Here is a 285046-nt window from a genome sequence, read left to right as displayed (position 1 = left end):
GGTAATATTATCCAAAGCAATCTGCAGATTCAATGCAATCCCTATCAAAACCTCAATGACTTTTTTTGCAGAAACAGAAAAACCCATTCTAAAATTCATATGGTATCTCACAAACCCCAGATAGCCAAAACAATCTTGAAATGGAGAACAAAGTTGAAAGACACATTGTCTAATCCTGAGGATGGCACAGCACAGAGCAGTGAAATAGAGGTCCTGGGTATACCCACTGTACCTGACCTCAGGACTCCTGAGGAACAGCCACCCACCAGTCTCCTTTATCCTCAGAGCCACTTGACATCAGTGTTCTGTTCCTTACCACAGAGCATCTTCTGATTTATAGGCATTCATTTGACTTCCCCTTTTGGAGTCTGTGTATGACCCTCCTGGTCCCCCCATCCACATCCAGGCCCAGTCTGGGGACAAAGCCTTCTGCTCCTACCCCAGGGAGGTCATCAAAGATACATGATGGAGATACCTCTCACGGAGGTTCTTCTGAAATTTTAAATTCTCATTTTTTTTTTCTGGATTACTTTTTTTTTTTTTTAATTTTTTATTTTAATAAACATATAATGTATTTTTATCCCCAGGGGTACAGGTCTGTGAATCATCTGGTTTACACATTTCACAGCACTCATCATAGCCCATACCCTCCCCAATGTCCATTTCCCCACCACCCTTAAATTCTCATTTTTATGAGGGGGCGTAGGAAAGTAAGGGGAGGAAGACAGAGCAGGGGAAGGAGGAAACTAGAAGGGAAAAGTAGGGAAGCAAGGGGAGAGGAGGGAAGTTAAGAGGGAAAGGAAGGAGGTGAGGAGAGCATAGGGAGGCAAGGAGAAGGGACGTGGAGGGAGGGAGGGAAAGAAAGGAAGAAACCGAGTTATATAAAGGTAGGAAGATACTAAATGCATCATTTTTCAGAAGACAGAATTGCCTTCTAAAACAAATCCAACTGAGCCAACTGAAAAATTAGTAAAACTATAAGAAAATAGACTAAGAGCTTGGGGAAAAGATCGATACATAAAATCAATAACTTTCTATCATGCAGCAATAACAGATTAGAAATTATCACAGAAAACAAGATATTCCATGAATGATAGCGACACACATTTTTTAAAATACCTAGGAATCGGTATTTCACCATTGGCCCAGGCTCCTCTGACCCTTTCTTATCCCTTTTCTCCTCACTAGTGGGGCTCCAACCACACTGGCCTCCTTGATGTGCCTCGCTGGCTGCTCCTTCTGCCCCCCGGACATCCAGACGGTTCATTTCCTCCCCTCCTGGGTCTATACCAGAGTTGGCAACCTTTTTCCATGAAGGACCAGATACTCAGTATCTTAGGCATTGTGGGCCAAGAGACAAAATCAAGAATATTATACACATAGTTACATAGAAATGGAAAAAACCAGCTTCCAGAATACTGACAGATGAAATTCAAAATATAATAACAACCGAGGATTGTTTTTTGTTTTTATTTTTTGGTAGCATGGGTTTATGAAGGAGAAGAATGGAATTGTTTCAGGGGGATACCATCAAAGCTCAGCGTTTCCGATCATGGAACTAATCGCAAATGCTCTTCTGTAAGAACCATTCTCAGCTAAGGGGTGTTGGGCCAGATTTGGTCCGTACTCAAATGTCACCTCCTGGGTGAGGCTCTCCCAGGACCCCCTCTCAGAAGTTGCACCCCCCTCCCAGTCTTCCCTCTTGGTCTCTGATCTTCTCCACCGCACTATATATTTTACTCTCCTAGACAGTTACTGTCCTCCCCTTCCATATGTAAACTTTATGTAGGCAGAGTCTGTCTTACCACGGCTGTATTCTCTCTCTCTCTCTCTCTCTCTCTCTCTCTCTTTAAGATTTATTTATTTGACAGAGAGAGAGATCACAAGTAGGCAGGGGGGTGGGGGGGAACAGATTCCCCTGCCCAGCACGGACACCCCCCACCTCCTGTGTACCTGCCCACTGACTCTCCTCTCTCTGTGTCCCTGCTCCCTCGGTGGCTCCTGGTCTCTGTCCCTCCGCTGGACTGTGGGTCCCCCTCTGGCTCTTAGTCTTTGTCCCTCATTTATAGATGAGACTTCAAGAGCAGCTCCCCGGACTCCTCCCCTGCACAGGGTCTCGTGCAGACCAGGCACTCACCACGAGATGCCTTAGTTTCACTCTCCTCCATTCTGTCCCACACCCAAACCCACACACCTCAGGGCCTAAAGATGCTGCCCCCGCCCCCATGCCTCTACCTGAGTAAATGCACCTCTGTTCAGGTGCCTCTCCTCTGGAAAGGCTTCCTTGACACCCTCCCCAGGCCCTTATGCTAATCCTTCAATGAGCGCTGTCATTCTGCGGAGACACCTGGGTCATCCCTATATACCCAGGGGCTGACAAACCCCCAGGACCTACCCCTGTCTCCCCACCCTGCTCCAGGAAACTCAGGCCTGATCTCTGAGCCTCCAGCTCCCCCCGCCCGCCCCCCGCCCGCCAGAGCCACCTCCTCCTGCCCTCTGAAATTACTTGTTGCTGGGGTCCACGGCTCTCCGTCGCTGGTCCCCTCTCTAATCCCACAACAGCCCCATCCGACACTGGAGGAAATGCCTCGTGAGGGGCTGTGCCCTTCGCCAGGTCACACAAGAAGGCAGGGGGACAGCGGGCCCCTGAGCAGGGGTTTTGGCAGTACTGGCCCAGGGTACGCGACAGCAGACAGAAAGATGGACAGAGTTTTGGTTGAGCCGCAGCTGAGCTGGGACTCGAGACTGCTCTGAGGCCCTCCTTCTCCGCCCGACTTCCCCGCAAGACCAGGCGTCGGGGGCTCACCCAGGAGCCGGCTCCCGCCCCCTGGCCCGGCGCCAGCCGTCATCCCCGTGAGGTCAGCCACCGGCCCGCGATTTCGGGGAAATACCAGCTCCTTATTAAAACCAGGCGGTGGTCAGGCCCCTGCTGCTTTCCCAGTAGAAACGAGGGTGTTTGTTCCGAGAGGAACAGGAGTCCGCAGGGCTGGCCAGGGCCGCGGCCGGGAGGCTGGAACCGCAGCGCCTACCTGGCCGAGGGTCGGGGCGCCCTGGGGAACCCGGGAGGGTGGGGGGAGCAGCCCGAGGTTTGGGCAAGGGCAGCCGGCAGGGGGGAGTGGGGCGGGGGGAGGCACACGGCACAGGACAGCGGGGCCGACCAGGGAGGAGGGGGCGTGGGCCGGTGACCCGGAAAGCACGCAGGAGCTAGCGGGACAGCCCCCACCCCCAGGCCGCCCCCACCGGCTCGGAACGCGGGCGGCGGACCGGGCTGCGGGGAGCGCGGGCGGGGGGCCTGAGGCCCTCCCCTTCCGGGCGGGCGGCGCGCCCCCGGCCTCCCCCAACCCAGCCCCCAGCCGCCTGCCGCCTCCTGCAGGGGGCGCCCGAGGGCCGCGCCGCCGGCCGGGCCGCCGGCATCTGGAGCGAGTTAGGCTGGGAGGCCGGCGGGCGGCGGCGTGAGCTCATCCCGACCCGCCCGCTGCGGTCCCGGCGCTGGAAGGGAACAGAACAGAAGCGCCGCGGGCCCGCTCGGGGCAGCGCGGCGGGAGCGTGACTCCTCCCGGAATGTGGGTGTGAGCGCAGAGGCGGCGGTGTGTGTGTCGCTGGCGCGTCGCCGAGGGAGGGCCGAGCCCCGGGAGCCGGCCGCCAGCGTGTGTCGCTGTGGGTCGCCGTGTGCCCTGGCTGGGAGGCTGTGTGTCGGGCGGGGGGGCGGGTAAGAACACTGCATGTGACAAGTTACACACATCCCAGCACATACTCGTTCCACCAAGGGCACAGGAGGGAGAGGGCTGGCTCCGTGGCACGAAGCTGGGACTCCTGGCTCCTCGCCCCTGAGCCTTGTGTGTCCCTGTGTGTGTGTGTGTGTGTGTGTGTGCAGAAGCTCCGAGCCCAGTCACCGTGTCCCAGAGTGCCCTGTCAGGGCCGGGGCCCACCTCCCCTCTGCCCATTCTCAAACAGACTCTTCCTGGTCATTGCCCCAGGCACTCTCCTCCTTCAGGGCGGAAGGAGATTCCTCTTCACTCCAGGGTCACTGCTAACAGTGACTCACAGAGACCACGTGGGGAGACACACACCCAACATTCATGTAAGAAACACCTTCCTATTCGTAGGCATCCCGGCTGGGAGAACCAACAGAAAAGTTGCAAGTTGGTGACAGGGCTTGGAGAGGCCACTTGGGGAGATAGGCCCATCCCTGCCTGGGGTGGGAGCAGGAAGGGCTGGAGGTCGCTGAATGACACCCCCTCCCATGTCTTAGGTGCTCCAGCCCCCTGCCATGGGCCCTGAGGTTATTGCACAAGGTATGAAGGGCCTCAGAGGCCCCCAGACACCCAGGGCCAGGAGCCAGGGTGGGGACATGGCACTGTGGCCATCACCAGACATGGAGTGGGGAGCTGAGGCTAGAGGAGGTGACCCGGGGCATCCAAGGTGCCCCTGACCCATCAGGCTGGTCCTTGCCTTGGGCCATCACCTAAGGGATCAACTGTCCCAGCTTTGGGGAACTGTAGTCCCGGCTGTGCTAGAGACCTCAGGGAGGTGGCCCGGGCCAGCCAGCACCCGCTGACCCTCCTGGCTGGGCTTGCGGCCCTGTCATGCCCCCCCTCCCTTCACACCTCCCCCCAAGCTGGGCAGTGGCTCTGAGACAAGGACCCTGCTTGCAGGACGGGGCACATGAACCATTCACGCTTCCTCACCAGCTACTGCTCCTGGGGCCCACAGCACACGTTTGCAGAGGGCTGGCCAGAGCTCTCGGCCTCTGAGTTGCCTCCACACCCCCACCAGTGAGACAGAAAGGACACCCTGTCCTGAGTAGGCCTGCCCAGGCGACAGCTCTGCCTCTAAACGGACACACATCTACGGCACCCGTAGGTGTCCTCGGCTCCCGAGACACTGGGACAAGCTGGGTGAGGGACTTTTTTATACTGGAATGACTCTGGTTCGTATAACCAGAGCTTCCAAATTACTTAGCAAAACATGTTTGCTTTTTAATTAACATGTGCTTGCAAAACAATGGTTTTAATTAAAGTGGGTGGGGGAGAGAAGGGACGAGAGAGAGAATATTTCAAGGAGCTCCAAGTCCCAGGCCAGACTTCTTAAAAATAAAGTGGGAGTTTTGCCCCAAGCCAGCAGAAGCTGGGAGGTGGGGCAGGCTCCTTGGGGAGCCCCAGGAACAAGCCTACCTGCTTCCACGGCTCTCCAGCTCTCTTGCTGAGAATTCACCCTTTTGCTGATGGTCTCATTACTCACTTACCCTACCGTTCCCTGAGCCCCCTGGGAGGGGGTGGTCTTTTAGAAAGCTGTTTTGCAAGTAGATGAACTGGGACCCACCAGATAAGAGACAGGGAACAGCACGAGTGAAGATGTGTGTGGGCCTTGTTGGGGGAACATGAAGTTCACTGGGGAAGGAGAGAGCCGAGGTGGGAGAAGGGGAACCATGAAAAAGCCAGATGTCCCCCCCCCCACAAGACTGGTGGACTGAAGGGTAGAGCTGGACCGGGAGATGCTGATGTCCCAGCCCCAAGGAGATAACGGGAGCTGAGCTGGGGCCAGAGATATAGGGCAGGAAGGGAAGGTAGGGCTACGTTGGGAGGAGGGATTGGCAGAGGAATGGGAGGGACTAGAAGCAGGAGGTGGCCTGGACTGGGGACCTGGGGCTTCTGGTCAGAGGCTTCTGGGCCCCGCTGCAGGTTTGGTCAGTCCAGCAGGGGGCAGCCTTGGCCCCATCATCCTGGACTCAGGATGCACCCACCCAGCCGCAGTCAGGAAAAATTTCCGGAGGAGTGAGAATGAGATGATCCCTCCAGGTCAGCCGCGCTTTCTCCCATTTCTGATTTTAGAGCCAACACTGGAGCGCAGCCCAGGGTCAGAGGTCAGCACCTAGATGGGGCAGTGCCCCTCCCCTCCCGGACACACACACAGACGAAGACAAAGGGGGATTGATAGGAAGCTTTGGGGGAGTGAGGACACCCCCAGGGTTCAGGTCAGATGGCCCTGAACCCCCAGATCCCGGTGGCCCCACCCAGGACCCTGTTTCTCATTAGGGGCCTTCTAGCCTCCCCGCCAGCCCGCGCCCCCACATGAAACGTGCCTCCCTGTACTTAATTCATTACGCCAGGCAGGGTGGGAGGCCCAGCGGGGCGGGGGTTATTTTTTCCCCTGAGCTCAGACATTCCTCGCTTTATTATTCTCCACATTTCAAAGCAGCTGTCGCCTCCCCCTACTGCCCCCAACCCGAAGCTCAGAGTCCAGAAGGAGCCTCTCCAGAGCTCAGAACACCAGAGGCTTCCACACCTCCAGTCCAACACAGGAGAGAAACTGAGGCTCAGATCTAGAGCCCCAGGGCGACCTGCAGGGACCTCCGCCAACAGTCTGCACCTGAACTTACCTACCCCTAAGCCTGGATCCTCCTACGTGTCCCCCACCGCCCTGTCACCCTCTGTAACACTGTGTTCCCTGACTCCATTCACAGGCCCTGGGCTACCCTTCCACACAGGTGGCCTCAGAGGCCCCCTTGACACTACAGAGCCAGCCCTGGTGTTGCCTGCCTGCAGCAGGTGCTAGGACAGTTCTCAAGGTCCCTGCCCTTCTCAGGACCTTAACAAACTGAGCTGTGGCGGGGCCAGCCGCCTGACAGAGGAGGGCAAGGCCCATCCTAGATCAAGGAATCAACCCAGAGGATGGCAGGGCTGGGGTCAGCTTAGAGTCACCTAGAAGCTAGGCCAGGGAGCAGAAGTTCTGTGGACCCAGTTTTGGGGAGCTGGGAGGCCCCTGGATGAATTTTTGCCCCACATCAGGGAGCTGCCTCAGTAGGAGATGAACTCCCTGTTGCTGGGGGTATTCAAGCAAACAGCAGCTCATCAGACTTGCCCTGGAAAAGAGGTTGGCCCAGGTGTCTGAGGCCCCTTCCCATTCAACTCTGAGGTCACAATCTGGGGCTCGTAGGGAAAGTAGCCACTCCAGATTAACGGAATTAAGGGTCTCTCCCGGCTCACTCGGGGATGGCAAGGCGGGTCTGGAAGCACAGGCCAAAGCACAAGGACAGGAGACCTGGGAGCTGGACCAAAGCCAGAGCGGGACCTGGCAGGGACATTTTCTTTGTGGGCTCACTGCACTCTCCCGGCACCTGGGGAAGAACTAGGAGCTCAGCAGACACCCCATCATCATGCACTAATGGGTTAAATGGGGTCTGACCCAGGCCCTACTCCCAGAGCCTGCAGGGGTCAGGGCCTCCACCTGGGGGACAGACTCTGCCCACAGAGGAAGCTGAGACAGGAGCCCAGGTGGGGCAGGCAACCTGGGGGCGCTGAGGACTGAATTTGGAGGCCACCCTTGATGGCATTTTGGCCCTGCTGACCCTATAGCCAGGCAGTCCACCCTGTGTGGGGGGTGCGAGGGCTGGATCCTCAGGAGCCCAAGAGGGTGGGAGTCACCCCTGATGTGGCCCCGGAGGGTTCTCGCTGTCCACACAATCCTGGGGGCCCAGGGTCTGCCCACGGCTCCAGCTCTACTCTTCAGACCTACCCCAGGGACCCCCTTACTACAAGGAAGGCACCATGTGGGGGATGGACTGCGCAGAGCCCAAGCTCCGGAGAGAGGGAGAAGCTTCCAGTTGGTCCAGAACTGTTGGATGTGGGTAGGTCTCCCTCTTGGGGGCTCCCAGCCCTGCGCCCCTTCACTCAGACCAGACCATACAGAGGGGTGTGCCAGGCTTTCCCCCTTTATCCGTCCCTCAGCCCTGAGCACTGTTTCTCTTCCCGGGGCTAGAAACCACTGGGTATTTGTGCCTTCGTGCTGTGGCTAGACACAGGCCGGGACTGCCCCCCACTTCCGGCTGCAGGTACCGACAGGCTCCCAGAGTTTCGGGGACTCTCAGAATCGCAGGATCCCAGATACTGCCATGAAGGGAGCGGAGACATCATCCCATCCTCATGCTGCCCTCCACCCCCGGGCCCGACCTCACCAGCGCCTGCCTGTCTCAGGGGCTCACATGAGTGGGCCCCGCTGAGTCTCCACTCCCCGCTCCGTCTCACCTGGCGGGGCCAGGCCTGTGAGTCAGCTCGAGCATCTGATAATTACACTATGCATGAATGAAAGAACAAATGAATGAGTGAGTTCAGCCCAATGAGCCTCGGGCCTGGAAAGCCTGGGCCCCATTCAAGGGTCTCTATCCAGGGCTTTAGGATAGATGTCGATTGCAACAAACTGAGATTTTCTCAAAACTTAAAAATCGACTTGTAAGGTCTGATTTTGCCAACTAAAGACATGAAAACAACAGCCAGCCACCAGCTACCATCACTATTGTTTTGTAAACAAAAGGATATTCTCCAGACCAAAAAAAAAAAAAAAAAAAAAGAGTAGGCCGCATGGGATCTTGGAAGAAAGACAGGCCTTAAAGATACATAAATTGAGCTTCATGGCAAGGCCATGGGCCACCGACATGGGCCTTCCTGTTCTCTCTTGAAAACTTTCTTGGACATTATCACAAGCTAGGCCCTGGGGCTTGGGGACACCCATATGCTTCCAACCTCTACCAGCATCAGAACCCCTTTTGCAGGCTTCATGACTAGAATTGGTTTCCTTCTGCTTGCACACCCCTTAGGACAAGGTGCTCACTGCCTCTCCCAGTTAGCTCCAGAGCTGGGGGTGTCATTCCGGAGCACCTTTAAGTGGCTTCCAAGCCTACTATGGGAGGAAGGGATGGGACCACATGGCAAGTGAAATGGAAGAAGTGCTGGTGGGAGGGAAGACAGAGGCCTCCAGACCCAGGGCATGGGAATGGTAAGGGGAAAGGGCAGCTCATATTCAGCAAGACCAAAGTATAAAGAATGAGAAAGTTGGTCGAGACCTGAGACTTCCCAAGGAGTGTTATCTCCCCATCTGTGGAGTTCCAGAGTCTTCTACCTGCCTCACCCCGCGCCCCCACCCTCCAGAAAGGCTCTGGCGTCCTGATTCTCACTGAGACCTCACTAGACAGGTGAGGTACCCAGACCCACAGGCCAGAGAAGGGGACAGAGGTTGGAAGAAAATGGTGACTTCAGGAGTCCACAGCGAGGCAGGGAGGAGGGGGGAGGAAGGGCCCCCTTCTGCCCTGACGACCTAGGCCTTCCCCTGTCCAAGGGGCCCTGCGCCCCGGCTGCTGAGACCGGAGGGGGCCTGTTTCGCGGCCAGCCCCGGGGAGCCCCATGTATACACACACTCACACACACTCCGCATTCCAGCCGTGCTCTGTCAGCGTTTGGGCAAACCAGGATTGTGTGGCTTTGGGAAAGCGGGAACAAATAACCCCCAAACTTGGGTGAGGGCGGGCCTGGGGCTAGGTGGAAGGGACCCGGGAGAACCCCCAGGGAGCCACTGCGGCGCAAGGTCACCGGGTTCAAGGTCTGGGGTTTTCCTGGGTTCTCCAAGGCCACCAGGTCAGCAGGCCCAGGGGTGAGGCAGGCCCTGCACCCAGGCAGGCTCATCCCGGCCCCCTCCCCTCAACACTCCCCACCACCCAGAGCCTTAGGACCCACAGCACAGTGCTCAGGCTTGGTGCCCCCCAAGCACCCACTTCCACATTGTGAGGGCTGCTGCTCACACCAGCCGCAATCCAATTTCTTTTGCCTCTCCCCACACTTCCTCTGCACCCCAGCCCACCCTGCTTCTGACTTCATGCAATCCCTGCCTGGCTTGGACCCTTTTTACTCCACCCCCAATCTCTCTTAAGGGGGTCTTCGGCTTTCTGTCGGCTCTAGCGCCCAGTTTCTCACACCTGCCGTCTGATTTCTTTTCTTCTCATGGCCTAGGAAGACCTTCCTCTAATACCTGATGTGTTCAAGACCCGGGCTGACTTCATTCTACCTCGGCCTGAGTGTCTGGCCCTCTGAGCCCCGCAGTTAGCACCATCTGCTCCATGTCCCAGATGGTGACCCCTTGAACCCTGAGGATGGGGTCTGGGGAGAGGCTGCAGGGTACAGCAGGCCACCAAGAGCCAGAAGCAGCCAAGCAGGGACATCGGAGCAAAGGAGGTACCGTTCGTTCCGGGGTCCTGAGGTTGACCTCCACCCCTTGCCCCCAGTGTCCCCGGGCTGCCCCGCTGACCCTCTAGACCTGAACCAGGACTAAAACCGGAGGTGAATATTCCTGCCGCCTTAGAAAGACCCCAAAGATCGGGCCTCAGACCGGATGGGGAAAGGGAGGCATAGGGAGACCCCCGGTTAGACCCCACCTTACAGAGCACGGGTCCTGGCCCTAGAGGCGTGGAGGGGACCAGACTAAAAGGGGGGCCAACCCTCTGCCCCCTCTGATCCTTCCCCCCGGCCACAGGGCCACAGGCTGGACCACCCTGCTTGAGGGGGGAGCTGGGACAGTGTTTATGCAACTGTGGGGAGGCCGCGGCCCGGCTGGCAGCGCTGCCCGCCCAGCACCCGCACTGACTCAGCAGAGCCCCCCAGCACGTACACGCTCAGACATGCATGCTGACACACACAGATATGCACGGGAACAGAGGTGCACACATGTGTGCGAATGCACCGAATGGCAGCACACGCACGCCCGGGTATGCACGTGGGCAACTCACGCCCCACAGATACACTCACAGGCACGGATCCTCGGTCCCGTTTGTGGGCACACAGAAATATGCATGCCACCCGGCCTGGGTCGTGGAGGAGGGATGCAGAGTGAGGAAAATGCTCAGCCCTGCAGCGGAGTGGCACCCTCGATGTCCCTCCCCCCATCCGCTCTGACACCCGGACCTACAGCCAGTAACCTGAGCCCACCTGGGATCAGCACAGCCATATAAAATAGGCACAAGGCCCCAGGGGGGCCCCATGACGATGGCTGGGCCAGAGACAAATTCCAAGTGGAGGAGAGCCCCAACAAATGGGGCCAAGCTGCCCTAGCCCAAGCTTATGAGACCCAACAGCCTCCACTGTATCCCCACCAGCACCTCCAGCCTGTCCCCCCTTCCCCCCGGGTCCACACAGGACAACCAGTGGGTCTGGGCTGCAGAGCATCTTGGGGGAATATGTGGGCTGCTCTCTTCTGCTGGCAAGCTGAGCTGAGGAGGGCGGTAGCTCCCAGGAACGAGGGAGCCTGAGAGTGGTACAGGACCGTCCCGAAAACCAGGGCAGGGACAGGCCTCCTTGAGAGAGCACATATCCCCCGGGGTCCAGGACATACGCGAACCTGCAGGCAGGGTCCCTTCTTGCTGGAGATGACAGAACAGGTGTACCCCCCGGCCCACAGCCCTCCAGCCCAAGGTGGGCATCCCCAGAGAGAGAAGGCTGGGGCCTCCCAGTCCCATGTGGACACTGGAGACTTTTTAAAAGGGAACTCAGAGTCCCAGGAAGGAAGCGGCGGGGACAGGCAGGAACAAGGGTCTCCCAGAAGCCTGTCACGAGGCTCCCCACCCTGACTGGGACCAAAGGGAGGCCCTGCTTTCCTGGAGGGGGTCTCCAGCCCCCAGCTGTCCAGGGAGGCTTGCCAGAGTCCAGCCAGTACCTCGAGGAGGTACTGTGGAAACAAGGAAAGGAGCCAGAAGACCTCGAAAGCCTCAACATCGGCCCAAGATGTTGCTGAGACTGATCTCAAAGTGACTTGCTGTGTGACCGCTTCTCATCTCCCCTGGGCTGAGCGTGCGTCTGCCTCTCCCTCCCACACCCTCCCTCCTCGTCACCCTGCTTCTGCTCGGGGACCCCAGTCTACTCTCCACCTGGCAGCCAGAGTGATGCTGGGACAGTCTCCCTGGAGCACACGCCAAAGCCCTTCCCATGGCCACAGGCCCTCCGTCTCCTCTCTGACTCAGGCCCCACCACCTCCCCATGGCGCCGTCTGCGCCCATCTCAGGGCCTCTGTGCATGTCTCCCCTCTGTGCCCACGCAGCTGCCTGGAGGACTCGCTGAAGACAGGCGTGGCTGCAGAGCCTGGTTTCCTCATCCCCTTAGTCTCCTGGAGGCCCCCAGTGAGGCCGAGCCCCAACTGTCCACAGGGCTCTCTGCTCCCGGGCACCCCGCAGAGACCTCCTTCCCTTCCAGCTGCTCTCCCATGCTCCTTGGGGTCACCTCCCGGGGAGACGACTTGCATTCACGGCTTGGTCTCAGCTCTGCTTCTGGGGAAGCGCAGCTAAGACACTCTCCTCTCCTGCTTATTTCTCCGCTTTGACAACTTCCCCACTCTCCCCTTCCCCCCAGCCCCCTACCACCGCCATTCTACTTTCTGCCTCTATGAATTCGATGACGCAAGGTACCTCCTTTAAGTGGAATCACATGATATTGTCTGGGTCTGGCCTGTTTCACTTAGCCTAATATCCTCAAAGTCCATCCATGTTGTAGCAAGGGCGGGAAGGTCCTTCCTTCTTCAGGGCTGAGTGATGGGCCACTGTGTAGCTAGGACACACTTGTTAGCCCCTGTTTCTTGAATGAGAGCCCTCCTAATTGGGTGTGAAGTGAGAGCTCCTGGCGGTTTGGATTTGCATTCCCCTAATTAGTGACATCAAACTTCAACTCACATGCTAATTGGCCATTTGTAGATCTGCTTTGGAGCATTGCCTGTTCATGTCTTCTGCCCCTTTCTGAGTTGGGTTGTCTATTATCTTACCATAGACCCACAGGAGTCCTTTATATATTCTGGGTATTAGCTCCTCTTTTTTTAAGTCTTTGTCCCACTATTGCCATCTCCAATCATCACTGGCCTCATGATTTAACACGTCCCTCCCAGCTCTTAGGCGCACAAGCACGCGCACGCGTGTGCACGCAAGCACGACCTCCCCTCTGCTTTGGGACCCTCTTTAGCTGTGATCGCTTGCTGACACACTTTGTGGGTGATGATTCATCAGGTCTCTGGGAGCTCTGGGAGGGCAGAGGTTTTGACTGCTTTCTGCACTACAGGGTTCGCAGGGCCCAGCACAGAGCCCGGCACACAGCCGGTGCTCCATAGAGTCTGAGAGAATGAAAGAAAGATGAGGCGGACTCCCGCAGACACTCACACCCCTCACATGACGGGCTCACAAACGCTGCTGGCACACGCCCCCCACACGCTCTCACACTCATGATCCCAACACACTCACAGGCAGGTTCCCACACCACACCCATGCCCACAGGCAGCCAGATCTGTGCTCGTCCTGAAACCCATCCACATAGGCTCCCCTCCCATGCAGATGTGCTCACCTGCACCCTGACTGGAGCTGCCCTGACTTCCTGGGTCCTCCTGGCCCCCCCGGAAGGCCTCTTCCCCCTGGCCTACAGCCACACCATAGGCAGAGTGCCTCGGTTTCCCCATCCGAGTCATTCAGGAGTCTAGGGCCCCTTCAGTTCTGACAGCCTGGGGACAAAGTTAGCTCCCACCCTGTCATTCATTCCCAGGGTGACTCAGTAAGGCCATTCTCTGCTCTGGGCCTCAGTCTCCCCACCTGTGACATGGGCAGCCCCAGGCCAATGCCCCATGGATCCCTGATTGCTGGTGGTCCCACCTCCTGGAGGGAGAATGGGAGGACAAGAGCAAGGGAGGGGCACCCAGGCCTCTTTCAGCTCAGCCCTGCACCTACCTCAGTGTCCTGGCAGGCAGGCTGAGAGGGTTTGGGATAGTTTTGAGGGGGAGCAAGGAGGCAGAATTTCAGCATGACTCCCCCTCATTTTGTCCAGGGCTCACCATGTAGGGCTCATGGATTTTACAGAAGTCAACCAAAGGGCCACAGAGGGAAAGGGGGGAAGGAAGGAAGGAGGGAGGTTGGGAAGGAAGGGAGGGGGGGAGGGAAGGAAGGAGGGAGGGAAGGAAAAAGGGAAGGAAGGAAGGAAGAAAGGAAGGAAGGAAGGAAGGAAGGAAGGAAGGAAGGAAGGAAAGATGCCATTTATTCAGGCCCATGCGGAGAGGACAGAGATGCACAGCCGGTAGGGAGAGATGACAGGCACCCAGAGGTCTGCAGGGCCGGTGGAGAGGGCTGCTGTAGGTGTCTTAAGGTACTCCCCTCCTCCCTGCAACTCCAGGCGGCTGACGTCAGCACCATGAGTGGGAGATGAGCTGTCCCCAGCATGGGCTCCTGGCTCCCTGAGAGTAAAGATGGTCACAGGTTACAGGGGAGGGGGTGCAGTGAGACAGTGGGATGTCAGCTGAGAGCAGGAGTTGGTGAAGATGGGGAGGTGGCAACAGGGGATCTGGAAGCGGAGGCGTGAGGGGACAGCAGCGCTGAGATCCGAGGAGGCGGCAGAGGGGACAGCAGGCTTGGAAAGGAGTGGAGGTCTCACCTGGGATGAGAGGTTCAGCTGGACATGATGTGCTTCACAAACGCTGCAAAGAAGGGCAGAGCGAGTGGCAGGGGTTGAGCACTGCGTGGCCACGGTGGGGGCCTAGGGTCCCAGCACCCCCGCCCCCGCCCCACACCCCAGCCTGCCGAGCCCACCTTCATAATTGATGCAGCCATTGGAGTCTTCCTGCCCCGCCATCAGTTTCTCCACCTCGTCTTCAGTCAGCCTCTCTCCTGGCCGGGGGTGGCGGGAGGCTGAGTCAGCACCGCGGGACGGGTGCAAAGTGGGGGGACCCACAGAGTCCAGCTGGGTGGTGGGTCTGCCTCCCTAGCACTCCCATACCTCACCTTGGCCCAGCCATCCCGGCTCACAAGACCTTGGCCACCACCCGCATTTCTGAGACCAGGAGAATCAGTGATAAGTCAAAGGGCGGGACTTGGGGTGCAGGCTTGGTGCACCCTCTGAGCCTGGGCTCTGTCCACAACAGTGCCAGCTTGGTGTTCAAGTCCCCAGCACACACTGTCCCTTTTCCTACAGGGGACCCCTGGGGAGTCCCTTCCATCAAGGGGAGGCGAGGCCCCCCATGTCACTGGAAGGAGTCCCTCAGGGCAGCCTTTTGAGGCCAGAGGAAGGGCTCATGGGAAGGAGCTGAGGGCCTTGGGGGATGATGGTGGAGGAGACAAGGAGACAGCTTCTCTGTTCTCCAGACAAGTCTGCCACTTTACTGCCTCTGAGCACTGTGTACTGCCCTGGTCCCCCCATAGGAATGGGGGGTAATCTCCTACCCCCAGTCACACACAAAAAACCCAGACACCAGCCTAGGGCCAAACACACAGTAGGAGTTCAGTTCACCTCTGCTGTAAGGAAAAGTTGTCTTGAGCAGATGTAGTAGGTGCTCAATAAACATTTGCTGCATGAAAGCTCCTTTGAGAAGGGGGTGCCCCTGCCAGCCAGATAGTGGGCATCAGGATGCCCAAGGGGCAGGCCTCTTACCTACTGGGCCTCTTCTTTGCTGTGTCCCTGGAACCCGACCTTGAGACCATGAACACCAGGACTGAACCGGTCCTGTTGGATGCGCCACACTGTCCCCCCACAGAGCTCCCCTCCCCGCCTTCAGTTCCGTGAACTGCACCAGCACACTTCCTTTGTTGTTACCTGGCCTTCTAAACTCCCCACATCTGTCACCTGCCATGAAGGCCCCTTGACCGTGTCCCTCTGTCCATTTCACAGATCAGACACGGGCTCAGCAGGTGACAGAAGGGTCTTCCCCAGGATGCCCCCACCACCACGAAGGAGGAGTGGGGAGGAGGAGGAGGTGGTCCTCACCTAGTGTGGCCAGCACGTGGCGGAGCTCAGCGCCCATGACCGTGCCATTGCCCTCCTTGTCGAAGACCCGCAGCCCCTCCACAAAGTCCTCGTAGGTGCCCGTGTCCTTGTTCTTGGCAATGTGCTGGAGCATGGGCAGGAAGGTGTCGAAGTCCATCATCTTGCTGTTGAGCTCTGGCCGGAGGGGTTGGGGGCGGGGGGAGTACGGTCACTCTGAGGAGCAGGACAGGCACATCCTTCCCCCCGCCACCCAGGCTGCAGGGTACAGACCTACTGCCCACACGCAGTCCCAGAACACCCTACACCAGCTGACCATTTACAAACCACGCTCCCATCACGGGGAGTCAACCGAGACGTGCATCCTTTACACAATCCGTTAATGTTCACAGGGACAGTTTGTTGCGGCGGCACCCCCGGGGGCTCTGCCTAGCGCCTCTGCTCTGCTTTCGTGGAAACCATTCTGGATCCTGTGGTTTTTCTTATAGACCCCACCCTTCCCACCACTGGGATTGCTCGGGAGCGGTGGAGCCAATCAGAGACCTTCCCTGCGACTTTGGAAGCATGGGGGGCCTGGGTCTCATGTCTCCGTGGGGCAAAGCAGGCAGCCCTCTCTGGCAGAAGCGGTGAGGGAAGCCAGCCCCGAGCGCCAGAGAGACGCTGTGGAGACCGGGAGGGGCCAATGAGGTTGGAGGTCCCCTGGCCACCCTCACCGGCTGTGACGCTACTTTGCACCATCAGCTTCCTGTGACCAGGAGACCTGGTCAATGGTGGGAAGGTCCTGCAGACTTGTTGCTTGTTACGTTGGCAGCATGGCTTGAGACCTGCCTCCATTCCTCATCCGGACACTGGGAAGATGTCAGGAGGGCACAGAGCGGGGCCGTACCTGTGCTGTGCCCCCGCAGATGTCAGCCCACCCCAGGCACATCCCCGGGGCCCAGCACGAATGCATACCCACCTTCCTGCTTCGGTTTCCCCAGGACACGGAGCACCTCAGCCTGGGTAGGGTTCTGGCCCAGCGCCCGCAGGACATCCCCACACTGCCCGTACGTGATCTTCATCTCACACTTGGGCGTGCGGTCGAACAGCATGAAGGCTTCCTTGAACTCTGCCAGGAGAGGATGTGAACTGTGGACACACCCAGAGTCAGCCCACCCCATTCACCCCGCCCTGGCCGGACTTCAGACTGGGGACCCCAGGTCCAACCCTGCAGCCCCAGGGCTCAAGACCCTCACTTACCTTCAATCTGCTCCGGTGTAAACTCGATCTGAAAGGAGACCCCAAAGATTCTGAGTGTCTGGCCCAGGGGGCGGGGCCAGATCTGCACCTGCATACTCCACGGCCACAGCCCAGGCCTCAACCTCTTGGCTGCACCAGACTGTCCCCCTGGCAGCATCCCAGCTTCTGCCCCCATGACCTCCTGCCATCTCCCTTGGCACCTTCCTGTCTCCTCATCCCTCCCAACCTGTGCGAACTGAGGGCCGTGGGTCTGCGTGTGCCCAGACCCTGAAGGCTGGTGGGCCACATCTGGGGAACGGTGAGAAGGCCGTCCCGGTGCCCTGAGTCCCCAGCCCAGGGTAGGCTTTACCTGATCCCCCTGGTCCGGGACAGATGTGTCTGAAGCCAGCAGATCTGACCAGGCTGGCTTTGCCACCCCCCAGCAGGCCTGGGGTTCAGTGGGCAAGGCTGTCCATGTGAGTGAGACAGGAAGCCCCATCTCGTTGTGGGGGGTGGGGTGGCAGGAGGAGCAAGGATGAGGGTACAGACCAGAGGGTTTCTGTCGGCATGAGAGCATATCCACAGGAGTGAGTGTGTGTGCACTCATGTGTGTATATGTGTGTGTGAGATGTATGTGTGTGCATTCACACTCGTGTGTGTCTGCAAGTGTTTACACTTGCCTGCCCCTCGCAGAGACCTTAAGGCTGGGCACTACCACTCACATGGTCTTACACACCAAAAAGCCCTGGGCAGCCCCCAGCCCAGCCCAGCCTGGGGACACAATGGTAGTGCTGACTAAGTATCTGCTAAGGCCACATCAGAGAGCCACCTGAGGTAAGGAGGCCTCCCGGGACCCAGTTTCCCCCTCCTCACCAGATACCAGGTCTATTTTTATCACAGCAGTCACTCACCCCAAGGTCAAGGTCACAGGAGGGAAAGGAGCTTGGGGGAGGAGGCATGCCTGGCGTGCCTCCCACCGCTGCTCCCTGGGAACCCCACCAACCCCCAGGGCACACCTCGGTGCAGAGGGATATTCTCCCCCACCCCCTTGTCATGCTTGTCCCTTCTGGACTCAACCCCATGTTGGGAAGAACAAGTTGCTGCTCCCGGTCCCTTGAGGGCTCTCTCACCGCCAGGAAGCCTGCTGAGATTACACTTCTGAGCCTCCTGGCAAAGCCTCCGGCCCTTCGCCAGCCAGCCCGACAGGGAGAGCCGGGGGTGGGGGGCACGAGGGGCTTCACTGCGCCCACCTCTCACAGGGAAGTCCGTGCCAGCCTCAGATCCGGTGAGACTGGACCAAGCCACCAGGGGCCTGGGGTAGCTGGCCCCCAGCAGGGAGCCTGTGGGACACAAGCTTAGACCCTGGGGGTGGTTAGGGCTCAGGGAGCCAACTCCAGAGAACACATTCCGTGAACAGCTCCCAATAGCCTGTGACAGGGCTTCTTGTCCCATGTCGCATCTGAGGAAGCCACGCCTCGGAGCAGGGAATAGGCAGGAGCAAAGCTGAGATTGGAACCCATGTCTTGAGGGACAAGTCTGGCCCCCTAGGAAGGGATCACAAACGGAAAATTGTTCTGCTGCAGCTCTGGCTGGACAGGCAGGAGCTGTGAGGAGCTGGGAGGGCTCCACAGGGCCCCTCAGCCAGCAGTCAGGACAGCAGTGACCGGTGGCCAGCCAAGAACAGGGAGCAGGCAGGACACACGGAGCGTGCCACTCTGCAAATGCCATCGGAGTCATGGCTCTTCCTCCAAGTTTAGACTCGGAGAAAGACTTCCTAACTGGGGAAGGGTTCTGTGCTCACTGGTCACAGCCCCAAGACCAATTTCCTGAGTGACCTACTCAGCCTGTGCCTCAATTTCCCCACCTAAAAGCTGAGGCCTGACACGCTGTGGGGCTCGGCCACCCTGGTAGGGGTAAGTGTGCCCCAGCCTGGGCAGGGGCCTCACATCCCCATGCTCCCCACCCCTGTCACCCAGAGGGGAACAAGGAAGATCCCCATCCGGCTGGAGGGGTTGGGGTCCGGGTGGCTCCAGGATTCCTCAAGGATATGAGGTCCCGAGAGAAGGGCAAGGGACAGTTTCCACAACCACCCAAAGACGTTCCCTTCAGTAGCCCTGGGGGAATCCTGCCTGCTGTGTGACCACCAGCTCTCCTCCGGCAGCGGCTCCTGACACCTGAAGCCCCGAAGTTTCCCACCTCAGCTCAGCGCTCACTTTCTGGAGTCTGACCTGCCACTGCGTAGGTCCACTCCGGGATCCACTTAGCTGCCCTCCCCTTTCTGCTCAAACCCAGCTCCCATACCCACCTTGATTTTGGACGCATCAAACTCAGCTTCCTTGGGGCGCTCGGGCTCCGGCGCAGGTGCAGGCGCCGGGGCGGGGGCTGCCTTGGGGGCTGCCTTGGCATCGTCTTTCTTGGGGTCTGGCTTTTTGGGGGCCATGGAAGCTGTCAGCACGGGGAGGGATGTAGAGAGAAGGAAGCAGAGAGCGGGGTAGGTGAGGCTGGGAGGGGACCTGGTCTTTATCCACTCTGGACAATTCCTGACCCCAGCCCCACCCCCCACCGTGCACAATAGGGACAGGGCCATAAAAGGACACAGGCTAAGCTCAGGGGCTATTTTGGGGCCTGGGAGGGCATTGTTCAGGCTCAGGAATGGGTAGGGGAGAGGGAGGGCTTTCATTCCTCCCAATCACCTGTTGGGCAGAGGGAGGGGGAGCGGAGGACAGAGGCAGCCCAGCCAGATGCACAGAAACCCTCCACAGGTGATGAATTGAGCAGGACCAGAAGGCTGGACCAAGCGTGTGCTGTGATGGGGGCAGAACCTAAGGGTACCTCCTGTGTCTAACTTTCCAGCTGTGTCTTGAATTCCCATGTGTCTGGGTCTGGGGGGAGGGGTGGTGCCCGGAGGGGGAGGGGGAGTCTGCCCATGTCTGTTGATCTCTGGCGGGAGCATCTGTGTGTACCCGTGTATTGTCTAGGTGTCTTTACGTTTGGTCGGGGGCGGTGTTTGGGTGCTGCATTTGTGTATCTGTGCGGACGGCCCATGCCCATCTGGGCGTCGGCTCGGCGGGTCTGCGTCTGGGTGTTTATATGGACGCACGTGTCTGTGTATTTCTGTGAGTGTGTCTGTGAGTGCTTCTTCCGTGGGTTTGTGTCGGGTGTTTATATGTATCTGTGTGTGTCTGGTCATGGCTCGCAGGCAGCTGCAGCCCCAGCCTGAGGGACCCCAGGAACACCGCGAGTGGCAATGGACTGGGTGCCAACCCCCGCCAGCCCAGGCTGCAGTCACCCAGCCCAGTCCAGCAGCGGAGCTGCCCCCACCGCCCCCTTCACCAGCACCCGGCTGGCCCTGTGGCTTGTTCCTCCTTTGCACCCCACCTCCCATCTCCTCTCTTCCCTGCACTGGCCTGGGGCCCACACAGCTTGGGGGGGCCCTCAACAGCCCCCCCGTACCCCTTGTCCCCTTTGCAGCGTGCCCTTGTCCTTCCTCTGAGTAGCACATTCCAGGCCCCCTGCCCCCCCCCAGGCTCCTTGTCTGTGTCCTACCGCCCCACGCTTCCCTCTGCTGGCCCTTTGGGGGACAGTGGGGACTGAGGGAGGGTCTGCCTCTCTGAGGGACCTCAGGGAGCTGAGCGAGGTTTGCCGCGGTGCCCACCCCAATACCCAGCCCTCAGCAGATGGCAGGGACAGAGGGCAGCCTGGCCAGGCACCGTTTGAGAAAGTGGGGGAGGTGGGAAGGCTGAGGTGGCATGAGGCCCCTCTGGGCACAGATTTCTGAGAGTAAGGACATCTTGCAAGCACATTGGGCTCCCTTCCTCTCCTGGGCGTCTGTGCCGGGGGTGGGAAGGAGGTGCTCCTTGTTATTTTTAAGTGCCTGGAGGCTTTGATAGAAACTTCAGAGGCAAAGCCCCCCCTCCCCAGGCCCCGGGGGGAATTTCTGGGTGTGGAGAGGAGCTGGGGCCAGCCTGAAGGCAGGGTTTATGGGGGAGGGGCGTTCTACCTGGAGGCCCCCCCCACCGTCTTCCAGCTGAGCCCAGGTCCCTCAGATCCTGTCACTCATCCTCATGGAGAGGGGGACAGCAGTGGAGGGATGGGATCTGGCCCCCTCCTAGCTGAAACACAGGACATTCCTCCCCTCATCTGGAGGGCAGAACACCCCACATCTGGAAATCTGACAACATCCGGTGCTGGGGGGTGGGGGAGGCAAGTTTTTCACTTTCCTTCCAGATGTTTGGCAAGAGTATTGAGAAAAAAAGGGCTGGGGGGAGGGTCCACAAAGACGAGCCAGAAATACCACAAGAGAACACAGCCAGAGGGGGACACACAGAGAGAGGCCTCTGGGCAGCCCTATTGCCCAGACCCGCTGGACCTCGACATAACTGACTCTGGATGTCCCATGGGGACTCCGGCCACCCACAGGCACAGCCAAGACATTACCCAACCCCCTTGCATTTGTCATGGGTGAAACCGAGACCCGAGGCAAAGGACACACTCAGGGTCCCCCAGATTTCCGATCTCATGTCTTTCCTCCATGCATAACTGCCACACTCCAGAAGCCACCCAGCACCAGCCTGAACTAGGGCAGGTGACTGGCGAGGGCCTCCGGAGCCCCAGGTGTCAGGTCTGTGCCACGGGGTGGGCGGGCCCACATGGCCAGTCAGAACCACACAGCGCCATCCCTTCTGCCTGGGGGAGTATGGGGAAGGGGTGCTTCTGGGTCCCCTTCCCTCATGCCCAGGGTAGATGTGGTCCTGCAGTGGGGACACGCCACACAGAGCCATCCTCTGCTCCCTCCCCAGGGCTCGGATGGAGAGGCTGAGCTCTGGCTCCGGGGAGGAGCAGGGCTCCAGAACTCGCCCTGCAGGACCACTCTCAACCTAGAACTAATGCCCAGCCCCCAGCAGGGGCTCTGCCGAAAAATCAGCCCCCTCTCCTGCCAGTTGAGGCCAGAAGCAAGGGGTGGGGGTGGGGTGCACAGGTGCGCAGGCAGGTGAGCAGGGGGCGGGGCATTGTGCGAGGGAGGGGCAGGCAGTGAGCAGTAAGGGCAGGCCACCCTAAGGCTCCGCTCTCTTCTCTCCCCCAAGTCCCAGGCTGAGCTCTGTGCCTCTCGGGAATGACAACCAGCAGGCAAGATCGAGGCAGGGCCTGAGGGGACCAGAGAGCCTGGGGGCAGCAGCAGGGGTCTGGGTGCTACTACCCCTTTTGTTCCTCTAGCTCCAGCATCTGAGTGGTGACCCAGTCTGATGCAGACTCACAAGTCCCACATTCCAGAGCCCCCTCTCTGCCCAGCCGAGGAGAACACTGGGGAAGATGTGGGTCCTGACTTCTGAGGGGCCAGGGATAGAGGCAGAAGACACTTGGCCACACTGGCCTCCTTCTAGGTTATTTCCAGCCCTGATACCTTTGCATAGGCGCTTTCCTCCCCGTCTTGCCTTGGGTTGGGACCCTGGCCATGGCTTGCTCCTGGGCACCCCCTGGTCTCAGTGATATGTCACCTCCTCTGAGAAGCCTCCTCAGACTACCCTGGCTCGCTCCCTCTGTCTTGTCTCCCACCCTGACTCCTCAGCCCTGTGCACCCTGAAACGAAATGTTTCTTATCTTGTTACTTAGGTGGCTGCCCTCCATCCCATGAGTGTCTGTTGGCCTGGAGGGATGGAGGAGTTTTTGTTGTCCCATAGCTACATATCCCCAGAGTCTCCAGCAGAGCCTGGTATGTAGTAGACGCTCAATAAATGCGGGATGAGCAAATGTCCCAAACACCTCAATGTACCCACTTCTTACAGGGGGAATGGGACCCATTGCCAAATTCTATCGATGGTGTGGGGTCAGGGGAGATGGGGTGGAGGGTTGCTGGCAGACCAGCTAGAGTCTGGGTCACTGCACGGGGCACTCCGGGAGGGCAGCACAGCCAGCAGCAGCTGCCACCTCAGCCCGGGCCTACCCTGCCTGCCACTCCCACCCCCTGGCTGAGGTTCTTCTCACTAGCCTGAAAAGGCCAGAGTGACCCCCCTGCGGTCTCAACAGCGACTTGACCGTGAAGACCAGCCAGCAGGGGGCGTAAAAGGGATAGAAACCAGGCTTTGGATCCAAACCCAAACCCCAGAACCCAGGATCCCAGCCCGGAACCCAGACTCCAGACCTGGAACCTGGAACTCCAAACCCAGACTCCAGACTCCGGTCTCAGGATCTGAACCCCCAACTTAAAGCCTGGAACCTGACCCCACTCCGGGGACCCGGACTTTAAAACCCAAGATGCCAAACCCAGACTCCAGACCCAAGACCCTAGGCCAAGGATCAGGATCCTAAACCCAGAATCCAGATCCAGGACCCAGGACAGGACTGCTGGCGTTCCAGACCAGCACTGTCTATGGCTCTGTGTAGACAAGGGCGGGGAAGGGGGGAGGGTAAACCCTTGGCAAACAGCGGGGGTGAGTGCTTGGCAAACCTTCCTGGTAGTGTTCCTCTGAGAGGCATGAGGAATGTCCCTCATCCCGTCAGAGCCAATTTGGGGAGCTCAGAATATGGTGGCCACGTGGAGGGGATGGTGGAGGACGAGGGGAGGGAGGAATGGTTAAGGCCTGGCCATCCTTTGGGCCCGGGAGCCAGAGGCAGGGAAGGAGGGTCGGGCTCTTGTCCCCCTGGCCGCAGGCTCCACAGGCTGCCCTGGCCCGCCCCAGACCGCCCCTCCTGGCCCGAGGCCTCGGGGCTGGGATGCAGGCCCACACTTCCCGGAGGAGTCGAGAACGCGGCCTGGGCCAGACCCAGAGCCTTAGAAGTAGGTCAAGTGTTGCTGTGCAGCAGGTCCTGGGGACCCCGTCCAGGCGCGGGCAGGCCCGTGGGCGGCAGCTCACCTACCAGGGCACGCGTGTGTACCCACACGGATGTGAACCCACCGCCATATGGTGGGGGCCCGCAAGCACGGACCCTAGGCACGGCCCTCAGCCCCCACCCAGCTGCACAGATGGGGGCACCGAGGCCCCAGGACGGGCAGGAGCTGCTCAGCCACTCTGGCCAGGGGTGGCATGAGGCAGCCACGAGGACCAGGAAGAGAGGAATTTCTGCACCATCCCACGGTCCTGGATCCTTGGACAAAAGTCTGACTCTAAGGAGGACTTCCCAGCAAGGCTGCTATGCCACCAACAGGATGTGGCCTGCTTCCCGGAGCACAGCTCCAGGCCTTGAAGGATGGGAAGGCGTGGCCAAGAGCACGGCTCTTGTGACCCAGGCTGGTCCTGGCTCCTCTGGGCCTCCGTTTCCCCATCTGTACAATGGCCACGGGTGCGGCCCAGTGACAGTCGCTGTCCCGTAGCCCCAGCCCGTCCTCACCACCCCCACACCACACACAGACAACTCTGTCCTCGGCAGGCCAAATACAACCCTCAGGCCCCTCCCTCTGCCCACTGTGCTGACGGGGACCAGATGCTCCAACCTTGTGGTTCTGGGGTGGGGGTGGCAGGACCCAGCGGGCTGGCAGGCAAGGCCTGGGTTTGGCCCAGGGACCTATAATCAGCTCCTGCCCCTCTGATCCCTGCCCAGGACTGACGCTTGGGGCTGTGGTGTCCTGGCCGGCTGTGGCCACGGTCGCTATATTTGGGAGCCCAACTGAGCATGAGGGAGGGCTGGGCAGGCAGAAGGCTCCAGGGACCAGTGCCTCATGGGAGGACAGAAGGGGGGACACTGTTAGCCAGGCTTGGTCCTCTACAGAAGGAGGGCGTAGCCCTGACTTCAGGGACCCCATCTAAGGGGTATGTTCTGTTCTGAGGGGCCTGGCCTGGGGGGCATTGGCCCTGTCCTCCACGTCAGGGTCTAAAGAGGGATTGGAAACATGTCCGGAAATACTGGACCCCTTATTTAGTCCAATGAGTCCGAATGTAAGTTGGGGGCAGGCATCCTGAGTGTGGGGCAAAGGGGTGGGGGCCAACGAGGGTGACGGGAGCCGAAAGGCTTTCAAGGGGTGAGTTTGGGCGTTGAGGGGTCTCAGTTGAGGGGACAGGAAGAGGGGTGCCAATGTGCTGAGCCAGAGAATGGAGAAAACAGGGCCCGAAGCAGGGGTCCGAGGGAACGGGCCAAGGTAACGGGCCGAGGTGCCGCTCAGCCCCTCCCCAGCGTGGCCTGCGGCCTCCCTGAACTACCTTGGACATTCCCACCACTGGGCCAAACCCTGTACACTCCCACCAGCCGTTTCCCAAAGAGCAAATATTTATTGTCCTTGGATGAAAAAAAAAGAGTCCCCTTTTAGGATCAGGGTCTGGGAGCTGCTTCTGAGGCTTGCAGGGGCTCAGCAGTGGCCCGAGGTGACCAGAAGCTCCACCAAGACTGGCCGAGGGTGGAGGAAGGAGGCTGGGACCGGAGCTGGCCTCGGAGGAGAGGGGTCGTGGCCGGCCCGGGCTGCGGGGCGGGGGGCTCTGGCCCCGGGCCCACTTCCCCGACGGTTCCCCAGAATAGGTCTGAGGGCGGATGGACCCTGTCACCGTGGCAGGAGGTGTGAATTTATGTGAAGACATGCGCCGTCCCATGTGCTCACGTGTGTCCCGCGAGGCTGTGAGCACATGCGTGTGTGTGAGCATGCGCGGGGGCTCCTGACTCTGGGTGCACGGCCATCTGGGAGAATGTTCATCTGTTGGCATGGGGCGGGGTAGGGGTATGTGGACACAACCTCTGTTGAATGGCCAATTCAGTCAAAAAGGAGAGTAAATTTAGCAGGGGAAAAAAAACCCCGTCAGTCAGACGAGGAGTCTGAATTGGGTGGTTGTTTGACTGGATGGACCAACTGTCTCAGGCAAACAGTCCCCGCTGGCTGGAGGAGGAACCGGCTCCCCTCTGCCACCCCCCAACACCCCCACCCCCCGGGCCCACATGGGAAACTGGAGACGGGGACCACGACCGACCAGAGATGAAACACAGAGACGGAGATGGGTACAGATTCAGAGACCAGGGAGGGAGGGTCGCGAGGCCAGCCAGAGACAAAGGGAGCCCCTGGACGCAGGCTCCTGGAGCCAAGACAAGGTGTGTGCACAACACAGCCCTCCTGCCCTGACCCTCAGCTCTGAGCCAAGGAGGAGGCAGATTTAGCCCTGCCCTCCCGCAGCCCAAAGTGCACAAGAAGGGGGCACCAGACCCGGAGGCAGGAAGAGAGGGTGGGCCTGGGCAGCCACAGGAGAGGGGGCAGCGGCTAGAATGCAGACAGGGCAGGGGACAGGGATGGCAGTGATGGAGGTGAGGGCAGGATGGTAACAAGGTGGTGATGGTGATGATGGCAGAAGAGGCCACGGTGCCCAGGAGGGCCTCCCTCCCCGTCCCCTTGCTGTGGTGGCCCCATGAGACCCGAGCTGTCCCCATGCCGCTCCACCCGGCACCAGCTGTGTCCTTGCCTCCAGTGGCCACACAAACACCCTCTGTGGTCCAGGGTGTGGAATGCATTAAAAATGGCCCAAGCCCCCAGCCAGGAATAGTTAGGGTCAATTCCACTACCTGCCTGTGTGGATATTTATATATCTACCCGCCTACCCCATCTAAAAGAGCATGCACGCACACACATGCGCACACACACACACACACACACACACGCTCAAAAATGCCGGAGTCAGGCTAACCTGCTCCTGCTATGTATCTGTGTCTGTCCAGAGATACGCACTGGGGCCTGGACACTCCCCTCACCACCTGGTCTCTTCTCACCAACTCTGGAGCCAACAGGAATCACGGTGATGTGTGTGTGCGCGTACACGCACACATGCCCGGCCCATGGGTGCTTGCACCAAGAGCAACCACAGGCCCATGCACACACCTTTAAACATAAATCCTCATGCAATATAGACGCCTTTGCACAAATGTTTATACACACGTATGCATGCCTGTGCACACACATCCACACACTTGCACACAGGTGCCCTTTGCACGCATATGTCCACACATTCACATGCCTTTGTGTACACACACACCTAGCACATCATAACTCCGAGGTCACTCGCTGGTACGGAAAGAGCCCGGGGTGGGAATTAGAAGCCGTGGGAGGGAGGAGAGACCAGAGAAATCAGGGAACCACAGCAGGCCCGCCAGGGGAGGTCCGGGAGGTTATGTGAGTACACGTGAGTGTGAGTGTGAATGTGTATGTCCAGGTGTTTGGGATCTTTTCCCTGCCTCTTCCCTGGCCCCCCGGAGGGCCATCCTCCGCCCTCCACCCTGTTCACAGAGGGAAAATAGAGGCCAGAGCACAGCAGCTGGGCCTGGGGAGGTCAGTGTCCCCAGGTTTGGGGCTCGCAAGCCTTAGCATCTGTGTTATTCTTGGCGCAGTCCAGCCAGATAAGCACGGGGGTCAGAGCTCGGCTCTCGTGGGAAAGGACTCTCTGGAAGTCTCCCGACCCATTCCTTTCCCAGATCCGGGACCCCAGAGCAGGCAGGGGTGGAGGCAAAGGGAAAGGGGGTGGTTGAGGGACAGGCAAGTCTTCATCGGGCCGGCCTCGAGGGCTGGGGGTGAGGGGGTGGAACACGGCAGAATGGGAGACTCACAGATGCCCCAAAATGCGGAGTGACCCCTCAAACCAGCCCGAAGATGCCCCAGCACAGGGCTGGAGCACGTGGAGAGGGGCAATGCCAGGCCCCCAGCTCTCTATAACAGCTGGACCGGAGCCCCTCGGCTGCAGGGAGCCGCCTGAGGTTTCCAAGCCAGCGCTAATGGGGAAGCCACTTTAGAGAGATGGTCGGAACGTTAGAGGACCTCAAAGCATCACCATCGGCAGCAGATCATGACGTGCTGGGCCTGGGGTTAGTTATCTGTCACCCCTCCCATCTCATCACTGACTCCTGGAGCCGCTTCCCCTCCAGAGATCTCGGGGCACCCACTTGCCCAATGGGGTGGGGTCTTGGGTCAGCTTGGAAGGCACTCAGTCCCCCCAGCGCAGTCAGAAGGAGGCAGGCTCCGGCCTGAGTCTCCTCCATCCCCCACTGGCACCAACCTTTGCCCCCAGCCCAGGCCTTCGGGCCTTGCGGAAGGCTGGGGTTTATCTGCTGGAGCTTGGAGCTGAGAGCCAGGTCAACAAGGGAAAAATCAGGGGAAATTCTGCGGGATACAGGGCTCATCCAAGGCTGCAGATAAGAAAGGAGGAGCTGGGGGCTTTCTTTAGCCCCAGAAGCCTGGCCTGACAGCAAGCCCCACCCCTGCCTTCGGGAGTTCTGGCCCCCTGGCTCAGGGGGGCGATAAGGTGGCCCCTCCTGCAGCCTGCCCCATCTGCACACTCCTGCCCCAGCCAAGTCCTCCGGGTCAGCGACCGCGAGGAGAGAAATCATTGATTGCGGCTGCCAAGAGCCCTGGCCACCTCCGGCCCCGAGTGCCTGACCTTGAGGTCCAGAGAAAGGATGTGCCATTCTCCCCACCCCCATCACCCCCAAGAGGACAGGAGCCACAGGGGCAGCGTGGTTGGCCTGCGCTGGAGGACTAGGGTGCACCTTCCCCACAGCAAACACCCCTCACCCGCCACCTCCCAGGCCTCAGTCCCCCCCTTGGAGATCTGGGCTCCAGTCACCTGCAGCTTGACTCTCGGGCTGGGGGTTGAGCTTTTCACGGACTCCTGAGGCTGCAGAGGAGCCCCAGACACGGAGCGGCGGCCCAAGCCAGTCAGGGGCTACATCTGTACTACGTGACTTTGGGCAGCCCTCCCTGGTCCCAACCAGCCGCCAGGGGCCCTCCAGCTCTGGGAAGGTCTCCGATTTATGCACAGCCACTCTCCTGTCATCTGGAACCTGCTCCAAGGTGGAGACCCACGGGTCCCCCGTCGGGGCCCTTCAGCCTCTTTCACGGCCAACCAGCCCCCGGGTGTTGGGGAAACCTGGGTACGTGGTCTGAATGAGCTCGGTGACCTCTGGCACACCATTGCCCCTCTCTGGACATCGCTCTCCCACACACAGTTTTATAAACTTCCCCAAGTGCTTCCCATTTCTGGCCAGTTCAGCCAACGTCCACGGCGCCTCTGGGCCAGGCTCTGTGCCGGGCGCTGGAGAGCTGGACAGACACAGTCCTGGTCCCAGCCTGAGATGTTCCCAGCGTCATTGCCAGCCCATTGCTTCACCGGGCTAGTGTCCTCTGAGGCATGGGAAGAAACTGAGGCCCAGAGAGATGGCCCAGCCGTCCTCAGATGGCCCAGCCTGACCAAGGACCACCCACATAGAGCATCCCTCTAATCCACGCAGGGCCCAGCATCACGACCTAGGGGTCCCCGGCCCTAGATCTCCCCACCACAGCCCCCAGCCAGGACCCAGTGTCTGAGCTGACCCCCTTCCCTCTGCTTCTTCCTTCCTGGCCCCCTGGCCCTTCAAACCGCAGGGCCCAGCCGGCCTCTGGAACGCGTGCCCAGGACCTCGGTGATATTTTGAGTTTAAGAAAACTTTGCAGTCGGCAGGAGCTCTTAAAAGTTATAAATAGCAGCAGCGGGAGCCCATGCTGGGAGAGGCGGAAACACGTGTCAAACACGCCTGGGAGGGGGTATTCCGAGGCACAGACACCCCCCCCCCCAGGGACCCACCAGGCTTCAGGGGATTTTACAACCACTAGAGCGGGAAGTCACACCCCACCCGGAAGGCGTCTGGGAAAGGAGACTCCATTCTCGCCCCCCCCACCACCAGGGTCCCGAGAGGTCGGTCAGGTTGCCCAGGCGAGCGGGGACGCTGTCGAGAGGCATCTGGGCTGGGAGGGCTTGCTCCTACCCGCCCCTCCCCACCACCAGCTCCCCACTCAGCTGCCCAGCATGGGAATTGTAGGGCTCAGGGGAGTTTGGGAGCATGTCTGCACCAACCCCAGCCAACATAGGTGGGATGGGGTGGGGTGGTGGGCTGGTAAGCCTAGAGTGAAGAAGGGACCATTCCAAGGTCAACAGGGAGCTGGGGAGCACTCAGACCCCCAAGCCATGGTTCGTCCCACTGAGCAAAAGCCACTGCTGCCTCCCTTCCAAATACCTGACACCCCTCTGGTTAAGCCGAGTGGGAAGCCTGAAGATGGCACATATGCTGGAGAGAACAAGGGACTCCATCCGCTGCAGCAAAATGCATATCCGCACTCACCCCGCGGCCAGGTGTGAGGTCTCAGGCTTACCTTGAAGGCCATGGGATTTGAGGACTTGCTCTCAGAAGCCTGGTGTGATGGGACACAGCCATGAAGCCCCCCTCGATTTTCTCAACCGCTCTGTCGTGTTCACGGGCCACAACCATGACTCCGACGATGGAGAGGTCAGGAAACTGAGGCACATCTGAGACCATCTCCACCTCACCCCCTCCCCAACAGGTCTGGGGGTAGCAGCCAGATCTGGCGTCCAGGCGCTCTGAACCTCAGGGAGCCCCGAAGGGTTTATGGGGCTCCCAATGAATGGGCCTGTTGAGCTCAGAGGGGGCCGGGCCCGAGTAAACATGACTGGGTCTGAGCTGCCATTCTCCCCCTGCCTCCTTCCCCAGGACCCAGGACCAAAATACAACTTCCTGTCCCTGGAGCTGAGGGCCAGACTCGCCCCTCGGAGCCCTGGGCTGGGGCTCACTGCAGGAACACAGCCTGGCCACCATCGGCAGCCCCCAGGGTGGAGGTCCAGAGAGGACTTCAGGTTTTCAGAGTCACATGTCTGCCTCCAAGCCCCAAGGACCTGGACCCTTGACGGAGCCCCTTCAAACCTTGAACTGCCCATCTGTTAATGGCAGATCAGGAAACCATGAGCAGGAAGGGGACCTCACAGGTCAGGGCAGAACAGCCCCCAGCCTCCCACTTCCCCCAGCCAGTGAGGGTAGGAACAGAGGAAAGAGTAAGGGAGCATGTGGGGGCTCAGAGGACGGAGAGGCTGCGAGAGTGGAGGGTCAGCAAGTAACAAGCTGGAGTAACAGCAAGTAACAGCAAGTAACAAGCTGGCAAAGGAGTCCCTTCCCCTTGGGCACTATTGCCCACTGACTTGTCAAGCTGAAATCTAGTCCCCCCACTGGCACTGGTCACAGAATGGCCTATCTTCCCAGGGCCCCCCACTTAGAGCTGCACACCTGGGAGCAGCCCAGCATGGGAGGGGGCAGGAACCCCGTAAATGCTTGTTTGTCATAACCTCACTCCAGGCCCCCACTCCCCTGCACCCCATCCCCCCAACCAGCCCAGTCTACTCCCTCAGCCTCATATCCCCCACCTGGAGGCCAGAGATGGACAGGATCTCTGCCTACCTCTCCAGCCTGGGAATGTACTAGAAAGTACTTTGGAAACTGTAAAGTATGTTGCCCTCCCCAGGAGCCTGGAAGACCTGGGGAAGGGTCGCCCCTGAGGGACGGGGGCCCTAGGAACGTGCCCCAGCTGCTGGGGGTTGGTTTGGGGCCCGCTGCCTCACGTGCCGGGCACTGGGGGCTCCGACTGGAATGTGCTGAGCGGCAGCTGCCACGTGAATCATTACACCTCGTCAGGCTGAGCCTGGGACTTCCAGACCCAAACCGGCTCCGGCTGGGCTCCGGCGGAAGGGCAGCCTCTAGCCAGGGTCTCCAGGTGCTGGGGTGAGGTGCCAGGGCCTCGCAGGGCCTCTTCCCTCTGTCTGCGTCCTCACTCTTGGTGTCTGGACCCAGCCCTGGTTCTGTTGCAACCTATTCCACAGAACCACAGAGGAAGGCAGGTCATCCTGGCCACAGCCCTCTGCCTCCGGCACCTGTAATTGCATATGCGGACCCTGAGCCCAGGTGTTACTGGCTGGCTTCACGCCAAGAGCCCACATTCCAGTGGGCAAGGAGTCAGATACAGAGTGGCTATGGGGCTGCAGGGTTAGGACAGGGTCAGGCTGGAATGAGTGTCCCCACATGTCCCCTGCCCTGGGAACGCTTAGTACCCAGGACTGAGAGGGGAGGCCTTCTCGGGTCTGTTTTTCCGCCTATGATCTGGGTATGAGCTAGCCTGAGCCTCCATCTGATTTCTTCAGGTGTCCCAAACGTGAATGAAGTCACTCACAGTAGCTGTGTCCATACTTCATGGGGCCTGAAATTTCTGAGATGTGGAAAATCCAGGAGGGGCAGACAGGGACACAGGAACAGATAGAAGGAGAGTTAGCTGGAGACAGGCTTGGTGAGGCCAGGAGAGGACCACTGAGGCACACTCCCACTGGAGGGGCCAAGCTGGCCTGGGCACCTGGCAAGCACACCCATGGAGGTGGGGGAGGGCCCAGCTCAGGGCACCAAACACTTGGACCTGCCTCTGCTCCCCCACTAGGGGTCTGGGACAAAGTCCTGGGCTGGTACAAGGCTTGGTAAAAAATAACTAATTATTCTTTTCAACCGAACGCTCTCACTCAAGCCTTTTCCTGTCCCTAGCAGCAACATCCTTGCTTAGGCCTGAGCCCCAGAAGCTGCTAGAACCATCCATGGCCTCTCCATGGCCAACCTGAGCCTGCTCTGAGTCTCCAGGCCCTGCTTGGAAGACCTTGTGGGCTCTAGGTGAGTGGGGTCCAAGGCAAGCCTGGGACATGAGTGCAGCCGGGAGGGGCAAGTCAAGGCCGTGGTACCCCATTGTGTGTGTGTGTGTGTGTACCTGTGTCACGCTGTGGGGCCCACAAGGCATGCCTGCATGGAGATGTCTATGGTTCTGGCGTTACTATAGGAGGGAGTCTGTGACAGGAAGCCCACACCTCCAGGTGCCCCCGGAGTGCTCCCTGCCTTGGACAGAGCCTCCCGGCCCCCTGTGCCCCCAGCTTCCCTTCCTTGGCCTTCCTGAGAGGTGAGAAAACCAGGCTTCCTGCTGCAAGGGGAGGGGGCTGCCCGACCAGCTGCTGTGGGAGCCTCCAGTGACTCATCCGGGTGGGGGGTGTTTATGAGCAGCCGAAATGGCTATAAAAGTGGCACCTCGGTTCACTGATGGCCTGGCCATCCCCTCCCCTACCAGCCCCTTGCCTTGAAAAGCTTCTAAAGGGGCCTGGAACCAGAGAGAGGTCTGGGATTAAGGCTTGGTGGAGGCTCAGCCTGGGGTCAAGGTTCAGCCAGGGATTAGAGGTCAGACTGGGATAAAGGCTCCGCATTGGTGGGGGGGAGCTCAGGCTGGGATTAGGATTGAGATGGGGATTCAAGCTGACTTTGGGGCTAAGGTTGGGAGATGAACTGTCGAGGGTTCACAGGCCAGTTTTTCCAGAGAGCCCTCAGAATGGGACAAGGGATTTTCTGAGGGTCTGAGGCCAGGCTGCAGGGCTGAGAGCTGAGCCTCTGTCTTTCCTTTTTGAGTCTGGGGCCCACCCTGGCTCTAGGGTCTGTATAGCTTGACCCCTACTCACAGCAGCAGAGTCCAGTTTAGGGCCACTGGGCCAGAGCCCAGATCCTGCTCCAGCTCTGAAGAATCCTGGCTCTTCCTCCTAGGTCCCCATTACAGATGGGTGTCCCCATAGGGGACTCCCTCCCCCCAATCAGGCCTTTTCAAATGTCCCTGAAACTAACCTGAAACTGACCAGAAACTGACCCTTGGGGCCCTGGGGCTTGCCTGACAAAAAGGGTTGGCTGGCTCTGCCAGGCACTGGGATGCTACCAGTTAATGTGTGACACCCAGTCTCCATGGTGGCACTTTAACCAGGGACCAGGAGGTGCCTTAGGGGATCCGCCTCAGCCAACAGTTCTGGAATATCCAGCAGGGACCTCTGGGGTGAGGCACATGCGTTACAGCTAGAAGAACACCCTTAAGGGCCCCACAGCCCACTGGACCCCTCTCTGCAGCCCTACCCACAACCCCCACCCCGCCCCAGTCCTCCCCACCACAAATACTGTTTGTTTCCCAATCTCAAGCTTTCTGGTATCAGATCTGAGGACTCCTTACATCAGTCCCCAGTTTTACCCCAGTTGCCCCAGTGCCTCCATGAAATGTTCTTTTCCTATCACCACAGGGCAGGGGTGATCAGTCATAAAACAGAGGAGAACAGCTTGGAAACAGAGACATAAAACAGAGACCATCAAAATGTAACACTGAAGAACCACAGATGTTCTCTGGGTACCTGATCCTCTGTCCCTGTTCCCAAGTAACCCACACACCACAGGGGGTAGCCTCCAAATCACAGCCCTCCCCCCAAGTAGTGGAAGAGATGGGGTCACACACAAAAAAAGAGGGAGGGATGTTCTTTACATCAGGCAGAGAACCATGATCCCAGCAGAGTAAACTCCAAAGGCAAGGGCAGGGGAGTGAACATGGGGAGCAGGCCGGGAGTCGAGAGCACAGTACCTGTTGGGGAGTGTCACCTCTGGAGGAAACTGCCTCCCACAGCATCGTCCTTAATCACCTGGGCAAGAAACTTGAAAGCAGTGGGGCACAGAGGAGGATGGGGCCACAGACTCATAGGGAAGCAGACAACTGTGTATGGGAGATGGGTGGGTTGGGACCTGGAGGAAGGTGGGCTGCCAGAGAAGCTGGCTAGAGCTGGATTCCAGTAGCCTTAGGCTTTAGGCTTGCAGATCCATTCACATGGAGGGTAGGGACCATCCCTGAGATGGGGTGGGGGCTGGTTTGGGGGCTGTGAGGAGCTCAATTTCCACAGGCTGAGTCTGGGCAGCCCACAGAGCCCATGGGTCTGGACACCCACGCTCCGCAGCACTAAAACAGTAAAGTTAAAAGCACCCTTTGAATCAGCTGGTCAAGTCCCCGATTTACAGATGAGGAAACTGAGGTCCAGACAGCAGGAAGTCGTCCTGCCCAGGATACACAACCGGTAAGTGGGTGAGCAGGGACCGCCACTTAGCCCAGATAATATCTCCAAGGGCCCCAACAGTCACATTAGCTTCCTCCTGACCATCCTTTAAAGCCCTCTGCTCCAGGCATCCCAGGCCTTCCCAGCATCTCAGCTTCTCTGCGTGATCCTGAAAGGTGGCAGGCTTGGGGTCTCAGACCCCTTCCTCTAAGCGCTACAGCGTCCCCTCCCGGGCCGGAGCACGTAACCCCGCCCCACCCCGCCCCTGCCCCCAAAGACTCCTCCCGCTCCTCCCCCAACTTGAGGGTCCCGGGTGGACTAGAGCCCGCCGGGAGTGTTTGGGGCTGTGAAGGGGTGGAGAAGGAGGCGGGCCTCGGGAGTGGGGGTCCCGGCTGAGCCCCGGGTCTGGCGACTTGGAGCGGCGGACTCCAGGGCGGAGCTGGGGAGGCCGGGCAGGCGTCTGGAAGGGTCGAAGACTCTGAGAGACCCCGACCCGGGGAGAGACTCGGGAGGGTGGGAGAGGGACGTGAGCCCTCGCGGGCAGGGGCGGGGGCCGGTCTAGAGCACTGCGGACCTACCCACTCGGGAGCTCCCGAGGCTGGGGGTCCAGGCGAGGGCGGGGCGGGGCAGGAGGGCGGTGGCGGCCGAGCCGGGCGCGGGGCTGGCGGCCCAGCAGCCTCCCCAGGGAACCCGGTCCAGCCCGAGCGGGAGTCGCGCGGGCGCACAGAAAGCGCCGCGGCCGGGGGCGCACGGGGTACCTCCTGTGAAGAGGTCCTGCTTCGCGGCTGAGGGCCCCTGTTCACCCGCCCCGGCAGGCCGATCAGAAAAAATAACGTCTGTGCTTCCCGGAGAAGAGAATGGAGCGGCGGCAGCGTCCCGGGCTCCGTTCCCGGGCCCCGATGTCAGAGCTCCCTTGGCCCCGTCCCCTCCACACTCACATCCCGCCGCTGGCGACCCGGGGCGCGGCCTCTAGAGAAACGTCCCGGGGCAGGGGCAGCGGGCTCCGCTCGGCGGCTCCGCACACCCGTGGCGGAGGCGGCGCGGGGCGGGGGGGGCGGGGGCGGGAGAGGCCCAGGGAGGGCGCGGGGGAGGGAAGAGGCGCCTGGCCGCGGGGGGAGGGGGAGCGGCAGACGCCGAGGCGAGGGACGCGCGCGGCGGGCGGCGGCTCCGAGCGGCGGCCGGGCGGGGGGCGCTGGAGGCCAGGCGGGCCAGAGGGGATCCCGAGAGCCCCATGAAGTGCCCCCGGGGCCGCGGACGGGGCGCTGTCCTGGGGAGGCTGTCGGGGGGTCCCCGACATCCATGGCTAAGCGGGGGCCGCGGCGGCGCGCTCGGAGTAAGTCGGGGTCGGGGGCCGGCGCCCTGGAGAGGGGGTGGCGGCGGCGTTGGGTAGGGGTGACTCCGGGCCTGGCCGGGGCGGGCGGGCTGGTCCGTCTCGGTGTCAGTCGGCGGCGCCTCCTCGGAGCCCCGTGGAGCCGCCAGCCCCGCGCCGCTCGGCTCCGTGGCTTTTTTGGAAACTTGCAAATGTTTTCGTAGAGAGAGAGAGAGAGAAGGGGGAGGGGAGGGAGGGAGCGAGGGAGTGACCGAAACGGAGCTCGGGGCTGCTGGAAGAACGGAGGCCAAGGCTGGGGGAGCTAGAGACGGACTGACAGACAGGCCGACAGGCAGAGCGTCCCGGCCGCAGGCGTGCTTCAGCAGCGCGGGCGCAGGCGGGGCTCCGGCCCAGGATGGGGAGAGGATTCGGGAAGCGGCCGCGGGCAGGATGGGGGTCCAAGGGGGCTGAGGGGCAGAGAGCTGGCGGCCCGAGCACCGAAGGGCTCAGTGTCGTTGCAAAGTTGGGATCGCGTCCCTAAGCTGCACGCCCCGAGCGGCTCAAAACGCGCCCCCCGCCCCGCCCCGCCCCCCCTCCCCTCCTTGAGCTAGCCGCGAAGCTAAAAATAACAGCCCGGTTCGCCCCCCGCAGACCGCGACCCCAACCCCTCCCCCGACCCCTCCCCCACTGGGCGTGGGGCGAAGCCACAGCTCCCAGTTCCCCAAAAGAAAAAAAGAAAAAAGACAGAAAAGGCGGCGCGGTGGGGGGGGGGGGGCGGGGGGCGGGCCGGGGGCGGGGGGCCCGGCCATATGGATGTGATTTCTCCGCTCCGAGGCAGACGGGCAGCTCCGCAGCGCTCGGCGCCCGCCCGCCGCCCGCCCGGCCCCCGGCTGCCTCCCTTCCTCCCTCCCTCTCTTTCTCCTTTGCGCTCCCTCGCTCGCTAGCCCTTGGCGCATGGGCCCCGCGCCGGGCCCCGGGGCCTCGGGCCGCCTGGCCTCCGGGGTCCCCTAGGCCCGGGCGTGGGCGGGGCAGCCCGGCCTGACGCAGCTCTGTACCCCACCACCACCACCACCAGGGCCGGCGGCGGCGGCTGCCCCGAGGGACGGGGCCCTAGGCTGTGGCGATGGGGGCCGTCCGGATCGCGCCCGGCCTGGCGCTCCTGCTCTGCTGCCCGGTGCTCAGCTCCGCATACGCGCTGGTAAGTCCCTCGCCCGCACTCCAGGACAGGCTGCGGGCTTGCTCTGTGGTCCCTGGGGTGGGTCCAGGGCACAGAGTCTTAGCTTCCCTGAGTAATCCGAACTTTGGATGAGCGTCGCCTCCGACCGGAGAGCTTGGGTGCCTGCTGTCTCTGGGGTGTCTGGACTCGGTTCCTGATGCCTATGGTCCTCTTATTTCTGAAGCCTGGTTTCGGGATCCCAGGTCTGGTTTCGGGATCTGTGGTTGGGGTTCCTCTATCTTCTGCTTGTGTGAGCACCGCTACTCTGGCTGTGTCCCCTTTAGGGATGACAGTGTGATCTAGCAGTAGCCTGGGCTTTGGCCCTGATGTAGGGTCCCACAGACTTTGTTCCCCGGCCTTTGACTTCTGCAAGTTTTGTTTGCCATCCAGGACACAGGGCTGTGGGTCTGAGCTCAGAATCACCCAGGCAGGGGATAGGATTTAGGGGTCCCCTCCAGCTCTCCCGATCACATGCGTGCAAACATGTGGACGCCCTTGCCCGGGGAGGCGGCTGTAGTGTGGCACGGAAGAAGGATGGAGGTCTCCTGAAGGGGACCGACCTCACAGAACACTCCTCCAGGAAAAACGTGCTGGAGGGGGACTCTGGTGAGTGAGGGACCCCCATGTATACCCTCCTGAGAGCAGAGCCACGAGGGAGACCAGAGGTAGAACAAGAGGCAGATTGGGAGATAAGGCAAGAGAGAGAAAAGAGACAAAGGGGGGTGGAGATGAGAGCTTCTCAGAGCAGGAGTAGACAGACCAAGAATAGCAGAGAAAAGTAGGGACTGTCAGAGGCCAAGAGCTGGAGGCACGGAGGACAGCATCCTTCTCCTCCTGGGCCAGAAACTGGGGGCCAGGACCTGGGGAGTCAATCAGACCGCACAGCAGCTCTGTCCCAGGGGACTAGCCCGTGGCTGAGGAGGCTGTCTGCCTGTGTGTCCGACCTCAAGGCCCCTGCTTCCTCCCCAGTAGCTCCCAGGTGGGGGCTTCTGCCTTCTAGAGAAACAAACAGGCAGCCAGGCAGCCCCCTTCTCCTGACCAGCTCCCTCCCGCTCCACCCCAGGCAGAACCTGAGGCGGGAAGGCAGGAGATCTGGGATTCCTCTAAGGCCCATAGGACCGGGGCTATCCTCCACACCTCGGTTTCCCTATCTGTAAAAAACAGCAAGAACTTTTGCCTAAGAATCCCCTGAGTGAGGCTCTCTTCTCCTCCAGGACCTCAGCATACCCCATTCCCTGGTGCCCGCCCTTGCGACCCTGGCTCCCTGAAGCCAGAGACCTCACCCCATACAAGGACTTGTAGATGGGGAAACTGAGGCTCAGAGACTCGTGCAAATGTACATGCAAGGACCTGGAACCATTTCCCCACACTTCCCTTGGGCCAGGCTGGGATAGACAGGACAATGGGCATGAGTGTGCTGAGAGCTGTCTGTGTGTCAGAGCAGGGCTCACTGGGACTCTGCATAGGCTGTTCTCTAGGTCCATGTGAGCGTGTGTCCCCTGTGGACACACGTGTCCGAAGCATTGGGTCTTCACGTGACTTGCAGGAGCATAGTTGTGCATACGTGTGTGTGTGTGCACGCGTGCATTTGTAAACACATGTGCCCCCAGGTCTATTGTTTATTTTTATTTAATAAATGCTTTTTTAGTGTTTTCTACTTGCCAGACACTGTCCCAAGCACTTTACAGTATTAGTTTCATCTTTCCCACAACCCTCTAAAAAAGGTTTTGCTACTGTTCCCATTTTTAAAGTAATCTGGAGCACACAATCCATATGATCATTTTGTACTTCATGCCGGTCTAGTGCTAAGCCCTGTGTCTCCATGGGGAGCGGGTCATGGGCCCCCCCAGGGCCCCACACTGACTTCTGGGGAAGCTGAGGCACGTGCGAAGAATTTGCCTCGCTTAGCCATGGTTCAGGTCTGAAAGCCGGGCTGGAGGAGGGCTACCATGGCTGGGTCTGCCCTGAGACCTTGTTAGGGTATCAGCGTCTAGACATTCAGGCCGTGTGTACACTGGACCTTCCCTGGGTTTAGAGCTAGAGGATGTGGCCTGAGGATCACCCCATACCCTGTGGGCTCCCTGGGCTCAAGTGGAACCAGCAGGAGACTGACAGCCTGCCAGTTTCCGCTTTTGAACCCAGGGGCTGCCGTTCGCACCCAGATCTGTGATGATGCCCACCGACCGCACCAAACTCAGCTGATAGCCCCTGTCACCAAACCTGTGTGCTGCCTGCCCAGCCAGCCCCAGGAGCAGGCTCACACCTCCAGGGACCTCAGGGTTTGGGACCAAAGAGCGTCCTGCTAGGACACCGGCTGTGGCCACACTCAGCTAGCCTTATAGGGAATAGTAGCTGTGAGCTGGGGGTCAGGAGTGAATTTTGAAGGAGCGGATGGACGCACAGATTGTGAGTAGGGGGCGAACGTGTGGTCTTGTCCTTGGGGGTGCCTCATCCTAAGGACGCCCCCAGCACACACACATGTAAAGGAGAAACTGCAGTGGGAGAGGAAGCAGGTCTGCATGGGGGGTGGGCCTGGAGCATAGAGATGTGACCTCAGGGTCCGACTCAGAAAGGACTGCGGTGGCTGAGAGTATAGGGGGCCCCTCCCCTGCTCCGGGGCCAGTGTGGCCACCGGCCCTCTTTTAAAGACCAGAAGGAACCACCCTGTATTGAACAATGACTGTCCTCCGATTCTGAGCTAGAAACCGTCATAAATGTTTTCTCAATGCGTCCTTTCACCCACCCGTTTTATGGGAAAAGGCCCTGAGGTTCCTGTGGCAGAGGTGGGACTTGAACCCGGGTCTTCTCACTCTCACACTGAGTTTCTTCCTCCGAAGCGAGGTGAGGAATTGTGCTGACAGGAGAGCTCCATGTCCCACTCTGGGGTTTTTAAAATTTTGCTTCCTTTTCTCTTTTTTCTTTCTTTCTTTGTTTCTTTGTTTCTTCCTTCCTTTGTTTCTTTGTTTCTTTCTTTCATAAAATCCTTCTGTTGTTTTACTTCTATTTTCTTGTGTTTAATTGAACTAATACTTGAATATGTTCTTTCTCATAAAAGAGTCATATAATACAGATTAAACAGAATTCATCCTTGATGACTCCCAAATCCCAGTGCTCCCCTAGAAAAAGCCACTTTTAACAGTCTGGGTGGGGATATCCTCCCAGACCTTTTTCTGTTTATTTCCAAAAGATACCAAATCGTCCCAAAGATTTTTGTGTCCATATGGAGCAGACAGTCTTTTCTGTTGTTTTCTGTGTGTTGTTAAATGAATGGTATCTGTCTGTAGGTAAGGCTCTGCCGTGTGCTTTTTCTTTTTAACTCAAAAGTATGTCCTGGAGATCTTCTTGTCAGTAAATATAGATCTGTTTTCTTTAATGGCGCATAGTATTCCAAAATCTAGAAAGGTACATTTAGATCTTTCCTGCATCCTTTTTTTGTGTGTGTGCGCGTGTGATTCCAGATGGTGGCAGGGAAGCTCCTGGAAATGCTGTCTTGTGCCCCTGTGTGACCGTTTCCCTGTAGGCTATTTCTAGATTCTGTCATTGCTGGGTCTGAAGCATATCACGTTTTTTATTTTACTGGACAAGGCCGCACTGCCCTCTAGAAAGCCTGTCTGTGCGGGTTGCTACTCACAATGCCAGCAGTGAGCAGGAGGGTCTCCCCCAAAACCCCTGTCTCATAGGGTAGTGCCACCTTTGCCATTCTGACAGGCAAAAAATGGTGACTTGCCAATTACCGGTGAGCTTTTGACTTTCCATTGGTCTATTGTCCCTCTTCTAAGAGCTTGTCCAGAGTCGTTACTCATCTTTCTATGGATTATTTGTCTTTTTTGTATTGATTTGTTGAAGCTTTTTCTATCACCTGCCCTTGAACACCCCCCACACACACCCCAGCTCTGGGAACGGCCTGTGGACAGAGCGGGAGGAGGGGGGCCGAGCCCTCCCGGGAACTTGGGTTTTCTTCGGAATGTTTTAATGAGGCGTCAAGCGGCCTCCCCCAGATTCCTGTTGTGGGCCTTCTGGGGACACTCCCTGGTCCAGCCACCACACCAGGAAGGCAGCTCTTTCAGGGAGAGAGTCCCTAGGATTAAGAAAGCCTGGCGGGTGGGGGGGGAAGGTCTGCAGACCCCCTGAAGTGGTTTGCAAAATGCAGTGTGACTGGGAAAGAGAGCAGGGTTTCGCTCAGATTCACAAAGACATTTGGAAACTTCCAAACCCTAAAGAACCCCAACTCCAGGGCTGGCCTCGTGCGACAGTGAGACCTGGCGGGATCTTATTCTGCTGACCAGACATACGGGTAGGTCAGGCCATCCTATCCTTGCGGGCCTTGGTCCCGCAAGCCAGGTAGAGGCGGCCTGTGAAGATCCAGTGGGTCCAGCAGCCAACTCCGCCATCCTAGGCTCCATCCCTGCCCTGAAGGCGTCCACGCTGGCCAGGATGAGAGGCGTCACTAGTGCCTCCCCCCCAGCCCCTCCCAGCCCTGAACACAGGCAGCCTGTTCAGGAAGGCCTGGAGAGGGGGAGGAAAAGTCAGCACTTGTCAGCGGTGGCGGGGCAGGAGTGTCCCCGGCAGGGAGCCCGTCCCAGCCTGCTCGGGCCAGCCGGACAGACAGAGGGCAGCAAGGGGCGGGGAGCAGTCCCTAGCCAGCTGGCACGGGAGACAACGAGGGGTGCCAGCCCAGGTCCCGGTAGTGGAACCTGGAGAAGAGGTGCCGGAAGGCCAGGAGGTCACGAGGGGGTCCCCTGCGAGCTGAGGTTTACTCCTTCTGCCTTTTCTGAAGACTCACCTCCCCTAGCTGCTAACCCCAGGGCACCACTGTCCCCTGTCCCTTTAGAGCTGAGCACCAGATGCCATCACCTCCAGCATCGCCATGCCATCCCCTCTCTGTCTGCCCCCACACCTGAATTCCCCCTGTGCAGCCTGCCTCCCAGGCTCTGCTGGGAGGCGACTGCCTGATGTCTCGGAAGATAGGGTTCAGGAGGACTCAGGAACACTGGGACTGAGACTGGCACCAGGGGGGTCCCTGGGGCTGTGTCCTTTCTCCTGGGCTGCTGCTTCTTTTTAACTGTGACTCTGAGCCTCAGTGTCCCCATTCGTAAGGTGGGGATGTGGTGGAAGTTCAAGGAGATGGGGATAAAGTGCCGGGGTCAGTGCCTGGCACCAACAGGCAGAAAGGCTGGCTGGATACCAGGCAGGTCCGCTTTCTCTGGAGGTGAGTGGGAAGCCCACAGCCGCCTTCCCCTAGGGGACCAGGAGGAACCCGGGAAGAGGGACGGATAAGATGACCCAAGAGGGCATCTCGAGGCAAATGGCATCTAGTGGAAGAAGCCCCTTTCCCAAAGGCAGAGGTGTCGGCCGCTGAAGAAGTAGCCCTTGTATTTCCTTCTGAGTTTTGCCCGGAGGAGAATGTAGGCATGTCTGGGATCACAGACAGCAAATGTGTGGAATTTGGCAGTTAGGAGAAAAACTGAGAGGAGTGGCCCTCCTTTGGTCAGTGGCGTGGAACTGGCTCTCTCCACCACCACTGTCCCCATCACACCTCCATCACCATCACCAGCCTTCATGCGGCCTCCCCCCGTCCCCACCCCCACTGCCAACACCGCTCCCACCCCCAACTCCGACACCGTCCTCCGTGGGGCTTCCCTGCGAGCCGAGGTCAAAAGAGCTACTTGCCCCCGCAGGGGAGGGGTAGTGAGCAGATGGCTTTTCTCTTTGTCTGATCTTCTGAACTCAAGAAATGAGAAACACATCCGGGCCTCTTGACCACACACTACTCTCTCCCTGGGACAGCAGCTTCTATGTTTGTAAATAACAGACTGGCTTCCAGCCTTCACCCGCACTCTGCCTGGAGCCCCCAGACACCGGCTCGTTGCTCCCAGGCTACTGCCTGTCCCTATCCTCCCCACTCGGGCCTGAGGTCAGGGCATCACCCCACCCCCTGCACGTTCACAAACAGCATACCATGCACGCATGTGCACACAGGGAGGCTCTGTGTTGGGGGGTTCAACACAGGGAGCGTGCTGCAGCGAGGAACACTGAAGCCGAGCCCTAACCCAAGACCACAGGAGGGATGTAGGGGGGATTCGGAACAGCTGGTGCCAGGGCTGGGTGGCCCCATGAGTGGTGGGTGACCCTGGGCCATGATCCCGCCCTGGGTCCCTCAGCCTTTGCCCCGGAAACCCAAGATCCGCAGGCTCTCTGGATGTACACTGATGCAAGCCTGAGTTCTTAGCACCAGGAGCTGGGCCAGAGAGACCTGGACTCTGCCAAGGAAGGGGAAGTGGGGCACGATGGGGAGAGGGAGCAGCAGACAGAGACACCAGGCCAGGAGGGGAATCAGCTGCCTGCACTTCCCCCCTTCAGCCCCAGGACACGGGGCCTCCCCAGTCAGGGCAGAGACAGATCAAGGTCTCTCTTGGCCCCCAAGCCCAGGGGGCCTGGCAGTGACCTGGACTCTTACTGGGAGTCTGGGTTGGATCTTCCCAAAAGCTCATCAGGCACACTTCACCCAGTAGGCCCTCCCGTACTCCCTGCTCCCCACCTTCCTGGAGTCCCACTTCCCTCCACCCTTCGCCATGGCCCGCTGGACTTGGTGATCTACCCACTCTCCCCCTGCCACTCTAGGTCCACGGCCTGGAGCCACCGTCAGTGCCCAGAAGGAGGGGTGCCCATAGCCAGAGCAGGAGAGCCATGATCTGATGCTGCCACGACCGCTAACAGGAACAGTTACAGCCACCAGCTCTGCGCCGCCCCACCCCTGCCCAGGCTCTCACTGAACCTCACCAACAGCCTTTGGATCATCCTGATCGCAAGGGTTAAGCAACTTTCCTAGACACAGAGCCAGTCAGTGGTGGCGATGGGCTTCAAGCTCCAGTGCCGGCTAGCGGAATCTGCTTGGGTGAGGACAGGGTACAGCTGGAGGGGGGTGGCGAAGGGGGACATTGCAGGCAGGGGAGCTGCCCTTCAAGGCAAGTGGGAATGAACTTGGTGCAGAACTGCCCTCCTTTCCTTGGGTAGGTGCTTAGATTCTGGGTAGCTGGCTTAGATTCCTCTTGCTGCAGCGTGCCATCACTGGGGGACAGAGAAGTGGGTCCTACAAGTCCAGGGAGGCCAGAGGTGGGGCCTCCGTCCCTTTGGAAGAATGGAGGAGTTTGGGGGCCATGGGGGTGCTGGAGGCACATCCCTTCCCTTCCCCTGGGCATTCCCAGCCCCACCATGGAAACCAGACTCCAGAGAACAGTGGGTACCTCCTCTTGGCCCCAGAGAGGGAAAAGCCAACAGCAGCAGGCGAAGGTTGAACAGATAGATGCCTGGGTCCTGTGAGAGTGTGTGTGTTAGTTCCTGGTCATCACTCAGATAGCACACCTGTCCCTCTGTCCATCTGTCAAATGGGCCATTTTCAACCCATGACTGCCTGCCTTCAGCCACATCGGTGGACCAGTCTGTCTACTGGGAGGGCTGGTGTGCCAGTCTTTGGAGACTGGTAGAAGCCTCAGTCACTCAAGAGCTTTCCATCAGCTGGAAAAAATACGGTGCAGTATCTGTTTGTCTTGAGAGAGACGGAGGTGGGCAGGAGAAGGGGTGGGGATGGGGCCGCGGTGAGGGAGTAAGGATCAGATGATGCCAGAGGCGGTACCGACGGTGGGTATGGGGCTGGCGGCAGTAATGGTGATGGCAGTGATGGTGTTAATGTTGCCTTGGATGGCGCTGGTGACAGTGGTGATGCAGGGGGTGGTGATACCCATGGTGGGGGTGTGGGTCACGGCAGGAACAGCACTGGTGATGGTGATGGTAATGATGTTCTACCAGTTGGGACGGTGGTGATGCTGGTTATAATGCTGGTAATGGTCGTTAATACTCATGGTGGGAATGGTGCTGGTGCAGGTGGTGGTGGTGATGGGGGATGGTGGTGGTTGTGTTTGGTGTGGTTGGTCAAGGTCATGACGGTGGTGGTGGTGATGGTGGGTGGTAGTTATTGATGGAGGTACTCGCTGTAATGGTGGAAATGGTAGTGATCCTGGGTCCAAGTGAGCAGGGCAGCTACACGGGGATCAGACTCCTCAGCAGCCTGGATCCTCAATGCCAGAGGCGCAAAGGGAACTCCAGGTTAATCTTGGAGCCCCTCCGATTAGGGCAGGTCCAGTTCTTCCCCAACGAGCCCCATCCGGTGAGGCTACTTCTGCCCCAATCTGCTATAGCTGGGGGAGAAGAGAACACATGGGAATCTGCTCCAGCCCTTCCTGGGGTGGGGTGAGGGTCCATAGCCACTGAGCGAGCCGAGATCTCCGGGTGCAACTCAGACTCGAGAGACACGCAGAGGCACGGACCCCGACAGACACGCCTGCTAGGGACAGCCGCAGGACACACTGGCAGACGCACACACACGTCGACCTTTGCCCAGAACACCACGTACACACGCGTGTTCCCAGACACTTGAGGCTCACGTCCCCCAAGTGCATGCTGGACAGTCCCCACGTGAGGACGCACGGAGACAGCGTCCCCGCTCGAGCGCGCACCCGCGGCCAGATGGTGAGCACGGGCCTCTGGACGGTGCGCACGCGCACAGACGCGCACGCGCCTCCGCTAAGTGAAACCAGCGGAACCCGAGCCCGGAGGAGCCAATTGGAGACTCCTTGGCCCTGGAAGCCCTCGCTGCTGCCACTGAGAGACGCGGTCAATTAACTTCACCCTGCAGCCAGGCTCCCTGACCCGCCCCGCCCGGCCAGCCCGCCCCTTCCCCAGCCTCCTTCCTCCCCTGCCTCCCCCTGGCTCTCCGCCCTGCAATGCCCCACTCAGACAGGGGACGGGTCCTGGGACGGCTGAGGGGCGGCAGCTCTGCCTGTTGAGGGTCTGAGGGGGCCAGGCTCTGCCGTGGGACTGAGGGGTGTAAGGGGACAGACATGTCCCAGCCCCGGGTGTCTGAGGGGACTCAGTCTCACTTCAGGGGGAGGGGGATGTGAGGGATGTAGTACTCTCTGTGGGTCCCACTCATGGAAGCGGCTAGGCTTGGTCACACCGAGCTGTCCCCAGGGCAGGATCCTGCCTTTACTCTGACCCACTTGGAACTCTAAGTCAGGGGAACACATGTTCAGGGTGAGACCCCCCCTCCCCCGACGCCCATGATGTTCTCTTCCTCAAAATGACGCCAGTGTATCCCAGTGAGTGTCAGGCAATGCGAGGGGTGTGCAGGTTGGAAGGAAGAGAAGGAAGGACATTCCAGAGGGAACAGCAGGAGTGAAGGCCTGTTGGCACCGCCAGAACGCAGGGTCGGCTTCAGGGAAAGGAGCTTCCAGATAAGCAGGGAGATGTGGCTGACTCCCACTCACAGCCGTCACAGGAGTGCCTGCCCAACCAGACCACTTGCCAGCAATTCCTCCGACCTCTAGCTCTTGGGACTGCAAGGGTGGGAGCAGCTGAGGCACTCACCATTCACTGGGGAAAGCAGTGACTGGGGAGAGGGCCAGGATGGAAATTGGTGACTTCCAAGGTCCCCCAGGGTACTAGGGCTTGAAAGAATCCAGGCCTGGTTTATTTCCCCGGAGTTCACCACTCTTTATCCACCCCCTCTCCCCACCAGGTCCCCAACAGACAGGATCCTGTGAAGATCCATCCTGGGACATTCCATCCCTTTCCCATGTACCCTTGGGGAACAGACTGGACAGAGAATAGTAGCCCACAGGGTTACTAGCGGGCATGCAGGGGACATCGCCCCTCCCTCTTTTATCCTCCTGGTGGGACATTCTCTACCCTTCAGAGCCGCAGCTTCTCATCTGTAAAATGGGAGCAACACAAGGCAGAGTTCCCAAATTCTAGACTCAGAGCCTTTGGAAAGGGGGGAATCCATCAGGGAGGTTGGGATGGTTGTGGGACCTGCCAGTGCTCTGGAAAGGCCTGCCTGCAGTCTGACGTTCAACTTGGTAGGTGGATGCAGATGACGTCATGACCAAAGAGGAGCAGATCTTCCTGCTGCACCGCGCCCAGGCCCAGTGCCAGAAGCGGCTCAAAGAAGTCCTGCAGAGGCCAGGTGGGGGCGGAGCCGGGTGGGGCGGGGCCAGAGGAGGAGGGTCTGGGGGCGAGGTCAAGAGAGGGAGGGAGGGGCCCAATGAGGGTGAGAGCCTAGGATGCAGAACCAACCGGCACCAGGAGAGGGGGCTTCCACTTAAAAGGGGGGTGACGTGTGATCAAAGTCAGCAGGCTGAAATGCAGAGCCTTCCCTCCCAGGGTGGGATCAGGGAGTAGGAAGGCAGCCACAGTCCGAATCAGTCCCAGAGGGCTTAGATCTGGCAAGACACAACAGAATCAGGAGCCCTGAGAGGGGTACACTGGGACAGCTTCCTGGAGGAGGAGGTATCCAAGGCAGGTCCAGAAGAATAAGTAGATCCTTGAAGAAGGCCACCTGGTCAGAGGACAAGGCTGAGGTGTCCAAGGTCGGAGGAATCAAGGGTCCATGGGACTGGACGGGGAGGAGGATAGAGGGGTAGGGATGGGTATCTATGACTCTGAGTCATGGTCACTGTCTGGGAGAGAGCATTTGACCTGGGGTCAGGTGGGCTTCTGCACACCAGTGCAGCATCTTCAGGGACCCCTGCCAAGGTCAAGGTGGGAGGGGCACCTGCCTTCCCAGCTCCTGCCCCATCTCCAGCTGGTCTCTTCCTTGAGTCCACTTCCTGGAAGCGGAGATGGGAGCTCATTAGCACTCATCCAGGCCTCTGCCGCCAGTCTGATTAGTCTCATCGACCTGGAAGAGGACCAGGCGCCGCCGACTGGCCGAGGAGAGCAGTTTCCTGTCTGGAGCTGGCCCCTAGAATGCTGGGGACCCAAGGGCACACAGTGACATACTCTGTAGCACACAGACTTTGCTCATAGTCACAGGCATTCACATGGTCTCTGCAGTCCCCGCCCTGTCCACACTGGCCTCACTGGTGGCTCTTTGATTCCCATCCCCAGTCACATCAGGGTCTGGGGGTCAGGTGGGCCCCTGAACTCTGGGTCTTGAACCCAGCGCTCTTCCTAGTTATGGAAGCACGGAGGCACCTCCATGCCCCATCCTCATAGAGCCCCTCTCTTCCTGCTCCACCCCGTCCTGCTGCCCCCCTCCCTACTAATGCCCCAGGATCAGGCAGGATAACGGGCACAGCCACTCTAGCCCAACTGAGGTATCTGCACTCAACTTTGCTTTGTTGCCGCAAACCCTGACCTGGGAGGGGCTGTCACTGAAGGGGCACAAGTCAGATAACGAGGAAGACTTTTCAGCGAGGTAGAGACCTCAAACAGCTCTCTAATGGAGAGAAACATGAGCCCAAATCAGACAGAGAGCCTCCAGGGTCCCTCTGTGGACTCTGGGAACTCCTAGGTCAAGTATCCGAGGGCAGGGAACAGGTAACAGGGAACAGGACTTGCCTGAACACCCTTGACACCTGCACACTCTTGCTCATGTCATCCACACCATCAGCTTCCTGAGCTGCACGGTGCCGGGGCCAGGCTTCATTTTCACTGTTGAACCTCTGCTAACATCACCCCTACTGTCCACTTCTGTCCTGCGCCCCCTGGCGGGGCCCTGGCCTCCTGCACAGGCTCTGGCTCTGATGCCTGGGTCGGAGCACATTGCCTCTGTCCATGTTTTGCCCACATTTACCGTTCAGCCCGCTTGCTGGTCCCACACCCGCACAGCGTTCGCTCCCAGTTGATCTCCTGTAGACAGTCTCCGTGCTCTCCGCCTACTTCTGCACCCAACAAGAGCTTTACGGTTTGTGAAGCACTTTCTCACCTGTTATCTCAGCTCTCCCAACAGCCTGGGCTGCAGGGATCAACCCCCACCATAGAAACAGGGTGCCTCGGAGGCGGGAGGGTACCCTGGGTCTCCTGCCACAGCACCGTTGACAGCCATGACTACCCTAATTTCCCCAGCTGACATAATGGAATCAGACAAAGGATGGGTACCTGCCTCCACGTCAGGGAAGCCTAAGAAGGAGAAGGCATCTGGGAAGCTCTACCCTGAGTCCGAGGAGGACAAGGAGGTGACCACTGGCAGCAGGCACCGAGGTATGTCTGTGCTTCCTCCCGGGCATCCATCCGAGACCGGCTGGGACCCACTCACCCCGCCGCTCTGGCCTCTGTGTGAGCTCATGCTCTTCAGCTCTTGTGGGAAGGAAGAGGTTGTTTCCCCCTCTCCAGGAAAGCAGGGGAGAGGCTGGGAGGACACAGAGCCCACACGGTATCACGAGCAGGGGGCTGGCAGCTGGACGGGGCCGGATCCCCAGGAGATTTGGACAGAGAACTGGTCCCGCGCTACCCCCATGGGCCCGCCCAGGGCTATGGCCCATCCCATGGAGAGAGATGACAGAGAACCTGCGAGACAGAGGGGCAGGGAGAGGTGCAAAGACACGGAGAGACAGAGAGGGGACCAGGAGGCAAAAACTGAGACCAGGACTTGGTGTGTCAGAGGAGGGTGCACCCAAACACATAGGGTAGTGGGCTGTAGGCACAGATCAGGGGAGGGGGGTGGCCACAGAGCGGCAGGGCTGAGACAGTGGGACAAGGAGGGGAGAAGAGAAGAGAGGGAGGGAGATGCAGGGCTGTGTTGTCCCTCAGGAAGGTAAGGAGAGACAAACGCAGAGCCCAGGCTGCAGCCACAGGGCCGGTTTGAACCGGCTGGGTGGGCAGCAGATTCCAGATGGGCCACATCTGGGAGGCTGTGGTCACCCTGTGGCTCCCCAGGGACCAGAGGGAATTGTGGGCCTAGCCAGGCGGGGCTGGGAATATGGTGCCCAGGACAGAGAGCCTTTCACCAAGCTGGGGTGGGTCCAGCCATCAAGGCAGCCTTCCAGGATGGCTGGAGAGTCCTGTGGTTGGAGCCCTGCAGAGAGAACGTAGGGAGCTGGGGGGCGGGGGAGTGGAAAGCAGAAGACTCAGAGTCTGGGGACCCTCCAAGGTCACTTAGTATCTCTGCTGTAAGGCTGGAGTCCCCAAGTAGGATATGTCACCCTGTCTTAAATCCCACAATTACCACTTCGATTTGGGGCATTATACCTCCCCGTACGAGTGATCACTGGAGTCTCATAGCAGGTGCTTAGGGGTGGTCTGGGATGGTGGTAGAAGCGCCTGGGGATCTAGTCAATCCCAGCTACCCAGTGAAGAAACTAGAAGTGAGGAGGGTAGACACCTGTATGAGGTCAGCAGCTCTTCAGGAGCCCAGCTGGGACTGGAAGCTGGATCTCCTGCCTCCCGCCCCGGATCCTGGGCGAGGGTCACATGGAGAGCATTCTCAGCTGAGGGAGTGAGTCTGGGCACTTGCTCTTCTCCAGGGACACCTGGAGGTGGGACCAAGAGCAGAGGAAAAAGAGAGAGGCCTGGTCAGGGACTGAGTACCTGAGGAGGGCAGGGCCCTGGGCTATATGACCCCAGCAAATCACATGCCTCTCTGGGCCTCTACCAGCCAATCTAGAAAATAGGGCCAGCGCCAGTACCCGCATACAGGGACTATGGGTGAATTCTGTGAGGCTAGGGATTCAGTTCTATGCAAGACACAGTAGGTAGTAAGGCTCAATACATTCTCTCCAGAACACTCCAGGCCTGAGTTCTCCAGTCCTGGGGTACACCTGTCCCTGAGGGAGCCAGCGACCACAGGTGTGTTCATTCTTCTGGGTCACTAACCATGGACTTGACTGGTGTCCCCCACCTTGTCTGTCTCTGTGGGCACAGGGCGCCCCTGCCTGCCCGAGTGGGACCACATCCTTTGCTGGCCGCTGGGGGCACCAGGTGAGGTGGTGGCCGTTCCCTGTCCCGACTACATTTATGACTTCAATCACAAAGGTAAGGCAGGCTGGAGTAGGGTGGGGACCACAGGGGTGCCAGGACTTGGAGCTCAGGGCTCCAGATCTCTCTGCCTGCCCTGACCCTCCCCGTGGGCCTGCAGGCCATGCCTACCGTCGCTGTGACCGCAACGGCAGCTGGGAACTGGTGCCTGGGCATAACCGGACATGGGCCAACTACAGCGAGTGTGTCAAGTTCCTGACCAATGAGACTCGTGAACGGGTGCGAGCTTTCCCCTTCCCCACCCTGATCTGGATAAGGTTACCCCACGCCACCCCACTGGTGGCCCCTGAGCTAGGCCTGACGCCTCCCGCCACCTCAACCTGGCCTCTAACCCTTAACCGGAGTCCCAGGGCTCTGATGGTGTGTCCCCACCGGCACAGGAGGTGTTTGACCGCCTGGGCATGATCTACACCGTGGGCTACTCGGTGTCGCTGGCCTCCCTCACCGTGGCGGTGCTCATCCTGGCCTACTTCAGGTGGGCAGGGCGAGGGGGCGGGGCCGGGGCGGGGGCGGGGCCGAGGCGGGGTGCCAGCCCTCCCCCCAGCGCACCCCACCGCGGGGCCGGGCGTCCCTACCTTCCCCGTCCCCACCCCCGCCCCGCGCACAGCCTGGCTTCCCGACCACCCCCCGCATGTCGCCGGACCCCCACCCACGGTGTTGTCGCGCGCCCCGCAGGCGGCTGCACTGCACGCGCAACTACATCCACATGCACCTATTCCTGTCCTTCATGCTTCGCGCCGTGAGCATCTTCGTCAAGGACGCGGTGCTCTACTCGGGTGCCACGCTCGATGAGGCCGAGCGCCTCACCGAGGAAGAGCTGCGCGCTATCGCCCAGGCGCCCCCGCCGCCCGTCGCAGCCGCCGCCGGCTACGTGAGTGCCCCCCTCCCGCGGCCGGCGTCCGACCCCGCCCCGCCCCGCCCCGCCCCCTCCAGCTCCGCCCCCTCTAGCTCCGCCCCCGCCCCCTGCCGGCCTCCTGCTATCACCGGCGTCCAGCCGTGCGCGGCCACCTCACCGGGTCTCTCCGGTCCCTCGCACCCCTCCTCCGCCCAGCTCCCCAGCCCTGCCGCCAAGGGCTTTGTGATTGCTGCCCTCCCGGCACTTGCATTAGCACTCCTGTCTCAGCCCAGGAGCCCCAACCGCTCCCCCCCAACCCAGTGCCTTCTTGCCCCTGGCAACATCCTCCCCCTGCCTCGGGCTCCTCGGCTCCGCTCTTGACCAGAGCCTGGCCCTGCCTCCCCGCTGGACCAGTGCGACGTGTCCTGTCTCATAGGCAGCCCCCAGCCGTCCCCCAGCCCATCGCCCCACTTCCCCAGATGCAGGCCGGCCTTCTGGCTGACACCAGCTGCTCTCCTAGGCGGGCTGCAGGGTAGCTGTGACCTTCTTCCTTTACTTCCTGGCCACCAACTACTACTGGATTCTTGTGGAGGGGCTGTACCTGCATAGCCTCATCTTCATGGCCTTCTTCTCAGAGAAGAAGTACTTGTGGGGCTTCACGGTCTTCGGCTGGGGTACGAGGGCGTGGCGGGCAGAGGCACAGGCAAGGGTGGGACCATGGGCAGCAGGGTCAAAGCGGCACTAAGGGTGGGGCACCCACACAGCCTCTCCCGACCTAGACATTGGGCAGCCAGTGGGTTGCCTGCCCACCTCCTTCTCTCAGTCTGACCCCGTCCCCGGCTCAGGTGACAGGGCTTGGCCGTGGTCAGCGTTCACCCCTGGGCTCAGCCTGGGGTTGGGGCTCACCTGGAGGCAGATTCACCTGGCGCTGGGGCTCAGCCAGGAGAGGTAGGGAGTGTTCTCAGGCCAGGATTCAGCTCAGGATCAGAGTTGGTGGTGGCTCAGGATCAGGATGGTGGGTCGGAGGTCACGCTAGGGCTGGAGTTGAGGTCTGGGATACTCCCTGCTCCGTGAGCCCCGTTTCCCTACCAGTCCCCTCACCGTGTGGAGCTGTCCACGCCACTGCCACCGGGCCTGCAGGAGCCATGACGCAGAGCCCCAGGCCAGACTCTCCGCCTTGTCAGGGCTTCAGCAGCCCCTCCGCAGAATGGGTTGCTGGGGCTCTGCACTCCTCCCCCACGGGCTCCAGGATTGAGTTACCGATAATTGTCCATTATTGTTGGCAGCTCCAGAGCTTGGCTGGGCTCCGGGGCAACTGGCCAGGCTGCAGAGGGGTAGGCCCAGCGGCTGAAGCCCTCCCTGCACTCAGCACCCAGAAGCTCTCGGGTCAACAGCCACAGCCCCTTGGCACACACTCTGACCTTGACCTCCCCCACGGCAAGCCCCGGGGTTGGGGGAGACCTGGGCCTGGTCCCAGGAACTGAGCTGGACTCTGGAGCTAGAGGGTGTCGGGGTGGGCAGGAAACACACAGATCTGGAGCAACAGAACTTGGTGACACAACAAGGTCACAGCTCTTTTTCCCACCATAAACACGGGTCGCACCCTGCCCCTCCCAATGGTGCACCCGACCCTGAACGAAGTGTGAGGGGGTGGAGGGTGGGAACCCGGGCTCCCTTCTAGAGGCAGAGCTCACTCAGAGGTACCATGTGTCATCTGAGCTGACTCGGGCCTGGGAACACCGAGGTTCCCCTGTGGCTTTCACTCAGACTGGAACGACAACTGTCATTCCACCCAGCCTCATCCATGGGGCTAGGACCTTTCAAATTGGTGTGTGTGTGTTGCTGGGGGGTGGGGGTTGCTGGGATAGAAAAATGCTGATACGAGGCCCCTTCCCCATAGGAACTCCCAGAGCAGAGCCTAAAGGGAAGGGAAGAGTGGACCGGGCATGGGGAAGTTAGTGAGGCCCTCCAACAGGTCTGCACGCGTGGGCAGGAGATGCCGAACCTAGATGAGGGCGGAGGACTGAACTGGGTCCTGAGTGTAGGAGCCCTAAGAGGAGGTTGTGGGAGGAGCAGAGCAGCTCACGCCAGCGTGTGGCTCTGTCACCAAGCAGCCCTTGAGCCCAGGGTGAAGGGGGTCAGGGACAGTGACAGGATCATCTGGGGGTCATTGAGGATGAGAGGAATGGGCCTGGCAGGGTGTGCTGAGGGGAGAGACACCGTGGGTGCTGCCTTCGGTCCCTCACACGCCACCTGCTCTGCGCCCACAGGTCTGCCTGCCATCTTCGTGGCTGTGTGGGTCAGCGTGAGAGCCACCCTGGCCAACACCGGGTAGGTCCAGGCGGAGAGGGGGGCCACGGGGTTCTGGTACAGGTCAGAAATACGCCTGGCACCCTCTTCCTCCATGAAGCATAGGAAGGGGCTTCCTGTACCCTGGGCCTGAATGGACCCAGCTTCGGTTTTCTGTCCAGCCTTCAGCCAGATGCCCTCTCAGGGTCACAGGAGGGTGCTTCAAAAGTAACGTTTTAGGGGGGCCCTTGGGCCTGGCCACACCCAACACCCCCCGTCCTTCATCCCCGCCAGCTGCTGTCAGAGCAGACCCGCTCTGGGGCCACTCTGTGGGCAGGCCCGGGGCGGGAACACAGGGGTGGGTGCTGATGCCTCGGCCTCCACCAGGTGCTGGGACTTGAGCTCCGGGAACAAGAAGTGGATCATCCAGGTGCCCATCCTGGCCTCCATTGTGGTGAGCAGGGGCGGCTGCAGGGCTGTGGGGGCAGCACCACAGGTGCCGGTGACCAGCCCTTGACAGGGACTACACAGGCTTCCCTGGACCCCAGAGTTGGAGCTCCACGGCCCTGTGTCACCCAGTCGGTGGGGGGAAGCCTGGGCGGGCCTTGGGTCCTTGGACCCTCGCCCCCCAACATGCTAGGGTGCACCTCGAGAGCAGCCCTCCCTCCCTCCCACAGCTCAACTTCATCCTCTTCATCAACATCGTCCGGGTGCTCGCCACCAAGCTGCGGGAGACCAATGCCGGCCGGTGTGACACGCGGCAGCAGTACCGGTGAGCTGCGCCCACCAGGCCCGAGGCTCCTCGGGACACCGGGGTCATCACACCCCAGCACTGTGCACTAAAACAAAGACAGAGGCCCCAAGAATGAGCCTGTGTCGAGGGAAGCACCTGGCTCCTGACTCCCTGGCTGGCCTCACCCAGCAGTCATGGGATCTGCCCCGGTCTCTGGGGCCACCCCAGAGCCAACCTGGGCCCTTCAGGGCTGGGGTCTATAGGGGATGTGGGGGGCAAACCGAGACCCCTCCTTGAAGAGCTGATTATAGAGAGTCCAGGGGACAGGTGGGCAGCGGGTGGCTTCGAGAGGACGGCGGCTCCGCTGAACTCCGAGGAAAGGGCTGTGGGGTGAAGAGGTAAGGCCGGGGGGGGAAGTGAGTGCCCCTAGAGGGACCAGCAGGTGCAGGCCCCAAGGGCCCTTATGAACGCTTTGTCCCAGGTTAACTGGGTCGTCCTCTGCTCCGGCCAGAGCCCCTTCTCGGCTCCTGGAGGCTAAGAGCTGGGGGCGGACAGGTGGGTGTGGATAGCACGGTGCCTCCCGGGGAGCAGGGGCTTGTCGCTGAGCCGCCTGCCCCTGCTGGCCCAGGAAGCTGCTCAAGTCCACGCTGGTGCTCATGCCGCTCTTCGGCGTCCACTACATCGTGTTCATGGCCACGCCGTACACCGAGGTCTCAGGGACGCTCTGGCAAGTCCAGATGCACTACGAGATGCTCTTCAACTCCTTCCAGGTGCGCAGGCCTGGCCAATGCCTGGCGGTGGGGGCGGGGCGGGGGGCGGGGAGGAGCTGGGCTGGGGCAGCAGGTGCAGCCTCTGGGCCTTGACCCCATGTACCTCTGTCCGTAGGGATTTTTTGTTGCCATCATATACTGTTTCTGCAATGGCGAGGTAAGCGTGGGACGGGGAGCAGCCCTGGGACAAGGCGGGGGGACACGGAACGGCCAGGGTTCCCCAAGTCCGGTCCTTTCATTCTCCTATTCGGTTCCTCTGCTCCTCTGAGAACAGCCCTGAGGACATTCTGAAGGCAGAGAGTCTTTCCAGATGATTCAGGATGTGCTAGGATTTGCGGGCTCCTCACTCTCTGGCAGAGCCCGCGTCTTCCCAGCCCCACGGGTTGAATGCTCCGTAATCCGGAGCAAACGACTCAGCCACCCCTGGGGCCATTCGAGCCTTGTGGACTTGGGGTGTGTCGGTTGCCTGCAGTGAGGCACCATGTTCTGAGGATGACGGGATTTTGCTTGGCATTGGAATTTTCCAGTAACACCCCACGCCTCTGGTTCCACTCGGTGCAGAGTGTCGTAGGGGCAGGGATGCAGGCACGGCTGGGGCTGGGGAGGGGAGACGTGGGGCGGAGGGGTCCACCTGACTCTCCGCCTCCTCTGGGCCATCGCAGGTACAGGCTGAGATCAAGAAATCCTGGAGCCGCTGGACACTGGCACTGGACTTCAAGCGTAAGGCCCGCAGCGGGAGCAGCAGCTACAGCTACGGCCCGATGGTGTCTCACACGAGTGTGACCAACGTAGGCCCCCGCACGGGACTCGGCCTGCCCCTCAGCCCCCGCCTGCTGCCTGCCGCCGCCACCGCCACCAACGGCCACCCCCCACTCCCCGGCCACACCAAGCCGGGGGCCCCGACCCTCCAAGCCACACCACCTGCTGCGGCTGCTCCCAAGGACGACGGGTTTCTCAATGGCTCCTGCTCGGGGCTGGACGAGGAGGCCTCGGCGCCGGAGCGGCCGCCAGCCCTACTGCAGGAGGAGTGGGAGACGGTCATGTGATCGGGGACCGAGCCAGGGTTGGACCCGTGGGCATAAGGGCTGACAGACGGACCAAGAGATGGCTGGTTGGACGGTTGCCCGCTCAGGGCTAGGGCTGGGAAGACAAAAGAGGAAAAAAAGAAAAAAAAAAAAAAGAAAGAAAAGGGAAAAGGAAGCGGTGTGCAGCTTCCTGTGGTCTGAGCTGGGGCTCAGGGGGGAGGGGGTGGGAGCCATGGAGACGTTCTTGGGTTTCACCTCTGGAGGTGCTCCAGGGGCCATGGGCCAGTCCCTGGAGTCTGGGCACAGTCCAGCAGGAAAGACCTGGGAGAGGCCAAGAGTGGCCCCCGTTTGCTGGGGTCACACAGGGGTCCAGCAGAGCCATGCGGGAGCTGGGCCGCAGCCTCTCCCTGCCACCAGCTCCAGCGGCCTCCTCTGATGCTCCTGCAGAGGCCCCCGGGCAGCGGCGGTGGGGCGGGGGGAGCCCTGGCTCCTCGGCTGACTCTTCACCTGTTTCCCCCTCACTGTTCGCCGAGGGCCAACCACAGGTCCCTGGGTCCCTGGCCCTGTTCCAGGCCCCTTCCTTCCTGTCTGGTGGCCCTGCTGTGTCCCTTGGGGGCTGGGGCACTCAGGGACCACCTCCACACAGGATCCCCAGCCCCCACCTTGGATCTGACAGGCCTCTGGCCACCAGACTGAGAGGGCAGGGGGCGTGCCGAGGCCATCAAGTGGGACATGGGCTGAGGTCTGTGCTTGGGTCAGGAACTGTGGAGGAGCCGGGCGTGGGGGCCTGCAGGACTTGGCACACCTGCTCACGGGGGGTCTGAGACCGCCACTAAGCGCCCCTCTCCAACACCCACCTGCCGCGTTCCTTGCCCCCTGCCCACCCCAGTCTTGGGCCCTAGGGCACCGCAGGCCCTCCTCGCCTGATGCTGGGAACTGGCCCGACGGCATCCCCACCCCACGCTCTGACCAGAACAAGCTTCCTTCTCAAGCCCGAGGCCACCCTTCCCTCCGGGCCCTTACCAGCTAGTGACCCTGCCTGGCCCTTCCTTCCCTCATTTCCAGCGCTAACCATTTTGTTCTCTGTGGACTCGGCATCTGGAAAGCACTCCCCACCTTGAACAGCACCCCCACCCCACTGGGGACTGGGCGAGGGGTCATGGGGCCGGGACCGCAAACTCAGGCGGTGGGTGGTGTAGACATACTCCGAGCAGCCTCGGGCCCAGCCCTGCCGGCCCTTCCAGATGGCGGATAGGGCAAACGATGGCCCAAAGGCCTGGTGCACCCACGGGGCTCCACGGGGCGTGACGTGCTTGGAGCGCTGTGAGAGACGCGGGCCAGGACCCGCAGGGCCACTGAGCCAGTTTGAGCACCGAGGACTCCCGTGAATGCGGGAAGCTACTGGAAACCGTACAGGAGAGCAGCATTTGAGCCGCATTTAGAAGAGTCCCCATGTCATTGGAGAGGCGGGAGGAGGTTACTCAGGCCTCAGGGGAGAAGCAGCCTTGTGGGAGGCAGGTAGCAGACAGGAAGGACCTTGCATGAAGCACTGGCTGGGAGAAGGAGACCCAGGCAGAAAACACACCCCCACCCCCGTCCTGGGGGTGTCTGTGTGATGCCCCTCTTCAGGCCTCAAAGCTATGGAACCTCTGGAAAACTCATCCCACCCACCCCACAGGCAGTCCTCGAGGCCTCTAGCTGGCTGAGCCCCAGGGCCCCATTTTCTCACCCAGACTCCCCCTCAGGAGGCTTCTGAAGGAGAGTCCATGAGGCCCTCTCACCTTGAAACACCCAGACTAGGTACCCCTAGGACAGGGCTGTGTCTTTCCCCTCAGTCTATGCGACCCCAGGACAGAGTTGAGCGTCTCCTCTCAAACTGGGTTCCCTCAGGGCAGGGTTGAGCCTCTTCCCACAGACCAGGGACCTCCATCCCAGAACAGGGCTGTGCTCACCCCTCAGACTAAGACCCCCTAGGACAGGGCCAGGCCTTCCCCTTTCTAGGATGTCCAGGGCAGGACTGGACCTTACACCAGTCCAAGGTCCTAGGCCAGGACCCTCTTGCTTTCGACCTGGAGCCCCCAGGCCATCCCTGCCCACTCAGAGAGGCCCCGAGCAACACCTGGGCCATCCAGGTGTTGGCAGAAGAAGTGGGAGCCCTCAGGGGGCCTGGCAGACAGTCAGGACCCTGTTTGCCTTGAGCAGAGGCTAAAACCAGGTGGTCACTTCTCCCTTCAAGGCCTCCCAGCCCAGCCAAGCCGCAGGGAACACGTAAACACCAGCCGAGCTGGGCGCGGGCAGGCAGGACGGAGGGCACCGAGAGACCCCAGCAACTCAGCCTCCTGGGCCAGGGTGTCTGGAACCTCATGGGCTGCCCTGAACCCCACATGGGGCCAGTAAGGTGGGCCTCAGGTCCCACCTGTCTTGGGCATGTGAACAGGCTCTGCCCTCTCTGGCCGGTCTTGCCTCCACCCAGACCGGGAGAGGGACCTCTGAAGACCCTTGGAAGGAACATACCCAGCTGGTGGTGCCTGGAATCCGAGGCCAGGCCCCCAGGCTGGGTAAGAGCCTAGTTTTTGGCTCAGAATGGGGCCTCCGGGCGTCCAGGGGCATCAGAGAGATGGCCCTAGCCACCGTCAACCTGCAAGCCGAGAGCAAAGACGGAGTCGGGCCCCACGCGCCCACCCGGAGTGGGCAGGCTGTGAGGAGCCCACAGCCTCCTGCCCTAACGCTGGGGAGGTGGGAGGGAGCAGCACAGGGGAAAGGGGACTGAGTTCTCTGGAAGTTCAGAAGGGACATGACCCTGCCCTAAGGGGGGACACAGCCCTCCTCTGGTGGTGCATGAGGGGTCATGACCCTGCCCAGGGGCCTGAGAGGGTCCGGGTTCTGCCTTGGCTATTAGAAGAGGTCTGGCCGGCTGGGGGTTCCATCAGAGGGGCAGGATCTGTGGGCCTTGCTGCGAGACTCCGGCACACAGGCTGGGTTGGGTCCAGCGGCTTGTCCCTCATGCTTCCTCAGCCAATTTCGGGAGAATGATTCCAGCCTGAGGCTCCCATGGCCAACGGCAACAAGCCTTGGCTGGGCCAGAAGAGGGGACTCCAGAGCCAAACAGGGGCCTGGACCGTGGCTGGCTCTGGGGGTGTGCTGTGTGACACTGGGCTAGCTGCCTTCCCTCTCTGAGCCTCAGCTTCTCTTCTGATGTCAGGCCCCTGCCCTGGCCTCCTGGCCTCTGTGGGCTCAGTATCCCATCCTGCTCCTTAGTGGACCCCTGGGACACAAGGCCAGGACATGCTCAGTGACAGGTTCCCTCCTTCTTCAGTGTCACAGTCATGCAGGCTGTGGGGGCCGAGAGGTGGCGGGCATGGATTCTGGGCAGCGATTCCCTGTCCAAGCACTGAGGAGAGGAGCCCAGGTGTGGGAAGCAGAAGGGGCGGGAAACCAGGTTCCCACCTTTCACGTTGGCCTCAGCTTTCCAAATCTGTGGGTAAGGGGAGGGAAGACAGCTGCATTAATTATGCACCTACTGTTTAGGCCCCCTGCCACCCCCAGCAGCTTCAGTGGGGATAAAGAGGTTTCAATCATCCTATCGTCCTAAAGGCTTCAGGTCACAGTCTCAGAAGGATCCACTGGGCGTGGGTGGTGAGGGGGCAGATGAGCAACCCCCACGGGCTCCTGCTGGCTTTGCTTCCCTGTGGGGAGGAGGTGGGGACCAGGCCGGGCTGAGAAGATGGGGTTCAGGGCAGGGGAGGGCGGTCTTGTGGTCACCCCAAGCTCTCTTCTCAGAGCTCCAGGACCTGTGGCTGCAAACTCTTCCCCTTCCCTGCTCTTCCCACTCCCCTCGGCTCTGCTCTCCCAGCAGCCTGCGCCCGGAGACCCTCTCCTGGGGACCCTCTCCCTAGCAGGTGGCAGGCCTCGTGCCCCCACCAAGCTCGCCCATCTCAGTGAGACAGAGGGATGTGTTGTGGAGCCGCTAGGTGTGTCTGTTTATTTGTATTATGTATGCATATTTGTGTCTGTGTATTTATTTGTATTTATGCATGTATATTCCTGTGTGTGTCTTTTCAAATATGTATGTGTTGTGTCCACTGCACTGTCATTGGTGGTTCTACCCGTGTACATACCTGTGTCTGTGTCTGTGTGAACAGATGTGGATGTCCGTTTGCGTGTGTCAATGTGTGCGACTGTATTGTGTATCAGTATGCCTGTTTGTATTTGTTTGTATGGCTGTGTATATGTGTGTCTATTTGTGTGTGTGTGTGTGTGTGTGTGTGTGTGTGTGTCTGTGTGGACCTGTGGTCTGAAAACGCCGCCTGTGGGTGGAATTTGGCCCAGGGACGTGTTTGGCTTGGCCCTTACAGTATTTTCAACATCTTGAGCCAACATTTAAAAATCAGGATATTTCACATAAAAATTCAGCTTTCCAGTTTCTCTTAAAAATTCAGAAGCCCTGGCAGCCCTGGGCCGCGTTCCCATGAGGCTACTCTCCTCCAGAGCTCATGGGGGCTGGCCATCCTCCCACCCCCTCACAGCTCCTCTCGCCGACCAGCACCTTAGGGATGACTGAGTTTGTGACCCCAGAGTGTGTGGTCACAACGGCGTGTAAGCCGAGCTGTCAGGGAACGTGTGCACAAACGGAGTCCACACTGGGGGGTGTGTATCTGGGATGGCGTATGTGTGCAGGAGGCCAGTCTGAGTGTGTGTGGGACATGGGGGGGCCTGCTCGTTCAGGGGTGGGTGTGAGGCACAGTGCCTGTGGGCGTATGTGGGAGAGCGCGTGGGTGCACACGTGTGTGTGCGTGGGGGGTGTGCGTGGCCGTATCCGTGGCCATGTGGAGTGTGTGGGCCCCTGTGGTCTGGCGTGCTCTGCACAGGGGCCTCTTCCGGCCTTTGATGGGGAATTGGATTCCCGGCTTCTGGCTGGGCTGCCTTGTGGGATTTATTTCTGTCTCAGTGCCGACCAGAGGCCTGAGTAATGGGAACATTTAGAGAAAACCAGTAAATACATAGAGAAGGGGCAGGCTGGCCGGGAAACTCTGCCTGGACACCCCTTCCCAGCCCACGGCTGTCAGAGGCCAAGGCCTGGCCTGAGCCAGGGAGGGAAGCAGCCAAGGAGGGAAGGACCCGGCACGCACACTCACTCCCGCTCTGTGGAATGCTCACGAACGCCCATCCAGGCCCAGCAGGTGGGCGAGACCCCTATGACACCTGGATGGCCCCTGGGACAACCAGCATCTTGGGAGCTTGGCTCCAAACAAGAGATGCTCAGGACAAGTTTCGAGGGTGCCATGTGAGGTCTGGCTGAGGGGCTGAGGGGCCCTGACCTTCCAGGAGAGTCCCTTTCCCAAGCAGACTACAGAGGGTCCGCAACCCTGGGTATGCTGTCCACAGATGTCTCACACAGGTGCAGACCCTCCCGCAGGAGGGATGAGCTGCCTGTGACCTGACGGGGCTGGGGCTGCCCCCCCCCAGAGCCGGGCCCACGCACTCCGGAACCACTGCTGCCTGGAACCCGAGTCAGGCCAGCGGGGAAGGGGCAGGAAGAGCTGCGGCTCTCCTAGGACACCGTCCCCACTGTTCTGGGTTTCACGCAGACAGAGCACCACTCTTGGTGCTCAAATAAGCCCCATGGGACAGAACAGACTGATTTGTCGGGTGGGGTGATGTGCGTTACAGAAGATCCACTGGAGCAGTGGGCAAACAGGCTGCACTGACCCACGCTCCCTTCCAAGGGCCCTGGGTCGGTGTCTTCTGCTGCCCCCCAGCGGCCATGGGAAGAAGTGGGGGAAATAAGGCACCCAAGCCTCGTACATGCAGCCCCAGGTCCCACCACTCACCATGCCCCAGTGTAATGTCGAGCCGGATGGATGGCTCTCGGGGAAGCAAGGGCTTTCAGGCTGGTCTGAGGGAGGGGCTCACCTTGTGCTCCCGGGAGGTCAGCTCTGGGAGGGCAAGAGATCATCAGATTCCCAGCCACTTCATCAGCCCCTAGAACAATGCCCAGCATAAACAGGTACTCACGGGGCAGATCCGAATCCCCAGCTCCTCTAGGGGTGGGCGGGCTTGCACCTGACCCTGGACATGGCTCAGACCCCTGTGGAGGTGCCACCTGAATGAAAGTGAGCAGGCATCTCGCACTAGAGTCCCAAAGGTGGTGAGCAGCGGCATGGACCCCAACAGGGACATGGCTGGGAGGACAGGCCAACTCCAGAGGACTAGACTTGCTCAAACTGGATGCCTTCACACTCCTGACTGCAGCCTGCTGGGCTAGACAGAATTTCCCCTTGTAACTTTAGGGGCTGTGCTTCTGACCCCAAATCCCCAGGTCCCCACTGTGATATAGACCTTGTCCCAGCCCCTGGGGGCCTATCCCCAAAATCCCACGTACAACCTCCTCCCGGCCCTCTTGCTGCCCCTTTTACCCACAGGCGCCAAGCCTGGGTCTCTGGGCCAGCAGGCTCTGTCCTTTCCTCTGCTGGGGAAGGGCTGTTGCTGATCAACCCAGGCCTGACACCTCTCCAGAGATGACCCGGAGGCCAGATGTCCTCAAGGAACTTAAATTTCCAGTCCATTACTCTCCAAAGTACAGGGCCAAGCGAAGGAATGGTCTCGTACACTGTTTCCCGTATATCAAAAATTTATTACCATACTTATTTCACCTGTTTTTGTGGAACATTTTTAAAAGTCTTTATTATTATTATTATTATTTATTTGAAAGCGAGCGAGTAAGCGAGCGAGAGCACAAGCAGGGTAAGTGGGAGCAGCAGGCTCCCCGCCGACCAGGGAGCCCAATGCAGGGCTCAATCCCAGGACACTGGGATCACGACTTGAGTCAAAGGCGGACACTTAAACAACTGAGCCACCCAGGTGCCCCTTTTGTGTAATATTTTAATTCCAAAATGAAGGATGGGAAATTTTATGAAGACTGTGGTCTTCATATGATGATGACTTGGAAACCTCCATTAAACTAGAGATCCGGGGCGCATTTGTTTTAACTGACGTATCCTGAAGAGCGAATTCAAATGATCTAGTGTTCAATAAGCAATAACACACGTGACATTGCTTTTTTTCTACTTTTTAGCGATCATAAAGAATGCGGTTATGAACATTTGTGTAGACAGTCTTTCTTTCTCTGGAATAACTGCCCGGGAGGAGTGTGGTTGCTGGGTAGCTTCTCTACATCCTTGCCAGCATTTGGTATTATCACTATTTTTTTTTAAAGGTTTTATTTATTTATTTGACAGTCAGAGATCACAAGGAGGCAGAGAGGCAGGCAGAGAGAGAGAGGAGGAAGCAGGCTCCCTGCTGAGCAGAGAGCCCGACGCGGGGCTCGATCCCAAGACCCTGAGATCATGACCCGAGCCGAAGGCAGAGGCTTTAACCCACTGAGCCACCCAGGTGCCCCATTATCACTATTTTTTATTTACGCTGTCCTAATTGGTGTATAATGATGTCTTATCATGGTCTTTACTTGCATTTCTGTAACAGCCAGTGATGCTAAACATCTCTCAAGTGTTTGTCACTTATATACCTTGTTCAGCGAAATGTCTCTCTTGCCCATTTTCTAATTGAGTCCTTCTTTCCTTCCTCTCTCATTTCCTTCCCTCCTTCCATCCTTCCCTCCCTCCTGTTGTGAAAGTTCTTTATAGTCTAGATTTGAGTCCTTTATCAGATATGGGGTTTACAATGTAGTCTGTAGCTTTTCATTCTCTATTAATAGAGTTTTTGTTGGGGTAAAGCTTTTCGTTTTGGTTAAGTCAAATTTATTGATTTCTTTCTTTAGGGATGTGTTTCTGTGTCTCGTGTCTAAGACCTCTTCACCAAGTTCTTCTAGGTCCTAAAGATTTTCTCTTATAAAAGGTTTTTATAAGTTTACACTTTACATGTAAACCTATGATCCACTTTAATTTTTGTACATTGTCTGGCTGGGCTTTAGGCGGGGGTTCTTTTTTTGGCCTTTGGAGATCCGATCATTCCAGCATCATCTGCTGAAGCCTATCTTGCCTCCCGTGAGCTCGTTCTGCATCTTTGTGAAAAATGAGTTGGCATGGCACACTTGGGTGGCTCAGTCGGTTGGGCCGCTGCCTTCGACTCAGGTTGTGATCCCAGGGTCCTGGGATCGAGTCCCGCATTGGGCTCCTTGCTGCGTGGGGAGCCAGCTTCTCTCTCTGCCTCTGCCTGCCACTCTGAGTTAGCATGGGGTGCCTCGGTGGCTCAGTCAGTCAAGCATCTGCCTTCAGTTCAGATCATGACGGGAGTCCCAGGATCAAGCCCCGTATTAGGCTCCCAGCTCAGCAGGGAGTGTGTCTCCCTCCGCTACTCGCATGTTCTCACTCTCTCAAATGAATGAATGAATGAATGAATGAATGAATGAATGAAGTTGTCCGTTCTTATTTGGGGCAACTTGAGTTCCCACTCTTTTCCATCGATCTATGTGTCTGTCTTCTCCCAGCATCCCCACCTTGATGGCAGGGGGTTGAGAATCATGAATTCAGGGGGCACCTGGCTGACTCAGTCGGTAGAGCATGGGACTCTTCATCTTGGAGTCGTGCCTTCCAGCCCCAGGTTGGGTGTGGAGAGGACATTAATAAACTTTTAAAATCACGAATTCAATATCCTTAGTAATTACAGCTATGCAGATTATCTATTTCATCTTCTGTGAATTGTGGTAGTTCGTGCTTTTCAAGGAATTGGTCCATTTCATCAACTTTTCAAATTGATATGGGTATCTACAGTCTCTCCTTACTGTCTTTCTGAGGTCTGTGGTGTCTCGAGGGCAGCCTTATTACATTCCTAATATTCGTAACTTTGTCCTTGTCAGTCTTGCTAGAGGTTAGTCAATTATTGATTTTTGCAGTGTTTACCAGTTTCTCTGCTCACTTCTTCCTGCATCCTGTGGCAGGCACCACTGGCTGCCTTCCCAGGACTCTTTCTACCCTTCTTCCTTTCTCCTGGAACCTCAATTTCAATCATGGTGGCGATGTGCCCAGCTTAGAATACCCTTACTCCCCACATGTTTGCAGGGAGGGCAGGATGTGACCCAGTCATGGCTGATCAGATGTGAAGGCAAGCCTGGGGGACTGACTGGGCTTGAAGCCACGGTTCCCCCAGCTGGCTTGCCCCTTGCCCTTCCCCCTCCTGCCGATACCTCCCACCTGGGGGTGCGTAGGCTCCTCGGGGAGCGAAGGACAGCAGCTGGGGAGACAAAAGGGACCTGTGTCCCTGGAGCCACTGTATCGCCATGGATATGACACAAGGAACAATAAAGCCCTCCTTGTCTGAGATCCTGTTTGTGCCAAATGCAGCCCTGATTCTTCCACCCCTCTCCGGGCTCCCACCACGGCTCCTCTTGCTCCGGAACTTTCCCTGCTAGTTCCTCCGGCAAAGATCTGTGCAGAGCCAACACTGGGTATCAGAAGCCCGAAAATGTCTGGACCTGATGATTGACGGACATTTCTGTTTCCTCGGCATTCGGGAAAAATGTCTGGTAGAATCCACTACTGATGAAAATAGAACTTATTCATTCACAGATTGTTGGTATTTTTTCCACGTAGCTTGGATGGTTTTTCTCTTTACCCTCAATGCTCTAACCCGGACCCCTGTAGTGAAACAGCCGATGGGGCCATTTAAAAAAATCCCACTTCACACCTCCCAAGTAATACAGGTTGTGAATGCTGGAGATGTCTCTCCTTAAAGATGTAAGTGTGTGGGGGCGCCTGGGTGGTTCAGTGGGTTAAGCCTCTGCGTTCGGCTCAGGTCATGATCTCAGGGTCCTGGGACTGAGCCCCACATGGGACTCTCTGCTCAGCGGGGAGCCTGCTTACCAGCTCCCTACCCCCCCACCCCCGTCTGCCTCTGCCTACTTGTGATCTGTCACATATATAACAATTTTTAAAAAATTTTAAAAAAAAAAGTATGTGTGTGAGGGGCACCTGGGTGGCTCAGTCATTAAGTGTCTGCCTTTGGCTCAGGTCATGATCCTGGGGTTCTGGGATCGAGCCCTGTATCGGGCTCCCTGCTCTGTGGGGAGTCTGCTTCTTACTCTCCCACCCCCGCAACTTGTGTTCCCTCTCTGTCTCTGTCAAATAAATAAAATTTTTACAAATAAATAAAAATAGCATCAGACTGAGTTTTTTTTAAAAGGTGGTTTAATACGTTGATTATAATTAATGATGTACTTGGATTCATTTACTTGTCCTATGTTTTTCTCTTTTTCTCTCTTGGACTTTTTTGGGTAATTTTTTTTTCTTTCTTTTTTTTTTCCCTTAACTGCTTTGGAAGTGGTACACCGTTTCTACTCAGGGCAATCCTAGAAATGCCCGCCTGCCTGTAGAGCAGAGTCTAGGGTCTAGACAGAGTCTTTTCTCTCTTCCCGACTGAGCTGAGCTCGGTAGAGGGTTATAATCCTCACCACGTCTCACCTCGGGCAGGTGTGTGTAAATACTATTACTGTCACACACTCTAGTAGCCCTGGTCTTACTTTCACCCCATAGAACATTCTCATTTTGTAAGGTTGATACCTATTTAGATTTCCACTTTCTTTCTCTTCATTCCTACTTATATCAGATTTTCCACCTAGGATCGTGTCTCATTCCAACCTGAAGATATCCTATAGAAATTTTTTTTTTAAAGGAGAATGCTGGGGGGGTGCCTGGGTGGCTCAGCGGGTTGAGCCTCTGCCTTCAGCTCAGGTCATGATCTCAGGGTCCTGGGATCGAGCCCCACATCGGGCTCTCTGCTCAGTGGGGAGCCTGCTTTCCCCTCTCTCTGCCTGCCTGTGATCTCTCTATCAAATAAATAAATTGAAAAAGAATAAAAATAAAAATTTTAAAAAAGAATGTTTATTCATTTCATTTTTAAGAACAGCTTTAGTGAAAGAATATACATCGCCTACACTTTGCCCACTGAAAGTGTACAAATTCAACAGCTTTTAGCATATCCATTGATTTGTGAAACCACCCACCACAATCCATTGTGCAGTATTTTCATTACCCCCAAAACAGACTTTCTTTCCATGCTGGTGACAAAATCTCTGGGTTTGCTTGTCTAAAAATACCTTGTAAGGTATTTTCTCTGGGTACAGAATTGTAGGCTGACATCTTCCTTTTGTCTAGTTAATGCTGATACGGGCAGGTATTCCTTGTTACCACCGGCTGCGGCTGAGACATCTGCTGTCTTGCTCCTTAAAGGGTAATGTTATCTATTCTAATTTTAACATCTTTTCTTGCTCTTTTTGTTCTGCCAACTTATTGCACTTAACTCTCTAGGTATGTGACAGTTTTGAAATACGCCCACAAATTCTTAGACCTCCCTTCCCGATGTAGAACCTAATTCTCCTTTGAGTGTAGCCTGGACTTATTTCCCAAGTCACTGGACGCAGTGACTTGCTTCTAACAATATAACATGGCAGAGTATCATTTCCAAGCCCAGGTCATAAAAGGCCCTAGTTTCCCCCTACTTTCCGTCTTGGATTGATCATTCTGGGGGAAGGCGGCTGCCACAGTGTACGTACACACACGCGCGGGAACACACACACACACAAACAGTCACGAAAGCCTTATGGAGAGAGCCATGTGGCAAGGGCTTCGTGTACACCATGTTTCCATGAGCCTTCCTGGCAGTGGACAGCATCCCAGAAGCACAGCCTCCAGCCCTGGCCAAGCTTTCAGATGACTGCAGCCCTGGGAACATCTTAACCACGATCTCAGAGACCCTAAACTAGAACTGCCCAGGTAAGCCACTCCCACATTCCTGACCTGCAGTAACGGTCCAATACTAAAGGTCTGTTTTAAGCCACTGAGTTTTGTATGGAATTTGAATGCAGGAATTGATGATTAAGATATGAAAAAGTTTTAAGTGAACTTGCTTACTAAGGTGTAATAAACATACAAAAAATGCACAAATGTGTTTGGGTCCCTGAATAGTCAAAAAGTGATTATACCTAATTAATCACCATCCATACTGAGAGATGGAACTTCTGAGTGTTGATTTCCTTTTCTTGCCTTGCTTGAGATATGCTGACCTCCTTGAATTTGTGGACTGGTGATTTTGAAGAGTTGATCCCAGCCATTAAAATATATATATATATTACGTCCGCCTCCTTTTTGCCTTTTTCCTCTCCTGGAACTCTAATCACATGTTATGTGGCTCTTCTCACTCTATCCTCCATATCTCTTAGCTTCTCGTTTTAGGTTATCGATCTTTTTCTTGGCTTGAGGTTTCTCACATGCAAACCCATGTGGGGGCCAGCTCAGTTCTCAAGGGAGACCTTTCTTCACTCTAGTCAGTGCCAAGGTTCAGTTTTCCTCTGGGATGCCAAGGGAGCGGATCTATTATTAGTTCAGAGGGCCCTGCCCTTTGCCCCAACCTTCTGGAAGGTTCTTGTACCAGGCCCCTCATTATGCATAGGTAGTGAGTTGTCTTGGCCCCAGGCACCGAGCACCCCAAAAACCAATGCTGTTTCACCTCGCTTGTCACATACCTTCAAGTCAGAGGTCAGACTACAGCATTCTGCTGCTTCTCCTACCCTCTTGAGTGTTTCCTACTTTCTTGCCTGGTCACTGAGGTCTTTAAAAGTATTTGTTGCAACTATTTATTTACCTAGTATTTTTAGCTGTTTGCAAAGGGAGGATCAGTTCGGGCCACTGCAGTCCCATGATGCCAGAGACAGAAGTGGTCAGCCATTCCTTCTTTCTCCAATTTTCTTTTCCTGATCTCTCATCCGCTCACGGACACCTGGCAGTATGTCCACTTGCCAACCTACCTGCTCTCTCTGCTGCCTTCTAGGGTTTCCGCCTAACTTTCAACTGATCAAGCCCTCCTCCGATTGTTATTACTTAGCTCCTCCAGTGAGTTGTGTATGGTGTGTGTATGTGTGTGTGTGCACGCACGCTCATGCGTGTATGTCTGTGTGTGTCACTTATTTTAATAAACATTCTTTGTTTCCAAGATCACCACCCAGATCTTCCTCCTACCTAAGTTCCTGAGTTAGGGGAGCTGGGTGCCTCTTTTACCTCTGGTGAGAAAACCAACGTTCATTTTAAAGCCTGTAAGGAGGTCATGGTTTCAGTTCCTTGGAGATCAATTCTTCCACCTGGTGGGGTGGTACCCCTTCTTCAAGGCACCGGTCTCCTCACATATTCTGTAACTTTTGTTCATGCGCCCGTCGTGCGTGGTGGTGTTGGTTTTGCCCTCTCTGCGCACACCGGTTTTCTGTAGTCATACAGAGCTGTAAACGCAGAAGCAAACCTTTCCTCAGCTCTCCGGGTTCCCACTCTTGTGGGGCCGGCCACATGCTAGTCCCAGCGCCATCAAGAGAGTGGGAGCCTTGCCGGGAGTCTGAGGCATACGCCACAAACCAGCACCCTGCCTGTACACCAGCTGCAGGCCTGGAGGCACCTTCTCGTCCCTTATTCCCAGGAAGGGAAGGCCGGTCCCAGATGGCACGAGGCAGAGGGAGTCCGGCTCCAGCCCTGCTGCCCATGGGCAGGTGTGACCCCGGCTCGCTTGGGAACCAGAGTCCTGGGACTGCCCGCTGCCCAGCGAGCCACCTACTGCTTTGGCCCTTAGTCAGACCTGCTCCCCTCCTGCACAGGTTACCTTCTCAGGGTAGTTTTTAGATGAAAACATCTGCTTCATTGTATGTGCGTGCTGGTGTCGGGGCACATGTACTCACTTCAGCTCTGTGACCTGGGTCTTTGGCACTGTCCACCAGAGTCAGGCCAATGTTCCTCCAACTCAGCAGAGGGCAAGATGCACTGGGATGACACCGGGTGGGGGTGGGACACTCGAGGGGAAACCCTGCAGGCAGCTCAAGCGTGTTATCACTTTGGAGATGACACTCTAGTTGGCCATGGGGACATGGACTCAGCGCTGTGGCCAGTCACTCCGGATAGTGAGTTCCACAGAGGAGGCTCATGGTCCTAATGCCAGGACCCTGGGGACCTAGGGCCTAAGACCATACCCCAAAACCAGGCTCTAATACCCTAGTCTCTAGGAGCCACCCCCCACCCCGGTGCAAGGGCCCCGTCCCAGGGAAGCCACAGTCTAGCTCTGATGGTGACGCAGAGACAGGGACCGCCGGGGCTTGTGAGAGTGAGACACAACGGTGCCAGGAGCCTTGAATCTGGCTCCGCCTGGGAGGGAGGCTTGCCAGGACACAGTATACCCCCTCCACATGCCCAGCCTCTCCCTTCTCTCTCACACTGTCAGGGGAACCACAGAGGACCAACACAGAGTGGGAGCCTCTCCAGGCTGGCCAGACACTCCAGCAAGGTCCGGGCCTGTGGGAGGGCTTAGAGAGGCCTCTCAGACTCTCCCTGTCACCCACAGGTTTTGACATGACCGCCTGACTGGACCGGGACCCAGACTCAAAAGATCAGGTCTGGGCCTTCTGCACTCCTCCAGCCTCGACGTGCCTGGTCCGACACAGGGCTTCCTCGTGTGAAGCTTCACCTCACAGCCGCCGTCTTGGGGCCCAAACCCACAGTGCCCCAGGGACCCAAAAAATATATAGTAGGTTTCTGCCACACACATGGGTCTGCTTGCTTCTATTTCTAGGGATAAAAGAAACTTCCAATTACACAACTACGTACAGACACAGCAAGCCCACGGGGTTGCTGTTGGCTCTGCCCCTGTCGGCATGGCGAGGACCACTCAGGAGACAAGGAGCGGACCTCACCCCAGGCAAGGGTTTCTGGCTGGTGGGGCAGTGTAGTTCTGGAGCCAAATGGGAGGTAACAGCAAGCCCAGCCCCCACCCTTGCCCAAGGCCACCCGCCCACAGGACAGCATGATGGTGGGGGTGGGGGGGATAAGGCGTGCCTCAGTCGGAGTCGCAGGCCTCTTGCTCGGTCGTAGCGTCCACCGCAGAGGCGAGGCTGTCCTCCTGGCCTTTTAGCCTCTCACCTGGATGGATGGCAGACAGAAGCAGTGGGGAGGGGCCCTGTGCTTGGGCCACCACCCAGAGGGCAGGGACCCCACCTTGCTAGGCCCTGTACTTACGGATCAGCTCAGCAATGGCCCTCTGGGTCCGCTTTTCTAGCTTCTCCAGCTTTTTAGCTACGTCTCTCTTGAGGTCCCTGTAGCAGGCAGGTGCGAGGAGGCCGGAAGGTGAGAGCTGGCTTGGTGTGGCCTTGGGACCCTCCCCTCCCAGAGCCCCTGTGGTGGTAGGAATCACACTCAGCTGCCTGAGGAGACCACCCTGGAGAGGCAGCCATGACCTTCCTCTCTCCCTCTCTGCACTCTCCCAAACCTGGCATTGGCCAACAGGCCCTGGCCCGCTGAGGCAGCAGCTGGTGCTGCAGACCCACCGACCACGGGCCTGAGTCAAGGGGTGCAAGGGCGGATGGTTTCTCAGGGTTGCCCTCTTGGTTTGGTCTCACTGTGGGTCCTGATCCTCCTCCAGCCACGTGCTCACCCTCGCCAGCAGGGACTTCCAGAAGTGCACACACAGCCTACTCTCCCCACTCTGGGATTCCTAGGATGCACGCCCCATGCTTTTGTTTGAACAAATGAGAACACCTTCAGTGGGGCTGTGCCTGCCACAGGATCGCGGGTGCGAGGGCTGCGGACCGCCACTCTGGCCCAAGGTCAAGCAGAACACAAGCCCCAAGCCACGCAGTCCCCTTTCACAGGGTGGAAACTGAGGCCCTAGCAGAACAGGCCAGGCGGTGGCAAACTGGGACAGAAAGTGACGTCTGCCCTTCCCATCACCTTGCCTCCATCCTGTGGCTCCGTGAGGGCCACGGCTGGCCTTGCTCAAATGCAACTCTCTGAGCTGGGCCAGATCCTCGCCCTTGCAGAAGGGACTTCTGGAGGGGACAGCTGCTCCTCCCTCTCCCCGGACCCCTTCCCGCCCTCCAGGTGTCGCCCCCACAGGCCTCCCTCTCGCTCTCCCTTTATGTCCTGTCAGGAGGTTCTGCGGGCAGTTGTCATGTCGTGTAGCTGCGTGTCCACACTGTCCATCTCCCTGCTTTGAGTACAGGAGAGGCCCAGCCGGAGAGCCGTGCCCAGCACGTGTGGCCAGTCAGCCCACGCTAGTCCTACGTGGCAGCGCTCACCAGTCAGGCTTCCGGGGCGCGAGGTTGGCCAGATCCTGGGGAAGAAGCAGACGCATGTCAGGACTGGAGGGGCCCACCCCAGGGCACAGAGGTAGAAAGCGGGGAACAAGGGAGGGAGGGAGGAGAGGGTCAGGGAAAGTAGGGTAGAAAGGGAATACAGAAGTGGAAAGAAAGAAGAAGGAAGCGGGAAAGAGGAGAGCATGGGGGTAGGGAGAGGGAGCGGAGAAGGGCCCCCAGTGGGCTCCAGGGGCACTCAGGACGCTCACCACTTCCTCAATGATGGGCTCGGGCTTGGCGGCCTCCAGCTGCTCCTTCACCTTCTCTTCCACTAGAGGGTGCAAGACAACCACACAGGCCGGTCGGAAAGGCACCTCCACTCTCTCTAGGGCGCACCCCGCAGCCCCCGGGGAAGGGGGAGAGGGTGCGGGTGGGGAGCCGCCCGTGGAGACCCTGGACTTTCTTGGCCTTCTCCCGGGGGTCCCAACCTCCAGAGACTAAGACGGCGAAGTCTTCCTGGCTGGAGGAAGGGCTTGGGGTTCCCAGGATGAAAGCAATCCTGGGGCCAAGGAGAGCCCGCAGGAGGCGGACCGCTAGAAGAGACAGGGCGCAGACCTGCAGCCAGGGCAGACCTCCAGCCAGGACGCACAGCTGGGAAATGCGAGCACTGCCTGCATATTACCACAGACGGTTTTATGAAGAACCATGAGGACCGCCTTTCCTGTATTCTACAGGGGCTCCTGGGCTCTGAGGGTGTCCTCTGGCCCTGGACTGGCCGGGACCCAGGTGTCTTTTCTTCCCATCCCACTTGGATGTGTGTGACCTGGGGAACAGCTGTCCTCACGCACCTCCCAGCTATGCCCTGCGGCTGACCACACACAGGGCCTCTGGGCGATGAGACCAGGAGGGCCTTGTCCCCATGGGGACAGAGACCAGGAGCGCTAACGACAACTTTGGGCTCCAGGAGCTTCCTCCGACCCCCGTCACTGTGGCCACGTGCTGCCTCCTGGCCCCTCAGCCCTGCCTCACTTCCCTTCAGCCACAGGTGCACGGGACCACTCCCCACCCCCTCCCACCCCCGGCCTTACTGTCCCCACCACGGTGCGGCCCATACCATGAAGCAAATCACCTGGAAAGCATATGAATCTTGGGGCAAACAACATGGGGAACCAGACTGGGGTGTGACTGAAGGGGCAACACTTTCCTATTTTCAAGATAAATGATTACTCATTTATAACTTGTAGAATTCAAAACTGGTAACAAAAAGGCTAAAAACAGGGCCAGGGACCCCCGGGGTAGGAAGCGCCCGGCATCTCCAGTGTGCAGCCCTCCCACGAGCTCCCGGCTGCTGAGCCGCTCCCCACACCGCCGGAGAAGGGCGGCCTCAGGGCCGGGCCCTCGCCTGTGGGCATGAACGCCTCTCCCCTCCTCTGTGCCCGGCGGGCATCTGCCCACGGCCCTCTGAGCGCCTGAACGCTCCGCTCTTCTTCAGGGTCTCACTTGGACCCCCAGGTGCCCACAGGACCTTCCCCGCCCTTCCCGCTGCCCCTGCCATCCCAGGGCCCCAGGGCCACTTCCACCCCTCAGCCCAGAGAGGTCCTCCCAGGGGATGTGGCCTCTTCCCTCGCAGGTCCCTGGAAGGCCCTCGGGTGCCCTGAGCGCCTCTGCTGTCCTTCAATATGGGTCACACCACACAGCCGTGAGATGGGGCCGGGGGCTCCTAGAAGCCCGACTTCAGCCCTGGTGCTGCTGGTTATTTCCCAAGGGAGCGCGACACCTGCCGAGGCATTCAGGGGCATCTCAGAGCAGAGGTGGAGCGACGCAGCCCACCCACCTGCGACTGGCTTAGCCGGGGGCACCCGCCTCCTCTTCAGGTCCTCATCCTCGGGGACATAGTTCCGCAGCCTGAGTTCCCTATGAGAACAGACAACAGGCAGCGATGGAGCAGAGGGTGTGGCCACCTCGGTCACCTCCAAGGCCGTGAATCAGACTGTGAGGAATCAGATTCCTCACGGGAATCAGACCGTGAGGAAGCCACACACGCTGGAGTCTCTCGGGAGACAGCCTGGTGAAGAGGGAAAGCACAGGAACAGAAGACTCATGGGGACAGGCCCCCGTCTCTGAACCTCAGTCCCATCCCCTGCCAGGTAGCAGCTGGGCGGGCCACTCTGTCCTCACCCAGAGCTGGGGCCGAGGAGCCTTGGGGAGCATTCATGGGCCACCCGTCCCAGAGGACCTCCTTTTGACAGTTAAGGGACCTGAGGGTCCAAGAGGCTGCACCACTGTCATGAGGTCCCATAGCAGTGGCTGCAGCGTCTGACCTGGAGTCAGGGCCAGAGCTCCTGGACTGAGTTTCTCCTAAGGGAGAAAACCCAGTGGTCACCGGGTTCTCCAAGCCTGGCCTCCTCCTCAGAGCCTCTGAGGCCGGGAGCTGCTGGAGCAGACCTCAGGTCTTGGTGGCAAGGGTGCACCTGTGCTAGGGGCAGGCAGCAAGGGCGGAGGACAGGCACGACGGTGTGTGAGGCTCACCAGGCTCACCAGGACAGCCAGGAGAACAGCCCAGCCCCAAGGCCTCCAGAGCTCCTTAAAGTGCTCCTGGAAGGACCCAAGAGCTCTGTGAAGGCAGAGGAGCCACGGAGGGACTAGGATCACACAGTGGGCCTGCCTGGCCGGTCCCCTCGGGCAGGGCGGGCCACACCACGGACTTGCTGGGGCCACCCTGGCTCAGCAGCTCATCCACCCCACACCCCCACCCAGAAGCTTGCCTGCAGCAGAAGCGGCCCTGGCCAAGCCCACAGGGTGGCAGAGTGACAGTTCCTGGGGGCTGCTGCTTAATAAAAACCAGAGACTGTGGGCCAGACCATTTCAGCCCCGGGGAAGCAGAAGTGACCCTGACACACCAGCCGGGGAAGCCTGGGCTGGGGGTCCTCCTTCCTCACTACCTCTTCTGAGCCCCTCAAGGACTGCCGGCCCCTCTGAAGTCCTAGATATAGGGCCCGTCCCCAGCAGGAGGGCTCCCACCATCCGTCACCTACGGAACACTGTCTATGCCAGGCAAAAATGCCACTCACGTCCCTGGGTGGCCAGCTTTTCTAGAGCCGAGGCAGCAGGTGTCTGTGGCCATACACTTAGCAAGTGGCAGTGGTCTGAGTTGGGGAGCTCTCAGATGCCAATCATCCCCACCAGTGCCCTTCTCTGCCAGGGCCCCAAGGGGCAGTGCCGGCACGGCCTGCATGCAGAAAACCTGCCACCCACTCTATGGAGCGGGGAAACCCACCCTGTCCTCTACCCACTAATGGCTCCCTTGGGCCCACTGGCAAATGCCACGGAGGCACCGGGAGAGAAAGCCGCGAGTGATTTGGTGCAGGCACTTTCGTTCACAACAGGGTGGGGAGAGAAGCGGAAGAGAAACTGGGTGTGGGCAGAAGACTGCAGGGGTTAGTGAGAAAGAAAACCCCTATCACTCTCAGAAACCAGCTCCAGGGCTGTGTGAGAAATCAGCAGGCATGAGGGGAGGCCACTGGGAACTGTGCTGGGGCTCACGGCAAAAGTGAGTGCCCACACCCCGGCCCCCTCACTGCTCAGGCTTCGGAAGACAGGGGGAGGCAGCACAACAGGAAAGAGCAGCACGGCCAGGGGGCTGGCCACCCAGCACTCCCATGTCCCGCAGCAGCCCCGCTGCCTGCTGCCCCCTAGAGCTGAGTACGGGTCCAGGAGTTACGGACACATGGGTCCCGGCGGTCACTGTGGGACTGTCCCATCTGGGCCTCAGTTTCCACATCAGTAAACAGTAAACTTGATACTCCCCAGCTGTGTCAAGCTAGATCCGAGCCCTCCTTGCTTGACTCTGTGAGACCTAATGAAGAGACTGACTCTCACTAATCCCCAATTAACTAGCCCTCCCCAATACCTATCACTGACATGGGACAAGAGCCTCTGGGGCAGGTCATCGGGGCAGTGGGTTCTGCTCAGGGCCTGGTCTTTCCAACATGGGACAAAGGTTTAACCGCCTGCTTCTGCAAACAACTTGAAAAACCTGACAACAAGGGGCGCCTGGGTAGCTTGGTCCGTTAAGCGTCTGCCTTTGGCTCAGGTCATGATCCCAGAGTCCTGGGATCGAGCCCCACATTGGGCTTGCTGCTCAGCAGGGTGCCTATTTCCCCTTCTCTCTCTGCCTACTTATGATCTCTCTGTCAAATAAATATATAAAATCTTTAAAAAAAAAATCCCTTTATTAGCCTTGGACAAGTACCTGGGCAACCAGGATCGGAGGGGCTGCGATCACAGAGAGGGGGGCAGTGCAAGAGGTGAGGCTGACCTTGGGCACCTCTTCTCCCTTAAAGCATCCACTTACATGCAGAGGCTAAAAAGCGGAGACCCCAAGCAGAGCTTCCCCCCAACCCATGGGCGGAAGAGACAGAAGTGTGCATCAGTGCGAGGAAGGAAGCCTCTTCCTAAGTCCCGAGAGGGTGAGTGAGGGCATCCGTAACCAAACCACCTGCCAGAAGCTGGAATACATTTTCTCCAGAAGAAAATAAATGATTTGGAACCCCAAATTATCCCCTGGACTTTTCATACACAACATCCAGGATTCTACCAAAGCCATGAGAAAAAATAAATAAATAAAGATGCAAGAAATACACCCAAAGGAGATTCAGACATTAAAATGATTAGAAATGAAAATACAAATGAAAGTTCGGGAAGGCCTCTCACACAACGGAGAACTGAAGCAGAGAATGTGAAACTGTAAAAATTAATCAAATGGGAATTCTACAACTGGAAATCTAACCAAAGCTAAAAGAGCTCAATAAATGGGTTCCGCTAGAGCTTAGAACAACGAATGGGGGGATTAGGGAACAGCAAGGTAAGTCAGAAAATATCCAGACCAAGGCATAGAGGAAAAAACGCTGGGAAATACAAAAAAGAACAGGAGAGACTCATAGGACGTGGCGGAAAGAGCTAACATAACATGTAATGAGAATCCCAGGAGCAATATTTAAGGAGATAATAACTGAAAATTTCACAAAATAAATGGAAAACATCGAGCCGAGCCACACACAGATGAAAGAAACACTGGGAACTCCAAAGAAGAGCACAGTCAGGCAAATCATTATCAAACTACTCAATGCCAAAGATAAATTCTTTTTTTTTTTTTAAGATTTTATTTATTTATTTGACAGACAGAGATCACAAGTAGGCAGAGAGAGGAGGAAGCAGGCTCCCTGCTGAGCAGAGAGCCCGATGTGGGGCTCGATCCCAGGACCCTGAGATCACGACCTGAGCCGAAGGCAGAGGCTTAACCCACTGAGCCACCCAGGTGCCCCCCAAAGATAAATTCTTAAATTAAGTAGACACGTGGCCTTCAAAGGAAAACCTAAGACGAACAGCTGACTTCTCGACAGAAACAATGGAGTGATACATGGCCAAGGCCAGGAGTCATGAGAATGCTGCACCAGAGTGATACATCTAGATAAACTAGCCTTCAAAAAGGGGCACCTGGGTGGCTCAGTCAGGTAAGTATCTGACTCCTGACTTCGGCTCAGGTCATGATCTCAGGGTCGTGGGATTGAGTCTGCCATCGGGCTCTACACTCAGTGGGAAATCTGCTTGGGATTCTCTCACCCTCTCCCTCTGCCCTCCTCAGTGCTTGCGTGCTCTCTCTCAGATAAACAAACAAATCTTAAAAAAAAAAAAAAAAGCCTTGAAAGAAAAACTAGCAAAATTGGCCGTCAGGGAATCTGTCAAGAAATACTAAGGGGAGTGCTTTTGACTGAAGGAAAACCATTTCCTTCAGTCAGTTGCAGAAGGAATGTAGAAGGAATTGCAGAAGAAATGAAATGCACGAGACAGAGTAAATATGCAGGGAAATCTAAAAGAATACTGACTGTACAAAATACTTATAATGACTCCTGGGATCGAAAATGCAGCATTGGGGACGCCTGGCTGCATGAGAAATGGTATGGATTTTTTTTTTTTTTTAAATTAGGCTCCATATCCAACGTGGGACTTGAACTCATGACCCTGAGATCGAGAGTCGGACATTCTACTGACTGAGGCAGCCCGGTGCAAATGCCCTGGGCCACCCCCAGGTCCCTCCATGTGGGCAGCCATCGTCTGAGCTGAGCCTATCTCTTCTACAGAGTGGGCGCAGACACAGAGGCCATCTGGGTACCCCCATTTTCACCCTCTCTGATCCAGTGCCCCCTGTGTCCCCTAAACAAGACTCAGCCTCTTCACACAGTCCTGACCTCTTTCCCCATTGGTCCCCACAGCCTACTTTCCAATCAAATGTCCCCTGGGTCACTGCCAGCCCAGTCTGCTATACTTTCCTGCCCCTGGGCTTCAAGACCTAACTCAACCAGATGGCATACTGGGCAGCCCAAAGACTGCCATCCACCCCCAAGACACAGCAGACGGCTCCTCTCCTATGCCTCCCCTTGGCCCTCCACGGCCCTCCCCTCTCTGCAGCAGCCCGCACACCCCATGCACGAGGCCCTTTCGTGGCTGTCCCGCACACCCTGCCCCACAAGCTCCCAGAAAGTCAGCCCCAGCACTCCACTGCCAACTCACACCTGTCCCCACTCCACAGAGGAATTCAGGGAGGGCACGTGGTGGGTGGCCTGGGGCTCTCTGGGCCTTATAGTGCTTGTGAAGACAATCCCGGAAGCAGAGAATTTGTGCCCAGGAGATTCACAAAGGGCAGGAATGTGGCCAGGCCAGGGCAGCCACCTCCTCAGGGCCTTCTGCTGTGTTTGTAAGCAAAGCAGCAGTGATACCCACATTCACATCCTACGGAGTCTCCTTAAACAGGGGAAATACCTGTTTCCATCTCCTCTCCTCCACTCCCTCCCTGGGTATCTGAGGAGACCTAGCAAGAGCCTGAGTAGGATCAGTGACCACTGCGAGGTCTCCCTCAAGGCCAGCTGCGGGGACCCCGGGCGTGGGCTGGCCAGGGAGATTCTGGGGAAATCATCTCCCACACATGTCCCTCAAGAGAAGGGGGAGGAGAAAGTTGATATTCTCTGTAAAATATGAAACTCTACCCAGGAGCAGAGTTCTAGAATGTCCACGTTAAAGGAGGTTTCCAGATGATCTGGAAGGTCCAACCCTTTCGCTGGCAAACAGGTCTCAGAGAAAGCCTACTGCTCATGGAGGGTTCTTAGCCCTGGCCTACTTTGCCCTTATCCGTGCTCCCAGCCTTACACTCGGGGACACCAGCCCCTTGTCTCACCCCTTCGCACTCAGCCCCTGCCCTGGGCCCTAAGAACACAGCCCATCCCACCCAGCTATCTAGGTTCCTCCTGCCAACACAGGCTCCTCCAGGACCAGAGAAGGGGGTGGGGGTCTTGAAGCTCTCCTCCCAGTAGCTGAACACAGGGCAGGCAAAGCCCAGGACAGGCCTGGGAGGTCCTGGAAGCTAGCTCTGGCTGAAGACAGTAGCTCTGACCACAGACGTCTTTCAGCTTGCACATCCGGGGTCTGGAGCCATGGGCCTCTTCCAGGGACACACACACACACACACACACACACACACACACACACACCCAACAACCTTCTGTGTGCTTTGGACTCTGCACATGCACGCTCACCCCTGTGTCTAAAGTAGACAAGGCTTGGCTTGTGGCTACCAGAGGCCAGACCCCTAAGGCCCGTGAAAACAAAGTGACAAGCAACTGTCCCAAATGGTTCACAAGTGCTCCGGAGGCTGGTGGTCACTTTCTTCCAGACAGATTAGAGTGTTCAAACCCCATGACCTGATAAGCCTGCTCTGCGGAAATTATACCATAGAAATAGTACCAAAACAGGGTCAAACAAAACTGAATGTTCCACACAGAAATGCTTCTGGTGACATCATCTGTAACACCCCCGGGCAGACATTTCTGGGCTCTCTTCTGGCGGAGTCCCCCAGAGGATACTGCAAGCACCCTGTCCAGACAGGGGCCATGATGGGAGCAGGGGGCAGGGGGAATGGTCCAGCTCAGGACAGTGTCATCAGAACACCCGGAAACTTCCCTAGAAGTAAAGTACAAGGTTGGTATGGAACACGGACACTGGAAACAGATGGACTGTAGCGATTTCTTGTTTGGTGGTTGCTCAGCAGTTTAATTCGGGAAACCTGATGGTTGGCCTGACAGCAAATGAAACTTTGAAAGAGCCCAGCGGCTTCCCCACTCGTGGGCAGAAGACACTGTACTCTGGCTGTCCTCCCAAAGGGCAACGCTGGCCACACTATGGGGACAGGTACAGACAGAGGGCAGTCAAAGCGCCCTCTCCTCCTACCCAGCCAGCCAACCTGCCCCAGGCCTCCCGTCCTACTGACAGAGAAAGTGCGGCACAAGAACGGACCACGTGCTAGACGGGGCCACATCCCACGGACAAAGCCTCTCACGTGACCCCTGGCCAAGACTCGTCCAAGGGCTTCAGGGAAAGGGGTGGGAGCTCCCATATCCTCCCGCCCTTGATGTCCAGCCCTCACCCCAAAGCGCAGGCCAAGATGGATGGGACGACACTTCCTTCTCCACGGGAACACCCTCCACGTGCTGCCTCTTAGGACTGCCCTTCGATGTCAGGCGGTTACCGATACTTCCCAGATGTGGAAAACAGTCCACAGAGAGACTCATGGATGTGCTCAAGAGCCTCAGAGGGCGGGAGAAGCCAAAGTCAGAATCCCAGTCCAGGTGTTTGGCCTTGAGGCGGACCCCAGCCCCCCTCACCAAGTTCCTTAGGGACCTGCAGTCACGTGGAAGAGGAAAGGCCAGCTGACAGCACACCCAGGAGTCCTGCCCAGGCCCGAAGCTGGGTCAGCCTGCGCTCCGGGCCCTCGGTGTTCTTGAAGGAAAAAAAAAAATCATGCTGGCCATTCCCACATCTTCCCACTCTCCGGAGTGTGGCCCACAGCACCATTCTTGAAACTCCTCCTCCCTCCCCAGATCCCATCCTCCCAGCTTCCCAGCCTCCAGGACCCTCCCTCAGCCCCTGATATCACAGTGGGTCACAGGCGTTAGAAGAAGAAGGGGCTTTAGAAATCTAGAATAGAAAGGCAGTCAGGCCTTGTCTTAAAAACAGGGCGGCTGAAAGCACCAGGGCTGGGCAGGGGTGAGAAGCCCCACCCAAGTTCACCCCACTGTGTCAGCCCCAAGGCCCACCAAGGGTACCAGGTGTCCAGTCCCTGATGGTTCAGAACAGCCAGCAGCTGGCCAAGGCCATGCCCAGGGCCAAGCACGAGTTAATTCAGGCCCCTCTGCCCAGCTCAAGCTGCCAAATCTGGCTCGTGTGGCCTGTACCCACTGCCACCCAAGTCTCTGCAGGGCCCAGGCCACATTCCCTAGACTTCCAGGCTGGGCTCCGTACCCATCCCACCTGAAAACGCACAGCTGACGGGCATTTGAAGTACTAGAAACAGATGATGTACTGAAAATCAAGGACTGAAGAAGAAACGATGAGCAGTACTCCCTCCAAAAATAATAAGCAGCCACTGAGAAGTTCGAAGAAGTGTATTTATCAAAAGATGATCAAAACACAGTGTGGAAAAAGGTGACAAACAGCAGGAACCTATAATTTCAGTACTTTAAATATCAATTCAAATCTTAAAAGAGGAGACAGCACAGGTCTGGGCAGCTGAGCCAAATCCCAAAGGGCACACAGGATGAGGCCTGAACTGGCCACACTGGCTGTCTGGGGACAGATGGCAGTGGGGGGTGGGGGGGACGGGAGCCTGCACAGCCCATCACCTCCCACCCTCCTGGGTCCCACTTGTCCCACAGGCCACACTGGGGAGGTAGATGGTACTCAACCCCACGGGGCTGCCCCCGGTTGAAACCTTCTCTTCTCACCACACCGCTGCCCAGCCTCCCTGATGCCCACCCCACCGGCCCCAGCCATGAGCCACGAGTGCACACGGGCCAAAGGCCCCCGGTGCCTCTGCATCTGGGAGTGGTGGGAAGGATGAAGGCGGAGGAACAGAACAGGCAGGGCCCTGGGAGCTTGCAGGCAGAGGGGCTGGGGATGACTCCCAGCGCTGGACCCCTTCCACTCAGCTGGGAGATTGTGGGCAAGTTGCTTCACCTGCATGAAATGAGGTTTCTTCACCTCGAGGTCGGACCACACCTGCTCCCGGAACAAGGAGGGCTTGGGAAGCACTGACGATCACGACCGACAAGATCAGGGCTTCTTCCCAGGCAGAAAGAACCCAGCCACCCTCCCCGCTTTCCCCTGCACAGAAGGGAAGCGGCTGGCCTGCTCGAATGGTGAACACCTCCTTCTTAAACCAGTTCTCTTCCTGATTCACTATCCCTTGACCCAGGGCCTACTCCTGAGTGGCAGGGCCAGGAGAAGCAGGGCGACCCACAGAGCCACTGCAACGGACTGGGCCCAGAGCACATGGAGGTGACTCAGGAGGAGTGGGTGAGAGCCACTCCGAGGTCACCACGAGAGTGGGATCAAGGTGACATCATGGCTGTGCAAGCCCAAGACACTGTCCCAGAGACCCAGCTTGCAGACGAGAGAAGGCCTGGCACTTGCCAGCCTGCAGGGTTCGGGCACTGGGCCAGGCCCGGGCTGGGCCTCAGCCAGGGTGGGACCTCTCTCCACATGGAGCTGCAGAACTGGTTTTCCATCCTGAAGAACGAGGGCTTGGGGCCCAGTTTCTGCGGTAGCAGTCTGTGACACCCAGTCCGGAGTGAGCGACTGTCCCTGCGTGGTGATTGCTCCAGCTGGGGGCACACCTTGATCCGGAGGAGGAGGGAGGAGCTGGTGGTGGGGGGCTGAGGGTTTGAGGCTTGCTTGTTCAGGCACGCAACAAGACACGCTCCCCTGCCCCGTGCCCGCTAGGGTGTACAGTACCTCTCCCTCCTCCCCGCTGCCAGGGTGGCCGTGACTCTCAGTTACAAACCCTCCCCCTGACACCCAACTGCGGCGCACGATCAGCTGACCTGCCCTCAGGAGGAAGTGACCAAGGCTTTAAAAAAAAACAGAAAAGCCCCTCTTGGTGGGCCAGTTTTCCAGGGCTGCCGGGTCCTGTCTTACCAAGGCCATAAGCAAGGGGCTGTGTTAAGACAGGAGTCTCGGGGGGCCTAGGTGGCTCAGTGGGTTAAGCCTCTGCCTTTGGCTCAGGTCATGATCCCAGGGTCCTGGGATCGAGCCCCGCATCAGGCTCTCTGCTCAGTGGGGAGCCTGCTTCCTCCCCTCTCTCTACCTGCCTCTCTGCCTGCTTATAATCTCTCTGTCAAATAAATAAATAAAATATTAAAAAAGAGAGAGAGAGAGGAGTCTGGGACACCCCTCAGAGTCAGCTACAGGGAGGGGCAGCTGGAAGAGAGCAGTTCCAGACCAGACAACAAGCAGAGGCCTTCTGGGAAGGCAAACATGGCTTTCCTCCCCACAGGGCCTGGCTTGGGCTGGTCCACCTTCAAGGGACTGACTCCCCACCCCAGTGGGGATTTGCTTGTATGGGGACAGGGCAGGATTTATCCTGGAGAGAGTCATACAGATTTTAAGAAGACATAGTGGATCTACAGATTCCATGCAATTCCAATCAAAATCCTAGCAAGCTTTTTAAAAAATAGATATTAACAAGCCAATTCTAAAGTCTATAAGGCAAGGCAAAGAAACCGGAAGAGCCTAAGATTCTGAGAAGCATCCTTAGGCAAATGGGCAGGAGCCCGGACAGAGAAGAAGATGGGTGATTCTCTAGCCTGGCAGGCGAGGAGTGAGGTCCCTGGGGTGCCCGCCTCTGATCCTGCTGGGTGCTCCCGTTTCCTTAGCCTCCTGCCCCAGCCCCACACTGCACTGCCAAATGATGGCACACAACGACTTTGCTGAAGCTCATGGTATCGGCGGCGGGGCGGGGGGGTGTCCCATGAAGGACCTGAACGATTCATTTCTCAGCCTTACTTCTTCTCTCATCCACCTCCACCCCCCTTGCTGTCTCCCCAACCACTGCCGCATTTGCCAAGTGAGCACAGCCTGTGTGAGTTCTGCCTTCTCCACATATGTCTGGAGGCCCTTAGCTCTCTCGGAAGGGCCTCAAAGTGACTTCTTTCTGCCCAGAGCCCAGCACGAGCCAGACAGAGAGTGATGGTATTTGCTGCACTCAAGTCAGAGAAGCGAGCGCTATTGTGCTCCCCCTCTTTCTGCCGGAGATACTCGGATGAGGCTCACTGAGGCAATGGGACTGGCCAGGGCCAGAAGGCTAGTATCTGGCAGGCCTGGCCTCCCACCCAGAGCTGCTCCCAAGCCCTGAGCTCCCTCCATCTGCCTAGTTTCTACAGTTCTGGGGCCCCGCTGCTGCACAAAGAATGGTCTCAACTTTTCTAACTTTGCTCAGTCCTGTCTGTGTAACCAGTAGCACATGATGAACGTCTGGGAAGTCCATCTGGGAAGTCCATCACCAGCCGGAGACACGGGCAACCCCCATAAGCCTGTGCAGCACCTACGGGTCCACCATGTTAACCCTCCTTCCCTGCCCAGGGACCTGTATGAAGCCCGAGCTGGGCTTTCCAAGCCATGGGTCAGAGAGTGTCTGTCCTGCCTCCCCAGCAAGAGGTTACCCCACTCACCCTTCTACCCTGCTGGTATATGCCTCTGAGTCTTCTCTGCCCAAATCCCACCCACTAAGATTCCAGACCCAATGCAAGAGGAACGTTCTCCGTAAGGCCTTGTCCTGCTGCCCCTGGCCGAAGGCAGCCCAGAGGGGGCTCTGCATTCCTCTCAGGACACTTCAGAAGGGCTGGTGCCCACAGAGGTGCCCACCTGGCACCTCAGCTCAGTGAGGGCCGGCCTGGACCAAAGCAGACTGTTCTCACCTCCCAGGAGCCAAGGAAGCAAAGATGCGCACTGCTAACCGGCCTCCGAGATCATCCCCGCCCCCACCCCCGTCTTCGGTGCAGCTGGAAGGTGGCCCCTTCTCCCCACTGGCAGAGAGGGCCATGGCAGGGGCTGTGGCCTAGGGGCTCTGTGGAGCGCGCTCCCAAGCCATAAGCATCCTGCTGGGAGTCCCTTTCCAGATTTGGGGTACCGGTGAGGAGAAAGGTCCCCTCTTGCCTAGGATAGACACAGATTCTGCGGCCTCAGGCTCTTCCTGGAAAGCCCACGGCCACACCCCAGACCCTGCAGTCTGGGCTTAAACCCACAGGGGTCTGGCCACTTGGTACAGGGACTAAAGCTCTGCCCTGCCCTGCCCTGCCCTGCCCTCCCGAATAACCTGGGTGGCCCCTTTGCTCTAAGCCTGTTCAAGTCAGGAGAGTCCCCTTTTCCTGCAGGGCTACAAATTCAGGCACAGCTCCACGCCTGGCTCAGGCGGGGCTTCCTGACAAGCAAGGCAGTGACTGAGCAGCAGAGGGACCGACACAGAAGCCACACTCCTGATTCCCAGGCCAGACCTGTCCCCCACACACCCTGCCTTACAGAAGGCGGCGTCAGAAAAGTAGAAAAACAGGATGGAAGCAGAACTCAATTCAGTGTCCCACAGGTTTGGTCTCTGGGCAGCTCTGAGGGGGTCTTCCTGCCTCCCCTACCGGCCCCCACCTGTCCAGCCCCCACAGGCTCAAGAAGGAACTTCAGAGGGGGTCTCAGGCTTTGCCACAAATGACTCACCAAGGCCTAGAAGGTGAACCAGGGCTCTCTTACACAGAGCTCCGGCACAGGAACCTGGGGCCCTGCGGCCCTTTCTTTTCACACTGTTTTTGTGATGAAATCTCTCAGGCACACAGAAATAGACAATAACACCACCCTTGTGCTCTCTTCCTCAACAAAAGCAACACTGCCATTTTTTGAGACAGGTTTGTTCCTGGCCCCCCCTCGTCCCGCCTTTTTGTTAAAAGGAATGGTGTATCGTGGCCGGTGAAAGCCTTTCCCTAATCCTGTTTCCTCCCAGCTTCCCAGCAGCTAACCTGAGGGTGGGAGCAGGTGCACATCCACCAGCATGGCCCCATTTCCGTGGCTTCCACTCCACTGCCTCTTCCCACGGTCTGTCCCCCTCCAGAGAACATGTGCCCCATGAGGGCAGGGGCGGTGTTTTGTCCACAGCCGCCTCCCAGGCCAAATCAGAGAAGCAATCACGGCAGGACTTGTGGAACGAGTAACACCTCTATCATCGTGTGGGTTTCTGAATTTCATATGAATGTTCCTGCCCTGTCTGTTCTCAATTCCGAAGCCTGCTCTTCCCTCCATCGACACCATGTTCGAGATTCAATCACACGACTCAACAGTCAACTGTTCTACCGTACGACCCTGCTCACCACTGACCCTTCTCTTTCTCATCCAGGAAGAAGGGGCTGAGAGCACTGACGTCCCAGCAAAGCGAAGACAGCCCAGAAATCAGGACTCTAGGCTCTAGTCAGTGATCAACTGAGAACCTAAGTAAGAACAAACCGGAAGAGAACCACAGGTTCCCCCAGCAGGTCTCACAGAACAGGGGAAACCGTGCAGGTATGCACCCCCAAACCACACATGTGAGGTCGCCTGGCAAAAGAGCAAGGACGCGGCCATCATCTCGGGCACCAGTGAGGGCCCCCTGAGGTGCTGGTGGAGGATCCCAGCACCACCCACCTCTCAGCACAGAGCCGTTCCCATGTCTGATGAACAAGTGAGCGGGCAAGGACCCTCCAGGGCTGCCTGTGAGGGCGGTGTGAACCCCCTCTGTAAACTTGCAAGTCACACAGGTGCACACACACATGCACAAGCACAAGCACACACACACATACCCTGGGGGATGAAGAAGCCCCGTCTGGTTTGAGATCAGCTCCAGATGAGGGGCCCGCCCCCGGGGAGGTTCCCCTCACACTGGTAAGGTCAACACAAGGCCGTGGCATCAGGAAGTCCTGCTCCCTCCTCCGGGGAGGGTACCCCCACTCCAGCTATCCCCCCTCAAAACACAGCCTGCCCGGGGAAGTTTTCTTTGGACATCGATATCCACTACCCGACGCAAGCAGACGCCTTCAAGCCCTGGGCCTTGAGGAAACTGCTCAGGATGGAGGACATCAAGGTGACCTGTCCATTCAGAGACCAAGTCTGATCCCAAGCACAGCTCCCCTGCTGGCCTTGTGGCCCAAGTTCAAGGCTGGGCGTGGGAGGGAGGGCACGAGAGCCCGGAACTCTGGCTTGGAAGTGCTGGGTGGGCAGGAAGGCTCTCCCCAGCTCACGAAGACCAACCACACAGCTCCTGCCCGCCCCACACCTCAGATATGCCAATGTTTCACAGGTACTTTTGAGGCAAAGCAGCCCCTGAGCTGAGCTCCACAGGAAAACTGACCCGTGGAAGGTGGAGGGGAGAGGAAAGCGAGGGCAAGGAACCCAGGCTGGGAGAGCAGCACACACAGAGGGCACCTTCAGGAGACGCCGAAGGGAACGGGAAGGGGCTGGATAAGGCCAGGTAGCCCCGGCAAAGCGAACACACCAGGCACGGTTTGGACCTGATTTTGCAGGTGCTGGGGAACACGCCAGGCCTGTGGTCTGGAGAGGAGGGATAAACCTTAACGAGGGTTGGGAAGAATCTTCGGGTGGCCACGTAAAAGCTGGCTGGCCAGTGGGGGAAAGGGAGCAAAGCTTCAGACTGGGGGGAAGGGCAAGCTTTTCAGACCTGCACAAGGCAGCTGAGGGGTGGCAGGGGTGGGGTGGGGGGTGCAGGGCACGGGGTAGAGACTGTCAGCAACGAGGTGGGATGACATGGAGCTGCACACGGGCCTCACCTGTGCTTCTCGCCTTCCTCCTCCCCTTCTCTGAGCTGCTTGGTTTTGGGCTCCCCGTCTTCCTTGTCCTGCAAAGGAAGGGAGAAAACCACTTGCTCAGATGGGCGCTCTTCCCCCAGTCCTTGATGCCCAGGAAGCTGGGGAAGAACGGGACTCGTACAGGGACTGAGCTCTGCCCTGCCCTCCCGAGAGGCTCAGCAGCCTCTCACCCTGGCAAGGAGCAGCTTGGTGTCACAGCCCCCGACAGCCCCCGGATGGCACACAGCACCGGAGCCTCACTGCCCAGCCTTCAACTCCTCCCCTGCCCCCTCACCCCGCCGCCCAAAAAACTTAGCAACCGGTGACCCCAGCCCAGACCAGGCACACGGTGACCCCCACAGAACACATGCAGAAGGAGCTAGGTTTGAGTGGTGAGAAATGCAGGTGGTCGGCGACCCCCCCGGTGGGTCTGGGTGGAGCTGCCCGCCAAGCTGAGAAGGGCGGTCGAGCTGGGAAGGGCAGTCACCAGTGACCAGGGTGGGGCAAGAGCTCGGGCCTCCAGGGCTCCCTTCCAGGCCAGCAGACTGGTGTTCCTCCAGGAACACCTATTTCCTTACCTTAAGGGGTAACTAACTCCAACTAAAACCAGACTTAGAATAAGACTCCTGCCGTGTATTCAGGAGATGGAGGACAGGAGAACTAGTTTCAAGTTTTTATGGGAAAAATGTTTTCTTTTTTTTGTTGTTGTTTTGGCTTTTTTTTTTTTTTTTTTGGACTTCCTCTTGCCGCTCCCCCCACCCCGTCTCTTGGTAAGTCTCAAACCTGACACAGTGTACTCATTCTCTGGGGACACCAGGGGCCACAACAGAGGACAGCACCATGCAGCTTCCAGCTACAGAAGCAAGGGTCTCTCTGGGCTTTCTCCCTGACTCCGTAAGATCAGACTGGCCCTGGGCACAGACGGACATGCAGGGTGTGCGCCCATGTTTGTGCTCAAATGCACGACCGTGTTCTCAATGCACGTGCTGGGGCACTCCAGGGTCCCTGTGCCTGCCAGGACTGGCCCTCCAGTTGAGGGGGGGGGGTGTCACCGTGCACCTCCTTACTGGCAGCAACGTGCCTTTGACCATCCCTCTGGAACAGCGTTCTGAGACATCAGTAAGGCACTGCCATAAGGAGGCCGCTTTGATGTAAGAAAGAGCTAGAGGGGTGCCTGGCAGGCTCGGCTGGAGGAGCACATGACTCCTGATCTTGAGGTATAGACTTCATGTTGGGTGCAGAGGTTACCAAAAAAGGGGGGAGGGGAGAAAGGAACTAAAAAAAAAATCTTACCATTTGCAAGATGGAACTAGATGGAACTAGAGAGTATTATGCTAAGAAAAATAAGCCCAACAGAAAAAGACAAATACCATGATTTCACTCCTATGTGGAATTTAAGAAACAAAACAGATGAACATAGTGGACAGGAAAGAAGAAATAAAATAAGTTAAAATCAGAGAGGGAGACACACCATAAGAAACTAAAAAAAAAAAGAATATATATTTTTTAAAGGTTTTATTTATTTTTTATTTGACAGGCAGAGATCACAAGTTGGCAGAGAGGCAGGCAGAGAGAGAGGAGGAAGCAGGCTCCCCGCTAAGCAGAGAGCCCAACGCAGGGCTCGATCCCAGGACCCCGGGATCATGACCCGAGCCAAAGGCAGAGGCCTTAACCCATTGAGCCACCCAGGAGCCCCCGCAAAAAACAATATTTATTTATTTGACAGAGAGAGAGCACAAGCAAGAGGAGCAGCTGGCAGAGGGACAGGGAGAAGCAGGCTCCCCGAAGGAGGAGGGAGCCTGATACGGGGCTCGATCCCAGGACCCCAGGATCATGACCTGAGCCAAAGGCAGTTGCTTAACCAACTGAGCCAGCCAGGCACGCCACCATGAGAGACTCTTAGCTCTAGGAAACGAACTGAAGGCTGCTGGAGGGGAGGTGGGTGGGGGATGGGGTAACTGGGTAAGGGGCATTAAGGAGGGCATGGGATGTAATGTGCACTGGGTGTTTCAGGCAACTGACGAATCACTAAATTCTACCCCTGCAACTAATAATACAATACATGTTACCTAAATTGAATTTAAATAAAAATTTAGAAAAGGAAAGAGCTAGAACAGACATATAAATTTTAAGTGAAACAGCTACATGTGCTATGCTACCTCTCCTTCAACTTTGCTCGTGCCACTGACAGCTGCCTCCCTGAGAGTGGCATCTGCTCCCTGAATCCCTTCCCAACAGTGATCGCCATGGAGACCTGAGAGCAACCAGACCCCACCATTCCTAGGCCTCACGCTTACAGGGAAGGAGAGCCCGGAAACCAGCCTGGAGGCTTTCTGGCCCAGAGAAATGCTTTTATGATGTGCATGGATCAAGATAAGCCCTTGCTCTTTCAACCCCGAGCAGCCCAGTCTCAGGGACGAAGAAGCGGGAATGAATGACTGCAGCCACATGAGAAGTCGACGTGGTTCTGCAGGGTGGGGTGGGGAGGGATGGACAGAACGTGGGGGTGACTGGAGTAGGACAGGCTTCCTGGACGGGGGCGCAGCTGGAGCACAGGAGGGTGTGCTGTGCAGGACACCCAGGTGGCTGGAGAAGTAGGCCTTGGTGAAGGTGAATGCTGGTCAGGCTGGTGAGGCAGGTGGGGCCGGTCACAGAGGGCTCTGGCCAGTGTCCTAAGTAAGGCACTAGGAGCCAGGGGAAAGGCTGGGGGACCTGCTGGCAGAAGGACCTTTCCTAAGAGCCTGGCCACCTCGCTAGACAAGCAAGCCCCAGGCAGAGAGGCTCTCGGATGGCGATGGCCAAAGAGGGAAGGGAGGAGAGAGTACAATTTTTTTTTTTTTTTTAAGATTTTATTTATTTATTTGACAGAGAGAGAGAGAGCATGCACAAGTAGGAAGAGAGGCAGGCAAAGAGAGAGGGAGAAGCAGGCTTCCTGCTGAGCAGGGAGCCTGACGTGGGGCTCGATTCCAGGACCCTGGGATCATGACCTGAGCCCAAAGCAGAGGCTTAACTGACTGAGCCATCCAGGTGCCCCCAGAGTACAAATTCTTAAATGAGAAACAAGCTAGGGTTCTCTGTGTGGCCTCCAGGGCTGTGGGGGCCTGGGCAGGACCTTCCAACGGGTGCACGAACCCCTCTCCATTATGAAATGCCAGCAGATTAAGCAAGCCATAAGCCTGAATAGTAAAAAAAAAAAAAAAAAAAGGTTCCTTTCCAACTGCCCCGTGAGCAGACTCTGCAACGGCCTGCCTCCCCCTGGTGAGTAAGGACAGAGATGGAAGGGCAGAGAAAAAAGGCTCAGCTTTCCCCCATGCGGGCTGGTGGGCAACCCCACGGGAAGGCATCTTTCCATGGGGCTCGGTTAACCTGGAACAGCTGGCAGAGGAGGATGGGGACAACAGGACCGGCCTCTGGGAACTAGTCCTCGGCAAACACTGTGCCCCTTCTCGGCAGCCGCCTTGGCTACCACAGTCCTGGAGTCCCAGAGATACTCGAGTGCCATGGCGTAGGCTGGTTATTCATTAATGAATGAGAAAACATGCACCCATCTCTGTGACATTTAAAAAAAAAATGCCCAGCTGTCCAGTGGGTGGGCCGCACCATTAACTGCCCGCAGTGTGAGGTTAAGGACGGCCCCAGCCTGGGCTGCTGGAAGAAGAACAGAGAGACGCGTGTGGGGCAGGAGCAGGGTAACCTGCAAAAGGCCGCAGAAATGCGAGCTCAAGGCCCGCTCCCGTCTTCACGCTCCACAGCAACTCGGGACAGCGAGCGTTCGGGAGCAGGGAAACAGCTTCTGGGTGATCCTGGCCTCAGTCCCCAAGCAGGGCAGTCATTACCTGGGATGGTGGCAGGAGGTGGAGACCACCCTCACGGCCCACCCCAGCCTAAGAGACTCAAAGGGCCCCCAGGGCTGTCTCCCAGGTCTTCAGTTCAACGCACGGGGAGCCTGGCGCGTGGCCATCAGGGAAAGGGAAAAGATTCGCCCGAGGACACAGAGCCTGTCCCTGGCGGCTGCAGGTCTGGATCAAAGTCTTTCTGACCCTGGCCCTGTGTTCTCACCAAGGAGACAAATGAGAGAGAGTGGAAGAGCAGCACTCAGTTTCTAAAAATATCTCTGACCCCAGCCACCTCGGCCCTGCTCCCCCGCGGTTCAGGTTCAGCCCTGGTTCAGCCCTGACTCTGACCGGCTGCAGCCAGCCCAAGTCCAGGTTCAGGCAGTGGCACACACCCTCCAAGCGCAGGCGGGGCCTGAGGGGCACAGCATCCCCCTGAAATCTGGAGACACCCCATCTACCCCAAGACTGTTAAATCTGACTCACTGCTTAACCCCTCCCCACACACACCCTTCCCCAAATCTCCCACCTTTCTCCCTCCTTCCCAGTCTCTGTTCCCCGGTCCTTGCCTTCTCCCACGCTGCCGCCACAGGCACCTGTGCAACCCAGCCCATAGCTGTCTCTCCCCCTGCCTCCCAACCCATGCCAGCCTGCCAGTCAGCTGCCCCAGTGCAACCCAGTGCACCTGTGCAACCCAGCCCATAGCTGTCTCTCCCCCTGCCTCCCAACCCATGCCCGCCTGCCAGTCAGCTGGAGAACACAGCTTCCTGGGGCACTTCCCTGCTTTTCCTCTTCCACCTCCCCGAAGTCTCCCTCCACTTTCCCATTTGTGTCCCAGATGCGGGTCGTATCACACCACTCCTCTGCTCCAAGTTCTCGCTGGCTCCCCAGGCTCTCAGGACAACAGCCATTCTCCTCCAGGAGCAGCCTCGTGAGGCCCCAACACTTGCCCTATAGCCCACCCACACTCGCCCCTGTCCAGAATACCCTGCCCCTACAGCCACTGCCTCTCAAATCCTGACATGCCCACTCTCATAACCCCTAAGAGAACCCACCCTCTGACCAATTCTGGAGGTCAGCTCAAAAGCCACCTCCTCCAGGCAGCCTCCTGAGGTTCCCCGACAATATGCGAGTCACTCCTCTGGGTCTGGGCATGTAGTCATTCCTGTTCCTATCCAGGCCTCCCTCAAGTCCTTCATATCTTCCTCAGGTATGGGGGCATCTCCTGGAGCTCCTCCTGGCCTGGACTAGACAACCGTCATCAACGGTGTGCTAATTTAACTACTCTTTCCACCAACTCCAGAAGAGCCAAACTCTTGTAAACAGTGGTGGCGGAGGGCAGGAAAGCCACATCCTGGACTAGGGTCCTCTTGCCTGTTCCTGGAAATGCCTCCCACAGCCTGCAGGGGGAAGGGGTCTCTGATGCAAGACTTTAAGGGGCCTCAGAACAGCCCTGCCCCAAACAAGAGACCAACAGAGCTGTTTCATACTGTTTGAAATCCTTCTGCCAGAAACCGTATTTCTGCAAAAAAAATAAGGGTTGTGCAAGATCGGTATTATTTCTTCCTTAAATCTATGATAAGACTTCAGTGAAGCCATCTTGGCCCAAAGTTTTCTTTGTGAGAGTTTAGATATGGGGCTCTATAGATTTTCTATTTCTTCCTGCGTCAGTCTCATTAATTTGCATGTTTCAAGGAGTGTGCATTTTACCTAAGTTACTGAATGGATTGGCATAAAACAGCTTATAATAGTTTCTTATTTATTCTCTTCAACGTCTGTAGGATCTGTAGTGATATCCATTGACGCTAACAACCTCTGCCTTTTCTCTTTCTCTATTAGACCACTTGGAGGAGCACCTGGCTGGCTCAGTCAGCAGAGCGTGCAACTCCTAATCTCAGGGTCATGAGTTCAAGTCCCACACTGGGCGCAGAGCTTACTTAAAAAAATAACAGCTGGAGGCTTATCAACTCTGGGACCTTCCAGACTTGGTGTTTTAACAATGTGTTTGCTCCCCAGTCCCCTCCCAGAAGAAGCCCTCATGAATTGAGTACTGCTGCAGGGAACGGGAGGAGCACATCAATCCACATTTGCTGCCTGAACCCCATCAGAAACTCAATCAACCACCAGAAATGCAGAAAAGTGGGGGGGAGAAGGGAAGTTGCTGCCTCTCCTCCTGCTGCCCTCCCCATCCAGGCAAAGACGGGGGTCCCTCTTCCCCTGTAACTGCTCCCCTTTGTGTGCTGGGTCAGCAGCCCTGGGCACAAAGATAAAGGAAACAAGAACGCTATCCTCAAGGATCTCAATCCTACTCAAAGGAACAGACTCAGAAACCGTAACTCTGCGTGGTAAGAAGACTTTATTCCATGTTTGTATACCTAGGGAACTGGCAAGGGATAGGTGTTGTCAGAGAAGGAGGTAATCCTAAAACTCAGTTCTGAATGTCCAATGGGAGGTTACCAAGCAGCTAAAGAATGGTAACTGCCTGGGAAAGCCATGAGGGCAGAGTAAGGGCACTGTCCAGACCTGCGGGGTCATCCCACAAGGCTGGCTCGGCCAAGACTAGGGGAGGTCAAGGCTGGAGGGGGCGACAAGGCCTTCCTCCAGGGCTGTGGGCGGACTTAGCCAGGCCAAGGCCAACACTCTCAAAGGGCTCTGTGGCAGCCTGGAAGAGGACTCGTGGGAGACGATGGTGAGACCAGAAGCCAGGTGAGACAGTCCACTCCTGGGCTGCACCTGTCCCAGCAGCTGCTGGTTCAGAGTAAATGAGGGCTGGGAACTGCCAGCAGCAGCAGTGCTGAAGGAGGAGCTCTCCAGCTGAGGGACAAGGAACGAGCCCCTCCCTCATCCCAAGAGGAGTTGCTGCCTAGGGTTCTTCCTTCCAGAAGAGAAAGAAGGAAGCAGGAAAGGGTTCATAGAGAGACACTCCAATCTGTGATCTAGGTCCCCCTATCAGGAGCCCATAACTGGAGCAGTTGGAGACCTGACAGGACTCGCAGGTACAGAAACCCTTTCCGATGCCCAGGCAAACAGGCCTCATTAGCTCTGGGGATGCCTGGGGAGCTGTTCATGGAAAGGCCCTTCTGCTCAACAGTCCAAGAAAGAATAAGGCCCCAAACCTAGTCCCTTGAGAAGAGGGGAAACTGGCCCCAGCTTGAGCCTTTCCGGTTGACTTGGGCCCAGGGTGGGGAAAAGTCAGGGCGAGATAGGCACAGGAAGGGGGCGAGGGGGACAGGAAGGGACTGATGCCGCTGAGGGCCAACCTGGCAGGTTGCACAATCTCACCCTGTGCCCGTCCTCAGAGCCAGAGCAGCCCTCCGTCGGGTGGAGGGACTTCCTGTCGGGTGCAGCGACGACAGGCACTGTGCTCCGAGGGCACTCAGGGGCAGGGCAGGCACCCAGCGTCTGACTCACCCTGAAGATGCAGTGATAAACCCCAGGCTGAATGCCACTGCCCAGTCCTCCACTGCCCCGAGTCAGGGGAAAGGCTGGGAGGGAGGCTCTGAGTCTCTCGAGCAAGCAAGAATCCCGGCAGGGCCCTCTGACTCAGGGTCCCCAGAATTTGGTTTGCCGCGGGGACTACCTGGCCTATACGTCCGCTCTGCTCAGCAGGTGGGGAGTCGCTCGAGGGCAGGTCCCTGCCTTACCTGCCTGTACCCACGAGTCGGACCCCACCTACAGCAGGTACAGTGGTGGAGCTCACAGGCTCTGGGCCGGACCCTGCCTGACAACGCCCAGCTCCATTTCGGCCTGCCCGTGTGACCCTGGGCAAGTTACTTAACCTGTCTGGCCTTGGTTTCCTCTTCTATGAAAACAGACACTGTCACACTTGTATCTCCACACTGCCACAAGGGTGGACTGGCCAGGGAGGAAGAAGAGACTGCAGCCCGAGTGGACAAGGCCGCAGCCCCTGAAGGGCAGGGGGAATGGGGCCAGGGCAGGAAGGGCAGGGCTGTGGAGAAACCGCAGGGCTGCAGGCCCAGACTGCCTGCATCTGACAGGTCATGGGAAGCTTTCACTTTCATCAGTCCTGAGAGCAGACAAGCTGGGCAGCAACATCTGCTTCATGGAGACTTCAGACGATGGGTCTGACCCTCTGTGCTGGGGGACAGATCTTCTGACTCTGCAGTCAGCACAGCGCCCGGAACCCGATTTGGAGAGTCCAGCAGGGAGGGTGGGGACTGACATCTGAGAGCGGAGAGTCACTGCTCTCCTGTGGGCCCAGGGAACTGTAAGGACGCTGGAGATAAGGCCTGCAGATAAGGGCTGGAACCAGGCCGGTGGTGCTGCTGCTGCGACAGAACGAGGGGGTGCCTGAGGGCTCTGGGGGACAGGGAGGAGTCAGACAACTACCCCCAGGTTCTTACCGGGACTCACAGGGAGAAGAAGGTGCCTGTGGCCACAAAGGTGGCAGTGCCCAGGGGACAGAGAGCAAGGGCGCAGCAGCTCTTGGGCGGACCAGGCTCTGGCGGAGGCTGGGGCAGACACAGGCGGGGGTCCAGCCAGGTGTCCCCAGCAGCAGAGAAGAGGGCCTGCTCATCCGCAGAGGCGGGGCCAGCCCCACCACCAAGGCCCCATTACCCAGCCTGGCCCCAGGATGGTGGCTGACACCCTTCATGGGGCAGAGGAGTTGCAGGGGCTGGCCCTAAGCCAAGTCTGTGCTATTCTCGCCACAAGCACAGCTGGGACCCGGGCTGTGTTCAAAGTGAGCAACAGACAAGCCCACCAGCAGATTACTGGCTAACCAATATTGACTGGCTCCTGTGCTAGGGACGCCGTATCAGGTCCTGAGCAGGAAAAAGAACAGAACGAGAGGACACCTAGTGTTCACACACCTGGGGTGGGGGGCACTTTTAGCCTGGGTCCATGGATAGGATCCCAGAGGTCAACAGTCACACCCCCCCCACACACACACAAACACAGGCCAGGTGTGAAAGGCTCATTTTCCTGGAGTACAGATCCACAGAGCTTCAGATCCTCAAGGGGGTAGCGCCCCAGAGGAGGAAAGGGAAGGGATCAGCAGCATGGCGGTGGCATGGGGGTAGGGGGTGGGGGGCATTCTTTGGGCGGCTTGGGAGGTTATCTGCGGAGGCTCTCCAAAGGAGTGCCACCTGTCCTGCACCTTCAGGAGGGGGGGAAGGGGAGGGCAGCAGATGGAACAAGTAGCCCCGGGAAGTAGAGAGGCTGGGGAGGGCCCCCATGGTCATCGCCCACCCCCAATCCCCAGCAGGAAAAGAAGCCCTTGAAAGGTCATGCAGAGCGCAGGGCAGGGACCAGTGCCCTCCCTTTCCCTCACACACAGCCGGCCTGGACCGGTTCTTCTGGGCTGCCAGCAAGGCTCCAAGCTCCTGCAGGACCCTCCCTGTAGGGGATGCTGTGGGCAGAGCGCAGCCAGGAGCAGGCCCGGCCGGCACAGACCTGGCACAGACTGCAGCTTACCAGAGCTGGCGCCCAGGGCAAACCACAGGACCTCTCTGTTCCCTCCTGAGGGTAGGGAACCTGGGTCTACCTTCGGGTGCAGGGCCCTGTGTGACACCCAGGGTGGGAGATAGCCTGCTGGCATCCTGGGGGGCCTGACCTGAACCCTGCCCCTCGCCACACAACCCTGGGGAACAAGCTGGTCTGTCTGTTTTCAGCTCCCAACCCCCTGCTCTGCCTGAACCCCCACAAACAAACAAACAAACAAGAAAGCGGACAGCCAGTTGAGTTCTAGGAACCAAAACAGACCTAACAGGGACCCAGGGCCCAGATCCAGGCTGGGAAGCAAAGGACAGACTATCGTCAGTATGGCCCGCAGAGAAAATGTTCCAAGCTTAACACTGTACAAGGTAGCGGCCTGGGAACAGAAGGCCTCATCCTTTTCCAACAGTGCTTCTTTATCTTTGCTAAGATTCTGTAGATGACAAACGTGCAATTTTTAAAACTGAAGCTCAAATTAAGAGTGACCTGTCCGATTCCCTGGGAGGAGAAGGAACAAGGGCCCCAGGCTGGAAGCACGGACACTGTGTGTGCGAGGCTTCCCCACTGAAGCCTTCGTTCTGCACACGCCACTACCCCGCACGGAGGTGGCCGGCCCTGTGGCCTGAAGGTCACCCCCATGTTCCGCAGAAGGGCTTTCTTCCCCGGCAGCCCCTCCATCGAGAACTGTCCCAGGCGTTCAATTTCACCTGGACGTGCCCATGGAGATTCTGTTTGTCATCTGTCTGCCCTCCTCGACTGGAGGCTCTGAGAGGCCTGTCCGTCGCTGTCCCCCAGCACCTGGCAGCCAACAGCAGCTACGTTACCAGCAAAGGAGAGAAGGGGCAACCCAGGGGAGGCAGGACACACGTCTACTTCTTCCCCTGACAGACAAGGCTCTCCTCCCAAGGACGGCATCCGTCAGGCATCACGGAGGCCTGCCTCCTGGACGCGAGGACTGAGGCTCGGGGGCACCTGACTCAGGTCTGTGCACGTCAGAGCCCTAGCCTTCCCACCGGTTTGGGGACCCAGCCAAAAGAAGCCCGTCCAGTTCCCTGCAGCCACACACACAGTTCTTTCTACCACATCATCTGCGTGTTCCCCACTGAGTTGTCTGTTCTGTCCCCCCCACCGACCCCCGGCAAGCACCTGCACCTGTTTCTATCCTGTAGACTGAGGGCAAAAATCTCAACCGTGCCCGCTTCTCAGGGGCGTGGTAGGGCCATCAACTCAGAAGACTTCCCAGTAGAAGGGGAGCCCTGGGGAGGGCCGGCCCCCACTGTTGTTCGTCCCTGCTCTGCTGTATTTCTTATAATAACAGCCCCCGTAATAGTACGCCAGGCAATTGCTTATCCAATTAATTGAAGTAATCATTACTTAACTAGCGATCATAAAAATCTAGGAGCGCCTGGGTGGCCCAGTCGGTCAAGCGTCTGCCTTTGGCTCAGATCATGATCCCAGGGTCCTGGGAGCCCCGTGTCTCGAGTCAGGCTCCCTGCTCAGCGGGGACTCTGTTTCTCCCTCTCCCTCTGCCCCTCCTCGCTCATGTTCACATTCTCTTTCAAATCAAATAAAATTTTTAAAAAATCGAATAAGGTCAGCACCGCTTTCCTTCTTTCACACGTTAGAAAAACGGAAGTCTAGTGCAAGTAAGTAACCCACCCAGAGTCACACCTTGGGCTGCCAGAGTCCAAAGGACAGGGTGGGGGTCAAGCCCAGGCTGCTCCCTGTAGAAGCCAGCCCTCTGCTCCAGCCACACTCCCATGCCCACCTCAAACACACAGGGTGTCTCACTGGTGTCTAACCGCCTGTCAGCGTCAGCATCATACCCCCTCACATCTCCTCCTGGTGCCATTTCAGAGAGACATGACCAAACCATCAGGAGCCCGATATGGCCGTTCCTGGGGCAGGAACTGCAAACCCACAAAAGCCCAAGGAGAAACAGAACGATGCACGGAGAGGTGTTCACAGCTGTGTTTCTCCTAACAGGGAGAACTGGAACTGCGAGGTGAGTCCAACCCACTTGTGCACCTGGCCTGTGCGGTCACGGAAATGACACCATGACACAGAACACCGAGGACCGTGAGAGGCGCGGAGCCCACGCACACAGCCATGAGCCGAACGATGGCAACACAACACGTACATGGCCCAAGCCTTCACGGGCTCACACATGACTGTGGGTAGTATTTTTTCCATTTCTTTTCATTCTGCTGTCAAAATGATTTTTTTTTTTTAAATTTTAAAGGGGGAGGTTTTCTTTTTTTTTTTTTTAAGAATTCATCCGCCTATTTGACAGAGAGAGATCACAAGTAGGCAGAGAGAGAGGAGGAAGCAGGCTCCCCGCCGAGCAGAGAGCCCGATGCGGGACTCGATCCCAGGACCCTGAGATCATGACCTGAGCTGAAGGCAGAGGCTCAACCCACTGAGCCACCCAGGCGCCCTGTCAAAATGATTTAATAACAAAATGATCTAAGAACAAGAGCAGCCAGAGGAACCGAGCTGCCTGTGGCTCACTGTCTTGACTACTCACGCCCTAAACAGCCTCTCCTGACCTTCACCTGGCTCCATGGGAAAGCAGGAAGCCACGGCTAGTCCTCGCGGGCCGACACAGCCCAGGCAATGTTTAGTGACCTTTCTTGAGCTTAAAAACACTCGAAACCCAAAGAACCAGCATGCTGCAGGGCGGTGGGAGGAGAGACAGGCCTGCACGCGCCCCTCTGCAGCCCGGGACTCGGCCCAGCAGCCAAACCAGCAGCGGCACTGGAGGCCGAATGCCCTCCAAGCAGGCCAGACGGCTCCCCAGTTTCGGACAGAAATTTCAGTTAAGAAACGAACTGATGGTGAACGATGAGGTTACCTCCCCACTCTCTCACCCTGCCCCACCATTTCCCGTTTTTTCGAGGGGGAAAGAGCCTCTCTGCCACAAAGCAGAACTCGCAACCACCAGGGCTTCCTCACCACGGTAAGGCTCACAGCTGGAGCAAGAGCAAGCGAGTCACAAAGGCCAACAGTAAGGCCCAGGAAGCTCAGAAACTCCCTGTCCTGGTAGGAGACAGCCCCGTGTGGCGCTGGGGGGCTGACTCGGAACCCCTCTCCCATGGCCTCGATGTAGACAGCTGGAGTCAGGAAGCACGGCACGGGGGCCCAGCTGGCTGGTTCTGGGGAGTGGAATGGCCACCCAGAATCTCTGGTCCTGACGACACGCGGCTGGTGTCCTGACCCTCACTAGATCCATCCTCTGCACATGAACCCTGGACGGTGGACGGGATTCTCAGCCTGAGCCCAGGAGGGAAGAGGGAACCTATTTATAGTGTGTTCACCATGCTTGCATCCAAGGGAAACAGCAAGCAAGGGCCTGAATACCCCAGGGAGTACCCCTGAAAATCACACCCTTCTCCTTCTCCCCCACACCAGGCCCACATGCCCGTTCACACCAGGCCCATGTGCCAGTTCACACCCGTGCTGGGTCCACAGGCCGTTCCCTCACAGCCGCCAACAGGACCACATCAGGGCTCCTGTTATCCACGTGACGCCGCTGGCTTCCTCCAAGCCCGTGATCGACAAGGTGGGCAGCTCTTTGCCACGTGGGCAGGTGTCAAAGCGCCCCCAGTCCGTGCCAGAACAACTGATTTTGGAGACTTCATGGTCTCGATAGACTGCACACCCAGTCAAGTTCATCTCGCTGGGTCTGGCTGCAGACTACACTTTTAAGGAAAGGCAAGTCGGCTGCTCCCTGAGAAAAATCTCAGCCCAGACAACTCTCAAATCCACATGTGTCTGTCCAGTTGCTTCATTCTTCATTCAAATATCATCACCAGGTGACCAGAAAGGTGATGAAGCCATGACTGTGGCCCTCAGGGCTCAGGGCAGATGAAAGGGGAAGAAGACAGGTGAACTGACAGTCACCACGCTGTACGCCCCAAGGAAGCGCCGTGGCTTCCTGGGTGCTGTGGGAATGGCCAGTGACTAAAGGCTGACGAGATGAAACCTTACTCACCGGGAAAAAGTGTGGCCTGTCCAGGGAGGGCAGAGCGGGCAGGGTAGTGGGGCTAGAGTCACTGGGAGGAGCAGTGTAGGGAGCCTGAGCCCTGTGTCCTGCAGAGAGGGAAGGAGGAGCCCGCATGGGAAGGCTTGCCCCAGGCACCACCGACTTCACCCACAGCTCTGAGAAGCTGGCAAAACCCGGAGGACAGGCAGGGAGGGGGCAACAAAGGGTCTAGAGTGTTATTTGTAAAGAGCATGAGGAAAGGACCAGGATGGGAAGGGTAAGGGTCACCAGTCGAAGCCAGGGAGAAACAAGCGGGATATGGGTCAAGAGAGCCACTTTCTCAGTCCCGGGACGGCAGACGGCAGCTGTTTTGAGTCTGTGCAGAGGGACAGCTCCCCGCACCCCACCCCACCCCCCCACTCCCCGTCCACCCGTGGTGCTCACGGAGCAGAGCCAGCACCCTTCCCTCTCACGCACACAGGGCCCCTCCCCACCCCCAGCCTCACCGAGGGCTGGTTATTTTTGTCCCAGCAGCACAATGACGTTCGGAACCACTAAGGGACATTCTCAATGGCCCACAGCTGATAAGAGACAGGTGAGCACTGAGAGGTTTTCTGATTGCATCATGCTTCCAAAACTCTTTCAAAGAAGGTTTGGGTGTGCGTTCTGCACAAGAGCCAGAGAAGCGCCACCTCGTCCATTCTTACCAAATGAGAAAAGAAAGAAAACCACAAACTGTTAGGGCTGCAAAGGCCTCCGATAACATCTGGGACGGGATGAACTAGATCCAGTGGCCCACGGAACGTGTTATAAATAGAAGCTACCAAATCAGAATCTTGCAGGCCAAGACCTGGAAGACTGAATGTTCTCAGAGCCTGCCTGCCCCAGGGTCACGCTTCCACCACATGGTCCAACCGAGGCTGAGTCCGACCACATCCCTCCCCTTACAGAGGCTGACCCAGGGGAGAAAGGGACCTGGACGAGGCCACACCAAGCTGCCTGAGGGCTCCTGTGGCGACCAGGGAGGGCTCTGGACACAGCGCAGGCAGAGGACGGGAAGAAACACATAGAAAGCGCTCACACAAGGGAAACATCCTGAGGGCAGCAGGAGGTCCAGGGAAAGTGTGCAGAGAGAGAAGGGGAAGAGCTAGTGCCAGACCTTGGGTCTCCTGACTTCAAGCTGGTCGGTCTAGGTTACCGTGTCGCCTGGAGCCCTGGAGGAAGGAGACGGAACCCGAGGGCCCAGCACTCTGTGGGCCACGGGGGGCCCGCATCCCTCCCTTACTTAGGATGCTCTGACTGACGCTTGGGGAAGGAAGAGCCAGCTGAAGTGCCCCACACTGGCTTTCCCTGCGGGGTGTGGCAGGGAGGCTAGCAGACTGGGGGGGGGGGGCGGGGGGATGCACGTGGGGGGCCAGAATCCAGGAGCATGCTGCAGACTGCAGAGTGTCAGGCCCAGAGGCAGTAGGGCCTCCTCACTGAACCACTTCTGAGAAATGTGGGGCTTCTTTCTGGCTGCATACCTCCAAGGCTGGCGCTCGCTCACTCGCTCTTATTTTTAGAGAGGGGGAGGAGAGGGATGGACAGGAAGAGAATCTGAAGCAGGCTCCATGCTCAGTGCAGAGCCCGGCGTGGGGTTCGAATCTCATGACCCTGAGAGCATGACCCAAGCCGAAATCAAGAGTTGGATGCTTAACCACTGAGCCACCCAGGCACCCCTGGTTCTCTTTTTTTAAACAGACAAACCAACCAACCAACCAAGCAACAAACCAACCAGCCAGAATAGATTTCTGTTGCTTGCAACTAAGTACCCAGGCTACACATGACCTTTTAGAGCAGTAACCTAACAGCAAAGTATGTGGGTGTGTTCAGAGCTCAAACCTGTCTTAGGTCCCACAGCTCATGGGATTCACAGGGAGACCCTGGGACGCAAGCAGAGCAAAGGTTCTGATGCCCACTTTGCGAACGGATAAGCCAGGCACAGGGTATCAACTGTTTTGGGTACTTGGCCCCGGCATCCCCGCCAAGTCCATCACAAAGGCCAACTGCTCATGCGCCCTGGGGTCCGTCTCCCCATCCCTCCACCCCAACGTGGGGTCAAGCATGCCATGTACAGAACCCTAACACAGGCACCCAGGCTAGAAAAGCAGATGTTTTGGGCATCAATCCCAGGCAAGCCCGAGGTTCACAGAGCAAAAAAGCACGCTGAAGCTTCTGGGAGACTAGAAGCTATTTTAACCTCTGATCAGCTGCTTCTCAGAGTGTCACAGTCTGGGGACAAGTAAAGGTAAGACAGCTGTCTCCTCTCTGGTGTGATCTACAAGTGATAAAATCCTAATTGAAACCAAATTTAAACTACAAGCCAGAACTGGCACATTTATTTGTGGGAGGAAATACTGCTTAAACAAGGTCTTTTAATCCTCACCTACACATATCTCCTCGAGAAGCCACGTGCACTTTTTAAAACCCTGTGCCAGGCTGAAGGGCTGAGAAAGAGATGCATACGAGGAAGCAGCCCACGTCCTGCAGTGGACCTGGGCGACCAGCGTGCTGGGGTGTATGGTGAGGCGGACCTGGGCCAGAGTGAGCTTCGAGGGGTCTCACTCTCGTCAGCCACGAGGAGCTGACAAACCAGAGTGGGAGCGGCGTGAGGAGCTCTGCGCCGTGGCTGGCACAGAGTAGGTCTTCAGCGGGCAGGCACCAACCACGGTGAGGACGGTGATGGCAGGGGAGCCCAGTGTGAGGCCTATGGCCTCAGCGTGAGGCCCATGACATCTCACCCCCCCAAGCCATGCTCACTCTCCCCACCCCACTACCAAAAAGGGTCACAGAGTAGATCCCCACGAGCACACCTCTTCCCTTCCCTGCGGTCACCCCGAGTGGCCACCAGTGTCCCCCAGGGGACAGGCCAGCTCCTGCCCTCAGGTGGACCCTACACGCACAGAGAGAATGCGAGTCCAAGTCAGAAAAGCCTAGCCACAGGGTGTAGGGGGCCTGGGGGAGCAGGGGGCTTCCTCCCCCGCTGCCTGCTCAGCCCCTGCCCGTCCTCTTCTCCCACGCCTCCAAAGAGCTATCACCTTCCGTGTCCTATACTCAGTCCCTCCTCCAGGCCCATCAGGTTCAGAACCCCAGGCTGGTCGGGCTCTGCCTTGAGAGCTGTGCAGTCTGGGCACAGAGCCCGAGTGGGGACATGAGCCAGAAGCTAACCAAAGAGAGAAAGTGGGGTCAGTGCATTCACGGCGGGTTCAGAAACCTCCTTGTCCGTGCAGCATACCGTGTACTACAGTGTGCAAACGCACCCACTGGCCCTCCCTCAGGACACTCGCCGTTCTAGGCTGCACCCCCCAGCATACAGCAGTGCGCTGTGCTGCAATTACAGCTGGTGGAACGCGGGTCCAGTCTCCCCAGTGGGCCCTGGTCCGCCCTTGCTGACCTCAGTCCCCAAGCCCTTCACAGGCCCTGGCACAGTAATGCTGGCCGGTGCACAAGAAGGGCTCAAAAGGCTCGGTCATCTGCTCCTTGGCCCCGAGAGCCCAGCGCGCTCTCCTACTCCTGACCAGTCCCGGGCTCCTGGACTCAGGGCAGGAAAGTTCTGCTCTCATCTGATGGCTTCCTCGCCCGGGTAGCAAAATGCAGGTGCACTTTCTTCAGGATTCAATGACCCTGCAAGAAATCTAGTGGTCCCCGGCCCAGAACACGGTGTGGAGGCGGGTGGGAGGGGCTGTCCTTGAAAGGACAAACGTCTTCTGCTCCAGCCACTCACATTTTCTCCAGACAGAGCTGCTCTTTAGGAGTCTGAATCAAAACAGCTCTAGAGTGTGGATTTTACTCCCCACAGGGCTTCGTTACCACAGTGACCGTTTTTCCTCTTGGAATTCTTTCAAGAGTACAAGCTGGTGCTTCCCTCCAAAACAACCCTGGGGAAAGCCAGGGAGCCAGGGGTTAAGGGAAGGGCCCGGAGGAAGCAGGACTGAGCCACATGGAGCTCTCCAGTGGGGTCTCCTGGACCTCTGCAGTGGCTTCGGAATGACAGCCCCTACCAGCTGCCGCGGGTTTGGGGGGTATGGTGCTGAGGGTATGGGAGGGTTGTGAGTATGGGGCCTTATGTGCGTGTGTTTTGGGGAGGCCCGAGCGTGTGTAGGGGTGAGTGGGGGCACTGGGGGCTGTGCATGTAGCGGGAGCGGCCGTGTGGCGTGTGGGGACTGGAGTGAGCAGGGACACTGCCATGTGTGTACCTACACGCATGCTGGCGGTGGCTTCCCCAAGCCACAGGCGGGGACCCTGTCAGGGACATGTGGGGAAGCATTTGGGTGTGGGTTGGGGAAGCGGTCCTCGCAACCCTGAGGTGAAACACGGGTCACATCTTCCCCTGACACAAGAACATGAACTGCATTCGGAACCTGCGTGACAACACTTGTTACAGATCAGCCTGAACTTGGCCCAAACATCTGTGGGGGTCCGTTTACCACATATGGCTCAAGGCTGAAACAAGCGACTTAGAAGCAACTGTTTGAGGCAACTCACACTTCTGGTCAGAACACCCCCAGTCAGTTGGTCCGGGGCCTGGATGGCAGGGCCTGGTGGCTCTGGAGGAACCGGCGTGGCAGGCCCCCGCCTTCCCTGCGAGCCCGAGGCAAGTCCTCCAGGGGGGCACGCAAAGCCTGGGGGGCTCAGGGTCCTGGGACACAGAAGACCCAGTACGGGGCCACTGCCACGGGAACTTGGAGATGTCTGAATGCTCTGTTAGGTAAGTGTAAGAGTTGTCCCTGCCTGTAAGGAGCTGCCTGTCCACGGAGGAACTAGCCGGTACTGGGGCTGAGTAACATCCCAAAAAAAGGAAAGAAAAAAAAAAAGCCACTACCACTACTACTTTTATAATAACTACGATCATGGAGATGTCGTGGGAGGTCAGCAATATTATCAAGGAGGCTGTGTGCCAACCATTCACGCGAAAACAGTCTTCTTTCTGAAACACAAGTGCCAAATAATGAATAGTGCAAAGTCACTGATATCCACACAGGGGGGTGGGGGGGAGGTAGGGATCTTGATGCCTACCTCACACCATGTGAAAATAAATAAATTCTGGATGGACTGGGGGTGCCTGGGTGGCTCAGTCAGTTAAGCATCTGCCTTGGGCTCAGGTCATGATCCCAGGGTCCTGGGATGGAGCCCCCAGTTGGGCTCCCTGCTCAGTGGGGAGCCTGCTTCTCCCTCTCCCTCTGCTGCTCCCCATGCTTATGCTCTCTCTCTTCCTCTCTCAAATAAATAGATAAAATCTTAAAAAAAAATTCTGGATGGACTGGAAATCTAATGGTGAAAGGTAAGATAATAAAACTTACAGACTAGAAAAAATAAAATAAGACGAAGCCAGAGTGGGAGATAAACCGTAAGAGGCTCTTAATCACAGGGAATGAAGTGAGGGTTGCTGGAGGGAAGGCAGGTGGAGGGATGGGGTAACTGGGTGATGGACATTAAGGAGGGCACGTGATGTAATGAGCACTGGGTATAACAGAAGACTGATGAATCACAGGCCTGTACCTCTGAAACCAATAATATATTATATGTTAATTAATCGAATTTAAATAAAAAATGTTTAAAAACCCCCTAGAATATAATATAAGAGAATGTCATCATGACCTAGGAGCACACAACTATTTCCCTAAGCAGGCCACAGTAGATATTCAGAGGGAAAAAAAACAAAAAACAAAAAACAAACCCTGATGAATTGGATTACATAAAAATAAAGAACTACTTTTGTTCACCAAAAAATGCAATTAAAAGCATGAAGAGTCAAGGCCCAGAGGGGGAGAAAAATGCAATACGTATACAGAAGAGAGGTCTTACCCTGGTGTCAAAGAACACCTAGAAACTAACAGGAAAAAGTGTCAGGCAACCCAACAAAAATGGACAGGAGGCAGAAAGGCCTGAGCAGTTTCTTCACATAAACATCTGACAAGAGACTCAACTGCCTCAGTTAGGAAGGGAATGCAAATTTATACCACAAAGGGATACACTACCCCTCCACCAGCAGCGCCAACTTGAAAAAGACTAACCAAGGCAGGAGTGTGGAAGAGGAACTTCACAGCTGGTGGGAGTGTGGACCAGTTTACTAGCCACTGGGAGGGCTGTATGGTAGTGTCTCTCCTATGACCTAGCGATTCTAGTCCTAGGGATATACCCAGCAGATGCACACACACATGTTCACCAACACATGGACGAGACCAGGAATAGCGGATTATGGTCCCAGCCTGAAATTCTATAGTGGGACGGACCTAATGCTGTCTATTGACACAATGGAGTGCTGGGCAGCAGGAAGAATGAACTGATGGCCACACCCAATAGCTCACAGACACGATAAGGAATGGAAGAACCCAGATCCCAGAAGAGGATGTAATGTATGATCCCACTTATCTAAAGGTCAAAAGAAGCCGACCTCCAGCGTTAGAAGTCCCAAGTGATTACTCCTGGAGCACGAGCACCTGGGCAGGGAGCCGGGATGCTGTCGCAGTTTCTTGATCTGAGTGACTGATGACATCATGTGCTCACTTAGTAAAAGTCACTGGGCTGACCTGTCTACTTTTCTCTACATATTGAAAAGGGAAGTTTTTTTAATGCCACAACAGAGTTGTGGCATTTAAAACAGAATGTAAGCCCATGTAGAAACCAAAAATACATTACTAAAATCTAAAGAGAGGACGAATTCTGTCTCGAGGACAGCAAGAAGTCAGTCCTCAAAGAGAGGACGACCTCAGGACCCCCAAGGACACCCCGAAGACGGCTGCGGGAGGGAAGCATAGTCCCTCCCGCCCTCGGGGCTCCAAAGATTCGCCATCAAGGTCACAAAAATTCTTCTGTTTCAAAAGCTAATAGATTAAAAACCAGCTTGAATTTCAAGATTCCTTCACTTTACAAACCCTTGTGTCCAATCGACACGGCCTTGCAAACACCTGATGACGTCTTGTCTCGTCACCGCAGTCACTCAAAGGGGAACATGAGGCCTCAACAGCGAGTCGGGAGCGGAGCAAGAAGGAAGGACCCTGTCTTGTGGCCTCCTGTCCAGAGGTGCTTCACGCAGCTGCTTCGGCCACCACAGGCAAGCCGAACAGTGAGAGATCCAGAACAGCACGCATCTGCCTCCAGAAGCCCTGCCCTCTGAGGGAAACTCAGAAGGAGCCCCCCCCCCCCCACCGCCACGCACCCAGTAGGTTCTCCCCAGGATCTGAGACCAGCTGAAGGAAAGGTCCACTTCTCCGTACGGCGGCACCGCAAGGCCCTCCCAGCACCGCTCCGAGGGGAAGCCAGTGCCACATGGGACCCAGGAGGTGGGGGCTCTCCAGAGCCCAGCTCTGGGGAAGGGACCTGGGTCCACGGGCCAGGGGGTAGGCCCTGGGTGCCACTATCTAGGTCTCTACTGTCACGTCTGTAAAATAAAGGGGCCCCTTCCCAGGGGTAAGAAGGAAGAACAGCAGGAAAAAAAACTGCACATCCCTACTTCCCACTTCCCTACTTCCCCCTTCATCTTCGTCCTGGGAGGCAGGGGTTACCATGGTCACTTCTGGCCATGTCTCCTAAGGCCCACGAGCAGGAAGACACTTATCTACCTACTGGACCTGGAGCCCACGGAGCCGGGGTGGCCAAAGCCACCTGTGACAGGCCCCGGGGCAGGAAACCCAGAGTGAAGCTGCACCTGATGCAGGGAGGCGTTCAGCTCAGATGGGAGCAGCCCACCTGCAGGGAAGTGGGCGGGGGCCGAACACCCAACAGAAAGGAAGCAGCAGGCTACCTGCTCCGCTACACCGCCCAGCCCACAGAACAAAACCTCAAGAGCAGAGCCTCGGCAGGGCTGCCTCTCCTGACATCAGTGGGTCTCACAAGCGAGGGCTGGCGAGGCCTCCAAGCAGTGCGAAGGCCCGCCTCACAGGGTGGCTGTGGCCGGGACCCCACCGGCACCTTCCCCTCCCCACGCGCTGCCCGCAAACAGCTGGACCAAGCTCACGGCCCAAACCCACTCCAGTCCTCACCCAGCTTCTCTCAGTCCCCCTGTCTCCCTCCCCCCAGATTCCTGTGCCCCTTCCTCCTGCATGCTGCAGGGCGAGCCCCTGGGCACTGTATGTCCCCCACCCTCCTTCTCTGCTGTCTAAACCCTGGCCCCAGGGGACTTCATCTGGCCCCAGGGCTTCAGCTTCTACCCACACAAGCCTCTCCTTGCAGTCCCAATGCCCGCCTGACAGGCTCTCTCTACTCACATGGCCAACAGCCAGGCCCAACATGGCCCTCACCAGACTCCTGGCTCCCCTTCAAAACCACTCTCCCTGCACCTCTCATTTTGGGAACAGGCCCTGCCGTACCCCCCAGCCCACCTGCCCCCACAGTCCACCTGCCGAGAGTCCCATAACCCTGAATGCCGCAGCCTCACGGCTGAGCGAATGTGGCAGCCTCCCGCCTCCACACACACTCAGGGCAAGACCCAGCACTCAGGCCTCCTCCAGTGGCTCCCCAGCTCCCCTAGAGCAAAAGCCTGCCCCTGTGGCCACAGCCGGCCAGGGCCTCTCTACTCCCATCCCCTCCCCACTTGCTAACCTTCACCTGACACCTGCCATGCAGGGGCTCCTTCTCTCCCTCAAACACGCCAAGCTAGTGCTCCGCTCAGCTTAGAATGCTCTTCCCTAGACCTGGCATCCCATCCCTCCCCTGCAACCACCACCATCTCCAGCCTCCCACTCAGAGCGGCCTTCCTGTCACAGGCCAGCTGCACCAGCCCTCCTTCAAAACACACACACACACACACACACACACACACACACACACCCCAGCACTCCCAAGTTCCCAACACTCTCTTCCCTGCACACTAGTATACACTCTTTACCCACCCCTCCCATGGAAGCCTCTGGAGGCAGAGAGGCGGTCTGATTCACAATCCGGATCCCTAGGCCCGGCACACAGCTGGTTCAATAAATACTTCTTTGATGGGTGGTGGCAGAGGTCCTGCAGTGAGCATGAGCAACTCATGCTCCAGGGAAAGGAGGTATTCTACTTCCTTTCGTCAAGGGAGAATGTCAGGGAAGTGATCAGAGACATGCAGGAAACTGAAGCATCTGCAGGTCTTTCAAAAATTGCATGATTTCCAGGCGCTCTACTTCCTCCCTACAGGAGATCTGGGGTGGAGCCAGAGAAAAGAATGCGTAGGTTGCCCCAGGTGATCCTGACGCACAGGTAGGTCTGAGAACCTCGGATTGATCCAACACCTTCATCTCACACATGAACAAGTCAAGGCCTCCAAAGGGATGACTCAGAGAGAAGTTGCAACACTGGTTCGTCAACAGGTGTCTGTCTGCGTTGGGAGTCCCCAGCTTCCCAACCACGAGGTTCTCCCTCTCACTGGCTCCCAGACCTTGGGGTCTGAGCAGAGCTTGGGAACAGAAGGTCAGTCCTGGGGAGAAATGGGGAACACACACCCCACTGTGGCTGCGGCTCTGCAAATCCACTTTTTTGTTGATGTACCACTTTGTACGCCAAGTGAATTCCACCTTCAAGGAAGCACAGCTAGGCTGAGGAAAGCCACGGGACCGGCAAGATGTTCTCTTTGCTTGCCTCGGAAACAGGGTCAGCTCCACCCACTGTCACCCAGCGGGAAGGGCTGGAGGACCACCTAAACTTCCTCACTTAAGAGGGTGGGTGAGAAAAGACATACACCTATATTCGTAAGAGGCCCACGGGCAAGACCTTGAACTAGCCACTTCACAGATATCTTTCTCTGTTCTTCTAGCTACTGATAAGGTCGGAAGCCAAGTCTTGATTTTAGAAAGAGGCTAGGGAGGTAAACAGTTTTAAAGACCCACTCTGGGTCCCACTGATGTGGTGAATGGAGCTGAGATTTAAATCAGATCCATCTGACTCCAAAGCCGGAGCTCTCCACTATGCCACCCAGCTCCCACCAGGCAGCCTGATGGCAGTTTGTGTGTGGATGGGAAGAAGACCCTGTCCTGGGGGCTACTTCTCCCCAAGCACCTGGGAGTGACAAGTGGAGAAGGATACAGGGCCCAGGGCTCAGGGAACCATCTAGGGTCGGCAACATCCCCAAGCACAGCCGTGAGCGGTCCCTCAGTCTAGGCCTCCTGGCCTATTAAATAGGGATAAACTGTTTTATGTTTGTTTTTTTTTTAAGACTTTATTTATTTACTTGACAGAGATCAGAAGTAGGCAGAGAGGCAGGCGGGGGTGGGGGGAAGCAGCCTCCCCACTGAGCAGAGAGCCCAATGCGGGGCTCGATCCCAGGACCCTAGGACCCTGACCTGAGCCGAAGGCAGAGGCTTTAACCCACTGAGCCACCCAGGCGCCCGGGGATAAACTGTTTTAAACCTACCTCGAAGGGCTGCTTCTGGATTGAGCAAATCAGGAGATCCCATCACAAAGTGCCATGTAAATGTTATGACAGCCGATCTCTAAGAGGCTGTCGACACGGTGGCAGTGACTCCTCCACTGACTTAGGTGTCAGGCCGTTGGGCCTGGGGACAGAGCCACACGCAGCCAGGCCAGAGGCAATGTCCTCAGGGATGAGCAGGACACAGACAAGTTCGACTCCTCCCCCAGAACACTGGGCTCTTCTCCACCCCCACCACCCCACACCTCGCTGCCCCTTCCTCTCTGTCCCCCCAACAGTGGCCAGCCCTTCCCTCCAGTTTCCCTTCCACCCTCAGCGCGCACTGGCCAAGACCCTCCCTGGTGCACCCAAGTCCAAGATTATCAATGAGCTGCCCTCCACCTTGGCACTGACCCCACTCTCCAGACTGCCCGTTTCTCAAGTGTATGGATCACAACTGTCAGCATTTAACTGCTACCGGATATGCACACGGAAGGCCAGACATAAGCATCTGCTGGAGATGCTGGCCAGAAAGACTGACTACTTTGAAGCCCTCTGCTCTAGCTTCGAAGCCCTAGGCTCCCCAAGCCTGAGCTCGGGGTCACCTGGGTTTCCGCCTACCCTCTCCTTCACAGCTCTCGATAAATGAGAGCTCAGGCAGAGACACGGTGTCGTACGAGCTGGGCGAGAGGGAGCAAGGTCTCCAGAGACACACTGTCCAATGAGGCAACCTTCAGCCAAGTGTGGCTGTTTAAATACGAATTAAGTAAAACGGAATAAAATGAAACATCACGTCGGTCACATTTCAAGGGCTAAAGGGCCACACGTAGCTCCTGGCTGTGGTACCGGGCAGCACAGGTTCCACAGAGAACTGCACGGCACTGTCCCGTCCCGAGAGCCAGGTGGGAAGCAGGAACTGCAGCGCAGCCTGCAAGCTGACAGCCAGAGCCGGCTCCGGGGCCCCGGCGCAGCCCCGGAGGGGCTGGGGATGACCACGCTCCCTGTCTCAAGGGCTCAAGGAGGCAGCCCAATCCAGGCTAGATGCTGGCGAAAGCCGACAGCCGAGGGCAAGTGTTTGGGCCAAGTTAACAACCTTTAGGAGCCTCCTTCTGGCTGCTGAGAAAGAGACTGGAGCAGGACAAAGTGGCCTCACACTGCCCTGTTTGGCGGCGCTGTAGACAGAGGCCCCGGAGCTTCGTCTACACAGCCTGGGACGGTTCCCCAACTCACCCAGCTTGGAACTTTGGGAGGAGCACCAAGAAATGAGGTTCCAAAACAACATAGAAGTGTGGGTGGCTGCCCTCCCTGCAGCAAGGCCAAGCTCCTGCAGAACTCGGCCACCGGAGCAACCAGCAGCCCCTTCAGACCTTATCCCTACCCCAATTGCTGCCAACTGCTTGCCGCCAAACCCGCTGGAGCATCCCTGACCATCCCCTCTGGGCCCACCGAACATTCCCACCTCTGAGCTGCACCCCTGGAACACTCCTTTCCAGCTACCTCAACATGCGCTTCCCGGTCCCATCCTCCACAGGTCAGCCCAAAGCCTGCTCTGCCCTCTCGTGAAGCGTCCCCAGGACCAGCCTGGCTTTCCCAGGAAATGACTGCCAGCAGTACAGTCTGACAGTCTACGTGCTCTTCCCACCTGTCACCAGGACTGGCCGACCCACAGGCCTGCTGCACCCTGCAGAGAATCCCCCTCCTCCACGGGTCATGTGTGCTGGAATCCTGACGTCACTTACACTCCTTGACCTTGGGCATCCCAGCCCCTCGGAATGCCGTGGCTTGTGCCCTCGGGATCAGTCAGGTGGGCTGATGGGGAAGTACTCTGTAAGACTGCCCACTACACAGCTACAACCGAACTTGACTGCGGAATAGTGTGCGGAAACCTCATGGCCCGGATCTCGTCTCTGTTTGTCACAATGTCAGGATGGGCTTCTCCAGACGATCACTACTTTGAGCTCAGAGTGCGGTGCGGAGAGGAGAGGAAGCTGGCACCAGGACGAAAGCCAATGCCAGGCATGAGATCTTCATGCCTCCAGCAAAACCATGTGCGTGGCAGGTATCAGTGAGGGACATGTCGCTGAGTGCTAGGGGACTGGCAAGGAGCCATCCCCTTGGGGCAGACAGGGACTCTCCCACGGCAGGAGCGGGCTGAGAAAGTGCTGGGCCCTGGAGTCCCTCCTACAGGGGTCACATCTTCACATCAGACGACAGAGCTAAAAGCAGGGGGCCCCTTCCACCCGAGGGAGGGGCCTCCTTGCTCCCTGCCTGCCCACAGCAGGCTGGCTTTACTTCCTTGCCAGCCTTACCACTCCTCGGTCTCCCAAGAAATGACTGGGCTGGAAAAGTAACTCAAACTTAAGACCTTTGACTGTCTTTCTCTCAGGCACTGACCCTCACAGAAACATCCCTCAGGAACTGCCGAGATTACATGTGACGTGAAAAGCACTCTTACAAGAAAAAAGAGACAACCTGGGCTTTCCCAAAATTTAAAAATCTTTGTGCATCAAAAGACACTACCAAGAGAATGAAGACAGCCCACCGAATGGGGGGAAAATACCCAGAAGTCCCCTACTTAGTAACGGTTTAATATCCAGAATATATAAAGAATTCAACCACAACTCAAGAACAGAAAGACAAACGACCCGATGGAAAAATGGGCAAAGAATATGAATAAATATTTCTCAAAGAACATATACAAATGGCAAATGAGCACGACTGGATGCTTACAAGGACTTATCATCAGGGAAGTATGAGCGACCCAATGAGTGACCACCGCACTCCTACTAGGACAGCTATGATTTACTTTGTTTTAAAAGAAAGGCAGACCGCCCCATACAGTGCCTCATTTGGACGCATCTGGAGTCTAAGGACACAGGTGGAGCAGTGAGGGAGGAAGGGGACACCCACCTAGCCACCCAGATCAGCCGAATCAACCCTGGCGATCAATGGGGTGACAGATATTATAGCCAGATTGCCCTCGCATCCTATAATTTTTTTTCTAAGTATGCTGGGCATGGAGCCCAATGCAGGGTTTGAGCTCACCACCCTGAGGTCAAGACCTGCACTGAGATCAAGAGTTGGACACTTAACCGACTGAGCCACCCAGGAGCCCCCATCCTAGAATTTTTTTTTTTTTTTTTTTTTTAAGAAAAGTAAATGTGGGGCAAGGATGTAAGGGAGCTGGAACCCTCGTGCACTGCTGGTGGTAGTGGAAAATGTACACCCACTGTGGCAAACAGTTTGGTGGTTTCTCCAAAACTTAAGCACAGAATGGCTATCTGACCCAGCAATCCCACTCCTTCTGTATATATCGAAAAGAACTGAAAACAGGGACTCAAATAATACTTGTGAAGCCGGTAAGTACACCAATATGCCAATGACAGCATTAGTGACAAGAGCCAAAAGGTGTCCATCAACAGAGGAATGAACATCCACTGTGTGTGGTATATACCTACAATGGAATATTACTCAGCCTTAAAAAGGAACGAAAGGCTCTTGCACGCTAGAATGTGGATGAACCCTGAAAACTGATGCTTCTGCTAAGCGAAGTAAGCCAAACAAGAAAGGACAAATATTGTTAAGATCCCACTTACACAAGGTACTTGGAATGGGCAAACTCATGGAGACAGAAAGCAGATTAGTGGTTGCAAGGGGCTGGGGTGAGGCTAACAGGGAACCGCCACTGGGGGGTGGGTAGAGTTTCTGTTTGGTGTGATGAAACAGTTTTGGAAATCGTGGTGATGGTTGCACAATGCTGTAAATATCCTAATGACAAATGCTTAAACGGAAAATTTTATGTTATGTGTATTTCACCATTGAAAGATACAAAACTGTGGCAAATCAGGGTATCCCCATCCCTATCAGGGGAAAGGAGGACCAGATCAGGATCCACAGGGGATTAAGACATGCACATCAGGGCAGACTGGACTTGGGGCCTATCCTCTTTTACCACTGTTGTTTCTTGTTTTGTTATGTTCTTGAGCGTGTAACTCACAAAACCAAAGGGTATTAGAAAGTATACAACTGGTTCTTCCAGTTTCTCCCCTACCTTGCATCTGGGCAGCCAGTCCAAGTCGGTACACAAAGAGAGTCACCACCTGTTCTCATGGCCTCTCCTAAGCTAACACGCACTTGGGTGCCTCCTAGCTATGTGACCTCAGGCAAACCGCCTCACATTTATTAGCCTCAGTGCTTCCATCTATAAACTAACCCTCCTCTTTTTGTTGTTTAAAGATTTTATTTATTTATTTAACAGAGAGATAGAGAGAGAAAGCACAAGTTGGCAGAGCGGCAGGCAGTGGCAGACGGAGAAGCAGACTCCCCGCTGAGCAGGGACCCCCCCCCCAATGCGGGACTCGATCCCAGGACCCTGGGATCAGGACCTGAGTTGAAGGCAGCTGCTTAACTGACTTAGCCACTCAGGCGCCCCTAAATTAACCCTCCTCTTGCCTTCTTCTCAGGTTTGTCATCAAGACCTAGACAAGATAAAGCAGGCAGCTGGCATCGTTTCTATGTCAAATCTGAAAACACTGTTAATAAAGAAAATTAAACCGTTATGAGCTACAGAGAAAATCACGAGCACTAGGTACTCCCCACCTCACTTTCCTTCTTTCCTCTCCTTGCACCTTCTCTACCTAACACTACCTATGTTGCCTGACCCTCTGTCTCCCCAGCTGACTGCAAGCTGCTCGGGGCAGAGACTTCTGTCTGCTCTGCTCAGCGCTACACCTCTAGTGCCTCACGACTGGTGCCCAGGATGTACCCAGTACATGTCTGCGGAAGGAAGGAATTACCAGCTCCAATAACCCACTTTCAACCAAGCCAAACAACACTTCATCACCTGCCACTGAACCACCCACTGATACCACAGACTGGAAACTGAAGAGTCAACAAAAAATTCTAACTTCCCCTTTGTAAGAAAAGGACTAGAGAAAGTAGAAAAATCAGGAGCTCCTGAATAGGAAAGATGCAACAGGAAAGGAGAAGGCTTCTAATGGAGCAAGAATGTGGCTTCACAATAACTCTTCCTTAAAAAGAATGAAAGGAAACTCCAAAGGCCAGTGAACTCTCAATTCCAACATAGAAGCCATGTGATTTCCGGCTGCACATTTTTTAAGAAATGGGTTCATGGCCAAGAGCTTTCTGAAGCCAGAAATGGGAAGATTAAAGCCAATTAAAGTAGCAATCAATACACCAACAGATTAGAAAATCTAGATGAAATGGGCAAAATCCTAGAAACACACAATGTACCTAAACTGACTCATGAAGAAATAGAAGATTTAAATACATCTGTAACTAATAAGGATATTGAGTAAGTAATCAAAACCCTCCTAATAAAGAAAAAAGCCCTGGGCCAGACAGTTTTACTGGTGAATTCTAATACTAACAAATCGAATCCATCAAGGACTAAAGACCAGGGGAATTTACTCTCCAATGCAAAAATGGTTCAACATACAAAAACCAACTAATGCAATATAATAATAGGATGGGGGGGAATCACATGATCATCTCAATTGATGAAGAAAAAGCATTTGACAAAAATCAACTCTCTTTGTTATGAGAGTGATATGATATAAACAGTCAAAAAGCTAGGAATAGAAGGAAACTTCCTCAACATGATAAAGGTCATATTCGAAAAACCCACAGTGAATGTCACACTCAATGGTGAAACACCGAAAGCTCTTCCATGATAAGGAACATAACAAGGATGACTGCTTTCACAACTTCTAGCCAACATGATACTCAAAGTTCTAGCCAGAGCAATCAGGCAAGAAAAGGAAATAATCTTCCAATAATCTTCCAAATTGGGAGAACTAAAATTGTATCTGTTCACAGATGATATGATCTTATATGTAGAAATATCTAGAGTCCATGAAAAAACTGTTAGAATAATTAACAAATTCAGCAAAGTTCCAGGATGTCAATTTTGTAAATCAACAGACAAATATCAGTTGCATTTCTGTATGTATTAGCAATGTACAATCTGAACAGGTAATTAAGAAAACAATCTCCTTTACAACAGCACCAAAAAGAATAAAATGCTTAGGAGATTTTTAATCAAGGAGCTAAAGGCTTGTACATTGACAACTACAGAACACTGCTAAAAAAAAAAAAAAAATTAAAGACTTAAATGAAAATTAACAACTTAAGGGGTACCTGGGTGGGTCAGTTGGTTGAGCATCTGCCTTTGGCTCAGGTCATGATCCTGGAGTCCCGGGATCAAGCCCTCCATCAGGCTCCATGCTCAGCGGGGAGTCTGCTTCTCCCTCTGCCCCTTACCCCACCTGTGCTCTCTTTTTCTCTCTTCTCTTGTCAAATAAATAAATTTAAAAAAGAATTAACAACTTAAATGGAAAGACATCCCATGCTCATGGACTGGAAGACTTAATATTGTTAGGATGGCAATACTCCCCAAAACTGTTTACAGACTCAGTACAATCCATATCAAAATCTCAACAGCATTCTTTGCACAAACAGAAAAATCCATTCTAAAATTCATATGGAATCTCAGGGATCCCAAAAAGCCAAAACAATCTTGAAAGAGAACTAAGAGGATTCATACTTTCTGGTTTCAGAACTTACAACAAGCTATAGTAATCAAAAGAGTATGGCAGTGGCATAATGACAGACATATAAACCAAGAGAAGAATAGAGGGTCCTGAAATAAACTCTCACAGATATGGTGAAATTATTTTCAACAATTTAGTAGGGAAAGGACCATTCAACAGGGAAAGGACATTCAATAGGGAAGACCATTCAATAGGGAAAGGACAGTTATTTCAACAAATGGTACTGGGAAAACTGGATATTCACATGCCAGACACTGTATTAGACACTTACATTATACCTACATAAAAATTAACTCAGAATGGATCAAATACCTAAATATAAGAGCTAAAACTATAAAACTCTTAGGGTAAAACATGGGGAAAAGCTTCAGGATCCAAGGTTTGATAAAGGTTCCTCAGACATGACACCAAAAGCAGATGCACCAAAAGAAAAAATAAATTGTGTTTTATCAAAATTAAGAACTTTAGGCATCAAAGGACATTATTGGGAAAGTGAAAAGACAACCATGGAATTGGGAGAAAACATCTGCAAATCCCATATCTGATAGGGGATTAATAGTCAGAATATATTAAGAACTCCTACAACTCAACAACAACAAAAGTCAATTAAAAAATGGGCGAAGGGGTGCCTGGGTGGTTCAGTCAGTAAAGCATTGGACTTTTGGTTGGTTTCAGCTCAGATTATGACCTTATGGGTTGTAGCCCCACATACTCTGTGTAGAGTTTGCTTGAAAATTCTCTCCCTCTGACCCTCCTCCCACTCGTGTGCGCAAACTCTCTCTCTCTCCCAAATAAATATATCTTTAAAAGAAAAATGGCAGGGGCGCCTGGGTGGCTCAGAGGGTTAAGCCTCTGCCTTCGGCTCAGGTCATGATCTCAGAGTCTTGGGATCGAGCCCCTCATCGGGCTCTCTGCTCATCAGGGAGCCTGCTTCCTCCTCTCTCTCTGCCTGCCTCTCTGCCTACTTGTGATCTCTCTCTCTCTCTGTCAAATAAATAAATAAATTCTTAAAAAAAAAAAAAAAAAAGACTGTCTTTCTCTTTAAAAAAAAAAAAAAAAGAAAAAGAAAAATGGCAGCAGGGGAAGGACATGAACAGACACTTCTCCAAAGAAGATATACAAATGGCCATAGGCACATGAGAAGATGCTCAACATGACTCACTGATCACTACGGAAATGCACATCAAAATTACAATGTGATACCATTTCACACCTAATAGGATGGCTATAATCAACAAAACAGAAAATACCAAGTGTTGACAAGGATGTAGAAAAACAGGAATCCATGTCCATGGCTGCTGTGGAAAACAACATGGCAGTTCCTTCAGAGGTTAAACACAGAACTGCTATATAATCCAAAATTTCCACTTCTGGGTTCACACCCAAAAGAAATGAAAATGGAGACTCAAATAGATATTTATTTATACATTCATGGCTCACAACAGCCAAAAGTTAGAAGCAACCTCAAACAGATAAAATACGGTATAGTACAAAGGAGTATGATCCAACTTTAAAAAGGAATGAAATTTCACATATGCTACAACATGGATAAACCTTAAAAATTTTATGCTGGGGACACCTGGGTGGCTTAGTCAGTTAAGCGTCTGACTTGATCCCAGGGTCCTGGGACCAAGCCCCACATCAGGCTCCTTGCTCAGCAGGGAGGCTGCTTCTCCCTGTGCCTGCACCTGCCAATCCCCCTGCTTATGCTCTCTCTCTCTTTCTCTGACAAGTAAATAAATAAAATCTTAAAAAAAAAAAAGTTATGCTGGTTGAAATAAGCCAGTCAAAGAAAGTCAAATACTGTATGATTCTACTTATATAAGATACCTAAAGTAGTCAAATAGAATGGTGGTTGTCAGGGGCTAGGGTGGGGAGTTACTGTTTAATGGGTACAGAGTGTACATTTGGGATGGTGAAAAAGCTCTGGACATAGTGGTACAGTTATATAACATTATGAACATATTTCAAATGGTAAACTTTATGTTACATACATTCTGCCACAATAAAAAAAAGATAGGGAAAAAATAACCATCGGGCCGTATTTTCAGCCCTTTGAGAGAATCCGTCTTTAAAGGCCACTTCTCCTGATGGCCTGGGCATCCTTCCCATGGCAACAGGCCCTAAGGATGCTATGTTATCCGTTGTATTCTAACCTCAAGCCCAGTCACAGTAATCTGGGCCCCAAATCCCAGCCAACAGCACAGGCTGGCTAGCCACTGAAAAGCTGAGGCCTGAGTTTCCCTCTGCCAGGCAGTTTTGGCGCAGAACCCTCTGACAGGGCCAACAACATGCCAACAAAAGCAGAAACCAATCCCGCTAGCTTTCACTCTTTATTACTTCCCCTTTCACTTTCCCACAGAGTGGCCATGCAGAAAGGAAACAGGGGCCTGACTGACCAGCCTGACTCTCTAAAGTTGGAAAGCTGAGTCCCTGTTTTCCCTCTCCCATCCAAGGTCTAGATATTTACTAGCCTTTATATTTTGTAGAATTAACAGTTTTTGCTCATCCAACAACAGCGGAACTGAAAGCCTCCACCCTCTGTGGGCTCTAGTGCTCTTTCATACAGAGGACCCTGTCAGATCTCAAAATAACCCAACGAGAATTAATATAGAGGACTTCTTATCCTCCACTGTGGACATGAAGAAACAGGCTCATGGATATGAAGCAATTTGTCCCAAGTCCCACAGCCCCAAGTGACAAGGCCAGGGTTTGCACACAGGCAATGAACTTCAGAGCTCTCCTTCCTCTTGATTACTCGGAGAGAGCAACGAGGTGGAAATGGAATGGGACCGTTTTGGTGTCAAACAAAAGCAAGAAAGATGCTTCCAAGTTTGGTAACTAATAGGATTAGGAGGTTCATCCCCAGAGAAGTAGCCTAGGAACAACTAAGTGTCCTCCTCTTTCCCTGAGGTGCACCCTGACCTAGAAATGGGTCTTTATTTTTGCACTTTTGTACTCAAATTCCAGCTGGGCGCCCAGAGTACCGTCCCGTACTGCCCTGCCCAAGGTGCGGTGGCGGACAGGGAGGGTCTGCCACAGTCACTGAATTTCACCAGGCTGGAAGGCCGGCTAGGTCGTGGGGGAAAGGGGATGACTCAGGGCGCTGAAAAGCGAAAAAAATACGCCTAATACAACGAGCATCCAAAACTTAGAAACTGCCCTGGAGACGCATAAGACAAACTCAAGAAAGAAACCGAAAACCCTCGCCCCGCCTCGCGCATGCGCGGCGACGGAGCACCAGCGCCAAAAGAGTCCCAGGCAGCTACCACTACACCTGGTAGGGGGGCTCCGACTCCTCGCGCAAGCACCATCCGCGAGCGCATGCGCGTCACCCGCAGCTGCCTTTTCCTAGTAGTCCCCTGCCCTCTCGTCCCTGTTCTGGACCCGAATACTGGCTACCTAAGCCACGGCCCTCACTCTACATTCCTCACCTTGCGCCCGGTTTTTTCCCTTAGGGCTTTCAGCCGTTCCTTTCGCCGCAACGCCTCTTCCTCTAGCCGGCCCACACCAGCCGCAGTAGCCGCCATGTTGCCCACCCTCCTCTTCTCTCGTCCTGCATCGCGCAGGCCCGGGGAGTAGATTAACCTCTGGCGGCCAATCCAGTGACGAGAACGGGAGATCAGGAAGTCCTGAAAGCCAATCAATACTGAGTTGCTATAGTAGGGCCCGCCCCACCTTTCCTCGCAACTTGCCTCGCCTGCTGGGGGAGGGCACGGTAAAGAGAAAGGCCATAAGACTCGATTCGTCCAATGCCCATCAATGAGAAAGCAGCAAGTGGAATCAGACCTGAGTGAAGGAGGATAGAGCGCGTCGATTGCTCTGCTTTTGCCTAAGCAAACGCCAACCACGCCCCTCACTCCATACCCGCAGCACGGAATGCGCTGACCCAGCCCTGTCCCCTTGTCCATATTCTTCAAGGCCCGAATGCCTTCAAGAAGTCTTCCCTGACCCTCCACTCTGATCACAGTTTAATAAAAGCTCTGCCTCTTCCTTCCTCTACAGGTCTCAGTGACCTCCTGGATGCACTTGTTCATGAGCCCCTAGGCCCTTCTGTATCCGCTCTCCGCTCAGACAAAGCCTGTGCAGTGCAGGGCTTGGCTGGATGGCCGTTTCCTCCAGGCTCATGAGTGATGCCCTCCCACCTCCAAGTCCCCCCCGGAGAGGCAAGGTACTCAGAGTCAGACTACCTAACCTGGAGAAGAACAAACCCCCAAAGTAGGCCCAGTGGGCCTCCAGGAACCCCCCGAGCTTAGTTCCTGAGAACTACTGAAGTTGATTTGGCCTTGATTGCAACAGGTAGGCAAGAGTTACACTGCTCGCCAGCAGGAGCTGCCAGGGTCTTCTTTCCTGCATTAACCAGCATGTCCTGACAACCAGGAGACCACTTTGGCTGAAGTTAAGATCTTCTTACAGGATGCCAAGGTCCCCAAAGCCAACTAGAGGCCATGTCTCCCTCCCCCCAACACATACCATGACTTGTCTCCCAGCAAAGCTGTTTCCTGCTTAGGGTCTCCATTCCCAGGCTGGTAGCAGGTGGATGTCCACTCCTCCCACTTCCTTTCAGAGGCCCCTGTGCCACAAGACATCTGTCCAGCCCCTCCAAAATGACCCTCTTAACTTCACTAGCCAGGACCTTTTGGTGCTCTGTTCCCCACATCCAGAGGGGCAAATCGTCAGAACCTGTACCAGGGTCCCAGGGAGTACCAGGTAGCAGGTGCTCAGGAAATGTCAGCTCAGAGGTAGGATGCACAGGGCAGGAAAAAAGGCCAGAGTGGAGCGGCTGCCTAAGAAGAAGTCAGGAGGACAGAAAAGGATGGGAACCGGAAAGTGTTTGTCTTCTCTTGGCCACTCAAGGTCTGGGAGACTCCGGACTCCAGTTCCTCTACCTGAGAGTACCTTTCTGGGCTCCACAGACTTCTCCCTGGCTCCAACAAAGGGCCTGACCCCTGCCCAACACCAGGTGGCCCCTCACCTCCCTGGCAGGCTGGCCAGGGGAGGGGGTAGGAAGAGGTCCAGGGGTGATGATGGCAGTGGGCCAGCAAAGAGTCAGTCAGGCCTCCATCCCTGTCTACCCTGTCCACACTGTCCCTGGCTACCCAAGTAATTTTCATTTGGCCCATCTGGGCTTCAATTTCTCCACCTGTAAAACAGAGGCATGAGACATCCTCTTGCCTTTAACCTCTTGAGGTTAAAGAAAACAAAAGATGTGAAGACCACTGCTGGGCCCTTGAGTGGAGGATGCTTTACGGGAGCATCTAGGAGGCTTCTTGGAAGAGGGAACCCGTGAGGATTGCTTAAATCTCCCAGGGATCTGCAGGAGAGATGAAGGGCACTGCTCTCTGATGTCCCCATCCTGCACCACAAACAGTAGGAGCAAAAACGTGGCATGTCGGTCTCCCCATTAAAGCGCTTAGAACAGCACCAGGCACGTGGTAAACTCTACAAGTGGCCGCTGGTTGTTGTTACCATTTGTTGAAGGACTCTGGCCATCTGAACGCGGCCCGCAGCCCCTGCCCCCCACCCTCCTGCCCGGGAGACGGAGACCCCATCCTTGCACGAAGGGAGGCAATTCCAGCCCGGCGCACTGTGAGGGGGGCAAGTTTGAAATACCTGACCCCGACCCACATCCAGGAGGCTCAGATCCACCCTTCCCGAGGCGCAGTGTGGGGCTCGCACTGCTGAAGGCGGGACTGCTGGGCGCCCTCCGGGACCGCCCTGACCTCAAGCTCCTCCTCCCTCCGGGCTCCCCGCCCTTTGCACGGTCCCGGGAGAGGCGGGGCGGTGGTAGCGGCAGCTAAGTGCAGGAAGCCGGGCGGCGGCCGGCCGCGAGGAGGAGGAGCGTGCGGACTTGGGTGGCTCAGCGCGGCGGGGGCCAGTACTACTTCCCCGAGTAGTACCGCGCCGCTCCGCCCCGGAGTGACGCCCTCCGCCCATGGGCCTGGCCGAGGGCAGCCGGCGGGCGGCGCGGAGGAGGCGGCGGCGGCAGGTGGCGCGCAGCAGGGCCGGAGCCGGGCCGGGACATGGCCGCCTCGGAGCGGTTGTACGAGCTGTGGCTGCTCTACTACGCTCAGGTGAGCCCGCCCCGCGCCGCTCCCGCTGTGCCCCCAGCTCCGCGCTCCCCGCTCCCCGCTCCGGCTGCACCTGCGCCCCGCGTTCCCGGGACCGCGTAGATGCACGCGCGCGCCGAGCGGACTCGGGCTCCGCACACACGTGTGCGCCGCCCCCGGCCCGCCGGTGCCTCCAGCGCCTCCGGCGCCTCAGGCGCTTATACCTGGGGGATGACCCCCGCAGGCGTGCATCTCACAAGAGCTTCTTCTGTGGGGACCGCGCAACCTCGGTTGTGCCTGATGAGGAGAGGGGCCCAGGTCGAGACGGCCGGACACCGACCCCCTTTTACAGATGGAGAAACTGAGGCTCGGAGAATAAATGAGAGACTTTGTTGTGTTGGGAGGGGCAGGAAGGCTTCGTTTGCATTTGGGCTTGACTCTCCTGTGGGCGCGGCCCTACTGGGTGGTCAGGGCCGAAGGGTCTGAGTGGGCTGCGGGGTGGGGGGTTGCCGGTAGGCGGGCGTTGGGGGTGAGAGGTAGGGGGGCGTCCCTACTTTGGCCCCGTTTGAGTCAGCTCAAGCTACTCCGCATCAGTGCGCCGGCGGTGATGAGCTCCTCCCTGACCCTGATCCTAGGAGGCCCTTACCCCGCCCCTGGGTGGACCTGGGGGTCCAGCCAGAAGAAAAGATTTGCTTTGGATGCAGAGGGAGGGGAAAGGGGAGGTGGGAAGGTGAGATAGAAGGGATGTTTGAAAGGGGTGGAGGGAGGCCCTTCCCTCCTGAGCTCCCTGTCCTGTCTCAGAGACTACCTCACGGGGCCTCAGAAGGTGAAGGGAATGACTCCCACCCCCGAGTCCTGAGAGAGTTGAGAGCCTGGTGTCCCCCAGACTCTGTGTGTCACGCACCTAGGCTCCCACTTTCCTCTGCTTTCACAGCAGGGAGGGATCCCAGGGTAATGCCCCCCTCCTCTTCATCTAGCATCGGCCTCCCTCCCTGCACCTGCCTGGATTCATGCTCCTGGCTCAGGTGTGCCCTGGGTACAATGGACTATTGTGTGCCCCTGATCTCGTCACTAGGGGGAAGTTCAAGTTCGTGACCAGATCAGCTGGCCCTCTGTGAAGAGGCTGGTGGACTGTCTCCTAGGACTGCAGGCTGGATGTGGGGCCCTAGGGACCGAGAATCCAGGCCACAAGGACCATGGCTTCTTGAGTCCACTGCGGGGGGTGAGAGGTCCAGGCCGCTGGCAGGAGGCAGTGTGTGTAGGGTCTCTGTCTGGTGTGACCCAAGGCAAAAGCTCTTTACACCTGAGTCTCTACTTCTGTGTCTGTAAACTTGTCCCAACCCTGACCTCAGGGCTGGCCTAGACTCTACAAAGGGGTAGCCCATCTGGCTTGTCTGGACCAGGGAAAGCTCCTGGCCCCCTGGGGGCCCCTCACTCAGGCCTCTCTGTCTACATCTCCAAGGGTTGGTCCTTGTGAAGAGAAAAGATTCAGAAGGAAACCTGCATCTGGCCCTCATGCCTCTGATAGCCCCAATGGCTGTGGGCAGATTCTTGGGCCTTGGTTTTGCCACCTGTGACGGGACGAAGGGGGGCATGAACCAGGTAGTGAGTCTGAGGGATGTTAATGTTAGTGCTGCCGGGAGAAGGCCGGCTAGGTGTGGTCTCCCAGGACTGGACCTCCAGGTCCGCGCCCCCATTCCCTTAGGAGGGGCTTAGCACCCTGCCCCAGCTCCTCCTCTCACCAGGGCAGGTCTGGGGCACCGGCTGGCTGGCTGGAGCCCTAGAAGCCCGGGCAGTCAGGGGGCGGCCTAGGGCCTGGCAAACAAATCCAGGATGTGAGTGTGAACCGGAAGCTTCGGCCAACCTCCCAGCGCTGCCTTCCTGCCCGCTTGGTCCTGCTCCTGCTCCCGGAACAGGTCCCCACCCCTCCATGCTGGGCTCCCAGGGAGTGGTGCCTGTGCTACTTTGAGGCCTGCTAGGGACCTATTGTGTGTGTGTGCTTGCGTGGGAGGGGTGGGGGAAGGTGAGGGAAGAGACTGAACTGATAGAGGGTGTCGAGAGACCCCTGAGTTGGCCAGCCACCCAGCCAGAAGGTTCTCCCAACAACCGCGCCCCTCCCCTCAGCTGAGAGAGCTGACATCAGCTGGGAAACCTGTTTTCCCAGTTGTGGGTCTAGGCCCGCCCAAGGGAGCACCCCCTTTCTGCCCTTCCAATCTCCTCACAGACCCCAGGTTCAGACCTGCCCGCTCCCCCTCCCTCTGTGGGCCCTACTCCGTTGGGGGTCACAAGTGGGGAAGGTGGCGCCTGGTGGCTTCTGAGAGAGGAAGGAGGACCAGAGCGTTCCTGGACATCACTTAGTCAGAGCCCCTCAGGGCCCCAGTAGGGAAAGCAAGGCAGGGTCATACCAAGGTCATGGGATAAGTTTGGGGTAGAGTCTGGCAGAGCTCCAACCCAGTTTTCCTCCTGTGTTCCTTTGCCCAGGAAAGGTCTAGTCCTGTGGGCAGGAAGCCTCTGGTGGGTTCTGCACCCTGGGATGGCACAAGCTGTGTCCTCTGCGTGGAGCCTTCTCCCTCCTGCTCGAGGGGGCATTTGTCTCCTGTCCCCCTGACCAAGCTGGACCTCAGCGCAGGTCCCCATTTCACCCTCACTGTGCTTGCTGCTTGGCAGTTTCCCTGCACCCCACACTTTGAGAGGCCCCCTGCATATCCACTGCGTGGCTGGCTGCAGGAGACGAGCCCCCCAGCCAGTGACTGGTTGTCAGGAGGCTGAGTTTGGGTCTTGTGGGCAGAGGGGATGGGAAGGCCAGGAGCAAGCACCTGGAGAGGCCAGGGGTCAGGAGTGAGAGGGAGGCCTGGGTGATGGGTGGGGCTTCCCCAGGAAGATCCAGGATGGGGGCAAGGATCAGAGGACTGGGGCTGGCCCTTGGACGGCATATAAAAGTTATGCAAAATAACATGCAAAGGAGCAGCTCCTTTGGACTGGAGCAAAGTGATGCTCGACAGCCCCCCCAGTGAAAGGGAGCGCTGGGGGGCCTGACATCTGGGGCACTCAGGGCCACAGAGGTCAGGACAGGACAGACATTCAGGTTCCAGGTGGGGAGCCCAGGCTGAACTCTTTCAGTTATGCCACTGGGGACTCAGGGTCCAGAGTCAGAGGGAGGTCAGGTCAGAGCTGGAGTTGACCGTGCTCTGTGCACCCCGCCTCGGTCCTTCACCCTGACTGATGAGCTCTGTTGCCTCATGGAAACCTGGTCAGGCTCTCTGCTCCCTCTAGGACCTCAGCTGGGTCCTATGCCATCCTGTGCCTCAGTTTACCCTTTCGAACCAGGAGAAGGGAATGTAGGCGAGCCTCCTTAGGGCAACCAGGTCTCCCCCTTCCCTGCCTTTATTACCAAGGCAACTGAAGGAGGCCAGACTGAGGTGATGGGGAGAATAGCACAGAGCCCAGGCTTGGGGGGAGGGGCTGGTAATCCCTGGAGTTGTTATGGCAACTGGGGCGCTGATGTGGAAGTGTGGGGTCCCCATGGAAACGGGGTCGGTTACTATGGGGACCCTGAAAGGAAATTCTCGGTTTCCATAGTGATAGGACAAGGGGAAGGTTAAGCCCTGGGGGGCATTATGGAGACCAGAAGGTCCACCCCTTGCAAGACCCTGTCCCCAGGTAATGGGGAGAGACTGGCCCAGCCCCCTGGGCACTTGCACCACTGTGCCTCAGTTGCCCCTGCCTCTGGCAGAGTCCCCATCTTCTAGCTTCCTTCTTTGACTCAAGGTCCTCCAAGTCTGACCTTCAGGCATCCTGGTGTAGCCAGAAACCACCTTTGGCTTGACATTGCCATCTCCCTCCTGATGCTGAGTGGGGAGACCCCCCCCCAGGCCTGAAAGAGGTTATCCTGATCGGACCCCACCCCACTCTGTCCCATTTCTGCTTGTTTGTCTCTGGAAATGGGGTGCTCGCTACCACCCAGGCAATTCTGACTAGGTGGGGTCACCCACTTTGGAGCTACAATCTTCTCTCCTTACCCTGCTCCTAGTTCTAACCTGGGGACCACCCACACCATTCTACCTGCCTGGGCCAGACACCCAGGAGACCTTGGCTCTGCCAGTGAACCAAGGTCTGCTACTTATTGGTCACTGTTGGAAGTGGGTGGGGAAAACTTTAGTGTCACCCTAGAATGCCAGGGTCTTGGGAAGGCAGAGCCCCTGGATTTGGGGAGGGAGCTCCCCCTCACCTTCTCCTGTGCTTGCGGTGGGGGGGTGTGGTTGGAGAGGCTTTACCTGTGAAGCAAGTATGGAGGGATGGGTTTCAAGGGGCAGCTGCAGTGCAGAGAGATGAATTAAGGTGAGTAACAAGCTACGGAGTCTGAGAACCACAGCTGGACTCCAGAATCCGTGCTCTCAACCACTGGTCTGAGTTGGCAGCCCGAACTCTGAAGCACCAGGCAGGGCTGGGGCTCGAGAAAGGTGCCGGCTCTGGGGAGCATTCAGGCAGAGGAAGCACGGAGGGCAAAGCGCTTGTGGACCCATGGGTGTGGGGACAGCGAGGAATGCCCTCGGGCTGAGCCATCTGGAGGGTAGGGGCTGCTGGGCAGACAGTGGTGGCGATGTGTGTGTACTGGGGCACACGGGACGCCGGGTGGTGGTTAAGGAAATTTCTGTGTATTGCACCATTATGAACTCCAAGAGGAGGTGACGGGCTGGGATCGGGGTTTGAAGCAAGGTCTGGGTGTCCCCTCAGGGTGAGCCGGGTGGAGGGGCAGCACAATGTCCAGCAGCTCGGTCGTCCCTGTCCCCTGGCAGACAGCCCCCTAGCCCCCTCCCCCCGTAACATGCTACAGCCACCTGCCTTCAGCCATCCTGGGGTACCTCAGAGTTCTACGGAAGTGGCAGTTCCATGCACCCCCAGTGACTGTTTGGGCCTAACTAGCCCTTGGGAGCCCCGCAGCCCCAGTACTGAGTGCCCTCAGGGCTGACCGGGCATAGACAGAGGCCCATTGCCCCCGGGGTCACTGACCTCCCCCTCCCCACGGCTTGCTCCCCGGACCTCCAGGTCCTCGGTACCACTTACAGCTGAGCCCCAGGGCCTGAGGAGAAGTGTGGCTGCTCCTGCCCTGCCTTCATGAGGCCCTGGCCCCTTCAAGTTGGGGACTGGGCTGGCCCTGCCCAGCATTGCATTCCTGCTCCGAGCTGGAAAGGGAGGGAGGAGCTAGTTGAGGTGTCTCTGTGAAGTGTGGGAAGACCGGGCACTATAGCCGCCTCTTCCAGCTCCAGACCCCGTGGCATGCTGCATGGCCACCACGGCCCTGTGAGTCTCGACCCCTGCAGACATACCTCCCAGCATGGCAGCCACAAGCCTCGGGACCCAGGTCAGAGGCAGGATAGGCAGAGACCCCATTTCTCCCTGGTACCATGCTTTAGAGACCCCTCGTGCTCTCCCAGAGCCCGGAAGGCCACCTTGACCGCCGCAGCCCTGAACCCAGCCCAGCCTGGACCTGCTGGACAGGCCGTGGGTGTGGTTCTGGGGACAGAAAGTCAGGGTGTGCAGAGTTTTGAGGGGCCCACCCAGGTTCTGGAAGGGTCAAACCAGGTGATGGCCACGAAGAGGCAGGGAGGCTCCTGCTTAAGTACCAAACGCCCAAAGCCACGGATGGCAGTGGAACCTAGGATAGACAGAGACCTGGACTAGAGGATGTGACTCAGATGGAGAGGGGCGGAGAGGCTGGAGAAGCAGCTGAGATCGTACTCGGGACCTGGAATGCCAAGCTCAGTTGAGGCCTTATCCTCAGGCTAGGGTGGAGGGACATGGTCAAATCTGGGCTTTCAGGTACTCAGCAGAATGGCAGGGGGGCAAAAGGAACCCGCATTTTAGGTGAGACATGTCTATGGCTTGACTGGGGGTGGTTTGGGGGTAGAAGGGAGCAGATAGTGTTGGGCCGGTTTTGAAGGTAGACCAGGATCTGTGGGGTCACCGAGGCAGAGACCATGTTTTCAGCTCGGACCGGCTGGCCAGCAACCATGAGTGGCCCAGGCCTAAAACAAAGGTCTGGCTTTGTTTCAAATCTGGCACCTCCATGGCCCCAACCCTTCCCTCAGTTGCCTAGGTCTCAGATCTGTGACAAATGCACAAGGAAGGTGCCCAGCCACAGGGTGAGGGCTGCTCTGCCCCGGTTTCTTGTGGACCTGGCCCAGTCTGCTGGGGTCTGACCCCTTCCCTGGGGCCCATTCAGTCCCTACCCTGAGGTCAGGAGCCTACAGCTAGCAGAGAGGAGCCAACCACCCAAGGTAGTTCTGGAAGACCTTGAGTCGAGGTGCGTGGCACTGGGGTCACGGCACCTATGATGTGTCCCTTACCCCTCTGGCCTTCTGCAGTCTGGTCCCTGCCCCACCCCCTGCCCCTGGGAAAGAAATGTGCCTTCTGGGCTCAGCTGGTTTGGGGGAGCCGCAGATGAGGTCAGCAGGTAGGGAAGGAGGGCTGCGTGGGAGAACGAGCTCCAGACCACCACTCACTCTGTGCTTACAGGTTAGAACAGACCGGGCTAGGCTAGGATCTACTCAGCTCTGTTCCAGGAGTAGAGACTAGTAGGGCCAAGCAGGAAGGCCAGGACACAGGGGAGGGGGGGCAGGGCAAAGGTATGACTGAGTCCTCCACATCGATGGTGTTCCCTAGGCCTGAGGCTTGGATTGGGGTCAGGGAGCTGTGGGTGCCTTGAACGAAGGGTTCTATAGCAGCAGGTGTGGGAACCCTCCCTAGACTCCAAGATGGGACCTCATGCCAGAAAAAAACGAGTCTCTGGTCCATAAGCCCTACCCTGGGCAGTGTGGCCCCGCCCCTTTGCACTCCAGGCCCCGCCCCCGGTGCTGGGCCAGGTCCTTCACCGCTTCTCTTGCAGGGCCCTGGGTGCCCCGGTGGGGCTGGCCCCCCCACATCCCTGCGGTCTGCCGGGAGGAAGCAGCCCTCCTCCCCCACCGTGACTCTGCGCTTCCTGCCCCGGCGGGGCGGGAGGGGACGTTTCCCGTTCACACCAAAGTTTCCCTGGCGGCGGGCGCCCAAACTCGGGCTCAGCCGCTGCCCCTCTTGCCCATGGAACCAGCTTTGGGGCCTGGGGTCCAGGTAACCAGCCAGGGTGGGCATTAGGTTCCCAGGGTGAGATAGGGCATTCTGCCTGTATGTGTGGGGAGTGTGCATGTGCATGGGTCCTCCTGGCCCATGGTGTGCGTGCTGCACGGTCTCCTGGAGGTGGTGGCTGCTGAGCTGGAAGAAGGAGCCCAAGGCTTTGGATCAAGGGTGGCTGGGTGGTGGAAGGCCTTCAGCCCCAGCATCAGTGTGGGCCATGGCCCCATCCCAGGAGTGTGCACCCCAAAGCCCCATGTCAGGCTTGCCCAAGTCCCCAAGGGTTAGGGAGGTGGGAGCAGAGACTGGGAGACTGGGAAAAGCAGACAGGGGTCCTGGGAGAGTGGTCAATGTGCAGGACAGCCCTCTGCAATTGACCTTCCAACTTCCTGTCCTCCCTCCTCCCCTACCCACTCCTCCCTCCGTCCACCCACACTGCCCTGCCTCCAATCCCTGTCCACGGCCCCCGGTCTGCCCCCACCTCTGTTGCCCCCCGCCCCCCCGCAGAAGGACCTGGGCTACCTGCAGCAGTGGCTGAAGGCCTTCGTGGGTGCCTTCGAGAACAGCATCTCGCTGTCTTCTCTGGAGCCACGCAGGTGAGCCTGGATCTACCTGGAGGGTGGGGACCGGCGCGGGGAGACAGGGTCCGTGGTGCCCTAGCGACCCCCTCCCTGTAGGCCGGAGGAGGCGGGCGCCGAGGTGCCACTGCTGCCCCTGGATGCGCTGCATGTCCTGGCCGAGCAGCTGGACGCGGGGGACCCGGAGCAAGCCCTGCTGCTGCTCAGGCTCTTCATCGTCCTCTGCAGGTGGGTCCCTGCCTCCTTCTCTGGGGAGGGTGGGCAGCCGGGAACAGGGGGGCCAGAGGCGGGGCTGCTGTACCCCTGGGACCTCTCTCCCCATTCCCTCCCAGGAACCTGGAGAATGTAGAGGCTGGTTGGGGCCAGGTGCTGCTGCCCCGGGTGCTGGCCTTGCTGACCCGGTTGATGGCAGAGGTGAGGTGGGCTCTAGCCTGGGGCGGGGGTGGGGGGTGGTAGGCGGTATCCGGGGCCCAGCGAACCCCCTCTGCCCTCTCCCCATGCCTCCAGCTGAAAGGAACCCCAGCATCGCAGGAGGGCCGTGGGCTGCTGCTGGAGAATGTGGCCCTGCACGCCCTGCTTCTCTGCGAGGGCCTCTTTGACCCCTACCAGACCTGGCGGCGCCAGCACAGTGGGTGAGAGCCAGCCCACCTCAGAGGACCCACCGAGGGTGGCCTCTCTGGCCGGGGTCTGGAGGTGGGAGGAGGCCCAGGGGTAGGCTGGTGCGGGAGGATGGCCAGGGTGGGGTGCAGTGCCTGGCCTCACCCGGGCCCCTGCCCGTTCCCCACCCCCACCCCCAGGGAAGTCATCAGTTCCAAGGAGAAGAGCAAATACAAGTTCCCTCCAGCGGCTTTGCCCTGTGAATTCAGCGCCTTCTTCCGAGGTCAGGCCCCGCCCCTGCCCCATCGGCCCCTACCTGGCCCCACCCCCAGACCCGAGCCCCTTCCTGCAGTTCCCCATCCCAGTGGGCACAGGGGAGGGACACCCTTAGTGGTGGCAGCCAGCAGAGCTGGGAGCGCCACGGGAAACTGACGAGGCCTCCAGGGGCGAGGGAGTTCAGGGCCAGAGAGGAAAGAAAGGGCAGGTCTGGGCGAAATGAGTAATTTCTTTTCTGGGCCGGAGTGAAGGCTTCCATGAGGTGGGGGAGAGCAGTTTCCCTTCCCTCTTCCCTCCCACCCCCTGGGTATGAGAAGCCACTTGGATCTCACTCTGATCTGGACCTTCTTAAAACTCCCTGATCTGATCCCTTTACCGCTGGAGGCTGCCCCCTTCCTTTAGACAATGTCTACACGGATTCTGCTTCCTGCTCCCGCAGTCCTGGACAAGCTGACCCCCAGGACATCTCTGGCCACCTCTGGTCCCTGGGGATCCTCTTCTCTCTGGTCCCCTCTTTTCCTCTCATCAGAGGGAGGCTGGCCAGGACTTTAGATGGGACAGTGCAGGATGGCTGTGGACTGGGGCAGGCCAGGCTCGGTGAGGCGGTGGCCTGTTAGCACAGAAGGTGTGGAAGTGTCACTGGGGTGTGTCATGTTGCTGCAGGCCTGGGGTCTGGAGCAGGGGCCACGGCTCCAAGAGGGGAGACACGCCCCGTCCCCACCCCACACCCCGGGAGCTCCTGCCTCCGTTCTCTCACAACCTGAGTGCTCTTCGCCGAACAGGCTGGACTTTGTTCCTCTTGCCATCAGTCCCTCATCGGTGGCCTGGCATCTCAGGATCCCATCCTGCTCCTCCCATAGCCTTCCTTTCCAGTCCCACTCGCCCTCTGCACCCTGTCCTCTCCCTCCCGAAATGCGCTATTATTCCACGACTTTCCCTACTGCTTTCTCTCCCTTCCCAGACCACCTGCATTCTTATGCTTCAGCTCAGATGCCCTCTGTCCCACCCCATCCCACCCAAATCTAGTGAGCCCTGCTCTTGCCTCCATCCCCCACCATACACACCACTCATGTGACCCAGGGCTGGTCCCTTCTGCTCTCTGAGTTTCAGTCTGTGGCCTGGCATCCTGTCCAGCTTGGCTGGAGCAGAGCCAGGTGGGCCTCCCACATAGGAGACTGTGAAAGCCCCTAGAAGTCCCCAGCAGGGGCATGGGGGGGGGGCATCTGTATGGTAGATACAGCGAGGTCCCCAGAGCAGGTCACAGGAAGCTCCAACCGTCGCAGGGTAGCGGGAGCAGCTTTGTATCTGAGAAGCTCAACTCTGGGTTGCCGGGGGAAGTGGAGTGGGGGTGTGTGTTGCCTACTCTGGGGTCCCCACTTTGGAGGTTAAGGATCTGGGGGACAGGCTAGGCTTTCAGGGCAGGACCACAGGCCTTCAAGTTCCCCAAAGAAGGGCCATGTCTTCCCTAGACCTCCCTAGCAGAGAGCCATGACATTTTAGACCGCCAAGGACAGAACGGGGTCTTTTCCTCTCACACGGGATATCCTAGCCCTCTCCCCTGACCCCAGGGCACCTCCCTCTTGGGTAGTCCCCCGCAAGCTTGGTGACGTCGTCCTGTCCTGCCCATCCACCCTATCCAGAGAGCCTTCAGGGGGCAGATGGCTTGCCCCCCATGCTGCTGCTTCGCCTCGTCCACCTGTTCGGGGCTGTCCTTGCAGGAGGGAAGGTAAGCCCGGAGGAGCCTGTGGACCAGAGGGCAGCCACCTCAGGGGCTCTGCTGCTCAAGCCCCTTGACCATTGCCGTCTCTGCCCACACCTGCAGGAGAACGGGCAGATGGCTGTGAGCGCTGGCTCCGTGCAGGGCCTGTTGGGTGTGGTACGGGGCTGGGACCGTGGGCCGGCGCAGGACCCCCGCCTGGTGCCCCTGGCGCTGGAGGCGCTCGTGGGGGCCGTACATGTCTTGCATGCCAGCCGCACGCCCCCCCGTGGGCCAGAGCTCCGCACCCTGCTTGAGGGCTACTTCCGCATCCTTAATGCCGACTGGCCAGCGGGCCCAAGCCCAGGCCCCGAAGAGGCCCTTGTCGCCCTACGGGTCAGCATGCTCGGTGGGTATGGGCCCCCAGGCTCCTGGGGAGGTGGCTCGGCAGGGGAAGGTCCAAGCGCTGATGGAAGGCAGGACCGGGCAGCGTGGGAAGAAGGCGAGAGGCCGAGCGGGCGGGGTCGCTGACGGGATGGAGCGGGGCTGACCCGAGACCCGTCCGCAGATGCCATCCCCCGGATGCTGGCGTGCGAGGACCGGCCGGTGCTGCAGGCCACCTTCCTGAGCAACAATTGCTTTGAACACCTTACTCGCCTCATCCAGAACAGCAAGGTGGGCGGGGCCCAGAGGCTGGGGCCCTCGTGGGGGCTGCTAGGCGAGCCTGGGCTGGACTGGGCTGGGGTGGTTTGTGGTGAGCAGGGTGGCCTAAGGCTCGGGATGGCTCTGCACCCCATAGGAGGAGGGATGTGATGGAAGGACGGGAGCTGCCCTGGCCCCTCGTCCCCCTTTCTCCAGCCCCAAGGCCAGGGGCAGGAGGAGGGCCCGCTGTTTTAGATACAGTCCCTGCTCCTGCCCACTTACCTGCCCTGCCCCCAGACCTAGGTCTGTTCTGAGCATGGACAGCTCTTGGATCCCTGACTTCCTCAGTGCCTGGTGGGGCTCTCTGCCTGGGTGTCAGGGCACACGTAGCCTTCCCACGGGACAGAGCCCTGGCAGCTGCCCCTGGTCCCGCTCTAACCCCCCCTCCCCCCATCTTCCTCCTCTTCTCTCTCCTCTGCCTCCTCCACCTTGTGCCCTCCCCCTTCCCCACAGCTGTACCTGCAGGCCCGGGCGCCCCCTGAGGGGGACAGTGACCTGGCTACCCGGTTACTGACCGAGCCCGATGTCCAGAAGGTACCACCTTGGGGCTGACCTGCTCAGGCACTCACCTCCTTGGGCACCCACCCCCTGTGGCTCCCTCTTTGAGCCCTTCCTGCCTGTGCAGGGGGAACGAGCAGATATGTGTAAGGCCTGCGGTGGTCTAGTAATGGGGCTGCATCCCCCATGCTGTTTCACCCACCTTCCAGACACTTATTCAAGGGAATGGGCAGGAGTGATCTGTGCCCTACCCAGTATTTGGATTGGGAGCTAGGGTTTGGCTTTGCCAAGCTGGAAGGAACCTTCGAAACTCAACCACCTACCCCCCCCACCATTACTAGAAGGGGAAACTGAAGCCCAGGTACTAAGGGACACGACTGTGACAGAAAAGGAGGTTCCCACACATGGGCCCACTTCTTTCCATGGATCCTTGTGCCGGCCTTAAGCAGGTCACTGGGAGTCCCTCATCCCCTTATGATGTCTCCCTGCCTCACTTTGCATGGGAGCTGTCAGGGGCTCGCATGGAGAACCCTCTCTTTGGGGGCTTACTGCCTGGGACCCAACCCTGAGGGGCCCCTGGCTTTGTCCTCATGAGGCAGCCCCTGTGGCTGTTGCTTTAACCTGTTTTCTGAGAGCCTGCATACCTACTTTTCCACAAAGCAGACAAGGCAGGTGAGACCCCTCGTTTTTACAGATAGGAAACTGAGGCCTGGGGAGGGGAAGGAGGTTGTTCGAGGTCGCTGGGGAAGTCAGGCCCCATGGAGCCAAGACACAGCCTAGCAGTCTGGCAGCTGTGGACACATTCTCTAAGCCCATTCCCAGGGGTGGGGCAGGGCAAGTGAACGGCTTGTTTCCAGCTATCAGGTTCAGCCAGGGTGAGCCTCAGTGCCCTCACCTGCATCTAGGGGCAAGGGGGAGGGTAGGACTCAAGGTCTCGAAGGTTCTTCTGGTTCTAACCTCCTGTGATTGGTTGTCCCTCGATTTCCCACCTCCCCTCAATCATCATGGGTGATGGAGCACTTGCCTGCACGTGTGTGTCTAGCTTGGGTAGGGATGGGCGGGGACTGAGACCTGTAAGCCTGCCGAGCAGTGAGCGACAGAAGGGGCACAGTGAGAGGGTCCCCTGTTGATCTGCCACAGTGAGGGTCTTGGTTCCTTCCCTGGCCTCTTTGTCAAAGGGGGTCTGGCCAAGCTACTCAGAGAGGGCCCTAGGGTCAGGGTGAGGGTCACAGTAGCATGGGCAAGGAGTAGAAGGCCTGGAACCCCACTCCCAAGGCTTCCAGCCAGCTCAGTAATGCGCCTTGGGGCACCTGCTCCTGGCCCTACACCAGGAGCAGGGGGCTGCCAGCTCTGACACATTGGTACCCCCTGCTGCTGACTCCCCACCCCACCCCACCCCAAGGTTCTGGACCAGGACACAGATGCCATCGTAGTACACGTGGTCCGAGTGCTGACCTCCATCATGAGTGGCTCCCCTTCAGCCAAGGTGAGGACATTGCAGTCTGGCTACCAGAGGGGTGTGGGGTGGGGGTTAAACCGAATGCATGTCCCCCGAACAGCTCTGGCTGGTGGCCGTTAGAGCAACAGAGCTGAGGGGGCAGGAGTCTTGCCCTGTGGGGTGCAGGTCAGAGCTGGCAGCTGCATCTCCGGGGTCGGGGCTGGACTGGGGAGGATACTTGGGGGCTGACCACCATCCACAGCCTTCCAAGGGGACCCTTACCCCCGCAGCCATCCGTGGGCCCTTGCCCTCGCCAGCACTGCAACCCGGAGGCAGAGCCAGGTGGAGGAGCCCTGAAAGATGCTCCTTCTTCTGGGATTTCCATGGGGTGTGGGTTTGCCCTGGGGGCCCACATATGTGCTCTCTTCCTCCTGCCCAGGAGGTGTTTAAGGAGCGCATCGGCTACCCGCACCTGCTCGAGGTTCTGCAGAGCCACGGCCCCCCTACCCGCAGGCTGCTGCAGGAGCTCCTCAACATGGTGAGGTCCAGGGCGTGGGCTTGGGGTCCCAGGGGCGGTCAGGACCGAGTCAGGGTTCCCGCGGAGGGTGAGCGCTCCACCCTGGGGGCTCTGTTGGCCATGGCATTACGTAGTGGGACCCGTGGCCCAACCAAAGTGTCCGTGTCCCTGGGATGAAGATCCGGTGCAGTGGAGCGAGAACCCCCCCGGCCCAGATCATCCTGGAACATGCCGTTGGGGTTGAGGCCACCCCGGACCCAAAGCCAGGACTCAGGGGGTTAACGGTGCCCACGGCCTGGTGTAAATAGTGCTGCGTGCCCACGCGCCTCCGTCTCCCTCGAGCTGCGACCTGCACGAGCAGGACAGGGTGGCATGAGTTGCCCTCTAGCACTGGAGGTCGACACCCTGAGCCAGGAGTTCCCCTGGCCAGCAGGGCGGCCCTTCCCATCACCTGCCAGCTGCCCCAGGAACCATCCTGTGCTCTCTACCCCCAGGCTGTGGAGGGTGACCACAGCGGATGTCCGCCGCCACCGATCGTCAACGAGCAGCCCGTGCTGCTGCTGATGCAGTGGCTGCCCGCCCTGCCCACAGCAGAGCTGAGGCTCTTCCTTGCGCAGCACCTCCGGTGGCTCTGTGACAGCTGCCCTGCCAGCCGGGGCACGTGCGTGCAGGCCGGTCTGGTGGGCCACCTGCTGGAGACACTCGCCGCCGGGGTCGCCTTGGGGGCCCACTGCCAAGAGCAGCTTTTGGTGCTGCTGCAAGCCTTGGGCCGAGTGTCCCTGAGGCCCTTGGAGCTGCGCCGTCTGCTGTGCCCGCCACCGGCGCTGGACTCGGAGCCCAGCGGGACAGAGGCTGGGAAGGCCAGACACGCGGGGGCCGTCATCCGTGCATTGTCAGGCATGGCCCGGCGCCAGGGCCCCGCGCGAGCCCTGCACTACTTTGACCTCACGCCCAGCATGGCGGGGATTATGGTGCCCCCTGTGCAGCGCTGGCCGGGACCCGGCTTCACCTTCCATGCCTGGCTCTGTCTGCACCCCACGGCTGCGGCCCCTGCCCCAGCCCCCTCCCGGCCACTCCAGCGAAAGCAGCTATATAGGTGGGTGATGGCCAGGGAGCGGGGTGCGGTGCCATAGGGCCATGCAGGAAAGCCACAGGCGTAACTGGCGCTGCCTGTCCCCAGCTTCTTCACCAGCAGCGGCTCAGGGTTCGAGGCCTTTTTCACGGCAGCTGGGACGCTGGTGGTGGCCGTGTGCACCCGGAAGGAGTACTTGACCATGAGCTTGCCTGAAGTGTCCTTTGCTGACTCCGCCTGGGTGAGCCTCTCTGCTCGGATTGCTTGGGTGGGGGGTGGAGGAGACCCCAAGCACCAGCCTGATACTGAGGCTTCTGTTCTAGCACTGCGTGGCCATTGTCCATGTGCCTGGGCGCCGGCCCTTCAGCCAGAACCTAGTCCATGTCTACAAAGACGGCCAGCTGGTCCAGACGGCAGCCCTTCGCTGCCCCTCCCTCAGTGAGGTGTGCCAGGCAGGGTTTGGGGAGGCCTGGGGTAGCCGGGGCATCTTGGACGCGGTAGAGCCTCAGACTCCAGCCTCTGGGGTCTGTGTGAGGAACTGGATGCAGGCGGAACCCCGGGCTTTGCTGTGATCTGACCACTTGCCCAACCCCGCCCCCGCAGCCTTTCTCCTCCTGCTGTATTGGCTCTGCTGGGCACCGCACGACGACCACCACCACAGGGCTGCCTATGCCACCAGTCCTCACGGCCCTGGCTCCCCCTCACCCTTCCCTCTCCCGCTCACAGTCGGTCCCGGCCACTGCAGGGCTTGGCTGGGGGTCTGGGCTGGTGGCCCCCCTGCAGGAGGGCAGCATCAGCTCCACCCTTGCAGGCACACAGGACACCCGGTGGGGCAGCCCTACGTCCCTGGAGGGTGAGCTGGGGGCCGTGGCCATCTTCCATGAAGCCCTGCCCGCATCGGCCCTGCGGGCCCTGTTCACCTTGGGTATGCAGCACCACCCCCCTGCCCCCCACGCCCTGCCCCTGGCCCAGCTCCTACCTGGGGGGCGGGGGTTCCTACAGAGCCCAGGCTGGAAACTAGGGGTCCAGGAGGGAGAAGGCGTTCCTGGGGGTGTATGTCTTCTGACATATGGCAGGCTCTGGATGGGGTTGGGTGAGACACCCAGCCAGGTCTGAAGCCCCCTGGCCATCCCCCAGGGCCCAAGGAGATGGCACCCTTCAAGCCTGAGGGTGAGCTGCACGAGCTTAACACCAAGCTGCTCCTCCATTACTCACCTCAGGTATTGGGTGGGGGGCGGTTGGCTCAGCCCTGCTACCTTCCCCTGCCCCCCCCCAACTCCTATGCCACCTCCTCTTCTAACTGACCCTGCCTCCCCGCCCACCCCCCCCGCCCCCAGGCCTGTAGGAACAATATCTGCCTGGACCTGTCCCCTGGCCATGGGCTGGACGGCCGCCTGACGGGCCACAGGGTGGAGACCTGGGATGTGAAGGTGCGTGTGCACCCGTGCACAGGCCAAGGGTGCCGGGGACACGAGCACGGGCATGGGCACGCGTGTGTGCAGGGTGGGCTGGGGAGCCACACTATGCCCTGCAAGGTCGTTAGGGGAGGTCCACTCAAGAGAACCAGAGTCCCCTGGACCCAGCTTCCCAGACTGGAAGGTCATCTGGGGCGGAGTGGGGTGGGAAGTGGCTGGGAGCTGCCTTCCCACAGCCAGCCCTTCCCCTAGGATGTGGTGACTTGTGTGGGAGGCATGGCTGCCCTGCTGCCCCTGCTGGAGCAAGTGGCCTCCCAGCCCCAGGAGGCCGAGGCAGGTCCAGCTGAGACACATGACCTCGTGGGGCCCGAGCTGACCTCTGCCCACAGTACCCAGGGCCTGCTTCTCCCACTGGGCAAGTCCTCAGGTAAAGTGGCCCTGGCGCCTGGGTTAGGGCAGTGAGGGAATCTTGGCGTGATAAGGAGGCTGGAGTGCCTATGGCTTCTGCTGCTGGCAGACCCTTGACACACCTCTGTCTCCCTCCTGGTGGCCGGTAGAGGTGCGCATGGAGAGGAACGCCGTGGCTGCCTTCCTGCTGATGCTGCGGAACTTCCTGCAGGGCCATGCGGGGAACCAGGAGAGTCTGGTGCAGTGCCAGGGGCCGGCCATCATTGGAGCCCTCCTACGCAAGGTGGGGCAGGTGACGGGGGATGGGGGGGCGGCTGGCCCTGTCTGGTGGAGGGGATGGTGTCGGGGGGCTAAGAAGGGGAACCTGATGTTGTCGGGGAGAGCCTCCTGGTGGAGGGGCTGGCATCTGAGCAGGGTCTTGCCAAGCTTGGCAGGGTTTGGCCGAAGAAGTACCAGCACCCCACTGGGGCAAGGGACCCACCCAGCAGGCTGGGGAGCTTGCCCCTCGGAGGCAGTGGGGAGCCACGAAAAGGCTTGGAGCAGGCAGGATGCTCCTGTCTGTCTTCCTGTGCAGGGCAGGGTGGATGCTGGGGGGCCTCAGTGGCACCCATCCCGGGCCTGCTGCCTCACCCTGCCTCCTTCCACTCCAGGTCCCCAGCTGGGCCATGGACATGAACGTGCTCATGTCTGCACAGCTGCTAATGGAGCAGGTGGCCGCAGAGGGCGGCGGGCCCCTCCTGTACCTGCTCTACCAGCACGTGCTCTTCCACTTCCACCTCTGGAGCCCCAGTGACTTTGCCGTGCGCCTCGGTGGGTGTGGGGACTTGGACGGGGGGATGCCAGCGGGCGCAGTGGGGGCAGAGGTTCCGAGAAGTTAGAACCCCGCTTTGGGCCATCTGAGGGGACAGCTTGACCCTGGGGGATGTGGCAGGGACACGGCCCTGTCCTGGAGGGACAGCGGAAGGGGCCCAGCTCAGGCGGGGGGGGCCTGAGTCCTCCGATGACGCCCGTCCAGGCCACATCCAGTACATGTCCAGCATCGTCCGGGAGCACAGACAGAAGCTGCGGAAGAAGTACGGGGTCCAGTTCATCCTGGACGCGTTGCGCACCCATTACAGGTGAGGCCGGTGGGGGCAGACAGGCTGTGGGCCTGACACAGCAGCCTCTGGCCTTGGGGTTGGGGTTCAGTCCCCCAGCTCACCTGCCTGCTCTCTCTGTTCCCCTGCGTTCTCCTGGCCCTCGGCGGCTGCGCCTGCCGGTACCGGCCCAGCCCGCCGCGGGAGCACCCCCTAGTGGCTGATGACGTGCGCACAGTGCAGACTTCGCTCCTGGGCCTGGTGCGGGAGTTCCTGGTTCGGAGCTCAGCCGCGGAGGACATGCAGGTGGTGCTTAGCTTTCTGGTGGCCTCCGCTGATGATGGCCAGGTAGGCTGGAGGCTGGGGCGGGGGGCGGGAGGGGCTTGGGTGCGGGGTGGGGTGTGGACCGTGTGGAGGGGAGTGGCCCGCCCACAATGAGACTTTGGATCCCCAGGTGGTGGGAGCCCTGGACCTGTTCCTGGCGCTGCTGCAGGGCTCGCCGGCACAGGAGTCTCTGGCCGTCTTCCTCGTGGAACCGGGAAACCTTGAGGTGCTGCTGGCTCTGTTGGTCCGGCCAAGGTCACTGCCCCTGGTGCCCGACCGAGTCTGCAAGGTACACCCAGCCTGCCCCTCGTGTTGCATTTGTTGTGGCCCCTGCCTAAGGGCCAGGGAGGTAGAACAGGTCCCTTGGAGCCACAGACCTGCGTGGTGACTTCCCCTGCTCCAGTCACTCCTTCCCCATGAGGACAACCCTCTACGCCACCCCCCCCCACCCCCAGATCCTGCGAAAACTGCAGCAGAATGAGCGCTTACCTGAGCGGAGCCGCCAGCGCCTCCGGCTACGAGAGTATGGTCTGCAAGGACTCGTCGCCTGCCTGCCGGAGGGGGCTGCTTCCCCCCAGCTGTGCCAGGGCCTCTACAAGCTATTCCTGGGGGCAGGTACCACCCGGGTAGGGCCAGGAGGCAGGCCAGGTGGAAGGGCGAGACGGGGCCAGGAAACAGGGCAGGCGGATAGAGGGATGGCATGGGCACAGGGGCTGAGGCTGGGCCAGTGGGGAAGCGAGGTCCCCCGCCTGGGCTCAGTCCCTCAGGGCCTCTCTGGCCATCCTTCCAGATTGCCTGAATCTCTCAGATCTGTTGGCTGTGGTACAGTTGTCCCTCCAGGCTGACCTCAGCGTCCGCCTGGACATTTGTCGCCAGGTGAGTATGGAGGGAGACAGCTTGAGGAGGATGGGGCTTCTACCATGGGGGCTTTGCTTTACCTGCCATTGAGGAGGGCTCCCTTGCAAAGGTTCTGGGGTGGGAGTCCAGGGGCAGAGCGCTGGCTGCGTCCCTTACTGGCTGTGCCCTGGCCCGGCAGCTCTTCCACCTCATCTACGGACAGCCAGACATAGTGCGGCTGCTGGCCCGACAGGCTGGCTGGCAGGACGTGCTGACCCGGCTCTACATCCTGGAGGCGGCCACAGCTGGCAGTCCCCTGCCCTTCTCCCCAGAGCCACCCACCTCCCCAGACCCAGCCCTATGCCAGCCACCCACTGAGTCGCCTGAGACTTCGGACGTTTTCCTCCCCTCGGAGACCCCCAGCCCTGACCCTGACGCCTTCTACCACGCTCTCTCCCCATTTTGTACACCCTTTGACCTGGGCCTGGAACGGGCCAGCGTGGGGTCGTGCAACACCGGCGGTGGCGGCGGCGGCGGCGGCGGCAGTGGCACTCTTACTCCCGCCAGCCAGCCCGGCACCCCTTCCCCGCTGGATGGGCCCCGGCCCTTCCCTGTGGCCCACGGCCGCCACAGCTCCAGTCTCTCCAACGTACTAGAGGACGGCAGCCTCCCGGAGCCCGCCATCAGTGGGGACGATACCTCAAACACCAGCAACCCTCAGGTGAGGCAGGCCCGCTCTGCCACTGCCCGGCTCTGAGGGACCCCTCTGGGACCCCAGGCAGGCATGGTATAACCTTTCCAAAGGTGAGGTCCTATCGGACATCAGTCGGCCCCACTGCTGCCCCCTCGGAGCTCTCATCTGCAGCTGTGTTCCTGGTTGGGGTCCCAGAACAGGACAAATGATGCCAAGCCCGAGTGGGGGCACCAGCCAGGCTTTGGGGAGTCCTCAAGAGAGCCCACAGGGCAGAGACTTCACAGAGCCCATGAGCAACATCGCTTTAAGGGATCTGCCTTGTGTTTCCGGATTTGGGGATGGTTTTCTGCTTATACTGTGGCATTCTTCTAGAGAATTCCAGGACAGTTCTGGGGGCCCGTGAGAACTATGGGGTAATTTTGTGAACCACACCTTCTCTCCCCTGAGGAATCACTGAGACCCCAGGGTCCTCCCTGGGATTCAGGCAGCAGCTAAGGCCCCTCCACCATTCTTCCAGGCCCCAGCCTATCTGTTGGCTGAAGGCTGTCCCTCCTGGTAGGGACACCAGGGAGTGGTCGGCAAGGGGTGCTCAGCAAGACTAGCGGGAGAGTCAGCAATTCCCTCCCTCCCCGGCCCACACCCCCCACCTGTGCCCCCAGCAAACCTCCGAGGAGGAACTGTGCAACCTGCTCACCAATGTGCTGTTCTCGGTGACGTGGCGTGGCGTGGAAGGCAGCGACGAGGCCGCGTGGCGGGAGCGCGGCCAGGTCTTCTCCGTGCTCACCCAACTGGGGGCCTCAGCCACACTCGTGCGGCCGCCCGACTACATAAAGCGCAGGTCAGGAGGCCACTCAGGAGGGTGAGGGGCCTCTGGGAAGCCCGTGGGGGAAGAAGGCAGTCAGACAGACACCCAAGTCCGTCATCCATCCCCAGCCTTCTGGAGATGATGCTGGAGTCAGCCCTGACCGACATCAAGGAGGCCCCCGTGGGGGTCCTGGCCAGCCTCACCCAGCAGGCGCTCTGGCTGCTACGCCTGCTGCAGGACTTCCTGTGTGCGGAGGGCCACGGGAACCAGGAGCTGTGGAGTGAGAAGGTGCGGTAGCTCAGAGGCCAGTGAGCCATGTGTGAGCCCATGGGCATCCGGTCCGGGAGGTGGATGAGCGTGCGGGTGCCTGAGAATGTGGTCTGTGTGGGCAAACCCCACCTGGTGCCCAGCCTAAACCTTACCTTCCTCCTTCCCCACGGGCTGCTGGCCCGCGCTGCTGATGGCGGCCTGGAATACGCTGGGCTGCAGCTCTTTGAGGGCGTGTGCAGTCTCCTGGACCGCCTGGGGGCCTGGCCGCACCTAGCCAACAGCACAGCAGATCTCCGAGAGATGGCCCAGATTGGCCTGCGCCTAGTGCTTGGCTACATCCTGCTGGAGGACCCGCAGGTGAGCCCAGGGCCGGCTGGGGTGCGGCAGCAGCAGGTGTGGGGAGCCTGGGGAGCGGCTGAGGCCACCCACACCCCCTTCCGCCCCCCAGCTGCACGCTCAGGCCTACGTGAAGCTGCACTGGCTGCTGCAGACCGCGGCCGTGCCCATGCGGCGAGAGGAGGCCTGCTATGTGCTCTCCAAGCTGGAGGCGGCGCTGGCGCGGGCGCTGAACACCTCCCCATTGAAAACGACCACGGAGGACACGGAGCCCCCAGGTGCAGCGGCCGCAGCGACGGAACGCTGCTCGTGGCTGGTGCCCCTGGTGCGCACGCTGCTGGACCGGGCCTACGGGCTGCTGGGGCTCCAGTGGGGACTGCCTTCTTTGCCGCCCACCAATGGCAGCCCCACCTTCTTCGAGGATTTCCAGGCCTTCTGTGCCACACCTGAATGGCGCCACTTCATCGACAAGCAGGTGCCTGGAGGAGGGGGCGCGGGAGGAGAAATGGCGGGGGGAACTGCGTGGAGCGCTGATCTCCTGTCCCTGCCCGGTCCTCCAGGTGCAGCCCACCATGTCGCAGTTCGAAATGGACACTTACGCGAAGAGCCACGACCTCATGTCGGGCTTCTGGAACGCCTGCTATGACATGCTCATGAGTAGTGGACAGCGGCGCCAGCGGGAGCGGGCACACAGCCGGCGGGCTTTCCAGGTGTGCAGCCTGGAGCCAGGGTGGGGAGCTGCTTCACTCCTGCGCCCAGAGGACGTCTGGTGGGAGGAGAAGCCTGCTGCAGGACTGACCCATTCCTTCACCCCGCAGGACCTGGTGCTGGAACCTGCGCAGAGGCGGGGACGCCTGGAAGGGCTGCGCTATGCAGCGGCACTGAAGCAGCAGGCCGCGCAACACTCCACCGCCCTGCTGCACTGGGGGGCACTGTGGCGGCAGCTCTCCAGCCCCTGTGGGGCCTGGGCCCTGAGGTGGGCGGGGCTAGGGCGGAGTCTGGTGGGGGCGGGGCTTGGGAGGGTCACCAGACTGCGTTTGGGATGAGACACGGGGGGGGGGGGGACGGGGACTTTGGCGGATGCACATGACCACCATCCCGGACGTATCCTCAGGGACCCGCCTGTTCCACGTTGGAAGCTGTCCAGTGCCGAGACATACTCGCGCATGCGTCTGAAGCTAGTGCCCAACCATCACTTCAACCCTCATCTGGAAGCGAGCGCTCTGCGCGACAACCTGGGTGAGAGAGGGTGTCCAGAGCAGTATCTGCCCAAGCTCCTAGGCCCTGCCCTGCCCAGCTCTGGCTGAGCACCCCTGGGCCCACTGCAGGTGAGGCCCCCCTGACCCCGACGGAGGAGGCCTCACTGCCTCTAGCGGTGACCAAGGAGGCCAAAGTCAGTGCCCTCCCCGAGGAGCTGCAGGAAGACCAGCTGGGCGAAGACGAGCTGGCTGCGCTGGAGAAAGCGTGAGTGTGGCTGGGAGAGCCAGGACAGAGAGCGGGCGCAGGAGTCTACCCTGCTGTGCGCATGCCTCCCATGGGACTGACTCCCGAGCCACTTCGTCTTCGGTTATGGGGGTGAACACCCTGCAGGGACTGTCCAGAGTCAGGTGGGCAGTTGGGGAGAGCTGTCTAGCTGAATGGGCAGCTAGTGATGAGGCACCCCAGGGCAGGGCTGAGAAACACAGACCCACCCTCCTTGAGGGCCCAAGGGAGCGGGCAAGCGCTGAACAGGGGAAGCCAGGGATAGGAGCCGGTGTCCTGGCAAGACTTTCAGAGGCCCAGGTTTGGGGTGGGGACCAGGGTTGGTGGGCACTGGACCTTGGATGGTTCCTCCTTTTCCTGTGGGAAGCACAAGAGTCTGTACCCCGTGACTTGATGGCGCTAGGAGAGTGTGGTCCTTGGGCTTATCTGGAAGGGTGTCCCGGAGCCTGGAGCCTAGAGCCTGAAGTGGGTGCTGGCCCCCAGGATGCAGGCGGCGGAACTGGACGAGCAGCATGAGAAGCTGGTGCTTTCTGCAGAGTGCCAGCTGGTCACAGTGGTGGCCGTGATCCCAGGGCTGCTGGAGATCACCACCCAGCATGTGTACTTCTATGACGGCAGCGCCGAGCGTGTGGAGACAGAGGAGGGTGCGTCCTCCTAGGGCTGCTGAGAAGGATGGCAGGGGGTGGATGGGGTCTGTTGGGGCCAGGGTGAGTGACTGCTGCTCCTGATGTCCGTCGGCACAGGCATTGGCCACGACTTCCGGCGCCCGCTCGCCCAGCTGCGTGAGGTCCACCTGCGGCGTTTCAACCTGCGCCGTTCAGCACTCGAGCTATTTTTCATTGATCAGGCCAACTACTTCCTCAACTTCCCATGCAAGGTGGGCGGGACCGTAGCTTCATCGCCTTGCCAGGCCCCCAGGCCCCAGCCCTGCCCCATCCCACTCCATACCCAGGTACGGAACCAGGCTTACTCGTTGCTCCTGCGCCTCCGACCCCCGAGCCAAGGCTACCTAAGCAGTCGCTCCCCCCAGGAGATGCTGCGTGCCTCGGGCCTCACCCAGGTGAGAGGCCTCAAGTTGGGGAGGGGGGCAAGGCTAAGGCCCTGTGGTCGGTAGGAGGGATGGACAGCCCAGTGGACTCACCTCTGGCCTGCCCCTGCCCCCTAGAAATGGGTCCAGCGTGAGATCTCCAACTTTGAGTACTTGATGCAACTCAACACCATTGCAGGGCGGACCTACAATGACCTGTCCCAGTACCCTGTGGTAAGGGTCCACTCCTTACCTCCATTCCTGCCCCTTTGCTCTGCTGGCCCTGGTTCAGCCCGGTGTGGGCGCTGGTGGTGGGCCAGCCCTGAGCCGGGCCTGGGTAGGGGGTGGGTGCTGCCTGACACCGGCCTCTGTTCCCTGCCCCTACCCACCCCCTCCCTGAGCCCTACCCACCCCCTCCCCGAGCCTTACCCCCCCCTTCCCCCTTGAAGGGAAACCTGTTCTGGCCTGCTTCCCTGGTCCCTCCAAGTGATAATACGCCCCCTCCCCTGCTGCCCATGGGCTTTGCCCATCTTCCTGAGGGTGAGGGCTGGGCAGACTGGGCAGGGAGGCCATCAGGACCCTCACACAGCTCCTTCCCTGGGTTGGGTGGCCAGTTCCCCTGGGTCCTGCAGGACTACGTGTCTCCAACTTTGGACCTCAGCAACCCAGCCGTCTTCCGGGACCTGTCTAAGCCCATCGGTGTGGTGAACCCCAAGCATGCCCAGCTCGTGAGGGAGAAGTGAGCGAGTGGGCAAGGCTGGGCTTGGGGGTTGGGATGGGCGAGGGCAGGGCTTCTGCTGATTCCCCCCACCCCACCCCCGACTGTGGCTGCAGGTACGAGAGCTTCGAGGACCCAGCGGGCACCATCGACAAGTTCCACTACGGCACCCACTATTCCAATGCCGCAGGCGTGATGCACTACCTCATCCGTGTGGAACCCTTCACCTCCCTGCACGTCCAGCTGCAGAGTGGCCGGTGAGGCCCAGGGGCTGCCTGGCAGATGACAGGGGTGAGGGTGGATTGCCGCGGATGAGGGAAAGAGGCAGGTCCTCCAGGCGTCCGGGGCCCTTTGGCTCCCTTCCTGCCCCCAGCTACAGCTCTCCCTCCTTGTCCCAGTTGTCCCCCCCCTCACTCTGGCCTGTGCCCCTCCCCCAGCTTTGACTGCTCCGACCGGCAGTTCCACTCAGTGGCAGCAGCCTGGCAGGCCCGCCTGGAGAGCCCTGCCGATGTGAAGGAGCTCATCCCGGAGTTCTTCTACTTCCCCGACTTCCTGGAGAACCAGAACGGTAGGAGCTGGCCTGGGGCACGGGGAGGCCCCAGGGGCGGAGCGCACAGGCCAGGCCTGGCCAGGGAAGCAGGTGGAGAGGGCACAGCGAGACCGCTGACCCCATCCTCCCGGCCAGGCTTCGACCTGGGCTGCCTCCAGCTGACCAACGAGAAGGTGGGTGACGTGGTGCTGCCGCCGTGGGCCAGCTCCCCTGAGGACTTCATCCAGCAGCACCGCCAGGCCCTGGTGAGGAGATGAACACGGACAGGGGACAGGCGGACAGCCAGGGTTGAGGGGCGCCAGGGTTGGGGGTCAGCCGTCCACGAACTAACTGGTGCCTCCCCGCCCCCAGGAGTCCGAGTACGTGTCTGCCCACCTGCATGAGTGGATCGACCTCATTTTTGGCTACAAGCAGCGGGGACCAGCCGCAGAGGAGGCCCTCAACGTCTTCTATTACTGCACCTATGAGGGTGGGTGGCGCCCTGGACTCCTGTGGGGGCCAGGGCACAGCTGCGGGGGGCTGAGTGCGGAGGGCACAGAGCAGGTCCTGACCACTCTGCCTGCCTTACCCAGGGGCCGTGGACCTGGACCACGTGGTGGATGAGCGGGAACGAAAGGCTCTGGAGGGCATCATCAGTAATTTCGGGCAGACTCCCTGTCAGCTGCTGAAGGTGAGGCCAGCTCAGAGGATCATGGTCAGGGATGCCCATGCCGCGGTGCTGACCAGTCACTCATCCACAGGAGCCACATCCGGCTCGGCTCTCCGCTGAGGAAGCAGCCCAGCGCCTTGCACGTCTGGACACTAACTCACCTAGCATCTTCCAGCACCTGGACCAGCTCAAGGCCTTCTTTGCGGAGGTGAGGGGAGGCAGGGCTTTATCATCCTACTCTGTGCAATGGTTTAACACCACTGTCCCTTACCAACCTCTTGGGGTAGATGGAAAACCTAAATCAAGGTCACTGATGTTAGACATCTTTGAAAAAGAGGTAACGGGAGAGGGATGGATGGGGGCGCCTTCTTTGCCGAGCCTGGGACTAGTTGTTGAGCCCCTAACCATCTCTGAAAACCTTAGGGAGACCGGAAGGAAGGCCATCTGGCCGTGAACCATTTCCCTCACAGCCCTCTGAGATGGCATCCCTCCATGAGAAGGCCCCCCCAGGCCTGACCTTTTTAGTTTCCCCTCCCCTCCTGCCAGCGGGCTGGGGGACGTGAAGTCAGAGGCTGGGAGGACCGAGGTCGAGACTGAGAGAGCTGTCTTGTCCATCCCAGCTTGTCACTCCCTCACCTTTGGAGATGTCCTCCTGAAGGCCCACTGAGCTCTCCCGACTGTGTCGCAGAGGGACCTCTGCCTCTGTGACCCCCTAGGCTGTGAGCACTAGGGATGAGAGGAGAGGAAAGAATGGTGCCCCAGGTGGCAGGCAGGAGAGTGGGGTTTCCGGCCGAGCACTGAGGCAGAGCCAGCTCTGTGCTCTGCTCCGCAGGTCATCAGTGATGGCGTGCCCTTGGTGCTGGCCCTAGTCCCCCACCGGCAGTCCCACTCCTTCACCATCCAGGGCTCCTCAGACCTGTTGGTAAGTGCACCGCGCAGCCCCCAGCTCAGCTCCACTCCTGCTCCGACTCTGCCCTACACCGCCCTACCTCTGCCCCCTTTGGCCCCCAGGTGACCGTGAGCGCCAGTGGGCTGCTGGGCATCCACAGCTGGCTGCCCTATGACCGGAACATAAACAACTACTTCAGCTTCAGCAAAGACGCCACCATAGGCAACCCCAAGTAGGACAGAGGGAAGTGGGCAAGGGTGGGCTCTCATTGCCCCGTACCCCCGAGCTGGCGCCCCACCCGGTCAGGGACCAGCCGAAGTCTCTGAGGGCCCGGGTCTTCTATGTCAGCCTGGCCTCACCTGCCCTGCTCCCCCCTCCCCCCCCCGCACTGGGTCAGGATGCAACGACTGCTGAGCGGTCCGTGGGTGCCAGACCGTGGTGTGAATGGGCAAGCTCTGGCAGTGGCCCCCGATGGAAAGCTGCTGTTCAGTGGTGGCCACTGGGACGGCAGCCTGCGAGTGACCGCACTACCGAGGGGCAAGCTGCTGAAACAGCTCCACTGCCACCTGGGTACGCACAGCCCCGGAGCTGGGGGGAGGGATGCAGGGCAGGCTGGTCAGCCAGCGAGGGGGTGACCGCTGCGTTCCGCTTGCCCCCTCCCCTCCCCATGCAGATGTAGTGACCTGCCTCGCACTGGACACCTGTGGCATCTACCTCATCTCGGGCTCCCGGGACACCACATGCATGGTGTGGCGGCTCCTGCAGGAGGTGGGCTGGGTGGGCAGCCCCAGGGGCTCTCCCATAATCCGCACCTGCAGCCCCCATCCACCCCTCAGCTGACTGGCAGTCCTGTCCTTCTCTCTGCCACCGTGAGCAAGGCTGGGGCTCCACAACCCTCCAGTGCTCTGGCTCTGCACAAGGCTGTCACTTCCTGGAGCCTCAGCCTTCTCGGGCCAGAGCAGTGAGGTATCCCCAGTCCTGAGCTGGCCCTGGCTCCCCACAGGGTGGTTTCTCGGTGGGACTGGCATCAAAGCCCGTGCAGGTCCTCTACGGGCACGAGGCTGCCGTGAGCTGTGTGGCCATCAGCACCGAACTTGACATGGCTGTTTCTGGATCTGAGGTGTGTGTGTGCGTGCCTACGCCCAGGGGAGGCTGAGTTTGTTAGGCAGTGCCCCCAGAGATTAGAGACCTATGCCCCGCACCCTAAGCTGTCTTCCTGCAGGATGGAACTGTGATCATCCACACCGTACGTCGTGGCCAATTTGTGGCAGCGCTGCGGCCCCCAGGGGCCATGTTACCTGGACCTGTGTCCCATCTGGTGCTGGGGTCTGAGGGCCAGATTGTGGTACAGAGCTCGGCGTGGGAGCGTGTAGGGGCTCAGGTATGGAAAAGGGGTGCTCGGCCAAGAACAGGGTAGTTGGGATTCTGTCCTTGCGGACACATCTTGCTTTTTCCAGGTCACCTACTCCTTGCACCTGTACTCCGTGAATGGGAAGTTACGGGCTTCATTGCCCCTGGTCGAGCAGCCCACAGCCCTGGCAGTGACAGAGGACTTTGTTCTGCTGGGCACAGCCCAGTGCGCCCTGCACATCCTTCACCTGAACAAGTGAGTTCCGCTTTGTTGGAATTCATGGACCTGCAGGGTGGTAGTCATTGGCAGAGGATACTAGAAGGTGCTAGCCTCCCAGGCCCCCCTCCATCTCCCCGCCTCCACCACAGTGGGCCTACCCATGGCCTTTTATATGTCCATGGGCACATTCTTCAGGGCCTGTCGCTTGTCCTCCAGTGGGTTGATCTTGCCCTGGGCCTCCCTTGGGGGGGGGGGGCACGGGAGAAAGAAGACACAAAGCTCCCTTGCAGCTGAGAGCTCAGATCCCTCCCTCCCTCCCTGCAGGCTGCTCCCGGCTGCGCCTCCCCTACCCATGAAGGTGCCTATCCGCAGCGTGGCTGTGACCAAGGAGTGCAGCCACGTGCTCGTGGGCCTTGAGGACGGCAAGCTTATCGTGGTGGGCGCGGGGCAGCCCTCTGAGGTGAGGATAAGGGCAGGGCGGGCCTCGATCGGGGTGGAGAGCGACGGTCCTGGCCCACCTCTCCCCAATCCTACATCCCCCCACTCCACCCCCAGGCGCGCAGCAGCCAGTTCGCGCGGAAGCTGTGGCGGTCCTCCAGGCGCATCTCACAGGTGTCCTCGGGGGAGACGGAGTACAACCCAGGAGAGGCGCGCTGATAGCCGCCCCGCCCCTCCGCGCAGGCTCCGCCCCTAGCTGCCTCCGCCGTGGAGGCCCCGCCCAGGAGTCGGCGGGAATCCGGAGGAGGAGACCACGCCGCGGCCCTCGGCCCGGCTCCGGGGGTGGGCAGGACCCCACCCCAGCCCAGCTCAGGGATTGGTGGGCGGTTCACTCCAGGAAGTCCCGCCCCTCGCCGGCAGAGGGGCCGCCCGGAGTGTGGCACTGGCCTCCGCGGCCGCACAGCACTTTTTGCACAGTGTGGGGAGGGAGCCCAGGCTCCCAAGCCCCGCGTTCCGGTGGAGCAGGGGCCGGGCTGTGGCCTTAATCTCTAAAAGCGGCCCCCCGCGCTCCCGCTCTCGGCAATAAACCTGGCCTACTTTTGTAGCTGCTTCGCCTCCGAGTGTGCGTGCGCGCGGCGTCTCCGCCTGCCCAGGCCCCCGGCCCGGGCTCGCCTTCCCCCGGCCCAGAAGCCCTCCCGGGCGACTCGCCCCCTCCTCGTGGCCTCAGTTTCCCTAGCCGCGCCGCCCCCGTCCCCGGGGACCCCACCTGCGGATCCTCCCCGGTGGCTGGTTCTCTCGGCCCCAGCGCTCCCTCGCAACACCTCCGCACGTGTGCGCGCCCCTGCGCGGGGTGGGGCCGCGAACTGCCGCGCCCCCCCGCCCCGCCCCCCGCGCGCCCCCGCGCTCCGGCCTAGGCCCCGCCTCCGTGGGCGCTCGGGCTGGCTCCCGGGACCGCCTGCCCCGCCCAGCTCCGCGCCTCGCCGGAGCTGGCCTCCCCAGGGACGGCACGCAGCCTTCCCGGCTGGCCCACGGGAGCCTGGCGGCGCAGAGGCGCGGGTCTCGCCAGCCTGAGTGGATCCTGGGAGACACGAGGGGCGGCTGCCGCAGGTCAGGAGGGGATTGGGAACAGAGCCCGGGGTCTTACCCCCGACCGAGAGCCGGGGGCTGCTTTTCTGTCCCCCACCTCGAGGCCCGCAATCCTGCGGGTGTAGGCCGTCGTGGTGCGGGCGTCCGTGTTGGCACGCGTGGACGTATTTTGTGGCCCGGAGACGAGTGTGTGTGTATGTAGGCGGGAGTGGGGGTGGGGGCTCCAGCCCCGCAGCTCAGGGTGGGTCGGGCAGACAGAGGCCTGGCGTGGCTAGGCGCGCTGGTCACAGGCCCACCTGCCATCCAGGATCCAGGAAAGGGCCCCTTATGTGGTAAGTGACACAAATGTATAACCCTCACTGGTGGCAAGGACCACTGCAGTCTCTGTCCCAAACCCACTTGCTGACTGGGCAGGGAAGTGAGTTTGGAGACCAGGCCGGATGTGGTGGTGGATGTTGGGGAGTTGGAGGGCCTGCCCCCAGGTTTCTTTTCCGTGCCTTTCTGGGCAAGACCCATTCTCAGCCCAGATGGGGCTTTTCTTGTCCAGGCCTTAGGAAGCAGATTCCAGCAGGATCAGCCCCATAGGTCCAGGTGGGTCCTGGGACTAAGTAGTCCTGTCCTTTAGGTTTCTTGCCTCCAGGCCATCTGAATTCCCAGGTGAGAAGGGATCAGGGGGCCTCTGGGCCACCAAGGAACCCTCCTGTCCAGTTTCTGGGCAGGAAGTGAGGGCTGGATCCTGACCCTGGAGGCAGGAGTGGGGCCGTAGTCACAGGAAGCCCTGCCTTGGAGACTTGGGTTCCGCTGGCTCATGCTGTGAAGTCTGGGGGAGCACCCCCCCTTCCCGCCAGCAAGTCTCCAGCCTGGCTCTGATTGAGGTGGGGATGGGAGTCTCTGTGGTCTTCCCGTGCCATCCCTGGACTCAGACCAGGAGTTTGCTAAGGTTTCCAAGCTGCTCTCCTCCATCCTGAGCTGCACCCTGGCTCCTCCAGCTTTGGCCTGTGGGGACTAGCTCTGTCTACCCCACCCCATCTGACACAGGAGGAAACTGGTCCAGGTTGGTGAGTGGGGAGGTTGGGGAGGCGGGGTGGGTAACCAGCCCTGGAGTCAATCAGGATGGAGTGAGCCAGGAGAGGGAGACAGACGACACCAACACCAAGGGACTCCCAGCATCTTGCCTGAAGAATTTCCCCCATCTCACTACACATAGCAGATTTTGGACTCAGAGAAGAAGTCTCCCAGCTCCTTGCCTGAGTGAGTGTTGGCATGACACTCCAACCCCTTCTCCGGGAAATGCAGTCCCTGGGAGCCCTGCTGGCCGGCAGAGCCATGCTTCACAACTCCAGCCACAGGGAAGGCATGCTCCATGTGGGTAAGTGTCTTTTGATCCAGATTTGGGGCACTGGGTAGGCGGCTAGGTTCCACACAAGTCCAGTCACAAACTTTAGGGTCTCTGTACCCTAGGCCCTGCCTGTGCTGGATCGTGGAGATAACTGGCTTCCAGGCAGAAGCGAGCAGCAGCATTCTTTTGTCCTAGCTCAGCTTTATTTTGCAAAACTTTACAAGGTCTCCTGTGCAGAAGCCCCCGTGGGGACCAACATGTATCAATTTGCTCTCACGGTCCAAACGTGGTGGGAGAGACAGGACACACAGTGCGATGCTGCCATAGACAGAGGAGGCACAGCAGGAGCCAGAAAAGGGAGAGACTGGGAGAGATCAAGGAAGCCTTCCCAGAGTAGGCGATACCTGCCAGCTGGAGAAGGTCGAACAGCAAGAGCAGACGTCTGGACACCTGGGAGGAGAACCCCCCGGGGAAGGGCTAGGTGTCTAACAGTGGTGAGCAGAGAGAAGGCTGTTGGAGACGAGGGTGGGATAATGAGCCAATCTTGATGCTGTGGTATGAATTTTTGATTCTGTGAAGTGGGGACTCTTGGTTCAAACCTTTCTGGCAGCAAAGTCGAAGTGACTGCTACTTGGGGCCCTGGCCTTGTTTTCATGCTCTTGATCCTGTTTGTCCTTTTCTCTACAGATAAGACCCGGGGGGTGCTGGACAGGGACAGGGAAGGGGTATGGGTAGGAGGAGCTCTGGCCCCCAATACCTCCTCCCCATTCCCCCCTGAGCCTCCAGGGGCCTCAGGCAGCATTATCCCCGTCTACTGTGCCCTCCTGGCCACGGTGGTCCTTGGTCTGCTCGCCTACGTGGCCTTCAAGTGGTAGGTACTGCGGGCACTGCCCTATGGCGCACCCCTCCCCATCTGGACTCCCGGCCAGCTCCCTCTCTCAGTGAAGGCTGGAACAGGTTGGCGGGTCCCCCCTGCTCCCTACAGCTGGCGCTCACATAAACAAAGACAGCAGCTGGCCAAAGCTCGGACTGCAGAGCTGGGGGCCCTTGACAGGGACGAGAGGCATGGGGACAGCATTGTCTTCCTGGACAATCCCCAGCTACCCGGGAGCCAGGGTAAGCCTCCTTCCCCAATCTACAGACTTTCAGACCCACTCGGCCATACCACCCAGCCCATCTGACCCTCATGTCTCCCACCCCAGGGCTACATCCTGAACTTGGCTGCCGGCTCTACCTTCATCTCCCTCGGGAGCAGCAAGAGGAAGTGGAACGGCTCCTGGAAGTGTCCGGCGAACCTGACAAGGGCTGGCAGGGCCTGGCCGGCCGCCTGGGCTACCACGCTGATGCTGTGGAGATCATGGCCCAGGGCCAGGTGCCAGCCCACACCCTACTGAGGGACTGGGCCGTCAAAGAAGGCAGCGGGGCCACCCTCAGGGTGCTGGAGGATGCCCTGGCCGCCATGGGCCGTGAAGATGTGGTCCGGCTTCTGAGCTCCCCAGCTGAGGGCTGCTCTGTGGTGTGAGCGATGCCACCACAGCCTGGCCTCTCAGGGAACCTGCTTTGGTGCTTCCCCCCCACTCCACATAGGCTTTTCCTTCCTCGAGCTTCCTGGCATTGGTGGCCTCAGCCTGCTTGGATAGGAGGGAACAGAGAAGACCTGGCCACCACTCACCTCCCCTTGTCCTACCTTCCTCCAGGACAGGGACCAGGACATGGGGGGACTTACCAGGGAGGAGTGGCCCTGCCCTCATCCTCCCCACTCCATCTCCCCTTATTTAGCCTCAGCTGGTTTTTCTACTTTTGTATTTCCTATTAAAGGCAACTTTGGACTACTGTGCTGCTTCTGACTTCTTGGGCCTGCGGGACAGTTGGGTGGCTATGAGGCGGAGGCCCAGAAAAAGAAGAGGGTCCCTGGGATGTGGGAGGAGCGCATGAGTGGCTCTGTGTCCCTGTAGAAGACGCGCTCGCTCCGGAGGCAGCGGCTGGCGTTCACGTCCTGCGCCTGCCGTGCCCTGGCTGCGCACAGGAGCGAGCTGGTTTAGCTTTCTGAACTTCAGCTTCCCTTGCTGGAGGACAGTAACTGGAATGACATGTTCAGGAGCACCCCCACCCCCACCCCCCAACCCCTTACACTCTCAGATTGGTACGAGGAGGCCTTGGGCTTGAGACCATTTTTGTGACTTCTGCTGTGACCAGTACCAAGGGGAGGCTGGAGGCAGACGCCCTGGGCCTCAGGTCACCTCTAGATGAGAAAAAAGGGAGAAAGACTCTCTTTAGAAGACTCACGCAAGTTCCAAACATGACTCCAATAGCTGCTTCTGTGATTTTCACACAAGCCGAGGGCCCGCAGGTCAAACCCCCCGCCCGAGGGGCCTGCACCCTACATGTCTGCCCGCCCGGAAGAAGCAGGCAGGTCGGTGACTGCCTTTGGAAGGGGTTGCTGCAGCAGACGGGCCCCTGCCTAGGAAGGAACAGTGGCCACCATCCTGGCATCCACGAGGGTCAGAGTACTGAAGCAACACGGCCACCCGAGCTCAGGGGTTCAGTGGGGGCCCAGGGAGGCCTGGGCTTCATCCTGTTCTCCTGCTGAGCCGTGACCGGGAGCGGCTGCTCTGTGAGCGCCCAGCATCAGACTGCTGCTCCTCAGAAACCCTTCGCCAGGACTGCTTAACCCTGGAAATCTCGTCCTTAAGGAAGGGCAGGTGAAGATGACCGCTGGGCAAAAACCCAGGAAACCCAGAAGGGAAAGCAGGAGGGGCTCGGCGTTCAGTTGGATGAAATCAGACCGGTCCCTCCGGGGAGAGCTCACACTCGGGGGGCTGGGAGTCAGTCCCAGGGCTCCTGAGGACCGGACTGGCCCTGGATGTGCAAGCCGGTGCATAGTGGCACCTGACAGCTTCTCCATCGGCTGGCAACCCTCGTCACAACTAAGGGGGAGCGGAGTCTCAAGGTGTCAAGGGATGTTGTGGGATGGGGAACGTTCCGAAAAAACTCCATAGGGAGCTAAGGTAACACAATCCCTCTCCCAAGGTGTCCTGTCTGAAACTCTGCAACTCCCTGGTCACTCCCCTTTAATGGAAGGCCACCTAAATGTCCTTGGAACATCTGAAACCTGGAGCTTCGGGTCAAACCATGAGTTTGACTTGGTTGGGAGCAGCAGCAGAGCGTAGAGCCGCACCCCTGCACCACAAACCCACCCAAAAGGGAGCCACTCCCTTTTCATGTGCACATTAACGGAGATATTCTCTGTAATAGCTCTCAAATATTAAGAGGGTTGAATTAGAGTCCATCCACTTGAGATAATGTGCTTTAAATAGTTTTGAGAAGGCCGCAGTAGCCTGGGAAAACACTTCCGCTACATTATTAAATAGCACACCTAATGAGCAGGACTTTAAAATAGGTGTTTTTCTCCTCTTTTAGCAATGAGGATATGAGTTCCTGAGCCTCTCTGAGCCTGAATCTCCTCCAAACAGTGCCAGCTCCCATCCCCAGGGTTGGAAGGATCAAGTGAGCCCAACCCGAGCTCCAAGTGCCAAGCACAGCACCCAGCAGGCGAGTGCTGACCGCCATCCACCCTGCCCAAGATTCAGCGGGTCACAGCCCCTTCCCCAAAGGCGTGCCTGCAGGGAGCAAAACAGCCCTGGAGAGGAAGACATGGGACCAACCTCTGAGAAGATGGCTCCAGACCAGCCTGCAGCCTGCAGTCCTCCTCACAGCCCAGGCTACTGGTCCATCAAAGTGGAGGGCAGGGGGGGGTGAGGACGACACTGAACCCCACCTCCTCCGGGTGTCCACTTTTTAATCACAGCCTGGGCACTGTGTGCCACCCCACTGGGTGCCTGGTGGGGGAGGGCAGGGAACCTGCCTATCAAAGGAGCATTCCAGTGAGCTTGGGGAACTCAAGTTCTGGAGGGAAGAGGGTCAATGCATCTCTTCTCAGCTAGGAGGTATAAAGGGGAAGACTCGTGCCCATCTCCTGCCTGACCTATGAACCAAAGTGAAGAAGCCAGAGCTAATGAGGCCCTCGGGTCCGCTTCTTTTGCTCTGGAATACAGGCAGCACAAGTTGACTCCACCCTGAACACACGCATAAGATCCCAAGGACACAAGTGTCAGTCACAGTGAGACCTGTCGGGAGCAAGGCCTGTGGAGAACTCCAAGCTCAAGGGTTAACTCTGAGCTTCAAACAACTACGGCCACCATCTCTCCTCTCTCTCTCCAGTGACACCACCATATACAAATATGCCTGACTAGCTTTTAGGGAACACACATGCCAAGTTCTTTAATTGATTTTATTTTTTACATAAAAAGTTCAGTAAAAATTGGATAAAGTAAAGTGATTTTAAGCAGTAAATCAATCTTATCAACATAGCACAAGGCTGGCCGAAACCACAAGGCAGCCTGCTTTGGAATATTTACATGATAACAAATTAAACCTTGCAGGAGAACTTAAAACCGTCCTTACAAAGTCTTCCTGTGATCTAGCATGTAGAGGCTAAAAGCAAAATGAAAAACAAACGAAACCAGGAAAAAACAAATTATTTTCAATATATTCACATATACATTAAAATATTATACAGATCGTCAGGGTGAGGGGTCGTGGGTGGGGATGCGCATGGGTCTGTGCGCTGACAGCACCGCCAAGGAGGAGACCCAGGTTTGGGAGTGGGGCTAGGCCTGGCCAGGATCTTAGCGGGGTCCTTCCCTAAGCCCTTGCCTCTGATGGGCCTCCAACCACACCCCAACAGCTCATGACCAGGGATCGCTTGTTGTAGAGGGGGCTCATTTTCGTGGCTTTCAGCTGAAATCTGCAGGTCTGAATTCCCCAGGGCGACGTGTCACCAGTAGCACAGCCCTGACAGAAGTGGGGGGGGGGGGCAGCGGGCCCGCAGGGTTACTTCTGCCGAGTCTGTCCCACCTGCTCACCTGTCCTCCCACCCTGGCCCCCCAAGTCACTCTAATTCAGTGTCCTCTTTGGGTTTGTAAACAGCCCCAAACTTCTGCATGTACTTCTTAATGTACTCCTTGGTTTTGTGTTTCACGTTCTCATTGCACTCCAGGTCCTCAGGGTTCTTACAGTACTTCAGCTCCTTGTTCATCACGCCGTGGGTCAGCTGTCCAGGACACAGGAAGAGAGACCAGAGTGGAAAGGATCTCAGGGGGTAAGGCCAGCCTGGTGCCACGGGGCCCTTCTCACCAAGACTGGGGTTGAGTAAAGAGACAGGCTGGGGCCAGCTGGGCCTCGGGTCAGCAGAAAGGGGAGGCTAAGCTCAGCGAGTCTGTGAGAAGCCCACCAGCCCTACCCTCCAGCAGGGTGCCCTCCCTTCCCTAACCTTCCCTCCTTCTCTCCTTCCCCAGCCCTGGCCTCTGGCAAGGAAAACCCACTTTCTATGATGAAGGGTACACAGTTTGCCCAGAACATCAACTGGGCAGAGGGGATACCTTGCGAGCTAGGTGTTTGAAGTCTTCAGTTGTGGTGATCCTTCCCACTTTGCAGTCAGGTTTCCGGTAAGGGTTCAGGCACTGGACGATGAACTGCGACATCTGCAGGCAGGAGAAAGAGCACATGCTGCTCACAAGTCCAGAGAGGGCAAGGGGTTGCGCTGAGGACATAATGAGACAGCCAATCCTTCCCGTTCCGCCACTCAGGTTGGCTGGTTTTGGATAGAAGAATGCTATGAGGCCAGTGGGGTAGAAGAGAAAAGGATCCTAGGTCAGCCCCAAGAGGGACAGAGCTGCCTTGGATATACGAGCAAGCCGGACTTAGAGCAGAAGGAGCAGACCCAGGCAAGGGACCCCACTGCTGAATCTCATGGCAGCCTCCGGTCTCCACTAACAAATCTCCCATCCTTGGCATGAGGAGAGACTATGGCCTTGGAGGCGGAGCAGAGAAAGTGTTCCGGTGCTACCAGCAGGCTCAGCCATGCCACGAACACAGGCATTTGTTGCAGAAGGTCACTTAGATCTGGTGCTGCACGTCACCGGACCCCCACTGCAGCAACAGGAAGCACGTCAGGCCTGGGGAGCTAGCCGGTGCGAGAAGCCTGGGGCAGGACCCTTTCCCATACACAATGTCCAGTGTCCTCCTGAGCTGTCTCTACAGTGTCTATCCTACCAGCAGCTCTCAGAAGAGACCCCCCCGCACAGGACCTCTCAAAGCACCTGCGGTGCTATGATCCCAGAGTACAAAGGAAGCAAAGAGGTCAGCGATCGCCACTTGTCAGGAAGCACCATGAACAGGGTCTCCCCATCCCTGAAACTCCAGGATGCTGCCGACGTTCAAAGGACAAGGCTGTTAACACAAGGCGGGCACTGAACAAACAGCTGCCAGCTGGCTGAGCCGAAACACCAGTAAGTTCACACAGGGAGAACGACAAACTAAATTTTAGCCTTGGAAAGGGCTTTTACTCAGTTTTTGTATGGTCTTCTTCCCAGCTTCCAGCCCTGCACAGGTGCCCCGTAACTGCCCGACACACAGGCCCTAGATGAAGCAGCAGCACTGGCCGGCCTCATCTCCCGACACCCTGCACATGCCCTGCGCTACGGCCTGTGGACTACTTACAATTCCCTCGAAGGGACGATGATTTCTTTTGCTACTGCACGTTCTACTGTCTGAAGTTCCCTCCCGATCTGCCTGGTCCCTTCCTACGCCCGACTCAACAGCCCTTCCTGACACCCCGAACAGTGGCCTCCAGCCCCCAGATGGCATGCTCGGCACACAGCTGCCATTCCTTATTCACAGGTCTGTTTCCTCCAACAGTCGGTGAATCAAGACTGGAGTTCAGAATCTAGATGCCCTGAGACAGACAAGGCTGGTGTCCTGACAGCTGGAGACACACACTTCCAGTAGCATGAAGAGGAGCTGCTTTCTCCCAATCCCCTGAGGATGAGGCAGCCACCAAATGAAAGGCTGTAGGAACAGAACTGGACTTTGAGCCAGAGGGCTGGAGTTCAGGTCTTCTGTCTAGAACTTACCTTCTCTGAACCTTAAGAGGTCCTCCACCTGCATCAGAATGACAGTTCCTGTCTTGCCTACCTCAGGAACAGCTACAAGGATGAAATGACAATGGATATGAAAGTGCTTACCACCCACCTACAAAGAGGACCGTTCCGGCGGGCCCCCCTCACGTGGCAACCATACAGTCACACCACAAAAGCAAGGGAAGACCCAAAGGCAGGGCAGCCTAACACTCAGGACAAGAAAGGAAAGGACTCAGGCTTAAGCCTGTGGAGCTTAGGGCCCACACCCACCAAACCTTACCTCTTTTCTGAATACTTCTTTGCTTTTCTTAGCCAGCTCACTGGAGGTGTCAGCTTCTGCCGTCTTAGGCTTTTTTGAGGTCTAGAAATGCAAAAGAAAACATTAACAGTGCTGGCACAAGAGGTCAGGTCAGTGATGTCCTAATGTTCCAGAACGCTCCTTTCTTTCCCCCAGTTGGGACACCTGACTCATAGTATTAAGATCCACTTAGAATCCTAAGCGGGCATGGCTGGGAGTCAGCTTGGCTGCTGTTACCACCAGTCTCACCTCACGTTTCAATCCTGTCACCTGGCTGTGGCCTCCTTCCTATAAACCATGTTCTCTGCCCTAAGTTAAAGTTACATCCTTGATGTTCCTGGCATTTCCAGTTGTTTCAGAGTCACCCTCTCTGCAGAGGAACGTGCTGTTTGATGGACCTCTCAGGTCCCTGTTCTGAGCTTCAGGACGCACACTGTCAAGTGAGGCCTGGGCTCAGGAAGTTCCACTTCTCCCGGTTCTGACATTCTAAGATTCCAGGATAAGGGCAGAATGCTCTGTTCTGAAGACCTTTCATCACGTAACTGGACAGTCAGACCACACCATGGTCCTCATCCAGGCCTCTCCGTTCCCCCTGGGTACACGTCATCTTTCCTCCGAAGGCAGTATGGCTGGACTGTAGGGAAGAGTCTCAGCCCTCGGCAGAGGCTCCCTGCAAGTTGGTATCTCCAGCTCAGGAATGTGAAGACTAAAGACAGGTCACGGTACGGGGGGGCGGGCCGCGGAGACGAGGACCATCCAAGTCAGTGAACAGATTAATAGATGCAAAGACACAGAAAATACTCTGTCCCAAGCTGGTAAGATGATAACAAACCTAAAAATACTCCTTCCCCGCTGTGCTAGAGAGGAGGCTGCCAAGCTCCCCCTCAGCTGCCACTGCCGAGAGGCCGGCTGGCATTCAGCCCTGGCATTCAGAGCACCTGCCACGCAGGGCCATCTCCCCACACCTTTGCCCACCACCAATCATCAAGCCCCTCACTAGTAAACATAATTTTCCACAGAAAAGATTTACGAGCATTCCCTTCGGAAAGCTTTCAGACGGACAGAGACACCGCAGTTGCTATTATAGGTACTTCATGTTTCCTCTAGCCGCTGAGAGCAGAGAATTTCTCGACTCCCCTACCATCCCCCAGTGCTGATTATTCCATTTCCATAAACAGTCTGAAGGCACTGGTGATGGAGGAGCTGTTCAGCTCCCTTCGCTCTGGACTGGCTCCAGAGAAAGGTGGCACTCCCTTGGCTTTGGGCTGCTACAAATCTGCTTTCTCTGATTTGTTATAAAAACCTCACATATTTTCCATTTTTCTACTTTCTGTGGCTGTGGGAGCAGGAAGGGGAGGGCAGAGTACATACAGATTCAGAACATACAGATTCGACCTGTTTTCAGGAAACAGGACCAAAAAGCACACTGTAACTCTGTTTCCTAATGTTTTGCTTTGGGGTTTTGTGGTTATTTTTTCCAGTGGGGGAGTATGCCGCTGTGCTCCACGGTAAGACCTCAGGTAGCAAGAGCTCAAGAAGGGCCTGAATAAGCCAAGGAAACTTCGACACACCCTCAGCTGCTCTAAAAAATGAGGAGCGACAGGAAGGCTTCCAGAAAGCCCCTGGAGGTAGGACAGCTGTCTCAAGGCTCCTGGCCCTACAGGAGAGGCCAGGCTCTCAGTAAGGGCACTGTGTAAAGAGGTGTGTTCAGCTTCCCTCTGAATGGGGTATGTGTTCAGAAAGCTAGTAAGTCAGTCTAGTGCGTATGTAACAGCTTTCTAATTTAACCTCTGACTTGGTGAGGGTGGTAGGGCATTAAAGACACAGTTACAGAACGCAGCCCACTGAGTTCTGTCTAGCTCTTGTGGTCCTTTTGAGTGCTGAGCAACTGGGACTGAGAAAAGAAAGGCTCAAATGAAGGGTGCCTAGACTTACATCATGGAAATCATTACCCAAAGGAAGTGCTCAAGGGAGTACTTGAAATTCACGTATCCTTTCTTGGTCTGTGGTCGGCAAATGGCATGAGAGAGGATTTCAGAAACCAGCTAACACTTCCTCAGGCCCAATGCCGAGCAACACCTGGAGCCAGAGTCAGAGCGAAGGACAGCACCTGACGGACACAGACATGAAAAACCTCCCCAACTCCAGGAAAGTCCCATTTAAAATGTCAGCCTCTCTATAATCTGTAACTTTTAAAACCAGTGTAGATAACCTTCTCAAATGCCTACTGCTAATTAAAAATCCTTTCACACCAGAAAAGACTGAATTAGCCTGGACCAATGGTCCCAGAAACATAACGAGCTCTACCATGTGGTAGAGAACATCTAGCTGTCATGCAAGTGGTCTTCCTGAGATTCCAGGAACCCATCAGAGAGGGGGAAAGCACTCTGATAGGCAAAAAAACAAAAAACAAAACAAAAAACAACAACAACAAAAAACAATGTTTTCCCAGGGTTTCTGCAATAATCAGCTTGCTTTTCCCACCCACTGGCTCATATGGGGCATCATCAGCCAATGGAGGATTTGGGCGGGAAACCATGTGAACAGCGGCCAGATGAGAGCACGCAATGAAATGTGGGTGGAGGGCCTGGTAGACAGCCAGACCTTACTGCCTCTAGCAGCTCGCCCTGCTGTCAGCCTTCATCAGGGGCATATCTGGACTCCAGGGCATCTGGCTAGAATATGACCAGATATGAATAAAACAGGGAAAGCCTAAGTATCTTCACATTACCCGAGGTGAGGTTTCAAGTCTTTCTAGCTCAGAAAGGGAATGACTTGAAGTGTGATGGGTGGCTCTGGTAACCACACACTGTCTGGCACAACAAACACAAACTCCATCCTCTGTTATATAAGAAATGACCACGTCCCAGAGCCCAAGTGCTTCAGAACTCAGGAGCGCAGGCTGGCCAGGAAGGAGTCCTGACAAAGAGAGCAGGATATACCAACCTAATGCTTCTCTCTCCCGGGATTTTAGTAAATGTCCTTTAGAACATGAAATGTAAAACATTATTCAAGGAGGAACTTTTTTATCTTTCAGGGCAGCATGAATCCAGAAGCAGAAGTTGAGCTTATCAGAAACACTACACGATTCAACCTAAATTCCGCAACATGTGAGCCTGTGTACATCAATTAAAAGGTGAAGTAAGAAGGAGCCTTGAAAATAATAAAAGCTCAGTATATTCTGTGTTGGATTTGCGACCACCTCTGGTAGTAGAAAGAACAAAAATACTTATTTCAGTGTTAGTTCTAAATAAGGTACCACACTTTGTTCTGTCAAGAAAAAAAAGGTGGGGACTGGAGAAGGAAGGACTGGATAGGAACAGAAAGATCTCTAAAGTGGCTTCGAGAAAGAGTGTTTCAAAAGCCTGACTAAATTACACACAGGCCCCATCTACTTCCCTAAAAGTGGAGCTGATCAACCCGGAACGAAGGTCCTAAAGCCATCACTAAGAACCAGAAGGCCTCTTACTCCTTCCATCTGGCCTTGAGTGTAGTACAGTCCTGGGAGTTTCCCTCTGGTCCCCCAGCTATCAGCCAGGCTGTGCTTACTGGGCAACTTAACTATCTGGTCTGCAGAGATCTGGGCTCTGGTTTTTGACAATCCTCTCTCAAATATGATTTCCTGGATCCCTCTCCATTGCTGGGAAGTGATTTCATATGGAATCCTTTTGCAAATTACCCCAATGCCAAAGATGGGACCATTAATTGACAAGATTCTTGGCCTCTGATCCCATCCTCTTCCGACTCCCTCAACCCAACAAACACTCCACATAGTTACACTTAGGACATCTACTACACTTGTGTCTGAACGTTCATTAAAAGCCAGAAAGCAGCAGTAAAAGCTGCTGTCTCTCAATCATGCAAGCAGTCAGGAATGATTCACGTCTGAGGTCCTCAAAGGGAAGGCTTGACATTACACTCACCACATGATGGATGATGGAAGAGAGCACAAGATGACCAAGAGGAGGGAACAACACTGGAGGAAAACAGAGAAGGAGGGCTCTCACAGATGCTTAGACTCAGCATCAAAAGCTTTCAAAACCACCCATCCAGCAGCACCTCACAGCACTCCTCAAAGAATTCTCTGCCCATTACACACCTTACCCATAGGGGTACCATATCCCCCTAATGTTTCAAAAAACCACCGATTTACTGATGACTCAAACCTAGACACAACTGTCTACCAGCCATTTCTTATCCTGGATCCTGTAAGAAGCTCAAATTCCACACTGAACTTATTTCCAAACCTCCTCCTGATCTTTCCTTCATCCCTTAGACTGAATAATGAGATTTTATCTCCCCAAGCCATCGTTAGGCCATCCTTGCCTCTTCCATACCCTTGTTTGTGAAGCCTTGACCACAATGCCTCTTAAACATCTTTGCATGAATCCCCAAAATCTCCATTCTTAACCTGTCACTTTGCCTAAGCTATTATAATACTCCCCAATCTGATCTCCCTGCTACCAATCTTACCTTTTCAAATGAGCCCATGAGTCCCCCAAATGTTTTGCTCAAGGGAAACACATTTAACTGATTCCCCTGCTTTAAAAGCATTCACTGATTCCCAAGTACCTATCATACAGTAATCGCATCAGTAGGACACCAAGATCTTAGACAATTTAAATCTGACCTACATTTCCATATTTCTGTCTTGCTCACTACCCCATATGCACCAAATTCTCACTGTACCAAATTATATTTCCTATATACACTCTGTCTTATCCTGACTTTATGCCTTTGCAAAAACTGCTTTATCTACCAAGAATGTTCTTTCCTGCCTACCTTGGCTACAGGTAAAATCGTGTTTTCTCTGACATATCACTGATGCATCTTCACAGACCATTAATCACTGGTGCTCCCACAGCATTTTATATATATATATATTCTTTTTTCTTTTTATTTATTTATTAAAAAGATTTTATTTATTTATTTGACAGACAGAGATCACAAGCACGCAGAGAGACAGGCAGAGAGAGGAAGGGAAGCAGGCTCCCTGCTGAGCAGAGAGCCTGATGCGGGGCTCAATCCCAGGACCCTGGGATCATGACCTGAGCCGAAGGCAGAGGCTTTAACCCACTGAGCCACCCAGGCGCCCCTCTTTTTTCTTTTTAAAGATTTTATTTATTTATTTTAGAGAGAGTGAGTGAGAGAGAACACAAGCAGGAGGAGCAGTAGAGGGAGAAGCAAGTGCAGGGCTCAATCCCAGGATGCTGGGACCATGACCCAGCTGAAGGCAGACACTTAATGACTGAGTCACACTGGCACCCCCACAATCAAATTCTTAAAAACCAATTATAAGGAGAAAATTAAGGTTTTTCTCCACACAGACAGAAAAGAGGAAAGACATTATATTTGGGGGAACAAAGATAAGTACGGTCTTATTAGAAACAACTGTTAATCAAAGAAAAAATGGAGTAACACCTTTTAAAGTGGTGAAAGGGGGAAATAAAGTATCAACTTAGAAGTCTCTATCCAGTAAAAATATCCTTCAAAAAATAACGGTACTCTGGCAGTTTCTTACAAAACTGAACATACACTTATCACAGGATCCATACCTGTGATTCTCGGTATCTACCCAAATGAATGGAAAATTTATGCCCATAAAAACTTCCACAAACTTGGAAGCAACCAAGATGTCCTTCAGCAGCTAGAGGACAAATACATAAACTGTGGTAGATCCAGACAGTGGAATATTGTTAAGTGCTAAAAAGAAATGAGCTAGCAAGTCATGAAAAGACTTACGTGTATAATGAAGGATCTTTAAATGTATAATGCTAAGTGAAAGAAATGAATTTGAAAAGGCAACATACTATGAGTCCAACTATATGACATTCTGTAAAAAGCAAAACTAGAGAGACAGTAAAAAGATCAGTGGTTGTCAGGAATAGGGATGAGGGAGGTGGAAAAGGAGGGAGATGCACAGAAGATATTTAGGGCAGTGAAACTATTCTGTTTGATACTATAATAGTGGATACATGCCATTACACATTACCAAACCCACAGAGTGTTCGACATCAAGAATCCTAATGCAAACTACAGACTTTGGGGGACAGTGATATGTCAATGCAGGTTCACTGTAATAAATGGACCACTCTAGCAGGCTGTTGATAGTGGGGGGGAAGCCACGCATGTGTTGTGACAGGGGGTGTTATATAGAAACTCTGTTTCCACTCAATTTTGACGTGAACCTAAAACTGCTCTAAAAAATAGTCTATTAAAAAAAAAAGAGGAAAGACAAGAACCTTTTTCAGACAAATGAAAACTGAGAGAACTCATCACCATTAGACCTGAAATATTAAAGGAAATACTAGAGGAAATACTAAAGGAAACTGTTCAGTCTAAAGGAAAAGGGTTCCAGAAAAAGCTCAAATCTACATGAAAGAATAAAGAGTACGAGAAATGGCAAATATGTGGTCAAATAAAAGACTTTGCTCCCAAGTTTAAAAAAATTTCTTTAACCTATAATAAACTATTTAAAGCAAAAAAACAATAATTCTGGGGTTCATAGCATATGAAAGAATAAAAAAATGTATGGCAACAACAGAACAATGGACAGGAGGGGGCAAAATGTAAGCAGGTTCTTAGAATTATCCATAAAATAGTATTTGATATAACAGGACACTCTGATAAGATAAATATTCATATTGTAAGCTACAGAGCAGTAGTTCTCAAACTTTTAGGTCTCAGGATTCCTTTCTCCTCTTCAAATATTGAGGATCCCCAGAGAGCTTTTGTTCATATGGGTTCTATCTAACCAAATTTACCGTATTAGAAATTAAATTCAGGGGTGCCTGGGTGGCTCAGTCGGTTAAGTGTCTGCCATGGGCTCCGGTCATGGTCCCAAGGTCCTGTGATGGAGCCCCACATCAGGCTCCCTGCTTGGCGGGAACCCTCTGCCCCTCCCCCTCAACTTGTGTGCATGCTCTCTCTCTCAAATAAAATCTTTAAAAAAAAAAAAAAAAGGAAATAAAATTCAAACAGAAAAAAATATTCATTTCTTTTTTATTTTTTTAGATTTTTTATTTATTTATTTGACAGACAGAGATCACAAGTAGGCAGAGAGGCAGGCAGAGAGAGAGAGAGGGGAAAGCGGGCTTCCTGCCAAGCAGAGAGCCTGATGCGGGGCTCGATCCCAGGACCCTGGGATCATGACCTGAGCCGAAGGCAGAGGCTTTAACCCACTGAGCCACCCAGGCGCCCCTATTCATTTCTTTTTAAACAGCATTAACAAACCCATCATATGTGAATATAATTTTTTTGTGAAAAGATAACTTTCTTTTCCAAAACTAAAGAAACTGGTAAGAGTGGCACAGTTTTTTACATTTTGGAAATCTCTTTAAATGTCAGGCTTAACAGAAGACAGCTGGATTCTCACTTCCTTCTGTATTCAATCATGTCATGTATCTTTTGGAAAATTCCACGGTATACTTGTGAATGGATGAGAGTGGCAAAGGCTTATATTTTAGCATTATTATGAAAATAGTTTGGCCTCATAGCTCCCTTGAAAGGGTCTTAAAATCCCTAAGGTCCCCACACTACACTCTAATAACCACTCCCTAGAGCAACTACTAAAAAGTAAAAGACAAATGGCTAATAAGCCAATAGAAAAGCCAGTGAACTATTTTAGGCAAAAATATAAATTTAATCCAAAAGAAAGCATGAACCACCCCACCCACAGAAGACAGATGAAAACTTAGAAAATAGTAAGGGGGTAGATCTTAAACCCAGCCTTACTGACACATTTACTAAATGTCCATAGATTAAACACACCTATCAAAAGGCAGAGACTGTTAGAGTCATGGGTAATGAAAAGGTATATTGTAAAACCATTCATAAGAGTTTGAGTTTCTCTGCTTTAGTGCTTACAAATCCCTCTATCTGAAGCGTCATTCCGAATTTTAGGGCTCTGACAAGAGCCTTGAGATATAAACATTGTAGACATCGAGGAGCCACTCAGCTACTCTCCTGAGAGATTCATTCAATCAATTTTTATTTTAAGTACCTCTAGGTCATAGATAAGCTGAATAAACCTCCTTTTATTCTTGATAGGTAAAGCACCTAAAGCCAAAATCTGTACAGAACCTTCTTAAATCTTTAACCTGTGAAAATTTCATATATAGTTTATTTCTTCTCCGTGAGGAGATTTTGAAAAATCTCTGAAGAACAGCTCTCCTGCTGCCCAAAGTGCCTGCCCTTCACCAAGTAATGTAAATATTCCTGAAGTCAGGCATCTCACCCCATCACTGCCCACTCAAAGATTTCCCATATGGAGGGGGCAGCCTTCTGCGGCAGGTGATGGTCAGCCTTCTCCCAGCTTCCACAGTCCACAGCACCTGAGTGGATTTCACAAGTATTCTCTTCTACCCTCTAGGTAATGAACCAAAACAACGCCAAAAAAATTATTCATACTCAAAGATCACTAAACTCTAATTTCATAAAAGCTGAAGGTGACTCAGCTCCTGGCTATCCAGAAATTGATCTTACTGAGTCTGTATGTGAATCACTCACTGAAATCAAGGACAGTTAACACAGGAGTCGCAGGGATCACCCCATGAGCAGGCGAGCTATCTGAGTGGTGGGGGCTCAGGGCACACCACCGTCATCCCTCACCCTCAGCACACAGCGCTTTACACAGGACTCCCAACTACTACTGAGCTGTTCTCCTTAAAAGAATTTCCACATTTGACACTTGCTGTGTTTACACACAGACAGAAGCAGAATCAAAGCTGCACTTTTGTTATTTACAACTGAAAGAGCATTTGCAAATATAAAGGTGTAATATTAAAGATGCTGCAGGGGCGCCTGGATGGCTCAGTGGGTTAAAGCCTCTGCCTTCGGCTTGGGTCATGATCTCAGGGTCCTGGGATCCAGCCTCACATCGGGCTCTAAAAATTCAGAATGGCACTACAGATAGAGGGATTTGTAAGCACCAAAGCAGAGCAACTAAACTCTTATGAATGGTTTTATAACATACCTTTTCATTACCCATGACTCTCTGCTTATCGGGGAGCCTGCTTCCCCCTCCTCTTTCTCTACCTGCAACTAAACTCTTATGAATAGTTTTATAACATACCTTTTCATCACCCATGACTCTCTGCTTATCGGGGAGCCTGCTTCCCCCTCCTCTTTCTCTACCTGCCTCACCTACTTGTGATCTCTGTCTATCAAACAAATAAATAAAATCTTTAAAAAAAAAAAAAGATGCTGCAAACAACAAAACATTTTATATGCAAGAATAGGGAGAAAAAATTTAGACAAAAGCAAATGGCCATAAAAGACAGTTTGTTTTCCTTTCTTCCAAATTACATGGCTAGAGTGTTTCGAGCTGGTTACCAAACGTGCCATTTACATAAAATCTAACATTAGGTGTAAAACCTCAAATTGATTTTTACCTTCTGCTCAGGTAGAAATGGTACACCTATTTCACAAACAGGCAAATGCACTCAAGGAACTGAAGTTATATTATAAAAGTCCTGTTTTGGTCTGACTCTGATTTCATGTGGGAGAGAAAACACCTCTAACTTATCACTATCTGTTCACAATAAGAACTGTATTTGGCAGCCTAATTACTTTGTGCACTCTCACTATGATCTGAATTCCCAGAGAGAGAGTTATGTATGTATTTGTACTAAGGCAAAGAAGAAGAATGGATCAGTTTCTCTCCTATTTTCTCTGAAAGCAGGTATCTTTGTATCTCTATTAGAGGTCTCACTCTGGGGACACCAGTGGCTAAGTCGGTTAAGTGTCTGCCTTTGGCTCAGGTCATGATCCCAGGGTCCTGGGTTTGAGTCTAGCACTCCCTGCTCTGTGGAGAGTCTGCTTCTTCCTTTGCCTGCCGTGGCCCCAGCTTGTAATCTTTATAAAAAAAAAAGTCTCACTTGTAACCCCTCTCAGGAAATTAAGAGGTAGGAGGAATGTTTTCTCTTTCTAATTTCCCACTCCTTCTCATCTTTACACATGCACCATCCCTTTATCCTGACACACAGGGGGCACAGCGATACAGGAGAGTTATTTTTGAGTTAAATGCTGGACTTATATTTGCTTTTGCAGACCCCTGAATGGGCTTCTTGTTGTCTGTTGCTTAACATTCCTGAAATAACTTAATGATATAATTGAAACAAATATCAGGAGACTAGCCTTTAAGAAATGCTAGAGAAAGGCTACACTATGTGAATTGGAGAAAATTCCAGTACTCTTACAAGTATACATTTCAGTCCTTCAGTCAAACATCTCTCTGCTAGAAATCCAAGTGTGCTAATTTCTTAACTTTCCTGGTCTGTCCTTCTGTAAAAAATGAGGCACATCTTGAGGGATGAAATACATGCTCACATATTAAACAGAAAGTAACAAAAATAATAAACCAAATATAATAACCCAAAATATAATAATAAAACAAAAAATAATAAACAGAGTAACAGTATATAGTTAAAATATTCTTCCAGAAGCCTATTACCTGGCTTCAAAAAAAGTATTAAAAATACATAGAGTTCTTTGCAGTCTCTCACATTAGACCACTAATTTAAATTTAAGCTAATGAGTGGTGGGGTACCATTATTTAAAGTTTTTTTTTTTTTTTTTACTTATTTGACAGACACACAGATCACAAGTAGGCAGAGAGGCAGGCAGAGAGAGAAGGAAGGAAGCAGGCTCCCTGCTGAGCAGCAGAGCGCGATGCAGGGCTCGATCCCAGGACGCTGGGATCATGACCTGAGCCGAAGGCAGCGGCCTTAACCTACTGAGCTACCCAGGCGCCCGGGTACCATTATTTAAAAACAAAATCTTCCCTCTCATCACTGATATTTTATTTATTTGTTTGTTTGTTATTTAAAGTGGGGAGAGGGAGAGAGAGAATCTGAAGCAGGCTCCCTCCCCAGTGCTTATGCAGGGCTCAATCTCACAACCCTCAGATCATGACCTAGCTGAAATCAAGAGCCAGATGCTCAACCAACTGAGCCACCCAGGCACCCCTAATTGCTGACATTTTAGAAAATCACCAAGGAACGCTCTTCCATTATTAGATAGGGGAAATTCCACCATTTTGGTCATTCCCAAGTGCAATTTCATCTTGGGGGTCATCTCATTATCTCACTGCACAATTAAAACAAAAATTACAATTTTTAGTTGGTGGCTTAAACCTCATAGAAAGTTATTTTTTTCCTTCTGAAGTTCCTTAATCACAATCAAGTTACATCCACCATACTCTGATCAATTTCCTGGCTGAGGTCTGGCCCTTCAAATTTCACACAGGCTTTCACAACATAAGCATGCAGTAAGAGCTTCATATTTACAATTCATGAAAGGGATACATGCATCCCTACATGGTCCACCTGTGGACTATTCTCTCCCAACTTTCAAATCTGATCAACCAAACGAACGTCTGTTACTCTGCCATCTATTAACAATAGTATTAATTCTAATCCTAACTTTGAACTGATGCTCCAGTATGTTTAGAGATTAGAATTGTTTTCCACTAAATCCTAATTACACAGCCACATATTTTTCCACAGTTGTCACTGTGAATATCACATGAATTTAGAGTACTTTTCGGGAATTCAGTGTATGTATCTACTGTAACTAATCTAGGGCAGGAGTTAAGAACCCACAGCCTTGACTAGAACAGGTTACTTACTTTCTCTGTATGTTACCAGATACAACCTGATAAATACAGTCACTTTGAGTAATATGTATATAGTGAGCTTTTGCATTATACATCTCCTACAATCAGACAGTATTCTACAGACCAAAAGACTGAATCATGATTAGCAGTCAAGGTGCAAAAGGTAGTATCTCTTGACGTGCTTCATAAACTTGGTCTCAAGAGCTCAGCTGTATTTCTGCACCAGAGATCTCTTCTCAAACCTTCTGTTTATTTTTCAAAAGATATAACTAACAGAGCTACAGAAGTCTGGAAAGAGGGAGCTACTGTGGTTTCTTGTTAGTAAGCTTCTGAATACTTTCAATGGCAGCTGCCCAACAATCCTGTGCATATTCCTAAATGAGTCAAGAAAATGCGACAATACCATAGCTACAGTGATGTGGTTAAGTGACTCAAACGATTCTTTTGAAATGTAGCAAGCTCCACATGGATTTAACTTAAGTGCATACTTTTTTGGGCAAATGCCCAATGTATGAAGAAAGAAAAACATTTCTCCCAAACTGAATAAAATGTGAAAGAAGGTATGTTGTTTCCATTTTACTCTCTCACTCCAGCTCCTTCCTTTTTGTCCCCTTCCCTCTCCCAACCTCTCCAACTAGTTAAGAGACTCTTCTTGTTTGGGGGGGAAAAAAAAGTACTATTCACATCTTAGGACACAGAAATATGGTCTTTGATTTCTTTCAGGACACCTCACCCTAGGAGACAGTGAGTCCTGTTACAAATGGGAATAAAAATGGTTGTAAGCAGTCACTAACTATTTAATTTACTTGATCTCTAATTGTATTTACTGCATTGTCAGAGGGAGAGATGAGGAATAAGCTTTTTGCCTTCTAAAATAGTACCTCCATAGTAAAATATTTCTGTTCCAACTCTTTAAAAAAAAAAAAAGTGGGGGGGTGAGGGAGCATGTAGCATATTCCTTTGGTGAGGTTTTATGTAAACAGTTAACCTTTTTCGAGACCCATCAATCCTAAAATGGCAGGACACTGAACCACACCATCTATGTAAGATTTTAGTTATGAGCTAAAACACATTTAAAAAGAAACGCAGAGCATCAAAAAGGATGCAGCATTATCTACAAGAGCTAAGATAGATAGATAGGTTTTTTTTTTTTTTTAAAGATTTTATTTATTTATTTGACAGACAGATCACAAGTAGGCAGACAGAGAGAGAAGGGAGGAAGCAGGCTCCCTGCTGAGCAGAGAGCCTGATGCGGGGCTTGATCCCAGGACACTGGGATCATGACCTGAGCTGAAGGCAGAGGCTTTAACCCACTGAGCCACCCAGGCGCCCCGATAGATAGGTATTTTTAAGATTTTATTTTTAAGTAATCTCTACACCCAACGTGGGGCTCGAATTCACAACCCCAAGATCAAGCGTCGCATGCGCCACTGACTGAGCCAGTCAAGTGCCCTAAGAGCTAAGGGAGGTTAAAGGAGGTTATGATGGAGTACAAATACCATGACTGTATCTGTGTGTTTAAAATGGAAGGGAGGAAGGAGAGAGACACCTGTGTGTGCTTTCCAGAAAGGTCTAGAAGAACATATGCCAAAGAAAGGTTTCACAACCTTGACACTATTAACATTGTGGGCCAGTTCTTTGTTGCAGGGAACTGTCCTAAGCACTGTAGGGTATTTCATGACTTCCCTGGCCTCTACCCACTAGAAGCCAGAAGCATCCCCACAGTTGCAACAAACAAAAATGTCTATAAATATTATTATCAAATGTCCTCTGGGGAGCAAAACTCTCTCAGTTGAGAATTCCTGCACTACTTAACAGTACCTATCTCCACAGAGGGAAGTAAGACGATAGGAGAGCAACTGAAAAGAAAGTGAGGGCTTTTATTTTTTGCTCTACATACCATACTTCTGTACGGTTTGGATGTCTTAGTCCTCTCCAGCCTTTATTACATGTGTTAATTCTCCAGAACAATGAGGAAAATAGAATCACAAAACCACACAGCTACTGGCCCTGCAAAATGACAGGACACAGACTCCCAATGATCAGAAAACATGTGTAAGCCACACTCACCTTCATAGGGTTTTCATCATATGTTGGGGTTCCCAGGTCCATCTCAGCTTCATGCTCAAGGCTGGCGTCATCTCCTGGGCTTTCCCAAGTAGGAGGATCCCACTGAGTCTGCCTAGAAGAAGGTAAGAACAGCCATGCTGTCATGGCCAGAAAGCAGAGAACTCTGGCACAGGCATCTCTGCTCATATACACATAAAACGCAACATATATAATGAGGCAGAATAAGTCAGCATCGTAAGATAGAGACATTCTTTTGTTACCCCTCCAGCAGCATGATTCTATCCCAGAGACATACATTGTTTAGCCCACTGTATTTCTCTAGCCAACGAGGCGGCAGTGTTTACTGGGTGTCAAAGAGAGCAGTAAAACCAAACATCCTATTTCTCACCTGGCTCTAATGTTCTGGAAAGAGGATTCAGCAAAACCTAAAAAGTACACGGAGTCAGTGCTTGCCTCTGCCTCCCCTCTGCAGGTGAGGAGATCAATAGTGACTGTACCTAGCACGTGCTTGGAGCAAAATAAAATAAATCACAACACACTCCTCATAATCCTTGGCCATGTGAGAAAATTGTTCCTTGCTTTAGGAGTCTTCTTGTCTGTGGTTGTGCCCCTTTGCTTCAATGACTGATAACATGGAAAAGACTTGAGGTTAAAAACTTGTGCCCTGGGGCGCCTGGGTGGCTTAGTGGGTTAAAGCCTCTGCCTTCAGCTCAGGTCATGATCCCAGGGTCCTGGGATCGAGCCCCACATCGGGCTCTCTGCTCAGCAGGGAGCCTGTTCGTCCCGCCCCCCTCTCTGCCTGCCTCTCTGCCTACTTGTGATCTCTATCAAATAAATAAAAATAAATAAATAAATAAAAATCTTTAAAAAGCCCAAAAAACAAAAAAGCCTTGTGTCCTGGGGTGCCTGGGTGGCTCAGTTGTTAAGCATCTGCCTTAGGCTCAGGTCACGATCCCAGGGTCCTGGGACTGAGCCCCACGCTGGGCTCCCTGCTCAGTGGGAAGCCTCCTTTCCCTCTCCCACTCCCCCTGCTTGTATTCCCTCTCTTGCTGCCTCTCTCTGTCAAATAAATAAAATCATGAAAAAAAAAAAATCAAAACTTATGCCCTTGGCTCAAAATATTCTCAACTAACTGCAAGAAGGGTTCTACCCTGTTAGCTCACTGCATGTTTATTAGTTGCTTTGAAAATAAGCAAGCATAGATTTTTTTTTTTTTTTTAAAGCTAGATTTGTGAGTTAACAACTGAAAGTAAGACAATTCATGTTCAGGAGTCTGAAGTCAGCTGCCACAGGGAATGCTATAGGGAAAATCACTTAAAACGTCCAAAGCCTCAGAGAACTAGCAGCCTATCTGAGAGGCCAGGCCTGCCACTGCAGTCTTCTTGTGCTCTCCTACCACTCCATCTTTAGTCAGCAACATCACACGCGCTTGATAAAGCATAAAGGAAATTATCTGTATGAAATTTTTAAACTCATAAGGCATTACAAACAAAGACATCTGCAATACTCTTGATAAAAAGACCTAACAATAACGAGAGAGAACAGGGAGATAGATGCTCCCAAACAAGCAATTCGCAAAAGATACAAGTGGCCAATAATTTACTTTAGATAGTCCATTTCAACAATAAAAGAATCAGAAATGAAAATAAGCTCTCTTGCCTATTAGATTTACAAGAGTAGTAGAAATTACATCAAGAAAGACAATACTGTATACTTTTTGTGGAAGTCTACAGTGGTACAATTTTTTTTAATGGTAAGCTGACAATAATTATCAATTTAAAATGTCAATGTCTTTTAACCAACAGCATAGTAAGATTAGTGTCTTTAAGGATATCCAGGGTTGGAGTTATATATAAAACAGTGAAAATCCAACAATGAGGGTGGGTTAAGTAAAATTTCGAACAGCCATATGAGAGAGTAGGAGCTGGCAAACTTTTTTTTTCTATAAATGATCAGAGAGTAAATCATCTCTGACTTTGCAGGCCATATGGTCTCTGTCACAACTACTCTACTCTGCCATTATAGTGTGAAAGCAGCCATAAATAACTCCTAAATAAATGGGGGTGGCTGTATTCCCCCAAAAACTTTATTTGCAAATACAAGTGGCCTGTGGGCATAGTTTGCTGACCCCTGAAACAAAGTATAAGCATGCACTGAAAATGTAGTTCTATCTATCTGTAACTGACAAAAGTCCTCTACAGATTGGTATGATTATAAAACATGTACCCCAACAACTCACATAAAATTATATACCAATGAGTACACACACACACACACACAGAAAGCACATACATTCACATAAAGCTATCTGTCTAAAAGATGTATTTTTTTAAACCTCTAGGTAAGATAAATTGGGCTTTTTGCATATAGCAGGGATCATCAAACTATGGCTTATGGACCAAATCTGGCCTCCTGCCTATTTTATAAATCAAGTCTTACTGGACACAGAAGTGACCATTCATTTATATATGGCCTATGGGCTGTTTGCACAACAATGAGAATTGAGTAGTTGTGACAGAGACTGGCTGGCTGGCAAAGCCTAAAATATTCATTATATCTGGGCTCTTACAGAAAAGGTTTGCTTATGACCCCTCATACCTACATAATATTAGATGAAGTCATTATCTTTTTTTTTTTTTTTTTGACAGAGAGAGACACAATGAAAGAGGAAACACAAGCAGGAGGAGTGGGAGAGGGAAAAGCAGGCTTCCCGCTGAGCAGGGAGCCCGACGTGGGGCTCAATCCCAGGACCCTGGGATCATGACCTGAGCCCAAAGCAGACGCTTAATGCCTGAGCCACCCAGGTGCCCCATCATTATCTTTTTAAACTCCAGTTTTCTCCAAGAGTCTTGCAGATTAAAAATATACCAAAATATCTCTCTAAAAAGGACTAAAGTCTATGGTCTGACATAACATTTAAGACGTGATTCTGGAAATCTGGCAGCCCTCAAGCGCAATGAACAACAGACAACGACATCAAGCCCACACCCATCAATCTCCTCTTCTGACAGCAACTTCTTCCACCAACTGAAAGCTGACCTGGGATACCCACACAGCCCTTCTTACCTTGTGATCACATGGTAGTAATAAATCTTCCCTTCTGGATCTCGGGCTGTCTTCCAGTTGGGAGGTAAGACGATGGTTTTGGGTTTGGGAGGAGAGGGGGGTGGCAGATCCAGAAGATTATTTGTCACTACCATTTCAGGCTAAAAAGAAACACAAATTCTTGATCAGTGACATCTCTTCTAATCTAGCCGAAAAGGACAAAGTAGCCTACTTAATATGTAAAAACATATATCCTCCACCTCTTCTTTTGAAAAACAATAAAACAAAAGTCCAATCTGGGAAGTGATCAGAGATGGCTCTATGAATAGCTTTAAGGATCTGTCAGAAAACTGACAGTTGGCTCCAAGTTCACCATCCAAGAGATCACCTTTAAAAATAGTCAGCAGCTCATTATCTAGAGCAGTATCTTTCAACCTTGATAAAACCAATGCTAAATGACATATACCAACTTCAGGATACTAACTATATAGAGCTCACTCTCTCTCTTTTTTTAAGACAAAAATTTGAAAAGCAAGTATGACAGAATGTTAACATTTATCCATTCTCTATTCTTCTGTATGTTCAAAATGTCATATTTATATTAAAAAATTTAATGCCACATTTTGAAAAACATAAAAACTTCACAGTCACTGTTAGGGATGGAATTATTTCCCCCAAATTCACATGTTGGAGACCTAACTCCCAATGTGACTATTTGGAGAAAGTGCCTTTATAGAGGGAATTAAAGTTAAATGAGGTCATAAGGGTAGTGCCCTAATCCAACAGGACTGGTACACTCATAAGAGGAAGGGACATCAGGGAATGTGGGCAAAGAAAAGGCCATGTGAAGATACAGTGAGAAAACAACCACTTATAAGCCAAGGAGAGGCCTCAGGAGACACGAAGCCTGTTGACATCTGATCTTACAGACTTCCAGCCTCTAGAATGGTAAGAAAATCAATTTCTGTTGTTTAAGTCACTCAGTTTGCGGCATTTTGTTATAGTAGCTCTGGAAGACTCGTAATAAACTGCTGTAAGAATATATGCCCTAAACTGTCCATTTTATGTAAACCAGTTAACATAGAATCATTCTTCCAGCTTTACCTTTGCTTGAGCAATCAAAGAGGAACCCAAGATCCCAGGTGCAGGTAAAATGCAACCACTTTTTTCTTTTTTAAAATGTGACCACTTTTAAGCAAACACAAGTCTTGAAGCATCACTGTTTTGCATATATCACTAATCCCTACTTCATGTAGCTGCTGTTTTTGGTGTCCTATTCAGTTCCGCTTCATTCCTGTAGTCCTCTAGCCTATAAAGTGACCTCTTTTCCCTAAGCTTCTGTGTCACTTAAGAATACTTCAAATCCAGGGGCACCTGGGTGGCTCAGTTATTAAGCGTCTGCCTTTGGCTCAGGTCATGATCCCAGGGTCCTGGGATGGAGCCCTGTGTGAGGTGCTCTACTCAGTAGGGAGCCTACTTCGCTCTCTCCCACTCCCCCTGTTTGTGTTCCCTCTCTCGCTGTCTCTCTCTCTGTCAAATAAATAAATAAAATCTTCGTGGGAGGGAAAAAAGAATACTTCAAATCCAAAAAGAAAAAACAAAACAAAAAAACACTTCAAATCATTCAGAACTTAACCAAATTACTAATCCTTCCCACACTTGGGAATGGTTCTTTCCCTCCTCAAACTAGCTGTACTTTTTTTTGTGATACTAATTGTACTTTTTTGTGATACTAATCCCTACTTTTAGGATTATTCATTGTGATCTTCAACTCTCTAAGTGGAATGTGAGCTTCTGAGAACAGGAATGGAAGCTTAGGTTTGTATTCAGAGTTCCTAGAAGGGCCCAACTCACAGCAAGTCCTCAAATATCTGCTGGAAGTGCAAACGGTCTCAGCCTTCAACTGTCTCACGTGCGGTCTTTATACTCCATCTCCACTCACTGTCCTACCCGCCAAAAGCCACCATCACTCATGGGATCGCTGCAGGAGCCTTCTCTGAACTGTCAGAATTCCAAAGTGCTAATGGGTAAGTTATTCTGTTTGGCTGCTCAGCTGCTTCCAATGCCAGCCTCCTAGTTCCCACTTCAAGATTTCCCCATACCCTCCTCCATATGTGGAAGAATGCCATACTGTACAACGTGTACAGTAAAGTATATCACTCATTTCTATACCCCCAGTCCACAGCGTCTAGTGTAGTATCATATTCTAGGGCTCCGTAAAATAAAAATAGCGACTCGAGAAAACTGTTACATTAGAATTCCTAGCAAAGTATAAAAATACAAGTCAGTCAGCTAAAATTACAAATAAAATGGATAGCAGGAGCAAAATATGTATCTATCAACACTGCTGTAAGTTTCACAGAATTTTTTAAAAAATGATGAGTAATGCTTCCTCCGGGACATAAGCACTTACGCGAAACTGGGGACTACAAAAGTTAGAAACAAAAAACAGAGTGGAAAACAAAACCAAACAAAACCAAACAAAAAAGGAAACCTTCTAAAGATGAGATATGCAGCCAATGAGCATTTTATCAACTGAAATATTTCTCTTACTGGCTGTAAGGGCTGAGGTTGCCCTGGTGCAACTATTGTCGTCACGGCCGCGGCTGGCTGGACCACCACTCCTTGTGGGTGAGCTGTGAAAATCTGCTGTCCCTGGATATACTGAAGACTTGGCTGGGCATAACTCTAAAAGATAAAATGAAGAAATCCAAAATTTAGACTTTTCTAGCTCTAATACAGCAGTAATTAACTTCGAAGTTGGCATCACCTTATTGGAATCCATTAATTTTTAAAAACTTTTAGTAAAGAATATTTGGATACAAATGTGTAAAAGTCTTCTGTTGCAAACACATAAGTTTCTTTTTTTAAAACAATTCCCTAGTCATTTACTTACCTTGGTTTTATCATTAAAAAAAGAAAGAAAGAAAGAAACTCACCAAAAAAAAAAAACAAAAGACTTGGGCGGGCCGTGGGTGGTGCTCCTAAGAGCTGTCCCAAGCCGCAGTACCAATGGTGTGTGGCACTTACGATATCCAAGAGATTGCTCCCCAGGACTCTTTGCAGAGAACCTTTATACCACCAACTCCTAAAAACTACCAGGTATTCTGGGCACCTAGGTGGGGCAGTGGGTTAAGCCTCTGCCTTCGGTTCAGGTCATGATCTCAGGGTCCTGGGATGGAGCCCCGCATCTGCTCTTCGCTCAGCAGGAAGCCTACTCCCCCCTCTCTCTTTCTGCCTGCTTCTCTGCCTACTTGGGATCTCTGTCAAATAAATAAATAAAATCTTTAAAAAAAAAAAAAAAAAGAAAACCTACCAGGTGTTCTGACCAGAAAATGTCAGAGAGTGAGGTAGCAGAGGAAGTAAGATGGTGATCAAATTTTAAACTTGTTTTTTAGCTTTCTGTAGTCTTTGATAATACAATTCCTTCCAAGGAAGACAGCAGAATTCACTTGATCCAAAATTCTTACCACATACAGGTTCATACCGTGCTTTATGAAGCTTAGAAAGAGCCCTTTCACATACATGGTCTCATTAAGTCCTGACCACCATCAAAGGTGGGGGACCTAAGAAAGTGCCACAGCTGTAACTTACACCTAGTCTGGAATTAGTTCTCATTGACAGAAAAACTGCTTAAAGAAGAGGTGACAAACATATCCCAAAAAACAGCTCTGTTGTCTTAAGAGGTGATGAATACCAAGGAAATGAATAGGTATCCTGTACTGAAGGACAGATTTTGATCCTACAGACTGAGATTATACCACATAAAACTATTTCAGAGGCATATATTGACAAACACCCAAAATATAAAATATAACCATTCCAAGTGATACCAGTAAAGAACCGAGGAGTCTGAATAGGCCAATGGAACTAAAAGATTTCTGGATGAGTAAGTACTGAGAGGGCACCAAGAAAAAGAGAAGAGGAGTATGACACAGTTGACCCTTGAACAACATGGATTTAAACTGCATGGGGCCACTTATAAGATGGATTTTCCACAGTATAGTATTGTAAATGCATTTTCTTTATGATTTTTCTCATTTTTTTTCTCTAGCTTACTTTATTGTAAGAATACAGAACATAACACATATAACATAGAAAATATGTGTTAACTGACCATTCACCATTAAGGTTTTCAGTCAACAGTAGTTAAGTTTGGGGGAAGTTAAAAATCATATGCACGGGGCGCCTGGGTGGCTCAGTGGGTTAAAGCCTCTGCCTTTGGCTCAGGTCATGATCCCGGAGTCCTGGGATCGAGCCCCGCATTGGGCTCTCTGCTCAGTAGGGAGCCTGCTTCCTCCTCTCTCTCTTCCTGCCTCTCTGCCTACTTGTGATCTCTGTCTGTCAAATAAATAAATAAAATCTTTTAAAAAAAATCATATGCAGATTTTTGTTTGGTGGGGGAGTTGGTGCCCCTAACCCCTGAATTGTTCAAAGGTCAACAGTACTTGATTCAATATTCTGGCACAGCTTAATCTACACAGAGAAACCAGACTCAATGTTAACTGTCAAGGCAGAATTATTATCCAAATAATATCACAAAATAGAAATGCTTTCATCTCTAAGTATTTGGATACAAGACGGGAAACCTGTGCAACATCAAAGATTTTGTAGAAACAAGTATTATCTCCCAACCTAATTCTGGTCCCAAAGCATGAAATCTGGTTAAACCAAAAGGACTTTTTAACGCTGATGCATACCCAGACAATACTGAATCAGAGTTTAGTACAAAACGATTATCAGCAAAAAAGATGATCAAATACTATTCAAGAAATTTAAAAGTACAATCTTAAAAGTGAAGTATAAATAATTCTTTTAAGTTCGATATCAACTTTGCTGAAAATAAGCCATAAAACAAAACATATCTAGCTGGGTTCTAGTCTATGATCATCACTTTACCCGGGAAGTGAACTTCCAAGAGCCCTGATGGCCAGCAGGAAGAATCTTGAAGAGTGGATACAAGAGGCAAGTTACTGTGCATGTAGGGGGTTAATATATATGCGCTGGTAAATCTGATTTTGAGTAAATACAGTTTCTGGGGGTGCGCCTGGGTGTCTCAGTAGGTTAAGGGTCTGACTCTTGGTTTTGACTCAGGTCATAATCTCAACGGGTGGTTAAGACCAAGCCCCACACTGGGCTCTGTACTCAGTGGGGAGTCTGCTCAGGATTCTCTCCCTTTGCCCCTGTCCCCACTCATGCACACACATGTGCGCACGCTTTCTCTCTTTCAAATAAATAAATAAATCTTTAAAAAAAAAAAGTTTCTGGGGGGCTGAAAAAGGCAGTAAACTGATAAACATGTTATCTCCAGAGTGATCAGGAGGTCAAGCACCCAAATCTACAACAGAAAAATGCTAATACTTTGGAGGCTAAAATTTCCTTTGACCTTCAGTGAAACTTTGCTCCTGGAAAATCTGTCTGACAAGATCAGAGTTAGTAAGTAAGGCTCATCAATGGAGACACTTTAAAGGACCTGATTAATGTGAAGTAATGAAGTAAAGCTATGGTTTCTTTAGCATGAAGACTCTCGCTCCAAATGCTGGCTGTGTGGTAACTTCTGAACTGCAATGGCTTTATAGAGCTGGATCATTCTCTGTATTTGCCAGAGGAGGCTCCAGACAAATTTCACCTGTTTCTAAAAAGCAAATATATATTTAAAGGATGATAATTTATCATCAGGAGAGAATGGAACACATACTGGAAATAACTTCCAAAGGAAATGCCAAAAATATCTGAACCGTATCAGCCATGCTAGACTAAAAAAAAAAAAAAAAAAAAAAAAAAAGTCACCCAAGATAGCAATAATCATTTAGAGGTACAGTCTTTAAAACCCAGACTGTCAAAAAGAAAGAGGAAAATGAACATCCTTCAGCCTTCTATAGAAGCTATCCAAACCAACGGACAAACACATGCCAATGCCAAAACTAACAACAGCAATAAAAAGGGAAAACAGGTTTGCAGTCCCACTGAGATTCATATGGAAGATGTACACACTTGTGAGACACAAACAGCATATGCCGATCAAGTCTGTCTGCTGGGGGGAAATCTGTAGGAGACTGGCTCTCCCCTTCAAGAGACATGAAATTACATAAAAGCTAATTTTCTCAAACATCAATCCAGTCTACAAATATCTTTAAAATGGGACTTCCCATGGCATTTACAAGAGAAATCTAAAAATGTCTAAAATGTTATGGAAGGGAAAACATGATTATTCTGCCCCTACTTCTAGAGAGGGAAAAAAAATCACTACTACTTTATATCTGAGTCACTTCACTTTATAATGTGAAAAATTATAGTCCTTAGCACTGCATTTTTTGAGATGTGATTTAGTATGACTTTGTAAGAATAGGCCACTTAGTAATGTCACAAAACCACTATAAATCACGTGGTCTCTATGGAAATTGGGCTTTTATGTTTAATAAGCAATTACAGCAAAAAAAAGTCACCTTCTGATCACACATCTGCTCCAAATGTCAAAGATATTGCATATGTACATACACACAAACTTGTGTTATATCACCTACTACCTTCACTGTCAAAGTTATCATATCTTAACAAACTCTCAGTAGCCCATGTTGGTACGGTCGATACTATGCTCGAACACAAACCTCAAGGCCTCCTCCTGGAGGTCAAATCGTTAGACCAGACACCAGAAGAGGACCCTGATTAGGAGGATTTCACACCCCACTAACATCAATGCTCTCTCGTATCATTAAGGTAACTGAATAATAACTATAATTAAGCCTTCAAGGTACATGGTACTTTAAATCTACCATTATTACTATCCATTAGCTCATGCAAACCTCAACCACTCTGAGGCATTCAGCTCATTTCATAGATAAGAAAAGTAAAACTGAAGACTATAAATGAAGTACCTGTCTCCAAGACATACAGGAAATGATGGACACGGACTCTAAACACACACTGACAACATGTTCTATGATTCTCATCACCCAAAGCCCAGCATCATCTCTGATAACTAATCTCACAGAGAAGGAAAGAACAATCTGGACCATCCAACTCCATTTACCTGCCACTCTAGTACAAACAAAATAGATTAGGGAGCTAGCACATGACTCCTTGGCAGAACGGAAAGGAAAACTGCAAGCAAGCAAAATTGTAATGCTTGAGTCCTAAGGCCATGCCTAAACCTTCTGCTCAGTGGGATGGAAAAAACAGACTCCATTTCATAAGAATGGCCAAATGACCAGTTAACTCTCTCCTGGCGAGTCTTTAATAAGTATCCTCCACTGCTATTGTTTATGCTCTAAAACCTAGGTTAAGGACATACTTCAGGAATAGAAATGGGACAGCAGTAGACCATACTTCTTACATCTGATACATATTCTCAGGGAAAATCTCAAAATGAATGCCTTGGTCCAAGAAAGAATACGGTAAGAAAGCAGGAGAAGTCAGAATCTAAGAAATTTGATTAAGACACTTAAAACATTCTGTAGGAGGCAACATTAAACATACAAAAAGAAAGACAATACTTAAAAAATTGATACCTAATGGCCAATAATACCCATTTTCTTTTCTCTTTTTTTTTTTTTTTTTTAAAAGATTTTTATTTATAAGGGGTGCCTGGGTGGCCCAGTTGGTTAAGTGTCTGCCTCCACTTCAGGTCATGATTCCAGCCAGCTGGGGTAGGGTCCTGGGATCAAGGCCTGCGGGGAGTCTGATTCTCCCTCTCCCCACTCCCTCCCACCCCTCCATCTCTCTCTGTCTCTAGTAAATGAATAGAATATTTAAAAAAAAAAAAGACTTTTATTTTTAAGTAATCTCTAAACCCAACATGGGGCTTGAATTCACAACCTGGAGATCAAGAGTTGTATGCTCTACCAACTGAACCAGCCAGGCAGCCCCACACCCATTTTCTTATTAGCCTTATTTACAATATTCATTGTAAGCCAAACATGAAAGAAAAAAACAAAAGAAACCTAAGAATGTTCAGTGAAGTACTATTAATAATTATAAAAAGAACTTTTAAATGACTACCCCCAGAAAAATGGGTAAGAAATTATTTGATAAGCAAATGGGATGTTATATGTATGTATGTATATATGCATATGTATATTCACATACGCATATATAAAAATACAGAGTAATTTGGGAAAATGGTTAAGAATCATGTTAAGTAGAAACAATGGGAAAGTTCCAAATCTTCAAAATTACAAATACATAAAATATATAAGCATGTGGATAAAGAGATCGTTCAAAATGAACGTAGTCAACACTTAAAATTTTAGGAATTAAAACTGGATACCTTGTCACGGCCTTGCAAACTAAATTTTGATGCAGCTTCATCACAAAAATAGTGACAAATCACAGTACTGGTCAGTGCTAAGTAATGTGTGCAGGAATTATCTCTGCGAAATCTCCCCCATCCACAATAATTCACCTTTAAGGAGTGATGTGAGAGACGTAGGAATATGGTGAGGATGATGCTTTATACATTCTTTTTTGCTTTCTTAAGCTTAAAATGTACTGCTGTATTCTACAGAAAAGAAACTTGATTTAAAAGCACAAAAATAGGGACACCTGGGTGGCTCAGTGGGTTAAGCCACTGCCTTCGGCTCAGGCCGTGGTCTTGGGGTCCTGGGATCGAGTCCCGCATCGGGCTTCTCTGCTCGGTGGGGAGCCTGCTTCCCCCCGCCCTCTGCCTGCCTCTCTGCCTACTTGTGATCCCTCTCTTTGTCAAATAAATAAATAAAATCTTCAAAAAAAAAAAAAAGGCACAAAAATACACTTTGAAATATAAAATCAGTACACTCAGCTTTTTAAATTTAACATTACTATTTCCTACTACAGTGATAACCTCAGGCTCAGTGCATCACAGACACTCTGGCAAAATTTGTGATGATAAACATGTAGGGGATAAAAAAATATATATACACACCAGGTCTCAGAAGAAAAGAACAAGCCATCTCCTGACTCAATTACCATGACAAAGGTTCTCCCATCGTAGCAATATAAAAGAATTAACTGTGTATTATTCACTGCCTATAAGCGAAAAGGAGAAAAGTATCCAAAAGCTTCTCTCGATCTCTTGCTTTGGGGGAAGTCATCTGGACACTGTAAGAAGCCCTATAGAAAGGTCCATATGAAGATAGAAAACGGAGTTAACTACCATGTAAGTGAGCTTCAAAGCGAATCTTCCATCCTCTGCCTAACCTTCAGATGACTACAGCCCTGGTTAACAGTCGGACTCTAATTTCATGAAAGACTCTGAGCCCGAACCATCCATCCAGACAAGCTACTTCTGAATTCCTGACTCACAACAAAGGTGAGATAATAATTACCAGTTGTCTTAAGCTGCTAAATTCTGGTGTAATTTATTACACAGCAGGAGATAACTAATACATATGCAACTGATTGATATGTAAAAGTAATCAATGGCAGGACTCCCCCTTCACATCAGATTTAACATCCCATAAACAGAACAAGACAGACAAGAGAGGTTCCGAAATTAGTTACCTGTACAATTGGTGGAGTTGTCTGTGAATAGGGTGATGTCACACCATAGACAGTTGGGCAAGTCTGTCCTTGATAATATATGGTTGCTTGAGACTGTGCAGGAGAATACTGCTGCTGGACACTGACTGACTGTTGGTTTGAATCCCAAACACCATAATTCTGTCCTTGGACTGGGCCTGGGGCTGGCACTGGCAAGACGGTGACGCTGGAGTCTTGATGTACCACACCTTCACTTTGGGCCACATACTGTGAACTGGAAACTTCCACAGGGGCTGCCACATGGGGCACCACTGGCACGGGTGGAGGGGCAGCAAGGGGTTCTGTAGAATGTCCCACCAAGGGCTGAGAATGATCGTAAGGAGCAGGAGAACACACGGGGTCCATGTTGGGTGTGGGAAGGAGCACCTTCCCAGCATTAGGGTTGCTGGGATCCACATAGGCCTGCATGGGATAACCTGGTGGGTAGCCGGCAAAAGGGTGATGAGGGGCATTGTAAGCAAGAGAGTCATAGGGCAGTGGAGACGTCATTCCCAGGGTCTGCATCTGCTGCTGTTGTTTCTGAGCCTCCCGCTGAGCCACCTCTTGTTCAAACAACTTTCGACGCTCCTCTGTAGAAAGTTTATTGCGGTCTTTAATTCGTACTTTCTTTTTAGAAGTTGGTGTATCATATCTAGAAAGAAAACAATCAGAGCATCACAAATGTTTTTCCCTAAATCAAGGACATAATCAAAGCATTAATAAAGGTATGTCACTCAATACTAAACCATTAATCACGCCAAATCCAATTTGGCATTGGTTAAAAATCAGTCAAAATTACTTAAGGAATCCTGCAGATAGAAGAGAATCTCAAGAAAACATTTAGAAGAAAACAGTAACTTTTTTTTTTAAGATTTTATTTATTTATTTAACAGACAGAGATCACAAGTAGGCAGAGAGGCAGGCAGAGAGAGAGAAAGGGGGAAGCAGGCTCCCGCTGAAGCAGAGAGCCTGATGTGGGGCTTGATCCCAGGACCCTGGGATCATGACCTGAGCAGAAGGCAGAGAGGCTTTAACCCACTGAGCCACCCAGGCGCCCTGAAAATAATAACTTTTATCTTTTTTTTTTTTAAGATTTTATTTACTTATTTGACAGAGAGAGATAGATCACAAGTAGGCAGAGAGGCAGGCAGAGAGAGAAGGGGACACAGGCTCCCTGCTGAGCAGAGAGCCCAATGCGGAGCTTGATCCCAGGACCCAGAGGTCATGACCTGAGGGGCCAATAACTTCATCTTTATTCTCAGATGCTAGAACTCCAAATTAAAGATACATATAATATTCTAAACACATTCTTATTTACACTTGCATAGTTCTCTATACATCTCTAGGTTTATAAATTCTGAAATTAAAACAAAATACACTAATAAAAGCTACAGAATTTGATGTCTGTCTGACCACATGTATTCATGACAAATTCAACAGAGAGCAGTTAAGTGAAGGATGAGAATGCACACAGAAAAGTATGGGGAGTTATATTCAGCTCCTCTTCTCTGTGCAATACCAAATATAATATATTTTACTGCTAAGCCTAACGCCCTGTGATGGTTTTGACAAGGCCTCCTGGAAACCATCAGCTCTAACATTCACAGGAAGAGAACTGAGGGCTTTTCTTTTCTTTTTTTTTTTTTTTTAAGATTTTTAAAATTTATTTATTTGACAGAGAGAGAGACACAGTGACAGAGGGAACACAAGCAGGGGGAGTGGGAGAGGGACAAGCAGGCTTCCTGCTGAGCAGGCAGCCCCATGTGGGGCTCAATCACAGAACCCTGGGATCATGACCCAAGCCAAAGGCAGACACTTATCAACTGAGCCACCCAGGTGCCCCAAGAACTGAAGGCTTAAAAGAATTTGTTGTGAAGTTTTATGGAGTGAATCAAACTTCTGAGAAAGTGCTCTTTGCAAAAATTTAAAAACAACAACTAATTTCAAGAGGTTTCATTGCAAAAAAACATCTAAGAACAGTTTCACAGACAAGGACATAACATTTATCCAAACAACAAAAAACAAATGGTCTAAAAAATTCTTAAGCTGAAAGTTTCCTTTAAAGTGTTAATGGGGGGCGCCTGGGTGGCTCAGTGGGGTAAGCCTCTGCCTTTGGCTCAGGTCATGGTCTCAGGGTCCTGGGATCCAGCCCGCATTGGGCTCTCTGCTCAGCGGAGAGCCTGCTTCCCCCCCCACCCCCCGCCTGCCTCTCTGCCTACTTGTGATCTCTGTCTGTCAAATAAATAAATAAAATCTTAAAAAAATAAATAAATAAAGTGTTAATGGGATGGTAGTATCCTTAGCTGCCTGGCAGAAACAAATGCAATTAGTCTATAAAAGAAAGCACCTTAAATCCAAAAATCTAGGCTTCAGTGAATTCCCACAGATCAAATTCTAAAGAACATGATGAGTTCATTAAAAAATAAAATTATAAAATTATACATATACCTATATAAACAAATGAGAGGAAGAAACCCACAAAAACTGGTACTGGAATTATCCAACACAGACTCTAAGAGCCATTTATGTTTAATGAAATAAGAAGCTATTAAAAATATTACTAAGGAATGGGACCATAAAAAACTATCAGGTAGACTTGAAAAACCACCTCATGAAACATCTAGAAAGGAAAAAGAGTGGAAATTAAAACTCAATTATCATATAAAATTGAGCATGCACATACCTGACAATTCAACAATTCTACTCATATACCCAAGAGACCCTGTTGCATATGTACCTCATAATTAGATAACAGCACTATACATAACAGAAAATCCAAATGCCTATCCACATTTTACAACAAAATGTTACGCACAACAATGAAACAATCCAAACAAAACAAAACAAAAAACGATCCAAATGCCTATCCACATTTTACAACAAAATGTGACGCACAACAATGAAAAGGAGTAAACTGATACATACAATCGTGGATAAATCTTAGCAATACAATACCAAGTGAAAACAAAATACCCTCAAATTAAACGCAGAAGAGCAGCCTTTTCATAAAGTTAAAAACTAATATATTATTTTAAAATATATATTAGAGGACATAAAATGGTACTTTAAAAAAGGAAAGCCAGGGTATCATGAACACAAGGTAAAAGACAGAGGCATCTCAAGTAGTAAAGGCAGGGGATAGTATAGATACATGGTATGGTTAAGAAAGAGATCAGATCTGAAGAGAATTAGTAACAGAAGACAATCTTCAAATTCAAAAAGCTCAATGAATTTCAACCAGAGAAAAGAAGAAATTCTCATATAAACATAGGGTAGTGATACTGCAGAACACCAAATACAAAGAGAACATCTTAAAAGCAGAACAAGAGAGGGGTGCCTGGGTGGCTCAGTGAGTTAAGCCTCTGCCTTTGGCTTGGGTCATGATCTCAGGGTCCTAGGATAGAGCCCCGCCCGCATGGGGGGGGGGCGTTCTCTGCTCAGCAGGGAGCCTGCCTCCCCCTCTCTCTTTGCCTGCCTCTCTGCCTACTTGTGATTTCTCTCTGTCAAATAAATTAATAAAATCTTAAAAAAAAATAAAATAAAAGCAGACCAAGAAAAAGGCCAGATTACTTAAGGGACAATTAGACTAAGAATTTTCACATGAGAAATAAGGGAGGCCAGAAGACTAGAGAATAACAGCTTCAAAGTGTTGAGAAAAACTTTAAACTCAGCAAAACTTCCTTTTTAAAAATGAGAGTCCGGGGAGCCTGGGTGGCTCAGTGGGTTAAAGCCTCTGCCTTCAGCTCGGGTCATGATCCCAGGGTCCTGGAATCGAGCCCCGTATCGGGCTCTCTGCTAGGCAGGGAACCTGCTTCCCTTCCTCTCTCTCTGCCTGCCTCTCTGCCTACTTGTGCTGTCTGTCAAATAAATAAATAAAATCTTTTTTTAAAAAATGAGAGTCCATGTTCACATAAAGACGCATACATGTACAAGTCTTACACTTGTAATATTCACAACAGCCACCTGAAAACAATCCGAATGCCTATCCACTAAGGAATCTGTAAACAAACTCTGGTATACCTACCCAATGGACCACTAGACCAAAAAGGAACTACTGGAACACATAAAAACATGAATGGATCTCAAACGCAATCTGCTAAGGAAAGACACATCAAATACTATCTAGAGTATGATGTCATATATACATGACATTCTGGAAAAGACAAAACCAGTGGGCCAGAAAGCAGGGCAGTGGCTGGCTGCCAGGAACTATGGGTAGAAGGGGACCGCCTACAAAGAGCTCAAAAGAATTTTCTGAGATGACAGAAATGTCTATATGATGACTGTGGGTGGTTACTTAACTGCATGCATTTGACAAAACACAATGATTTATATACTTATAATATTTCTGTAAGTAATTTATATCTACTGATTAAGTAAAGCTGATTTTTAAAACTGAAGGTGAGCAATGCAAACAAGATTTTTTAGACAAAAACTGAAAAATAAGATGAACAAAAAGTCACTAAACAAAATCTTCTAAAGAAAGGTCTAAGGAGAAAGAGTGGAGAACAAAGAAATTGACAAATGTAAACAAATTAGTAAGTCAGTTTGTGTACACATAAAAAATTGACAATAACAAATGGGACGAAGCAACAAGAAATTACAATGCTGGACAGTAACAGCATATAAACTGAATGATCAGAGTATCCTAAAGTACTAATGTTGTTCAGGATATTGATTAGCTTTAGATTTTATTTAAGTGAAACAACCAGTTAAAGAGATGCCACAAAGAATTAAAAAAATAAATCAATCATCCATAAAGCTATTTATCTATCAGACACAGAAAAGTTAAAAGGAAGGAAAAAATACATTATCAGTTAAATCCTACCAACAAGAAGATAGCATACTTCTATTAACATCAAATAAAATAGATTCTAAAGCAAGTGTCAATAAAATTCTAAGAGCTGGTATAATATAAACTGATTAATAGCAATTAAACTTGAGATTTAACAAAAATAAATTTAAACACATTGCAAATCATAACAGTATCTAGAATTAGGTTATGATAAAACTGCACTATCAGGGGTACCTGGGTGGCTGGGCCATTAAGCATGTGCCTTTGGCTCAGGTCGTGATCCCAGGGTCCTGGGATCAAGCCCCACACTGGGCTCCCTGCTCAGTGGGAAGCCTGCTTCTCCCTCTCCCACTCCCCCTGTCTTTGTTCCCTTTCTCGCTGTGTCTCTCTCTGTCAAATAAATAAATAAAATCTTTCAAACAAAACAAAACAAAACTGTGCTATCAAAAGAGTAGTTCAAATAGTACTTACGGAGAAATTTAAATCCTTCAACACTTTACTTTGAAGAGAAAAATGCTGAAAATTAATGAGCTAAAAAATCTCAATTATTCCAATTAAAAATTTATAAAAAATATATAATAAGCCCAAAAAAGTGGAAGAAAATAAAACATGACTAGAAATCAATTACCCCCTCCCCCCAAAAAACAAAACACTGTTATTCTATAATTTGTACTGGAGGCACTGCTAGCAAAATAGCAAGAGCAAGGCGAAAGGACTAGAAAGGAAAAACAAAAATTTATATGATGGGGATTGTTGACAAATACAAAAAGAAAAAGGGAAAAACCCCTATACTTTTGAAATATCGTTGAGTTTCTATGTGGTCACCAAACATGAGGTCAATATAACAAAAGTCAACTGCGCATCTACACACCAGCAACAAGCTGAAAATGTAACCAAAAATTAAGGTTCTCAGAAATGAATATACCAAGATACCTAAGTCTTTCTGCAGGAAACTATAAACAAATAAGGAGATTAACAAAAAACTCAATATTTAAAAATATTAAAGAAGACCTAACTAGACAGAACATATCTGAATACTCCGTTTGAATATAGGAACAGGAATACTCAAAAAACTGTTAAAGATGTCAGGTCTCCTCAGAATCACCTTGATGGGGGTGCGGGGTGGAGAGAGTAGGAGAAATCTGACAAGCAGATCCTAAGGAGAACAAGTCTCAGAAAAGAGATGACATCCCAGAAGATCAAGCAGGGGTTTGCCCTACTTGCTATCAAGACTTAATATAAGCTACAGTCACATTATGAGCCCCAAAACAGATCCTCCCACATATAAAAGCTTATTAGAGAGAGACAGTGTTGCAGATCAAGGAGAAAGGACAGGCTTTCAAGTAAATGGTGCACAGACAATTGGGTATTCACTTAGAAAAAAATGAAACCATATCCCCACCTCACAACATATACAAAAATTAATTCCCAATAAATTAAGCACAAGAAAAGAAGAGAGTATCATCACCTCAAGGACAGGGAAGAATTTCTAAAACACAGCACTAACCATGAAGGAAACATACACGTGATGTAGTCAATTACACCATAATTAATAAATTCTATGTATCAGAAGATACATAGAATTTATTATATATTTTGACAAAGGAGTCAAAATATAAGTCGCAGACTGGGAAAAAATATTTGCAAAGATTATTACCAAAGCAGAATTATATTTAGAATATAAAGAACCCCTAAAAAATAAATCCTAAACTCAAAAAGATAAAAACTAAACAAACAGCACCTATTAAAAGACACTTCACAGAAGAGGAAACAGGGATGACCAATAAATATATGACAAGATGGTCAATCTATTTAGTTATTAGGGTAATGCAAATTAAAATCATGATGAGGGGCGCCTGGGTGGCTCAGTGGGCTAAAGCCTCTGCCTTCGGCTCAGGTCATGATCCCAGGGTCCTGGGATTGAGCCCCACATTGGGGTCTCTGCTCAGCGGGGAGCCTGCTTCCCCCTCTCTCTCTGCCTGCCTCTCTGCCTACTTGTGATCTCTGTCTGTCAAATAAATTAAAAAAAAAAAAAGATGAATTTACTATTACAAACTCTGACAATCCCAAATAAAAAATTCTGGCAACTGCATTATATGAATGCAATACTTCATGTTTTCAAAAAATAAATTTAGTTTTATTTTTAAAAGTTTTTTTACTTATTTGAAAGAGAGAGAGGGAGGGAGCACATAAGCAGCGGGAGGGGCAGAGGGAGAGGGAGAAGCAGACTCCCCGCTGAGCAGGATTGGATCCCAGGACCTTGAACCATGACCTGAGCTGAAACCAGATGCTTAACCAACTGAGCCACCGAGGCACCCCCAAAAATGAATTTAATTTAAAAAAAAACTTCTCTGGAATAAATGTTTTCCAGTACCCAGTGGGTCACCATGTGGCTTGTTTTTCTACAAGCATGGCAAAGACAGCCTCTGACACAGGGATCAATCAGCATTTTGACTGATCCGCACAAGATTCATTAGAAAACAAAGTTCTGGCTTTAGAAGAGCTACCATTATCTTTAAAGAGTTATCTCCAACCAATCTCTACTCCCCTTTAAAGAACAAATCTTTGGCTCCTCAAATAGCATTTAAATGTTATCAAGTAGAAACCTAGTCTTCACTGTCAAAAGAAACTCTATTTCAATATTTTTCAGTAAAGTTTTATACTCACTCATCAAGAGAACATATTTACTCCAAAACCCCTTGGTGCCCAAAATCAGAAGTATTGACTTGGGAACTTTTTGACTGGCTCAGAAAAGAGAGTAACTCACACAGGCCACTTACCTGTCATCTGGCCTTTTTGTTCCCCGCTCATAGGCAGAAGAAGGTGGTGAGAGAGAGCCCCTTCGTTTCCTTTTCTCTTTATTTTGAGTTTGCTTGTCTGGGTCTCTCTCTCTTGACCTGTTAGGAGTCTTTGGGGCAGCTGTTTGATCTCTGAAGCCAACAGCATCCCTTCCTCGTTCAGTTACTAAGGGAAAAGGGTTTTTAAAAATTTACTTGGCAGACTCTTCTCCATCATGATAGCATGTCAACTGTATAATACAATTTCTATCCAACAAATGGGTCTATAAACTCTCCTCCCTCAAAAGCCCATCTGGAATTTGGATGAGACAGAAGGTGCTGTGTGTGTGCACGCACTCTACATCCTGAAAGCCTCTGCCATGAATTCACTTTTCCACCTTCCCCAACAAAACTCTCAGTCCAAGCCTTCAACATTTCTAACAAGTTCTGTGGAATACACGCATGCAAAATGTTCCCATTACCTTTAACAGGGAAGTCTGCTTGCAGTTCAAAATGTAAAAGCCTTCTACTGCCCCTGTAACTCTGCATAGTTTATGGAAGAGCAGCCTGGCATGTTAAGCATAAAAACCTCGAAGGGAAAAAATCTCTTCAATTAAAAAAAAAAGGTGTGTGTTGGGGGCGGGGGAATTAGACAATTTTTTTTTTTTTAAACAACTACCATTTCAAAAGGAAAATATTTCAAACACAGATGAAGACAGGTGATAAATCAGGACGTTATCCAAGCCAGAGAGCTACATCTTCCCCCCCAAAAATGCCATTTTCCAACTGAAGGATAATACTATTAACCTTTTCTACTCAGCTTCTTTACCTAGAGTGGTCCTCACCCAATTCCACTGTTACTGCTCCTAAAAGTTGTGTATTACTTTTCACTGACCTCACCTCCTACCTTCTTATCCCCCTTCAAAGTCTAAATCCCACCACTGACTATTTCAATATAAATTAACTGGTACTACATGCTGCTGCTTTGTTAGCACTGCCACCCTGACTAATCAGATGGCTCTCTTCTTAAGAGAATTTCTTATAAAATATCTCTCACAGCACAAAGCAGATTCACAATAAACATTAACTGTTTTTTTCTTTTTCTCACCTCAGAAAAACATGCTATTACTTGTTTTCTTCCCTAGTGGCAGGATTAGGTTTATATCCGCCATTCTTATAGTTCTTCTGTTGGTGAGCCCAAAGCTCCATTTATTTGCAAAAATGGTTAATCAGTGGCCATGTATGAGCATTTGTCAGTGAGAACAGAACTCACCTCCACACACTGGTAGAAAACGCTATATAATTAGAACAACTGTTGCAGCTCACAGGGTATTAGAGCACAACATCCTTTTGGGAAGTACTACTATCTAATTACTTCTGGGTCTGCCCATGACTACTCTATTTCCTTCTTAAAACAAGGTTCTTTGGGCTGGTATTAACTTCCTTAAAATGCAGCTATTTCTTCACTATATCCTGGTAAAGTAAGAAAAGGAATTGTACTAACAGTTCATATTCTGACTCTGCATCCTAGAATATGTGAGGTAGAGAAATTGTTTCATTTATTCTGGCTGATTTTTTTTCATTATAAAAGGAAAGTAAAGCTAGACTACATATTTCCCCAAATATTTTACGGTTCTTGGGAATTTTAAAAGTTCTAAGCTCTTTAATTGCTTGACATTGAGGGGTAATACAGAAGCCAGGCTTTAATTATAAGTATTTCCTATAAAATGCCTGAGACTGATCGGGGGGCACATATGTGACGGAGAGTAAAGTTGGCACACAAAACGTGGCATCCTGAAAAGATTAGTCATCGATTATAGACAATTTTCAGAAAGCATCTCTCAGAGGGCACATCAGACTAGATATCTGCAAAATATTGGGGGTAAACCCTCACGGATATTTAAGTTTTGCCCATCTTGCTAATGATTTCAACTCACTGAACCCAGAGAAGCTAGGCTCTGATGACCAAGTTTACAGTGCCACTGGTTTTGCCAACCAGCACTACTCAACCCTGCCTTCTTTCTTATGGGAGAAATTCTCTGTAGCCTTAAGCACGATGTCTGGCTAAAAAGAAACTAAACCAACAGAGTTAAAAATATTCAAAACAAAAATAAAACCCCCACAATGATGCAAAGTACACCTCACAGGGCTTTAACCTGTAAGATTATTTAACCAGTAAGATTAAAATGATAAAAAGTTCTTCATGCTAAAAATACAGAAAAAAGACCAAAAACAACACAAAACAAAAAAAGAAAACAAGAAGGGAAAAAGCCAAAAATATGATCACACTGGCTCCTTCACTCTGTTTATGTTGGGTCAATACTGGCGGGCTCAAGAGATAAACAGCCACGATAACTCTACTGCTTTCATCTTTAAAGAAGCATATTGGGAAATAACCAAGTGGTAAAACCCAGAAACCAGACTACCATGGCCTGTTATCTTTTCTGTAACAATGAATCTTTTTTCTTTTTTTTCCAAGATTTTAAAGTAATTTTTAAGTAACCCAATGAAGGGCTCGAACCTACAACCCTGAGATCAAAAGTCATACGTTCTACTGAACTAACCTGTCAGGCACCCCTGTAATAATGATTCTTAACCTTGTAAGGGATCACTGTCTTCCTGAGAATCTGATGAAAGTTTTCAATTTTCACCAGAAAAATTAATATAAATAAAGGATTCTGCATATAAACATCTACAGGTAAAGACTTACAAAGATATTCAGGAATACAGGTCTAACAATGCCTGCTCTAGAGGAACAAATAAATGAAAGAAAAGCAACTAAAAGCCATGACTTCAAGGAAAGCAACAGCACAGGCAGTATAAAGGGACATCTCCTTTGGCAAAAATTCACTAAGAAAGAATAAAAAGGCAAGTTTCCAAACTTTTACACCAAATCTCTCATTTACCTAATTACATACTATCCGGTTTCAAAAACAAAATAGCTGAAGTTCTTATCATTTACCTCTGCATATTTCCAAAAGAGTATTTGTAAAGCCATATACACAGAGTACCTCTGAATACCTACTTGTGTTCTCCTTTTCAGTTTGACTTTTCTTTGGAATTCGATATACCTCCTGCAAAAATAAACCAAAAGAAGGGTTGTTAGTTTGGAGTGGAAGTGGTGATTGTGTTGAAGCTGACTGATTTCACATGGTGACAAAGAAATAGGAACAGGCTGGTATTTAATTACTCTCCAAAATTTGACTTACATCTAGCTTTAAACAAGGATACTGGTCACTTAAAAACAAGTAAAAATTTGTAGCATATAAGCTACACATATCATACACACAAACATTTATTATGTATATGTATGTTTCATTTTGTTTTTTAAACATCTACCAAGAGGCTTATATGATCTCATTAGCCAAGTAGCAAAGTAAGTAACTGGGACATTATATTTCTGGAATATACTTCCTGATAATCTTCATATCTATATGCTTTCTGCATATAAAATGAAGTCATCCATAGTTGCTTTACTGAGAATATTCCTAAGAACAACTCTAACCCCTCACTTGCCATTCCTACTTAAGGGAAGAAGGGTTAGTAATTAGTTAGCTACCCAAGAACACCTCAGAAAAACTGTATGTGTTCAAGACAATGCGTGTTGTTCATATTTTTCTATAAATGCAAAACCTATTTGGCTAATGGCCAATTGTAATATTTCACTTCATACTGTTGTTATTTAAAAAAAAAAAAAGCATTATATCATTGTTGCTCTTGAAACAGCATCTAATAGCATACCAAAATTGTTCCTGACAAATGTAAACTAAGTTTTTAAGCCCTGAATACCTTTTCTTGATGTAGGAATCTAAGGCTTAGAACATGTTCTGTTCCCTGACAATCCCTCGCTGTTCTAGTCAACAAGCAGCTCAACATTTCCTTATCCAGTCACCTTGTCAGTGGGCAAATAGCAAATCCACACATTCTCAATGGTACATCACATGATACTCTCCCTTTAGAGGAATCTCATATTACTGACCATACCCATATGACTTGGTAATTCCAATTTTTTAGCAATTGTACTCCAAGAAAATCAAAGAACTACTCTTTCCACATGATTATTGGTTCTAGCAGTATTTGTGGAAAGTAAGAAATAATCCAATACCACACAACTGAGGAAGGGTCGAGACTGAATATTCAGTTGCAACTGAAGATGATAAATACAGACCACACAGATTTTTTAGGAAAATGAACACAGATTTTTCAGGAAAAATCCTTCAACACTCCATGCATGCTGACAAATTACCTAATAAAGATGATGACTGCCATGATTAGATGTGTACCTATCCTGTGTGTCAGGTTATCATATAAAGCATTTCAAACACATTATCTTTTTTGAGCTTCAAAACACCTCTATGAGGTAAGTACTATTATCTCCACTTTACAAATGAGAAAACCCACTTAAAAAACTAAGCAACCTGACCAAGGTTATGATGCTATCAGACAGTATGACTCACAGCAATGTTATCTTCTGTATGAGATGACACAGGATATGGCGGACAGTCAGCATTATCTAGGAAGGAGTACCACTTCAGGACTTGAGCATACAACGCAGGCTGCATCCTCTATTCCCCCAACCCCTCTTTCCTATGGAGGACTTCCACTAGAGCCGTGATTCTCACCTCTGGCTGCACAATTAGGCCACTCCAGGAAACTTTCTTAGAAATACTGTGCCAGACAAATAAAATCTGAAATTCCGGGCATGAGTTCCAGGCATCTACTACATCATCATCATCATCATCATCATTATTATTATTATTATTATTATTATCCAGGCATGAGTTCCAGGCATCTACATTATTATTATTATTATTATTTTTGAAGCTCTCCACAGGATTCTGATGCCTACATGTAGAAGGTTGAGAACCACTGAACTACCAGCTTCTCCTAGCAGCCTTCAGTCATTCCTCCTCACAAGGGAGAATTTGACAGAACAAACTGTGTATAGCTGTCCTCAGCTCAAAGCCACGGAGGGATGACTCCGTGGAGGAATGCCTGGAGTTGTCCAGCTGTCACTGTCTAGCTGTGGGTAACAATGAATCAGGGATAAATACAGTAAGGACAAAGCGGACACTCTTAGTTCTGACTCTTCTGTCCACCCCCAGGAGGTTACCAAACTTGGGGAAAATGTAAGAATGCCACCTATCAGCACCTACCCAACACTATAAGAAAAAACAGGTATTCTATTAATTTTTAAAGGCTTGAAACTGAATGTTGCATTCGGTACTCTGTAAATCTAAGCACTCCAGAAGGCAACATGTTCATTCATAAAGGGTGCTTAGATACAGACACGCATGTCTGTGTCAACTAAGAATTACGCAGTATTTCCTTTTGCCTCAGGTCTCGGGCATTACAAGTGTTCATTACAAGCATTTAGAGCAATTTATCACACAGACCTCAAGTTTAGAGCAAATGCTAAGTAGAAAATGTATTCCGAAGTTCACAAAATGGATGATTATTACTGACGTGTGACCAAAAGCTACTGACTTTTTTACTCTGTGCCTAATACTACGGGGAACAAGTTAAATCAACATGCACTCAAGCACTTAGGAGCTACTAACTTGATCCTCCTCTTCATATAGTTAAAGCTGTGTATAAAATTTAAACTGGAAACTCAGATTATCTACTTCAAGGCCCTGAATTTTTCCAAAGTCCCACAATAATGCAACCTGAAAAGGAAGCAGTCATGTGAAGATTACTGTAATATTTCTTAAAATCATTCTATCTTGTGGATAAACAGCAGTAAGTTTAGCTTACATGATATGGAGCTGGAATAATGTCATACACCTGCAGGCCACTGCCGAAAAATGTTTATCTGAGTTGGCTTCACTCACATTAACCCTCCACGTAAAACCACTTTCCTCTGTTAAAGATTCTACTCAAGAGACTGGCATATTATGAAAGAACACTCAATTGTGAGTCAGGAGGCCTGGGTTTTGGGACTATCCCTGCCCTCAGAGGGACCTAAAAGAATCTGGTTCCCCACCCTACCTAATATTCTTTACCTATCATGCTGTTTTATTTCTTTGGTATCTAGGTGCTTCTCCTAAGTAACACACACTCACATGCACTCAAAGCTATAATTCTTATTTTTTTAAAGTGATATTTTTAAAAAGATTTTATTTATTTATTTGTCAGAGAGAGAGTGTGTGTGCAAGAGCAAGGGGAGTGGCAGGCAGAGGAAGAGGGAGAAGCAGGCTCCCTGCCAAGCAAGGAGCCCTATGTGGGACTCAATCCCAGGCCTCTGGGATCATGACCTGAGCCAAAGGCTCAACCAAATGAGCCACCCAGGTGTCCCTCAAAGCTGTAATTCTTAAGGGCTAAGACTGTCTTACTCTGCTGTATCTCTAGCACCAAGAAAATGTCTGACACATAGGCAACACTCAACTACTTGTTCAATGGACCAGTAAGTGAAATTCTACTCATAATTTGCAGAAATCACCACAAAGTGCTAAATAACTTCAAAGTATTACACAGATTGCTTTTTAAAAATCACTACATCTATACCTTCATTCTCTCATCCCTGGCAAGAATGCTCTTTGCGGGCCTTACATATAACTACAAACGTGTTTGTGGGGTTGTACTTCCAGGATCAGATTAATACCTGTGCCTCTGCAACATTTTGAATTCTCATCAATGCTTAGAACAGCCCACCCTTGGTCAATTAATCATTCCTCTTCAAAGGCTCAAAATCAATCTTCAGAAATTATTTGATAAACACTGAATCACTGATAAGCTCATGCACAAGCAATGCATCCAATATCCCTTTATAAAAGTATGTAAATATGTGTGGAGTTGTTTTTAATTTGTAGAGACAAAGACAGTACAAGTTCTTTGATGGTTATTCATGGAAATCTGGTATGCCCATTTATATAACAAGTATTTAGGTAGAAACTAGGTGTTAAAAGCACATTATCAAGAGTCCACTATTTTTAAATACTGGAGATACCTAGGAACAGCCACTAAGAGGTTCACAGGCTAACAATGGTGGCTGACAATTCTTTTACTGTGTGCCATGTCCTTTAACTGCATTCTCATATACTCTTACACTGCTAAGGTTGACTTGAAAGAAAATAAAATTTAAAGGTGGAAGGTCTTTATACCTAATTCATATAGTAGGTTCTCTATTTTTTAATAAACACTTGCCAGCCATCCCACTTCTGAGCATACATCCAAAGAGAATGAAAACAGGATCTCCAAGAGAGCTGCACTCCCATATTCATGGCAGCATCACTCACACTAGCCAAGATATGGAAACAACCTAAGTGTCCATCAACAGATGAATGGAGAAGAAGTACTGTACAAGTATATGACGTGATATTATTCAGTCATGAGAAAAAAAGAAATCTTGCCATTTATGACAACATGAATGAACCCCAAGGATATTATGCTAATGAAATAGTGAGGATGCAGAGAAATTGAAAACCTTATATGCCACTGACAGGAATGTAAAATGGTACAGCTATCATGGAAAAGGGCCTGGCAGTGCCTCAAACGTTAAATATGGAGTTACCATGGTTCAAAAAATCCTCACCTAGATACATACCCAAGAGAAATGGAAACCAGTATTCACACAAAAGTTTGCACATAAATATTCACAATAACTGTATTCCTAACATTCAAAAAAGTAGAAACAACACAAATGTCCATCAGCTAACAAATGGATAACAAAATGGTTTAAAAAATATCTATACAAGGGAGTATTATTCAGCTATAAAATGGAATTAAGTACTGATAAATGCTACAACACAGATGAATCCTGAAAACATTACACTAAATAAAAACCAAAAAGAAAAGGCCGTTATTATAGGAATCCACTTATCCTTGTTTACAGACTGTGCAAATTCACCAACTCACTAAAATTTCTTTGTAATCCTCAAATCAACACATCAGAAAAAACATCACTAATTCTTCCTCAAAAAGTTAAGACCACCACTTGTGTGTTTTGATATACTTTTTCCAAATAATGCCTGATAACATGATGCAACATTCTATTCCCCAGTCTCTCAGAATCCTCTCATTACTCTTTTTGGAAATGCTTCTAGTACACTCATACCCTTGTATATTTTCTTTCCAACTTCTTTATTATCATTTTCACTGACTTTGTGAAATCAATGCATTTTTATTTTGTAACAGCTCTACACTACATTTGTACTGCATTGCCCAATTTTTATAACAGTGAGACTTTAGCTAAGAAAGACAACACTTCAGACAAAGACAGATGCTAATGTTAACAGAGATGGGATGTTTAGATGACAATTTTTTAGTGTTCAGCTCATCAATTAATGTTTTTTGTCATAATGTTTGTTTCTCTAAGCAATCTTGAAACTGAAGATTAAGATACTGACAGAACACCATATATTTGTGTATCTGTGTGTACATATATGTGAATGTGGACTTGTGTATTTAATTACATGTGAGAGAGCAGCTTTTCCAAGGTAAATGAATGAAAATGATTTCAAAAAACCCCATCGAGTGGCAGGATATCAAGTCAACGCACAGAAATCAGCTGCATTTCTATACACCAACAAGAGGACAAAAGAAGAGGAGACAATCCCATTTACAATTGCACACAAAACCAAAAGATGCAAAGGAATAAATCTAACCAAACAGGGGAAGAATCTGTACTCAGAAAATTACAGAATACTCATGAAAGAAATTGAGGAAGACACAAAGAAATGGAAAACGTTCCATACTCATGGATTGGAAGAACAAATATTGTGAAAATGTGTAGACCTAGAGCAATCTACACAGTTAATGCAATCCCTATCAAAATACCATCAACTTTTCTCACAGAAATGGAACAAATAATCCTAAAATTTGTACGGAACCAAAAAAGACCCTGAGTAGCCACAGGAATGTTGAAAAAGAAAAGCAAAGCTGGTGGCATCACAATTCTGGACTTCAAGTTCTATTACAAAGATGTAATCCTCAAGACAGTATGGTACAGGCCAAAAACAGACACACAGATCAATGGAACAGAATAGAGAGCCCAGAAATAAACCCTCAACACTATGGTCAACTTACAGTTTTTTTAGAAAAAGAAAAAAAAAAGATTATTTATTTGACAGACAGAGATCACAAGTAGGCAGAGAGGCAGTCAGAGAGGGGGGGCGGTAAGCAGACTCCCCGCTGAGCAGAGAGCCCAATGTGGGGCTCGATCCCAGTACCCTGGGATCATGACCTGAGCCGAAGGCAGAGGCTTTAACCCACTGAGCCACCCAGGCGCCCCTGGTCAACTTATCTTTGACAAAGTAGGAAAGGATGTCCAATGGAAAAAAGACAGTCCCTTCAACAAATGGTGTTGGGAAAATTGGACAACCATATGCAGAAGAATGAAACTGGACCATTTTCTTACACCACACACAAAAACAGACTCAAAATGGATTGAGATAGGAATCCACCAAAATTCTCAAAGAGAACACAGGCAGAAACCTCTTCAACCTCAGCCACAGAAACTTCTTCCTAGGCACATGGCCAAATGCAAGGGAAGCAAGAGCAAAAATGAACTACTGGGACTTCATCAAGATAAAGGGCAAAATTTTTTACACAACAAAGGAAACAGTCAACAAAACCAAAAGACAACTGACAGAATGGGAGAAGGTATTTGCAAATGACCTATCAGATAAAGGGCTAGTAGTATCCAAAATATACAGATAACTTATCACACTCAATACCCAAAGAACAAATAATCCAATCAAGAAATGGGCATAACACGTGAACAGGCAATACTGCAAAGAAAACATCCAAATGGCCAACAAACACATGAAATAGTCCTTAACATCACTTGGCATCAGGGAAATAAAAATCAAAACCACAATGAGATACCACCTCACACCAGTCAGAATGGCTAAAATTAACAAGTCAGGAAACGACAGATGTTGGCAAGGATATGGAGAAAAGGGAACTCTCCTACAACTGTTGGTAGGAATGCAAGCTGGTGCAGTCACTCTGAAAAACAGTATGGAGGTTCCTCAAAAAGCTGAGGATAGGCTACCCTACGATCCAGCAACTTCACTACTGGGTATTTACCCCAAGGTACAAATGTAGTGATCCGAAGGGGCACGTGTACCCTAATGTTTATAGCTACAATGTCCACAACAGCCAAACTATGCGAAAAGCCTAGATGTCCATCGACGAATGGATAAAGATGTGGTGTGTATATATATATACAATAGAAGATTATGCAGCCATCAAAAATTGAAATCTTGCCATTTGCAACAACAGGGATGGAACTAGAGAATATTATGCTGAGCGAAATAAGTCAATCAGAGAAAGACAATTATCATATGATCTCACTAATATGTGGCATCTGAGAAACAAAGCAGAGGATCATAGGGGAAGAGAGGAAAAAATGAAACAAGACAAAACCAGAGAGGGAGACAAATCATAAGAGACTCTTAATCTCAGGAAACAAACTGAGGGTTGCTAGAGTGGAGAGGGGTGGGAAGAATGGGGTGGCTGGGTGATGGACATTGGGGAGGGTATGTGCTATGGTGAGTGCTGTGAATTGTATAAGGCTGATGAATCACAGACTTGTACCCCTGAAACAAATACTACATTATATGTCAGTTAAGGGAAAAAAAACAAACAAACCCACCATATACCAGGATTTTAAGGCCTTCATGAAGCAAACATACCAAATATTTATCTGGATTTACTGAACACTGCAAATTTAGAAAAAGAGGTAAGAACTTAGAGAAACATACAACAAGAAACATACAACTTTGGGTAAGAAGTTATGACCGTGTCATGGAATCTGATTCATAATTCTATACACTAGTTTAAAGATTAAAAATCAGGGTGCCTGGGTGGCTCAGTCAGTTAAGCATCTGACTCTTAGTTTTGGCTCAGGTTGAGACCTTGGAGTTGTGGGATCGAACCCTGTGCTGGGCTCCATGCTCAGCGGGCAGTCTGCTTAGGATTCTCTCTCTCCCTCTGTCCCTGCCCCTGCTTGTGCGGGCTCTCTCAAATAAATAGATAGATAGAAAATAAAGACTAAAAATCCATTTTCTCAACAACAACAATTTAAAAAATGAACATAAAACATGTTTATGGCCCTACGCCACCCTAAGGCCCAAACAAAGAAAAAAACATTAGTGGACAAATACTGCTGCTATGTACACTAGCTCTTGGGAAAAAGGAGCCAGGGTACAAATCAGCACAAATTCTGTGAAAAACTTTCAGTGATAATGGCTCTATAACCAATATAGCTTTCTTTAACAGAAGGAAGAACTGTTAACTCCTATCATCATGTCCTTGTACAGCATTTAAGAGTCTGTGGTTTTACCTCACAAACTGTATTACGAATGGTAGCAGAGGGATCTCCATTAGGTCACAGAGATCTTGAGGTCTGACTACAAAGAAAATTTAGAGGAGAACACAAATGTCTGGAGATTTCATAAAATCACACACACAAGAGGGGCAGAAGAAGGGAGAGTGAAGAAAAAGTGGAGTAGAGAATAATTTTATTTATTCTCTGAAACCCCTGAAGATACTCTTCTAACTTCAGACAACTGTGCTCCCATGAAATGAAAGATGTAAGACTGAATTTCAGTTTTCACCCCCTCAGACAAATGGGCAAAACATATGGTCACAGTTCTTAAAACAGGAAACAGAAATACAAAGATACTCAACACTTCATGCATAAGAGACATGCAAATTAAAACTACAATAATATTCTATTTCTGTCTATCAGTCCATCCAAGGTAAAGTTAGACAATACTTGGGTTGGCCAGGGTGTAGTAAAATATGCACCCTTATGCATATACATTACTGATTAGAGTTAAATTGGTGTAACTATAAAAATCAATTTGGAAATAACTATTAACTACAGATAACACAAACCAGGACTCAGATATACCACTTTTAGTAAACTATCCAACACGTATATTCCAAACACGTGCATATGTGAATGTGTCTGAATGACCTATATGAAAGTTCCACATTAAGCTAAAGAAAGGAATCAATCACAATGGCCAAAGTAGGGCACGGATAAATATGATTAACAGGAGACTGATTACGCCGTATCTTTACAATAAAGTACCACACAGCTATGAAAACTAAATTCTTTAAAACCTGGTGTATAAAACAAACTTCATAATGTATTAAATAAAAAACAAGGAGCTCAATAGTGCTGCCAGCTTTAAAAAAAAAAAAAAGACTAAATACATGCACACAGCATGCACAAATTATCTCTGGAAGGTTACACAAGAAGTTGGTTGTGTTGGCTGCCTTCAGGGAACAAGACAGGGGGAAGGGCCAGGAGCAAAAAACATTTTATTTGTATGCTTTTTGAACTTTGTATCATGTACAGGAATAGCCTATTTAAAATTTTAAATGAGAAGAGAAAAAGGTAATATGCCTCAGAAGAAGCCCTCAATAAAGTACCAAAAGACTCTTGGCACATTATGGCTGTGCTCATGGTAAAGAACAGCATCTGAGCATTGTGAGGTCTCAGGCAGAGAGGCCTAAGAAACTGAAGTCTCTGGGGCGCCTGGGTGGCTCAGTAGGTTAAAAGCCTCTGCCTTCGGTTCAGGTCATGATCCCAGGGCCCTGGGATGGAGCCCTGCATCGGGCTCTCTGCTCAACGGGGAGCCTGCTTCCCTTCCTCTCTCTCTGCCTATTTATGATCTCTGTCAAATAAATAAATTAAAAAAAAAAAAAAGAAAGAAACTGAAGACTCTCAAAACAACTTCTAAATGCTGCTCTTCAGCAAGTGCCGTACCTTAAAAGCCCTCCTAGGTCACTGCCGTTCACTTTAAACTTGTCCCCCCAGGTCCTCCTTCTTCTCCAGCCTTACCCAGCTTGACTCTGATTCAAAGAATCTATCCTAATAATGCTTGGTTTTATTCAACATACACCTAAATGTGCTGTGTTTACACTAAATACTACAGCACAAGGTGAACAGCAGAGACAAGTTCCTGTTTTCAAGGCCTCTCTAGCCCAATAGCAAATATGTGTATAGAAAAATAAGTGTTTCCACACTGATAAATAATCACTTAAGAATAATCAAGGTCATGGTGATTAAATGTTTCTCAATTTCAGAGTTCTGTTTTCCAGGCAAATTAATTCCAAATCTAAGATTTTTCCTTACACCTTTCAAATTTAACTACCTCTTCTGTAATTTTTCTAATTAAAACCTAAAAATCACCATAGCCCTCCAAATGACTGCTTAGAGTTCTGAGCTGCACTGGTCAATGCAGCACTGCAGTGAAGAGTATGTGGCCATTATTTAACACAGTAGTAGAAGTCTCAGCCTCAGCAATCAGACAAGAGTAAGGAATAAAATGCATCCGAATTAGTGAGGCAGACATAAAACTTTCACTATCCACAGATGACATGGTACTATATATAGAAAACCTTAAATACTCCACCAAAAATACTACTAGAATGATAAATGAATTCAGTAAGGCTACAGGATATAAAATCAACATACAGAAATCTACAGCATTTTTATATACCAATAACGAAGCAATGGAAAGAGAAATTAATAAAGTAATCCCATTTATAATTGCACCGAAGAGAATAAAATACCCAGGAATAAACTTAATAACCAAGGAGGTAAAAGACCTGTACTCTGAAAACTGTAAAACATCCATGAAAGATATTGAAGACAACACAAACAAGTAGGTATTTCATGCTCACGGGCTGAAAGAACAAATACTGTTAAAATGTCCATACTCCCAGCAGTGCCTGCATGGTTCAGTGCATTAAAATGTCCATACTACCAAAAGCAATCTACAGATTTAATGTAGTCTTTATCAAAATGCCAGCAACATTTTTCACAGAACTAGAACAATCCTAAAATTTGTATGGAACCAAAGAAGACTCTGAATAGCCAAAACAATTTTGGGGCGGGGGGAGGGAAACAAAGCTGGAAGTATCACAATTCCAGATTTCAAGTTACATTACAAGTCTGTAGTAATCAAAACAGTATGGTATTGGCACAAAAACAGGCACACAGATCAATAAAATAGAAAAGAAACCCCAGAAATAAGCCCACATTTATATGGTTGATTAATTTTTAACAAAGGAGGAAAGAATACACAATGGGAAAAAGATAGCCTCTCCAGCAAATGGTATCGAGAGAACCAGACAGTTAAATGCAAAGTATTCAAACTGGACCCCTGGTTACACCATACACAAAGATAAATTCAAAATGGATTAAGGACCTAAATGTAAGACCTGAAACCATAAAAATTCTAGAGGAAAACACAGGCAATTTCTCTGACACTAGTCATAGCAACACTTTTCTAAATAGGTCCTCTCCTGAGGCAAGGGAAACAAAAGCAAAAATTAACTATTGGGACTTCATCAAAACAAAAAACTGCACAGTGAAGGAAATAATCAACAAAACTAAAAGGCAACCTATGGAATGGAAGAAGATATTTGCAAATGACACATCCATTAAAGGGTTAGTATCCAAAATATATTAAGAATTTATATAACTCAACACCACAAAAACAAATAATCAAGTTTAAAAATGGGCAGGGGCATCTGGGTGGCTCAGCTGGTTAAGCGATTGCCTTCAGCTCGGGTCATGATCCCAGGGTCCTGGGATCAAACCCATGTCAGGCTCTCTCCTCAGTGGGGAGCCTGCTTCTCCCTCTCCCTTTGCCTGCCACTCTGCCTTGCTTGTGCTCTCTCGCTCTGTCAAATAAATAAATAAAATCTTTTTAAAAAGTTTAAAAAGGGGCAGAAGACATGAACAGACATTTCTCCAAAGACATTACTCATCATCAGGGAAATGCAAATCAAAACCACAATGAGGTATCACCTCACACCTGTCAGAATGGCTAAAATAAAAAACACAAGAAATGCGTGTTGGTGGGGCACCTGGGTGGCTCAGTCAGTTAAGTGTCTGCCTTCAGCTCAGGTCATGATCTCAGAGTCCTGGGATCAAGCCCCACGTGGGGCTCTCTGCTCAGCAGGGAGTCTGCTTCTCACATACCCTGTGCCTCCCACTCATGCTCTCTTTCTCAAATAAATAAAGCCTTAAAAAAAAAAAGAAAAGAAAAGAAAGAAAGAAATGAGTGTTGGGAAGGATATGGGAAAATAGGAACCCTCCTGCACTGTTGGTAAGAATGCAAACTGTCACAGCCACTGTGGAGACGGTATAGAGCTTCCTTAGAAAGTTAAAAATGGAACTACCCTACAATCCAGCAATTGCACTACTGGGTATTACCCAAAGAATACAAAAACACTAGTTTGAAGGGATATATCACCTCTATGTTTACAATTATGGAAGCAGCCCACGTCGATCAATAGATGAACGGATAAAGAAGATGTAGGGTGTATATACAATAGAATACTATTCAGCCATAAAAAAACCCCAAAATCTTGCCGTTTGCAACAACATGAATGGAGCTAGAGTATAATGCTAAGCAAAATAAGCTAGTCAGAGAAAGATAAATACGGTATTTCATTTATATGTGGAATTTAAGAAACAAACAAATGAGCAAAGGAGAAAAAAGTGGGGGGAAGAGAGAGACAGACCAAGAAACAGACTCTTAACTACAGAGGACAATCTGGAGTTAAAATTAAAAACTTTTTAAAAAAATTTAAAAAGGAGTAGGCTGTCAACCCAGCACTGCAGTTAAGAGTAGGAATCCCCCCTCCCTTGGTGCCCAAATCATCTATCTAGAAAATACTTTTGGGACCACAGCTCATTCTTTCCAAACTCACACATACACACATCCCTGTTTGAGAAGCTGCTCATATTTATGAGCCCCTGCCCCACAAAATCCCAGCTTTGCCTATAATTTCTGGGGTCCTGAAAATCCTGAAGTTCAATCATAGATCACAGATTGACAATCTCTGCAGCACTGAGAAGAAAAAGATATTGAACAAAACACTAAAATGGTAGTTTCTATGATTTCAGAATGAATTTGAACTTATTACAGTTTCTAAATCAGAAGCAGATTAAGAGAAATCTGAAGTATTCACCAAAGATACATAATTATGTGAATTGCCTAGCAAGGATATAGAAATCACTACTTACTGAAACAGGAAAAGGAATGGAAAGAATATGGGATTTAAATCAGAAGACTTGAGTCAATTTTCAGCTCTGTCACTCAAAAGATAAGTCACAATCTTGTGGGCATAAAAACAGCACCATTTACTTCACAGGGTTATAAAAATCACATAACACTCAAGCAAATGTTTTCTGATCACCTATCAAGTAAAATACACAAACCATGGATTCAATAAGCAGCGTGATACCATGGTAAAAGACTGACCCTCCTCACGTCTTCATTTAAAGATTTATGAAGTGCCGAAGGACATATCAGGCTCTCACAGTACCCTGGGGAGACCTGAGTGAACAAGACAGAAGTGTTCTCTGCCCTCACACTCTGTACAAGCATTAAATGTTACATGCTATGGCTGGAAAAGATGTTATGAGAGCGTATATAGACAGGGCAGAATAATCTGTCTTAGAGGAATGAGAATGGCTTTCTGGGGGTAAAGGATGAAACTTTAACAAGAGACATCTAAACAAAAGACAGTGTTTTCGGGGCGCCTGGGTGGCTCAGTGGGTTAAAGCCTCTGCCTTCGGCTCAGGTCATGATCCCAGGGTCCTGGGATCAAGCCCCGCATCGGGCTCTCTGCTCAGCGGGGAGCCTGCTTCCCTTCCTCTCTCTCTGCCTGCCTCTCTGCCTACCTGTGATCTCTGTCAAATAAATAAATAAAATCTTTAAAAATATATATATATGTATATAAAAAGACAGTGTTTTCACAACTGAGCGAATGTATTTGTGTGTGTATGAACATTAGTAGCACAGAACCACTGGTGGGTCAGAATGGCTTGAGGTGATATGGCACAAATGAATAACTATGCCATGGTATACAAGCCCTGTAAGAAAAATGGATTTCACTGGAACAGTGTAATGAGGAACCGTTTAAAAGCTTTAAATGGGACAGTGACATGAACAGATATGCAGTTCCAAAAGAAAAAAAAGTAGGGGGCATATAGTAGTCATTCACTATTATTAAGAGGTATTATTATAACCACTACTTAAAGATACCATAATAAAAGTAACCCTTACTCTAAAAATCAAGAAATGGTCCCAGCCCTGGAAGATGTCAAGGTCCAGTGAGGGGAATAAGCATCTGAACAACTAATTTTAGTAGTACAGACACACAGGAAAGGACAAAGCATCACAAGAGATGAACTGCAACTCCAGATAAAGGACAATTTTAAAAAGGAAAGAAAGAAAAGAGATGATATTCCAAGCAAAAAGAACAGCATATACAAGGACATGGAAGGGTGAGTATGTATGAACAGCCTGATGTGACTCATGCACTGAATGTGTAAGAAACACTGCTGGGCACAAAAGTTAGATAAACACAGAAGTACCTCCCAAGCCATACACTAAAGGCTCTATAATTAATAGAAGTCTCTGTGATGCTACAAGAGGTTCCTACTGATCACATCTGCGTTTTTAAAAAGATAACATCGAAGTTTAATGAAGGATAACATGAAGAGGGAAAGAATGTAACAGGAGGCTGTTATAACCATTCTAGCAAGAAATGACAGGAGCTTGAATTAAAAATGGCTAAGAGGAGACAATGTGACCTATTTAACATACAGAACAAAAGAAATCTCAGGTGCTCCAATAAATACCAGTTTTTTTAAAATTAATTTTATTTATTTATTTGACAAGAGAGAGAGAGCACAAGTAGGCAGAGAGGCAGGCAGAGCTTGGCAAGGGAAAAGCAGGCTCTCCGCTGAGCAGGGAACTCCATGTGGGGCTCGATTCCAGGACCTTAGAATCATGACCTGAAACAAAGGCAGACGCTTAACCAACTGGGCCACCCAGGCACCCCGAAATATCACCTTCTAAGGGAAGGCAGAATAAGAATGATCAGTAAGAGGCACAGGGAAAACAAATGATTCAGAAGAGGGTGTGGTCTCAGACTAACAGAAGGAAAGACAAGGAAATTTCAAGTACATGTTCACACATTTACTCATATATAGAAAAACACACATACATATATACATGTAAATATATACATACATATATGCATGGATCTATAAATACACGTGTATATATTTATATACGGATATATTTACAGTCTGCTGACAGCTCCTACAAGCCATGCCCCAGTAACAAAGACTTCTTCATCTAAAGCCCAAATCTTGGTTTCTAAATATCATTTTCCATTACAGGAACCTGAGCTTCTTGGACAAATGGCCAATGCCAGGGCTGGGTAAGGGAAGATATATGATAAGCCTGGAAAGACATACTGTACCAGATTAAAAAAACTAATGGCGACATATCAAAATCACACAGAAGATAATTTAAAGGGTCTCACACTGGCCAAACGAGGACAATTTAAACAAATACATAATGAAATTAATGGGTCACAATTCACTGTATAAAACAAGAATCCATGAGGCTCTGCAGCATAACTTGGGTATCAGAGGAGCTGTGGCTGTCACACTCTACAAGATGGGTTTCCCTGAAGCTGCCAGTTCTTGTAGAACTCATCAAATTGAGGTTGCTCCAACCAGATCTGCAGTTGGTAGATTTAAAGCAAATCTCGTTTTTGAGGAGACTCAGAAGAAGCTTGAAGAGGAAGAGGAGCAGTCTGGGAAGAAATTAGTGTTATTCTTGCCTTTAAGGTGAAGGATGGCCCTGGGGGTAAAGAAGCCACCAGCTCCATACCTATTATGGGGCTTGAACTCATGATCCTGAGATTGAGATTTGCATGCTCCACTGACTGAGCCAGACTGGTGCCCTGAGATTTGTTTTTACATGGTTGTGACCAATTCTGTTCTTCCTAAATTCTGGGTGAACAGAGCCTAATGGTATACTACTGCTTTGCTGAACTGCATACAACAGAGAATATTAAAAAGCTAATACGGTAATTATGGTTTGGATTAAAACTGAGTTTCAGAATAAAATTGGGAGAAGCAAAATCTAAAAGCTATGTAAACAAAAGCTCTCAATTTGCTTATAATGTATATTTAAGGATCATTCTGCTGAAGACCCAATTTAAGTTTTCCTTAAGAAAACTAGGGAAGAAACACCAGTAGCTGGCTGGTAATTAGCATGACGCACTTAATGTTCTTCATCTACTCTCCATTAATAGTTTTTTTAAAATTCTGTATTAAAATGTTTAAAAGTTGGGGCACCTGGGTGGCTCAGTGGATTAAGCCTCTGCCTTTGGCTCAGGTCATGATCTCAGGGTCCTAGAATTGGGCTCTGCTCAGCAGGGAGCCTGCTTCCCCCCCTGCCATCCTTTGCCTACTTTGTGATCTCTCTCTGACAAATAAATAAAAAAAAATCTTAAAAAAAAAAAAAAAGATGTTTAAAAGAAAACCTTTAAATTTTGCATTACATGCCATCAAGTGGTATTTTCTTCCCAAGTCAAAATAAATGTGATCACAGTTTGGGGGAAAATACCTATAGCTGAACACAGGCCTATTTTTAAAATAAAAAAAAATTTTTTTAAGGGGTTTCCTTCTTGAAAAATCAGTGTAGTTTTGTTGTTAAAAATTAATGAACAGGGGTGCCTGAGTGGCTGAATCAGTTAAACATCCAACTCTCAATCTCAGCTGAGGTCTCGATCTCAGTGTTGTGAGTCTGAGCACCGCCCCCCTTGCAAATTAACTGAACAAAAAAAGTTTGCTCTGAGATCCACTTTTTATTTATTTTTTTTTTAAAGATTTTATTTATTTATTTGACAGACAGAGATCACAAGTAGGCAGAGAGGCAGGCAGAGAGAGGAGGAAGCAGGCTCCCCGTGGAGCAGAGAGCCCGATATGGGGCTCGATCCCAGGACTCTGGGATCATGACCTGAGCCGAAGGCAGAGGCTTCAACCCACTGAGCCACCCAGGCGCCCTGAGATCCACTTTTTAAATTATAATCTCATATTTAACTAAATGTGTAAAGCTCTCAGTCCTTTGTTATAATTTTCTTTCTTCATATAAGTTTAATTATCCATATTTATCTTTCTTCCTAGTTTTTCTAATGCTGATGTGATTCCTTATTATCAGTAAGATACAGGGTAAAGTAATGCTTTTGGAATAATGTTTAATAGAAAATTAAAACAGCAACACACACACACAAAACAAATAAACAAGAATCCATGAATGTAAACTTAAATTAATCAACAAGTAAGAACCACATGGGAGAGCAGGAAAAGCTCTTGCTTACAAGAGGGTCAACCAAAACATACAGAAGTTAAAGTAAAGATGGGTTAGAAAATCACCACTTGGCAACCATCATAGTTTTAAGTGATTCAGGCAAATTCACCAGACGTTGAAACTAATGAATAAATTTGATAAAAAACAGAATATTTACATACTTCCAAAGGTGTTTCTCTATGATACTTTTTAATTATAAGGAGAAGAAAGTAACTTTACACTGGGAAAACCTGGCAGACACCACCTTAACAAAGTGATCAAAGCTGACGATGCCAATAGTGGGACAAATCAACATCATGTGACACAATTTAATACTCCTCACAAAATGTATGACCTGAATCCAAAAGAAAACTTCAGATAAGCCCAAGCTGAGGAATATTCTAAAAAATTCAAAAATATTTTAAAAATCTGAAGCTTATAAAAGGCAAAGAAAGACCGAGGAACTATTCCAGATTAAAGGCTACTAAAGAGATACAACTCAATGTAACGCTTTAGCTCAGATTCTGGATCGGAACTTTTTTCCTTTTTTTCACATTAGGTATACAACTGGCAAAATCTGAATGAGATCTGCTCATCAGATAATAGTATTAAGTCACTGTATTTTGCTGGTTTTGATAAATATACTGCAATCATAAAGAAAAATGTCCTTGTTTTTTACAAAATATACACTAAAATATCTGGGGGCAATGGGCATCATATCTGTAACTTATTCCTTAAAGTTAAAAAAAAATTAAGAGAAAATGATGACGCAAATTTGGTAAAATGTTGACACTGGGGAATCTGGGTAAAGGGATAGAGGAATTTTTAGCTGACTTTTTTCTGCATTTGTCCCTAGAATGTATATACCATGCAGAATACACAGAATAGGATTCTTACAGTTTTCCTGTAAGTCTGAAATTACACAAGTAAAAGTTAACAATATTAAGAAGGAAAATCTATACATTTTTATTATGGTTACATATAAGATTAGATTACACCAACTTATCTATACTCAGAAAGTCCCTTAAGTTTCCAACTAACCTGATCATGGTCCTCAGGGAAAAACAATATTCTTTAAAGGTCTCTTGGCCCAGTTCTATTATATATATCCTCTCCCATTTCTCAGTCTTACATCCAAATCATTTAAAGTAACTTTTCCTAAAAAGAGTCAAGACTTTTTTAAAAAAATACTTCATGAGGTATAGAAACATGATCATTATGTCTTTAGGGAAACAGAATTAAGACGTCATCTCAAAGGATAAACTGTCAAAATGACTTCACTCAAAAATCAGAATGTTTTGGGGCGCCTGGGTGGCTCATCAGTTAAGCACCTGCCTTTGTTCTGGGATCAAGCCCCACATCAGGCTCCCTGCTAGCGGGAAGCCTGCTTCTCCCTCTCCTCCTGCTTGTGTGCTCTCACCCTCTCTCTGTCAAATAAATAAATAAACTTTTTTTTTTCTTTAAATCACAATGTTTCAAGCAGCCAGGCTCTGAACTTTACCGTTTAGATCACTTATTGGCAAACTTTCTGTAAAGGACAAGACAGTAAATATCTCAGGCTTTGTTGGCCATTCAGTCTCTGAAGCAACTACTCAACTCTAACCCCGCAGTGCAAAAGCAGCCATATACAATATGAAAATGAGTGCGGCTCCGTTCCCAAAAAATTTTACAAAAACAAGCAGAAGGGCAGATGTGGCCAACCCCTGATTTAGATGAAAGGATTTATCTGATAATAACAAAAGGGACTACTAATAAGTTTTAGACCAGGTTGATCTTTTACCAAGTCTGATACTTACAAAAAAATTTCAATGAAGTAGTATCAAAAACCATGTTCTTTAGGGGCAATTCTTTAGGGGCAAATTAAAAAAAGGATAATATTGATCCTTATGGATACAGAATAACCTCAATGAAGGATTCTGAAATTTATTACAGAAATCCAGGGCACATAATTTCATTTTGAAATGTTGCATAGCAGATTCCACATACAGTATTTGTTACAGAACAAAATTCCAGTAGTAACTCAAAACTTTTCAGCTGGGTAACTCTGTGTTTTATTTAAACTTTCTACAAAGAGTTTAATGCTTAACTTTCCAGGCAAATAATACATTTGTTGAATTAAAGGTAATGTCTTGAGATAAATATGAATAAAAAAGGAGTAAGGATATCATTAAGGGCGCCTGGGTGGCTCAGTCAGTAAATTGTCTGCCTTCAGCTCAGGTCATGATCCCAGGGTAGGGATCAAGCCCTGCATCGGGCTCCCTGCTCAGCAGGGAATCTTCTTCTCCCTCAAACCCTCTCCACTCCTTGTGACTTCTCTCTCTCTCAAATATATAAAATCTTTAAAAAAAAAAAAAAGTATCATTAAGAATAGTGCAACTTGGGGCACCTGGGTGGCTCAGTCTGTTGAGCATCTGTCTTCAGCTTAGGTCATGATCCCAGAGCCCTGGGATCGAGCCCAGTGCTGGGTTCTCTGCTCAGTGGGGAGCGTGCTTCTCTCTCTCCCTCTGCCTTCTGCTCCCCCTGCTTGTGCTGTCAAATAAATTTGAAAAAAAAAAAAAAAAAAAAAGAATAGTCCAACTTATTGCATATACAGAATGTTGCCCCTAAATCATCTAATCCAGGTATAATTATAACTACCCAGATCTCTTTATAAGGAGAAATGCACATCCTGTAATCTCAGTATTTACAAGAGAAGCTCTGGAATCACTAGCCACCATAATCTACTGGGTATTTAACTGAAACAAAAACTGCCAAATTCATGGGAACCTTACCTCTTCTTCTCATGATCCAAGGAATGAAGACTTTTCCAGTCAAATTATAATTAATCACCACTTAAAACCAGCTGTTTTGCCCTGTGAAGTCTAGGGTAGATTTTCAGCATGAGGGGTGATGTACAATAATTCCTTTTGCGAACAGAAATATATGCACATGTCCCTGCTGAAAATGTAGCCTGGTAAATCTGCATGTGAAAAAGAATCCATGCTTATGTGTAGGTATTAGGTGATGTTTCTTGTTGAGGTCTACTTTAGGAGTCAAAATGTGTAAGCCCTGTGAAGCCAAGGCAGCAGTCCTGTGTATAGAGGTATAGAAAAAGTAGCTCACTTAATCCTTTCTCGCCAGGAGTCGGGATTTTCCCAGAACGACATCCATTGTCGGCAATGGACGCACCAAAATAACGCCGGCGCCAGTGAGTTAACCACCTCTGTCCTCTTTTCACCTATTATATTTTTCATGCATCATCCAACTTCCCAACCATCTTCCTGTTTCTTCACAGAATGCACGCTAGGTTCTTGTTTTTCTTCAGCACGAAGTTGAAAATGGAGTTGAGAAAAGGAGACACATGGTCAGCTGGTGATGTTAACAAGCTCCTTGCTGCCCTGAGAAGCTAGATGGAAATGGTTCAAGTTACAAGGGGGATCATCATCAGATCTGGGAGGACAAAGAGTAATTCATGAAGCTTCATTCCCTTCCCTCCCACCCTCTCTCATTTACTGATGATCCCTACGGTCTGCCTTCACCGCAAAATCAAGATTAAGGATCTGAAGCAACCTCTTTCAGTTCTTCACTCCATCCAGTGTGTAGAAAGGCCAAGTGGAACACATGTCCAACAATGTTACAGTGGCCCCAGAAGGTCAGGGAAGCTTGGAGTGCCTAACCACAATCTTAGATCAATGCTTTTTAGTATGATCTTGAAATTAACATCAGCAACTAACACAGTGCTTGGCAACAGGTGCTTAACAAAGGTTGGTTGAGTAAGACATTTTCTTTTCTGCCAATGTCTACTTGAACACATAGGTGGAAGTCAGACAGAAGTAGTTAACTCTTTCAATGCCGGGATAATATGGGTATATAGTAATCACATCAAGTCCATGTGTTTATCTAAGACATGTTCATATTACAGGTTTCTGATTTCAATGTTCTGGTTAAATGCTAGCTAAAATATTTTATTTAAGGTCAACCACAATCAGAGCTTTGAAATTAGAACCATGGTAAATGTTAATTCGAATGACAGATGAATTAAGAGCCCCAGCACCAATGTGTAACAAAACATCACAGTTCAGTCAAGTAACAACCCCTTTCAGTATTCCAATTCTAGATGGGTAATGATTCCAGAGCAAAATAGAAGTGTGAAGAAGGAAAATCTTATTTAATGGCTTCTTTGATGCTAAGAATCAGATAAATCCAAAATATGAAGGTTAAGAAGGCTATATTTTAAAACTATGAATAAAATTTTAAACCTCAAATCAAGAGGATCATCAAACTACGTAGTACTATGCAACTGCTTTGATCTTTCAGATAGGAGGAGGGAGGACGACAAGCAGGGGAAGGAATAATTTTGTAGGACTCAAAAATGTCTAGAGTGTGAGTTTAAATGACCAGTTATAGCTAACTGAGTTAAGGATATCCCAGAGAGTTATTCATACCGCTACCATGACAATAAAAACTACCACATAGAGAAACAAAAGTACTTACTTCTCCTAGATTTTAAGACAGGTTTTTAAGAAATGATGATTATGTCTCATTTCTGAAAATTATGTCAACCAGAGACTTAGCAGGCAGAAGTGTACTACTGGGTCTGCCCCCCACCCTTGCTCTATAAAACCATGTCTGTAAGGCCTTTCTATGTCCACTTATGTACATGTTTCCATTCCCACCTTCCTTATGAAGCCAGTCATGCCAGAGGCTCTACTAGCAGTCTCTGAACACAAGAGGGACTTCTTCCAGACTCCTGTGCCCTCACAAAGCAGGCCTTAAATGAAGGTTCACCCAAACGACCATCCCAGCATCTCTTTCAATTTAACTGAAATTCTGGTTCCTGTAGTTCACATGTCGTATCATAACCAGATTTACTATGAATCCTTCCTTTTACTAAAGTTTATAAAAAGGAAGGATTTCATAAGGTTGAGTTAATGATCAACTATAAGTGGTGAGAAAGAGTAGCATGAATAGGTCAATGAGAGCTGAAACCACACAATACTTAAAGAAGGGTCTCAACGCAGCAAATTACAAATGCCGAAAGTAAGCACAGTGCACAACCAACCCACTACTCATTCTACTCAGTATAAGGCCAGTTTCATATGAGTCAAATTGCAGGATCTACTGGGTGAGCTTTGTAGTCATAATTGGGGACAGAGAGGATTCAGATGTCCATCTTGCTGCACATAAACCTGCACTGCTGGTTTATCTGGCTGCTTCACTTCTGGCAGAAGAGAGGAACAGAAAAACAGAAGCTAGGAAGTAACCTGTTCCCACGGGGTCCTCAAGACCTGAATCCCAGATCCAGATCACTTACAATCAAAACGTAACACCTCTCTCCTAGGCTCACCCATAAACAACTCAATTTGTTTATCTAAGACCCAGCCTGGGTTTTCTACAGAGCAAATTTTACACATCTTGCTACATTCTTTAACAAGAGATTATGTATGTATTAAGCGTTAAGGGCTCCAGACCCCTCTATTTTTCCTCTAGATAACATCTTTTGTCCAAAGAAATAGGCATTTAAACAGCAGGCCTATTTCAAAAAAACAGGGGAACTGAATACCAACTACCTCCATATAGTTATTTTACTGGAACAGAAATTTATGTTCAATCATTTTTGATGAGAAGTTGCTAAATTACCTTGGTTTTCCATTTAATTTTTTATTTTAATTTCTAATTAATGCAATACATTAATTTCCAATCAACTTAAACATTCATTTTTTTTTAACCTAGGATCTTACAAAGAATTTTCAAACGTAGAATCATACGTTTGCTCCTCAAAGGATTTCTGGCCTTGTTTTTAATGTAAAGAGCACTTGAAAAACTGAATTCACTGCTGTGATATGCTCTTCTAAATGAAGAAAAGGGGACATCTGTATATTAGGTTGACTGCTGTATCTCTTGCCAAGGTTTAAAAGATGTTTGAGACATTTATAATCAGCTGTCAGTAAGAGAGACGGCATTCCATTTTTCAAATAGATGTACAGCTAAAGAAGTAGGTAATTCAACGTAAGATTCGTGGAACTCTAGATGTGAGTAATTCAGGTTAAAATAAACAAAAATGTTTTCTTACCTTTAGGTCTTTCCAACTATCCAGGAGCTTGGTGGCCAAATCACTTATATCTACTGTTTTATCTGGCTGTTCCTGGCTCCTCTCACTCTCCACATCAGATACACCCTCCTCTTCATCCTGGGACGGCGTTTCCTCAGCAATGGTTTCTTCCAGTTTCGGGCCATTGCCCTCTTTGGGCTCTATTTCAGTGTCAGCCTCTGGTTCAGATGTGGGTAGCTTACTGGCTTCCACAGTGATTTCACTCTCAACTTTAGATTCAGGTAGCTGTTGTGTGAGTAGCTGCTGTGACTGTAACTCTTCTTCTTCTTCTACAGGGACGTTTTCTAACTGGTCAAGGTCCTCTTTGCCGTCCTTGCCTTCCAACTCACTGGTAGCATCAGAGATAGCACTGTCCATGCTATTTTCACTTATAATTTTAAGTCTCCGAAACATAAGCTTCTTGGGGGTGTCTGTGTCAGCTTCTGTGCTCAGCTTGGCGGAAGGATCAGGTGTGTTGAGTGGTGTGTGAGCACGTGACGTATTCTCACTTGAATATCCATCTCCTTCACTCAACTGAGGAATGGCAGTTTTGGTCTGAGACCAGCGTTGAATAATTGGAAGTACTTTGCTTTCCTCCAACATATTTTTAGTAGGAATGGGTAAGTGTTCCAAAGTCTTTATAATCTGATTAAACAAATAAAAAAAAAAAGTCACATCACTCTACACAGTTGACTTTTCAAATCTCTGCCTGGGACTCAGATCATTTTTGAAAGACCTATGGGTTTTCTTTACTGTCTTATCAAGACCTAAGTCTCTGTAACTACAAAAGGGTTAAATGTTATAATATTAGTTTCCTCTAGAAAGGAAGGAAAACTTTTTAAAGAATGACCAGCAAGAATAAAATGTAGAGCAGGTAACTGCTCCCAATATCAAACAGGATCGATTAATATCTTCTACCAGTAGTTCTCAAACCTGTGTAGATCTTTTAAAATATATATACTAGTGGACCTTATCCTGGCTATGTTTTCCTAAAAAGTTTTCCAAGTGACTGTGATATAGGCTTGGGAACTATGCAACAACATATATTTAAATGATATTTCACCCACAAAAAATGCATCTATTACTTACCGCTTTTAGCCTCTGATAAACAGCTAACAAAGAAAGACTCTCTCTCCAGAGATAACCATCCCCTCCACTCTGAAATCCAAGAATTTCTTCCAAAGTACTCCCCCGTGTAGATCTACAGAAACCCCAAAGTAAGTTGTTCCTCTCTACTTTCTAGATGGAATACAGCTGAATTCATTTAATCTTAATCATAGAATCATTTAATAAAGTCAATTAGATCTGTACAAAAAGGAATGGGGAGGGGCGGGAAAAAGGGAGAAAGGAAGGAAGGGAGGAAGAAACTCCAAATCTTCAACTTTTACTTATTGCCAAATCTCCTGGGAGAAGAAAGGCAAGACAACCACTTACTTGCTCATTCCTGTTTTGTTTTTAAAGTGCATTTTTAAATGACTTCGGTATTATATTAGAAACTATGATTAAAAAGAACTACATTTAAACTAGATTAAAAATATTACTTCATGGGAAGGTATAAATATCACAACTCCACTAAAGACATTGCCAAGGAACATTTATTTAGATCTTAAAACACTTATTGATTCCTCAAAATGTTCTTACTCTTGCCATTCCAGAATTCGGCTCTTCACCAATTTTTTAGAGCCCCCAAAAGTAAGTTTCACTGGTTTCCCGTTTAAAACTATGGCTTTAGCAACAAACTAGATCCTTCACTTAACTATGATGTGATATCTTGCTCTTGCATTTCCCAACTATGCAGTCTCAGCTACAGGGATACTTTAGGAAAAACCATGGGGCAAACTCACTACTAGCAAGGTCTACGTAAAAGGTTATAGTTACAGGAATGACACTGAGATGATATTTATTTAATTCCAATGGTAACTATAATGGTAAATTCATTATTACTCATATTATCACTCAACCTAAGCACTCTATATGGCGGTTTTAAGAAATAAGCAAGTTGATTGTGAACTGACCTCTTCCTGAAGCTTCTGGTTACTTTCCCGGCCATCACCTAGTTCTGCCATCCAAATCCACAACAAAGACAGCCCATGACGTTCCAGAAAAGACTTCAGGCAAGACTGTGAATGTGTGTTCTTCCGTGGGGGAAGGGAAGCAGGATGCAGGGTTTTGGGTTGGGGGTGGGCAATACCAGACAGAACATTAAAAAGGGTCCACAGAGAGGAATAGAAAGTCTGTTTATATTCACAAAACTTTACCTAGAAACTCTACTGTGATTAATGCAACTAAAAGTGTACAAATAACAAATGCTTTAAAGAAATTATAACTTTTTTTGATACCTAAATTGTATCCAGTCAACTTGGACTTTATATAAATAGACTTTATAGAAAAACAAACACCAATATGTCATTTACAATGAAATTCAAATCTGAAAGACCAAGAACCAAATTATATTCATTTTTATTGAAAAACCTAAAACTATAATAGTGTAAATCATTTTCATTTCTCTCTTCCTTTCAGATGTTTTCTCAAAAGGCTTTTTTCTCTTAGTTTTCTTTTAAATCATCCTTTTTTTTTTTATTGTTCAACTTCTTGTGGCATACTTAATAAACTGGAATAAACAAGATTATCATTAAAATTCTTTGCTTCAAGATCCTGTGGTAAAAATGGCCTTGGCATACTAATAATCATAGGGGGGACTATATCAAATGTCATGAATTGTTACACAAAAAAAATCCCACCATGCTCTTTGGCTAGAGAGAGAAAGCAAACAAGATCTACTAAAAAACTAAATGATGCTGAACTCGACATTTTTAAGAGTACAAACTTTCAAAGTCATATAGAATTTTCAAACCATTTTAAAAATAAGCGTAACTCTTCTCAGAGTTATCCCTTCTCCCGTCATCATTCTAGACTGCACTTGAGATGCCCCAACTCAAACTGAGAAACAAAAAATAAATTAATATCAAAGAACTCACCTGTATAAGCTCAAGACAGGTAAGTTTCTGTTCCAAGGTTTCAATTCTAACCATTAGCCGGGATAAGCTGAGCACCTGGTTTTTATCAGAGAGACCTTCACCATTCTCCAGCAGAGCTTCTAGCTCTCCATCCACCTGCCATAGCAAAGAAAAAGTATCTGGTTATAAAAACAACAACAAATGCACCACTAATCTAAGAATCAAACAACCCAAAAAGATGCTCAACCTTGCCAGTGATAAGGAAAACACAATTAGACCCACAGTGGGAAACCACGTCATATTTACTAGATTAATCTGGGGAAAAAATTAAGTCTGATAATATCAAATCTAGGCAAAGATGTAGATCAAAAGGAATTTTACATGCTGTTGATGAAAGTAAAAATTGGTACAATCAATTTGAAAAGCATTTCATTCACTCATCAAATATTTACCAAGTACTTATTATATGTCAAGTATAATCCTAGGTGCTAAAGTCACTGCAATGAACCAAAACAAACAAAAATCTACTCTTACAGGAGACAGAGCAAATTAATGTTAGGTGAAAAGTATGTCAGAAGAAATGAAGCACTGGCTTCAAAAATAAAATATTTGTATCCCCTATGTGTAGCACTGCACACCTAAGAATAAATCCTACAGATACTTCTAGACACATGTTATACCAAGCTCACTGAATGACCACTGTAATAGCAAAGAACTGTTAACAAATATCTGTGGCCAGGTTATATAAATTAGCATTTTCATACAATGGATTATTATAGCACAGTGAAAGGAATCAAGTGCAGCCCAATGCAACAAGATTCATCAATCTTATGAACATGTTACATGAAAAAAGTTCCAGAAGATTACATGCTGTATGACTCTGATTAAATAAACCTCAAAAACAAAATTTTCATAGATGCATGCCTGAAAAATCAATTTTAAAAAGGCAATAGAGGTACGACACAAAATTCAAAATAGTGGTATCCTCTAGGGGCTATGCAGGGAGCACAAAGGAGAGAAGTGCTCACAAGTGGTTCTTTTATAATTATGCCTTGTAACATAAATATTTTCTCTGGAAGTTTCAAATATTACATTTAAATAATGGGAAACAACAACAAAAAACCCACACCAATGGTTGTTTTCCAGCTGTCTTACAAAAGATATAAAGATACCTTACAGAACTTATTATTGGGGAGATAAAATTAATTCATATGAAAACAAACAATGAAGCATTAATTGTAAAATGTTAAAAAACTATGAAGGAAGGAGTGGTTAGAATGAGAGTCACCAGAAGCAGGGCTAGCAACAGGTAAGATAAAGGAGAGAGTGAAGTAAAATCCTGAGCATAGGGAAATGGAAAATTGTGATAGTGCCTAGTTTGGCCAGGCTGGAGCAGATAAGGTATGGTGAGGAAGTAAAAAAAACCTCATCAAAAGGAAGGCTGGTGTTTGATCAGAAGATCTTGGAGGTGTTATATAAAAGAATCTGTATCTGATGTGAATAAGCAAGAGAGCTCCATTACTGAACCCAAAAAAGGGGAATAATATGATCAAAATGGAATCTGAGAATAATTAGTGTGGCAATAACAGAATAAAATCTACACAAGACAGCAACTAACACAGAAGAGATATAAAGACAGCAGTAAACCAATATGGCCTGAAATGATAAAATTCTAGAATGCGCTGATAATAAATTAGAAGAAAGCAAATCCAAAAAACAAGAATCTTTTTTTTTTCTTTAAAGATTTTATTTATTTATTTGACAGAGATCACAAGTAGGTAGAGAGGCAGGCAGAGAGACAGAAAGGGAAGCAGGCTCCCCGCTGAACAGAGAGCCAGATGCAGGGCTCAATCCCAGAACCCTGGGATCATGACCAGAGCCGAAGGCAAAGGCTTAACCCACTGAGCCACTCAGGCGCCCCTAAAAGACAAGAATCTTAAGGAAATTTTCTTTTTCTTTTATTTTTATTTCTTTTATTTATTTTTCTTTTATTTAAAGATTTTTATTTATGAATTTGCCAGAGAGAGATTAAGAGCATGAGCAGGGAGGGTGGCAGGCAGAGGGAGAAGCAGACTCCCCACTGAGCAAGAAGGCTGACCAAGGACTTGATCCCAGGACACTGGGATCATAACCTGAGTGGATGGCAGAGGCTTAACTGACTAAGTCACCTGGCATCCCTTAAGGAAATTTTCTGTTACTTAACTTTTTATCATCTCAACATAATTTTAGGCAATGCACTAAACATTTCTATTTTATACCATACACAAAATTCACCTAACTCTAAGGAACAAAAATAAGAAAACATGAAATGCTACTTACAAGACTCTGAAGAAATGTAAACTCACTTTTTTCCTTCTAAAATGTGCACTTAAGATTCATTTCTTTTTCATTTCCAGTATCACTTATGTTTTGAAGAGATTATGGACATATACAGAAAAACCATTTCATGGTTAAACATTAATCCAGGACAATTTCCTTAATGATGGTTTTCCCCTGCATATCCTAAATGTAAAACCTCCTGTGTCTTAAATTCTAGAGGACCAGAATAGGAAAGACCAAGGGCTTTAAAATTCCACTTTTCCCCCAAGTGCAACAGCCAGAACCTCACTTTGGACAGAGTTTTGAGATAGAAATACTACTGGGCTAAGAGATGGGGTATTCTAGGGCACCTGGGTAGCTCAGTTAAGCCTCTCTGACTCTTGAATTTCAGCTTAGGTCATGATCTCAGGTCACGAGATTGAGCCCCACATGGGGCTCTGCAACCAAGGCAGTCTGATTGTCCCTGCCCCCAGCAAAATAAATAAATCTTTTTAAAAGAAGAGAGAGGGGTGGGGTTTTCTTTTCATAATTAGCCAGGAAAGGCCTCTCTAACTCTGAATACTTAAGAGATAAATTTTTCATTTAATAAACATTTATTGAATAGACACTACAGTATATAAAACTCCACTGGTAAATAAAAACAGTAGCATTCTTTCTTAAGGAAATAAACAGTAAACCTGCAGGAACTGAAGTAAAAATAACAAAACTATGCAAACAAAATACAGAAAGTGAATAACCTTTGAACCTCTCACTACAATTATGAGCTTAGTGGTTGTACTGACATACATAAAAGTTATCATGCCAATCCTATGTATGATACGGCGTCCATAATTTTGGGTACTCAAGTGGACAATCAATTGTGAATTGTGGGATTAATAGCTTTTAGGATACCTGGGAGGAAGGGAGTCAGGAGGCCAACTGATTGCTTTCATTAATTTACTAGAAGTACTTATTTTTAATTTATGCGTCACCACCTTCTGGAAAGGATCTGAAGTAAGTAAAAATCAACATGAATGGGGCGCCTAGGTGGCTCAGTGGGTTAAAGCCTCTGCCTTCAGCTCAGGTCATGATCTTGGGGTCCTGGTATCGAACCCTGCATCAGGCTCTCTGCACAGCAGGGAGCCTGGTTCCCCCTCTCTCTCTGCCTGCCTCTCTGCCTACTCATGATCTGTCTGCCAAATAAATAAATAAAATCTTAAAAAAAAAATCAATATGAAAGTATAAAAATGGTTAAGGTATATTTTAATTACTGATACATGAACATTTATATATATAAAAATGCAAAATTCTATAGCATTTAAAAATTTATTCTGTTAAGTGCTTAATCAGTCCAAGAAATTATTTTTTTTTCTTGAAGATTTTATTTATTTGTCAGAGAGAGAGAGAGAGAGAGAGAGAATGAATGAGCAGGGGAGGGGTAGGCAGAAGGGGAGGGAGAATCAGGCTCCCCACTGAGCAAGGAGCCCTGTACAGGGCTTGATCCCAGAACCCTGGGATCATGACCTGAGATGAAGTCAGATGCTTAACCAACTGAGCCACCCAGGTACCCCTAATTTACTCTTTTTTAATACTTTAGTATTTTGGCCATCAACCATCTTTAATTGCTCTAAGCAGTATTTATAATACTTCCTGATGAAATACAGTACACATAAAAGTATATAAATGATTTGTAAACAAGTAAGTTTAACAAACAGGTGAGCATTATCCATAAAATCAACATGCATGTGATAAGAAGGCCGGAGGATGACAACATTGCCAGCATCCCTTAAGTGCTCCATGTGCCCTCCCCTTCTTATAATACCTCCTCTTTGCTCTTAAGATAATATCTCCTAACTTTTTTAGAAAATCATTCTCTTTTTTAAAATGGGTTTATCATCTATATAAAACCCTAAATATTATAATTTAATTTTGTCTATTTTTTTAATCTTTCTGGAAATTATACTGGACAAAACTTTTGTCATGCTTGTGTTTCATCCTTACATTTTAGGAGTCCTCCGTTCTGTTGCATGCAGCCCTAGTCCTTCACTTTCATGACAAATTTTTCAGTCTAGGATTACATTATAAATTGTCTATATTAGTGTTAATGGATATTTGAGTTGTTTCTACTTTTTCTAATATAAGCAATGCTGCTGTGACTCTAGATACATATCCATTCACTTTCAGTAATTAATTCCAAAGTGTTTTCAAAAGTGGTTGTACCCAGGGATGCCGGGGTGGTTTAGTTAGTTAAGCATCTGCCTTCAGCTCAGGTCATGATCCTGGGATCAAGGTCCAGCATCAGGCTCCTTGCTCATTCTCCCTCCACCTGCCACTCCCCGCCCTTGCACGCTCTACTCTCTCCCTCTCTCTGACAAATAAAGAAAATCTATTAAAAAAAAAAAAAGGTGGCTGTACCCATTTACAACACCCACCCCCCACAGTGTAGGAGATCCTGTTCTTACAATCTGATAGGCATGTAAATGACACCTGATAGTTTTAACTGATACTGCCCTGATTCCTAATGAGGTTGAACATCTTTCTATGTTTATTGGTTATTTGGATTAGTGAAGTATCTGGATGGTGTCTCTTTATTTTTCCTTTGTGCTGGCTTTTTCTTTATTGATTAGTAGAAATGCTCTATATACTTTAGATATTAATACTTGTTTTGTGTTGAAAGCAAGTATGTACCTTTTCACCCTCTTTATTGTGTAAATTAGTTATCATTAGTTTCACAAACTCAAAAGAGACTAAGAGAAGTTTCAGACTATTTCCTGCTTGTACTTTACAAACTACAAATATTATCAGGTTATAGGGACTTAATATATTTCCATCAGCTAAATATTTAGTTACCTAGTAAATTACAATGGGTTATTAGTTACCTGGTTTGTGACATCCCCAAAAAAGACAACCAACTTCAACTGGAAGAGCTTTTAGCTTTGTTAAGGAGATGACTATATATAGATGCAATCATAAGAGCAAGAAATAAAAAAAATGTTTACCAATCAAGGGCTGATATAGAGGTTGTAGGCTATAGTACTATTAACATACTCTTAATAATGAAAATATGCAAAACTACATTTTAAACTGTCCTATCTTGTCCTCTCCATAGCATCCTCTAACCAAAAGAATTCCCAAGACTCTCAACTATAGCTGACTAAAATTCAGAATCTAGGCATGCAAAAGGGAATTTCAGAGGGGCGCAATCCAAGAAAAAGTAAACTAGAATTCAACTCTTCATTATCGGCAGGGCAAATAACCCTCCTAGGAATCTAAAATCGTTCTGGCTCATTCCTCTATCTGGCCAAAGTTTTAGCTACAGCATTCTATCCCAGAATAACTTCAAATTCATACCTGGAGCAACCCATGATGACTGGATTCATGTTACACCTAATTTAGTCTATAATGCCAAAGCCTATACTGATACTGACACACCATAATCAGAATAAACAAAAGCAAACAAAAGAATGCCTACACTTTGGTGCGCTGGGATTGTTCCTGCATCTTATCAGATAGAAAGCCATGTGATAATGGTATGATGGAGTTTTAACACTGCCTAAGAAACCACTGCATTATAAGGATACTCCCCACCAATAATACAGTTTTTAAAAAATATTTATTCTGTAAGCTTTGAGAATAGGAGATAGCCAAAGGGAAGTTTTTATGGAGATTCTAGCATAGGTCAACATGTTTAATGACTATTTTGTGGCTATTCTGATAAACTATCAAAGAAAATGAGAGTTGGGGCGCCTGAGTGGCTCAGTCCTTTAGCGTCTGCCTTCGGCTCAGGTCATGATCCCAGGGTCCTGGAATCGAGTCCCACATCGGGCACCCTGCTCAGCGGGAAGCCTGCTTCTCCCTCTCCCACTCCCCCTGCTTGTGTTCCCTCTCTTGGTGTCTCTGTCAAATAAGTAAAATCTTTAAAAAAAAAAAAAAAAGAAAGAAAGAAAGAAAAGAAAAGGAGAGTTAAAAATAAAAGCAATATTAATGGAGTTTAGAGAAAAATTTTCTGCAACAGTCAAAGTCAAGAAGGCTAACAGGCAGGGGGCGCCTAGGTGGCTCAATGGGTTAAGCCTCTGCCTTTGGCTCAGGTCATGATCTCAGGGTCCTAGAATCAAGCCCCCACAGGCTCTCTGCTCGGCAGGGAGCCTGCTTCCCCCCCTCTCTCTGCCTGCCTCTCTGCCTACTTGTGATCTGTCAAATAAATAAATAAAATCTTAAAAAAGAAAAGAAAAAAGAAGGCTAACCAGCTAGGACCCAGTGACTCCACTTCCATGGATATACCTTACAGAAACATGTACAGATGCTGTGACAGTAAGAGCAAAAGCTTAAAAACACTAGTGTTCGTTAAAAGGACTATATATAAACTCAAATGATGAAAAACTTTATAGTAGTTAAAAATATGTTTACATATTTATCAATGTGGATCAAATTTTAAAATAAAGAGTAAAAAAACAAATTGCAGAAATAAACATATTATACCATTTCTAAAACTCTAAACAAAACAACGTAATAAATTTTAAAATTTATTTTCTAGCACACAGAAACACTGGCTGTTATGACCACAACTGTCTGCGTTGGAAGAGGATGGAACTGCTCTCCACAATCTGCAGTGCAACATAACGGCTAAGAGCAAAGACAAGAGCTAGTTCACTTCCAATACCTACTAGGTGATACCTTCATGTTCTCATCTGTTAAGAAAAAAAAATCCTGTACCCAATTTCAGGGCTTTATTGTGAGAATTACATGAGTTAATGTATCAAGTGCTTAGCAGAGTATCTGGCAGACCATTACGGTACATATGCTCTCCAAAAAGGACAGCTAAAGCACACACAATACTCTAAAGAACGTGTTCATCTTGGGTGGTATTTGTTGAAACTTTCCTTTTGGTACTTTTTAAAAGGCCTTTTAAAATTTTTCAACTGCCCTTTCCAATGCTTTTTGCTATCTATATCTCCTTACAGAATTCAGATGTTCCATAATTAATTCTTTCCAATTAATTTGGGCTTACTGACATCACCTTTTAACCATTACACTTTTATCCCTTTGTCCCAATATGTCTTCTATCTCCTCGTCTAAACAGTAATTTATACTTAATCTATGCAGCCATTTATAATTCTTACTGTATTGGTTCCTGAAAAGCCGTGGCATGAGCTAAATGCTAAAGAATCATAGGGGAATTTGCTGACTAATCCCCTTAGGCCCCTAGCTCCTGCTCCTAGCCCTCCACTAGGATTCATAGATCTGGGGATGGACCCAGAAATGTGCATTTTCATTACGGGCCCTGCCAGGTGGTTCTGAGGCTGAGAAATACTGTTTTGGTGAAGGGATTCAAAGAAAAAGGGAGAGGGGATTTAAAAAAAAAACAAAACAAAACACAAAGTCCTTGTCCCAGGCAAGAGTCCCTTTATTAACAAGATAGTTCCTTCCTCCAGTATAACTGAAGTGAGCTAAGGTATAAAAAAGGCCATCAATTACTATGCTAATATAGTAAATGAAAAGACCACTTTCACCATTCCATTCTCACTCTTTGGTTGCCTGTCACCTCTCAAAACTCACCTTATACTCCAAAGAGGGTTTTCAGAGATTGTAAGAACACTTGCAAACTTTTAAGAGTTCCAAACAACAACCACCAAAAACACCATGAAAAGATTAGGAATGTAGATCAGACTTAAATAAGCTAGTAGATAAACATTTTATTTGTACTTAGGATCAGGAGTTTTACAGGCTCCAAAAAAACTATTAGCCCATGTGTTTAAAACATGACTTCAATAGCTCTCTGTACCTAATTCTAATCTCTATGAACCGGAAATAAAAATAGCAACCATACTTCTTTCCCTGATTATCTCATTTGATCCTGACTTTCTCTGGTTGTAGTTTGACTTCTCAAATTTCATTCAGAAAAGCTACCTCCCTTCTTAAAACATACGTGGTAAAAATTGAAAGAAAGAACAAAACACTTACTGAATCCTTCTTACGGGACCGCTCCTTCTTCATTTTCCCTCCTGCTGCTCTGATACTGACTCTGTTCTCTCCTCCCAGGTAACCTCGGCAATTAGCTGACCCACAGAAACATTTCTGAGCTTCTTTTCTGTTTAAAGGGCACAGGAGACACGTTATGTGAAAGTAAATCATATAAAAACGTCAGCAATATAACAATCACATACGAAAGAGAAGTCTATTCAGCCTAAAACAAGTAATTATTTTAAGAGACTCCAACAAATCTGGTACTATTTAAAGGAAATGCCTGAAAACTGCTCTTAAAAAATATTCATTCTTTTTCCAACCTTCCCTTATTAACATCAGCCAAAAAGTTAATGAGAAATTTCTTCATTTTGTGAGTACCTACTAATATATAAAAATAAAAGAGCATATACATATTTGAGCTGAGAACAAAACTGCTTAAATAGTTCAACATCTTATATGTAAATGTAACAGGCACACAGAATAAACAAAACGTACTGTTATAAATACATATACACAGATATAAAATTCAGTATGTCCAGGTTATTTAAAAGGAAACATGTAAAAGTTACCACATAAGGATGAGATACTAATAAGAAACATTGTTAAGAAGTAACTACTACCACGGAGTTAAGGAAAAGTGGTGGAAAGAATACAGGCCTAGTCTACAAGCTTGGGTACAAACCATCACAGCCACTTATTCTGTAACTTGAGAAAAGCATGAAAAACTATACTAAAGTAAACTGACAGATTCAGTTTATGACAGCAGCAATCAGAGGCATAAAAATAAATCATTCAATAAATAGAGCAGGACATCACAAACACTTGATTTCTAGTACCCTTTCCTTCAAAGAGGACAGGACAAACATAAGAGGAAAAAAATACAGAGCCCTACCATACAACCTGGTCTGGACTCATCCCGTGACTGCTACACCACTGACTGCCTAGATCCATTAGTTCATGAGGTGCTGCAAAACGCTGATACTGTTACTACTTCATTTATTAGCTGAAATGACCTCCAAGAGAACTTCTTCTCATCAACTATTTGGTTTAATCTAAAGCAGAATTCACTTGGGGAAGGCAGGATAAATGCTTGACTCTTTTTTTTTCAACTTTTAAACTACTTTTTAAAAATCATGAATTGATTGATTCACCAATGCTCACTGCAGCATTATTCACAACAGCAAAAAAGTGGAAACCACCCAAAGGTGCATTAACATATGAATGGAAAAACAAAATACAGTATATATGCACAGTGGAATATTATTTAGCCATAAAAAGGGAATGAACTATTGGTACATGCTACAACATGAATGAACCTTGAAAACATTGAATGTTTTCTAAATGAAGTCACAAAGGACCACATTTGTATGATTCCACATATGCGAAACATCCAGAAAAATCCACAGATATAGAAAGTAGATTAGTGTTTGCCAGGGGCTAAGAAAAGGGGGAAATCGGGCATGAGCTTGTTAATTCACATGGGGTCTGCTTTCGGGGTGCTGAAAATGTTCTGGAACTAGACAGTGGTGATAGTTGTACAAAATATGACTGTACTACTAAACTGTATACTTTAAAAATAGTTAAAAAGGTAAATTTTATGTGACATTTTCCACAATTAAAAATATCTAAAACATGGAAAAAAATCATAAATCAGTTCCCTTCTGACTAATGCAGTTTTATTTTTAAAGTATCATTAAATCTCATGGGTTTTACATAGTAAGTTTCAAATCACCATAGTTATTATCCTTATTGATGCTTAAGTGTTAATGAGAACTCTCTCACTAATATGAGAGCCTATTCAAGCTAGCTCCAAGCCCCTTTGACATGACTCTCACCTATTATAACTGGTTTTCTGACACAACAAAATAATCCAAGATCACCTTGTTCAATTTCTGTCTTAACCTGAAATCAACACTCCTCCAAGGAACCCTGTTCCTTTTAGTGGGGTTCTATGAAACCACAACATAGATGCTAGGGGTATTCACTGCTACTGCATCAGTTATTATTTTGGCTAAACAGAACAAGTAAATTATCTTTCACAGTACAATGAGTACAGATCCGAAAAAATTAGTCATGAGCTGGTAACAAAAAGATAAATGATGGATACACAGGGATTATAGTAAATTCTCTTTACATGCACACACAAACATTTCCATAATAAAAAGGGTTTTTTTTTTAAATTACATATGGAACATAATTATATAAATAAGACAGCATGGAATTCAGAGGAAGATTATACAGTTCCTGCATAAATCCCTAATGTCCACAAGTGTCATACAGTAGGAAAAACACAGAAAACTGAAAGAGTAAAGACCTGGAGGCACATACAACTTTTTAGTAGTTCACATCAAAGTTTTATATCTCTATATCTGAACAGTCTACTGCCCCATCAGAAGCAGCAAAACAGAATCAAAACAATACTCACCCGTATCTTTGGAACTGATAGTCAAATGTTAACTCTGAGCCTGAAGTAACCAGTTTGGTGGTAAAAAACCCGACCCTCAGTTGTCCGTTCACAGTCCACTGAGATGTTGTTTTTAAAAGAAAAGAAATTGGTAACTGATTAATCTGTGTGTTTTTCTTTAAAGATCCTCATCTGCCTTAATTATGTGTGTGCCTTTAGACAATAAAAGCTTTTCCAAATAGCAAATAGGGAACTTTCTTTTAAAATAAATGTATTTGTTACTCTTACTTAATATCATCATCTATAATTTGTCTCTAATAAAAGCAACTGCTACTTTAATTTGTATAATATACATTTCCACACAGTAAATATTCACTTGTACTAAAAATAGACAAATAGGGAATGCTTGGCATCACTGACTATAATTATAGGCAAATTGGTATTACCTTATGTTAAAAGTAACTGTATTCTAAAATAAAATGGAGCATGGAACCCGGTAAACAATGATGCCAAATGTTTAATTTCAACAAAAACTGGTGGTCATATGACTGAGTGTAGTGAAAGGGAAGGAAAGCATGAGAACAGCTGCATGAAACTCAAGAATTAAAATGGGACTAAATACACAGGAGTTAGAACTTGTAGTTCCAGAACATGTAAGCTATAAGTCAACTAGAGAGCTCCTGTCCAGACGATGTGAACACATTACTGATGAAAAAACCCAGACTTAAAGAGATAAAGGGACAGAGTACACCTGGAGTCTCACAGTTAGACATGTGGCCACCAGCTACAGGCAAAACTAGAACCAGAATTTTGGTTAAATGATTATGGTCTGGGTTCTCCTATTTATTATACGGCTTGGCTCTTGGAAGAGCCATATCTAAGATCTATTAGTACACAGATTCAAAAGACAAAAAAATTTTAAAAAACACTATTTTAATATGAAATGGAACCACTGATTGAGAACCATTAATATGAATTGAGAACAATTACTTCTCTAGGGAGCAGGTCCATAGCCTTCTTAGCCTAAAAAAGAACCAATGTTCTAACATATATATTGTTCCATCTAAGCTCAAAAACAAATTCAATAAATGAATTTAGTGTCAACTATGTGCCAGGCATAGGGATATCGAGATGAGCAAGACCCAGAGCCTAGCCTTGTCGAGGAGTAGCAGTGTAACCACATGTGTATCACATATAATCCTTCTCATCTGTGGCTATTCAGCCCCTTATGTTATTAAAACAGCCGAATTTGGCACCTGGATAAGAGCTGATAAAAATCTGAATATAATAGTACACGCTGGACTTCATCAAAATTAAAGTTCAGTTTGGTACCTTGAAATAATAGCTAAAATTAGGGCGCCTGGGTGGCTCAGTCGCTAAGCGTCTGCCTTCGGCTCAGGTCATGATCCCAGGGTCCTGGGATCAAGCCCCACATCGGGCTCCCTGCTCGGTGAGAAGTCTGCTTCTGCTTCTCCCTCTCCCTCTCCCTCTCCACTCCCCGTGCTAGTGTTCCCTCTCTTACTGTGTCCCTCTCTATCAAATAAATTAAATCTTTAAAAAATAAATAGATAAAATTTATGGGCAAAGAGAGGTGACAATTAAATGCAATGGGAGTTCCTGGATTGGCTCCTAGCCAAGAAAAATGACAGATAGCAAAATCTGAATAAAGACTTTAGATTAGTTAACAGTTAATAGTATTTCTTGGATTGGGTAACTGTATAATGGTTATGTACAATGTGAACATTTGGGGAAGCTAAGTGAAGCATATGGAACTCTATACTGTTTCTGCACTATTTTGTATATTTAAACTTATTTCAAAATAAGATTTTTAACAATAGAGTAGGAAAAAACAATTCAAATGATTGAAAAAATAAAATCCACAGGTACCCTTAATGTAGAACAGCAATTTTTTTTTTAAGATTATATTTATTTATGACAGAGAGAAATAGCGAGAGGGAATACAAGCACAGGGGAGTTGGAGAGGGGAAAGCAGGCTCCCTGTCGAGCAGGAATCCCGATGCAGGGGCTTGATCCCAAGACCCTGGGATCATGATCTGAGCCCAAGGCAGATACTTAACGACTAAGCCACCCAGGTGCCCCAAGAGAACAGCAATCTTGAACAAATATCCCAAACTCTAAATCTACCTCAACTTACTTTTTGAGTTTCACAGTTTGGTTCACAGCTGTGATTCATGAAACGAGAACAGTTTCCTTTCTGAGTGGCATCTATTATCTAGGGAAAAGGATCATTTTAAGAGTTAGAAATGAGACTTTAAAATACATGTATATTTTGTGAAGGAAAGGCATTAGGCAAATGTACGGCCTATATTTCCAATCCCTCCTCCTCTTTGTCTCCAAGAGACAAATATCCAAATATCCTCCTCTAGGAGATCTGCTAACTGTAAACGTCTTACTTATAAGCAAAATTGCTTACTTATAAGCAAAATTATCTCCATATCTAACCAATAATTCTTCCATTTACTTTTAGCTACTTCTTATATCCTCTTATATTCCAATCTCATTTCTCATGTACAAAACTCCATTTTAAAGTGCACATTATACCACAGTGCAGGAGCTCTCAAACTACAGTGTCTATCTGAATTCCCGGAGGGCTTGTTAAAACTCCTGCTGGACACACCCTCAGAGACAGATTCAACAGGTGCTGGGGTAGGACCTAGAATTAGGTTTTCCAGGACTGAATAAAGAGACAGATATGAGAATCTAGCTAAATTTTATTACACCAGACATTAAAGAGATTTGTAAAAATGTAAAACAATGGTACTCATGTTTAAAACTAAAATCATTTGAAAATGCTTTATTTTTCATAAAAACATTTATGTCAACGTATAATGGGCTTGTTGCTTTTCAGTGGTTTAGTAAGTATTTTTCCATTTCTCAGCTTTAATTTTTATTTAAGTATTCACAAATATAACCCACATCAAAAAAAAAAAAAAAACCCAACCCTCTTTAGAGATATCAGTCATTTTTAAGAGTTATAATATGAAGCATGTATGTTCACATTTACCTATATATGTAAATATCTCCCTCTCCCACTCTTTTTATAAACAAAAACTGTATTTACTATTCTGCTCCTCTTTTTTGTCACTTAATGTCTTTTAAAAATCTGTCCGTTCAATGACCCTTTCAAACTCAACAATTTCCTGATCTGTTTCAAAGCAAACACATTCATGCTGCTCACCTCATCATTCTTCAGGGCCATGAAATAGTAGTGGATGTTTTTGTTCCGTGCATACTCCTTTACCCGGGCTTTAAACTCTTTATGATCAAGTACTTCTCCACAATATTCTAGCACAAAGGTGTTCCTGGCAAAACAAAGGGGAAATGATAGCACTTCCTGCCTAGGAGCTATATGGAAAACATACATCCATGTAAAAATAATGGATTTAACAAAATATAAGTGGATAAATTTGGTATCATACGAGATATAATTAGAATATATAAAGTACCCAGCATCTAACTGAGGTTTTCTCCTTCCTAATATTTTTCAAAAAATGTTGATTATAAGACACTTTTACATTTATACACACTACCAAAATATGTATTCCTGATCTAACAGATATTAAAACACTCAAGTCTGGTTTATGATCATGAAAACAGTGATTTACAGCTGAGATTTACAGCTGAGAAACAGCTCTGAGGAAATCAGGAGGCACTGAAATATTAAAGGCTTTATGCTCAGGGCGCCTGGGTGGCTCAGGAGGTTAAGCCTCTGCCTTCAGCTCAGGTCATGATCTCAGGGTCCTAGGATCGAGCCCCGCATCGGGTTCTCTGCCCGGCGGGGAGCCTGCTTCCCCCCTTTCTCTGCTTGCCTCTCTGCCTACTTGTGATCTGTCTGTCTAATAAATAAAATCTTTAAAAAAAATTAAAAAAAAATAAAGGCTTTATGCTCTAAGAAAAAAGATGGCAATTTAAATATAGCGGCCCTTCTACTGCCTTTATTCAAAGGTCTCTGAAGATGTTTAAGGTCAGATAGACCTTTTCTCTCACAACATCCTCTGTGAGTTTTCTCTAGTATCTATCAATAATCATGATTAATCACTCTCCTTGGCGTCTCTCAGATACCTTCCATCCCTGATTGGTCTTTCCTTGGTTATTTAGTATCTTCAATACTGGAGAAGAAATGAGTATACTATATACAGGGAATGTCATGGTATTTAACAGTAACTAACTAGCAGATTAGCTCCAAAGCCTTCCTCACCCTGTGCATATCTCACAATATATCCTCTTTGAGGGGAATGATCTACCAGTGAAGATCTAAATAGTTTGGAACTAAAGCATGAAACTGACACTACCATCAGCATATGGAAGTTATATGAGTAGGAAAATGTGGGAAACCTGGAAACATTCAGTGCCAGTGTATTTTACCAAAGCAGGGTTCTTTGTGAGAAGCTTAGAAAGGTTAAAGAGCTTTAGGAAACAATGGAAAATATTCTCTTTTAAAAAAAGAATTTTAGGGACGCCTGGGTGGCTCAGTCGGTTGAGCGGCTGCCTTCGGCTCAGGTCATGATCCTGGCGTCCTGGGATCAAGTCCCGAATCGGGCTCCTTTGTCCAGCAGGGAGCCTGCTTCTCTCTCTGCCTCTGCCTGCCACTCTGCCTGCTTATGTGCTCTCTCTGACAAATAAATAAATAAAATCTTAAAAAAATTTTTTTTATTTATTTACTCGTCAGAGAGAGAGAGCACAAACAGGGAAAGTGGAAGGCAGAGGGAGAAGCAGACTCCCCACTGAGCAAGGAGCCCGACTCAGGACTTGATCCCAGGACCTGGGGATCATGACCTGAGTCAAGGGCAGATGCTTAATCAACTGAGCCACCCAGGCAACCCCATAATAATCATTATTAAACTTCAGTGTAACAAACACATTATTTTCCTACAAAGTAGCTAACCAACTTCAACAATACAAAAATAAAGTGAAAGGGGATTAAGACATAACTTACGAAGGAAGGTCTTTGGCAGCTCTCAAGCCCCAGCCTTTCTTTTCTGTGAGTATGACTTCCACATCTGCATGCTGTTTCCTCTGAAACCGTCTATTGGAACAATAATCCCCATTTGGACACCGAGAAGAACTAAAATGAGAAGCAGAGAAAATTAAATTCTTCAAAGCAGAATCTCTAATGACACACAGGATGTGGATAAAAACGATCAAACAACAAGAACAACAAAAACAAATAAGAGATACAACAATGGCACCTGCCTCGGTGCAGAAACAGGGAACAAGGCCCACTTGCGGAATGGAGAAAACAGCAGGTGACTGGTAAAAGAAGTGGGCTGCAGGAAGACTGAAGGGCAGGTTGTTGATCTATTATATAGAGTTATGAACACCAGCTTAAATTTGAACCTGATCCTGACAACTACGCTAAGTCTGACTGTGGGAAACACATAAAGAAAGGTATCCTATACTTCCCATCTCTTTAGCAAGGTTGGAAGGAAAAGTCAGAAAAGTGCAGAGGCCAGGGCAACGATGTCAAGTTAGGAGGATAGTGCTAACTCCTCTGTCTCCTCTTCTTACATGTGTATGTCATCTCTACTTTCAGTTTAATAAAGGAATATCAAAGTGCTTTCCCTTTATTTTTCTGAGGTATAGGTTTTATTCTCGTAACACTAGAACATGAGCAAAACAAAAAACTGAGTTTGAAAGAAAACACTTTATTAACACTAAGAACAAAATATCTACACTATAAATCACCTTCATATTCTCTTCATGTTAAAAAATGATACAATTTTTCATCAATCAAATTGGCAAAAAAAAATTAACCACACTTTTTTTAATGTAAAGATGTTTATGGCTTATAAGAAAAATATAGAAGAAAATGTCTTAAGAGGAGATAAATAATTATGAGTTAACTATAAACAGACTATATAAAGCAACCTAGAGAAGATTAAGGTATGTCTGTATGTGTTGCTCTGAACAGGCATCCAAAACATATTTAATTATGTGTTCATGTGTGTTTAGGCCAGGGTGAGGGGATAAAATTTTTAAAAAGTACATATGGTAAAGATTTCATTTCTATATGTAAAAAGTGGAAATATCTGTGAATGTTGGTATAGGTATAAAAAGTACTGGGAAAGACCAGAAATAGAGGGATTGGGGTTTGGAAGACATTTTACTTTATGCACTTTTGAAATGCTACGGTTTTATCTCATCTTATAGGAAAAGCTAAAAAATACCAACATTCACCTCTCAAGACATGAACATTATAAGAGATAAAAGGTTACGACGTTAGTTTTAGGGCTACTTTACAGAGCACTGACAACGTATACTATAATGTACAATGCAAGGGAAATCTATCTCCTTATAAACACTGTTATACATTGGAGATTTCATTGCTTATAAATACTCAACGATAGGTAGAAGGAGAAAGGTTAAATCTGTTTCATCACTAATTCTCTCTACTATTTTGAGACATTTAATAGAACGACTGAGCAAAATCAGAACACCTTAATTTACTTACCATTCAATCATGAGGAGACGATTAAGACAATCTTCCCCACATGCTATTTCACCTTGAGCTCTTTCATCTTTAGAAAGAGGTGTACACTCACACTGCATTCGCTTAATATCCCGATGGGATTTATTCTTCTTTCTATTAGGTAAAATTTTGTAAGAATTGGTTTAAGAAATCTCCTGGCAATGATACAACATACACAATCAAATATGTGCTAAATCTCCTTAGTTTCACATTTAATGATTCTGGTTAAGTCAAACATTCAAAAGGAAGAAAATATCTCCTCACTAGTATCTGTGAGACTAAAAACACTAAGACTTATGTTGCAAAGAGAACGAGAGGCAACCTTCAGCCTGGACAAATGAGAGGACTGGGTAATTTCAAATCTATCATTTTAGACTCAGCCCTCATTTCCTAGTCCATTTCAGCTAAGTCTCAAATTCTGAGCAATTTCGAGTGTTAATAGTCATATTTGGCTCAGGAAAAAAATGAGAACCAAAAAGTGACACAGCTGATTAAAATGAAGTTTAAGAATCAGTCCTCCTGGGAATGTGTGGGGGCCTCAGTCGGTTGGGCATCTGCCTTTGGCTGGTTATGATTCTGGAGTTCTGGGATCGGGTCCTACATCAGGCTCCTTGCTTAGAGGGGAGCCTGCTTCTCTCTGCCTGCTGCTCCCTCTGACAAATAAATAAATAAATATCTTAAAAAAAAAAAAAAAAGAATCAGTCCTCCTAGATGAGCAAACAATGGTTGAGAAAAAAAAGATATTTAACTTATAAAACATAGAGACTGAGGAAGGAAAGAAGCTGCTAAAAAAATAAATTAAAAAATACGTTTTTTTTTTTTCTTTCAGAGAGAGCATCAGAGCATATGCACACACAAGCAATGGAGAAGGAACAGAGGGAGAGGGAGAGAGAGAATCTTAAACAGGCTCCATGCCCAGCTCAGAGCTCAATGCAGGGCTCTCTCTCACAACCCTGAGATCATGACCTGAACCAATATCAAGAGTCAGACAATTAACAGATTGAGCCGCCCAAGCACCCGTAAAAAATAAGACTTTTAATTAAGAGTTTAAGTCAATAAATCTTTCAGAGAATCTTTCAGTAACAAGGCATTTCTAAAAATCTTATTTAAAATAAAATTAAATGATTAAAAAAAGAATGAAGTATAATTTACAGAACTGTATTACAGAATAATAAGGCACTGCAGAATAATCAGAGGACTAAACTTTCTCAACAGACTGATTTGGGGGTAAAAAGGGAAACTGTTCAAAACAGACTGGGTTCATAAATACCTACACCAGAGATTGCAAAGAAAGTGAAAATGTGATTATTTCCTGGCTTTTATGTTGAACTTTCTTTCTGACCCTTGTCCAAAAGGGAGGAAAAAAAATCAAAGATGGTTGAAGAAGATCGCCTTCTTAAGATCAGGGCAGTCTGACTCCAACTATCAAACAGTGAAGAGCACAGCTGCTCTATGCGGCTGTCTTAATCTCCTAACTAATCTGCTTTCATCTTCAACATATGGACTATTACAGTCCCAACTTAAAAAGTATCTGAAGAGTGTCCTGATAGCTTCAACTAAGTTTGAGTAACAGGAATGACTCATCTGGATCAATTCAAGGTATCATTCATTAATAAGTGTATGACTATTCTCAGCCTGAAGAAACAGAACTAAAGATAAACCATATATCTATTTACAAGTACTTTAAGAACTGTAGTTTTGAAAAATCAGCAAAAGTTTTATTTTGTATTGCTCTGTAAGGACTAATGCGCACGAACTCAGATAACCCTATTTTCATTAAACCTAAGAACATTTTTTCACTATACTCAATACCATTGCATAATTTGTGTTCTTGGTGGCTCCTAAAGGCCCAGCATGTAACAATAGGCACTTTAAAAATGGTGAATATACATAAATGCTTCCTACTCCAAAAAAGCTCTCCAATGTTCCCACCAACCAGATCTATATGTATGGTGTTACATGTATCTGGATCTCACTGCTGAGCAAATCCCAGAGGACTGGGTTGATTAGTTTTACTTTAGTCTTTTAAAGACCCTGTGCGTGAATACTCACACAATTCCTAAAAACTACTACTTAAAATATTCAATATTTTAAACTTAAACCTAATTTACTAGATGTAAATTATAACTGTAAGAGACTCTCTATATCATAAAAAGGTTTTTATTTTTTCAAGATTTACTTACTTATTCAGAAAGAGAGAGAAAACGTGTGAGCAGAGAGAGGGGCAGAGGGAGAGAGAGAATCTCAGACTCCAAGCCCATCACGAAGCCTGACACGGGGCTCAATCTCACAACCCTGAGATCATGACCTGAATTAAAACCAAGAGTTGGATGCTCAACTAACTGAACCCAGGAGCCCCCAAAAAGTTTTCTTGTTTAAATACGAAAAACTTCTCATGAGACCTAATTTTAACTTTACCTTAACCACAGTGAAAAAAATTTCATTATAAAAACAATTTTTAACACTTAAAAGGATGATGGTAGAGACTTAGATAGAAGAGAAATTTGCAAAAGGAAAGACTACAGGTTTTTTTGTTTAAAAAGCCACATTCAACACATATTCATATTGGGAAAACAAGAGGACTGTCGAGGAAAGGTGAAAGAAAGCGGGCTGTGCGGCTCTGCTTTGGAGGACTATGTTTCATTACTCCTATTCTCATTATACTTGCTTCTTGTTAGGGATCTGTAGTAAACCATTTTATCATTTAATTCTAAAATAGTGATTATGCTATTGCCAAATTTAATCATTTCATCTATTAGCAATAGACTAAAAAACCAGACAGAAAATGGTGTTCTAGTCCAGTTCCAATTTTATGAAGTACCTTTCAAAGATACATCATTCTGAGCATTTTTGAAAAGGAAAAGAAAAAAAAAATCAAGCACAACTACTTTTTTCTTTTTCTAAGAGCAGACTATTTTGCTGAGATTTTGTTTCATTGTTCATCATAGTTACACATGTAAAAGGAATTTAAGAAAAATAGGGCTGGCCTAAATCATACTTTCAGAACCCAAAAGGTAATGAGACTCCCCCCTCAAATAAAAATAATTAGACACCCCCTTCCTGGGCAGGGGGGATGGATACTGAGGGAAGGACCCTATAACATCCAATCTAAATAGGTAAATACTTTTTCAATTGTTCAATGTATATCTTATCACAAACCTGTATTTCATACAATTGACCTCATACAACGTGAATCATTGAAAGCTGATTTTTTTTTTAAACAAAAAGAGGTTAAAATTTGTTGGACAAGTATTAAGCAAGCTTACCTTTCTGTTAAATAAACATTTTCTTCAATCAGATCGAAGTAACAAGGCATCTTTCCTTGCTTGGCATATTCTTTCCATCGCTGTGGGTCCCTGAAGTCCTCCATGACACAAGAAGGCCCAACCAGGGCTGAGCCTGGAGGCACTGCTGTTTCCCCCGGCTCTACCGCCACTCGAACTTTCTTTCTGTCCTGAAGTTCACCTTCACTTTCAGAATCACTCTCCAATTCCTGTCTCCTTTTTTTTGGAGGCCCTCTATCTTTCATATCATTTTTTTCTAAGTTTTTTGAAAGATCTTTCTTTTCGTTCACAGTTAAAGAATCCTTAATGGAATTGCTGCTTATTTCAGGTGCTTGCACTGACCCCTTGTCCTTCTGAAGGGACAGAAAAAACTTACTGGACTGCATTGAAAAATGAGATCCTCCACGTTGATCCCAATTCTCCTCCTCTTCACGGTCATCTGTTAAGGAATCTGGTACCTGTCCTTGAATTCGATCATACACAACCCCAGTTCCAGGAGGTCTACCTGCTGATCTTGGATCCCAGTAGCCATTGCCTTGCCAGTAATTACGTGTCCCACCATAATGTTCTGCACTTTGCTGATACTTGTGTCCACCACAGGCTCCATAGCTGCTATCAGGTTGTTGATATGTGGTAGTAGGCTTTTCTTGTTGAGAGAATTCCCACCCTAGGTTTCGGAGCTCTTCTGATGAACGGAAACCATCCACTCGCTCACAAGAGGAAGAAAAACTCAACTCTGTTTTTCCCAGTCGACTATCTGGCCTGTTAGGGAAAGTGATCTGTTGCCGAGACTTACTTGGGACATCTTCAAAATCATCAGAAGAATAAACTGGCAGCTCTTCCTGCTGCCTAGAAGCTATTTTGGCTTTTGTGGTTTCCTCAGAATTTGGATGACCTAGAAAGTCAGATTTCACATCTGTATGACTCGTACTATCAACCCCATCACTCTGAGGATGAGCAATTTCAGATAGGTGATTATCTATTTGTTTTCTGCTAGGCTGTGAGAAAGAAACTTCCAGATTCTTCTCTGTCCCTTTATGATGGAAGAACTTCTCGGTTTGAGAACAGGATTTGCTTGCTACACTCTCGAATTTTTCCTCATATGAATGTCTCCTTGACTCCAATCTCTCATCTTCCCAGTGGTCAGAATAGTGTCTGTAACTCTGACTACTCCGAGAAGAACAAGGACTGGTTTCTTCCATGGGCAAAGTAGAATTCTTTGGCACTACCACAACAGACTGAAGACGGTTTCTTGGAATACTGCTATCATCAGAATCTGTATCTTCAGAGTCACTTTCATCACTTGAACTTTCAGAAGAACCAGAATAATCTTCATGGACAGTAGATACAATCTCTGAGGCATGCCCACTACTGTCACATTTTAAGGTGTATGTTACACCATCACTGTCTTCCATGGTTAAATTCAAGTCACAAGATGAAAATACAACTTCTGAATCATCAGAGGTATGCACATGTCCCCTTCCTCCTTCTTCATCTAAAGAGATTTCTGCTCTTCCTCTTCTATCAGGCAATATGGAATTCCCTTCTTCTTGAGCCTCTTGCACGCATTTCCCAGACAACCCATTATTATGCCTATCTTCCCAAGAAGCAAATCCTCTTCCTGAATCAGGCAGGCCGCTATCTACTTCTGCTACTGTTTCTTTCTCTGCATGCTTTAAAAACTCTGTGCTTTTACTCTTTAGCACAGCATCCAAAACCGGAGATGTGTTCTCTCCACAATGCAACAGAGTTAAACTGTCCACTTTTATTCCTGGTGGAAGACTTGGAAGAGATGAAGCAATGCCTGAACTCTCAATAGGTTGATATAAATCATCAAAATGGTTAACAGAAGCCGAACTAGTGCTACCAACATTCTGTTTATATTCTTCACATGCAAATTTTGAGTGCTGATCTGTCAGATTTCTATTATCACATATAACTGTTTTTGATTTCAAATGCACATTCATAAAGCTATTTGAAGAAATCTTCATAACTGAAGGCTCAATCTTTTCAGCTTCAGAATGATGCAACGAAGGGTTCTTGTCATTTGAAGTACAGCATATATCTGAATCTTTGGTTTTACAGCAAGAAACTGTCATATCAACTGGTTCTTTAATTACAGTTTTAGAATAATCTATAGTCATAACCGGCAAAGACATAAGTTTATCTTGGTGTGGTGACACCGGAGGTTCTGCTTCTCTAAATGGGCTTCCTGACTTACTATGCAACATGCAACTATCATCCGTGTCTTTTTCTTTACATCTATTAACACTCTGAAATCCATTTGATGGAAGCATGCATCCTTTGACCAAAGGGGACACCTCCGATCCAGTCACACTATCATCAGAAGACATCAAAACAGTGTCAGTTTTAGAAGTGCAAAATGTTGCCAAATCAGATTCTGCCCCAGGAGATCCATTTATATTTAATTCTATGGGGCAATAACTTCTTAATTGATCATTCTTCACTTTAGATAAAGAGTCTAATTCCTTAATACTATCATGGCTATCGTGTCCTATAAATTCAGATTTAAAAATAAGTGATTCATCTAGCTTTTTAAAAGTAGGTGAATCATTTAATCGATTTGATGGAGATGGAGACCCAGTCTTTTCTCTTTCAGGAATTTTACTAATCATTCTTAAATCACTACCTTTTGAACAAGGAGCCTGTAAATTAGAAGAATGAGATGGTTTGATTTCCTCATTTAATTCTGTACAACAGAAAGAATTTTTAAATTTATCAGACTTGGATATAGATTTTGAAAGGGTAGATTTGTAACGGGAAGCACTGTTATCATGCTTGGAATAGGAGGACCCCCGTCGGAATACCAGTTCATTAGGGGGAGAACAACATCTTTTCATTGCTTCATTTTCTGAAGTCCTTTTCGATTCTCTTTCTAATTTTGAAGAATACTTTCCTCTCTTCTCCATCTCTAAGTAAGAGGACTCAGTTTTGCAGTCCCTATCAGATTTAGAATAGGATGATGATGTCCTTAGGTCTCTGTAAGAGAAGGAATGAGAGGAGGTACGCCTTGAGTAGGTCTTCTTATACTCCTCTTCTGAGTCAGAACTCTCTCGAGCTCTGTTATCTGTATATGGCCGAGAATAGCGTGCCCTCTCTCGATAAGGGGAACTCCGATGGTAGCGACGATCGGAGTCGTAATAATGGGATCGCTCCGACCGGGAATAGGATAAACTAGTTCTAGAGCCTCTGTCAGATCTGGAACGAGATCTGCTCCGCCTTCGCTCTCTCTCTGATCTACATCGAGAAGATATATACCGAGCATCTCTTTCAAGTTTTGAGTAGCTAAAATATTTATCATCTCTCTCTGTTTTAGACCGTGAAGATTTCCCTAAATCCTCATTTTTTAAAGGTGCTAAGCTCTTTTTTGAATCTCTTTCCTTTTCAATGCTTGCTGAAAATTTTAAATCATGTGATCTTTGACTTGAGGAAGTCCGTACAGAATCTTCATCAGATTCTGAAGCAAGAAAGGTGCCTTCAGATTGCAAGGATTTCTTCTTAGGACCTGTTTTTTTGGAGCCCAGATTACTCTTAGAACTATCTGGAATTTCTTCTTCCTTCCCAATATGGGAATCCTCTTTTTGTGAGGGAATATCTACTTGCTCATTCAAATTTTGAGTTATGTGTTCTTCTGAACTATTAGATACAGCAGCCTCCTGCTTAGTGTCCACTTCTGAAGATTCTGGTACAGTTGTAACTGGTGGTTCCTTCAGTGCTCTAACTGCTACATCTACTGGTGCTGTCATCAGAACTGGGATTGGTGTGTGTGGCAAGGCCACTGGCTCTGTTACTGGTGCTGGTGGTGAGGGTGTTGTGGCCTGAGGAGGTGGAGGTGGTGGAGGTGGAGATGAGGGTGGCGAGTCTACAGTTGTTGATTCTGCTATGACTGCTGGTAATGGTGCTATGGGAGGAGGTGGAGAGGTCACTGCTGTGGCAGGAGTCAGCAGTGGCCTGGATGTCACATGAAGCAGATGTTTCTTAAAATGAATTTTGCCCAATTCTACCCTTGATTTTGGTGGGGAAGATTCTTCGGTAGTAGATAAGGTATCTCCAATGTCCATTTTAATTTTAGGGGTCAAGTCTACTTGAAGAGGTCCAGCTGGGGAGTTTGGAGTATCATTTTGCTTTTCATTGCCAAGTGCAGTTAGAAACCTGTTCTGCAAAGTTTTCTTTGTAAGGCTGAAACTGAAAGACACCTTCTGTCGTCCCTGTTCCTCCAAATTAACTTTTGTCTTGGTGCCTTTGGGTAAAAATCGACTAGAAGCAACACCTTTGAACATTGGTCCTTTGATGAAACCTGTTTTCTGCACATTTTCAATCTTTGCCTATAAATGAACAAAACAAGCAGTTACTACAACAATAAAGTTACTTTCAAATGACTAGCATCACGGTTTAAAATGTCAGAAAAATGAAAAGTCCTTTTTAAGGACAGTATGAATTTCACTAAGCTAGATAAGCACTTCTTTATTATAGAAAATTTCACACACACTCAAAAGTATAGAGGATAGTATAAAAAATCCCTAAGTACACACCTCAGTTTCAACAATTACCCGTATTTTTCTATTCTTGTCTGTTACACAAAGAATTTATCCATTTTACAATTTTCCCCCCCAGGCAGAATTTTCAACAAGAATGAAAAAAAAATCCTATGTAATTCAAGACACAACACAAAAAGACAAACAGATAGAGAGCAATAACTAACAACTCAATGAGAATAGTCTAGTCCTATGTCCTATCTGAGAAGAAAAAGCAGAAGTCATTATAACTAGTGGTCTCCCGACATCACACAGAATCACTTAGGTGCTTGGTAAAATATGGATCTGCAACAAAACTCCAAGCAATTCAACAGCAATTCACTGGTTCTAAGTTAGGCAAGAAAGTATGTTTTGTTTGGTTTTGTTTTGGGGGACTAAGCATGTGAGGCAATTCCAATGGACTTTCCAGATTTGAAAACCACTGGTCTATACCAGCAGTCTCCCATCTTATTTTACAGATGAGGTAAGCAAATGAGGACCAGACTTTTCTGCTTCCTGTAAATTAATCCGCCCTTGCACACTACCACTGTCTCTGCCTGGGCCTCACATACTCAGGCCATGCTAATTTATAGTCCAATCCTACTGTATAAGTATACATCTAAGATTTTTCCCTCCCTTATTTGCCAAACCACCAAAGGAAATAGTGGGCTTTAGAAGTTTAAGGCATAACCTAGGTGGTAGAGAGAACAACAGGAAACTATCACCCTCAAGCCTCGATTAAAGACGGTACACTGGCCATCTGCAACACTTTTCTAATTGATATTCTTTAATCAACTCTCGCTGTTTAAGAGAACAGTTTTCCCCTTCAATATAATAAAATCTGAAATCAGTTTTCAATATTATACAGTAACAATTCAAGTGGGAAAGTAAATGTTTCCTCACGCATTATCATAGAGCAGTGGTCTTCAAATACTTTTAAGAAACAGAGTCCACTTGACAAACGACATCTTACATGGTAGCTCAATACATAAAAACAGGTAAAATGCTGTCTCCAGATCTGCCAGTTTCCTCTACCTTGCCTAAAGCTTTTGAAGCTCCAAAGTTTAAAAACCATTTTCTCGAGATATAAAGCGTTCCTCACTGGAATGAGTTACTACAGATCTTAAAATTCAGCAAAAACAATTACTTCATTTCACATTCAAAATGATAGCTATGGTTGCCTGGCTGGTGCAGTCAGTAGAGTGAGCAACTCTTGGTCTCAGGGTTGTTGAATTTGAGCCCCACATTGGGTGTAGAGATTACTTTAAAAATAAAAACTTAAAAAAAAAAAAAAAGACAGCCAAATTCTGAGTTACTGTAGGGGGTTTTGTTTTTTGTTTGAGAAAACAAACACACATGCGAAAGCAGGGAGAGGGAGAGAAAACCTTAAGCAGGGTCCATGTCCAGCTCCTCAGAGTCCAACGTGGGGCTCAACCTCACAACCCAGAGATCATGACCCAAGCCAAAAATCAAGAGTCAGGTACTTGACCAACTGAGCCACCCAGGTGCTCCATCAATTCTGAATTTTTAATCCAATAATTACTGAATATCTAGTTAAAATTATACTTACCTCATTTTCTTCTTCTCTATTGCCATCCAGCCAAGAAAGCATGCAAAAGAATAAACAGAAATCGTAAATACTTAAAACCAATTGAAATCAAAGTTTTTTTTTTAATTTTTTTTTTGAATTTTTTATTTACTTATTTGGCAGACAGTTCACAAGTAGGCAGAGAGGCAGGCAGAGAGAGAGGAGGAAGCAGGCTCCCCGCTGAGCAGAGAGCCCGATGTGGGGCTCGATCCCAGGACGCTGGGATCATGACCTAAGCCGAAGGCAGAGGCTTAAACCACTGAGCCACCCAGGCGCCCCCAAAGTTGTTTTTTTATTAAAACCTAGGATACCGACAACCTATTCAATATGGTATTCGGTAAAGTTTCAATTACATTTGCTATAGCAAATATTTTTTGAAGATAGCACCACAAACTGTGAAATAAAAAGGTGAATAAAGCAGAGTGCCTCCCCTTAAGAAGCCTACAGTGTCCTATAAATACAAAATGTAATTGTTACAAAAGTTAATTCCAACATAATAAAATACACAAGGATAGAAATATGTACAGTGTAACAGCAAAGAGGGAGATAGCTCAGTTTAGTAGGAAGATAGGAAAGCAAAGAATCCTTCCTAAAAGAAGAGTAGTTTCTGAAGAATATACCTGTAGGGAGATTCTAAGCAGAGGGAGAGTCTCCACAAAGGCACAGAGATGAAAACATAGAACAACATGCACAGTTCAACATTACCTGAGTATAAAGTATAAGGCAGAAAGAAGCCAATAATTAGGTGAAGTAGGGGGCAGTAGCCAGGTCCAAAGGCCAGTTTCTCGTGAGGCGAAATAGATTTTATCTTACAGATTAGGTGTTCTTAATCCTTTGTGGTGTCCATTCAACAGTCCCTTTGCTGATTACAAGGTATATACTCTATTCAAGGTCACAGCATGTGGCTCTCTGAGCACATAGTTATGTTCTAACAAAGCTAACCACACTGTGTCTTGAGACTGTGGAATCAAAAGCCGTAAGTCTGGTATACACCAGTGCACCAAGGCATACTGGAGAAAGGGAAGCTACAAAAAGGGCTTTAGGTTATGACAGCCAGATCAGTACTTTAGGCAGGCCACTCTATAGGCTATACGGCAAGACTGGAATGTAATAATCCGTTTTAAATGCCCCTTAAAAGAAACGTACAAAAATCCTGTCTCCAAATGTACGCCTGACTCCATCATAATTCAGTCTGTTCACCAATGTCTATGTAGCCCTACAAAAAAGTTGGCAATACATGGATGAGATCTGAATCAGGGTCAAGGTTAAACACTTTCTTCTACTCCAAAACCACTAAAAACTTCACAGATGCAATCTATTTTTTTTTTTTAAGATTTTATTTATTTATTTATTTGTCAGAGAGAGAGAGAGAGAACACAAGCAGGTAGAGCAGCAGGCAGAAGCAGAGAGAGAAGCAGGCTCCCTGCTGAGCAAGGAGCCCGATGTGGGACTGGATCCCAGGACCCTGGGATCATGACCTGAGCTGACGGCAGCAGCTTAACCAACTGAGCCACCCAGGCGTCCCCACAGATGCACTCTTAGAACAACTGTATTTCATTAATTCTGTGATGTACATTTCCCCACATATAATACTTCTGCATCACACCATCAATAACATCATAGTTTGACAGGCAGCATTTTTTCCTTTCTTAGTGGTTCATAAGATAGTTGTGTCTTACAACCTACGACATTCTAGATTTGGGGACACCTGGGTGGCTCAGTGGTTGGGGCATCTGCCTTCGGCTCGGGTCATGATCCCAGGATCCTAGGACAGGGCCCGGCGTCAGGCTCCCTGCTCAGCGGGGGGCCGGTTTTTCCCTCTCCCACTTCCCCTGCTTGTGTTCCCTCTCTCGCTGCCTCTCTGTCAAATAAATAAATAAAATCTTAAAAAAAAAAAAAAAAAGATTTGACTTAAATTAGTACCATGTGGAATTTTTTCAAGAACATCAAAGGTACCTGGACACACCCAAGCGTTTGGAATGTCATTCATATTTGTACTCTCCTTTCCAGTATACATTTAAGAATGTTCATGCTTGTCCCATGCTTGTATCCATCTATATCCATACAGAAGTGCTGGAAATACTGAGGTGACCAGAACTCTTTCCTAAGCCTCAGCAGTTCTACTTTGGACAAGCAAATGAACAGGATAATCCTGACAAACTATAATCAGCATCATCACATGATCAAAAAGCTGGTGAAACATTACAGAAGTAGGATTCAGGGGTGGGGGGGAATAATGATCCATTTCAGAAATCAGAGAACTGCTTAACAGAGATGGCAAGACATTTCCCAGAACATGATAATAAAATGTTTATAATAATAATAATATAGGCATGTACAGAAAATATGGGGGACAATAAAAAATTTTCTCATTGTAAAGACATGTCATGTTAATGGAGAAAGATCAAATTACAAACAAGCAAAAGGAAAAGTCCACAATCCAACATCCAGAGACAACTTCTATTAACACCTTGATGTGAAAAGCCTTCCAATGCTGCTTCTGTGTATGTGATGGTGGTGGGGAGGAGAAGGATAAACAAAGATCTTCGTTTTCAAGTATAGCAATCATACCATACAAGCCATTCTGTATCTTACCTCCCTCCCTCATCATAAACAGAGCAGGGTTGTGAGCAAACAAGCTGCTTAGATCACAGAAAAAAATATGGAATCACTACAACAGACTGAAGGGAATGATCTTGAAAGAAGGGGATACAGATGAGTGAAGACATGGTTAAATTTTAAGACAAAGCAAGCATATCCTTTTGGTTTCTATTTCTCTCTCACATCCTCACTTGAACATTGAGAGAAGGAACAGAGCAAAATAGTTAAAATTCAAGTGTAAGTAACAGAAATGGAAGTGGACTATAATCCTCAATGTTGCTGCCCAAAGCTGGACCTTATTAATTTATAAAAGAGCTTATCAGCACATTTATTCTACTTTTGCTGGCAGCATTAAACTATCTAGAAGCAACTAAAGGAACAACTGGTGAGTTACTCCAGAAAGTTGGGTGGGACAAGCCGGGTAGATGACAAGGAGATGAGAACTGAAGGCATTCCCAAGAATACATAAATGAGTGACCTAGTAACCCACAGATAACAGAAGAGAGTGAAATTTGAAAGCAGCTGATAAACTGAAAGAACAGGGTAGGGGCAAGATACTAGAAGCTTCAAAGAGTAAATCTTCTGGAAACCAGAAAGGGAGGTAGAAGGGTAAGGTGAAAGAATTGGAAATTATGGTCAGAGCACCAGAGTTAGGGTACATTTCCAGGAAATGACAATACCCAGGTGCGGCCACAGAAGCAGACTGCCATTGCAATAAGACAAGACTTTTCTGAAGAAACAAAATTCTGAGCCCACAATTAGTAGCAAGAATCAGCCACAAATGTTTTCTAATAAAAGAACACTTATTTTGGTAAATAGTATAAAATAATGTTGAAGGAAGGTTGACAGAACTAGGGTATGGAAGCCAGAGCTAGGAGTACAGAGTCCCCAATATCCCTACCATGAAAAATAAAGAGGCATGCAGAAGCAGCCATTTAATTCTCTAGCAAACAATCATGTTAGAATGGCCTTATTTCTTCTTTTGAAAAGCTAATATAGAAGAAAAAACAGGAAGACTGAAGCCAGTTGTCTGTCAAAAACGTATAGTATAAGTATCTGCAGCTTGCTGAAGAACTACCTTTAAAGACTGTTGATTAGTCCGTGTCAGCACAGTGCCAAATCTCCACTAGGCCACAGAGTACATGTGGAAATTATTCAATTAAGAGATATTGTCATAGCAAGTTCAAAGAACCAATGAATAGCATGACTATTAAAATCAACCAACTAACTACCCAATCTCTCTGGTTAGGACACAAAAACTAGTTTCCAAAGGGAAGCTTGGTATGGGAGATTTGGCCATATCAAGAATATTCGCAGATGGGGACACCTGTGTCCTGAGACTGCTTGTGCTCCCTCTCTCGTGTGTCTCCTTCGTCAAATAATAAATAAAATCTTAAAAAAAAAAAAAAAAGGAGAATATTCACAGATGAATACTCACAGCTGGATAGTAAGGGAATCTATTCTGGATACCATGTCACATAAGAAATGATACAGTTAAACAGAAGTTTGTTGTTCTTGTTGTTTTTAAAGATTTTATTTACTTGTCAGAGAGAGAGAGAGAGAGAGCACAAGCAGGGGGAGCTGCAGGCAGAGGGAGAACCAGGCTCCCTGCTGGTCAAGGAGCCCGACTCCAGACTCAATCCCAAGAAGCGGGGATCATGTCCCGAGCCAAAGGCAGATAGATACTCAACCGACAAAGCCACCCAGGTATCCCAAACAGAAGTACTTTTATTTACACTGGAAAAAAGACCACTTACAAGACCACAGTGATTTATTTTAAAATATCAGAAAACTTAGAAGATAAAATAAAATAAAAGATAAAATTAAAAAAAAGATAAAATTATTTTGCACAGTACTTTTATTTACACTGGAAAAAAGACCACTTACAAGACCACAGTGATTTATTTTAAAATATCAGAAAACTTAGAAGATAAAATAAAATAAAAGATAAAATAAAAAAAAAGATAAAATTATTTTGCACAACTCCAGAAGTTGGAGCTGTGATGTACAGAATAACAGATTTTAGGTCATTTTAAGTCTGAACATTTTAAATTCATTTTCTTTCTCTGAAAAATACATGCACTTAGGGGAAAATTTGTAATATAAAGAGATACACAACTCAAATGAGATCTCTTTCTCTACTGGCAACTAATGTTAAGTTCTTCACACCCTTCTGGAAATTGTGTGCATAAATGAGCATATGTATCTCTTTTTAAGGAGAAAACACATACACGAAAGGAAACATACCTTTCTATAACTTATTTTTCTCCATTTAAAGCCTTAGATATCATTATATATCAATACATATACATGTAGCTTCATTTTTAGTTCTACCATCATAATAGCTTTTCATGTTTCTAGTCACTGGTATTTTCTTTCTGCTGGGAAGTGCTTTTTCAGGTCCTCTGCCAATTAACTGAGTTGTTGATCTTTCTTACTGATTTATAAAAATCAGATGTGAGGCATCTGCAACTGGAATATGTCACTGTATGGGACACTAAAGTTTCCTTGTCATCAGAAATGCCTAAGAAGAATCTGGATGAGAACTTACCTCAAATGAGACAGAAATTCCTGTTCTAGATGTCAAGCTAAAAGTAAGGTCCTAGAAGGTCTCATTCCAGGCCTTCAGTTCACTGAGTCTCCTGAACCACAAATCAGAAGCAGCACTTAATTACTTTATCTTGATTTTAATAAGACTTTAAAGATGACATGGGGTGGGGGGTGCCTGGGTGGCTCAGTGGGTTAAAGCCTCTGCCTTCAGCTCAGGTCATGATCCCAAGGTCCTGGGATTGAGCCCCGCATTGGGCTCTCTGCTCAACAGGGAGCCTGCTTCTCCCTCTCTCTCTGCCTGCCTCTCTGCCTACTTGTGATCTCTGTCTGTCAAATAAATAAACAAAATCTTCAAAAAATTAAAAAAAAAAAGATGAGGGACGCCTGGGTGGCTCAGTTGGTTAAGCAGCTGCCTTCGGCTCAGGTCATGATCCCAGCATCCTGGGATCGAGTCCCACATCGGGCTCCTTGCTCGGCAGGGAGCCTGCTTCTCTCTCTGCCTCTGCCTATACTCACTCTCTCTCTCTGACAAATAAATAAATTAAAAAAAAAAAAAAATCTTAATAAAAAAATAAAAAAAAAAAAAATAAAAATAAAAAAAAAAAGATGACATGGGAGTGACTCCAAAGGTTTCTCACTAAAATTCATATACTCAAATGCTCAAGGTTAGTGTTCCTCACATTTGAGTGATATATGGGCCTTTTTTAAAGAGACAAAAAATTGTCAGATATCGAAGGCTAGATCTCAACTTAAGAACACTGACTTAAGAATCTAAAATATTAAAATTTACTTTACTTGAAAATTACCACTTAAAAATGGTAGCTTTCAAGTGAAATAAATTTTAAAACTTCAAACTGGTCAAAATAATTTTTAAGGTGCGTGAGTTAGAAAGTAGTATTGTGTTGATGTTAATTTCTCAAAATTGATAACTACACAGTGATTATATAAGAGAATCCCTTTGTCTTTAGAAAATACACATTGGAGGATATGAGGATAAAAAGGCATCATGACTATAACTATCAAACATTTCAGAAAAAAAGTAATGTGTGCATGTGTGTATGTAGAAAGAATGATAAATGGTAAAATGTTCATACTGGAGTGAAGAAAGTATACAGGAAATCTCTGTATTATTTTTGACCATTCTGTAAGTCTAAAACTATTTCAAAGCTAAAAAATTGTTTTTTAACTTAAAATAATCAAACATGAAACACTTTTAAATACCCTCACAAAATCTCCACCCCTTAAGAATCTAAGAAAAAGGCTATATGGACTCAGAGATCCTAGAGCCTCAGCTAGAGAAACATTACCTCTAAATTTCCCAAATTCCATATTCTGAAAGGCAGTGATGAGAATAAGCTACATAAAAAACTAGACCCTATGTTAAACTAAAATTCCAGATTCAGGATATTGTGAAGAGATAAAAACTCAAAAAGAGATAAGACAAGAGAACTGCTGATAACAAAAGGAAGGAAGCCTCCAATGACAACCTGAAGAGTATTTCCCAACACTGCTTGGGGCAGGAGTTGGTTTATCTTGTTGACAGCGGCATTTATCTTATTTTATTTCTTCAAAGATTTTACTTCTTTAAGAGGGCACTCCCATGAGAGAGCAGGAGTTTGGGGGGGTGCAAAAGAGAGAGGGAGGAACAGACTCCCAGCTGAACAGGAAGCCCAATGTGGGTCTCAATCCCAGGACCCTGGGATCATGACCAGAGCCAAAGGCAAGCGCATAACTGACTGAGCCACCCAGGCGCCCCAACAGTGGCATTTAAATGCCAAACACTACTCAGAACATAGGAAATAATAAATATCCAACAACATCATTCCCACTTTCCTATGTAGCTAAGCTTGCTTTACACTAATCCCCAGAGGGAATTTCAATAGTTAAAATGGTCTCCTCCAAATTCAAACATAGATCAGTCTCCACTTCAAGTAATTTTTCATACTGCCCTTCATTCTACCATCCTCCTCCCTCTCTCCCAGCCTCCATACACATATATCACCCTCCCAAACCCCTCTTAATCTGCTGAGCCACTTCAATCTCACTTTCATTTACTTGGCAATTACCTGGTATGTACTCAGGACTACACTGCTTGTTGCTAGCCTTTTCCTTACCATTCCAGACACTACTACTAAACTCAACCCCTACACCATGTACTTTGCAGAGTGAAAATCACATACAACCTTGACTTCTGTTTACTGTTTCTGCCTTCCCAACTAGGGTTCAAGTTACAAAGAGACAAAAGTAACATCTTGCCTTTATTGTGTTATCTGGGTTGACCTGGGTTGACCATTCCTGGCATTAATTCTCATTACTTTTTGAAACAAAAAAATTCCTTAATAATAGTACCATGTTTTAACTTTCTCATTTCAAGCAATTCTCAAAGGAAAAGAAGGAAATACCTAAAGAGTGACCTGTAGGAAAAAACAGGCCATAAATTAATTTATAACATCTGCCATACTCTCTCATCCAAAACATAGGACCCAAGAGGACAAGTGAATTAAAACATCCATGAGAAATATATGTAATTTATGTAAACAATAAAGTTATGAATACCACCCTGCTTTTTATGAAAGGCCTGGAAACTTTAGGCAAAGCACTTTGGGATGAATACGCTAACCTGAACCAGTGCCAATGGACCTAATAAACAGAAGCACTATTTCTCACTTGCTTTACATCCACATCTTCAACTAGCATAGTATCTCAAACATACAGAGAGCTCCTGACAGAGGCTCATACATACAGATTAAATCTAGAAAAAAATCAGTGAAATGTTATTAAAATTAAAGGCAAGAGTATTCTCAGAGGAAATAATTTAATCCAAACACTATCTCTGATATATACAGATCAAAATAACCACTCTCCCCCCCCCAGTGTTATACTCATCAACCACTCTCATATCCCAAGAATTGAAACTTTATTTTAATATAGTGTCTACATATGATACTGAGTAAAGCTAATAACTTATTTTCTTTAAACAAGCAATCACTTTGTAAACAAACACAGATGATCTTAAATGTATCCTTGTGGAGTTCCACAGTGAGGAAAGGTAAGAATATCATCCCAAATGTTAACAATTACATATTTACTTGAAATGTTTCTAAATTTGTCTTCCAAATTGATTTGCAGGAACACCTGCATAAAGTGAATTATGTTCTCCCCTTCAAGCAATCTGCTTTTTCCAAAACCCATAAATTAGAATGTGTGGTGATCTAATTTGAACATTTTAGAGCCTATTATATACAAATCAGTTTCACTATTTATTTACTATTGGGAGTTAAATCTCTTAAATTACCGGTTTTATTTTCCTCATTGGGTAGATGTGGGAGGGGGGCACCCATTACTAAATAACCTTCAAAAGACAGAAATGTGTAAATATTGAAATTCAATTTTGGTACCAGCCAATGAATCACAACAGAAAGAGTTGAGGATAAGTTCTTAGTGAGCTGGTCACATTATACTATTGTCTTATAGAGCCCATTACTAGACCACCATCACCACTATCAGCAGCTAACAGAATATTTTCTATTTTGGGGATACCAGGTTAAATGCTTTACAAACATCTAGTTCATCTGCAATCCTCAAACTATGAAGGGTATACTATTTGTATTCCCATTTTGCAAATGAAGAAACCTAACATCACAGTAGCAAAGTGACAGAGCCAAGTATCCAGGCTTTTTTACTGCAGAGCCCTTCTCTTTAAATCAAATATTTATCAGCTATTACACAGAAATGGGAGCAAAGAGCACAAAGTTTCAGAGAAACGTATTTTGATTCAGTGTACTAGTAAATTATTTGCCTAGCAACAGAAGCGGTTGTATCATGAAATAGAGAGTAACAGTCCTGCTGATCTTGTGCCTAAAGAAATTCCCAAACTATATGCAAGAAATCACTAGGTTTTGGGTCCCCCCCCCCCAAACTTCAGACTAGATTCTTCTATGAAGAAATACTCTACTGAAAGCAATGTGGAATACTAAGTCTGAGGGCGACGGCTTACTATAGACAGACTGTAGGATATAAAGTAGTGAATGTTTAAAAAGCTGTACCTACCCTGTATTTTACCAGACTGAATACTTAGCCTTCCAGTCCTACTTTTGCTTAACCACATTAAACAGAAACATGAAAATAGATGGCAGTCAGTTCCTTCATGTGGTTATAGACCCTGATGCAAATTAGCTTAAAACCCAGCTTCAAATTAAAACAATGAAAGTAAAACATGTGATGTGATGAAATCTACACACATGAGATAGAAGGTATTTCTCTTTTCATACACAAATATAGTTAATTCAGGATATTTCTCTTCCATAAACACCTGCTTTCTTTGGTGTTAATATTAAAAATGCTTCTGAAAATAATTTCATTCTTTCATGTTTCAGAAGCAAGTTTTTTGCTGTTATAACTGTAAAAAAATCTACATGGGCTGGATTTTTATTTTGATAACACAATGAATATAGCAACTCAGAAAGTTCCTAGAATAAATTACCACCAGACCAAAATGAAAACACACCAAAGAGGAATGAAACTCAGCTTAAAAAAAGAGAGAAAGAGAAACTCAGTTTTCTTCAGGAACAACAGCTTAAACACAATAAGACACCTATCATTTATTTTCTGATTGTTGTGAAGTTTAAGCATTTTCCCAAAAATAGCAAATTAATGTTCAAGGTGTGAAAGAGAAAGGTTTAAAGTCAACTAACACAAGCACAAGTATGACAAAGATACCCATACCTCAAAACAAACAAATCCTGAAACTCTTATTTTTACAAGGCAAAGCCAATGATAATATAAGATTACTGTGAATTACAATACACTGATTACACCATCCCTCACCATTTCATGCATGGAAAAGGAAGGTTAAAATAAAATGCAAAGGTTATCCATGTGATAGCAGAAGACTGGAACTAGCCTAAATCTTCATCAAAAGAGTGGCTGAATAACGGTGGTACATCCATTCAATGAAGCAGTATATAGCAGGACAAAGCAATGATGAAGAACTCTGTATACTGTGCTGGTATGATCTCCAGAATATATTGTTAAATGAAACAGCAAGACACAAAACAGTATGTTTTGTATGCTTCTATTTTCAAAATCAAAAACTGAAGGCTCAACAAAATTAAACATATTAAAGGAAATGGTGAAAGAAGAACAGGAATGGAAGTTACTCCTCTTTGAACATTCTTTTATTGCAGTAACTTTGGAAACATGTAAAGCCTTGCATTTTTAGAAAATGAGAAAGTAAAAAAAAATAATTTCTAGAAACTCAAACTGTAAAAAAACTATACCAAATTGGTGACTGGCATAAACACAAAGAAAAGCTAACCTAAACTATTTTGACTACAAACACCTTACTGAAATATATCCTGAGGGAAAAAAAGCAAAGAAATCTGTTAGTAGTCTTACTGTTATAATAATACCAGTATTACTACGGAAACTGTCATATATAAATAAAGCAAATAAGTCATTACATTAATGTCATTAGGAACTAAGATTTTCAACATAAAAGTGATAGAAGTTTTAAAACAAAAACTCTTAAATATGAATTGGAAAAATCCATATGAACTGAAAAGTTTTGTTGTTGTTCTTTTTTCCTAAAAAATACATATATCTTGGGGCACCTGGGTGGCTCAGTGGGTTGAGCCTCTGCCTTCAGCTCAGGTCATGGTCTTGGGGTCCTGGGATCAAGCCCCACATCAGGCTCTCTGCTCAGCAAAGAGGGGCGTGCTTCACCCCCACCCTCTGCCTCTCTGCCTACTTGTGATATCTGTCAGATAAATAAAATCTTTAAAATATATATATTTTATATATATTTTTATATATATATTTTATATATATATTATATATATTATATATATTTTATATATATTATATATATTTTATATATATATATTTTATATATATTTTTTATATATATATTTTAAAATATATATATTTTAAAATATATATATTTTAAAGATTTTATATATATATATATATATATATCTTTTCTGTCCAATGAAGAGACCTAAGCACTGACAACCCAGTAGCCATAAGTAGCATGACTAGTATCTAGATTATGGTCTCTAAGTACCATTTTCACTAAAAGTAACCAAGGCTCACAGAAGAAATGGTGGCTCCAAGACTGAGGCAAAAAGTGTATAAATGAGCTAGGGCCAAGATATTTACTAAAGATTACCAGGATCATGCAAAAGGTCACAGAACCCAATCTGAAAAGACTTCCACTGGACAAAAATGAGGCAATTTGAGCAACATGAAGAACAAAAAACAAGTGCAATGCATCAAAGTACAACAAATATATAAAGATAAACTCATAAAAAAAATAAGTCCCCATTGATCACCTTTGGAGGTTAGATTACCAATAGGACATCCACTCGTTATCTGAAAATTGACAAAGGAAAAGAACTCAGTACTTGTCCTGTCTTTCTCATATGAACTGTATTTCAGCATAATCAGTAGAATTCTATCTAATAAATCCAACAATCATCAATGGCAGCTAAAATCAGTAGGTGAAAGGTTGATGGGGAACTGTGTAATAGATCAGGATGACTACACCATAATTACTGATTAAATTTGCTATCACTAAAATAAGAGAACCTGGTATTTTCCCCCTGACATGATGCAATAGGTAATCAATAAAAAACTGGAGTAGGAGTCTGATGTAACTACCAGTCTCCAAAAATTATGGGTAACAGAAAAACATGTTAAAGGTTTGGTGTTAAAGGACACCATAAGGATGCACAGAGCCGATAAATGTAATAAGGGTACTATTACAGATTGAGAGATTTGAAATCTGGTAATCACATGATTATTTAGATCCTAACTTTAAAAAAAAGAAACTAAGTATCAGTAAAGAATTATTGCCATTGCAGGAGGCATGATAATGCTACTGTGGTTACTTTTCTTTTTTTTTTTTTTTTTATTTCAAAGAGAGAAGGGAGAGCAAACGCACAAGGGAGAGCATCAGCAAGGGGAGAGGCAGAGGGAGAGGGAGAAGCAGGCTTCCCACTAACCAGGGAGCCCAATGTGGTCCTTGATCCTAAGACTGGGAGATCATGACCTGAGTTGAAATTAAGAGTCCTAACAGACTGAACTACTCAGGCACCCCTACTATGGTTACTTTTTAAAAAACCTTTTATCTCAGGGTGCCTGGGTGGTTCAGTCAGTTAAGCACCCAACTCTTGGTTTTAGTTCACATCATGATCTTATGGTTGCGGGATCGAGCCCCATGTTGGGCTCTGCACTCAGAGCAGAGTCTGCATCAGATTCTCTCTCCTGCTCTCCCCCCACAAATAAATAAAATCTTTTTAAAAATAAACAAAAATATATCTCTTAAAGATATAAAAGCATGAAAAAATATCTGGGGTGCTTCAAAATATTCCAGTAACACCAACAAAAAAAAGGGGATATGAAATCAAGATGGCAAAGTGTTAGTAACTACTGAAGAGTATACTGGGCAGGGGCAGGTGGGGTATTCATTGTACTGTATATTCTCTTGTATGAATGTTTGAAATTTTCCATAATAAAACAATGTTAATGTTTAATTGGAACATAAGAGAGGATAACCAATCCCCAAATAAATAAACCTCAAGAGACCATGTGTTCACAAGCAGCAAGTAAGGGTGGGTGGTTAGAAGCATACTGGCAAGTGCTTACTTCAGCAGCACGTATGCTTAAAAAAAATAGAAAATAAAAAAGCATGCTGGCAAAAACTTACATATTCCTGTAACCATCCAATCACCAACCTACCCACAATCAGGGCCCATTCACCTGGTTGTGGCTGAGCATTAATCTCTTTATCCAAGCAGAAATAATCCAGGATTTACCCATCTGATTTAGACTTTATTTCTATGGTTGCATAGAATTACATTCCCCAACAATAATAAAATATGTATCATAAATATGTAACCACAGTGGACATTATGCTATGATGGAAAATATTCTCTATAAATTAACTTTTGACAAATAGCATCAACACACAGTTCTACTTTAGGGGTCATTTAATTTGCAAAGACTCATGGTTGAGAAAATTTTTTAAAAAGGAAAAATTCAGAAACAGTAGATATAAAACTATTTTGTATTTGGGAAGGAGAATATTAATATTCTGAATATTTAAATCTATCTTCCACCCATGTGCCAATCCTTTAGGATAAGTCACCACAGTGCCGTATTTCCATTTCCTGAGAAAAATCTTTTTGAGTTCTCAAGGTAAACATAAAACAATACAGTATTTTGTACATCATTTGGCAAAATAGAAATCTGGTTACAATTTCCACTTCTAGATACCAAATTCCAGATATATAAGATTAATAAAATAATGTAGAATATAAAATTGGTCTGTTTCATCTACAAAACAACTGTATCAGAACTACTATCCCATGGGTTTTTGTTTATGTCTCAAATGTCAAGTTACACTATACAGGAATTTAAGAAAATGCAGTTGGTCCACAGCCCTAGCCAGTAAGTCCTTAGCTACTTAAAAATATTCCAGTAATCACAGAGATGTTAAGTGACATCAAAAGCTCACTAGAGGGGCGCCTGGGTGGCTTAGTGGGTTAAGCCTCTACCTTCCACTCAGGTCATGGTCTCAGGGTCCTGGGATGGAGGCCCAAGTCAGGCTCTCTGCTCAGTGGGGGTCAGTGCGTCCCGCCCTCCCACCCTGCCTCTCTGCCTACTTGTGGTCTCTCTCTGTCAAATAAATAAATAACATCTTAAAAAGAAAAAAAGAAGCTCACTAGAAGAGGTCCAATCTTATTCTCTATGATAGAGAAATACTACAAATTGACAAGGTGGATGTACCCCTCACAGAAACAACCAAGGGTAAGATGACAGAAGGACTTGGACTTGGAATTAACAACACTAGCCAGTATCTTTTTCTTTTCTTTTCAAGTAGGCTCCATGCCCAACGTGGGGCTTGAACTCATGACCCTGAGATCAAGAGTTACATGTTCTACCAACTGAGCCAGCCAGGCACCCCAACAGTAGCTAATATCATGTATAAAAGTCAAAGTAGGCAGCTGGTTTTCATTATTTACATCTATACTGATGAGAGCAAGGAAAACCAAAACGGACACTGTAAACATCGTACCTAGTATGATGAAAAAGACGTAGGAATACCTGGGCAGCTCAGTCCATCAAGGATCTGACTCTCGGTTTTGGCTCAGGTCATGATCGACACCTACATTGTGCTCCATGGCCAGCACAGAGTCTGCTCGTCCCTCTCCCTCTGCTCCTCTCCCTGCTCGCTCACTCTCTCTCAAATAAATAAATACAATCTTTAAAAAAAAAAAGAAAGAAAGAAAGAAAAAGACCTATTCAGCATAAGCTTTCCACTCTAGGGCCTTTCTAGTACCTTCCTACCAGAAGGTATGTCCCAATTCCTTTTCTCCTCCATTACGTGTTTTCAAAATACCAGATGGGGAGGCATTATAGTTTAAGAGGTTAAGAGGTTAAAGCAAAACCCTGAAAGTCAGTCAACCTGGATCTGAATACCAACTCCAGTACTTTTTAACACTCACTAAGAAAAATGGTAGCCAAAGAGTTTATCTATGAAACTGAAATAGTAGTACTGTATTTACTTCAAATAGAGGCTCAAAGGAGAGTATCTATTTAAAATCCTCTATACAGCGCCTGGTATATAGTTAGTACTCAATAAATGGGAACTGTTAGCAATTTGTATTACATATTTGTAAGATTCTTTCATTAGCAACAGTCTTTACTCATAATGTATAAAAATATGAATCACTATGAAATACATCTGAAACCAATAAGATATTGCATATCAATTATACTTCAATTTTTTAAAGTATCCACTTTTAGGAAATAAGCATAAATAGTAAGGACCTTGCTCACTTTTATATCCCCAGGTCTTGGCACTAAAAAGGTGCACAGTAAAAAATTCTGAATAAATGAGCAGAGGTAGAAGATGAAGGATAGAGATTGAAGAGAATGGTAAAAATACAGAGAAGCTGCAGAAGGAAAACAGAGTTAACACTTAACTGTAGTCTTCCGGCCCGTGCCAACTGGCTAAGTTTGTTACACATCCACAAGTACAGAAATTGAGACTAGAGTTTGCAAACTTTTATAGCAATGTGACCTTGACCAGTGATCCATAGGCTTATACTTTTTTAAGCATTTTATTTTGAAATAATTACAAATTGACAGGAAATTGCAAAAATAGTACAAAGAGTCTCTGTACACTTCACCCAGCCCCCTCCCATGGTGACATTTTATGTAGCTGGAGTACAATATAAAAACCAGGAACATTACTGTTAACCACACTAGATCTAATTCACTTTTCACCATTCTTCCCAACCTGTATTCATAATCATTTGTGTGTGCATGTAGTTCCATGCAAAATTATTCCATATATAAATGCATATAACCACCACCACAACGAATACATATAACTGTTCGATCAGTGCTAGATTCTGAATGATTTCTCACTTCAGGGGCACCTGCATAGCTTAGTCAGTTAAGCCTCTGCCTTTGGCTCAGGTCATGATCCCAGAGTCCTACGATGGAGGCCCACATTGGGCTCTCTGCTTGGTGGGAAGCCTGCTTCTCCCTCTGCTGTTCCCCTTGGTTGTAACTCACTCTCTGTCAAATAAATAAATAAAATCTTTGGGGTTTTTTTTCCACTTCATTTTTCTAGGACTTCATTTTTATTGTATGGTTTTTTTTAAAGATTTTATTTATTCATTTGGCAGAGAGAGAGAGCGCGTGTGTGCGTACAAGCAAGGGAAGCAGCAGGCAGAGGGAGAGGCAGAAGCAGGCTCCCCACTGAGCAAGACTCCAGGCTCAATCCCAGGACCCTGGGATCAGAACTCAGCAGAAGGCAGATGCTTGACTGACTGAGCCACCCAGGTGCCCTTTAGCATATGTTTAAAATATACCAATCCATGACAGACTAACAGTTAATTTGAGAAACACTAACTACAAGATGTACAAATTGGCTTTATACTCTTTGGAACCCCTTATTTCCTAAATAATTGATAACTGGATTTGTTTTTCTCCTGTTAGGTAGCAGACAATCAAAATTGAAACATATACAGAAAGTCCCCACTTTTTGTATATTGGGATTTTACTGCTATCTAACAAAGTTCAGATATTCTTCCTTCCTCAGGCAGGATTTCACCTTAAAACAATTCCTCCAAAAGAATGCAATGTGTGGGGCGCATAGGTTTGTTAAGTATCTGCCTTAGTTTGTTAGTTTGTTTGTTTGTTTGTTTGTTTTTAGTTAGTTTGTTAAGCATCTGCCTTCAGCTTGGCTCATGATCCCAGAGTTCCAAGACTGAGTCCTTTGTCAGGCTCCCTGTTCAGCAAGTTATCTGCTTCTTCCTCTCCCTTGGCTCCTCTCCTCAACTCATGCTCTCTCTCTTGCTCTCTCCGGCTCGTGCTTTCTCTCAAATGTGGGAGGGGGGAATGTTTAAAAAAAAAAAAAAGAAGAAGAAGAAGAAGAATGCAACATGTGGGGAATAAAAGACATGACCTAAAAAAGGGGGAAAAAAAACACAAAAAAACAAAAAATGAAAACTCCAGATACTTCACAATCCTCATCCAAAATTCTTCAAATTGGATTTCTTTTTTACATTCCCAGATTCCTGAAAATACACTAGAATCATTTCTTACCTGGAGTTTGGAGAAATGTTTCTCTTAAAAAAAAAACAAACAAAAAACACAAAAAACGATTTATTCATTTGAGACAGAGAGAGAGAGCACGATCAGTGGGGAGAGGCAGAGGGAGAAGACGACTCCCTGCTGAGCAGGGAGCCTGCCATGGGGCTCCATCCTAGGACATGAAAATCATGACCTAAGCCAAAGACAGACGCTCAACCATCTGAGCCATCCAGGCACCCCTTGGAGAAATGTTTCAATATGTTTAGACCACCTGTCCTTTATTTTTTTTTTTTTTAAGATTTTATTTATTTGACAGAGAGAGATCACAAGCAGGCAGAGAGGCAGGCAGAGAAAGAGGGGGAAGCAGGCTCCCTGCTGAGCAGAGTATCCAATGTGGGGCTCGATCCCAGGACCCTGAGATCAGACCTGAGCTGAAGGCAGAGGCTTAACCCACTGAGCCACCCAGGCACCCCTAGACCATCTGTCCTTTATTAAGGTATTTTCTTTTAGCTCCTAGCACACACTTTCTACACTCTTGTTTGCGACAGTATGATTAGGACTCTGTAAACTACATTTTTCCTCTGGCACAAATAGCTTGTACTAGAAGAAGACTGAAAGGCTGCGAGAGTAAGAGTGAATGTGCTCCTTCCTGTTGGTCACAGTTTCTACGAGTACTAACCCACTAATACATTTTCATCCTGACATTGATTCCAGTTTCTACCTTTTTTTCCACAATCTCAGACTAGCCTTACTGCAACCCCTCAGATGCCAGCACCAGTTGTCAGGTACCCCTTCCTCAGAGGCCTCAGCTCCAGGAGGCCCTATCTACTCCAAGCTTCTAGGTTCTGAGAACCACACCCCCTTCCTTTCTCCCTCCAGCCCTAGGATAGGCAGCTACTTCCTGCCTTTCTGCTGGTGTTACCTTCAGTGTCCCCTTTTGATTTTCTCAGTTCTCCAGCAGCCCTTTCAACCAATTCCTTACATTAAATTCTACCTTCTGACTGATAAGAGAAAAACAGCCTGAAAGCTTAAGAATAATTAGAATTATTATTCTAATATAACTATGAGATTCATCACTAATGCCACACTGGGGTACAGTGAGCTTCTTACCAAGCTACCCTAAAAAACATAAAACTAGGATGGGCCATGTCTTCCTGAAAATTTAACATATTTTAAAACTGTACATAAGCAATCTTGCAAATTAGACACTCAAGTGTAGGCAAATTTTCCATAAAGACCCAGGAAGTAAATATTTCAGGCTTCACAGGCCATGCAGTCTGTCAGAACTACTCAACTTAGATATTTTTGTGGGAAAACATCCATATACAATAAATGAATGAGCATGGCTGTGCTCCAATAACTATTAACTGACACAAAAACTTCAATGTCATATCATTTTCATATACCACAAAATACTATTCTTTCAATGTTTTTTAACCATTTAAAAGATATAAAATCAGGGGTGCCTGGGTGGCTCAGTGGTTTAGCCTCTGCCTTCAGCTCAGCTCTGCCAGGGAGCCTGCTTCCTCCTCTCTCTCTGCCTGCCTCTCTGCCTACTTGTGATCTGTCAAATAAATAAATAAAATCTTAAAAAAAAAAAAAGATATAAAATCATTCTTAATTCATAGGCTATACAGAAACATCCAGGCAGACTGCATCTGGCCCACTAGCCAGTTTGCCAACCCCCATTCTAGACAGTACTTATTACAAAAGTCAAAGTATGATGTTCACTGGTGGGCTCAAAAAATTGAGTTTAAACCTAGGCTTAAGCTATAATTAACCTTAAACTTCACGGAGACAAAACAATGTTACTTATGTTCTTCAAACTTTAAGATTTTATTTATTTGAGGGAGAGAGAGAAAGCACAAGCAGGGGGAGGGGCAGAGGGAGAAGCAGATGCCCCACTGAGCAGGGGGTCCCAACAAAGGACTTGATCACAGGACCCCAGGATCAAGACCTGAGCCTAAGTCAGACACTTAACCACTGAGCCACTCAGGCACCCCAAACTTTCTTTTGATGAAGACAAAAGATTAGAAAATTCACTAACCAGGAAATTTCGAAGTATGATCTAGGCTCAATTTAAACATTCACCAATTTTTATAACTTCTTTCTCCTTCTATAACACCATAAAAATAAGCACTGGTTTTTGTTTGTCTGGCCTGTATGTATGTGGCTGTGTTCCAATATAACATCGCTTAAGAGTAGTGAAATTTGAATTTCATATAATTTTCATACGTCACAAAGTATTCTTCTTTTGAAGAAAATTAAAAATGTAAAAACCATTAAAAAATGTAAAAACCACTCTTAGCTCACAAATACAGGTGTTCAACCAGATTTGGCCTGTGGGCCACAGTTTAACAACCCCTGTTTTATTTTTATTTGTTATTTATTTTTTTACTATTCATCTCCATGACTTAAGCATTGTCTTTTGTTGTGGTAGTGGTTGTTTTCTGAGATGGGTGTAAAGGCAGAAGGAGAGAGAAAATCTTAAGAAAGCTCCAGGCCCAGCGTTGAGACACTCACACAGGGTTCAATATCACCATTCTGAGATTGTGACCTGTGCTGAAATCAGGAGTCAGACCCTCAAGCAACTGAGCCACCCAGCATCGGTTTTTAAACTGACCTTGAGGGGCTCCTGGGTGGCTCAGTTGGTTGGGCAACTGCCTTCGGCTCAGGTCATGGTTCGAGTCCTGGGACTGAGTCCTGAATCAGGCTCCCAACTCCACAGGGAGTCTGCTTCTCCTTCTGACCTTCTCTGCTCTCATGCTCTCTCTCTCTCTCTCTCTCTCTAATAAATAAAATCTTAAAAAAAAATTAACTTTGAATAATGCAAATTTCTGAATCAGAGAATCAATAAGTAAGGGTCTTGATGTTCAACTTAGAAAAACTTAAGTTAGAGCAATATGGTCTCATTTCCAAAACAATTGAAATAGAAAAAATATTACAGACATCCAAGCAAGTTAGGTACAAGTTTATTTCAAAGTAACCATGATTACACAGCCTCCCCAATTAATCTACAACTACTCTGATCAGCACCGAGATATGATGTCTCTGGAATCTTATGCTCTCACAAATATGTTCATTATTGCTACTTGTGAGCTCTGTCCATTTGTCAAAAAACCGTGAGTTAAAGTCCTAAGAGAACCCCTGAACTAGAACTACCTCATCATGTGGACAGAGCATGAACTGCTAATACAAAAAAAGCACAAGCAGCAGTGCAGTTTCATGCAGGACATGAAGAAAGGCAAAAATAAACATTAGCCCTCTTCACAAAAGTCAGGTTATCTGCCCATGTACCTCTCCTGGTTTCCTTAATATATGGAATGACAACAAACCAAGGCTGGTGTTTCACTTTAGTACAAGTTCCTAGAAGCTCATTTCCAAAGAAGATTTCAGACTATTTAAGGCACTTGGCCAAAGGAGCAGATCTGGATGGTTTACATATCCAGTGTACCTTTTGCTGCAATTATGTTCAGCCATCTAACCCCCAGCATACATATTTGCAAAGTCAAAGAAAAGAAATAACTCAAGGAGGAAATTCTCTGCACCCTCTGAATTGAACTATTACAAGCACCTCAAGACTCCAGAAGACCCCCAGGAAAACAAGTTAACTCAGAATACAGAAATCCAGCTGATTACTAATGGCTGCTATTATGTTATTCCTTAATTAGTATCATTAAAAAGTTAGTCTTGAAGCAGCTGGATGGCTCAGCTAGTTAAGCAACTGACTCTTGATTTCAGCTCAGGTCATGATCTCAGGGTCATGGGATCAAGCCCCTCCTAGGGCTCCAAGCCAGGCACGGAGCCTGCTAGAGAGTCTCTCTCTCCCTCTGCCTCTCCACTCCCTCTTAAAAAAAAAGAAAAAGAAAAAAAAAAAAAAAGGCAGTCTTTGACAAATTGGTAAATGAAAATACCCTTGCTCAAGTTGTGGTATCATCACTAGCTAGCAAGCATAGCTTGAACTTCTTTGGGTCTTCTTTTCCTACCTTACTCATAAAATCAGAGGCACTATCTTCCATGCCCTTTAAAATCACAGCCTTGGTAAACCACAATAATGAGTTGGGGGGAAAGAGTGAGAAGCCACAGTATGAGAAGTCATTAATTAAGGTAATAAAGCCTCCCTCTATGAGATACCGCTTAAGAGGCTCAGCAATTTACACTGGGGCAAATGCAGGAGTCTAACTGGAAATGGACATAGGGACAATCTTCCCTATGTACCCCACCCTTCAGTATGGCCCTTGAGCACCCCCCATTCACCCTTTTTACCTAACTCCCATCTTTCAGGCTAAGTATACATCCTTTGGGCAGCCCTCCCTGCCCACCCACCCCTCTACTCCACCAGTCTGGCTTAGCCGTCCCTGCTCTAGCTCACTGTACTTACTTCTGAATCCCTATCACAAGGTAGGAATTCAATAAATGTTAGCTGAATAGCCAAGAGTTCAATCCAGCTAGTTTTTCTTAATCAACTGGATTTAAAAGGTTTGATTATAATGAAAAAAAAAGAATATAATTCATAATTATTTCATAGAGTTTAAGGCTTAGAATGTAATTTTTTTTCAGTTCTAAATATAAAAAGCATCAGCTATCCCAGAGAACAAAAGCCTCAATTTTAGGGGCACCTGGGTCGTTCAGCCATTAGGCATCTGCCTTCAGCTCAGGTCATGCATGATGCCAGGGTCCTAGGATCGAGCCTCACATTGGGCTCCCTGCTTGGTGGGAAGCCTGCTTCTCCCTCTCCCACTCCCTCTGCTTGTGTTCCCTCTCTCGCTGTGTCTCTCTCTGTCAAATAAATAAATAAAAATCTTAAAAAAAAAAAGCCTTAATTTTAGAGTATCAAGTCTTCTACCATTTTTCAGTGTCACGGCCTTATGGTATATCCCAAAATACCCCTTGATTTATCACTGCATCTGTAGTTGCCTCAATTCCTTTTGGCCCCTAATATTCACAGAGAGATAAATGAGGCTACTGATCGAAGGATTTGAACAGAAAGACAACTAAGCAAGGGGAAAGGGGTATAATTTAAATAGATTATCCATCCTGGAAAAAACACAAATATACAAAACAACAGCTAAAAAGGCTGGAGGAAAAAACTGGTCTAGCACAGAACACAATAGGCTATCCTACCATGAGGAAACACTCATGGTTCTCTCTCAGACCACCACTATGAGATCTCCAATTATCATCAGTCTGTCTCCACAAAGACCAACAGAGGAAGCATAAAAACTTCTCTCAGCACTAATCATTCATTAGCCCAACTCATATACTCAATTCCCTGACTTTCTCTGTCCTAATGCAAGTTATTTAAGAATGTCTTACAAAAGATGTGAGTAATTACTTTTTTAATATTTTATTTATTTATTTGAGAGAGGAAGACACAGCGAGAGAGGGAACACAGGCAGGGGGAGTGCGAGAGGGAGAAGCAGGCTTCCCACCGAGCAGGGAGCCCAACACGGGGCTCGATCTTAGGACCCCAGGATCTGCCTTAGGACCTAAGCCAAAGGCAGATGCCCAACAACTGAGCCACCCAGATGCCCCTATGCCAGTAATTATTAATGCTGCTATTCACTCTATCAGAAAATCAGATTGACAGTTATGAAGAATCAGGTCAACTCAAACATTTATTAAGCACATACTATATGTACCCAACTGCTAGTTACCAGGATTCCTCCATCTAAAAGAGTAAGTCTCTATAACATATTTGTTATGTTCCCTGGATTTGGTAGTACATGGGACAAAATCCTTTAGGTCCTAGCAATAGACAGAACCAAAAAAGTCTATGTGATCCAAGAGAATGGATGAATGCTTATATAGAGAGGCTCCAATGAAATGGTCAGCCTTGATGCTTCACATTAGTAACCACCTAAAGGATCTTAAAAGTTGGAGAATTGCAAAAATACACATGCAGGCAAATATATCTTTTAAAACATTAATATGGAAAAACAGTAATTATGGAAATAAAAGTACTAAGCAACAGGTACACTTCACAAAAAACACACAGCTAACAAATTTTGCAGCTATCATATGCACAGCAGAAAAAATGTCAGGTTCCAACTCCTGCCCCAATTTTGTATCTTCCTAACATTATCATTATCTTCTCTAATAAGTAAAAAAGGTAGTCAAAGAAAGATAGATGGACATCAAGTATTTCTTGGTAGTCTGTCTCTCTAATGAACACAAGCAATATAATTGGGGAAACACTGGTTTTATATTTAACTACCACTGTTTCGATGTATTAATATTCTGCTGTTAACATTATTTTATTATACAAACTGCCATTAATCTGCCCGAAAGAATACATTATACTTTTCATGATTGTAGCAACTGGTTTCCTGAATAATTACAATAAACAGTTTTCTAATGGACATGGTAAACTTAAGCTAAAGAGCACACCTATTAAGGTTATCTTGGGGAAAACTTCAATAGTGTATTTTCACCTATTTCTAACAAAATGTTTTATTGTACCTCAACAAAATTCATCTCTTTACTACAGATAATTTTCAGCATAGAAGAAGTACCATAAAACGTGTAGCTTACGTTTTAGAGTTGAAATAGATACTCCTGTCTAGAACTGATAAAATAATGGAAGAGGTGTATTTTTAACCAAGTAATTTTAGAAAGTCTGTGTGTGTTCCAGATTAGAATAAGTGGATTTCCATAGAAAGGGTCTGCAGCCATCTATGTAATTCATGAAAAATAAGGCTAGCTCTACTTTACATTCACACAAAATTCATTTAAATTTTAACTTTGGCATCATCTGCCTACTACAGTAGAGAGTATGTAATTAAAAACTATTCACTTAAGAGGCCAAATATTAGACAAAAGACTCAAAGTACAAGTTAGTCCATAGGTCTCCACAAAGAGCTAATCATGAAACAAATACTGGTGATTACTATACAACTAACCCTCCCCCAAGAGAGGACCTAACTGCACATGGCAGGAAGCGGGCAGCAGGAAGAGATATAGTCAGAAACCATCACTTGCTCCAGGTTCTTGCAAGCCCACAAGCAGTGCTCCCAGTAAACAGACCTCCCAGCCCCTGCCAGCATGATCACACTTCTAGCAACACCCACACCATCCCAAGGATATTCTCACTTGTGAGATGTTAGCATCTGACAGAAAAAGCACTCTAAAATAAAAAGCATCTATAAAAATTTAGACCAACTTTAAAATTTCATCTCAATGGCCAATCTATTTGCTTAGCTGGAAAAGATACTGATGTAACCACTAGTTTGATTTAAAAAAAAAAAAAAAGAAATCAAATTAAAATACATTGTACCTGAATTCCAAACCTAAGGAACTCGGATACAACATTCCACTAGTATATGATAACCAAAAATTACATGAGTTAAACTGCCTGTCATCCGAATCCATGAAAGTAGACTTCCAAATACACATCCACTATGAAAAACAACAAACCTAATGAATTTTCAGTTGGCCAGCTTCAAACCAACGATTTTCAAAAAACTGTACTTAAATGCCTTGAGCTTTCTTTTCAAAATAACCAAGCAACTAATCAAAGTAGGGCAGGAATAAAAACTACTTAATCCGGGGCAGCTGGCTGGCTCAGCCGATGGAGCATGTGACTCGATCTCTGGGTCATAAGTTCAAGCCCCACACTGGGCATAGAAATTACTTAAAAATCTTTAAAAAAATAAACAAAAACTACTTAATCCATCAGCACCAGACAGAGCCAACAGTAATATATATACATTTTTAAAAAGAAAAAAAGTGGGGCGCCTGGGTGGCTCAGTGGGTTAAAGCCTCTGCCTTCGGCTCAGGTCATGATCTCAGGGTCCTGGGATCGAGCCCCGCATCGGGCTCTCTGCTCAGCGGGGAGCCTGCTTCCTCCTCTCTCTCTCTGCCTGCCTCTCTGCCTACTTGTGATCTCTGCCTGTCAAATAAATAAATAAAATCTTTAAAAAAAAAAAAAAAGAAAAAGAAAAAAGAAAAAAAGTATAAAATTCAAAGTCTAAACAAAATCATGAAAACACTATTATAAATTAACCAGATATACTCACTCAGTGGGGAAACATATTTGCAAGGACACCTACCACAGCATATGTCCTAAAGCCTTTTTAAACTGCTTAACATGACAACCAGACACCGTAATAAAGCAACTCAGTATTTCCTGTTAAAAATGAGTACATCTTATAAGTAAATGCAAATATGTAGAGGATACAGTATGTAGAAAAAAGGTAGAATAATATATGTAGTATGATTCCATTTATATAAAAACAAACAAACAAAAAAAGGAAAAGGTCTGGAAAGGTATACACTAAATTGTTAGTAGTGGTTACCCTCTTGGATAGGGGATTTGGAGAGCTGGAGCAATGAAGAGATGTCAAGGGTGGATTTTTACTTTTTCCTCTATTAATATCTGTATTATCTTACCCCTCTGCCATAGGCCTTTATTGTTTAGGTAATTTAAAAAAGAAACCATTTAAAACATACTACCAGACACTGTTACTATTCTTAAAATAGCACCCTTATGGTACATCCAGAGATAACAGTAATATACCTCCAAAGCTTGAATTTTAAAGCTCCATCCTCAGAGATTAAAGAGGACAAAGAGACATCACAATTATAATGCAACCCTAGACTGAAAAGAGAGGACACTGTTGAGACAACTGGTATAATGTAAACATGAACAGTAAGAGTTAACAGTATCATTACAAATAGTAAATCGCCTAGTCATTGGTTATCCAAGAGAACACTTTTGCTTAAGTAATACTATGAAATATTTAGGGGTGAAGAGTCGTGAGGGCTGCAACTTGATTGAGCCAAAAATAAAATCATGTATATTCTTTTATATAGAAAGATAAACCAAACGTGACAAAATTTTCAATTACTGGTGAATGCAGATAAATAGTATATGGAAATTCATTATGCTATTCCTGCAACTTCGGTTCAAGTTTGGTATTTTTTTTTTAAATAAAATGTCTCCCCACACCCTGCTTTGGCTCCCGCCCCCCTGCTACCCTACCCCTTGCCCTGGACCTCTCTCAAAGAAGGAAGGATTCTAAACTCGATGCTTGGTAACTCCAGATGTAATAGTTCAGTTTCTAATATGAATGGTTTCTGAGGGCCTTACGATAATAGCTCTTAGTGCATTACAAAATAAGGTACTCTACAGTACTCTGGAAGAATTAACAGAAACAAAGCTGGTCAACTTTTGATTCTGTAACCCAGGCTATTCATTCTTTGCCATCCAACATATGACTATTCTAACTTCTCTGCAAAAACTGACAACAGTCATGGAACACCATCAATTATCAAGTCAAGAAAAATTATAAATATCTGTTAAAGAGTAAATTATAAATTATAATACACTTTAATTTTTTTAAAGGGAATAGATTTAATCAGTCAGTACAGTGAAAAGTGGCAGAAAAGATTTGGGGATATCAAAGTTCCACTGAGGAAACTAAGAAAGTATGGTCAACTAATAGGTTAAAAGTATGTCTTGGCAGTTTGAGCTTCTCTTAGTAAAACACAACTGTATCAACAGTTGCTTGATACCTAAAGACATAATGTGTCAGTATAAGAATGGTCGGCCTGAAATCTGGCAAAGAGCACAGAGGAACATGAATATTGTAGAGATATACTCTCTCCTAAGTATGAGAATAGTTCATCAGGCTTTCTCACCAGGAAATCCTCCCAGTGGTATTTCCTCTTAGTTGGCTTCCTATGGCATCTCCGTTCCCCCTGTTAACTAAGGTGAATTACAAGAATTCTATGAGAATTTGACTAACCTCACTGCTTTATATTTTATCAGAACATGTAGAAATATTTTTTCCCAGTCAATAAACTTTATTTTGGCCAAATTCATCATGCTTTTCTTATCATGATGCCTTGTACTCTTCTTTCTAGCTGCATCTTTCCATCCAGTACTAATAATAAAAGAGCTAACACTATCCTAATTCTTAAATTCTCATAAAACCCTTCGCAGAAAATACTATTATGATTCCCACTTTATAATGACACCAAAGCACAGAGTAATTATGAAACCTGCTAAGGTTCATAAAGCTATTAAGTAAAAAAGAGGTGAGATTCTAAAACCTAGCTCCAAAGCCCAGGGTTTAACTTTTTTTGTGTGCTTTGGACAAAAAAATTTTGGCAGTCTGATGAAGCCTGTGGATTTCTTCTCAGCTTAATATTTTTAAATGCATAAAATAAAATACAAGGATTACAAATGAGACCAATTATGTTGAGGACAAAGACCCCAAATGTGTGATACAGTAATACATATGCTTCTTAATGTAGTGGTAGATCTCTTCTCTACTATAATGTAGAGATGTAATGATGTACATAATGTAATGTTTACATTACATCAATGTTTTGATGTAATAATAAACATTAATATTTTGAGGTATCTACAATCACAGCATATTATAAAAAATATTTTACTTGTACTAATAGTAAAATCACAAGTACTGTTGGTAGTCCTGTAGTTTGCTATTTATATTGGCAATTAAAAGAAATGCTAACTTCTAGTCAGAGGTTAGTGAAGAGGTAATTTTCCCAAGTTCAAGGATGCCATCCAAGTTAAGAGCCCTCCCCCCAACATTGCACACTATAATAAAAGCCTCTTAATACTGCAATTTAAAGGGATCACTCCAGGGTCCTTGTCTCTTTCTTCCCAGGCTCCCTTGGTGATCTCTTCCAGTGCTGTGGTTCTAATACTAGGTTGATGACCACAAAATGTATCTCTAGTAGTCCAGACCTTTCCCCTGAACTCCAGGGGACTATCAATTCAACCCGAGTGTCTAACAGGCATTTCAAACTTAACCATGTCTAAAACTGAACTCCTAACCTATTTCCCAAACTTGTTCTTGTCACAATCATACCTGCTACCTTGGTTGATGGCAATTCCATCTTTCTAACTACTCAGTCAAAAAACCTTGGAATCATCCTTGGCTCCTCTCTCACATGTCACATCTGATCAACAAATCATTTTCTTCATTCTTCAATGTATACCCAGAATCCAATCATTTCTCACCATCTCCTGGTTACCACTTTTACAAGTCACTAGCACCTCTCTTCCAGATTGCTAACTTCATTACAAGTCTCCCTGCCTCTTCTGTTCTCCCCTGCAAAGGGGGTGATCCTTCCAAAGCTGAAAGCAGAGCATGCATGTCACTTCTCTGTTGAAAACTCTGGACAAAGTCCTTGTGACTCTACAAAGCAGTGTGAAATCTGCATCCCACCCTGACCCGAATTACTATTTATTGCTCTTTTTTGTTCATTCCGTTTTAGCCATACCAGACAGAATTCACCAGGTCTGCCTTAGCACCTTGGAACTATTCCCTCTACCTGGAATGCTTTCACCCCAGGTACTAATGCAGTTAACCCCCCCCCCTTTTAAGTCTTTGCCTAAGTATCATTCTCAAGAAGGTACACCCAGTCTACCTCATTTTAAAATGTCACATCTTCCCCAGAAATTCTGGACTCCCCCTTACCCTGCTCCATTTTTCAAAGCACTTTCCTTTGACTATTCTGTATTATTCATTACTACCCATCACTAGGAGGGGTGCCCACAATGGCAAAATTCTGTTTTGTACAACACTCACCTCTAGTGCGCCTATGTTTGGCACAAAATAGACATGCATATGTTCAAAGAACAGCACTTCTACAGCTGTTAAGTACTTGCCTCTCTTATTAGAAGAGTTCCTTAAAGACTTTAACTGGATCTAATTTGCAGTGTCCTCAACACCTGGCCCCAACAGCAGACACCTAATGCACAGATACTCAGGTGATTACAGCCATTTTCACCTGAAACACAATCCTATATGCCACAGGAAAAAAGGCCAGGTCTCACAGCTGTGACTGATTAAAGAGTGCAAGACAAACACAGAACATCAGGTTCCAACAGTTACTTCAATCAAACTGAATTTATGTTTCCTGCCTCAATTTTTTCACGTGTCTAAGAACCATTCCAAACTACCTAAAGTCTAAAAGGGGCACCTGGTCATTCCTTCCTCCGGGCACATCACCCCCTCAAGTCCACCTAATCTTTCCAAGCTTGATTTTAAATCCTACCTCTTAAGTTTTCCCTGATGACCCCAGCTAGAAGCATTTATACATGCCACACTCTGTGCCAAGGGCTTTTCATACATTCTTCTTTCTCATCCAAAGCCCTATGAGGTTGCTACCATCACAATCCCTATTTTGAAGACGGGAAAACCCAAGCTTAGAGAGATGAAGACACTTGTCCAAGGTTCAACTAGTGTTCAAACCCAGGGATGTCTGACTCTGAAATCCAAGTTCTTTAACCCTACACTGTACTGCTTTCCCCCCTTCCGTGGCATAGTGACTGACTAGCTTCTACATACTACCTCAGAGGGCCTCCTGTCACTTCATTTCTCTGGGTTTCAGTTCCTGCATCTGACAAACAGGTGATGTTGTTCAGGATGCCTACTAAGACCCCTTCTAGTTCTTACAGTATTATAACAGAAAACATGTTATAATTCTTTTTATACTCCATGCAGATTAATACACACACACACACACACACACACACACACACACTTTGGAACTTAGTCACTTAAAAATGCAAAGCGGTGGCGACATAAAAGCAGTGGAAATAACTCCAAGACCTGTGTCAAACAATAAACATTCTTGATTCCTCCCCACCCAGGTCCATCAAAGATGCACTTGAGTCCATTTTCCCACATTATGAAAAATTATATTTTCCCCAAGAAGTATAAGGATGTGATCCTTAAGGCTTCTGGACTTCACCACATAAACTGATAAAAAGAAAGGTAAGCAGGCACTTAGTCCAATCAGGGGCTAGCATGTTGTTTTGTACAGGGCAACTGTTCAATAAGTGTTTATTGGATCATGATACAGAATGGTTTGAGGTTCTCCAAGTCTCATACAAAAGCCTATACAACATGAGCTTTGTAACTGGACTGACGATGGTGCAGTAAATTAAAACAATCTAATTGAGGTAATGTTAACCTAAAACCAAAGAACCCGAGAAAGGATAAAGCCACGTTGAGACAACTTACTATCAAAAATGAAAGCTGGGTTTGTCTAGAAAGGTAGTGTAATTATTTCTCTTTGTGTGCAGAAATCACCATCAATATCCCAACATCATCCTTCTGTGTTGCAAATGAGTCTAAGAACTACCAAGTAAGATCCAGACATTACTGGACCAAGTGGAAAAGCTTTGGCAAAGGGTTAAAAAAAAAAAGATAGCTGAGCTAATAAAATGTGTCAAAAGGGCAAATCTCTTGGAATCCTTCTGCACATAAAAGTGACAGTTTCATCTGAAATCCCTACCAACCGTTAAGTTTGAAATGAGTCGTATATTCGTAGGTCTAGACTTCAACCAACACCAGCAAATGGAGTTTCAGACAGCTTTTTAAAACAATAGTCTTGTGAGGGCGTAAGGAAAGAAGTGAATCCAGGCTCTCGAGTGGAAGCTCTCCGAGGTATCAGATACAGTAGCAGATACAGCCCTACCCAGAAATTTAAAAAAAAAAAAAAAAAAAAGTCCAACTCTGAAAAAATACTATCGGGCAAAACTGTATTTCAGGTTTCTAGACTGCTGTCTCTGCAGAGAATCCTCAAACGATCCTCGGTTTTTAAGTAAGTCTTTATGAGAAGTAGAAAGTCATCCATTTAGGGTAAAAGGGTCCTGTTATCGAGGAAGTAGTGTCCGAAAGTGTGCAAATCCCACAACCTGGAAGAGAACGTCTGCCCCTCCGAAGGCTTTCATTTTCGGGCGGAAAAACAAACCCGGTGTCACCTCAACATCGGGGCCACACAAACCTCGCCACCATTACAAAACCGAAGTGCCAGAGGTGCAGAAGCTGAAGCCGGAAGCACTGCGAGGCCAGGATCGAGTTCCAGGAGGGAAAAAATCAAACCCGAGAGTGCAGCCCGGAGCCTCCGCGGCCCCAAGCCGAGGGAGGCACGCTAGGCCCTTCCGGTCCGAGCCGCCGTCGCCGGGAAGCCGGGCGACAGGCCGGGCGACGGGCCGGGCTTCCACCCGAGCCCGGGGATTCGCGGCCTACCCTCGCCGGTGCCCTCTCGCTGACTCCGACACCGGCAGCTCCTCCGCCTCGGCCCCTTTGCCTGCGGCGCGGCCTGCGCGCACCGCGAGGAGCCGGAGGAGTCCGCCGAGCCTCGGGCCGGCCGGGTCGGTGCGGACGCGGCGGCGGCGGCGGAGGCCGTGGCCGCCCCTCCCCCACCGGCCCGGCCCAACCGCCGCTGCGACGCGAGCAGCCGCGCCAACGCCGGGCCCAACCGCCGACCCGCCGCGGCCCGGGCGAGAAGCGGCGGCTGTGGCGGCGCGGGCCTGCTCCCCACGCCGACCGCGCGAGTCCACCGCGGGCCCGTTACTCCTCGCGCCGGCCAGCGCCGCCGCCCGTCAGGACGCGCCGCCCTCGGGGCTCTGGCGGAGGGCGGCCGCGGCGGGCCGCGGAGCAGATACTTACTCAGGGGTCGGGTGCTCGGGGTCGTAGAAATCCCCCATCTTCGGAGGCGGCTGCGGCGGCAGCTGCTTCATCAGGAGCGGCTGGAAGCGGCGACGCGAGCCCCCTCCCCGCGGCAGGGCGACGCGCGGGAGGGGAGGGGAGGGGAGGAGGCCGCTGGTCCGACCGCGGCGGCGGCGGCGGCGGCAGGGGCGGCCCGCGTCGCTTGCTCGCTCGTTCGTTCCCTCCCTCCCTCCAGCGCCCGCCCGCCGCTCTCTCCCCCACACACTCACACGGGGAGCGACGCGCACCCCGCCAGCCCCTCCGCCGCTCAGGCCCGGCCCCTTAAAGGGACACGCACGGGCCGCGCGTCCGCCGCCAGTCGGCGCTCCCGCAGCTGCCGGGCGACCCCAGGCGGGGGCGGGTCGGCGGGCCAGATCCTGCCCGCCGCTTCCCGGAACAATAAGCGCCGGACCCCGAGCTGCGAAGCCGTCGCGACCCCTCCCTCGGGCCCAGCGAGGCGGCGGGGGGCTGAGGCGTGACCCGGCCCAGCCCCGGGCTGTTGGCTGGCAACGTCAGGGGAACGGCCCGAGCCCGCCGGGACTCTACCCTTCCTGCCCCGCCGCCTGGGAAGACCTGCCCGCCCGGAGCAGCGGAGCCCGCTGTGGCGGCGTCGAGGGCCCGCCTCCCGGGCCTCCGAGCTCTGAGGTACCGCGGTTGCCCTGCCTCACGAGCCTCTCGTCCTTCTCTTTATTTCTCCTCCACGCTTTCGCTCCCCCTTGCCTCTTCATCTCCCCCACCTCAGCAGGTACCGAGACGGAGCCAGGCCCGGGATTCGCCCGGAGGCCGAGCTCCCGGGACGCCGCCTCCTCCTCCCCGCCTCCTTCTGGGTCTTCTGCCCCCTCCCCAACTCTGCAAGGCCGCAGCGCTCGTCTTCCGCGGGGCTCTTAAGGCCTCGGAGCAGATGTCCTCGTCCAAGGCTGTTGATCACTTTCCTGCGAAAATGACGAGGTGAGAGTGAACAGGACAGCTTGAAAGTGCTACGGTTTTTAGTTATTTGGGGGAGGAGAAACAAGAATGCACAAAGCCTTTAGCTAACATTCAGGACATTGAAGAGTTTACGGCAGTTGATCATTTTGGAAATTGGGAGTTCATACGATCGACCGGCTTTGTCAGGTAGTGGTCTGGAGTATGTGTCGTGGACTGACTGTGTGCCTCCCACCCGCTCTGTCTGTACGTTAAAAATCCTAACTTCCCGGGTTTTAGGAGGTAAAACCTTAGGGTGATTAAGCCGTAAGGGTGGAGCCCTCCTGAATGGGATTAGTGCCCTTATAAAAGAGACCCCATTGACCTCTTCCTGTCTGCCTTGTGAGGGAAGATAACCAGGAGAAAACAGCAGGAGGCTACAACCTCGAAGAGTTCTCCCACCAGAGTTCAGCCATGCCTGCACCCTGCTCTGGGATTTCTAGCCTCCAGAACTGTCAGAAATAAATGTCGGTTGTTTATAGCCACCCGGTCTGTAGGGTATTCTGTTACAGCAGCCTAAACCAAGACGGTATGTGTCCTAATTACTGAAATGTGATCCAAGTGAACAGACACCTTTTACCAGCTCTTTTTTATATCCTGTAAGTGTGTGTGCATGCGCATATGCATATGCGGGTAGTCTCTACCAGCGTTTTATCATTTCTCACTTGGGGATCATGTTAGCATTTTTTTCTATTGCCTTTTGGCATAGAATCCAGGTACAGGGCCCATCTGATTCCCTAGGTTCAGGTCTCTCATGACCACTTCTTGACAGACCATGAATGTTACATAATTTCTCTGTGCTTTTTTTTCTCATTGTAAGATGAGAATGTTAATGTCCTGTCACTCTTGCAAGGATTAAAGGAGAGAATATTTGTAAAGCCCTAACTTCCAGTAAATGTCAAAAGTTAATCAGACCTTTTATTTTAGTGCAGTGGTTAAGAGCTGACTCTGCTTTGTATCGGATACCAGCCCTGCCACTTTCCAGTGTGTGACACTGGGCCTGGTTACTTTTCATGCAAGATTGTTGGAAGATTGAATACTGTTAAATGCCCTCATCTGTTATTGTACCAGGGTTTTTGTGTACATATTTTAAATTCAAAGAGAATGCATCCTCAGGCCTCTTGATCAAAGCCGTGGAATAATTTTGTCTTTAGCATTATTAGATAGTGACTATCTCCTACTTTGTTACCTAAAGCCTTCTTCAAATGTGTTTGAGGGGAAAATGTCAAAAGTCTCAAGGCGAAAC

General features: G+C 49.9%; 6 protein-coding genes across 13 annotated transcripts; 3 read left to right on the top strand and 3 right to left on the bottom strand.

Annotated features, from left to right (window-relative positions):
• Positions 1-13585: 13585 nt before the first annotated feature.
• Positions 13586-19375, bottom strand: MYL3 (myosin light chain 3). Of its 3 annotated transcripts, none has more exons than XM_080823579.1 (7): positions 19060-19375; positions 16776-16803; positions 16495-16644; positions 15540-15713; positions 14369-14446; positions 14214-14256; positions 13586-14016 (listed from the first exon to the last, which is right to left on the bottom strand). In XM_080823579.1, exons 1-6 carry the CDS (start codon positions 19339-19341, stop codon positions 14228-14230), a joined length of 741 nt encoding a protein of 246 aa, XP_080679705.1. In that variant the 5' UTR covers positions 19342-19375; the 3' UTR covers positions 13586-14016; positions 14214-14227. The 3 variants fall into 3 exon arrangements, with proteins under 3 accessions (XP_080679705.1, XP_080679707.1, XP_080679706.1); XM_080823581.1 differs by lacking the exon at positions 19060-19375 and adding an exon at positions 17885-18169; XM_080823580.1 differs by lacking the exon at positions 19060-19375 and adding an exon at positions 17125-17559.
• A 17456-nt stretch (positions 19376-36831) lies between these two features.
• PTH1R (parathyroid hormone 1 receptor) lies at positions 36832-56521 on the top strand (the record flags this gene model as incomplete). Its single annotated transcript, XM_080824926.1, has 14 exons — positions 36832-36906; positions 46843-46945; positions 48829-48963; positions 50623-50733; positions 50837-50955; positions 51117-51211; positions 51412-51607; positions 52092-52245; positions 53842-53902; positions 54248-54314; positions 54538-54632; positions 55222-55363; positions 55479-55520; positions 56026-56521. 14 exons carry the CDS (start codon positions 36832-36834, stop codon positions 56407-56409), a joined length of 1779 nt encoding a protein of 592 aa, XP_080681052.1. The 3' UTR covers positions 56410-56521.
• Positions 56522-67202: 10681 nt separating this feature from the next.
• CCDC12 (coiled-coil domain containing 12) lies at positions 67203-121917 on the bottom strand. Of its 2 annotated transcripts, XM_080820298.1 has the most exons (8): positions 121785-121917; positions 88126-88193; positions 74274-74353; positions 72709-72770; positions 72443-72477; positions 71385-71461; positions 71205-71288; positions 67203-69610 (listed from the first exon to the last, which is right to left on the bottom strand). In XM_080820298.1, the coding sequence occupies exons 1-7, from the start codon at positions 121878-121880 to the stop codon at positions 71206-71208; spliced, it is 501 nt and encodes a 166-aa protein (XP_080676424.1). In that variant the 5' UTR covers positions 121881-121917; the 3' UTR covers positions 67203-69610; position 71205. The 2 variants fall into 2 exon arrangements, with proteins under 2 accessions (XP_080676424.1, XP_080676425.1); XM_080820299.1 differs by lacking the exon at positions 67203-69610 and having other exon boundaries at positions 70905-71288.
• A 2431-nt stretch (positions 121918-124348) lies between these two features.
• Positions 124349-154710, top strand: NBEAL2 (neurobeachin like 2). Its single transcript, XM_080815457.1, has 55 exons — positions 124349-124424; positions 132015-132103; positions 132185-132313; positions 132418-132499; positions 132593-132717; positions 132883-132965; positions 134599-134684; positions 134781-135063; positions 135223-135329; positions 135810-135890; positions 137257-137340; positions 137732-137830; positions 138304-138905; positions 138990-139122; positions 139205-139324; positions 139485-139806; positions 140019-140101; positions 140219-140311; positions 140549-140723; positions 140854-140987; positions 141355-141514; positions 141720-141822; positions 141975-142128; positions 142235-142393; positions 142560-142719; positions 142895-142980; positions 143141-143662; positions 144295-144473; positions 144569-144728; positions 144930-145067; positions 145159-145521; positions 145607-145756; positions 145865-146022; positions 146161-146285; positions 146375-146510; positions 147012-147172; positions 147272-147588; positions 147694-147789; positions 148170-148294; positions 148390-148530; positions 148711-148841; positions 148959-149068; positions 149175-149292; positions 149396-149493; positions 149564-149680; positions 150305-150394; positions 150484-150593; positions 150759-150931; positions 151035-151129; positions 151365-151481; positions 151584-151742; positions 151819-151967; positions 152256-152391; positions 152487-153476; positions 154666-154710. Exons 1-54 carry the CDS (start codon positions 124374-124376, stop codon positions 152586-152588), a joined length of 8259 nt encoding a protein of 2752 aa, XP_080671583.1. The 5' UTR covers positions 124349-124373; the 3' UTR covers positions 152589-153476; positions 154666-154710.
• Positions 153663-156628, top strand: LOC308350310 (death domain-containing membrane protein NRADD-like). The gene is made up of 5 exons (XM_080815468.1): positions 153663-154509; positions 154663-154824; positions 155482-155665; positions 155780-155910; positions 155997-156628. Exons 2-5 carry the CDS (start codon positions 154719-154721, stop codon positions 156314-156316), a joined length of 741 nt encoding a protein of 246 aa, XP_080671594.1. The 5' UTR covers positions 153663-154509; positions 154663-154718; the 3' UTR covers positions 156317-156628.
• Positions 156629-159320: 2692 nt separating this feature from the next.
• On the bottom strand, positions 159321-283047 carry SETD2 (SET domain containing 2, histone lysine methyltransferase). 5 transcript variants are annotated; one of them, XM_080829243.1, is made up of 21 exons: positions 282799-283047; positions 251579-251594; positions 245456-249819; positions 242172-242303; positions 240657-240785; positions 238899-239022; positions 237855-237932; positions 235721-235818; positions 233293-233419; positions 225055-225189; positions 224092-224211; positions 222059-222721; positions 198897-198945; positions 195875-196058; positions 188282-188951; positions 181358-181492; positions 178826-178965; positions 175760-175871; positions 162055-162135; positions 160236-160337; positions 159321-159907 (listed from the first exon to the last, which is right to left on the bottom strand). In XM_080829243.1, the coding sequence occupies exons 1-21, from the start codon at positions 282867-282869 to the stop codon at positions 159746-159748; spliced, it is 7692 nt and encodes a 2563-aa protein (XP_080685369.1). In that variant the 5' UTR covers positions 282870-283047; the 3' UTR covers positions 159321-159745. The 5 variants fall into 5 exon arrangements, 2 of the variants coding, with proteins under 2 accessions (XP_080685369.1, XP_080685368.1); XM_080829242.1 differs by lacking the exon at positions 282799-283047 and having other exon boundaries at positions 251579-251873; XR_013968339.1 differs by lacking the exons at positions 159321-159907; positions 160236-160337; positions 162055-162135; ... (3 more) ...; positions 188282-188951; positions 282799-283047 and adding an exon at positions 218778-219391 and having other exon boundaries at positions 195960-196058; positions 251579-251873.
• Between the last annotated feature and the right edge of the window lie 1999 nt (positions 283048-285046).

This window comes from Martes martes, assembly GCF_963455335.1.
Source record: "Martes martes genome assembly, chromosome: 1".
In the NCBI taxonomy this organism is placed as follows: Eukaryota; Metazoa; Chordata; class Mammalia; order Carnivora; family Mustelidae; genus Martes; species Martes martes.
This window is presented reverse-complemented; position numbering and strand designations above follow the sequence as displayed.

Coding starts and splice junctions, on each gene's coding strand:
- MYL3 (XM_080823579.1), bottom strand. CDS start 19,341: ATGGCCCTGTCCCTATTGTGCACGGTGGGGGGTGGGGCTGGGGTCAGG. Junction 16,645..16,775: donor TACACCGGAGCAGATTGAAG/GTAAGTGAGGGT, acceptor CTCTCCTGGCAG/AGTTCAAGGAAGCCTTCATG. Junction 14,257..14,368: donor TGGCTGCATCAATTATGAAG/GTGGGCTCGGCA, acceptor CCTTCTTTGCAG/CGTTTGTGAAGCACATCATG.
- CCDC12 (XM_080820298.1), bottom strand. CDS start 121,880: ATGGCGGCTACTGCGGCTGGTGTGGGCCGGCTAGAGGAAGAGGCGTTG. Junction 74,354..88,125: donor GAGGAAGGCGAGAAGCACAG/GTGAGGCCCGTG, acceptor CTGTTCTCATAG/GGAACTCAGGCTGCGGAACT. Junction 72,771..74,273: donor CCCGGCTAAGCCAGTCGCAG/GTGGGTGGGCTG, acceptor TGCACCCTCTAG/TGGAAGAGAAGGTGAAGGAG.
- NBEAL2 (XM_080815457.1), top strand. CDS start 124,374: ATGGCCGCCTCGGAGCGGTTGTACGAGCTGTGGCTGCTCTACTACGCT. Junction 144,729..144,929: donor AGGAGCTGTGGAGTGAGAAG/GTGCGGTAGCTC, acceptor GCTGGGCTGCAG/CTCTTTGAGGGCGTGTGCAG. Junction 150,594..150,758: donor GCCACCATAGGCAACCCCAA/GTAGGACAGAGG, acceptor GCACTGGGTCAG/GATGCAACGACTGCTGAGCG.
- LOC308350310 (XM_080815468.1), top strand. CDS start 154,719: ATGACACTCCAACCCCTTCTCCGGGAAATGCAGTCCCTGGGAGCCCTG. Junction 154,825..155,481: donor GGAAGGCATGCTCCATGTGG/GTAAGTGTCTTT, acceptor TTTTCTCTACAG/ATAAGACCCGGGGGGTGCTG. Junction 155,911..155,996: donor CCAGCTACCCGGGAGCCAGG/GTAAGCCTCCTT, acceptor CTCCCACCCCAG/GGCTACATCCTGAACTTGGC.
- SETD2 (XM_080829243.1), bottom strand. CDS start 282,869: ATGAAGCAGCTGCCGCCGCAGCCGCCTCCGAAGATGGGGGATTTCTAC. Junction 233,420..235,720: donor TATCAGTTCCAAAGATACGG/GTGAGTATTGTT, acceptor CCCTTTAAACAG/AAAAGAAGCTCAGAAATGTT. Junction 188,952..195,874: donor ACAAAAAGGCCAGATGACAG/GTAAGTGGCCTG, acceptor TTTTCTTTCTAG/ATATGATACACCAACTTCTA.